The 246,553-nt window shown below is 46.8% G+C and overlaps 2 protein-coding genes across 16 annotated transcripts; one reads left to right on the top strand and one right to left on the bottom strand.

The window, feature by feature from the left end:
* Positions 1-39,365: 39,365 nt before the first annotated feature.
* MKI67 (marker of proliferation Ki-67) lies at positions 39,366-68,010 on the top strand. 2 transcript variants are annotated; one of them, XM_053585551.1, is made up of 14 exons: positions 39,366-39,495; positions 41,694-41,772; positions 41,868-41,983; positions 45,695-45,761; positions 47,732-47,777; positions 48,254-49,327; positions 50,640-50,818; positions 51,942-52,287; positions 52,372-52,490; positions 52,602-52,773; positions 54,965-55,120; positions 56,292-63,610; positions 64,463-64,900; positions 67,890-68,010. In XM_053585551.1, exons 1-14 carry the CDS (start codon positions 39,404-39,406, stop codon positions 67,950-67,952), a joined length of 10,266 nt encoding a protein of 3,421 aa, XP_053441526.1. In that variant the 5' UTR covers positions 39,366-39,403; the 3' UTR covers positions 67,953-68,010. The 2 variants fall into 2 exon arrangements, with proteins under 2 accessions (XP_053441526.1, XP_053441527.1); XM_053585552.1 differs by lacking the exon at positions 48,254-49,327 and having other exon boundaries at positions 39,374-39,495.
* Positions 68,011-85,928: 17,918 nt separating this feature from the next.
* PTPRE (protein tyrosine phosphatase receptor type E) lies at positions 85,929-244,678 on the bottom strand. 14 transcript variants are annotated; one of them, XM_053584639.1, is made up of 21 exons: positions 244,415-244,678; positions 172,114-172,136; positions 126,635-126,753; positions 118,879-118,975; positions 118,541-118,614; positions 116,777-116,913; positions 111,835-111,925; positions 107,048-107,124; positions 106,346-106,382; positions 105,716-105,813; positions 103,090-103,209; positions 101,438-101,601; positions 100,110-100,245; positions 99,474-99,623; positions 99,205-99,298; positions 98,085-98,161; positions 96,502-96,636; positions 93,765-93,890; positions 92,700-92,866; positions 90,918-91,053; positions 85,929-88,860 (listed from the first exon to the last, which is right to left on the bottom strand). In XM_053584639.1, the coding sequence occupies exons 3-21, from the start codon at positions 126,744-126,746 to the stop codon at positions 88,786-88,788; spliced, it is 2,103 nt and encodes a 700-aa protein (XP_053440614.1). In that variant the 5' UTR covers positions 126,747-126,753; positions 172,114-172,136; positions 244,415-244,678; the 3' UTR covers positions 85,929-88,785. The 14 variants fall into 14 exon arrangements, 12 of the variants coding, with proteins under 12 accessions (XP_053440614.1, XP_053440605.1, XP_053440604.1 ...); XM_053584630.1 differs by lacking the exons at positions 172,114-172,136; positions 244,415-244,678 and adding an exon at positions 166,764-166,893 and having other exon boundaries at positions 85,929-86,465; positions 88,752-88,860; XR_008378881.1 differs by lacking the exons at positions 172,114-172,136; positions 244,415-244,678 and adding an exon at positions 166,764-166,895 and having other exon boundaries at positions 90,918-91,069.
* Positions 244,679-246,553: the final 1,875 nt, after the last annotated feature.

Genomic DNA, 246,553 nt, shown 5'->3' with positions numbered 1-246,553 from the left:
ATGGCGTCTCACTGTGTTACCCAGGCTGGTCTTGAACTTCTGACCTCACGTCATCTTCTTGCCTCAGTCTCCTCAAGTGCTAAGATTAGAGGTGTGTGCCAGGCAAAGTGGCTCACGCCTGTAATCCTACAGATTACTCTGAGAAGCTGAAGCGGGTAGACTGCTTGAGCTCACGAGTTCAAGACCAGCCTGAGTAAGAGCCTATCTCTAAAAAATAGCTGGGTGTTGTGGCGGGCACCTATGGTCCTAGATATTCGAGAGGCCGGGGCAAGTGAATCGCTCGAGCCCAGGAGTTTGAGCTCACCACAGCACTCTACCCCAGGGCAAGAAAGTGAAATGCTGTCTAAAAAAAAAAAAAGAAAAAAGATTACAGGTGTGAACTATTTCATCCAGCCAAGTCTTTAAATTAATCAAAGTAATCATTCCTTTTGAGTACAAAAGATATTTTCTCACACATTGTGAGAAAATAATGATCTAAAACTGGCGTTTGCTGTTCACATAAAATCCTAATGCTGCCTTAAATGTTGGCAAGCAGCATTTCCTGGACCCTTGAACTGCGGACAGTGACGGAGGTGAGACAGCCTCCCCCCGGCCCCCCCACCAAGAATCCCCACAGCCCGAGCAACATAGTAAGATGCTTCCTAGCTTCAGGTCCCTTCTTTTCCACTGACCTCTTTTCCCTCACCATTTCTCTCCTTGAGTTTGAGAGCCCAGGAACTTGTGGGGTTACAAAGAGCAACCCAGGAAGATTCTGAGCAGAGACGTTGAGGGGGAGCCTTGGTTTAAGGGGAGGTGGCAGGGAAACCCTGTTTGCTGCTCCCGGAGATTTGCCTGTGTGTCCGCCAGGCATCAGTTCATTTAATTCTCCCAGCTTCCCTGAGAAGTGGCCTTTGCCCTTTCACAAATGAGAAAAATCAAGATCCAGCAAGTTAAATAATTCATAAAAGGCCACACAGCCTGTCACAGAACCAGGACCTCCTCCTAACCTGCCCCCTATCAAATCCCCTTTCCCCTGCAGCATTGCACAAGAGCACTAGTAAATCTGGATCCCCTGCAACAGACACCGAATCTCCAACCAGCTGACCACTCTAGGTCAGGACTAGCCCAGGAGGGGAGGGTAATGTGGATCCCTGTGTCCCCTCCTCTTTGGGGGACTTCGTAAGTGGCAAAGCAAGGGCCAGATTTGGGCAAAAGTTAGAACACTAGAGCTCAGATAACTATTGTACCAGACAGTCTGTGAAGAAATTATCCAGTTCCCCAAGGCTCCAGTAACACTGCGGAGTCTCTATTATACCTCTCTTTTAAACATGGAAAAACTGAGGCCCAACAGGCTGCATGGCTGCCAAAGCAGGGAGCTGGGCTCCGACGTGCCCTGAGTGCCTTGCCCTTAGGTGACCAGCCCCGTGACTTGTGCCTGCTCCCCTGGTGGTTTCCTGTCTTACTCAACCCACTCTCCCTGCAAATCCTCTCTCAACTCCCCACAGCACTGGGGGGTTTTGCTGCCTGTGGGGCTGGCAGTGGCCTGGTGCTGAGGGGCAGGAAGGTAGGGACCGCTCCTGTCCTGTTCATGTCCGCATTTTCTGCAGGCCCAGCATGGCACCGCACCTGAGTCACACTAGGAAGGTGCTATTTACCATGCGTGTGATATTTCGGTCTGCTGGCTGAGCAGCACATTTTTCCACATCTCTATCCATATTCTAGTTAACAGAGAACATATACATTTTGTATATGTATACATATACATATGAGATACATTTTGAGACTGTAATGAGTTAGGATTAAATCTCCATCAACTCATTAAGATGCCACATTCTCCCATTATTCTGAGCTTTTTTCTATTCCCCCCTCCCAGCCCCTGCAATGAAATCTTGCATTCTGAGAGCTCCGCCCCGAGTGGAAGGGGTGACAGTGTCATGGTGTTCGTCCTCTGGCTGTGGGCAGCGAGGTGGAACTCTGGAGAGCCACCAGGACTCAGTGACCCCGCGCCAGTGGGGGTGTGAGGAGCCACCAGCTCTGTGTCTCTCCTGCCTGCTGTTCACACTCGCATCTTCCTGTCTTCTCTCTTTTCTTACCCATATTCATTATTTCCTGCTCCTAAGTGCCTGGGAGGTGTCCAGCAGGGGAGGAATCAGGGTCCACAACAGTAACCAGCAGGCTCAGTCCTCAGTGTGGGGCCAAGAATCAAGGACTTCGCTTCCTGTGTGTGCCGAGAGTCTCTGAAAGGAGAGTGACACCGAGAAGAAAGCCTTTCTCTGTTCTAAAAGGCTTGATCTGGTACCTAGTATGTTTATGACTCGGGAAATAAAAGGAAGACACACAGCTGTAAAGACTGAAGAGAGAGAAGCAAGGGGTTGTTCAGAGGCCACTGGGGCTGCCCCAACTGCAGTGAGGAGGGAGGGCTGGCAGTGGCCAGTGCAGACAGAAGAAGGCTGGACGCTGAGACAGTGGGAATGGGGACAGGGCAAGGCTTGGTAGCAAGTGCGCAGGCTGGGTGCAAGCCCCTCCCATACGCAGCCCTCTGTAAAGGTGGACTGACTGGGTCTGGAAGGGGATGGCACTGGCTGGTGGCCGGCAGCTCCAATGGTCATAAGGGAATCGAGGCAGCAAATGCCCTGAGGCTAAAGTTGATGCCTTAAGGTTTTAGAGGTCCAACTGATACCGGCCTCGGTGATTCCAAGAATGAATCAAGGGACCACAGGATCAGTGGTAAGTCAGGATTTATTCACAGAAACAAAAATTACAACTACATAAATGCCCACCAACCCAGGAATGGATTAACAAGCTGTGGTATATGTATACCATGGAATACTATTCAGCCATTAAAAAAAATGGAGACTTTACATCCTTCGTATTAACCTGGATGGAAGTGGAAGGCATTATTCTTAGTAAAGCATCACAAGAATGGAGAAGCATGAATCCTATGTACTCAATTTTGATATGAGGAGAATTAATGACAATTAAGGTTATGGGGGGGGAAACAGAGGGAAGGAGGGAGGTGGGTGGGGCCTTGGTGTGTGTCACACTTTATGGGGGCAAGACATGATTGCAAGAGGGACTTTACGTAACAATTGCAATCAGTGTAACCTGGCTTATTGTACCCTCAATGAATCCCCAACAATAAAAAAAAAAAAAAAAAAACCTCCTGGCAGAGAGAACCCAAGAGAAGAACAAGCTCTCCTGCTCCCTCTTCAGGGTCTATCCCGGGCCTCCTTGCTCAGGGGTTTATATAGTGGCAGGGGGGTTGTTTTGCCAGAACTCAATGTTGTCTTTTAGGGTGTGTGTCTTCCTCAGTTACAGCCAGCTGTCCAATGAACTCTCAGGCCTTGGAAACTTACATGAAATCCACCAGTCAGCGGTGCAGGTGGAGGAGACAGCAAGGCCCATCCATGAAACTGACCAGCCAGAAGTGCAGGCAAGGTGCCAGTGTCTCTCCCGCAGGTGTCCTGCCCTTGCAGCAAGCTGGTTCCTCCATCGGCAGCAGAATCAACACCGCCAGGGCTAACGCAGCCTGTCATGATGTCACCTTGTCCTGCATCACAATGAGTGCAAGACTGCAAAGGATCTGGGAACTATCTAGATTACTGGCTTTTGCTGGCTCCTAGGATCCCTGGGGACTCAGTGATGAAGTGGGTCAGACTCATCTCTCACACTCACCCCACCCCACCCGAAACACATCTCAGCTTTTATTCATTCGAATAATGGACTTTATGGATAAAGAAAAAGATTTGAAAACCACATCAAGGTTTGAAGATGGGAGACTGAAGTCCAGAGAGAACGATAATTGCCCAATGCCACGTGGGTCCGGTGCCCTCTCCTCTCACACCACTGGTTTGGAATAATTCTAGAACACACAGTGCCAGCACCAGGTGGTCAGCTGGAAACACAGGGGTCAATGTTCCTGCTCATTTCTTTAGCAAGCACAGTTTGTGGGCCAACCGTGCTCCTGCCACTGCTCAGAGCTAGCAAGGTCATAGACAACACCTGCGCAAATCCTAAGACAGGGACATATCAGTAAAAATCAGTGACTTCAGGCCAGGCATGGTGGCTCACACCTGTAATCCTAGCACTTTTGGAGGCCCAGGTGGAAGGATTGCTTGAGGCCAGGAGTTAAGAGTGAGAGTTAGGGTTAAGATTAGTCTAAACCAAGCGTCCTCAAACTGGGGCCCGTGGGCCACATGAAGCAGTGTGAATTGTATTTGTTCCCGTTTTTTTACTTCAAAATAAGATATGTGCAGTGTGCATAGGAATTTGTTCATAGTTGTTTTTTTTTAAACTATAGTCCGGCCCTCCAATGGTCCAAGGGACAGTGAATTGACTCCCTGTTTAAAAAGTTTGAGGACACCTGGTTAAACCACCCTGAGCAAGAGTGACACCCCGTCTCTACTAAAAATAGAAAACTTAGCTGGGCGTGATGGCAAGTACCTGTAGTCCCAGGTACTCAGGGGTCTGAGGCAGGAGGATCACTTGAGCCCTAGAGTCTGAGGCTGCAGTGAGTTATAATGATGACACCAATGCACTCCACCTGGGCCACAAAGTAAGACACTATCTCAAATAATAATAATAATGACTGCAGAAGGGTAAAAAAATATGAATCAAGAAAAGGAAAGTGAAAATTAGGAACAGTGTTTGCAGGACAATTAAAGAGAAAGTGGGACATGTGGGAATGGGTTTAACTTACTTGTTGAAGCCCGGCTTCTTTTTTCTGTTTCACTATCTGTGAATTTGCAGAATACCCCCAGAAGGGGAATAGTGCTTATAAGCATGATCGAGCAAGAGAAGCCCGGTCAATGTGACTCCTACTTTGAAAACCTGCAGATGCAACAAGTGGCAAACCACAGCAGGAGGTGGCCTGTCAAAACCCCTTGGGCACCAGCCGGCTCCCCACCCACAGCTGCCTTGCTCTGTCAGGTCAATTGTGCTTTCCAGGACCCAGGATGCGGAGACTTTCTTTATGAAGCCAGCAGAGTATTCGAGTTGATTTACTGTTTGGTGTTGAAACTAATAAGTTTTGTTTTTAATACTGATGGGTTGCTGAGCTCTGATTTAGCTGCTGTAAAATGCTCAAGTAACCCCCAGTCCCATCAGTTGCCTAAAAGCAATTTATAAAATCACTTTCTATGTTTACAAGGGAAATCGCCCCCGTGCTAGTGTCATAATGATAAAGAGGCAACTCCACAACAGTGTTTCAACTTCAGCAGCATCTTACCTGATAACTCCCTGCCTAAAATTAACACTGCCTTCAGGTCATATGAGGTTTCCTGCTGCAAAACAGCAGTGTTTCTACTCTGGAGAAGAGATTCCTGCTCCCTCCTGGCCCACGGCCCTCCAGTGCATGCAGACAGGCAACTGGGCACATAATAGCCTCCTCCATCATCACTTGCTTTCTTATTACACCATTACCCGAGCAATTAGGAGCAAGTGGGAGCAGGCCACCGAGCCAAAGCACTGCAAACTTTTATGAACAGGAGGGAGGCAGGCTGGCTGAAATGGAAGGTCATTTCCATAATGAATGATAATCCTGCAAACCTCTCACTCAGCTTGGGGTGACTGGTGGTATCTGCTTCCGATGCATTATATTTTCGAGTCAAGGCCAAAATGGACCCTGGGGTGGGCCCCACACTGAGCTATGGAGCAAGCTGGAAGGGCCCGCAGTGCTTCCGTATGTGTGCTCTGCTAGTTTCAAAGAAAAGTAAAGAAGGTGATCAGACAGCGAGACCAACACCTGAGGGACAGTGGAGAACGTGCCAAAGTGTCTAACCCGCACACCCCAGCTCTCTGGATACGGCAGGGTCGAGCACACACAGAGGGAAGGCCCAGTGAAGAGGCTCACCCGAAAACCAAGCAGCCAACTCAAAAGAAATGCACCCGGCTAATGCCTCCACCTCGCACGCCTGGCCCCAGATCAGTGAGAGAAGGAAGTCTGCTACGTCGGCCACTTGGTCTGTGGCCCTTTGGTGCAGCAGCCCTAGCACACCGCTGCTGGCACACACGGCCCACCCAGCTCCCCAGTGTCTGGCCCGCCAGTCCCCCAGTCCCCTGCACAGTTCCTACTCCCGGCCGTGCAGTGGCCTGTCCCCTCCAAACCCATCCTTCCCAGGGACCCTCCAGAGAACGGGCTATCCATGCCACTCCTCGACTACATAAAGCCTGTGCGGCTCCTTTTTGTCTGGTTTAATGATGTCTCTCAAACTAAAAGTTGAATTTCTGGAGGACTGAAACCACGTGTCTGTGGCACCTCATACGCATGGGCAATAGGTTAAAGGTTAGCCGAGTAATTTATTCCACAACTGGGAGAATTTAGCCTGCAGAGGGACAACTGATCCATGACAACACTCCCACGGGTGGGTAGTAATGCTGTTCTCTGGGCTCCCACCAGAGGGCACCTCTACACAGAGCGCTTCATTTACTCCTCACCAGAGCCAGGGACGTACACACCACCAGGATCCCCTGGTACAGGAAAGGGACAAGGGGCTGACGCACTTGCCAAGCGGCTCCAGCCACCATAGGAAGGAACCAAGAAGATAAAGGCCTTTTCCTTCCTCGGTTATAAAGACCCAGAGTGTAGAGAACCCCAAAATGTCAGCTGTCCAGTTCCCCCAGCCCATGAGCAAGTGCAATTCCAACCATCTAGAATGGAGTGCTGCCATTCACTATTGGATGTTCCGTTTCGCCACATTTAGAAATCTAGTTTACTTTTCTCTGCCTTTGTTTTTAAAGTATTAAATGTAAAAAAGTTAATTTCTAAAGTATTTTAAAATATGATAGGTAGGTAGAGATGACACCTATGGGTTGTTTCCCCCTCTCCCTGAGACCAGAGCTTCCTGAATGGGCCCACCCTGCACCCCAGGCCCGCTGAGTCAGCACTCCAGGGACCCAGCTGAAGGGTGGGTGCCCCTGGGTGATTCTCAAGCTGAGGAGGCAGCAGGGGATGGGCAGTGAGGACCACACTGGCTGTCAGGGGCTCTGCTTGGACAGGTAAGCCCAGACGGGCTGTTCTCAGCAGCAAAGGGCCTACGATCTGCTGGTGGTGTCTGCCACAGGAGCGTGGGGGGCCCGTATCTCATGGGAAACCCTAAGTCATCAATCAACAGCACACATTGTCACAGTTCTGCATTTCTGCTGTTGCTAAGATTTTAGCTCCAATACGCTAGGCTTACCCATCAAATTCCCATTGGAAATAGTTTATGTGCCTTTTAAAAACTTCTCTATGTCCTTCCAAAATGTGTTCAGCACACACTGCCCTAACCTCAACCGTGCTGCTTCTGCACCATTTCATGTGACGGTACACACAGATGACTCTGGAGTTGGTGAGAAGCAGCAGGGTGCCCAAAGAAAGTGCCGCCTGGAGTCCGGTCACAGGGCCGGGAGATCCAATGTCCCAGCTGTCCTGCATGGACTGAAGTCCACAGAGGGACAGTTCTAGCTCACAGGGCCTTAATGCCAAGGGTGAGCACACAGCAGAAGGGCTTTTCCTGCTTCCAGTGATCCATACTTCTCTGAATACTTCTAGGTAAAGGTCAGCTTGTTACAATAGCCACAATGGGCCAGGCATGGTGGCTCATGCCTATAATCCTAGCACTCTGGGAGGCCGAGGCAGGTAAATTGCCCTGAGCTCACAGGTTCAAGACCAGCCTGAGCCAGAGCAAGACCCCTGTCTCTATAGCCAGGCATTGTAGCAGGTGCCTATAGTCCTTGGGAGGCTGAGGCAAGAGAATCACTTGAGCCCAGGAGTTGGAGGTTGCTGATGCCACAGCACTCTACTAAGTGTGACAAAGTGAGACTCTGTCTCAAAAAAAAAAAAAAAAAAAAACAAAGAAACAGCCACAGAGAGCTGCCTCACACTTCTCATTAAGACCATGCTCAGGTACCTTGGATGTGGTACCCATGGCCCCCTGGTCTTGTGGAGCCTCTTCTCCAGTGTGAGTTCAAATTCACCAGAACATTTCTTTCTCCATCTACAATAAGCTGAATTCTGTATTTCTGACCTTGCTGACTGAGGCCTCCTAACCCATTTATGCACAGTTCCACCTGGCCCCTGCCCTGCCTTCCAGAGGTCTCCCTCCTGCCCCTTTGGCACTGACCAAAATACCTCTCCTCCTGCCTCCACCAGCTGCATGTGCACAGCTGGCCTCCCACTCCCCGTCTCCTCCACTAGCCCTGCCTGTCCCCCGTCTCCTCCACTAGCCCTGCCTGTCTCTGCCCTCTGCACCCAGAGGACAGAACTACTGGGGCAGGACAGTTCATGGCTCAAGTCCCAGGAGTGGAGCCCACGGAGTCAGGCTTGGCAACGAAATCACCAAAGGCCCACGGTCCACGCACCTGTCTCGTGGTGCTCAGAGAAGCTGAGCATGGGTTGGGGAGGTTCTGGGAGATGAGCATTCTAGTCTGGCTAGGGCGGAAAGAGTCATAAGTAGACTAAGAGTGTGAATTACAAAAATCAGAGATAACATAAGTGGAAAGAACATCAGCTTTTCATGAAGATGCTGACACCCAAGACTTAAAAAATTTGCAGAAATCTAAGAGCGGGTGCTAGAAACAGCATCTGGTGGGGGCAAGAGCACTGTGAAAAGGTAAAACTGTGAAAGATACATAGTTTCAGGCTAAAAAATAAGAGCCAGAAGAAAGGAAGGAGGAAAGGGAGGGAGTGAGTGAGGGAAAGGAAGGAGGGAAGGAAGGAAGAATGACAGTCAGACATAAGGCTGGGTGTGAAAATGAGATACATGAAAGAAACACTTGCTAAGCTGGGCTTCATTAAAATTGGAGAACTTCTGCTCTGCAAAAGACGCTGTCAAGTGAGTGAAAAGATAGCCCCAGATAGGGAGAAAATATTTTCAAAGCACATAACTGATAAAAGACTGCTATCTAAAATGTACAAAAACCTCTTGAAACTTGACAGTTGAGAACGAACAAGCTGACTTAAAAATGGACAAAAGGCCTGAATAGACACCTCACCAAAGATGTGCTCAGAGAGGCCCATCGGCATTTTGTCCATATTTAAAGGTGAACAGGCAGGAAGAACCAGACAGCTGAGGCAAGCAAATAATAAGAAGAGAGTGACCAAAACAGGCAACTTGAGAGAAACAAGGAAAAAATTATTAATATTTTCAGAGAGATAAGAAATGTGAAAACCATACAACAAGGATATGGTACCATAAAAAATATATAAAGAGCAAAAGAGAGTTGCTGGAACTTAAAATTATTGTAACAAAGGTAAAAAAGAAAATCAACAAAAATGATTGGAACAAAAAAAATAATCAAGGGAGTCTCTCAAATTGAACAAAAACAAAAGGACATTGATAACAGGAGAGAAAGGATAAGAAAATTAAACATTAGTCCAGGAGGTCAAACTTCCAAATAACATGAGTTTCCAGAAAGAAAGAACTGTGAAGGCCAAAGGGAGGAATTGAGCTGACAAAATTATTGTCGAAAACATCCCAGATTGTGCAATTGTAAAAGGGGCTCACAAGTAGCCTCTATGCAGCTGATGAAAATAGGCTCACATTGAGTGAACACTTAGAGTTCTGAAGACAAGCAGAATATCCTTCTAACTTCAAGACAGGAAAAGTAGAAATAGTTCACATAGAGAGGTCAGGAATCCAAATTGCTTCAGGCCTCTCGATGACAAAACCAGGAGCTAAAGCCATTGAACTGAAGCCTGCAGACTTCTGAAGGGAAATTCTTTCCTGTCTAGGAACAATACAGGCCTAAGGGGCATAATGACATCTCAGGCACCCGTGTTCACACTAACGTCTTGTGCAGTTTTTCCTAAGAACAGCCGCTGCTGGATGTGCTTGAGAGTAAACCAAGAAAGAAGAGAACATTTTGGGAATACAGGCAATGCAGGGTGGAGCCCAGGGAGGAGAAGAAAATCCCAGGGGATGGGGAGGGAGCCGCCAGGACACCTTGGGGCGCCGGCTCTGGGAGGCAGGGGCAGCAGACTCCAGGAAGGGTTTGCTCAGGATGTTCTGAGGGTTAAGACAAATGGCTGGGTGCTGAAAGCACAAAACTAAACAAATGGGGGAAAAAATTTAAAGCAAATTGACTCCAGGAAAAAAAAAACAAAAAACTATGCAATAAGCATCGTTTCCTACGAGGCTGAAGAGCATCCACGCAGTTATAATAATGGGCACTGGTGTGTGTTTGGGGGGAGCTGCTCCACCATCTTCCCAGAGGAAAGGCGAGGCTCAGCCAGGAGACAGAGGAGGCAGAGGCCCCCTCACAGAAGCCACCCACCTACCAGCATTAGCTGGAAGAATCTCAAGTGGTTACCTCTGGGGAAGGAGTAATGGGTGGAGGCCGGTAAGGAGGGCTCTGAGTTGGACGTGTGTGCACCTTGTAACAAACCTTTTAAAACAAGTCTATTTTGTTCTTTAAATCAGACATACGTACAGCTTTCATTTTAGAAAAAGCTGAATTTTTGCTCCATTGAATTTTGGCCGAGTTGGGGAGTGTCTTCATCATTATCACTGTGATCTTTTACAAAACAACCTTCCCCCACAGTTTCCAGAAGCTAAAATGGGATAATCCATGAAGTGTAGCAGATTTCTGACATACAGTTGGCACTCAATAAATGTCATTCACTTTTTTTTCCCCAATGTCTTCCAGGTGGAGCAAGGGCTGAGGAGTCTGCTCTGCTCAGGTGGGCTCTGAACAAGGAGGGTGACTATGGGGAGAAGTGTGAACGAGCTTCGGGCACATACAGACCCCCGTCTCCCACACGCATGCCCCCGCTTACATCAAGCCAAGGCCATCTCCAACCAAACACTCAAGGCTATGTCCCTTCTTGGACAGAGCTTTGCTGGGAGATGGGAGCTCTTAGGAGTGTGGATCCCCTCAGACTGAGAGAAAATAAAGCTGATTCACTAACAAAATGGCCAAGCTTATTTTCCATAGGCCAGGAAGTCTTCTGGTTAAAACATCTTCGGGCCTAAGGGATTCCCCTGGAGTTGAGGCACTTCAGCTCCCTTTCTGGGCCAAGGACCCAAAAGAGGGCCTTTCCCGATCCCCCTGGCTTTGAACCCCTTCGTCCCCCTGAAGCATGGCCAAGGGTTCCATGGCCACTCCCTTCTGGAGAGGCAACAACCCCCGAGCTTCCCCAGGCAGAGGTCCATTGCATGTGGGGATGGTGTGGGGAGGTTGAGGCAGGACAAGTCACCTGAGAACAGAGGAGAGTGAGCCCACTTCTCTCCTGCAGGAGATAGGAAATTTTCCTTGGAAATTTCTACTAAGGACTTTTCTTTTTCTGGAAGTTCAGAAGTTACTACTGAATCTGAAATAATTCCAAAAAGCTTACTAAAAAAAACGTTATTTCCTCCCAGGAAATAAAATTGGAGCTAAGCTTCTTCATTTGCCTTTTTTCTTTTCCCATTTGCCCCGTTTTATTGGACTATAACTTACTTACAGGAATATGCACAGATCACTAAAACTCGGCTCAGTGAATTTCTGAAAACTGGCCCCAACACCCAAGACCAAGACCAGAACTTTGCCAGCCACCTATGCCCCTCCCAGCAAACCTTCCACCCAAGGCACACACACACCAGGAGTCTCACTGAGTGTGCTCCTCAGCGTCTGGCTGCTCTCCTCAGTAGCAGGTCTGAGACCCGCCCATGCTGTCACACGTGGTCGCAGTTTGCTCATTCCACCACTGTGTGGCGCTCCACCGCATACCGCTGACAGAGGTTTGGAGAATTTCTTGGATTTGGCTGTTATAAGTATGCTACTTTCACTTGTCTTTTGTGAATAATATTGACTAGAGAGGATCTTACAGGTAATGGATAAAATGAATGAAAACAGCCATCTACAAAATTAAATGTACATGCAGGTCTCAATTAACCTACATTTGAATACCAAGCTTTAGATGCAAAGTGTGAAGGAAAAAGGAATTATGGCCCATTATGAGAACAATGAGATAGAGTTTAAAAACTTTTTAAAGCCCTTGAAGTGTCTAGAATATGGTTACTATATTCTCTTCTCACTAAAAATAGCCATTTAAAACCCTGCCCTAGCCAGCTGCATTGCCTGTGGCTTTGCAGATGCATTTTTGCTCAGATGAAAGTGACAAACAGTTGGTTTGGGTGGTTAGTTTGGCCTGACTAATCTGAAAAACATCATTTCCAACATGCAAGAAGAGCTTTATAAAACACACTCGTGGGCAACTGAGCTTGGGAAACATTAGGTTCAACAATGTGGCTTTTTACTGCAGAGTTTGAGTGAATCACATGCTTGTGGGCAGTGAGTTGGGTAAATCTCCAGGCAGGTTCCCCAAAGCCATCTGACCCAGGGCCTCTTTCCAAGTGGAGCATCTTTGGGGACTCTCTGCCATGGAGCACACTTGGAGACACAGCGTCTGGATTCATTCATACCACAAGCTTTCAGGGCACATCACACAGCTGATGGCAGGACCAGGGTGACACCACCCCTGACCTTAAGAAAGTCATGAATTGTCAAAGAGTATAGCACCTTCTAAAAGAGGACAAGAAGAGAAAAAAACGTAACCCTTCCTGAGGGTCCAATACGTACTAGAACCTAGCTGGCCATTGTATGATTTTGGTGGGGCTGCAGAACAAAACACCACAGGCTGGGTGACTTAAGGAACAGAAATGTATTTCCTCATAGTTCTGGAGGCTGGAAGTCCAAGATCAAGTTGTCAGCAGAGCAGGTTTCTTCAGAGGCCTCTTGCCTGGGCTTGTAGACAGCTTGTAGACAGAGGCCTTTCTCCCTGTGTCTTCACAGGGCCTTCCCTCTGTATCTGTCTGTGTCCTAATCTCTTCTTATATTATATTAGTGCCTGCTCAAATGACTTTGTTTTTCCTTAATTACCTCTGCAAAGACCTGCCCCCAGTACAGTCACATTCAAAGTACTGGGGATGAGGACTTCAACATAGGAATTCTGGCTGGGGACAAAATTCAGCCCGTGTAAGTCACTTTATCTCATGTAATACGCAAGTTAACGACCAGCATCCGTATCAGCAGTGCTCTTTAGCAGCTCAGAGAAGATTGGCACCACCATGATAAGAGGTAGGAAAAGCACATCGGCCTGGTTCCAAGTCTCTCCAAAGCCCAGCTGCTCAGTCTTCAAAGCTAGTGTGGATTCATGAACAGGAGTTTCTAGGCACAAAGATGATGTTATGAATATTAATGTGCAATAAGAAAAAATAAGTTCTTTATAAGAACTTAGAAGTAAACCTGATTCTTCGCACTTCTAATTATACAGCAGTTCAGCAGTTATTAATGATTAACGAGTCCTTTGAAATGTCCAATCAGATAGTGTGACTATTTAGAACATGGAATAACTTGTTCATTACTCCCAGATAAGTACCTAATTACAAAAATGCCTCAAAAATGATATTTTTAAAGTTTTCATAAGAGGTTATTTTAAACACCAAGTAAGCAGCCTGAGCTCTGGAGCCCATGACACATAAAGGACATAGCCGGTGTCCCCACTGCAGCCATTTTCCCCAGTCTGTTCCAAGGCAGGTGGACCTCACCCAGTGAGCAACCTCAGCAATCTTCTCTAGCTGGAGACTCTGGTGCCCCCTCAGCCATACACTGACCTGCCAACAGCACACTCCTCCACACCATCACTAACCACTTCATCAACACCATTGAAGAAATCTTAGTGGGCATTATCCTAACCAGCAGAAGCCAACGAGGCAGTGAGTGGCAACCTTCCTAACTTGGAAATAGACAGAGGTCATTTCAGACACAGTGTAACTGCAGAGAAGGTATCTGGGCAATAGAATCACAGACATGCCAGCAGGTCCCCTGCTCTGATGCAAACTAGTGCGACCAGGACCAAACCACTCCCCACTCTGAGGCTCAAATTCCTCAGTAAGGTGGAGGTGGGTACCTCTTCTCCCAGGAGACTGTGGGGCAGGTTAATGAGATGAAAGGTAAACCATAGAGAGTGTTGTGCCCGGGTCCTGACAGTAGAGGGCAGTGCTATGACATCACTATTGTTAGCAGGGAATGATAAGGGGAATTAAAGCTTGGAATTCTGTAAGTGCCAAGAGGCAAGTGCAGCCTCCATGGGATGCTGAGAGAGGGTGGGAGCCAGTGTCCCCCTTGGAGACCTGATGGGCACTCCCAGGTGTGCTGCTTTAAGGGAGGCCTTGCCTGCTGGAGAAGCCTGAACCCCTCAGGAGGGATGCTCCCACCCAAGGCAGCCTTTGGGCCATGGCCCCTGAGTCCCAACCCACCATTCCAGAGCAGAGACACAGCTCAGGCCATGGAGAGAGGCACCCCACACGCCATGTGGACTGACCCCTGAGCTCCTGCCTCCACTGCTGTGTAATCAGGAAATCTACCCATAGTTGAAACAGCTGGGGGGAAAAAAAAAAAGGCAAGTGAGCCTAAAATAAAAATAAGCACTTTGAGATCCAGGGATTCCTAGAGACAAGGGAAGAAACCAAATACCTTAGGTGTTAAGAATGAGGACTCCAGAGTCAGACAAAATCACAGGGTTCACATCCCGGCTCTGAAACATCCAGTCTGCTGATCACAGACTCTCTGCGTTTGTTTCCTTTTTTGTAACGGAGGCACCAAGGCCAAAATTTAAGGAGGCACCCACTCTCAGGTTTGCACAAGTGGAGAGCCAGCCCCGAGAATGAGCGTGGCCTTAGATTCTGGACACCAGGTGCCTCGCTGGCCTCACCTGGTCTGGCCTTGATGGGAACAGCTGCAGCGCCACGGACTGGATGGCTGGAGAGAGTGCAGAGCACCTGAGATGGGACTGGCCCCCGGTAAAGTTGTAGTTGTGTTAACTCACTACACACTAAGCTCTTAAAATAGATTCCAGCATCTCACGGTCCCTCCCAGTACAGTCTTTCTCCAAAGTTTCTGCAGCACAGAGCTAGAATAACCAAAGGGGGCCATTCGTTTCCCAGCCCAATGTTCTGCCTCCACAGTGGTTACTGCTAAGTGTAGGGGAACTGACACCGTCCTCTAGACGACGGGTCACCCCGCAACTCTTGGGCATCTGGGCAGCGGCACGGCCTGAGTCTCCCCAGTACTCCCCCCGGCCCCCACAGGCTGTGTCTGTGGACCACACCAACTGTCATAGTCCTCTAACACATTATTGCCTGACACTAAATAGACAGCAAATATCTAATAGCTAATTGGACAGATGTTTCATTCCCAAATTAATACATTTATAATGGTAGGCTAAAGTTTCCAAATAATATTGTTAACTGTATGTTAATCATAAGTAGTTTCAAAAGATAATTAAAGGGCATCTGTCCCATAATATTTTGGAGTAAGAGATCCCATTTCTGCACTTACTTCCTCTCAGAGCTTTTCGGCAGGTTTCTGTTCTCATCCATGTGGGTTTTGCTTTGGGGAGCGTTTGGAGTCCCGAATCCGCCTCCCCTGCGCAGGCTGCCGGGTCTCCATCCTCTCTGAGCAGCACATCCCTGAAAAGTGCGAGGACTGGAGGCATAAAAGCTAGATAGAATCTTGGAACTGTCTTCTTCCCTGTGGCGTAAACACGGCCTTCGCGGGCACTGCCGAGGTGGCGGACACCAGCACCCAGGGCGGGCAGGGCGCACGCAGGGGCCCCCTCGAAAGGCGCGGTGGCCCTGAGGGGTCGCCAGATGGCGCTACGCTCCCAGCCACGGAGCTCCGGGGCCCGGTCAGCTCCGCTCAGGCACCGGACAGGCGGAAGGGACTCGGAGGGGACACGGCTCTTCCGCCTCCACCACGGGCTGCTCGGCTCCGGCAGGTGGTGAAGTCTGGGCCCAGTGAATGCGGCCTGATCCTTCACTCTTTCTAGAGAATCCAGAAAGCTGATTTTATTTGAAATGTTGGCCACTAATGTACGTTACATTTTTTAAAGAAACTCCTTTTCTAATGCGTAGGTAGCGTGTCGCTTGCCCCGGGCCTGGCCCTGGAGGAAGCAGCGTGGGGCGCCGCTGCCCCCGAGGTGCAGGCGTGCGCGTTGGGCCAGTGTCCCCAGCCTGGATTTAAGCCGGGAGGACTTAATGGGGTCAGGACTCAGATCGCCTAGCGAGGAAGGAGGTGGGTCTCCACTCGTCCCTCCAAACTTCAGGCTTGACCACCAGGCATCACCACGTGGCGTCTTTACCTTGAACACTGCGCCCAAAGAACCCCCTTCCCGCCATGACTTACTTCCTAACGCTCTTAATGTGCGAAACCCTTTTTATTTAAAAACCCTTTTCTCATGGAAAAGTTTAAACATATGCAGAAGTGGAAAGAGTAACAAAATGAATGCCATGTACCATCACCCAGCTTCAGCAATCCAGTGGTGTTACCTAGACCCTTGCCCTACACACACGTACAGTGCAACTAGCACCATTTCCCGCCCTGATGAGTTATTTTTGAAGCAAAATCCCAGATATCGCATCTCTTCCTTGATAGTGTGTACCAGCAAGTGATACAACAATATAATACCATTGTCCTGCTAGTAATACTCCTACAGCACCAAAAATGTTACCTGAATATTATCAGATTTCAGTCAGTTCCTCATAGAAGGCCTGCAAGTTCCTCAAGTTCTTCAAGTTCTCATAGAAGTCTTGTTAACAGTTGGTTTTTGCAAGTCAGGTCCTAAGAAAGTCCATATATTGAATGCGGTTGATTTCAAAAGTTCTTTGAATCAAGGTAAAAATTTACACATAGTGAAATGAACAGATCTGAGGTACATAGTTCTAAGAGTTTTGATAAAAGTAAACACCTTGTGTGACCAACACATTCATCACAATGTAAAGGTTTTCATCACCCCCTGAAAATTCCCTCTCTTCCCCCCCATGGACCCTGCCCAGAGAAACCACTATCTGATTTCTGTTATCATAGGACACTTGTAACTATTGAATAAATTCAAGGTCTCTTCAGTGAATATATAAAGAAATACATTTTCTTTTAAATTTTAAAAGAGATAATATACTATGGGTTCATATAGACATTAACAGTTCAAATGTACTTAATGTAATAAAGAGTCGCTCCCTTTTTGAGGTTGTTTGGTTTGTTTTTTGGAGATGGCTCTGTCACCCTGGGTGAAGTACAGAGGCATCTTCATACCTCACAGCAACTCAAACTCCTAGGCGCAAGAATCTTCCTGCTTCAACCTCCTGAGTATCTGGGACTACAGGCATGTGCCACCTTCCCAAGCTGATTAATCTTTCTTTTCTGTTCTTTTCTTTTTCTTTCCTTCCTCTCTCTCACTCTCTCTCTCCCTCCTTCCCTCCCTCCCTCCCTTCTTCCCTCCTTCCTTCCTTTTCTTTCTTTTTTTTGTAGTAGAGACAAGGCCTTGCCCTTGCTCAGGCTGGTCTCTAACTCCTGGGCTCAAGTAGTTTTCTTGCCTCATCCTCCCATAGTGCTAGGATTATAGGTGTCCACATCCCTCCAGACTCCATTTTTGGATGTTTGATTGCCGAATAAACATAATGTAATGCCTCACCCTTCCATCCCCCCTCAGCTCTACATCTATACAAGCTTATAATAAAGCCCATCTTCTCCCCCAAACCCCACACCTGCCACTTGCCCCACCCCTACCCACAAGCTAGTCCCCTCTCCTGCTCTTTCAAGCTCTCCTGACGTGCTTGGGAGGCCTGCAAGCTTCCCTCAGAGACCTCAATTATGTCAGTAATAAGCTTTTTCATGTGACATCATCAGAATTGAAATACAAACCAAATTTTGAGTGAGAATCTCTTCCGCTTGTGTGCTATGGCCACAGAACACTTAAATTTATGATTTTATATTTATATTCCATGTCTGAAAACAACTCCATTCTGGATGCCTCCTGTTATATATAACAGGTTCAGAATCATGGTATCAGTATTACTATCAATACATTTTTGAAAACCGGTGTTATTTTTCAGTTCACTTTCTCCTTAGAGAATATCTGTTTAGGGCTGTACCCTTAAATTGGTGTGTTTTAAATGGCTAAACTATTTTTCTCTGGTGGCTATACGGCTGCCTCATACACAAGTTTATTTTAATTTCTATTTTTAGGGTTTTCTATTTTTTCCTTTTTTGATTTAGTTATTTTTTATTGTTATAAATATTCATATGGTTAAAAAGTCAAATCTATCACAGAAGACAGGTGCAAAGAATGGAGCTTCTCCTCCTAACCCTCCGTTGCCACACCGTATGGTTTACCTTTCTGTCATTCCTTTTTAATAAAAGCAAATATATATCTTCATAAGCCTACATTTAGACAAGCATATTCTATGCCCAGCTCCGTCCACCTAACTTTTGTGCTTGATAGTATCTACAAAGCAGTCGCCCCATAGCAATGTACAGAAATATTAAAATCTTGTAACAGATTAAGGTCACGTAAATGTATTGAATCAATCAGAAATGTCTGGTACCAGTTCTGTTACATTGTTTAAGATACATAGGTGTAGGGCGGCGCCTGTGGCTCAGTGAGTAGGACGCCGGCCCCATATACCAAGGGTGGCGGGTTCAAACGCAGCCCCGGCCAAACTGCTACAAAAAAAATAGCCGGGCGTTGTGGCGGGCGCCTGTAGTCCCAGTTGCTCGGGAGGCTGAGGCAAGAGAATTGGGTAAGCCCAGGAGTTGGAGGTTGCTGTGAGCCGTGTGACTTCATGGCACTCTACCAGAGGGCGGTACAGTGACTCTGTCTCTCCAAAAAAAGAAAAGATACATAGGTGTAAACATGTAGTCTTTCTCTGTGATGTCTGTGCTTTCTTTCTTTTTTGTGAGAGTGTTTGAATTTATGACCTAAGGGTTCCGCTAATCCTAATAATGACTTCATACCTGAGTCCCTGTTTTTCAGTCTGCTGGTTCCCTGATAGTAGCATTGTGGAAAATTAGCTAAAATCTTCTCTCTGACAACGTTCATTTGAATGCACCTTCGTTTACCAGTTCATACCCCTAAGACAGGCTGGGTGCTGGTGTCATTTACCACCCACTCCCCTTACCTTCCCTTGCCATGGTTGCTGTACGTGGTCTGAACACACACCCTCTACGTAATGTATTGTTTTCCTTACAACTGTCACTTAGTCTTTTTTTTTTTAACTTGAATTTTTAAAAAGAATTTATCGTTGGGGATTCATTGAGGGTATAAGAAACCAGGTCACACTGATTGCATTTGTTAGGTAAAGACCCTCTTACAATCGTGTCTAGCCCCCAAAACGTGTGGCACACCAAGACCCCACTCTCTCGCTCCTTCCCTCTCTCTGCTCTTCCTTTCCCCACCCCTCCCTCCTTCTCTCTCTGCTCTCCCCTTCCCCCACCCCCACCAGTCTGTAATTCTCCTCATATCAAAATTGAGTACATAGGATTCACACTTCTCCATTCGTGTGATGCTTTACTAAGAATAATGTCTTCCACTTCCATCCAGGTTAATACAAAGGCTATAGTCTCCAGTTTTTTTTTAATGGCTGAATAGTATTCCATGGTGTACATGTACCACAGCTTGTTAATCCATTCCTGGGTTGGTGGGCATTTAGGCTGTTTCCACATTTTGGCAATTGTAAATTGAGCTGCAATAAACAGTCTACTACAAGTGTCCTTATGATAAAAGGATTTTTTTCCTTCTGGGTAGATGCCCAGTAATGGGATTGCAGGATCAAATGGGAGGTCTAGTCTGAGTTCCTTGAGGGTTCTCCATACTTCCTTCCAAAAAGGTTGTATTAGTTTGTAGTCCCACCAGCAGTGTAAAAGTGTTCCCTTCTCTCCACATCCACGCCAGCATCTGCAGTTTTGAGATTTTGTGATGTGGGCCGTTCTCGCTGGGGTTAGATGGTATCTCAGGGTTGTTTTGATTTGCATTTCTCTAATATACAGGGAACATTGAACATTTTTTCATATGTTTGTTAGCCATTCGTCTGTCTTCTTTACAGAAGATTCTATTCCTGTCTCTTGCCCATTGATATATGGGATTGTTGGCTTTTTTCATGTGGATTAATTTGAGTTCTCTATAGATCCTAGTTATCAAGCTTTTGCCTGATTCAAAATACGCAAATATCCTTTCTCATCATATAGGTTGTTGATTTGCTTTGGTTGCTGTCTCCTTACCTGTACAGAAGCTTTTCAATTTAATGAAGTCCCATTTGTTTATTTTTGTTGTTGTTGCAATTGCCATGGCAGTCTTCTTCATGAAATCTTTCCGCAGGCCAATATCTTCCAGTGTTTTTCCTATGCTTTCTTTGAGGATTTTTATTATTTCATGCCTTAAATTTAAGTCCTTTATCCATCTTGAATCAATTTTTGTGAGTGGGGAAAGGTGTGGGTCCAGTTTCAGTCTTTTACATGTAGACATCCAGTTCTCCCAGCACCATTTATTGAATAGGGAGTCTTTCCCCCAAGGTATGTTCTTGTTTGGTTTATGGAAGATTAGGTGGTTGTAAGATATTAGTTTTATTTCCTGGTTTTCTATTCGATTCCAAATGTCTATGTCTCTATTTTTGTGCCAGTACCATGCTGTCTTGACCACTATGGCTTTGTAGTTCAGCCTAAAATCTGGTATGGTGATACCCCAGCTTTATTTTTATTACTAAGAACTGCCTTACCTATATGGGTTTTTTTCTGGTTCCTTACAAAATGCAGAATCATTTTTTCCAAATCTTGAAAGTAGGATATTGGTATCTTAATAGGGATGACATTGAATAGGTAGATTGCTTTGGGAAGTATAGAATTAACAATGTTGACAATGTCAAGAATTAACAATGTTGATTCTTGCCATCCATGAGCATGGTATGTTCTTCCATTTGTTAATATCCTCTGCTATTTCCTTTCTGAGGATTTCATAATTTTCTTTATAGAGGTCCTTCACCTCCTTCGTTAGGTATATTCCTAGGTATTTCATTTTCTTTGAAGCTATGGTGAAGGGAGTTGTGTCCTTAATTAGCCTCTAATCTTGACTGTTATTGGCGTATACAAAGGCTACTGATTTGTGGACATTGATTTTATATCCTGAGACATTACTGTGTTTTTTGATGACTTCTAGGAGTCTTGTGGTTGAGTTTTGGGGTTCTCTAAGTATAAGATCATATCGTCAGCAAAGAGGGGGAGTTTGACCTCCTCTGCTCCCATTTGGATTCCCTTTATTTCCTTGTCTTGCCTAAATTGTATTGGCTAGAACTTCCAGCACTATGTTGAATAGTAAAGGTGACAGAGGACAACCTTGTCTGGTTCCAGTTCTAAGAGGAACAGCTTTCAGTTTTACTCCATTCAGTAAAATATTAGCTATGGGTTTGTCATAGATAGCTTCAATCAGTTTTAGAAATGTGCCACCTATGCCTATACTCTTCAGTGTTCTAATTAGAAAAGGATGCTGGATTTTATCAAATGCTTTTTCTGCATCTATTAAGAGGATCATATGGTCTTTGTTTTTGCTTCCATTAATACGGTGAATAACGTTTATGGACTTGCGTATGTTAAACCAGCCTTGCATCCCTGGGATGAAGCCTACCGGATCATGATGTATGACTTTTTTAATGATAAGCTGTAATCTATTAGCTAGGATTTTGTTGAGAATTTTTGCCTCTATATTCATTAGTGAAATTAGTCTGAAATTCTCCTTTTTAGTTGGATCTTTTCCTGGTTTTGGTATCAGGGTGATATTTGCTTTGTAGAACGTGTTGGGGAAGATTCCTTCCTCCTCAATTTCTTGGAATAATTTCTGCAGTACAGGAATAAGCTCTTCCTCGAAGGTTTGATAGAATTCCGGTGTGAAGCCATCTGGACCAGGGCATTTTTTTGTTGTCACTTAGTTCTTAATTCTGCATTTAAATATATATTGAATATTCAACCTTGAGACTCCTTAAATGTGTCTTCTGTCATTTTGATTATTGGAAGCTTGATCTCTAGCAGTTCCCCAGGTGAGGCTGGGGAGCCTCCCTCACTGAGTTCTTCCAAGTTTAAAAGGATATTTCTGCAGCTTTATATTTGAAGGTCTCCTTGTGGACATCTACTTCTGGTAATGTTTCATTCTATTCTAAGGAAATTAATCTATTTGTTATTCTCCCTTTTGTTATGGTAAACATGTAGAATCTTCCACTTAGATTTTTTTCTATAGTATTTAGGAACAGGGTTTATCTTAAACTCAGGAGAGGAGATTAGGCCAGATGCAAGGTTTTTGTTTGTTTGTTTGTTTTGTTTTTTAGCTTCAGAGTTAGTTCTAGGGGGCCTTATTCTATTTTTGGCAAAGGGTATTCAAAAGTGGCCCATCCTTTCTGTAAGGTGCCTGACTCCCTTGCAGACTAATACATGGTGCCTTTCGTCCCTGTGGCCCTCCTGTTCCTCCTGACTCTATTTGGATTCTGTTCGCCAGAGGGAACCAGGAGGTTTGGAAACATGACCAAAGCTCTGTAACTTCTAAGCCCTGCCAGTTACTAACTTTTCAACACATCACCAAACAAATATTCTTTACAAGTGTACCTGTGTGTGTATACACACACACACACACACACACACACACACCTTTATTTGTGTGTGTATACATACACACACATACACACACACGAGCAGTTGTGTTGAGCTGGCAAAAGAGAAGTCATTCTCACAGAAAACTACATATTCCCATACCAAAAATGTTCGATGTTTCAAAGGCAAAATGTTAGTTAGAACTATAATGAGAAATTTTTCCAATGATAGTAATATACTCGAAATTGTAAAATATTCTCATGACTACATAAAATTAATCATTGATCATATCTAAAGATCTTATTGAAGTAAAAAAGATTACGCTATGTAAATCTGTCTGAACCAATTATTAGAGAATGGATCATTACTTTTGATAATCTATTCTCAAATTAAACTAGTATCTAAACTCAAAGAAGGCCGGGCGTGATGGCTCACGCCTGCAATCCCAGCACTTGGGAGGCCAAGGAGGTGGATTGCCTGAGCTCACAGGTTCGAGACCAGCCTGAGCCAGAGTGAGACCTCATCTCTAAAAGTAGCTGGGTGTGGGCAGCGCCTATGGCTCAAAGGAGTAGGGTGCCATTCCCACATGCGGGAGGTGGCAGGTTCAAAGCCGGCTTCAACCAAAAACTGCAAAAAAAAAAAAAGTATCTGGGCTTTGTGGCAGGTGCCTATAGTCCTCGCTACTAGGGAGGCTGAAGCAAGAGAATTGCTTAAGCCCTGGAGTTTGAGGTTGCCGTGAGCTATGATACCACAGCACTCTACCAAGGGTGATAAAGTGAGACTTTTTCAAAGAAAAGTAAAAATAAACTCAAAGTAATGGATCTTTCCCTTTATTTCATAAGAACCAAATACTACCAAAAAAAAAAAAGTTTCTGGGCGGCGCCTGTGGCTCAGTGAGTAGGGCGTCGGCCCCATATGCAGAGGGTGGCGGGTTCAAACCCAGCCCCGGCCAAACTGCAACAAAAAAATAGCCGGGCGTTGTGGCGGGCGCCTGTAGTCCCAGCTGCTCGGGAGGCTGAGGCAAGAGAATCGCGCAAGCCCAAGAGTTAGAGGTTGCTGTGAGCCGTGTGACGCCACGGCACTCTACCGAGGGCCATAAAGTGAGACTCTGTCTCTACAAAAAAAAAAAAAAAAAAAAAAGTTTCTGATATCTCCTTTCCAGAAGAGTTCCAATAATGAGACATCCCTCACCTTAAAAACAGGAGATCTGGGCGGCGCCTGTAGCTCAAGGAGTAGGGCGCAGGTCCCATATGCCGGAGGTGGCGGGTTCAAACCCAGCCCCAGCCAAAAACCACAAAAACAAACAAACAAACAAACAAAAAAAAAAACAGGAGATCTACGAGGTGGTCCCTATAGGTGCCCTCCAGCCCTGGCCACCAACAAATTATAAGGACTACAGTCTTGGAAGTTTCGAGTTATGAGTTACTCAGACTTTTGGCGGTACAAAGAATGGTCTTTTGTCATAGATTATTAATTACGTATCTATTTCAGCCCCTCACATATCTTTAGATCTTGAGATAACCATGTTCTCCATTATGTTTTCTTGTCCTATTTCAGTTGCCTTTTGAAGCAGTGATTTCATCTTTTAATCATGTAGTCCTTTGATATAAGTTACCTGTTAACATGTGAGTCTGACACACTTGAATTAAAGTTACTCCAGCATGGGATTCAATGTGCAGCCCTGACATCCTATCTAACACTGTTTTACTTTTAACATTTTATACTCAAGTGGCTCTATTCTGGGGGGATTACTATTGATTTCCGAGTCATCTTTTAAGATGACTTTTTAGGTCCCCTCTTTGTTCTTGCCATGTGTGTCAGTGACACAGAAAATTTGTGTAAAGAACCAGAAAGTTTTTAATTTTTATACAAAATTTTCCAGTAATCCACCAAAGTGGCTTCAAGTATTTTTTGGTCTTATGACTAACTTTTAAAATTCCAGAAACTCTGCAGAAAAAAAAATTATATTTTTATCAAATAATTTGATGAGGATACTTTAAAACAATAATGATCAGACAAATGGCACAAAAAAACTATTGTTAAACTAATAGATAAAAATTTTAGAAGAAAAAGTATTCAAAATTGCAAGTAATTTTGGAACTCAAATGGAGATAATTTCACTTTTGCCTTATAAAATTATCAGACATGTTGGGCAGTGCCTGTGGCGCAGAGGAGTAGGGCGCCGGCCCCATATGCTGGAGGTGGCAGGTTCAAACCCTGCCCTGGCCAAAAACCACAAAAGAAAAAAATAAATAAATAAAAATAAAAATAAATTATCAGACATGTTAAAATGCTAACGAAAAACTAGTATAAAACAAACATTGAAGTGAGCAGATAAATTGTTATGGCCCCTTTGGAAAGCAAGCAATTTGATGATTAAAGAAAATACTACTTGATAGAGCAACTATTTGGGGAGATCCATAAGTAGAACATAACCTTGAGCAAACAACGTGTTTCAAGTTGTTCACCACAGCATTCTTTGTAATAATAAAATGCTAGGAAAATAACAAATGTTCCAACAGAGGAAATAGAGTTATCAAAATGATTCTCATCACAAGTGAATGAGAAAATGCTTACATAAGAAAGCATAAGAAATGAAAAACATTATGTGTGCTTATATGTAACACTTCTGATGTAAAATACAGATTACAAGAGAAAAACATGGTTCTATTTTTTGTATGCATCTTGGTTTGTATATTTTCCAAACATTCTATAATGAAAACATGTAGTATTGTCTTATTAAATAAAGAATGTGGTCTCCTCAGTAGGCTGGAAAAGGCAAGGATAAGAATTTTCTTCTGCAAGGGTATTCAACCTTTTTTCCGGGGCCACATATTAGAAGAATAAGAGTTGTCTTGAGCCACACATTCAATCCACACAATTAATGAAAGCTGATTAGCAAAGAAAAAGGTCCATGCATAATTTTCACGATATCCAACAACACAGGTAAGCAAAAAAGTCCTTACAAAATCACCATGTGGCCAGGAGGTTGCAGGTGGAACATGCCTGGTAGAGCTTCCAAGGAGAACACGGCTCAGAAGGCCCCTTAAGTTTAGCCTGGTGATCCTCATTTCAGATTTCTGACCTCATTTCTGATTCAGATTTTCTAGGTTTGTAAGATAATAACTTGATGTTGTTTTGAGCTACTAAGGCTGTGGTCATTTGTCATAGCTGCTGTGGGAAACTAACACAGACCCGTCTACAGAAAGGTCTTCAGCCTCACTCACCTTTAAAGACACGGAAACCTGAAAAAGCAGGCCATCTTTTTTTCTTTTTTGCCTACTTGATTAGCATATTTAATATTTCAAAATTTGTTAATGTCACCGAGCCAATCAGTGGAAAAACTTAGACTATGGCTCCTTATTGGTGAACCAGAATAATTAGCTTCAACATTGGAGAGGGCAATTTGCAAATATATGCAAACCTTGTACAAGTACATAACCTCTGACTTAGTAGATTCATGACTAGAAACTGTCCTATATTTCCCAAAGCCTGCTGAACAGGTGTGTGTGTGTGTGTGTGCACACGCGCGTGTTTTACGTAGCTTTATTGAGGTATAATTGGAATACAAAAAGCTGCATATATTCAAAGTATAAAATTGAATCAAGTGTACTACCTCTCAGACTCATTACTGAATCAAGAGAGTGGACTGGCACTTGACCGCCAAAGGTTCCCTCCAGCTCCAGAACCTGAGACACCTTGAACCCCGCGGTGGCGGAGCGCCCGGCTCAGGCGTGGGGTCCCGCCGGGGGTCTGGACCCAGCGAGGCGCGGGGAGGGCGCCGTCGCCGTCTCCGGCTGCGGACTCAGCGGGGACGGTGCCTGAGCGCTGGGTGGAGCAGCCCAGGACCCGGCAGGGTGCGCACAGGTCAGTTAAGGCGAGGGCTGGGCGGAGGGGGCCTCTGGGGTCATACAAACGACCCTAATTATCACATAAATTCACCTGTGCGCTTCTTCACTCTCCGCGATCCTCCCCTCCCAGATGAAAAGAGGCAAACCTTTCAGTCCGACCTTCCTGGACGTCGAGGACTCAAGATCTAGAACGGAAAATGGGGCCGAGGGAGCCGTGTTTCCACCCTTCTGTCGGTTGGGCCGCCGCACCCGCGAGTTCCCAGGGGCGCCTCGCGCACCCAAACTGAAAGACGGTTTCATCCCGAGGACAGGGCGAATTCAGGGACACGCTCCGGGGGTGGCTTCTGCCCCCACGTTTCCTTGTCATTTCCCCTATACTCCAGAAACTTAGTTATTTTATCACTAAATAGAATTTTCAAAATAATGTTTATAAACTTAAGTGTTTTTTTTTTAATCAACTCAAACATTTAAAATTAATCCCACAAAAGGCTTGTAATGGAAAAGGATAGCAGGTGATTTTGAAACCTAACGGCTTAGGCAGACTTCGGGGACACTTGCACACCTGTCCCTCCTCCCTGGGCCCCGCTGGGGGCCGTGGAGCTGAGAATGAAGGAAAGGGGCCAGAAATGGCTCCAGGCTCTGTGCGGAAAGAGGAACAGGGTGTGTGCTTGTGTTTTGAAAACTTAAATTAGGTCCCCCCTTGGTAATATTTTGGGGGTCCCCTAATAGTTCAGGCGACATTCCTCCTTGGAATGTCCATGGGCGTTTTATTTCTTACATAAGTGTCGTTATTCAGTTACTCCTCCCCTACTACCCCCAATAAATTACATACGCAAACAAGGGAAGGCCCCGGATCTACTGGTGATGTTGAGACTGATTCCTAGTCTGTGAGGTGTCAGGGCCCACGGGTCCACTGTGTCCACTTTTGCTTTTACTTGGAGGCTCTCAGAGACACCCTAAATATGGCGGTGCAGATCCGGGTGCAGATGTTAAATATGAGGGCACACATGCCAAGTGGAGCCTCAACTCATTGGCAGGTTGTATGACCCATTACTGTTAAAACTGACTGTGTGGCAGCGCCCGTGGCTCAGTGAGTAGGGCACCGGCCCCATATACCAGAGGTAGCTGGTTCAAATCCAGCCTCAGCCAAAAACTGCAAACAAACAAACAAAAAAAAAACTGATTGTGAAGTCAAGAATTCTGTGCCTATGGTGGGTTATAAATCTTCAGTGAAGGTGATGCTTAATATCAACGTTGTTCCTTCTTGCATAAAATGTTCTGAAATAGCTTCTCTCAAGTTATAAAAAAGTTATTAGGTTTTAACTTGAATAATGTTAAGCCTTGAGCTTGGTTCTTATTATTTCATTTATTACATATATTTTTCGAATCTCAAAAATATGAAACTAATAAATGTTAGTGTTATGACCATTAGCACGTAAATGTCTTGGACGGACCCATTTCTTAAACAATTATTCTAAAAGTCACAGAGCAGTCCATTCTGGCCTCTTTCCTTCATTCTCAGCAGCCACCGCAGCCAGCATGGCGCTGGGAGGAGGGACAGGTGTGCAAAATATCTCCCGAAGTCTGCCGAAGCCATTAGGTTTAGAATCACCTACTATCGGGGAGGCACCTGTGGCTCAAGAAGTAGGGTACCGGCCCCATATACCTGGCCCCAGCTGCAAAAATAAATAAATAAATAAAATCACCTACTATCTTTTTCCATCACAAGCCCTTTATGGGATTGATTCTAAAATCCATAGAATTTTTTCTTTTCAATCATGACTGTCAGGGCATACCTAGGCATTTAAATTGCTATTCTTACCTTACGATTCACAGAGCACTATCTCAAGGTCTTGCTTTTCGTCTGGCACTGCACTGGGTAGTGAATGGTTTGGTTTGTTCTGATTCCTTCAAGATCAGATCACTGTGTGGCTTAGGAAAGAACCGGATCACGAGTGTTAGATGTCTAGTGTCATACGAGCTAGGGGCCTGTGCTATTAGACAGGACAAACACAAACATATAGCTAACTTCTTTACCATGTGGTGGATGGAGCACCAGGTTTAGGGAAGAGTCTGGGTGTTAATTTATTGGCTCATTTAGTATGTTAATTCTGAGTAGACTGTCAGTGTAGTATATCTCCTTGTAGTTGGAGAAGAGTAAAGTGATTTGCTTGTGTCTAGGGCTGTGCTAGTAGCTGACGTCTGTCGTTATTAGATCACTGGTCATCTTGTGCAGATAATTTATTCCAAAAGATGGGCTGGCTTATCTGAAGCCAATATAATTGGGTAGTGTTGTGTTACCAAATATATTTTAAGGTGAATTTTCTCATTTTGAGTTTTTTGGAGAAGTTTCACGTTCCTCCCTTTTTACAATTGCAGTACCATAGGTGGATGTGTCATTCCTGGAACCAAACACACACAGACTAAAGTTGCTCACCACAGCCCTTCAGGAAAAATGGACAAAAGGCAAAGAAGAAAGAGAGATACTAAAGTCTGAGGTTTCAGTAGGAACCGCTTCTTTACATATAGTGATATGATTTGAGGTTAAGTGTAGATTTATGATTTGACATTTTGTAAACCTCACAATTTCCTCCTACAGATGTCTACGACATTGTTAAAAAGCACCTTAATACACCTTAATACACATAATACAACCTCTCCCCATACCATAATAATAAGGAATGCTCTTATTGAAAATCTAAACGTTCCATTTCCCTTCTATTGGATGGAAAACCACTTTGTTTTTAACCAAATAATGAAGACTAATAAATACCTCTCAGGTACAAACACAGCTTTGGCTCTTATAAATCCTAACCCTGTGGGGTACTATTTATGACGTGGCTGATAGTGCAGCATTTCTTTTTCAACTGTGAGAAGGATAACAGTATAAATAGTCCAGCCAACTTCTTGAGACCAAAATATCCGAGAAGAAAGCTGGTTTGGACGACAAGGAAAGGGCTCCAATGATGTCTTGGTGTCCCGTGTCCTACAGGTAGCAGGTGTGGAAATGTCAAATGCATAGCTTGACTCTGGTGAGCAAAGCACGTGCAGACAACTGGAAGCTGCTTTGTGGTAAAGGAAGCCAGCTTGCTCTTGTGATTGCTCCTCGGGGAGACTAGTTTGGCAGATGGCCACACATCAATAGCCTTCACTGGGTTGCCCTTTGAAGAGGACAGGGAAAGGGCAGAAGATACATGCGTGCAGCTTCTCGTCGCTGACCTTGAGGAAAATAAAGATATTGTTGTGGTCTCATGTCTTCTCTCAGGCCCAGCCCAACAGGTCTATAGGGAGAGGTCTGATGTCCGTTTCCCACCATTTCCTAGGTTATATTTGACTACTTGGGTGGCTGTTTGCATGTGTAGGCAGTATGTTAATTGCTTTTCAAATGTTTTTGTTTAATAGGGCTGAAATTATAACCCAACTATAGCACAGGACTAGAGGAAAGGGCCAGGGCTGAAATTATAACCCAACTATAGCACAGGACTAGAGGAAAGGGCCAAGGAAGGAGAAGGGAGGGGGGAGGTTATGGTGAAGGGAGGGTAATGTGTGGGGCCACACCTACAGTGCATCTTAGAATGGGTACAGGCGAAACTTACTAAATGCAGAATACAAATGTCTACATACAATAACTAAGAAAATGCCATGAAGGCTACGTTGAACAGTTTGATGAGAATATTTCAGATTGTACATGAAACCAGCACATTGTACCCCTTGATGCACTAATGTACACAGTTATGATTTAACGATTAAAAAAAAAATAGGGCTGAAATATTCCAGACTCCAGTAAAGGAGAAGCCACAGCCAATGACAATATGCCATGTCCCATTTCAACCTCAAGAAAAATCTGAAGCTAGAAATATGGGAGAGAAACCTCTGTGTAGCTCCCACTTCAGAGAGTTTGGGTTGGTTTCCTTTTCTCCCAGCCCTATGAGGCTTTGGGATAAGAACTTACAGACGATATTATTTCTTTCCAATCAATCTCATAATGTTTCTCTAAAACGTACCAGAGGGAGCCAAGGATTAAAAAAGTGACTCTGTGAGTCAATAACTTCTAAACATATTGGGACAAATCCTAGAAACCATAAACTAGAACCACAGAAAGACCTTCTGGGCAGCAGAGAGCAACATAAAAACCAAAATGAAATTAAAACGCAGAAGTCTGATTGAAAGAAAGACATGTGTATGTGTAATTTTTTTTTTTATCAAAGAAAAATCAACCCTTTCCAGTCATAAACTTCCAACCCTGTAAAAGTACCAAGGTGCACAGAGTTTGGAACGTTGGAAGGATGGGGTGAGGACAGAATGGGGATCAGGGATCCGACCACACAGGGAGGACGACTTTCTCACACCTCTGGAGACAAGTGTTAGAGGCTGACAGGGCAGCTGTCAGTAACTGTGTCTGTTCTTCTCTGCTGAGTTATGACCCCACCAAATATGCAGGCAGCAGAAGAGGAAAAGTTCTCAAAACACAAATGGGACGATTTCCCTTCCATGTTCATATTTCCCCAAACAACCAAGAGCCAAGCACAGACCTTCTTTCCTTCCTGCAGTGTCCAAAGTAGCCCCTGTGGAGGCACACAGGTGCACACGATGACTTCTACAGACTGTCTCTATAACGTACCCTGGTCCAGGAGGCAGCATCTGGTCTGCTAAGCTCATCTCCTCTCTCTCCCCAGGAAGAATCCTGGGGACAAGAAGTGCAAATTCAAAAGCCCTGAGCTCTGCCAGGAAGGATCTACTGGTTGCACTCCGTAGGAACCCTCAGTCCCAGGAAGTCTGCGGATTAGGAAGCAGGAAGCCCTGGAGCCTGAGCACAGGAAGGATTTGGAGAGGTCTGCAGGGGGCAGGAGACAGAGGCCCAAGCCCACACAAGGCTAGTGAGCTTGGTGGGAGACTGCATTCCATTCTAACAATTAGAAGACTCTCACGGGCGTCTGTGGGGAGTAACCTTGTCCGCTGTGAATGGTTAGTAGCTCAGTCTGTCTAGGCTGACCTCCTGACACATATGATTTATTCACTGCAACAGAGTTGACCAAACAATTTAAATGTTTTAAAGTGTAATAAGTATCAGTGGCGCCTGTGGCTCAAGGAGTAGGGCGCCAGTCCCATATGCCGGAGGTGGCAGGTTCAAACCCAGCCCCGGCCAAAAACTACAAAAAAAAAAAAAAAAATGTAATAAGTATCTAGGAAACATAAATGCTTACTAAGGTGTGTAGGAAATACACCCTCCTCTCTGTTGACTGAGCACAGAGTGGTGGGAGGGCATTTTGGGGGAGTGGGTGGGGGGAGACATAGTCTCACTATGTCGCCCTGGGTAGAGTGCTGTGGTATCTCAGCTCACAGCAACCTCAAACTCTTGGGCTTAAGCGATTCTCTTGACTCAGCCTCCCAAGTAGCTGGGACTAAAGGTGGCTGCCACAACGCCCAGCTAAGTGGGAATTCAGAATGGCAAGTAAGATTTCTAAAATCCAAAGAAGGTAAGTAATTTGCTATTTTCTTTCTTTATGAGGGCAGACTGTTTGGAAACATTTTTGTCCCATGTTGTTAGGTGTCAATGCCCGTTGCCAGCTACACTAATGGAGGGAGTATGAATCTAAGCCACATAGCCTTTTTCACGTCTGTTTTGGGAACTACATTCCAATGAGTAAATTCATATCAAGAACACTTTATTCAGGAAGAACTAGAAATCTATTGTCACTAATTTCTGACTGCTAATGATACAATTCACATTGTAATTTTAGGCAAACGCCCTCAGTCTCTCTTTAGTTCAACAAAGGTTAATGATATAGAAAGGTGGCCATGTCAAGATGTCAAAGGAGGTCCTTTGGAAAGCTAGAATGGAGAAAAGTTATACGTGTCAAGAAAGCAAGTAACACCATGTATGATTCCAGTTCAGTAGGAAGTGCTTGTGTGTCTTAATCCTCACCCAATCAAAAGCATCTAGAGAAATGTAAGTGATACTAAAATCATATTAAATTAAGCCACTCATAAATTATCTATTATTTGAAAAAATGTATAATTCCTGATTCATTTCAATTAGTGTTCTTCTGGGGTATTCTTGGTGTAGGTCATTTAAAAGAAAGATAGGTGGAAAAGTTACATTTTTGTACCTGTTTGTAGCTAGTGCTACAGCCACAGCTCTCATAGTGTGAATTCACTGCTTTACAAAAGATTGTCTGATTTGTTACCAACTGAAAAAGCCCAGAAGATTTATTTACTGTCTGCTAGGATAGTGGTAACAACATGGGCCTAAATTTACATCCAAGGATTTCATCAAATGTCCTTGATTTATTAGTCTTGATTTAAATAAGACATTGGTTGTCCCTTACCGAGGGAGACACAATAGTTGTGTCTCCCTTGGTAAAATATCAGCCCTTTCTTTTTCTGTTGGATAATGAATTTGTGATCCCAATTTTTTTACTATTGTGTAGAAAATGTTTTTAATCTTACATCAAACTCTTCTTTTGTTGGCTCCTGACGGTTCCTAAAAGGAGATTCTTTTTTCTGTTTTTTGGGGTTTTGTTTTTTTTTTATTTGTTTGTTTTGTTTTTGCTATTCTCAAGACACTGGTTAGAGGAAAAAGACTTTTTTCTCCATTCAAGGTGACTAATCTTACCCTGGAATTATTTGAATAATCCGAATGGGCTTAAATTTTTACCATTATTTCCAGGATGTTTTGGAGAATGAATTGCATTACATGTTTCCCAGGAACATTGTCTTCTGGGAACCAAAAATTGAGTCCTTTCAATTCCTTGACATGTACCAAAGGCATTCCTGAAACACTTCTTCAGTAAACTTTGACAGGGCATTACAGTCTTTATCTTTCCCATCTTGGCCATGAATTTTGAGAAAAAGCTAATTGTGTATTCAAGATCAAGGGATAAATACTGGCCATGAGGTTTAATAACTTCTATGAGCCCCAGTTTCTAAGTGGTGAGTGATATCCTGCTAATGTGAAGTTCTCAACACAAAAAGTAGTTTTTATATTTTGGCTCCCCATGTCTATGTTGTCTGGATACCACAGATCTGGATTTCTTTTCTCTTAACTCTTCACCCTACACCTCCTACCTCCTTTATGCAGGAGGTTATCCTGGTCCCTGGCTTCCGTGTTTCATTATCATTTCTAAAGATCTTTTTGAAGTAAAACAGACAATTATAATACAGAAACTTGTCTGAACCCCTTGTTAGAATATTTATCATTCCTGTTACAATTCTTTTCTCGGGTAATATCCACTGTTCAATTCAATTTTATAGATCTTTCTTTTCATTTTGTAAGAATCAGATGCTGAAAAAAGCTTCTCCTTTGCAGAAGAGCTTTGACAATAAGACATTCTCACCCCAGGAAGGAAGGATCTACAGGGTGCATTCGGTAGGAACCCTCAGTCCCAGGAAGTCTGCGGATTAGGGTAGTCTAAGACTATGGTCTTGGGAGTCTTGATTCTTAGTCAGACATTCGGCAGTGGAAACAATGACCTTTTGCATTAGATTATTAATTATACGTAAATATAACTTTATTTTGATGATTTCATTTATTAAATTGGAAACATTTCTATCAGCTGGTAGAGTCCTGTGCTGCAATTACTATGGCTAAATCAGTCTCCCCACCTGAACTGAAGTTATTCCTGCATAGGAGTCAACGTGCATCTCAACATCCCTGTAACCTTATTTCACTTTCACTTGTCCATTGCACACTCCAGTGATCCTATTTTGAAAGACCTGCTATTGGTTTTTGCATCATGTTGAAGGTGACTTTTAGGTCCCATTTCTTCCCTCTTTGCCCCACTCTCTGTATTACTCAGAAGTAAAATCTGTTTTAGGAGATGGACAGGGGTTTTGTTTGTTTATTTATTTTTTGAGGCAGAATCTCACTGTCACCCTGTATGGAGGGCCATGGCACCATAGCTCACTGCAACCTCAAACTCTTGGGCTAAAGAGATCCTCTTGCCTCAGCCTCCTGACTAGTTGGGACTACAGGCAGCAGCCATAACACCTGGGTCATTTTTGTAATTTTAGTTGAGTCAGAGGTCTCCCTCTTGCTTTGGCAGGTCTCGAACTCCTGAGCTCAGGAAATCCACCTGCCTCGGCTTTCCAAAGCACTAGGATTACAGACACGAACCACCTTGCCCCCCCCAAAACTGGAGAGTTTTAATCCTTACACGCATTTTTCCAAACGATCCGGTAAAGTAGCTTTTAATATTTTTAGCTTGATGACTGATTTTTAAAATTCTACTCATTTTGCAGAACAGGGATATAAAAAGTTGTTAAATATTCCCAGGCATTGAATTGGGTGGGGAAAGCATCACTACTCTTTTGGAAAGCGCTGACTTGATGGTATAAAGACTACTTGACCCAGAAACTAGATTTGGGAAGCCCTAAGTACTAAGCACATAATCTGTAATACCCAAAAAATTTTCTCCAGATGTTAATCAGAGAAGTATTTGTACTAATAAAATATTAGAGAAGAAAACATGAAAATGGGGGGGGGGTTAGCAAAGTGAGATTCACAACTGTGAATGAGCAAAGGTTGAAGTTATAAAACAAACAGCAGCATGAATATTGAAAAGGTGTGTACACTCCTGCCAGGGTGTAGGTACACACCCCTGGAACCCATTCTGGAAGCAATTCGGAGTCCTTTAAGGGGGTGAGCCTAAAAGTGACATAATCTGATGTGAATTGGCTGAAGTTCACTGTGTGGGTGGTGATACCCTAAGAAAGAGCCTGCACTGAGGTCAGGTGTTGGTACTGGGCTTTAGAACTTGTCCTCTTCAGAGTTGGGGCATAATTGGAGTGGAGAACTGCTAACAGAATTTCACCTGGGGAGAGGTATAGTTCCCTCTGTGCTTTGGACAAATTGCCCTGAGGGAAGGCACATTAGGGACACACAGCCCAGTTACAAAGGCCCAGGGGACAGGAGGGAGACTAGGATCAGGGAGGAACAGTGCTGCAGAACCTGGCCACGCCCAAGAAGGAGAAGGGTGGGAGGAGCTCAGCTCCTGACCTAGGTGGGGACACTTGTTTCCTGACCAGGGAGCTGGGACTCGCAGCTGACAGGAGCCTGAGCCTCAGGTAGCGAGTTCAGCTTTGGAGCGGGGTTGAAGGCAGGCAGATGCTCTTGGGTGTTGTATGTGCCTGGGCTTCGGGGCTGCGCTGACAATAACCGGACATTCTGGCGTGGCCAAGATCTCAGTGATGCGCCCCCACCCCTTGCGCTACTGACAGTTCCCTGGCCCTATTTCAGAAAGCCCCCAGCTCTGCACTTCTTTCCCGGCGGGGGCCAATTTCCATCCCCCGCCCCCTGCCACACTCCCAGAGGTCTTCGTCTTCTCCGCGGGTTAGCAACCTGAAGGGGGTCAGGCATAGAGATGACACCAAGTAGGGAAGGAAGGGGGGATTCCGGGGCGCCCTTGATTGGCGCAGCGACCCCTACCGGGCAACCGCTGCAGGGTCCCAAGGCCTGAAAGGGGAGGGGCCTCCTCGTGGCCTCAGGGACACCTGTCGCCCAACATACCAGGGGTGTCTGGATGAGGCTCCACCCAAATTAGCCGTGTTTGTGGGCTGTACTTCCAGGGGCACAGCCGCCCGGGAGGTGGAGCCCAGAGTGTCCCCATCTTGCGCTTTGGCCTGAAGCCCCTGGGGGCCGGCCGGGTGGGAGGGGCGGTCAGAATTTCCTTTTTTGAAACCGCCTGCCCAAGCTGGGGGAGCCCTCCCAGGCCCCTTACTGGGGCTGGTGATGCCGGAAGTAGCCTCAAGTCAAGGCCGAGAAAGAAATTTATAAATAAACAAGACAAACAGCAGCACTAAAGAGAGGGTCTCATTAACAGGGGTGGGAACGCCCCAGCTCCGCAGGACTGACTCGGGGCTCTCAGAATGGAGCTCCCTACAGCGTCCCTTTTCCTTCCAGCTCTTACTTCTACTTCACTTTCCCCACCAAATTTTATCCTAAGGGAACTCACAGACTTGTGTGCTTAAGAATCTTTTATTCGCACCCAGTCTGTTTACCTTCAGCTGTTATTTCTCTTCCTTTCTCCTTCCCCTCTCTATATTATACTATATGTTTATATATGTGTATATATATATACACAATACACACGATTTACATAGAATATTTACTAAAGCAGTTGATGAAACAACATGAATGTTCCAAATTATAATGAATATTCATTGAAAATAAACTCAAAATCCATTGGCAATACACCCTCTACTCGGACGTGCACAGAGTTACGGGAATTGCTTAAGGAGTCCTTTTTTGTGTGCCTGGGGCCACTGTCCACTTACATTTATTAACACTGGGGGAATTGGCAGGTGGGAGAAGGAAGAACAAGGGCTCAGGGCAGCAGCTCCCCTGCACACGCTGTCCCTGGCTGCCTGACTTCTGGCAGAGCCTGCAGACCGTGCGGACCTGGACATTGACTCCCTGAACTCCCCAGCCCACAGCCCCCTACCCGCAAAGCCTTTTCTTGCGCACCTGGAGTCGCTAGCGCTCTAACTGCACGGTTTTGTTCCCGCTGTATCAGAGATCCGTTAAAGCTGGGAGGAGCCGCGGAGCCGGAAGCCGGAAGCGGGGGACAGGGGTGCAAGGGGCTCTGCTCACAGCCCTGAGGTCGGTGTTTATAACGAAATCCTTAGCCACGCCTAAAGTTCAACTGAGAGCACGTCTGTAAGGATCTGTCATCAAACAGTCTAAAGACAGGCTGTCCCGCAGCTCTCAGACCTGCCACTCTCAACATTCCCGTTCTAGGGAACGGACATTCTAGTACCTTCTGGTTCTAATGAGGCTGCCTCCCTAAAGAAGGAACTGTCCCTGAAAACAAACAGTAATTATGGTGACAAAAGTAGCATTTTACAGGGGGTGGGGGTTTTATTCAGTGGTGAGCTTTGTTTAGTGGGGGAGGAAATGGAAACTAAGGACCCACCCCCCAATGGTCTATAGTATCTCTGCATTTAATTGTTTATTACATATCAGGGTCAGCCCAAAGAAGTGGCTGCCCTACACCTTCAGGATGATTTCTTTAGGGTTTCCACATTTCCACAGACGTCTGTTTCCTTGCTGTTGAGCCTCTCTAGACCAAAAGGGCTCAATCTGTCCCTTCTTTACACTTAAGAATGAGAACCACTTAGAATTTTTACTAACGTGGGTTATATCTATCTATACTTACTATTAATATACTTCAACTTCAAAGTGAGGAATTTAAAAAACATTCACATATTATTTCATTTAAAAATGAACTCATCTTAGAATGGGTACAGGCGAAACTTACTAAAGGCAAAATACAAATGTCTACATACAATAACTAAGAAAATGCCATGAAGGCTACATTGAACAGTTTGATGAGAATATTTCAGATTGTATATGAAACCGGCACATTATACCACTTGATTGCACTAATGTATACAGCTATGATTTAACAATAAAAAAAGTGGGTGACTTAAAAAAAAAACTCATTTCCTGCTAACACCAATAATTTAGTTTTATGGGAAAAAAATCTGTATTGTCCAAAACAAAGCAAAAAAACTAAAACCAGCAGTATTATCTCACATTTTTGCAAATCTCTAATACCTGGCTTAATAGAAGACAGATGAATTCTCACAATTCGGGCAACTCCACCCCACACTCTTGACAGAATAAATGAAAAGCGTAAAAAATATTATTAAACGTGCTTTGATGTCACAGACCCCCCAAAGGATCCCCCCTCCTCACCGTGTGAAGCTCTTCTCTGGATCAAGAAAGCCACGCTCCAGTTACCTGGGATTGTTTAGGCTTCATCCTGGTTGTCATGCACACTTATTTTAATTGGAAATTTTTTTTCTAATAGCAAAACTTTGTAAAACCAAAAGTGCGGCAGCAGTGATGATCAGAAAATTATGGTTTCCCAAAGCCAAATACTCTGCAACTACCTTATCGTATGTACCCTCACATTAATCCTAAATAAAAAAAGTGGGAGAATGTGCCCCATGGAAATAGCCTTGAGATTTTTAAAAGCAGAGTACAGAAAGTATAGAACAATGTGTACATTAGGATCTTCTTTTGTGTATTTGGGAAAAAGAGAATAAGATATGTATAACTGGAAAAGGCAGGAAACTACTTTAGACAGTTGGTTAAGCTTGACGGGAGGTAGAAACAGGAGAAAGGTTTTACGTTTTAAAAATGTTTCTATCTTCTGGGAATGAGTAACCTCTAGTGTTCTATGTGTTTGGTCCTTAGAGTAAAGGATAGCAAGAGAGGCTATATCGGCAGTGGGACTATGTTTCGTTTCTGTCCTTTAAACGCTATATTTCGAGGACAGTAATAAGGTATTTTTCTTCCGGTTGCGCAGCCTACCCCACGGCGCGCGCCAACCCCCCTTCCCCTCTGCCGAGTCGTTGCCGCGCCTCCTGCCCCGCCCACGCCCTTCCTATTGGTCCCATGCCGCACCATCCTGCCCAATCACAGCGCTTAGCGCCAGAATTTGAATATCCGTTTACGTTTGAATCGGGCGCGCGCGGCGCGCGAGCTGACGCGGCGGGAGCCGCCAAACGCCGAACTCTGAGACGCCGCGAGACACCGCGGGAGGGCCATCCGGTCGCCATCGGGGGCGGCGGCGGGAGGAGCGGGGTCTGCGGGGCGGGGTGATCGCGGCCACGCGGGCGGCGTCCCTGGCTGAGTGGCACGCGCGGCGGGCTTGGCTCGCTGGGCGGCGGCGAGCGGGGGACGCGGGTCGTCGCGTCCCCGGCCCCTGCTGCGGATTTTGCGTGCGACGTGACGAGCGGTGGTTCGGCCGGCGGCGGTGTGGGCGATTCACCCCAGGTAAGCTGAGGCCGGGGCTTCTGGGGCACCCGGGGCTGTCCGGGGACCCGGGGCCCGAGCCGCGAGGACCCTCGGGACTTCTGGGGGGGCGGGCGGGGGGCGCGGCCTGGGCCCGGCTGGTCCAGGGCTCTGGCGGGGCGATCTGGGTAGGAATTTCCGGGCGGTGCCGGTTCGGGTGACAGGGTCCTGGGCTTTGGGGAGCCGGGAGCGCCGTGGGGTGCAGCCCAGGACGAGCGCGGGTTTCCGCAGGGCAGTTACGGTGCGGCCCTGGGGGCAGGGCCGGGGGGAGTTGTCGTAGCCGCCCTGGTCGGTCCCCTTCTCTTCGGAGTCACCCCTGCCTGTTTTGCAGTGGAAGAGTCGCTGCAGACTCGGCTCTGCCAGCCTGGCCTTCCTCCGCGGAGACCCTCTACGTGTTGTTTAGAACATGGGGCCTGCCAGGCGCCTCGTTACCATCAAGAGGAGCGGGGTGGACGGTCCCCACTTTCCCTTGAGCCTCAGCACCTGCTTGTTTGGAAGGTGAGCTCTGCGGGGTCAGGGGACATTGCGGCTTAGGTGGAAGCTGGAAAATGTCTTAATCACAGAAACAGCTTCCTGTGCTCAAATTCCCTTGGTGTTTTTTCCATACATTGTCAACATAGTTGTTTATATTTAAGTAAGGTCTTTTTTAATTAAAGAAAATTTTTAAAAATGATTTGGTAAAAAGCTTTCGATGGAGATGACTAACTGGCTTCTGGTAGCCTTTAGAAGTTAATTGGGTGCATCTACCACGCTCCCAGAAGGGTGTCGTTGGAACTCTTGTGAGAAGGAAGGAGAGAAGTTGGATGCTTGGCTCTTTGTTGTTTCCAGAACTATGGAAATCCGGAGGGCAAGCCCTCCTGCTTGTGTTTTGAGAACTTTTCTGCTGCCTTCAGGTTTGGTGATGTCATAGCTCTGCCCAGCAGGACAGTTGCCCTATCAGCCTTTAACAGTGTCCCCAGAGGTGTGAGAAGGTTACCCTCTGTGTGCTCTGACCCCTGAGCCCCATTCTGGCCTCATCCCATCCTCCCAACAAAGTCACCTACCTTGTTTTTTCCACCTAAGGCTTTCCAAGCTCTTGTGCACCATGGTACTTTTACACAATTAGAAGTTTATGACCGGAAAGTTCTCTCTACCTATCATTCAAGTTTCAGTTTAAATGGCACCTCAAACTAAGCCTCTCATGAAAACTTGTCTTTCTTAACACCACAAGTTCGGGGATAAGTTGTTGGCTTGTTTCTCCCACTGGACTAGCTCCTCAATGGTAAAAACTGTCTTGTTAATCATGGACACAAGAGCAGGCGTGTTGTCTGGCATATTACACACGGTCAATATTTACCATTCTGGTAACATTTAGCAGGAATATGGACTGCAAACTTGGATTGGCAATCACTTGATAGCCGTGGTTCTCACAGGAGGGCTGCTTTACTTCCCAGGGGTCATTGGATAAGATCTTGAGATATTTTCCTCCTGTCCAAGTAGAGGAGGGGCATCACTGGACAGGGTCAGGGATGCTGCTTACTTGCACCTGCAGTGCACAGGGCAGCTCCACAACATGAAGGCATCTGGCCTGACATGGCAACAGTGCTGAGGCTAAGAAGCACTCTTCAGTTTGTATTCTCCTGCAAACATATTCTCATTTCTACACCTGGAGGTTCACGTGGAGAACAGGCCATGGTGTGGTTTATCCACAAGATGAGCAGGAACCAGGACCTTGCTAACAAGCTCTTTTGTTGGTTTACATGTTGGCTTGGAATTGTTTAGTCCTCTACTTTGTCATATTAGCTTTCTGTGGAAAGACAAGTTAAATCTAGATAGTTTTTTTTTTTGCTTGAATATTAGTGTTTTTAATGTTTGAAAGCTGTCAGTTAATACAGCTTAGTTTTAAAACAACAATAAAAATTTTACTCATATGAACATTTACTATGTACCAGGCAAATGAATGATGTACACAACTCAGTTTTTTGAACAACACCATGACAGAGGTGCTAATGTAATCCTTTTTTATATATGAAGAAATTGAGGCAGAGAGTTGCTAGCATAAAATATAGCACGTTTGGGGATAATTAAACCTTTAAATATATAAAATATTACAAAGAAGCATAACTTTATTTTATTTTATTATTTTTTTTTTGAGATGGTGTTGCCCTCAGAGTGCCATGGCGCTATAGTTCGCAGCAACTTCAAAGTCTTGGGCTCAAGCCATTCTCTTGCCTCAGCCTCCCGAGTAGCTAGGAGTACAGGTGCCTGCCACAATGCCTAGCTATTTTTAGAGATGAGGTCTCACTCTGGTTCAGGCTGGTCTCGAACCCGTGAGCTCAGGCAATCTACCAGCCTTGGCCTCCCAAGTATGTAAACTTTTTTTGAAGCACAGAATGTTAAAAATAATTAGTTATTCTTCAAAACTGATGGACTTTTTTGTGTCTTTTTAAGTATGGCTGTTTATATAGGAGATAATTTATATTTTAGTGTTTTCTGTTATAATTATTTTTATGCACTCTTAAGTTTTAAAGATGTAAAATAGTTCCAATACTTCCAAAAACTATTTGCAAAATACATTGTCCATTTTGTTTTGTTATTCCTTTATGTCATTAAATTTACGTAGCAATCATACTAGTCAAATTCTGTTAGATTTTGAGAAACTGAGGTAATTTTTTAAAAGTTAGAACAACCAAAAATCTTAATTCTTTTGCATTAAGGAGTATCGAATGTGACATCCGTATCCAGCTTCCTGTAGTGTCCAAACAACATTGCAAAATTGAAATCAGTGAGCAGGAGGTAAGCAGGGTTTTAAAAGTCCATTTTTAGAACTTTTACGTTTGCTTTGTATCTATTCATTATTTGCATACTTTCCTCCTCCTCTTCGTTTGCAGGCAATTTTATATAATTTCAGCTCCACAAATCCAACACAAGTAAATGGGTTGGCTATTAATAAGCCTGTACAACTAAAACATGGAGACGTAATAACCATTATTGATCGATCTTTCAGGTAGGTAAAAACTCATTTTGCTAACAATGATTGGCACCTTCTGATTTACTATAACTATTCTCACAGTTAAACAGTGATCCTTCTCTAATATTGATGAATGTGTTTATTTTCAACATTAGTTTTAATTTAAAAGTACATGGATCTAGAATGATGACAAATGGGGCTCTGATCTGATAAAATTCAAGGATTTGAGTGCACAGAAATAGGTAAAAAAAAGTGACTTTGTCCTAAAGGAGTTTGTTGCTTCCTTGCAAGTGTTGTGAAACTGCATGAGATTTCTAGTTTCTTTTTTATTTTAAAGCAAAATAGACTTCTAGGAAAAGGTACAAAACTTGAGTACAGGACAGTTTATCATGATGTGAACACCCTTGTGAACAACTGGATGGGCTCTTGTGAAATCCGTATTTTGAATCCCCAGTCCCTAGTACCTTAGCAGGTAAATATATTTTGGAGAGAGGGCACTTAAACAAAGTTAAGCTGAGGCCATGAGTGTGGGCCATTATCAATGACTGGTGTCATTATAATAAGAGGAGATTAGGACACAGAGACACAAGGGGAGCAGGTGCCCAGAGGAGAGACCATGCGAAGAGGCTGCAGGAGGGTGCCGTCTGCCAGCCCAGGAGAGAGATGCAGAGGAATCCAGCCCTCAATCTCGGACTTCAGCCTCCAGAACTGTGAGAAGTAAATTTCTGTCATTTAAGGCACTCAATCTGGTGTTTTATTATGACAGCCCTAGCAAACTAATATACCACTGAACTCATAAAGAATATTTCCAGAAGTTTTTCTCATGTCGTCTTCACTACTTGTTTCCCTTACCAAGTAAACCACCGTTATTAGTCTTTGGATTAAGCATGGATCTTTAAGTGCTGTAGTTCTGTATGTCTAATTACTAATGTACACATTTGTATCTAACTTTTGCTCTTATGTTTGTGAGATTTCGTAGCTTGATAGATGTCTTTGTAGTTTGGTTTTTCTCACTGCATAAGTATTTCATTGACAAATTATGTATGATATATACAATGATATATATATGAACAATCCATTTGTTCTGGATGGACATTTAGCTAGTTTTCAGTTTTTGAAATGTATCAAGGCTTGCTTTACAATAGGTATGGTTAAACTTTTTACCAATCTGTTCTGAATATTTTATAACAATGTGTATAGCTATGAGACTCAGTGTTATATGTATATATGCCCATTAGGTGGGCGTGGAAGTGTCAGAGGAGTAAGGAAGGCACGTATCCTGTTTCCAAGCCTGAACTATGCACCGTGTGGCCCCCAAACAGCCACCACTGGGAAGGCTGCAGGTGTCACTTAGGGTGAGAAGAGGGTAGGGAATATGCACCCCATGAGGGTGACCTGGAGTCCTTGGGCTATTTCTGATGTCCAGGGCATGCACATGCTGGGGCCTCTGAGAGGGAGGCGGACATGCTGGTGTAATCACTGCTGACTTCTGTGTGCTGAGAGGCAGGAGTTTTGCTAGGAGTACTTGTTGGCCCTTGGCCTAGGGGCAGGGTGTTGTAATTTCCTTCAACCAAAATTCCCAAACCTGCCTCATGCCACGTATATCTGGGTCTTGACCATAGACATCATTCATTCATTCAGGGCCTACTCTATGTTTGTCCACACCATGTTTGTCACTGAGCATTTACTACTGATCTAAAGGGACCTTCATGTTCTCATAAAAATGACAGTCTGAAAGCAGAGGCAGACACTAACTCCATAAACACACTGGTTGATGTAATATGTTGAACTGTGACAAGGGCACTCCAAACAAAGTTTCTGCGAGAGAGAAACAGGGAAAGGAGATGTAATTAACACAGGGGACAGTGAGAGTTTGTGAGGAGTAACACGGAAGCCGAGCCTGGAAGGATTCTGAAAATCAAATCAGAATTTGGCAATATATCAAGAACCCAGAAACTTGATACCCTGTGACACTGAGGTTTCATTTTCTAGACACTAGTTAATGAAACCCCAAAAGGTGGGCGGCACCTGTGGCTCAAGAAGTAGGGCAAAATATATATATATATATATATATATATATACACATACATACATATATATATGCCTATTAGAGTCAAATCTTGTAGTATATTCTTAGTAATTACTCTCTGATTTATTGAAATCATCCACTGAGGATTTATTCCTTTTTCTTTTTTTTCTCTATTAGTTTTTGCTTTGTATATTTTGAGCCCGTCCATGGCATACGATTTGGAAAGTATGTCCTTCTGGTGCATAGAACTCTTCATTTAGAAATGTCCTCTGCCTTTTAGTAATGCTTTCTGCCTTAACTTAATGTTCCTTTTGGCGATAAATATAACTAAACTAATTTCCTTTTGATTTGTGTTTGCATAGTATAGCTTTTTCATCCATCACCTTAATTCCAGTTTTTCATAATTCTTAGGGTTTAAGTTGTCTGTTGGAACCCACTGTCAGATGGGTTTTTGAATTCATTTTGCTAATGGGATTTTTTGCCTCCGTTACTGTCTTCATTTTCATTAAGTAGGTATTTTCTAATCACCACTTAAATTCCCTGGACATTTCTTTTACAGTGCTTCTTGGGGATATTTTTATTGAATATAGACTTGTAGGTAGAAGTTATTTGATATGGAATGGAGACCTGAACTACTTCCCCCCCAAATGAGATACTGTTCAAATTGAGATGAACTGATATGATTAAAGACCTACAGCAAAGATTAACAATGGATTTTAGAAAAGAAGGACGATTTAGAACTCTGCTACCATGAGAGATGTTCCAGATGCCCGATTGCTTTAGGTCACATCTAAATCAAAATCAGGTCCTTTCTGAGCTGAGTTTTCATTATGTGAAATAAAGGATTGCTTGTATGGATTGGTCACTGAGATCATTGAACACTGAACAATTATATATCTTGCTAAATGTAGTCTTCTTAAGATGTGCCTATTCTGTTCAGATGTAGATTAAGTGGGAAACTGGAGTGAGCATGGTGTTCTTTTTTTTTTTTTTTTTTTTTTGTAGAGACAGAGTCTCACTTTTATCACCCTAGGTAGAGTGCTGTGGTATCATATAGCTCATAGCAACCTCCAGCTCCTGGGCTTAGGCGATTTTCTTGCCTCAGCCTCCTGAGTAGCTGGGACTACAGGCACCCACCACAATGCCTGGCTATTTTTTTGTTGCAGTTTGGCCGGAGCTGGGTTTGAAGCCGCCACTCTTGGTATGTGGGGCTGGCCCCCTACGCACTGAGCCACAGGTGCCGCCCAAGCATAGTGTTCTAATATATAACTTCGTAGTTACCCTAAAGGATGTGACTTCACAACGTGATTAAGAGCCATTTGTCTGCAGGCTTCCTGGTTGACTTTCCAAGCCATTGGGTGACTTCCATGGACATCAATTAGAGAAAACCCAATTTCGGTTTCCTATCCTTTAGTTTTGCACATAGAAAATGCTCAGGAATATTGTTAAATCATACCCAGGCTAGTCAGTGGTCAGAAGTTAATCAGTCCTCATCCTCTGGCAATGGTGTTTTTAAAACTAACTTGATGCAACTTATGTAAGTTTTTAATGTAGAAAACACTTTTCTAACTCTAAATTTATGTCTTTGTATATGGTAATGTCTTGAACAAAGCCTAAAGTTTGTTCTTTCATCCTTGAACATAACCCAATATGGAGACTTCAATCATGGGGTACAGATCTTTAACTTGCATCCGTGTCTGTTATTCTATGCACTACAGGTATGAAAATGACAGTTGTCAGGATGGAAACAAGTCAACGGAATTTCCAGCAAAAATACAAAAACAGGTGATGGTTAAGATTTTCTAAATTTGGGCTGTGATTATTTTTCTTTTTTTTTTTTTTTCTTTTTTTTGTACAGACAGAGTTTCACTTTATTGCCCTTGGTAGAGTGCCGTGGCCTCACACAGCTCACAGCAACCTCCAACTCCTGGGCTTAAGCGATTCTCCTGCCTCAGCCTCCCGAGTAGCTGGGACTACAGGCGCCCGCCACAACGCCCGGCTATTTTTTTGTTGCAGTTTGGCCGGGGCTGGGTTTGAACCCACCACCCTGGGCATATGGGGCCGGCGCCCTGCTCACTGAGCCACAGGCGCCGCCCCAGGCTGTGATTATTTTTCATAATAAGAGTCATTTATATATACTTTGATGAATGATTTCTCACTTAAACCAGTAACAGAAAAGGATGGGTTACTGGTTATAGGAGGAAAATATAACTGAAAGTATTAAAACATGAACTTACACATATTCAAACAATCTAAAACTAATATTTCCTCTTCATTCAAAATGAGAATGCTAAGTCAGTCTTAACACTTGCTCAAATAGTCTATGGAGTATGTTGTGATCTGATCTTCTTGCAAGCTTACAGTAAAGATACCGCCAATACGTAGAACTAAAATTGGGGAACTACGTCATATGGTGGTTTAATCAATGTCTTGAAAACTATGAGTGGCAAAGATGCTTCCTCATTGTGCTAGACAAATGGCCTGTGAGGCTGGAAGAGCATCCCCCTGCTGTGTCATGTGAGAGAATCCTATGGCTTGAGTGCTTCAGTGACAAGTGTGTATTCCACTGGTACAGCTTATTAAAACAAATTGTGGGCACAAGCTTAGGGATTTAGTGGGATCTAGTAGGTGCAGGATATGTTCTGAGAATTCTTATCCTTTCCTACTTTTTTGATTGCTCCCTAAGCTAGTCTTATATGAGCTTGTTGGAATTTTTTGACTTAAGTACACTTGAAATTAGCAACACGGTACTTGGATCCAGCATCTGCCCTGTTAAGTGTTGGTTCTTCCTGAGAGGAGCAGCCTCAGTGCTTAGGCTGCTGTTCCCAAGTTCCGGTGTGGAAAGGTCATTTCTGGAGTATCCCACATGCAGTCACTACCATCTTGTTAGTAGATGGAAGTGAATGCTCAAAAGTTAGTTGAACTGTAGATTAGATATGAGCATTCAGCAGTTCTTGACTGCTTGTTTTGTTATTGGTCTGTGATAAAAGGGGTATTAAAATTGATTATGTAGGAAGTGTTACAGTAACTTGAAATGTAGGATTATATATTTTAAGTATTTTGAATTTTATTAATATTTCATTTGTATTGTTTAGGTATAAGATTGGAAATTAAAAACTCTTCCCCTCTCACATAGTTTCAGAAGCAAAATGCTAGATATTAAACAAATTTGAAATTGATTAACGAAGGAAAATCTTTGCTTTTGGTAATATTTTTTGGATTTTTTTCTTAATCTGGATGATATAATTTTCCTCCTTGGGGACCATCAGATCAGTCTTTTATATCTTATATATGAGTTATGGTTTAGTTCTTCCACTCCAAAAAATTCCACATAAAGGAAGTGCAGGCTCTGAGGCCGCAGTGCCCAGGGGTTCTCTGTGTGTGCCTTGACTTTTGGGCTCATAGATTTGCCCTCAATATCTGGCTGCCATGAAGGCACATATGCTAAGTGGAGCTTCAATTCACCAATAGGTTCTGTGGCCCTTTTCTGTTAAAACTGATTCTGTACTTGTGGTGGTGGTGGGTTATAGGTCTGATGTTTAATTTTAGCTTTGGGTTCTTCTTCCATTGTTATTGGGAAATAACTAAGGAAGTCAGCTAAGAAGTACTTAAGGACCACTACCTCTCATATGATTTGGTAAAATCATATAAGAGAAGTGTAGTAAAGAAAATAATCAAAAAGAATCTTTTTATTTGTTATGACTGCCAGGATTTAAAAGGTATTTAAATCACTGTTCTTATTTCCCAATCTATAGGAACCATCACATCATGTCTCAAGATCTAGCTTATCTTCTGATGCTGGTGAGTAGTGGTTTGGTTTTGTTAGAGATCTGAAAGATCAGGTTTTGTGAAACATGATAGCAAGGAAGGGACAATAAGAATGCAAGTGTTAAAGGTGTCTGACAAAAGTCTAAGAGGGGTCAGTTAATATGTCAAAAGTAGGCGGATTCCTGAGTTAACTTTTTGTTCCTTAGAGATTGCTGGGCACTGTCATAGGGGAAAGTCCAAGGGTAAGAATTGCTTGTTCAGATGTCAACTCAATTCTTAGCAGCTTGGTAGCATATGACAGTTCATGCTGGTTATCAGAGACTAATGTGATTTATTTATTTGGATCGTAATACTACATAAGAAATACAGATTCAGGCATTAAGTGATTTGTAGACTAAGTGAAAAGCTACTTTATATGACAATATGAAGCAATTAATATATTAAATTCCAATGTTAATCATTGAGAAAATGTTGAACTTCTGTTTCTTATTTTATAATTCATTGCCAAGATGGGAAAGATCAAGATTCCAATGCCCATCAAAAAGTCACAGAAGGAAAAGTTTCGAGAAGTCGTCTGGTACATGTCAAGAATATCAAAAGAGACAGTTCTGCCTCTGATGGGTCAAAAGACAATGTTGCCCAGGAAACACCTAATGTTCCTTCCTCAGAACTTCCTGGACATAATGGCAGAAATGCAAGTAGTCCCATTGGTGGAGATTTTAAAGAAAATTCTAGGGTAAAATTAGTGAGCTGTTATGGAGAATTGAAGTCTTTTTCCTCTCCGCAATATCTTGACAGTAGCAAAAAAAATGAATCTCCCTTTAGGAAGCTTTATCAGTCAATGAAGAAAGAGTTGGAGGTAAAATCACAAAAAGAAAATGTTCTGCTGTATCATAAAAAATCAAGATCACAAAGTGATTACACAACAGAAAAAGAAAGTGCTGACAGTTTACAGAGTGAGACTCAACCACCGGTCTCAGGTAAACCGAGACAGAAATCTGGTGGAAGCACCCACGTCATGACATCCCCTGCTGCACCCAGACAAGAATCCATCCAGACGGAGAGCAAAGGAAGTGAGGCAGAGTTGGTGCCCAGAGAGGCCATGGGCTCCAGCACGCCTCTCTCTGAGACAACTAAAGTGAAGACCCCAGGACGATATTCACAGCAGCAAAATCCTTCACGAAAACGTAAGAATGAAGACTTGTATGTTATTAGTGGAAGAACCTCTATGAATCTGGATAAAATTGAAGACTTCAAGGCAGAGGATAAAACACGTACTCCTAGGGAGATTTTAACTAGAAATCAAACAACTGAAGTTGAAGATGCTGCCAACTCTGCTGCTAAGTCAGAAAATCTCTCTTCTAAAAGGAAGAGGAGTATTCCTACACATGTGGAAGCTATGCCTACTGAGACAGAAATTCAGAGTGACCCGTTTTTAACTCTATGGCTCACTGAAGTTGAAAGGAAGATTCAAAAGGATTCCCTCAACAGGCCTGAGAAATTGGGCACTACAGCTGGACAGATGTGCTCTGGTTTACCTGTTCTTAGTTCAGTTGATATCAGCAACTTTGGTGATTGCATTAGTAAGTTCATTTAAGTGTAAATTTTTTCTAAAAAGATTAACACCTGCCAGAGAAGTAGATAGGAATTAATGAGACCTTTTTTCAATCAGTAACGATTATCTTTGTGGTAGATAATCTGAGCACATAGGGGACAAGGTAAGACAGATGTGTTCATTGTTTTACTTGACAGGTGAAGGCTGAAGGCCTGGATAATTGTAACAAGGAATGGGAGAGGAGATGCAGGCTGTCTAGATGCCCATAGCAGGGTCTGGTTAAGGTGATAGGGTGGTCCTAGGCATATTTGATTCTCCTTTTCCACCTGTCAAAACAGAAAGGAGAATAATCATAATTGCATTTGCCTGGGGTTTAATTCTGAACTACTGTTAACTATCATGTGATTTGTATCATTTAGAATAAATCACTCAAAATCCCTTGGAAATCACTGAACATAGTGTAGCTCTCAGGTATTTATACTCTGTTGTCAGAGTGTCCTACAAGCAATTTTAGTGTAAACACTTGTTCCAGGACTTTATAACGGCCAGGCAAACTCACGCTTCACAGACATTAACCACTTGATCCTCAGTGTGGTTGTGGTGCCCATAGGCAGGTTTCCTTTTTATCTTGATGTGGCCAATGAAGAAACTGACAGCCCAAGCTCAGTGAGGTGGCTACTTGGTGTCTTTCCGCACTTTTCAGGGTTGGCTTATTGAAAGAAAGAAAAGATCTCTAGACCTCCTAATGCAATGATCTTATTATCCCGGCTCTATTTCTACAGATGGTCCTCAGTGTTGGGGTAGTAGATTCCTATAAAATGAGACCTAGATTATCCATCACTGTGCTTCCCCTGAGTCTTGTAGAGGGGTAGCATCTGCGAGACCAGGGATGGGGACTGGTGCTCCAGGAAGGTATGATGAGGGTGTGAGCTGACTATCAGAGTCACCTACAGAAGCTTGTACAACTCTCACAGTCTCCTCACTAGGTAGGTCTGAGGGAGGCCTAGTGCATGTCTTTTTAGAAAGTTCTCTGAGGCCATGGCCCCGTGTACCCCCTCCTCTTTTAAGGTGAAAGCTATTGTTGCAGGCAGATCTTGTTCTTAATCTATGTCCACATGCAATGTTTTGGAACGTGATGTCTAGTGGTTTCTCCTTAGATCTTTTAAGTACTCTTGAAGCAGCTTTAGTTTTATCAGTATTACAAGAGAGTGAAGGTGTGCTGTGGGTGTTAGTTTCAACAAACTTCCAACAGGTTAGTCTTTAGTATGGATGTGAAATAAACTGCAAGTCTTAGTGTGCTTTTTCCATTGCTCTTTTCATGTTTGTATTCATTACTGCAGATAAGAGTGAGGGGGGGCCACTGAAACGAAGGCGTGTGTCCTTTGGTGGTCACCTACGACCAGAATTGTTTGATGAAAACTTGCCTCCCAATACCCCTCTCAAAAGAGGAGAAACACCAACAAAAAGAAAGTCTCTGGTTACTCACACCCCAACAACCGTCCTGAAGAAAATCATCAAGGTGAGTTTAAAAATTGTATTGGTTCCCATTGCTGTCTGATGACTCACTCATGTGGTACCTTCAGGCAGTCCGCAAGTTACAAATACCTGACTTATGTAAACTCGCACTTACAAACAGAGGCTATTACAGGTAATATGCAAATGTACCTGTTTCAACGTATATACAAATTCAACTTAAGAACAAACCTACAGAACCTATCTCATTTGTAACTGGGGGACTACCTGTACAAAGGTCCAAAATTCCTACAAAGGTAGAATTATAAAATCTTTTTTTTTTTTTTTAAAGAAGATTTTAAAAAGATTGAATGACAGCTCATTTATTTGGGTACTGGAAAGGGAGCATCTGGGTCCCTAACTGTGGCTCTGATGTGCCTGAGCTGGGTATCCTCTGTACTTCCCTCTGTAGTGCAGAAGTCCCCTAACACCTGCACTTATAGCACCATACAGTTACCCTGCAGTAATAGTAAAAATGACCAGTTAAAATGATACATCACCTCATATAACCATAAGGATTGTTTTATTTTCTTTTAGAATTGCAAGGCTACATTTAATGCATTTAACTGGTGATAAGGATAATCACTGATGGTAAAACATCCAACTGTCACATAGCTTTTTAGAACTCACACCATGTTCTCCCTTGTTTTTAAATTGCTGCAAAGGTACAACCCTTTGGCTCGCCTTCATAACAGGGCCTGGGCCATCTTTACTTCTCTTACGAATAGGAGAGGAAAGTGATGCCTGGTTCACTTTCCATTCTAGGCTGGCTCTCCAGGGAGAGCAGCCCTCCCTTCACACGGATCGCAGGGACCTGGACACTGCAGCAGGTTTGCTGGAACTGATATAAGAGCAGGCTAGTCTTTCACTGATCAGACTTTCCTTCCATCCTTCTACGTGAGATATCTCAATGCAGTCTTATTTGTTTAAATTTTTAAAACAAAATTAAAAAATTTAAATTTGTTTAAATTTTCTCCCTAAATGATGGGGGCAGTTTTTCCTCTACAATAGTTTAAACATTTGATACTTTAAGATTTAAATTAAATTTTTAATTAAATAGATTTCTAACAGTTATTATGGAGATATTACATCCTTGGTAAGGTTTCTTAAAAATGTTACTGTTTTGTCAGGAACATCCTCAACTATCAAGCAAGGAAGAGTCTGCTTCCGAAATCCATTTGGAAATGACAGCACAAAATGTGTATGTGAGCTCTCCAGCTCCTGGGCCTGGTACTGGTCCAGGTCCTGGGCCTGGTCCTAGGACAACTCCAGTTACAAATGGTCAAAGCTGTAGATCATGCAAGGCGTCCTTTGTTTCCAGTGGCAGCAAATCTCAGACAGATATTCTTAAGAGAGGAGGGAGGAAGAGTGGCAACCTGCCTTCAAAGAGAACTTCTATCAGTCGGAGTCAACATGACATTTTACAGATAATTTGTTCCAAAAGAAGGAGTGGAGCTTCTGAAGCCAATTTAATTGGTTAGTGTTATACTGGCAAATATATATTCAAGTGAGTTTTCTTATTAGTTTTTGAGAAGTTTCATCATCTCTTCCCTTTGACAGTTGCAAAATCATGGGCAGATGTTGTAAAACTTGGCGCAAAACAAACACAAACAAAAGTCGTGAAACATGCACCTCAAAGGCCAGTAAACAAAAGACAGAGAAGACCCAACACTCCCAAGGTACGAGGTGCCGCTGTAAACTGCGTGTTTGCGTGGTTGGCACTGTTTAAGATCGGGTGACATGTGTCTTTGTGCTTTGACATTTGTTCTTCTCCTTCCTGTTTTCTACAGAAGCCTGTGGACAATGTTCATCGACAGTTCAGCACAGGCCATGCAAACTCTCCTTGTACCGTAATAATAGGAAAAGCTCACGTTGAAAAAGTAAACATGCCTGCTCAGCCCTACAGAATGCTAAACAACTTTGTTTCCAAGCACAAATTGGACTTTAAGGAAGATCTTTCAGGTAAAAACATAGCCTCAGCTCTTCTAACTCATAACCCATTTGATCCTACTATTTTTGACTTTGTTGATATTTGCTTTGGTACCTTTTTTTATCTGCTGTGAGTGAGATTATAGAATAAAAAATTGAGTCCACCTTCTGGGGTCATAATATTCAAGGAAGGTAAAGCTGGTTTGCATTGTAAGGACAGGTGTCTAACAATTTTGGGGTCATGTGTCCTCCATGAAGTAGGAATGGAAATGTCAAATGTTTCTATTTATTCTGGAGAGTAGTGTGCTCGTAAGAAACTGCAAAATGCTTTATAGCGAAGAATACAGCTTATTCTTAAAATTGCCTCTCTCCCTGCAGCTTATTAATAGTTTATCCCAGAAGTGGATCAATTGTGTTTAAGCAATATTTTGCTTTCTCAAGATTTACCCTTTTTCTAGGTGCTTTAACTGTTTCTTGAAAGAAATCCCCAGAAGGAGGTTCCCTTCAACAATTAACAATTGAGCAAATATTTCCACTCAATTCCCATTCTCAGTAAAAGTGGGGCTTGACTTGCTTAATGTTGTAGCACTTATGAATGACTGCTACAAATCTGCTCAAGAGAGCAGATTTTAGGTTTCAAGTTGTATAATTTGTCCAGTGGTTTTCACTGTGTTCAGTTTGGAAGGGAGGTGAGATTTGAACTGAATAGGTGGAATCTTACTTTTATTTCTTGGCAGATTATGAATTTTAAGAATTGTTGTACTCTTCAGTATAATGTGTACAATTTACCCTCTAATTAGAGTCATAATTGGGGCAATTCATTTATCTTTTAAAAAATTAACAACAAAAATAGTGTTCATAGACTTATACTTGTGTATTTTTATAAGTTATGAGTGTGTACAAATGTACTAACATGTTCTAAACAAACTCTTGAAAATACTTTAAGAAAAAATGAAATTTTAAATGGTTGCCTCAAGCATTCCTTCTTTTAAGATGTTTTTCTAGAGTCAAACAATTCTCACCCCTTGGTGGGAGCAAATTTCAATACAAAACATTAATATCAGCTCTGTGCCTGTGGCTCAAGCGGCGAAGGCACCAGCCACATACACCTGAGCTGGCAGGTTCGAATCAAGCCTAGACCCACCAAACAACAATGACGGCTGCTACCAAAAAATAGCCAGGCATTGTGGCGGGCGCCTGTAGTCCCAGCTACTTGGGAGGTAGAGGCAAGAGAATCTCTTGAGCCCAGGAGTTGGAGGTTGCTGTGAGCTGTGATGCCATGGCCCTCTATCCAGGGGGGCAGCTTGAGGCTCTGTCTCAAAAAAAAAAAAAAATTTAATATCTGCTGAAGACTAACTTCTGGACATTTTTAAGTATGACCTGAAAGGCTATAGATGGAAGAGATTTTTGAGTGAATGGACTGTTTTGCAAGGGAGTCCTAAGAAATGGCTTCCCAAACACATTTTGTAGATTATAGCCAGACTGATGTCAAATGATGAAAGTAAGGAAAAAGTGGGATTATATCAGTTTTTCCAAAAGTTAAATCTTCTTTATGAAGAATTATATTATTTTTTTATCCTTGACATTATGTCAGTACTATCTTTTTGGTATTAACATGGAATTATGGTAATATTAGATTTCTTAAAAATATATATCATTATTTGACAGTACTAAAAATGGGCAGGCTCCATCATGTTCTAAAATGTGAGCACATGTTATTTATACATAGAACTTTATACATTTATACATTATATATACTTTTTTTATACATATATATACGTTGTACATTTATACATAGAACTGAGAAGCACAGGACTTTCAGAAGACAGCAGGAAGGCACTTGGCTTCTGGATCCTGGAAGGCAGGACCTCCTGGACAGGAGCTGTGACTAGCACTCCGGTCTGCAAGACCACAGAGGTTAACTAGCTTCATTTTTTCCACGAAAAGCAAAGAACATAATATACAGAGTGGCCATAAAGTTCGTGTGTAATTTAAAATTGCACACAAACTTTATGGCCACCCTGTATTTTCCCTTTGCTCTCTTGACAAAATTAGTCCACTATTAATGGAATCGCCTTTTATGAGTCCCTGTGTACCAGGAATCCTAGAGAGGAATCTGTTATTTCCCATGATTTTCAGAAGCTTCTTGTACATAAGGACTGGCATGGTTGTTTCCATGTATAAGCAATATGCCAGTTACTTCCCACATATTTTCGTTTAACAGGACTAAGTGAAATGTTCAAGACACCAGTGAAGGAGAAACCACAACCGATGAGCTCGTGTCCTGTTGCTCTTTCAAGTTCAGAAAATTTGCTTGGAAAAAAGCTTCAAGTCACTAAATCGGGAGAAGAACCTGTGCTACCCACTTCAGAGAGTTTTGGTTGGTTTCCTTTTTTTCTTGGCACTGTGATATTTTTGGGTAGAAGCTTAATAGATTTTTTTGGCTTGGTACCTGTAGCTCAGTGAGTAGGGCGCCGGCCACATACAGCAAAGCTGGTGGGTTTGAGCCCAGCTCGGGCCTGCTAAAACAACAATGACAACTGCAGTCAAAAGACAGCTGAGGGTTGTGGCGGGCATCTGTAGTCCCAACTACAGCCTTGGGAGGCTGAGGCAAGAGAATCACTTAAGCCCTATAGTTTGAGATTGCTGTGAGCTGTGATACCACAGCACTCTACCAAAGGCAACCAAGTGAGACTGTCTCAAAAAAAAAAAAAAAGGCATATAGATTTTTGCTATTCTCTGAAACAGACATTTTTGATGAGGATCATTACATCTTTTCTGTTTGAAAGGGAGGTTCCCATTAGCAGTTGAACTAACATTGACATTGACATTCATTGACTTACATAGAAAGACTGTCCCAGTTAAGTTTAAGTGATCCATGTACAATTTTGGCCTCTATTTATTAAAGAGGATGATATAGCAGAAAACTATAATGCTGTCTCATACTTACATATAAATTAAATTCAAAATTACTAAAAATTACCAAAAAGAAAGATAACAAGTTGTGTACTATGAAGTCATTCCTGCTTGTCTTCTAAGTGGGACAGGCGCAGGGTAAGTGTGAGACTGGAGAGGGAAGTGTCTTACTCTCTTATTTGGTGCTGATGACTATCCTCCTACCATGGAGGGAATGACTAGCTACTCTGAAGATACTTATTGTAGGTAAGTATTGCAATGGGGATTCTAACCATACAAAGTATAACATTGATGGGTCAGGGCAAGAAATAGGTGTTTCTAATATTTGAAGAAAAATACCTGTATGTAGGTCAATGACACATGGCACAGCAGCCTTCAGAGGATCCCTCTTAAGGAATTATTTCCATTATATAATCAGATAGATCCTGTCAACTCCACTATATCACCAAATAACATTATTGCTACATGTTCATAGCTCTTAGGTAAGACAGATTTATAGCCATATATGTGGCCTCTTATGCTCATTGAAACATGAAGCTAAATATCTGGTTCTTATACTATCTTTCATGAGGATAAAATACTAGATTGTCATAAGACAGTAGAATATATTTACTGTATGTGTTTTTTTCTCACAGGAGAAAATGTGCTCTTCAGTACTCAGGATGCCCTAAAAGAGCTATCTGATAAATATTCTGCAAGCCCTACTTTAAGGCAGCAGTGTATGAAAGAAAATGACACTCTTCTGAAAACTCCTAACACCTCTAGAGTGACTCCTGTTAAGATGAAAACTTCAGATATGGAGCCAGAGGCTTCAAAGACAGTGTCCAGTGCAAGCAGGTTAAGGACATCTATGGAGCTCAGAAATACAATGAAGATGCCTATAGAATGTAAGAGTGAAGACACAGAAAGGGACATTGATAACATCATGAGAAGAGGTCTGCGGAGGCCACTGCTACGAGAAAAGAAAGTAGGAGAGATGGAAGAAATTGAAAGATCTGAAAAATGTATGGAAATTATCAAATCAAAAGAAAATTCTGAAATGATGGCAGCTGGGAGGGGAACCAGAAGAAGTTGGGGGCAGACATGTAAGCCAGCATCTTACTCTGCAGGCCTCAAGAGATGGCCAGAGGGAGCCCCCGCAAAAGACGTGGCAGATAGCCAAGTTCTCCTCCAAACACCACATCACACCAAGGAACCAATGAATGAGAAGGCTCAAACCTCTAAAGTGCACTGCAAATCTTTACAGCCAGAACCAACCAACAATCCCATAAGCACAAAAGGACAGCCCAAGACATCTCTGGGAAAAGTGGACCTGAAAGAAAAGGTCCCATCACTCAGCAGGCTCCCACAAACACCAGAGGAAAACCTGCACACACACAAAGATAAAGGCACCAAAGTGCTTCAAGAGACTTCACAGCAGAAAGTGCACCCAGAGGACTGTGTAACTGGAAGGATAGGGAGGCCCAGAGCACCCAGGGAAGAGGTCCAAACCCTAGAAGATCTGGCTGGCTTTAGAGAGCTCTTCCAAACACCAAAACCCAATGACAAGCCCATAGCTGATGACAGGGCTGCTAAAATACCCAGCAACTCTCCACAGCCAGGATCAGTGAGCACCCCAACAAGCACGAAAAGACAGTCCAAGACACCTTTGGGGAAAATGGGTGCAGAGGAAAAGTTCTCACGAACACCTACGGAGTCCACACCCACACCCAAAGTACCAGATGAGGACAAAGGCATCAAAACCTTCAAAGAATCTGTAAAGCAGAAACTGCAGCCAGTGGCAAGTGTAGCTGGCAGCAGGAGAAGGTCAAGAGCAGCCAAGGAAGAAGTCCAATCCCTAGAAGAGCTGATTGGATTCAAAGAACTCTTCCAAACACCAGGGCACACTGAGAGGTCAATGATTATTGACCAAAGCACAGAAATACTCCACACATCTCCACGATCAGAACCAGTGGACACCCCAACAAGCAAAAGGAGACAGCCTGAGACATGTCTAGGGAAAATGGATGTAGGAGGGGAGCCCCCAACATTGAAGAAGCTCTCACAAACACCGGAGGGATTCATGCACACCCCCAAAATACCAGCTGATGACAAAGGCATCAAAGCCTTCAAGGAATCTGCAAAGCAGAAACTAGAGACTGTGGCAGGTGTAGCTGGCAGCAGGAGAAGGTCAAGAGCAACCAAGGAAGAAGTCCAATCCCTAGAAGAACTGACTGGCTTCCAAGAGCTCTTCCAAACACCAAGGCACACTAAAAGGTCAATGACTATTGACCAAAGCACAGAAACACTCCGCACAACTCCACAACCAGAACTAGTAGAGGCCCCAACGATCACAAAGAGACAGCCCAACACAAGTCTCAAGCCAGTGGCTGCAGAGGAAGAACTTTTAGCCCTCAGGAAGCTGACACCATCATCTGGGAAAGCTATGGGCACACCCAGACCACTAGCAGGTGATGAGAAAGGCATCAAAGCCTTTATGGACACTGCAAAGCAGAAATCAGATGTCACAGAAAATTTAAGTGGACATAAGAGGAGGCCAAGAGTTCCTGAGGAAAAGGGTCAGTGCCCAGAAGACATGTCTGGTTTCAAAGAGCTCTTCCAAACACCAAAATGCAATAACAGGCCCATAACTGACAGCAAAACTATGAAAATACCCTGCACACCTCCACAGGTAGAACCGGTGAACAGCCCAACAAGCACGAAAAGGCGGCCCAAAACACCTTTGGGGAAAATAGATGTAGGGGAGGAGCCCCCAACAGCAACGAAGCTCTTGCAGACACCAGTGGAATCCATGCACTCCCCTGAAGTACCAGCTGAGGACAAAGGCATGAAAGGATTTAAGGACTCTGCAAAGCAGAAATTGGAGCCAGCTGGCAGCAGAAGGTCAAGAGTAACCAAGAAAGTTGCCCAACCCTTAGAAGAGCTGATTGGGTTCAAAGAGATCTTTCAAACACCAAAACCCAATGACAGACTCATAGCTGATGACAGCACTGTTAAAATACCTGGCATGTCTTCACAGCCAGGATTGGCAAACACTCCAGCAAACATGAAAAGACAGCCTAAGACATCTTTTGGGAAAATGGATGCAGGGGAAGAGCTGCCAACATTGAGGAAGCTCTCACAAACACCAGGGGAATTCATGCACACCTCCAAAATGCCAGCTGAGGACAAAGGCATCAAAGCCTTCAAGGAATCCACAAAGCAGAAACTAGAGTCAGTGGCAGGTGTAGCTGGCAGCAGGAGAAGGTCAAGAGCAACCAAGGAAGAAGTCCAATCCCTAGAAGAACTGACTGGCTTCCAAGAGCTCTTTCAAACACCAAGGCACGCTGAGAGGTCAATGACTATTGACCAAAGCTCAGTAATACTCTGCACATCTCCTCAACCAGAGCCAGTGGACACCCCAACAATCATAAAGAGGCGGTCCAACACAAGTCTTAAGTTTCTTCCTCAAGTAGAGGAAGAGCTTTTAGCTCTCAGGAAGCTGACACCATCATCTGGGAAAGCCATGGACATGCCCAGACCACTAGCAGGTGATGAGAAAGGCATCAAAGCCTTTATGGCCACTGCAAAGCAGAAATCAGATATCACAGAAAATTTAAGTGGACATAAGAGGAGGCCAAGAGTTCCTGAGGAAGAAGGTCAGTACCGAGAAGACATGTCTGGCTTCAAAGAGCTCTTCCAAACACCAAAATGCAATAACAGGCCCATAACTGACAGCAAAACTATGAAAATACCCTGCACACCTCCACAGGTAGAACCGGTGAACAGCCCAACAAGCACGAAAAGACAGCCCAAAACACCTTTAGGGAAAATGGATGTAGGGGAGGAGCCCCCAACAGCAACGAAGCTCTTGCAGACACCAGTGGAATCCATGCACACCCCCAAAGTACCAGCTGAGGACAAAGGCATGAAAAGATTTAAGGACTGTGTAAAGCAGAAATTGGAGTCAGCAGGCAGCAGAAGGCCAAGAGCAGTTAAGGAAGAGACCCAACCCCTAGAAGATTTGGCTGGTTTCCAAGAGGTCGTGCAGACACCAGGGCACGCTAAAGAATCAGTGATTGTTGATCAAAGCATAAAAGTACTCTGGAAATCCTCGCAATCACAACTGATGAACACTCCCACAAGCATGAAGGGACAGCCCACAACATCTCTGGGAAAAGTGGACCTGAAAGAAAAGGTCCCAGCACTCAGCAGGCTCCCACAAACACCAGAGGAAAACCTGCACACACACAAAGGCACCAAAGTGCTTCAGGAGACTCCACAGCAGAAAGTGCACCCAGAGGATTGTGTAACTGGAAGGGTAGGGAGGCCCAGAGCACCCAGGGAAGAGGTCCAAACCCTAGAAGATCTGGCTGGCTTTAGAGAGCTCTTCCAAACACCAAAACCCAATGACAAGCCCATAGCTGATGACAGGGCTGCTAAAATACCCAGCAACTCTCCACAGCCAGGATCAGTGAGCACCCCAACAAGCACGAAAAGACAGTCCAAGACACCTTTGGGGAAAATGGGTGCAGAGGAAAAGTTCTCACGAACACCTACGGAGTCCACACCCACACCCAAAGTACCAGATGAGGACAAAGGCATCAAAACCTTCAAAGAATCTGTAAAGCAGAAACTGCAGCCAGTGGCAAGTGTAGCTGGCAGCAGGAGAAGGTCAAGAGCAGCCAAGGAAGAAGTCCAATCCCTAGAAGAGTTGATTGGATTCAAAGAACTCTTCCAAACACCAGGGCACACTGAGAGGTCAATGATTATTGACCAAAGCATAGAAATACTCCACACATCTCCACGATCAGAACCAGTGGACACCCCAACAAGCAAAAGGAGACAGCCTGAGACATGTCTAGGGAAAATGGATGTAGGAGGGGAGCCCCCAACATTGAAGAAGCTCTCACAAACACCGGAGGGATTCATGCACACCCCCAAAATACCAGCTGACGACAAAGGCATCAAAGCCTTCAAGGAATCTGCAAAGCAGAAACTAGAGCCTGTGGCAAGTGTGGCTGGCAGCAGGAGAAGGTCAAGAGCAACCAAGGAAGAAGTCCAATCCCTAGAAGAACTGACTGGCTTCCAAGAGCTCTTCCAAACACCAAGGCACACTAAAAGGTCAATGACTATTGACCAAAGCACAGAAACACTCTGCACAACTCCACAACCAGAACTAGTAGAGGCCCCAACGATCACAAAGAGACAGCCCAACACAAGTCTCAAGCCAGTAGCTGCAGAGGTAGAACTTTTAGCCCTCAGGAAGCTGACACCATCATCTGGGAAAGCTATGGGCACACCCAGACCACTAGCAGGTGATGAGAAAGGCATCAAAGCCTTTATGGACACTGCAAAGCAGAAATCAGATGTCACAGAAAATTTAAGTGGACATAAGAGGAGGCCAAGAGTTCCTGAGGAAGAGGGTCAGTGCCCAGAAGACATGTCTGGTTTCAAAGAGCTCTTCCAAACACCAAAATGCAATAACAGGCCCATAACTGACAGCAAAACTATGAAAATACCCTGCACACCTCCACAGGTAGAACCGGTGAACAGCCCAACAAGCACGAAAAGGCGGCCCAAAACACCTTTGGGGAAAATAGATGTAGGGGAGGAGCCCCCAACAGCAATGAAGCTCTCACAGACACCAGTGGAATCCATGCACTCCCCTGAAGTACCAGCTGAGGACAAAGGCATGAAAGGATTTAAGGACTCCGCAAAGCAGAAACTGGAGCCAGCTGGCAGCAGAAGGTCAAGAGCAGCTAAGGAAGAGGCCCAACCCCTGGAAGACCTGGCTGGCTTCCAAGAGCTCTTCCAAACACCTGGACATGCTGAGGAAGCAGTGAGCATTGACCAAAGCATAAAAATACCCTGCACATGTCTACAACCAGAACCAGTGAACATCCCAGAAAACACAGAGAGCCGGCCCCAGCGAAGTCTCAGGAAAGTGTCAGCATTGAGGACACTCATGCAAACATCAAGGGAGTCCACATACACACACACAGCACCAATAGGTGAGGGCAAAGGCATCCGGGGGTTCAAGGACTCTACAAAGCAGAAACTGGACCCTGTAGCCAGTGTACATGGCAGCAGTAGGCCAAGAGCAGCTAAGGAAAGTGCTCAATCCCTACAAGACCAGCCTCGCTTCAAAGAGCCCTTCCAAACACAAGGTCCCACTGAGGAAGCAATGACTGATATTAAAACCAGTAGGTTCCCACAACCCAAACCAGTGGACATTCCAGAAAAGATAGAGCGCCGGCCCCAGAGAAGCCTTAGGAAAGGCTCAGCACTGAGGACATTCACGCAAACATCAGGGGAGTCTACACACACACACACAGTACCAGCAGGTGAAGGCAAAGGCATCAAAGCATTTAAGGAGACTACAGAACAGAAACTGGAGATGGTGGCGAGTGTACCTGGCAGTAGGAGAAGGGCAAGAGCAGCTAAGGGAAGTTCTCAATCCCTAGAAGACCAGCCTAGCTTCAAAGAGCCCTTCCAAACTCAAGGTCAGACTGAGGAAGCAGTGACTAGTGTTAAAACCAGAAGGTTCCCACAACCAGAACCAGTGGTCATCCCAGAAAACACAGAGAGCCGGCCCCAGAGAAGCCTCAGGAAAGGCTCGGCACTGAGCACATTCATGCAAACATCAGGGGAGTCTCCCCCCCCACACACAGCACCAGCTGGTGAGGGCAAAGGCATCAAAGCATTTAAGGAGACTACAGAGCAGAAACTGGAGATGGTGGCAAGTGTACCTGGCAGTAGGAGGAGGACAAGAGCAGTTAAACAAAGTGCTCAATCCCTAAAAGACCAGCCTAGCTTCAAAGAGCCCTTCCAAACTCAAGGTCACACTGAGAAAGCAGCAACTAGTGTTAAAACCAGAAGGTTCCCACAACCAGAACCAGTGGTCATTCCAGAAAACACAGAGAGCCGGCCCCAGAGAAGGCTCAGGAAAGGCTCGGCACTGAGCACATTCATGCAAATATCAGGGGAGTCTCCCCCCACACACACAGCACCAGCTGGTGAGGGCAAAGGCATCAAAGCATTTAAGGAGACTACAGAGCAGAAACTGGAGATGGTGGCAAGTGTACCTGGCAGTAGGAGGAGGACAAGAGCAGCTAAAGAAAGTGCTCAATCACTAAAAGACCAGCCTCACTTCAAAGAGCCCTTCCAAACTCAAGGTCACACTGAGGAAGCAGCAACTAGTGTTAAAACCAGAAGGTTCCCACAACCAGAACCAGTGGTCATCCCAGAAAACAAAGAGAGCCGGCCCCAGAGAAGCCTCAGGAAAGTCTCAGCACTGAGGAAGTTCACACAAACCTCAGGGGAGTCCACACACGCATCCAAAGAACCCCGAAGTGGGGATAAATGCATCCAAGTGGATAAGCAATCAGCAAAAAATCAACTGGACCCATCAGAAAATATAACAGGCAGCAAGAAGCAGCCAGGAGCCCCCAAGGAAGAGACTGAGCCCCTAGATAATCCAGCTGACTTCAAAGAGCTCTTTCCAATACCAAGTCAACCTGAGGAACTGAGAAAGGATGCTGAGAGCCTCCAGAGCACTCAAAAGCAAACCCCGGACAGTGGGAAACATCCAAAAATGCTCAGAAGGGTCCTTAGATCCCTTAAAGTAAAATCCATGGAAGATGTGGTAGGGACCAGAGACCCTGGAAAGTCACAAAGCAAAAGCAATAGTTCCATGTCCTCTAGGAAGAAGTGCAAAAAAGATGAAAATGTCACAGGAACCAAAAGGCTGCGCTGCATGACGGCTGCAGAGGGGACTACAGAGGGGCTGCCAGTTAGCAAGAAGCAGAGGTCTGCGCCCTGGGAGGGAGGCCCGTCACCTGCACCCTTGGTGGTGAAGACAAGTCTGAGAGCGTCTACGAAAAGCACTGAACCCATAGAAGATCTGACCAGCAATGGCGTGAAAACCAAGGGAAGGGCACACAGAGGAGGAGGTGCGGTCTCTCCAAGTGAGGTAATGGAACGTAGTTTGTCATCATTCAGTGTCGTCTGGGTAGGGCTTACCAAGTTTAGCTTAATTTGTATGCAACCCGAACTTAGAAGCAGATGTCCTTTCCAAAGGGGTTTCATTTAACTCAGTAACTGCAGGATGTGGTAAGAATCTTCCTGGAATGTTTAGAGGTAATAGAGTAATTTGGGAAGAGAACTAGTCAAAATTGCTAATGCAGACTTTAAGAAAGGTTTCTCAAGAATCAAATGAGTTATGTTCATCCTGATATGTTTGAAAAGGTGATCAAAGAAAAGCTGGGCAGTTCAGTTCAGTTTTGTTCCAGACACTGCCACCACGACCAAGAGGGGGCACAAATGCTACCCGTGTCACTATTTTGACAATAGAGTGTGTTCTTTAGAAAAACATCATTGTGGGGACTGAGAAAGAGCTTACTGCTGCATCCAAAACAGTTTGGGGACTCCAGAAGTGGTGATTCCCTACCCCACTATGGAAGTCACTGATGGAGGGTTAGGGATTGAATCACTGCCTATGAAAAGGGCATTTGTCTATAACGTAAACTATAAACATTAGATTTGGCATATATCACTTTAGGCTTGGTTCTGACATTTATCCTGAATTCCTTATTTCCATTTTGTCAGCAGAGATGATCGTTCCTCCATAGGAACAAAGTACCAAGGTATTATCTTCAGTCTTAGATGAGACATTCTAGAAGCATATCTCAGAAAGTTAATTAATTAATGGAAGAATTTTAAAGGATTTCTCCTTTTCACTGTAGATTATTGTTTTCCCTGAAGAATTTTGAGCCCTTTTTTTTTACTAATTTTTGGGTTTTCTTGGGTATCTTATTTCTTTAAGGGCATGTCCCTGCGCCCCAGACGCCAAAATAAAAGTGATGCAGAGCAGCAGAGAACTGAGGCTCCTGGACCAGCAGAAAAAGTGAAGAGAAGTGAAAAGAAGTCCTTGAAGATTTCCCAAGAATTAGAGACTCAAAACCCAGATGACAGAGTCAAGGAACCCACATTGCAGGGCAAAGTCAGTGAAAGCAGAGTGTGCCTGAGATCTGTCAAACAGAATAAGAGTCCTCAGTCTGACCCAGCAGAGGAGAAGGGGCCAGAGGCAGGTGTGGAAACCCACACAAAGAATCAGAGAGAGAAAGGAGTAAGAGGAAATTCAAATGCCGTGTGCCTGAGAGCAAGAAAGGCTGAACTCCAGCCTAAAGTCAACACTCTGGAGAGTGAATCCAAGCAGAGAGTGACCCGGGGTATCAAGAGGCGTGCAGAAAATCCAAAGGAGGTAGGTAAATTTTTATAAAAACAAAGTGTTTTAATATATTTTTGCATGATGTTATGAAGACAAACAAAAAGCATTATATAAAACCACCATGCCAACTCCCAGTTACACCAAAGGAAGGAACACTAATCCGAGCTATGTGTTTGTCTTTTTGGTTATATTTCATTTTATCTGCTTCGGGAATTCCACTTCAAATAGCAAATTCACATTATGAAGACTATTCAGGAAGAGCCGGGAACTTCTCTAGCTGCTACTTTTGTACTGCTAATGATGTAAACTGATGCTATAATTGTGGGTAGTTTCTTCAGTCTCTGTAGTTCCCGGAACTGAGTGAAGCAGAATGGCGGTCTCATATGGGATGTCCAAGGAGATCTCTGGACAGCTGGATTAGATATACTGGGGGTATTCCGAAGGCCAACAGTGCTAAGAGAGAGTTCCTGTCCAGCACTGAGAGCTTCTGTGCTCTTGCCCTTCCCCCGCCTGCCAAAGAATATCTAAGCTAATGAAGTATAAATGCTCCTAAAATCACTCCAGGCTTAGCTGCTCATAAGTTATCCTCATGTGAACAAATCCATGATACGTGATCACGGTCTTCTTGGCAGGGCTACCTGATTTAGCTAGTTTAAAATTAAGATGGGTTTAATTGCTATTTTTGTGTGAGTGGCCCACAACTACCATATATTTAGAGTTCAGAAAACAAAACTAACATAGCAGTAACCTTTTCAGATATAGACAGAAGTCCAGGTGTGGCCCCTACAGAGCTAACTAGGAAGCTACACTGAGATCACTGGATGAGTGGAAGACTCCAGGTGCCCCCAGTGTGTGCCATACAGCCAGCTGCAGAACTGCATGGGGGTCCTGTGTTTCTAGATGGAGGGCTGGAAGCTCTAGGGCAGTGGTTCTCAACCTTCCTAATGCCACAATGTATTTTCATTGTTAAAAACGGGTCGTGACCCACAGGTTGAGAACCATTGCTCTAGAGGGAAGTACTGATAGAATGTTCCAGAGAGGGAGGAGAGGCTCAGAGAAGTACCTCAATGCCCATGTGGATGGCCTAAGTCAGAGATTGCCCTGGGAACTGGCTGGAAGCCGAAGATGTCTGACCAGGCAGACAAGGTGCTAGGGACCAAAGCAATGCCAGGAACTGAGGCAGCCAATGTGGGCTACCAATTTCACATGTGTGTTCACCTGACAGGGCCTAAAACACCACAAATCCAGTCTGGAAAATGGTGCTTTATGGCAAAATTAAAGCAGGAATAAAAACAATTTTTTTTTTTTTTTTTTTTTAACTAGGATTATTGCTAAACACCCAACACGTAATCTCCAAAGTTGAGCAAGGCCTCTGGGTTCTGTGTGGGACATTCAGACCTCAGCTTTCTCAGACATGAGCACCCAGGGACCCTCACACAGGCTGATGTGCTTCTCCAGCCTCTTTCCTGGTATCTTACTGGGTGTCCTTGCACAGGCTCTAGCTCTAGCTCTCTGCGGGCCCAGAAATGCTTATAATGGGTACATTTTCCAGGAAGAAATTTATAACGTCCCTACCCTTTCACACTGGTGCCTTCCCCACTTAGCTGAGAGAAATAAGAACTACACAATAGTGAAAGCCAGGGGCAGAAGCAGGAAAGTGAGATGAGTGTATCTGGCCTTCCCGAGAAAAGGGGATGCGGACTTCTGCAGATACCACTTCTCACAGTGCTTGATTCAGGCCGAGAAGAGACCACCCAGTCAGACAAAGACTGTGGGGCCAGTGCAGTAGCCACAGCTCTCAAACGTGTGTGAATTCACTACCTTACAAATGACTGTCTCGTTTGGTACCAACTGAAAAGGCAGAAGGACTTATTTCCTTGCTGTCTGCTAGGATGGCAGTCATAACGCTATTACCTAAACTTGTATCTGAGATCTCATTGAATGTCCTTGCGACCCTCAGAGTCTTGAAGGAACAGGACAGAGCAGAATAGCCAGAGCAGGTGAAGTGACATCCCTCCCTGCTCTGTGATGAACTAAGACAGTGTGAGGGATTCCAGCCTAACCAATATCAGAGGAGTGGTCCCTCTGTATGAGCTTGTCTCAACTTTACCACTCTGTCATCACCTGGAATGCAGTTTAATACTTTACTGCCACCCTACAGAGTGTGTGGTCTGTCACTTGACCTTTTCAGAATGGATATTCCAGTCATGATGAACATGTGTGTTGCCCTGTAATATGTTTCAGATAGCATGCAACTATTTAAGATCGTTTGCATCTAGGCTAAGTGTTTTGCATGGGGCACAGAACAGAGTTTTGAATTCTTTCTTACCTTTTTATAACTCTTATCTTTCCTACTGTCAATGGTCACCTCACAAGGTTGTTTCCAAAATATGCCCACCATCACACTTAGCTTTTTCTCATGGACTGTCTGTTTGTGACTGTGTTAAGGCACAATTCAGACGCCAAGATTTGGGGGCGCCTATTCCTAAAAGGCAAGACCTTTTGTTTTCTTTAGATTTGATCCAAAATCAAATTGGAAATGCCTTCATCTTCCAGTTTCTGGTAAGGAAACACTGCCCCGTGTGGGGAACATACTTCAGAGGTGTTTGTTCACACAGAATAGACGATTGTACTCCTTACAGGGGGAGTTTGGTTTAGGAGATCCAAAGATTTAATCCTAACTGTACATTTTAATTCAAATTTTCTTAGTGATATGTTTTAGTTGGTGAAAATGTGTACACTGGTGAAGAAATTGTCTTTTTTTGTATTACATATTAGCTTAAAAATCGAAAATTTTATATGAAAAGATGTAATATTCAATTGTTGAAAATAGTTTAGGATAAGAAAAAACATCTTTAAGATAACATATATCTTAAAACTTATTTCCGACATCAAAATTAATTTCCTAGAATTAAAGGAGGTGCAGAATACCTAGTATTGATTTAGGTTTTTGCACAGAAGGATTGATTATAAAAATGGTTGTTTCAATTACTTAAGAGTTATATTTTTTCTTCCCACACAGGATAAAGAAATTATGTCCATCAAGAAAATAAGAACCAGAAGCCAGAAGTCATCAGGACAGTGAAGATATTTAGCCAAGAAATTTAAGTGGAAAAAATATAATAAAGTTAGTTTTATGATAAGTTCTAGTATAAATCTTGCCATTAGTTTCAAAGTAAATTTAGAAAGTAATGCTATCACTCTGTTTAAGGGAAGAACCCCTCCCCCCCATTCTGGGTTTCAGTGGGCTCCAGCAATCTGACAGGGAGTTATAAAGTGGGTGAGTGAGAACAGTTGAACTCTGTTGGGGGGGGGGGGGGTTAAGCTGAGGTTTACCCTCAACTTGGCAAACCAAAGCCCTGAAGGGTATCATCTCCCATAGTCCTCTACATCAGCCTTGCCTGCAGTCCTGGCCATCCTGCTGCCACTGCTGAGGTGTGTGCCTGTGTTTCCTTCAGAATGTGCAAGGCAGGGGCCTCTACCTCTGTGTAGGCCCAGTACTGAACAAAAGCTCAATGACCATTTATGAGTCAGTGAATGAGCAGACTAATGAAAATCACAGACTGTCTCTATCAGTGGATGGGGGCTGAGGAGCCTTTCATCCCTGTACTAAGGACCATTCCTCCCCATTCCAGGCTGTAACACTGGTCTTAGCTTCTGTCTTAGGCCCCTTTGTGCTGCTACCACACCTGGGAGTGGTGATTTGTACAGAACAGGGGATTTATTGCTTATGCTCTGGAGACTGGGGAGTCCAAGATAGAGGGGACCATGTGTGGTGAGGGTTTTGTGCTGCCTCATTCCCTGGCAGGAGGAGGAAGGACAAGAGTAGGGGAGGGAGCCAGACTCCTCTCCCTGTCAGGAGCCCCCCTCCTCCGCCCAGGGCATCAATCCATTAATGAGACAGCCCTCAGGGCCTAAGTACCTCTCAGGTCCCACCTCCCCACAGTTGCATGGGGGACACATTCAGTCCCCAGCGGCTCCTGCCATCATGTCATGTACATTTTCTGAGCTCTTTATCTGCTCTCACCTGTTCCTTCCCTGACTACCTGGCAGCCTGATGTCACCTGCTGTAGAAAATAACATACCCTGAAAAGAATTGCCATTCCTGACAGATGGAAGAAAACTCCTTGCCCCACGATCTCATCAGGGTTGCTGAGTTGGGAGCTGAGGCCTCCTAAATTTCATCTTTAGTTTCAGACTCAAACTATTGTTCCATTTTTATTTTCCACTGTGTTCCTTCTACTTTTTGTGTCCTCAAGTCAGAAAATAGCCCTCTAGTCCCTGTTTGGACTCTTCCCATTTGTCACCTTCCTAGTGTGTGCCCAGGGCTGGTGGTGCCCTGTCTCTCTGCGTTCATGTCCCCCCGTATGGCATGGAGCCGGCTGCACGTAGTATCTACTGGATGCAGGAATCTAAGATGTCTGGCTGAACTGATGGCTGTTACTTTTGGTACTTTGGCTGCCATCACAGCATTCTGAACAGTTGTCCATGGTCAGAAGGGATAATGACAGATTTTGTTTAAGGGAAGGCCCAGAGGTAGGGAGGGGACATTGGAGGGGCTTCATAGAGCGGGCTGCAGTTGAGCTGGGCCACAAAGAAGGGCAGTGTCACCAGATAGGAGGGGGAGGGTGTCCAAGGAGAGACCCTTTCAGAGAAGGCACTTTTTGGAGGTGTGGGGCATAATTGTGACTTTGTAGTTTGGTCAAATTCTAAACCCTTAAAGCGCAGGGGTGTTGCTATTAATATCTGAGTTCTATGAACACATTAAGATTTCAGGTTAATTTTAAACCAAAGAGAAAAATTTCAATCAATTGTGTGCCTATGGATCAGAACATTCTGAGTAACCAAAAAAAAAAAAAATCCTTTAGAACTCAATTCTAACCAAAAATCTCCCTGAAAGATAATCAATATATCTCCCCTGGGTCAGTTTTTAGGATTGTGCTAAGGGTGGTTTTCATTTCACCAGCTACAGGTGCTGGAAGCTCCTTCATAGGCTCCCCTTGTGTTTACAAGACACATTGCCACACAACACATCATTTGGTAGCTGGGGAAGGGGTTCTGACCCACCCACCTGGCTAATTGCGCATTTGAAAACAAGGAGCAATAAATACCTGCATGCTCTCCAATGGTTTAGTAACCTCCCTGAAGAGTTGCCAGGTGAGTTTTCCTGTGCTGGGAACTTCCCAGTGAACAGAAGGGAGCAGAGGGAGGGAGACTCATTACTACCGGGTGTGTGTGGAAGTCCAGGCTTCTTGGGGTAGGGGTCGGGGGGGGGGGTCCACTTACCCTGTGGATGGGAGTGGAGGTGCCCATTACCACAGGGACCAGCATCCTGGCTCCCTGCTTGTGTTCTAGGATACCATCTCAGTGGGAAGGAGTGGGTTTGAGAGTGGTGGAGGTGCTGGGAGGTATATGGCCAGTGCTTTTCAGGGATGTTTTGTAAGAGTAGTGTGGTTACCGTCTGCAAATTATCTGCTAAGTTACTCTTGCTGCTGCTTTGGCTAATGAGAACCAGCTTTTGTTAGGGCTTGTTTTGTTTTGCGCGTATTGGTGTTTCTGGGATGCTGGTTTCTTTAGATGCTAGTCTGGGGTGCATGAGGCAAAAAATAATAAAAAATCAACACTCAGGGAACTCACCACCATGTCACTCTAGTCCTGAGGTCCTCACTGGTCTGCCTTCTTTCCACCTTTCAGAGTCTTTAATGTTTGTTTTATATGTAGTGCCCAGGGTTTCTAATTGCTCTTAGTGGGAACAAAATAGGAAAACATGTTCGTACCATCTTCCTGGAAGCACAAGTGAACTTGCTTTAGAGAGAGACAAGGGCTTCCCAGGTGTTCTGAATAACTGAGGTAAAAAGGAAGCACTGAGCGGGGTGGGGAGGGCAATCTAAGGCTGGCCTGTCCCCATCACTGGGAGGCCCTGCCTCTGCCTCACCAGCTCATGCCCACCACCTGCGTGGCTCAGTCTCTCCTTGAGAATTTGAATCTTTGTCTCTTTTCTGGAGGATGAAACTTTATGAAACTGATTCCATGCTACTGGGCGCAGGCTGTAAAAGATGCCTGCCTGCTTGAAGCCAGCGTCTTCACAGATGTCATCACAGGCTGGCATCTTAGTCCTGGAAAAATGCTTTATCATAACTAGCTGGTCATTCATTTATAGTAAGTGCATTTGGGAAGAAACGCTTGCAGAAACCTTTGGGTGGCTCAGCATCAACACTGCCCAGCAAGTCGTAATCTTTACCCCTCAGAGTCCTGCACCGCACCAGATACTGTCCCATCCGGTCACCCAAACACCAGAACTGGGCCTCAGACTCCTCCAGTGGGTCAGCCGGATCCATGAACAGGGAGACTTTTTCCTTCCACAAATGAGAAGTCAGATTGCTGAAACACCCCTGGTGTTGGACTTCATTGCACTGCATGGGATAGTCAGATATCGATGGATGGTGGCAGGGAAGGAGAGGAGTCAGGCAGGGATAGGGGGGCTACCTGGGAAGAGCCCCGAGAAGGCTGAACGGGGGAAATCCTACAATCACACCTCAGTGGTGCTGCTGGGAACCGGGTCATACCAACAGCTTGCTGTGACCACAAACATGAGATGAAACCACAGTGCCTCCAAAGTTAAGGCCAGGAGTATTAGCTCTAGAAAGGAAAAAAATCAAATGGCTCAATCATTCTGTGTACGGACTATCTTGGCCTAGGATTGCCAGGATTTAGAAACAGATTTATGAAAGAATAAAGCAAATACTCAACTTGGATGACCTACTATTCAGCAAACTGGTTTCATTTATTATTGTGCAGACACGACTGGTGAAACAATAAGCATGGGCCATATCCCGTCAGCTCCATCACATACCTGCATACCTGCCCTTTGTCCCTGGCCATACAGGAGTACAAATGGACACAGGTATGTGGACCAGAACGGGAAGCTGTACACAGACAACTGTTACAGCGGGAAGCTGGGAAACTGCCTTGACAGCAGTGGTCCAGAGGTCAGTCCAGCAGTGCTCAAGTCACAGCCCCTGGTTCACCTGTCAGAGCCCCCACTCTGACCGGCCGTGGCTTCTGCAGCCCATGGAATGTTGGCTGTGCATTCCAAAGGTACAGCTTCCTCAGAAAATGTCAGTGAGATGGATGTCTCTGTGTGTGGACATTTCCTTTCAAACTGTTTTAGGAACAGACTTTTTCTAGGAGACAGAATTTTTATTTATTTTTTAGGATATAGGCATTTTGTTTCTTTTGGTCTAGTCTTAAAGAGATACTATTAAAGTTGAATTGTGTGCCTCTTAGAAGAAAGCACAGGTATCACTAAAACAGAATTTTAAAAATCTGGAGTGGATGCATGTTTCGATAATAGTGTACCAATCTCAATTTTAGGTCTTTATTTATCACCTTCAAGTTTTGTTTTTATTTTCTTTTTCTTTTTTTTTTTTTTTTTATTGTTGGGGATTCATTGAGGGTACAATAAGCCAGGTTACACTGATTGCAATTTTTAGGTAAAGTCCCTCTTGCAATCATGTCTTGCTCCCATAAAGTGTGACACACACCAAGGCCCCACCCCACTCCCTCCGTCCCTCTCTCTGCTTTTCCTCCCCCCATAACCTTAATTGTCATTAATTGTCCTCATATCAAAATTGAGTACATAGGATTCATGCTTCTCCATTCTTGTGATGCTTTACTAAGAATAATGTCTTCCACTTCCATCCAGGTTAATACAAAGGATGTAAAGTCTCCATTTTTTTAAATAGCTGAATAGTATTCCATGGTATACATATACCACAGCTTGTTAATCCATTCCTGGGTTGGTGGGCATTTAGGATGTTTCCACATTTTGGCGATTGTAAATTGAGCTGCAATAAACAGCCTAGTACAAGTGTCCTTACGATAAAAAGATTTTTTTCCTTCTGGGTAGATGCCCAGGAATGGGATTGCAGGATCAAATGGGAGATCTAGCTTGAGTGCTTTGAGGTTTCTCCATATTTCCTTCCAGAAAGGTTGTACTAGTTTGCAGTCCCACCAGCAGTGTAAAAGTGTTCCCTTCTCTCCACATCCACGCCAGCATCTGCAGTTTTGAGATTTTGTGATGTGGGCCATTCTCACTGGGGTTAGATGATATCTCAGGGTTGTTTTGATTTGCATTTCTCTAATATATAGAGATGATGAACATTTTTTCATGTGTTTGTTAGCCATTCGTCTGTCACCTTTAGAGAAAGTTCTATTCATGTCTCTTGCCCATTGATATAAGGGATTGTTGGCTTTTTTCATGTGGATTAATTTGAGTTCTCTATAGATCCTAGTTATCAAGCTTTTGTCTGATTGAAAATATGCAAATATCTATTCCCATTGTGTAGGTTGTCTCTTTGCTTTGGTTATTGTCTCCTTAGCTGTACAGAAGCTTTTCAGTTTAATGAAGTCCCATTTGTTTATTTTTGTTGTTGTTGCAATTGCGATGGCATTCTTCTTCATGAACTCTTTCCCCAGGCCAATATCTTCCAGTGTTTTTCCTATGCTTTCTTTGAGGATTTTTATTGTTTCATGCCTTAAATTTAAGTCCTTTATCCACCTTGAATCAATTTTTGTGAGTGGAGAAAGGTGTGGGTCCAGTTTCCGTCTTTTACATGTAGACATCCAGTTCTCCCAACACCATTTATTGAATAGGGAGTCTTTCCCCCAAGGTATGTTCTTGTTTGGTTTATCGAAGATTAGGTGTTTGTAAGATGTTAGTTTCATTTCTTGGTTTTCAATTCGATTCCAAGTGTCTATGTCTCTATTTTTGTGCCAGTACCATACTGTCTTGACCACTGTGGCTTTGTAGTACAGACTAAAATCTGGTATGCTGATGCCCCCAGCTTTATTTTTATTACTAAGAACTGCCTTAGCTATACGGGTTTTTTTCCGGTTCCATACAAAACGCAGAATCATTTTCTCCAAATCTTGAAAGTACGATGTTGGTATTTTGAAAGGAATGGCATTGAATAGGTAGATTGCTTTGGGAAGTATAGACATTTTAACAATGTTGATTCTTCCCGTCCATGAGCATGGTATGTTCTTCCATTTGTTAATATCCTCTGCTATTTCCTTTCTGAGGTTTTCATAATTTTCTTTATAGAGGTCCTTCACCTCCTTCGTTAGGTATATTCCTAGGTATTTCATTTTCTTTGAAACTATGGTGAAGGGGGTTGTGTCCTTAATTAGCTTCTCAACTTGACTGTTATTGGTGTACACAAAGGCTACTGACTTGTGGACATTGATTTTATATCCTGAGACATTACTGTATTTTTTGATGACTTCTAGGAGTCTTGTGGTTGACTCTTTGGGGTTCTCTAAGTATAAGATCATGTCGTCAGCAAAGAGGGAGAGTTTGACCTCCTCTGCTCCCATTTGGATTCCCTTTATTTCCTTGTCTTGCCTAATTGTGTTGGCTAGAACTTCCAGCACTATGTTGAATAGTAAAGGTGACAGAGGACAACCTTGTCTGGTTCCAGTTCTAAGAGGAAAAGCTTTGAGTTTTACTCCATTCAGTAAAATATTAGCTGTGGGTTTGTCATAGATAGCTTCAATCAGTTTTAGAAATGTGCCACCTATCCCTATACTCTTCAGTGTTCTAGTTAGAAAAAGATGCTGGATTTTATCAAATGCTTTTTCTGCATCTATTGAGAGGATCATATGATCTTTATTTTTGCCTCTGTTAATATGGTGGATAACGTTTATGGACTTGTGTATGTTAAACCAGCCTTGCATCCCTGGGATGAAGCCTACTTGATCATGATGAATGACTTTTTTGATGATAAGCTGTAATCTATTGGCTAGGATTTTGTTGAGAATTTTTGCATCTATATTCATGAGTGAGATTGGTCTGAAATTCTCCTTTTTGTTTGGGTCTTTTCCTGGTTTTGGTATCAGGGTGATGTTTGCTTCATAGAATGTGTTGGGGAGGATTCCTTCTTCCTCAATTTTTTGGAATAATTTCTGCAGTACAGGAATAAGCTCTTCCTTGAAGATTTGATAGAATTCTGGAGTGAAGCCATCTGGACCAGGGCATTTTTTGGTTGGAAGATTTTTTATTGTTTCTTTGATCTCAGTGCTTGGAATTGGTCTGTTCAGGAGCTCTATTTCTTCCTGGCTAAGTCTAGGTAGAGGGTGTGATTCCAAATATTTATCCATTTCCTTCACATTGTCAAGTTTCTGGGCATAGAGTTTCTGGTAGTATTCAGAGATGATCTCTTGTATCTCTGTGGGATCAGTTGTTATTTGTTATTTCCCCTTTATCATTTCTGATTGAGGTTACTAGAGATTTCACTTTTCTATTTCTCGTTAGTCTGGCCAATGGTTTATCTATTTTATTTATTTTTTCAAAAAACCAACTCCTTGTTTCATTAATTTTCTGAATGATTCTTTTGTTTTCAATTTCATTGATCTCTGATTTGATTTTGGATATTTCTTTTCTTGTACTGAGCTTAGGCTTAGATTGTTCTTCTTTTTCCAATTCCATAAGATGGCTTGTGAGATTGTTGATGGGCTCTCTTTCTGTTTTTCGAATGTAGGCATCTAAAGCGATGAATTTTCCTCTCAAAACTGCTTTTGCAGTATCCCACAGGTTTTGGTAGCTTGTGTCTTCATTGTTGTTATGCTCAAAGAAGTTAAAGATTTCCTGTTTTATTTCTTCCTGCACCCATCTGTTATTCAACAGAAGATTGTTTAATTTCCATGCCTTTGTGTGAGGTCGAGTGTTTTTGTTATGGTTGAGTTCCACCTTTAGTGCCTTATGGTCTGAGAAGAACAGGGTAAAATTTCAATTCTTTTGATTCTGTTGATATTTGTTTTGTGTCCCAGGATATGATCAATTTTGGAGAATGTTCCATGGGGTGATGAGAAGAATGTATATTCTTTATCTTTGGGATGGAGTGTTCTATATGCGTCTGTCAAGCACAGTTGTTCTAGGGTCTCATTTAAATCTCTTATATCTTTGTTTAATTACTGTTTAGAGGATCTGTCCAGCTCTGTAAGAGGAGTGTTAAAGTCCCATGTTATGATGGTATTATCAGATATCATATTGCTCAGACTGAGTAAGGTCTGTTTCAAGAATCTGGGAGCATTTAAATTGGGTGCATAGATATTTAGAATTGAAACATCTTCTTGTTGTATTTTTCCCTTGACCAATATAAAGTGACCATCTTTGTCTTTTTTGACTTTAGTTGCTTTAAATCCACATGTATCTGAAAATAAGATTGCAAGTCCTCTTTTCTTCTGAATTCCATTTGCCTGAAAAATTGTCTTCCAACCCTTGACTCGGAGCTTTAATTTGTCTTTTGAAGCCAGGTGTGTTTCTTGCAGACAGCAAATGGATGGCTTGTGTTTTTTAATCCAGTCGGCCAATCTATGTCTCTTCAGTGGGAAATTCAAGCCATTAACATTTATTGAGATAATTGATAATTGTGGTAGTATTCTATTCGTCTTATTTTGTGAGAGTCCATTGCTTAGTTTTATATTTTGCATCAGTGTGGAGGTTAGGTTCTGTCCTTTAATTTCTGAGTTCTTACTTTGCTGCTGATCCATTGTGGTGGTCAGTGTGCAGAACACGTTGAAGTATTTCCTGTAGAGCTGGTCTTGTTGTGGCAAATTTCCTCAATGTTTGTATATCCGTAAATGATTTGATTTCTCTGTCAATTTTTAAGCTTAGCTTAGTAGGGTACAGAATTCTGGGCTGGAAATTGTTCTGTTTAAGTAGATTAAAGGTGGATGACCATTGTCTTCTTGCTTGGAAAGTTACATTAGAGAAGTCTGCGGTCACTCTGATGGATTTGCCCCTGTAGGTCAACTGGCGCTTACTCCTGGCAGCTTGCAGAATCTTTTCTTTTGTCTTGATTGGGACAGGTTCATCACAATGTGTCTTGGAGAAGCTCGGTTAGAGTTGAGGCGACCTGGGGTCCGATATCCCTCTGAAAGCAGTGTGTCAGAATCTTTGGTGATATTTGGGAAATTTTCTTTTATAATATTCTCTAGTATGGCTTCCATTCCTCTGGGGCATTCTTCTTCCCCTTCTGGGATTCCTATAACTCGTATGTTGGAACGCTTCATAAAGTCCCATAATTCTGACAGTAAACGTTCTGCTTTCTCTCTCTTCTTTTCTGCCTCTTTTACTATCTGAGTTATCTCAAGAACTTTCTCTTCTAACTCTGAAATTCTTTCTTCTGCATGGTCTAACCTGTTGCTGATACTTTCCATTGCATCTTTAAGTTCCCTAATTGACTGTTTAAGTTCCTTCAGGTCTGCTATATCCTTTTTATATTCTTCATATCATTCATCTCTTATTGATTCTGTTTTTGGATTTACTTTTGGTTATTTTCTACTTTATTAGCAGTTTCCTTCATTGTTTCCATCATTTCTTTCATTGTTTCCATCATTTCTTTCATTGTTTTCATCATGTGTATTTTAAATTCCCTTTCTGTCATTCCTAACATTTCTGTATAGGTGGAATCCTCTGCACTAGCTACCTCATGGTCCCTTGGCGGGGTTGTTCTGGACTGGTTCTTCATGTTGCCTGGAGTTTTCTGCTGATTCTTCCTCATGAGTGATTTCTTTTATCTGTTTCCTTGCCCTAATTGTCCTTTCACTTCCTGTTGCTCTTTAAGTTCTCGTGCCTGTGGACTAAGGGTTCGATGAGTCCTTTTGGTACAGGACCAGAAGGGTGAGAAGGTTGAAGAGCAAGAAAGGGATGAAAGAAAGGAGGACTGCGGGAAAAGAAAAAAAAAAATAGAGAAAGGAGAGGGGGTGGGTAAAAGAAATATTGTCAAAAAGAAGAGAGGCACAGAGAGTTGGGGACAGAGCAATATAGGTGTACAGTATGGTACTTTGACACAACCTTAAAAAAAAAAAAAAAACACCTTCTGGGGGTGCCCAGTTGGGTGGTTCCCTTGAGGCCAGCAGCTCTTTGCTAACCTGATCAGACACGGTACCCCACGTCCACCAAGTAGAGAGGAAAGACAAAAATGCTATAAATCAAACCAAAACAAGCAAACAGAAAACTTTACGGGATAAAATTGGGTGAAAAACCAGATAATAGCAGTAGAAACACTAGCAAAAATGAAGTTCTAGTTATTGAAAAAGGTAGCAATGGGAAGTTATCACTGAACTAGCAAAAATTGACAAAGAAAAAAGAGATGTATGGAAAAGGTTGAAATTAAAAAACAAAACAACATCAACAACATGAAAATAAACAAAAAAAAAAATCAGAAAAAAAAAAAAACAACCAAAAGCAAAGCGGTATGAATATGTTGTTGAATATTGTCTGGGCAACACGCGGTCTTCTGGGGTATGAGATGTTAATCACAGTTCTGATACGACTGGAGGCTGCTGATTTCTCAAACCCCAGCAGGTAGACACCCTAAATCTCTCTTTAGCCCACTTAAATGGCACTTTGAACTTGTAAACTTGCTGAACAGAAGCTTTCCTAGGAAAGTGCTTGTCGCTGTAATCACTGCTGAAGTGGCTATCCACGTACCCAGTGTGCCAAAACCCATCTCACTCTGCCCCTGAGGGTTAGGGCTGCAAGGCGGCTCAGACCCCACCCTTAGGCTATTCAGTTGCTAGGTTACCAGCTCCCACCTGATTCTAGCTCTGTTACCCTGAGGGTAGAGCTTGCCGGGCCAGATCACTCACAATGGCTTCCTGTGGCCCACAGCCAAACACCATTAGCTCTGTCTGGCTCAGTGGCTCAGACTGGGGCCCCAGACAACAGCCAAAGTTCTCCACACTCCCACCCAGGCTCTCCCCAGGGCAGTTCAACTGAGTGCCAAGTCCAAAGACACCAAAACAGTTCACAGGTAAGGCCTTTCTGGTTTGCAGTCTCGCTGCTACTGAACTTACAGTTGCAGGCGGGTTTAGACCGATTAAACACACGCAACCACTTGCCAGTTTTCCACTGTTTTAGTCCTCCTCTTGGGGTCCAGAAGTCTCTCGCTGACTCCCTGTAGCCTCACAGGGGTGATGATAGGCAGATCCCACCAGCCAGAGATGCCTGGAGTCCTATTTCCCCAGACTCACAGTTCCCAGATGCAGGGAAGCTGTTACTTGGCTGCCATCTTGCTCACGCCCCCTGTTTTTATTTTCTATTTTCAAAAATTGAGTCTTTTTTCCTCAACAACTCTTGCTGAATTTGCTGAAAAAATTGTACTTTATGAACATATTGAAAATAAAATTCTGCTCTGTAATGGAAAATTGTACACTAAATGGATATTGGTTTGTATTTTATATGGTGTCCCTGACTCATAGATAGTGAGATTACGTAAGTTTTTATTTTGTTAAATCATGCGTTTCCAAAGAACCAAGCAAAATATCACAGCTCTATTTTTTAAAGTATTAAGCCTCATAAATTTTAATGTGGTTTTCTTTTTTCATAAATTATGTCAATTTCTATGACTAGCATGTTTATATACTTTCAGGTTTGCAATGACTTGTTGCATCTTTTACAATTTGCCTGAATTTTTACAATACAAACTTTGGAAACTTTGTTATAGAGAAGTTTGCCTGTTGAAACATCTATCATTTGAAGACTCAGAAACAGAAGACATATTTGTGTTATAAGCATCTTTCCATAATTTATGATAAAATTGAAATTGCATAAAATTACATATAGAGACTGTTCTAACATTTAAGCCTCTTGAATCATGGATAATTATTTTTTATATTCTTTTGAAATAAGGAGAATAAGGCATTTTAAGGAAGTAGTTCTCTTTTTATAAATTTACACACAAAACAATTGTATGGAGACTGTTAGTTCCCTGTTCTATGACAATAATCTTTTAAGTGAAACAAAATTAAAAGGTTTTCTGATATTTTATAGATACTAGAGACACTTTGGTTGATTTGTTTAACTTGGCATTATAATTTTTTATTGATGAAATCTACCTGGACATTAACACAGGCATATTGGTGTGGTCATTATTGAGAAATGATTGATAAACAGATGTGCACACTTAATGTCTACACCTCAAGTTTGAGGGGTAAGTGAATACCCATGAAACAATCACCACCATCCAAGCCAAAAATCTATCCATCACTCCCAAAAGCTTCCTGCTGCCCCATTGTTACTGGTTTGTCATTATTTGTGGTAAGAACCCATTGATAGGGTCAAACCCTGCCCAAATAGGGTGGATCCTCCTAAAAGAATCAACTCCCTACCCTCTCCCATGGGATGTCCCACCTAAGAAAGGTAAACTGGTCAACACCCTACCCTACCCCACTGATGTCCCACCTTGGAAAGGTAAATGGGCCAACCCCCACCCTTCCAACAGATGTCTAACCCAGGAAAAGGAAAGTCCCGACACCCACCTTTCCAACCTTTAAAACCCTCATCCACCATTACCCACGTGTGGATTTCTTCCCAGTTGGACATCCACCCCACCTGTACCCAGGTGGAATAAAGCCATTTTAATTGTACAAACTAGGCTTTTGTTTTCCTTTTGTCTTGCACTTGGAAATAATCTTTCATCTTTGACTCTATAACCTTTCACATCTAACATAAGATCTGCTCAGCCAATTTTAAGTAAACAATACAATTTTATTGCCCGCAGGAGCTGTGCTGCGGCTGACACACCAGGATTTATTTATCTTGTGTAACTGACACTTTAGGCAGAGAAGAGGGGACCTGAGGAGGTGAAGGTTGAAGTGTGGTCATTGTTAAAGGCATAGTCTCCATCAGCCCTTTGGTTCACTCCCAACCTTTGCTGGGGCTCAGACTGGCAGCAGTTGCACCTGACCTGGTGGGTGGGGGCAGTGGCTGACTTTTCTTTGCAGCCATCTTCCTCTAAAAGGCACAACCACCAAGAACAGGGAGCCTGGTCGGGGGCTACATTTGCCAGAGAGGAACTTGCTGGGGGTGGGGGTGGGGGGTGAACAGCACTCCTTACCTGCAGTGAGATAAAGCTGCCCGAAGGCTGGGAGCTTGAGTGGAGCTACTGTACTGACCTTTTATGCTGCCAAAAGGGGAAGTTTAGACCACACAAAACCTGACGCAGGAGGAAGGCTGGCTGGGAGGGGACTTGGGAGGGAGTCAGACACAGAGGATGTAGGGTAGGACACTCACTATGACCCCTCTCCTACAGTGCTTATCTGCTGTGTCTAGAGTCAGTGTAATTTGACACTAGGACACTCTCAGAGGGACTGATATTGGCAGAGCACAGAAATAAGGCCAGGAGTGGGGGACCTGTCCCAGGAAGAGCCCCCAGCACCGAGGAGACCCTGAGACCCTCTGAGCTGCTGTTCAGTCCCCACCTGCAGCCACTCCTGCTGCATTGCCCCAGCACGCCCAGCCCTGGCTGCAGCCTCGGTGGACCCTCCCCTGAGGGCTGTCCCTCTGCAGTCTTTGTCATCCTCCTCCTCCTCTGGGATCCCTTTCCTGCTTGTCTCTCCTGGGGTCCTTTCCCCAGACACAGTTGCCCCCCTGGGATTTGCCTCCCCTTCCCTCTTGCCTCCTGCCCTGTACCCTAGGCTGTGGCTGTTTGCCTCCACACGTCTGCCCTCTTGGCTGCGAAGTCCTGAGAAGCAGACAGAAGATGGAGTGCTCCCATCTTGGTCTCTCCCTCTACTGACTCCAAGCCTAGATGGGTCACTATGTGGGGTCATGAGATGCCCTAGTGCAGGCTGCCCAGACTCGGCTGAGCTGGAGGCAGAGTGCCCAGAGAATTCCCTGGCCCTGTGCAGACTCCAGGTTCTCTGGGACTGACCCAGCCAGAGACAGCGAGCAGGTTTCCATGTGGCTGCCTCTCTTTAACATGGGGGGAAGAGGCCGAAACTTTCGTGTGGATTCATTTTGGATGCCTACCAGCTAAATGTGCAATCTGTCCTCTGGTAAGTGGTCGTGGCTTTGACAGGTTATTACAGACCTTCCCAAGGCAGAGAGTATCTGGCAGGGCCCCTGACATGGGGGGCAGGGCGTGGCCTCATGCAGCTGGCCTGCAGCCTGTCTCCCTCATTACAAACTTCCATCTCCATCACTCCTTCAGGCTGAATGACCTTGTTCTGTCCCCAGAGCGTCGCCTCATTATGTATCTGGAGAGGGGAGGATCACCATCGTTCTCACGCTGGGCAAAATTATATTAAGGAGGAATTCTGCAGCTCTGGGGTTGCATTAAACCCGTCTGCACATTTCAACAATTACTTTGGGAGTTTCTCAATCATTCTTTAATGTGCTAATTTAATGTCAAATAACAGATCAAAGAGGGCAATGTGTGCAGAGTTGCTGAATTTGGAAGGGCCAGGGCACCATGGGAGTGTGGCAAAGGCTTTTGTATCTGGTGGTCCTGATACAAAAAGCAAAGGCTTTTGTATCAGGGTTCAAATCCTGTTTCTTCTGTTAACCACCCATCTGACTTGGGGCCAGGTCCTTATCTTCCAGGAGCTCCATTTCTTAGCTCTTGTTGGGTTATTGAGGAGGTAATGTCCGATAAAGGGCCCTGTACACAATGGGTGCTCATGCGGTGAGAGCTGCTTATGTGTATACAGCCTACTGTATAAATTGGAAATATATATTTGAAAATAGCAAAAGAGGAAATAAGGGAAAGTGTTGTCACTGTCACAGCTGTTCTGGGCCACCTGTTATAATGTGCTCTTAATAGTTCCATCATAACAGTGGTGATTACTGTAAAGCAGTTAGGAATTTCCATGCTCACTTAGAGGTTTTCTCTAATAACAAGGGCAGGGGCCCAGGGAACCAGCATTTGTTGGCCTTGATTTTGAAATTAGGTCTGTTTGCATCATGCAGGAAGATGCTTTGGTAGGGACAAGATGATCTTGCATGGGGTTCAGTGACTGGGAAATGGGGGACCCCACACCCAGACCACATGTGGCCTGATTCTGGGCCCACCTTTCCAGGAACAGGGTGTTTGGTGGGGTTTTATAGCCTGGGGCATTCCAGACCTGTCCTGAGGATACCTTCCTCCATGCAGGGCAGAGAGGAACCAGCATCTGTTTAACTGATGCTTGACACCTGCAAACACATTTAGTGAACAAAATCAGGTGGGCAGAGCATTTGTGTGCCCAAATACAGGGAAGGGCCTGCTGGAGCACTGAAGACACTCCCTCAAGTGGCACTGTGGTCACCTTCACAATGACATCCCTGGCCAGGTGCAATGGCCCAGGCCTGTAATCCCAGCACTTTAGGAGGCCAAGGTCCGAGGATCACTTAAGGCCAGCATTTTAAGACCAGGTAGGGCTACAGAGGGAGAACCGTGTCTACAAAAAAAAAAAATAATAATAACAGCTGTGTGTGTTGGCACACCTATGGTGTTACTTAGGAGGCTGAGGCAGGAGGATGGCTTGAACCCTGCAATTTGAAGTTACCATGAGCCGTGATTGCACCACTGACTGCACTGCAGCCTGGGTTGAGAGAATGGGTGTTATCTCAAAAAAAAAAAAAAAAAAAAAAAAAGACAACAAATTCCATGTGTAGGTCTTTTCAGCTTTTTTGAAAACAAAATTATTGACTGATAATAATACCATGGATGGGAGGGGTTTCTTTCAGGAAGAAGGGACTGTCATGGGATCTCAGCACACAGAACAGAAGCAATTATGAAACTCACACCTCGGTGTAGCCTCTGTCCGGCCCTCCCATGCTCAGCGGCAGCTGCTGGTCCCACAAGCTAAAGGGAAATGGACCTTGGGCTGCAGTTGCAGGAGGCTGCTTTGGCCCAGAATTCTGGAGGTAACCTGACCCTTGGAAGCATTTTTTGATCTTCATCTGATCCCTAAAAGAAATCTGAACTCTTATTTATGGTGAAAACAGCACATTGCCGCAGTGTGGGAAGTGACAGGAAGTCATGTGGTTTCTGCTGTACTTGTGGTGCTTCCTGGCAGGTGGACGGAACAAGTAACGCCACCATTTGAAGAAGGCCCGTGAATAACAAAGGTTGGCATCCATATTTTAAAAAGAATGACAAGAAACTAATAAGGAAAAATCAAGTAGGGACAGTTAAGAAAATGTGTAAAAACATGAATTGGTGATTCATTGATAAAATACAAATAATCCATCTGTAAAAAGATGCTCAACTCACTAGAAATCTGGGAAATGCAATTAAGAATGAACTATCACTTTTTGGCCCATTTGTTTTGCAAATCTAATTAGGGTTGCTAATATCCAGGGTGAGGGGCATCTTGAGAAATGGCACTGTCACACACTCTAGGTGGGGGACTGGGTGGCAAAACCCTTTGGAGGTGGCAGTTAAATTTGAGCCAGAAACTTCACTTCTAGGAAACTCTCACATAGATGTAGAATGTATGTGTGTGTGTGTGTGTGTGTGTGTGTTCATTATAAAAGTGAATTATAAAATTGCAACAATTGCAAACAAGCAATGTCCATCACCGGGGAAAAGACTGGACAGCTCTTGTTGTGTTTATACTGTGGGATAAATGACAAGCAGCCGACACAGAAGGAGGGAGCTGTGTAAGTGCTGAGGCTTTGGAGGGTCTGTGTCACCTACTCGGGGCTCGCTGCTGATTTTGGCAACATTAGGCCCAGAGCCAGTTGCAGCTGGCATGTGCCAGGGAGCTGGTATCCCAGAGATGACCTTTCCCTGGTGGGACGAGGGCTGTGGCCAGTGCTCCAGCATCTGCCCTTCATGCAGATGAGGTGGGAGACTCCTCGGGTGTCTTGGCAGAGGCAAGCTCCCAGCAGTGGTCTCTGTAGCACCCCTCGGAGTGGCCTCCTGAGAAGCACCTCCTCCTGAGTGCCTGTCTGTCCTTAGGTCTGCCAGCACCTAGCGCCATTTGTGTTTCTGTCTCATGGGGACTTTGAAGCCAGTGTGGTGGTTGTCCCTTTGCAGACCTGAGCACCTTCCATGGCAGTGGGCTCAGGAAGGGTTGGTTGGGTCCACTGGACCCTGGTTGATGTCCAGGTGGTGCCCTCACTCTGCCCCTTCCAGGCCTCCTGGTCCCTGGATCCCTCCTGCTGTCCCACTGCCTCCAGCTGGACCTCCCCATCTCCGGTCTGCTCACCTAGAGGAAGGGTCTTGTGCACACCCAGAGCAGAGTGGGGTCTAAAATCAGTAACTTGCTTGTCTAAAAATCAGTAACTAAAGGGCCTACAGCAGCAAACATATCAGGTGATTTGTGTGTGTGTGAGTGTGAGAAAGAGAGAGGGAAATAAAAACTTTTCAAGTCATCCAGTTAAGCAAATATAACAGGGCTTCTAACATTTATTTATTTATTTTTATGACAGAGTCTCACTTAGTGACCCTGAGTAGAGTGCCGTGGCATCATAGCTCACAGTGACCTCAAACTTTCAGGCTCAAGCACTCCTCTTGCCTCAGCTTCCCCAGTAGCTGGGACTATAGGTGCTCACCACAACACCCGGCTAGTTTTTCCATTTTTAGTAGAGACAGGGTCTCACTTTGCTCAGTCTGGTCTCAAACTCCTGAGCTCAGGCTATCCTCTGGCCTCCCGGAGTACAAGGGTTATAGGCATGAGCCACTGCACCCCGGCCTCATGGCATTTGTTAAACAAACACAACATATAATAAACAGAGTATGCTTAAATTCCACATGGGGTCCAGAGCTGAAAGGGAAAACTGGTGTGTGGAGAAGGATGGAGAGGGGAGGGAAGGGGGCATCTGGGGAGAGATTGTCAGAGATATACAAGTGTGCACAGGAGAAGGGTGTGCAAAGGGAGGCCTAATCAGGATTAGGACTTAAGAAGAAAGACATGTTTTCTAATTCCACTGAGCTGTGGACTTCGAAGTGTGAAGATGTTGTCCTAGGAAACTCAGGGTTAGGGTTTGGGTTGGTTAGGGTTAGGGTTAGGGTTGGGGTCCACTGCTCACAGCTCTGCAGAAGAACACAAGCTCCCTGGAGGGGGCGCTGTTACTCTCTCCTTCATGCAGACCAGTGGGGAGCTGGGTAGGCCCACTGGCCATGGTGACCACTCACCTCTTAGGGGCTGTTTCTGTGCCCGGCCAAAGCTAAATTTTAAAAGCTCTAAAACAGATGATCTATGTAACCAATAATGGATGTCATGTCTAAAAGGATGTAAGGCACTGGAATGAAATGAAGACATTTCAGAAAAGAGATATGTCTGGTAGTCAAAGTGAAGGTTTATCCTTGCATCAGAGTGGTTTAGATCTGGAAATTTGCATATACAAGGAAGTCAGCAACATTCACTGGCATTATAGTCATAGCAAGATCAAATTATAAATGTAATGAAAGAGACTATGATAGTGGAAACTGTAATGCATACATGTATTATAAAGATCGCACATAAATAAAACACAACTTAGTTAAACAAATAAAGAGGTATCAGTAATACATTTTAAAAAAATAACATGGGCATGTCCCCAAATGCTGAAACACAGGTGTCAGGCTTGTTTTAAGAAGTTTTTAAAAACACATAAAAATACCTTTTAAAACACTGGTGTGCATTCTTCACTCATTTAGCACGCAGAGAGAAACCCTCAAGTCAGTCACACAGTGACCGATACAGCACGTCGATCAGAATGGCCGTCTTCTAATCGCTGTTTGGCGTGGAAATCAACGGCATGCCACATAGAATGTGGAAGGAAGAATGGCGTCCGTCCACATTGGCTGCTTTGTTCTGTACAATGGACTTTCTTTGACTGAAGGGAAGAAGAGATGAACTTTCTAGGTCGCACAGAGAAGATTCTGATCCCCTTGCATGCAGTTACCCCCAGGAGACTGAACTGGGGCCTTGGCAGAGGCCATGCGGCTGCAATGACCCGCCCCTCTAAAGGGCAAGTGTTGTCCCAGATTGAGGAGGGGGTGGAATCCTGCATCCCAAGAGTGGCTCTGCTTTGTTTCTGGAATGGGAAAGGCTTGGGAACATGGCAGAACCCTGTCATGGACATCTGGAAAATGGTCCAAGCAGTCAGGAATAACGCGAGAACAGGGTACTTTCCTGAGGACAGCCTGAAAGGTCTACCTTAAAGGTACTTCTTGAAACAAGAGATGCCAATTAGACCATCAAAGGGCTTCAAGGATCCTAAGGGTCCCTAAACTTGGACCAGTGCCTACACACCTTAATTTTGCCTTTGAAACTCTTGCATGAGTCACCAGTGTGAGGTCATCTTCATCATAAAGAGCCGGCTCTGTTTCCAAGGTTCAAGTGCTGAAAAAAGCTTATTCCCCTCTCTTCTCTCACAGTCAAAGAAAAGCCTTTAGGTTTGGGGTTTTAACAATGAGAACAAAGGGGACCATCTGGTGTTCCACCTAAAGCTTAATCCCTGCATAGAGCAGGAGAGAGGGCCGCAGAGCTTCAGCAGTGGGCAGCCAGGGACTCAGCTGGAGGTGACGGCAAGCAGCCACAAGGTGCAGCACTTCCATCCCTCCCGCTGAACACCAACTCTTGCCCTTGGATGGGCTCTGCGTGGTGCAGCAGGTGAAAAGCTTGATGATCTAGGACAATACCCCATCCCCCTGGGCTGCATTTGTTCACACTGTCAATGAACAGGGGATAAACACTGCGACAGGGAGGCGTAATTGGTTATCAGTGAAAATGTCAAATAAGGCCTTTATATCTATGTATCTCTTCTAAAAAGCAAAAATGTACCAAAAATGCACGTATTAAATGCTTTCAGTAAGGTAGACCAGATGTATTCCTGTTTCTGCTGTGCTCATCTGCAGGTACCTAATGGCCACAGGGAGACCCGTGGTAGCTGTTAGTACATTAAAGGTTCCCAATTGGTGTCCCCTGCCTGTCCTCCCCCAGCTTCACAAGCCAAGCCTGTCTGGCAGTGGAATTATTATTTATCCAGTGTCAAAGGTCTCAGTAGTGTTTCCATTATTTCCATTCAAAAATACATTGGCTTTAAGAGTAAGGATTTCTCTTTCTTTTTCTTTTATTAAAGGTTGTGGAGTGGGACTTTAAAAAGACTGTATAAATCTAGATTTCAAGGTTTCTTTTCTTACAAACGATCTTAGCTTTTTACAAGAAACTTTTAAATACCAAAATGCTCCTCAGAGAATGTAAAGTTTTAATCACGTGTGGTTACTCTACTGTTCCTGCCCCAGGGTGTGCCCTTGGACTGCGCTGTGGCTTCAGCTGACATCTGGGTGGGAGGTGGTTTGTGTTGAGCCTCCTCCGGGTGGAGCTTGGGACACACAGGCAGCTGGCAGGATGGGAGGGGGAGTGGGAGAAGCAGCCGGTTGGATTGTCTCAGGGCTGTCTGCGTCAGACAGACGGACCACAAGTGGTGCTTCGGACTGTGGCTCCAGCCACCAGGGTTGCTGTGCCCGAGGGCACAGGCCAACAGGATGACCCAGTGTTTACATTTCTCTCACCCAGCCACGATGGGATAGACATGGTCTTGAATAAACACATTTTTGAGTGTTATTACGCAGTCACCAACTACTCTAATATATTCAGGACCTGGATTTAGGTTGCGAAGTCTTCTAGCCTTGTAAAGATACATCACGTGGGTGGGGACTGAGGACTCTACCAAAGTCCCTGTTCACGTTTTATCTCCACCAACAGTTTGCCTTCAAAAAATGCTGCTTTTCAGAGTTGTAAGGTCGGTGTCAGGAAAGAGAATTTTCAAATGACATCTGAGTCCTCGACTGTTCTCTTCCCAGCAAGCTCTGTTTAGGCCTTGCATAAGCACAGTTGGCACAGTTAGGCTTAGAAAACTAGAAGTGGTGAGGGTGTGAAGTGAAATAATAGGAATCTAATGAAAAACTAAGACTTTTACTGATATTAGCAGAAATATATATTTTATGGGATTAATTATTTGACCTTAATAACATTATTTTAATTTTTAAAAGGGGTATTTTAATAACTTTATGGCAGCTGGCCTTTTAGGCGTAACAAAATATATACAAAGAAATTAGGAAGGATATTAACGTCAACTGTGAAATAAATTAACGTGATTTTTACAAAATATACTGACCATTAAATTAAAAAATATTTTAAGGCAGGAATCTTCATTTGAAATTAGCATAATCAGAAAATATATCAATAAAATCTTGTACCACTTTGTAGCAGAATTCATACTGTTCCTGAAAAGAAAGAACAAGAACATATTAAAATGCTATTTCCGAAATTATATTTGATTAATTTAGGAGAAACATTCATAAATAGGACATAAATAAATCTATTTATTTAAACACTATATACCTTTATGTGCCTTAGCTTCTGTTACATAACTAAATTTTTAGTCAGGCACATGACCTGTTTTCCTATAGACATTTTTAGTGTTTAGTTACAAATTAGTGTAGTTTAGAATAGTCTAATTAAAATGTCTTTCATTTTCATACTTAAACTGGAAAACAACTATTCTACACCGAAAAGAGAGACTCAGAGCACTAGCATTGCCAGATAAACTTCATAATGCAACAAAAAGTAAGCTATCAAAGTAAAATAAAATAAAAATATAGACTATTTTGAGTCTAAATTTACTAAAGAGACAATGTTTCATATACATTTTACTAGACTTCAGAAGAATCATGCTTTGTGTTTGAATAAGGCCTTTGTCTCTGGAAAGTGCTTTTGCATCCTGTGTGTCCCTCTTCCTCCCGCAGCCTCCAGAGGGACAGAGCCAGGCCGGGACATTAACAGGCTGCCGGCTGGGTGTGCCTGTGGCATCCTTAGCAATGGGCACTCCGTGGAAAAAAAATTACACAGGTGTGGAAAGTGACAATTGCTAAACTTTTCTTGAAGAGCTGCTGGTGAGTCTTTGGAAAACCAGGTGGGCAGCATGGACAATGGGCAGAGAAGGGGACCCCCCCACCCCGCAAAAGGCTACAGTCATAATAGACAACAGCTCGCCTGTCTCTCACACAGAAGGGTCTGGGTATGTGCAGACCCCTGAGTGGGGCCTGTGAGCATGGGCCTGGGAGAGGCTCCAGAGGCCAAGGGCTGTCCTCCGCACCTGCCCTCCACACCTGCCCCTCTTCTTTTCCATATATTAGCTGTGGCCTCTTCTCGGCACATGTCGACCCACGTCTAAAGGCTTCTGGGTTGAAAGATGCCAGATGGGAGCTGGCTCAGCCCTCCCACAGTTTTGGGCCAGCCAGGATGCCATGGAGCTGGAACAAATCTTCACAGATCTTCAGAAACTATGGTCCTGCGTTTCCATGAAGTTGCCGGGAGGGCCAAGACTAGGCTGTGGGGGTCCTCACTTCTGGCTACTAAGATTCCCACCTGATCAGCCAACTCTCAGAAGGAAAAGGAAAGTGAATTTGCAGACAGAATTCCTAACAAGTGTACAGGCTCTCTTTAGAAGAGCAAGTGTTTTCATGGCCCTCATGAAGGGCCACATGTGCACACCAGCTTTCAATTCCACTTCTTCAGCTTCAGCTTGGAGCTTCATCAGCTGAAAATCAAGCTGGCTCCACTTTGGAGGGAAATGGAGATGGCCTTTGACCGCTGGCTATTTTCATAGCAAACACCTGAGCTAACTGCTGTCGGTCCTACGCTGTCTTGAGCACCTGTGACTGGTGGCCAGTGATCGATGAAGTCTATTTCAGCAGGGTGCTGGGACAACACGGGCCACACCCCAGATCTTAGAAATTCCTGGCTGAGCCATGAGGCTCTAGGAAAACGAAGGCACCATGGACTTTGGAAGGCCAAATTTGACTGCAGGCTACCTCGGATGTTGGAAGCAGGTCTTTCCTGAGTGGTTAACAATTAGAAATTGGTTTGTGAGCCCACCTGCAGGGCTGAGTCAACCTGCATGTCACCAAGCTTGTTCCCAGGCTCCAGGGTCCCAATGCCACTTTTGAACTTGATAACAGCACATTTTAAAACATACATTAGAAGTTTATAGAGCAGTTCACTTTGACACAAGCTTGTGCCATCAGTGACTCTACTCAAGCAGTCTTTGTTATTGAAATTGGCAGATGGGCCCTCCTCAAGTGGTGCTCAGAGACAGCCCTGAGTCAGAGACCCCGATGAAGGAAGGCTGTACTGTGAAAAGTCAGCTGACTCTTTTCTGTGGGAATCTTACCTTCCCACCTCCCCTTACACTTGAACTCCTTTAATGAAACATACATCAAATGCAACATGAAACAATTCTCAACTCTTCTGGTAACATCTTTATCGCTCAGATTCTTACCAGGGTTTGCACCATATGTGGTCTCTGAAGTCGTAAACTCTTCACAGCTTGAAAGACGTCTAAAAGTCCCTCAGCTTTTACTCGTTCCAAAATGTTGCTGAGGGCTATGAATGTACCTGTTCGCCCAGCACCGGCACTGTGGAGAAAAAGTGCTTAACGCAGATAATCAAACTTGAACTTGGGAAGTGGACGGCTCACACCCAACCCCTGCATAGCAGCTGTGGAGCAACAATCTCTGGAAATGACCAGTCTGAGCAGACTTTTCGTGTTATTGTATGAAGCTTAGCTTCTGAGCACTTTCCTCATTACGGCAGACAGACGTTTCCCAACATGGATCAGGAGCATTTATGGGTTTTTAAGCTCAGGTAACCACTTCCCCATCCCTTGTGTGGGCCAGGGGTGCTCAACGTGTGGTTCGGCATCAGTGCCACTTGGGACTTGTTAGCAGTGCCTGCCCTCCTGGTCCAGGTGCAGGGAGGAGGTAACTCTGGTAGAGACCTCCTTCCCATGCTGGGGACTCTCTTCTGAAGCTGATGGTGCTTAAGGGGTGTTAAGAGGACACTGACTATTGGGAACAGTCAGAAAATTGACACTTCCCAGCAACGACAATTTGAGTCAACTCCATGAAAGATGATCACAGGCTGATGAATTCCCCCAAGAGCGGAGCTCCCACTCTCTCAGGAGAGGGTAGTGAGCAGGTGTGAAGGAGGCTGGTTGGCCTCACAGCACTGCCCCGTGGGCCTCAGAATCTCAAGTGGGGGTTTATTCTAGGGCCCCAGTCCTGCTGAGCAGCATATTCCTGCACCTGCCTTCCCGCAGGTGGGGCACAGTCATGGGATCTGGCTCACCTTTGCGCCCCCACTTCCCTACACATGCTAAGCCCATAGCCTGGGTTTGCAGAGGCAGAGCAGAAAGGAACTTATTTCTAGTTTATTCTATTAATAGATAACTTCTCGGAAGGCATCAGGAACTGAAAACCAAGGTGTGCACTCCACGTACCGGCCAGGCCAGGAGCACGCCCAGGTGGTCCAGCTGTGGGAAGCGGCCCTGACTATCTAAGCTGGGCGAGCAGTGGGCAGTCACAAAGACCTCAAGCCACACAGGTGAGAAAACAAACAGAACTGCAGTTTTAGAAGCAAATGAGCACCACTCAAGACTAAGAACACCCCAGCCTCCTGCTCGGAAGAGCTTTACAAGGGTGTGGAGGGGCCTGCCAGGACTACGAGGCAACAGAGGCCAGTGGGTGGGACTGAGACTCACCTTGCCATCTTCATGTGCCAGGAGCTATGCTGGGGGCTCACTGTCTCTAGGGGTGTCCCTGGCTGCGCACCTCTGACCTTGGGACTGACTAGGGGGAACATGGCCACAGGGCTCCTTTAGCAGTCCCTGCCTGGATCCCTCATGTACCTCGAAAGACCACCCTGCCCGACTCACTGCCACGGCCCAGGAAGAAGACGAGGGGGTGGGCACGCAGTCAGACCAGGACAGTCTTTCAAAGTGTTTAGGGGGAGGGCACAACAGACACATCCTGGGGGTGTGTTCCTCTGGGCTCCCCTGGGCAGTTTTTGACAACTTCCAAAGTGCAGGGAAATGTGGGTGTGAGTCACTTCCTACCTCCTCCCTCTGAAATGCATGTGTGATACGATGACGTTCACGCATGTGTGGAACTGTGTGTGTGTGTGTATGTGTGTGTAAGGGAAGGGTCTGGGAAACACCATCTTGGGCACAGCAGCACTGGGGCGTGTGGCCCGGGTCCACCCCACCGGGAGGCCTGGCCGCTACCTGCAATGCACCGTGATGGGGTGGTTGCCCGTCTGCTGCTGCTGCTTCTGCACAGCCGCGATCAGGTCAATCATGCCTTTGCCCTCGGCGGGGATCCCGATCTCGGGCCAGCCATGGAAGTGGAACTGGCGTACCACGCGGACCTGCTCCTCCTGGCGGGCCAGCGGCTGCAGGGCAGGAGGGGTGTCAGTGCTGCCTCCAGGGGCCACCCTAAGCCCACTGGCCCTCTGGGGATCAGGTGGATGGAGCTCTCCTTGGGTCTTTTGCACCCCCAGGAACCCCGCCCAGGTAGCCTGAAGGTGTCTGTAGTGAGCTCCCCTAAAGCAGAAGGCTGGAAGTTTGCTGTTCCTTCTGCGTGAGAAGTAGCACATCCGGAAGATGCTCCCTTAGAGCCTGAAAGGCCACCCAGCGCTTCCAGGGAGCCTTTGCAGCCCTGCAGGAGAGAGGGAATCATCTTTCTCAAGAAGCCCGAAGGGCGCGTTCCCCATCAGAGGAGATGAGCAGCTTCTGAGTCTGCGACCAGGCCATTCTGTCCCCACGTGGGACAGGGCAAGTCCCTGACCAACGCACTTTGCCGTGCTAACCCCCTGGAGCTCAGGGCCAGACCCACTGGGGGTCCTCCCACCTGTGACTGACCTGGAGTCAACTCTCATTCTTTGCCAGGGAGAGAGTGTGACCTAGTGCAGACAGGGACAGCTGGGCACTCTGAGAAAGCACTTGGATGAGGGCCTCCTAGGCCTCTGTGGCTTCATTTGTCCCCTTTGTCCTCCTGCCCTGGCTAATGCCATTCTCCCCAGATGGGAGCGGGAAGCAGGGAGGCACAGTGGATGCTGCTTGGAGTCATCTCTCTGCCCCACTGTCCTGTGTGAACTTTACAAGAGGCCTGAGACCTGCTGTTGGATAACAGGGCTCCCTAGTAAACCCACGGGCACTCAAAGCCGCCTGGGACTCCGGAAGGAGCACAGCAGATGCACAGCCACATTCTGGTAGGATGACAGGCAGAACCCTGAGTGATGGCAGGGGGTGCATTAGTCTGCAAGAGCCTCAGGAGCTAAGACAACGTACCTGATTGAAAGTGACTAGGAAGTCTCGTACACTGATGGCTTCAGAAAGGGTATCGCTCTTTATTTCAATGGTTATGTCTCCATGGGTGACTGAGCCCTCTGTTGGCCAATACTGGTAGCATTTATCCTTGGGGGATAAAATACAATTTTAAGTCTTGTAATAAATAACTTGCCGCTAGCAGTTTTGACTCTATGAGGCAGAATTGCTCTCAAATCATTTAATGTATTTCATCTGACCAAAAGAATAGCTATGAATATAAATGCGTGTTAATGCCTTCAAGGGAACAGAACAGAGTCCAGCAACAGAAACATGTATATATGGAACTTTGATATATGATAAAAAGGGGGAGATCATTCAATAAATGGATCAGGAAAAATTGTTTTTCTATATGGAAAAATAAAAAATTGGGTCCCTGACCCAAACCCTGCTTGGGCTGATATGAATGCCTCAGCTCCCCTAGGGTTGTGCAGTGTTCAACCTGCACTACCATTTACAGTAGTCTTGAACCATGATAAAAATGAACCAAGATGGGTTAAGGCAAATTGAAATATTAGCTTACAATAAAATTTACTTCTCTTCATCAAAAAACATTATTAAATGAGTGAAAAGACAAGCCATAAACCATAAGAAGACGTTTGCAATACATACAACTGACAAAGAATTAGTATCAAGAATATGTAAACAACTCTTACAAAACAACAAGAAAAAGCAAACGATTCAAAGAAAAATGAGTGAAAAGCAAGGTGTTTTGCACAAGAGGAAATATGCCATCCACATGTATAGGAAGTAACTCTCAGCATTGTAGGAATCAGAGAGAGGCCGATCAAAGCCACAAAGAGATAATGTTTACATTTGTTCGATTACCAAAATTTGCCTGAGAATATCATATAGGCATATAAATGAACATCTCTTATGCATTGCTAGTGTCCACTTTGGAAACCACACCCACTTTGGAAAGTGGATAATTCCATCCAATTAGGAATTAGCTTGCAAATTCAAGGCTTCACGTGCTCCTCAATGTAGCATTTGACTGTTGGGTATGTACTTACCTTTGCGCAGCGTAAGACATGTGTAAGAATGTGTGTGCAGCACTCTTTGTGAAATGACAAAATGCAATCAGCCCAGTTGCCCGGGCCAGGAGAAGGAAAAAAACAAATGGATGCATGAGATGTGTGGTTTGTATAATAAACTATAATGTAATAATGATGACGAATGAACCACGGTTATGGGCATCAACACAGAAAAATATCAAAAGTACAATTTTGAGTGGAAAAAGTGAGTCCCACATGACTGCATACTGTAATGATACTCCTTATATAAAATAAAGTTCAAACACAAGAAAAACTACACCGTTCTATTCTAAAACAATAGAATGTTTTAAAAAGCAAAGGACATACTCACTAAGACGGCAAATAGTAGACAAGTAATAATAAGCGAAGATATGGAGAACTCCGGCACATAGCTAGTGGGGATGTAAAATGGGGCAGCTACTTTGTAAAATAGTCTAGCAGGTGCTCAAAAATGTTAAACAATAAAAGTTTATGATATAGAGTTATGACAAAACCCGGCAGTTTCACTCCTAGGTATATACCCAAGAGAAATGAAAAAACAAAACAAAACGTCAATACAAAAACTTGTACATGAACGTTTATAGTAGCATTATTCATAAAACGCCGAATTATAAACAACCCAAATGTCCATCAATTGATGAATTGATAAAATGTATACAATGGAAAACTAATTGTCAATAATAAGAATGAAATACTTATGCGAAAACATGGGTGAAGGCGAGTCTTGAAAACACACTAAGTGAAAGAACTCAATTATAAGAAACTTCTTATTATAAGAATCCATTTGTATTTGCATATATTACAGGCAAATCCGTAGAGACGGAATGTAGGTTAGTGGCTTCCGAGGCCGTGGGAAGGGAGGGAGGTGGACTGCTACGGTACGAGGTTTTTTGGAGGGTGATGAAAACCATGTGGAATTAACATAGAGGAGACGGTTGCACAATTCCTCGAATATTATCAAATCTACCCAATTGTAGAAGATTGAGAAGATGAATTGTATCTCAAAAAGCTGCTGGTTTTTTTTTTTTTTTTTTTTGTTGTTGTTGCAGTTTGGCCGGGGCTGGGTTTGAACCCACCACCCTCGGCATATGGGGCCGGCGCCCTACTCACAGGCGCTGCCCGCTGCTGTTTTTTTTTAATGAAGCAAAGAAATCAAGATACAAGTTCAGGGTAGCGGTTATGTCTCAGGAGAACATTGACACAGATGTATGTTTTTTCTATAATTTGGTTTTTCTGTGGGCTAGTGGGTTCACAGGTGTTTATTACATTGTGGGTTTTTTACATACATGCAGGAAGGCCAGGGAGGGATCTCTGCAAAAAGGGAAACATTTAGCTCATTCAGTTCAACAAGGACATATCAGCACCTGTGCCTTTGTCTTGAAAAAAAGTGAATATGTGTCTTTTTCTTTGATAGCCTGTGATCTTGGCCAACACAAAATGGCAGAATTTCGAGTCAGGTTAAATAAAACATGTTGAGAGTAAAAGACAATGGGTAGTTATGGTTACGTCCTCCCGAAAGGAAAAGGAGAAATGGAATCTTTTTCCTTTCCAAGCTCTCTTGCTCCTTAGTCGCCCAGGCTCTGCCCCGACCGTGTGTGGGACCAATGGCAGGTAAGACGCGTGACGTGAGGGGCTATGGTGGCCTTGGGTGCCCGGATGTCCCTCACCTGCTCTCTCTCCTGCACCTCAGTCAGCATCACGATTGTGCGGGACCTCCACTCCCAGACCATCCTCCAGAAGTCCTCCACCGTGTGTGCCAGGGGCCCCTGGGTGGCGATGAAATAGTCCTTCTGTCGGTAGCCCTTCAAACGGGGGAGCAGGGGTTAAAATCGACTTCCTTCCACCCCTGTTCCACTACCTGCCACATGCCCTCAGGACAGCTGAGGCCGATTCGGGGAAACCCTCCAACCTTCCACAGCCCGGACCAGACCCAGCTGGCTTGGGCACACACATGTCCGAGGTGCGGGGCGAAATGCTTGATTTGTCTGGAAACCTTACACCTCTGCCTTCAGCACCTGAGGTCAGCTACGAACCTGCATTTATTACAAACTGCCAGTGGCTTGGGACCACCTGAATAGTACCTGGTGGCTTTGGTTCTAACACGTTTCTGTGTGTTTCAGCTAGATTAGTGTCATGCTGGGGAAGAGGACCTTACGTGTGGAGTTGGAGGAAAGGGGTTGAAATCCCAGTCCCTGCACTGGGACCCTGCTGACTTCTGCTACAGCTTCCTCATCTGCAAGTAGTGACGTTAGCACACTTAGCTGCAGGGCTTTCTCGCGTCCATTTCTCCGCTAAAGCCATTGTCGGATTGTCGCGCAGAGAAAACCCGTGTGATGAACATGTAACTGAACTGCCCACTGACCACATGTTGCAAAAATCACACAAGAGAGAGTTCACAGAAGTGCTGGATAAATAATTGATGTGTAATAGATATGCAGGGAAAAATAGCTACAGATGAAAGCAGAATGGAAAAAAAAGAGCCAATTACTTAGCAGTGAGTATATATCTTTCTATTTCCAAAGTTTGCTCTTCATTTTATTTATTTATTTTGAGACAGAGTCTCACTCTGTCACCCTGGGTAGAGTGCTGTGGCATCATCGTAACTCACAGCAACCTCAAACTCTTGGGCTCAAGTAATCCTCTTGCCTCAGCCTCCCAAGTAGCTGTGACTATGGGCACCCACAATGATGCCTGCTAATTTTTCTATTTTTAGTAGAGACAGGGTCTCACTCTTGCTCAAGCTCCTGAGCTCAAGCGATTCACCCGTCTCAGCCTTCCACAGTGCTAGGCCATCGTTTTTTTTCTTGATCCCATGACATTATCATTTTTTAAAGCAAGTAATCCTGCTAAAAAAACTGTTGCATTTTAGCTCAGCGCCTGTAGCTCAGTGGTTGTGGTGCCGGCCACATACACTGGCACTGGTGGGTTCGAACCTGGCCCAGGCCTGCTAAACAACAATGACAAATACAACAAAAAAATAGCCAGGCATTGTGGTGGGCACCTGTAGTCCCAGCTACTTGGGAGGTCAGAGGCAAGAGAATCACTTAAGCCCAAGAATGTGAAGTTGCTGTGAGCTATGACTCCATGGCACTCTACTGAGGGCGACCAAGTAAGACTCTGTTTAAAAAAAAAAAAATTGTTGCATTTCTGGAGATGTGTCACTTCTTTCTGATTTAATCAAGAGTCTGTGTGGTCAGATGTAAAAGAGACACAGATGAGCGGCACGCGCACCCGAGGCCGCTGTACGTACGTCTATGAAGGAGGCGTTGATGTAGTCTGTGTACTCTTGACCTCTTTTCATTGAAAGGATAACTCGATTGAAGTCATCTGCAAAGTGGTATTTTCTTTAGTTAGTTCAAATACTGCCCTGCTTTGTAAACCTGTTTCTACAAGCTTCTAAAATAGAACCTATTAATAAAGCACTAAGTAAAGCCAACTCTTTGGAAGGTTTATATAAAATAGGTTAATTAAAGTGGCCCAGGGAAGTGGTGTTTTTTGGGAGGTTTTTTGGTAGGAAGTCTCTGAAAATAATCCACCGAGTTATCTTTTGCATTTTTTATCAACAATATACTACATACCAAAAGGTAAGCCCCGAAAACACTGCATTTAAGGAGTAAAAGGAGCGTGACCATGCAGGCTCTCTGGGGCAGCTGTCATGAGGTTGACAGAGACACGGGGCTCAGGTGTCTGCCACTGGGGAGGGCTTCACCAGCCCCCAGGAGCCTCCTATTCCCCGAGCACACAGGTGACCTGGGAAGCAGGCCTGAGACAGGGTTCGGGGGGAGTCCATCAAGGACAGGTCTGTAAGGAGGCAGCCGTTCCCCGTTCGGCCCACACCGCTTCGTGGCTCCGTGGATGCCTGCTGGGTCTGCTTTGGGTCATGTCTCTCTGGTTCCCTTTCTTGCCATTGGGTGAGGCCCCCACCCACCGCCCCCTTGCTTGCTTTGGCCTCCGTTTCTCTGCACCCCCCACCCAGGTGTTGACCCTCCCCAAGGCCAAAAGCTTTTCCTAAAAGGTGCCAGCTGAGTTTGCCTGCATGGCCTTAGCCCTGTCTCTGGTCCCTCTCTCTGTAGGAGGGGAACGCCCAGGCCTGAGGAAGCACTGAATGAGCTGCACATTCAGGAAGCCCCCACGCGTGCCCACCACAAGCCTCACTTCCGTGAAGCCCTCCCAGGCAGTCCAGCCACAGCTGCCCTTTCCCCCCAAGCCCACAGCCCAAGCCGCCTGCCAGTCTGGGTCACAGAGAGACTCACAGGAGGGGCTTTGCTTGCAGACACTTGACACAGCACCCAAGACCCCTATCCTGAGGACGCCCTGCTGTGACCCCACGACTGAAGTCAGCAACACCCGCCCTGCAGCCGGGGCCTTACAAGGGATGATCTGGATGACTCGGGCCTTCTTCATGTTGGCTGGCAAGTTGCCCGTCCTCATGTTCTCCTTCATGATCCGGACATTTGTCAATTTCTGCAGTGGAGAAGGACATAGGTCCAGTGAAGACTGGCACTCAGGGGGAGCAAAGCACTCACTGCAAGGGCCCCTGCGCAAAGGAGACGTCTGTCCCCATCTCAGGAGGACTCCCCAGCTCTGGGACACACATACAGAGCCAGGTGCACAGGCCCCACTCGCTACACCCACTCACCCTGAACTCCTCCTCCAGCCCGATCTTGTCAAAGTGGGAGGCGGTGCCGTGCAGAGCCTGCAGGTGCTTCTCCAGGGAGGACACGTCCAGCTCCGTGTCCCCGTAGAGGTAGTGCTCCAGTAAGGCTTGGTAGATGAACGTGTACTGCACCTGCAGGGGACAGGGTGCCGCACTTCGACTCTGCCGGGAGCCTCCACCCACGCCCAGCTCCGCTGCCCAAAGGGGACCCTTCTCTTTTCCTCCCCCTTTGCCAGCATAAGGTTTGGGACCAGAGTCAGACCTATCTATGGCCACAGATAATGCCCATTCATGCTGCTGAGTGAAGGTAAAGGCAGCAGCTGGCATTTCCTGAGTGGTAGGTGCCACCAGTGGGGAGAAAGTCACCCCTGTCTCACAAGAGGATACAGCAGGGGGGAGTCAGAAGAGTGAGGGAGTCCAGTGCCATGGAGGCGGAAGGTAGAAAGGGCAGTGAAGCTGGACGGGGCCAGGACGTTCCTGGGCGGTTGCCACCTGCCAACCTAAACCAGGATCCTGTGCATGGGCAGGGTGGTGAGTCGTGCAGCCTGTGGGCCATAGCCCGGGATTTGCTCAGTGAAGCTCAGACCAGGACGCAGCAGAGAGGAGGGCGCGACTCACATCCGTCTGGACCATCTGAGGGCGCTGATTGCGGATTCGAGATACGTAGTTGAAGACGTCGACCTGCTGCTCGGCCTGCACCATGTCCATCATGGCGTCGATCACCATGAAGGTGCCCGTCCGGCCCACACCCGCGCTTCAGCGAGAAAGAAAGAGGCCGCGCGGTGAGTCACATCCCACAGGCCCCTGGACGTCCACTCGCCCTGCCTCAGGTCACTTGAGCGACTTCTCTTTGGTAATAAAGAGCAAATCCAAGGCGAGCCACCAGAGGGCGCCGCAGCCTCAGGAACGGGACGGCCGGCCGCTCCCGGGACAGCAGAAACTAGTAAAAGGCCGGCAAGAAGCGCAGGTGCAGTCAGCTTTGAACAGGCTGCGTGGGTGAACCTTCACCAGCTATCAAACACCCCCTTCTTGTTATCACTTGTGTAACTGCATCCTGGATAACTACACAGTATCTCTGGGACTCAGCCTCCGCCTTTGCCAAACAGTAATTTCCCTGTCTCAGGGCGTCCAGTGGGGTGACATTGGACACGGCCCTGCAGCCTGACCTGCAAACTCTCCCCAGCACAGGCTGCACTGGAGGGTGTGTGGGGAGTGGTCCTGACCTGCCTGGCCCCAGTGACAGGGTCTTGATCAGACTCAGCCAACGTCAGTTCTGCCAGTCTGGGGAATGCTCTTCCTGAACATCTGTGTATCTCTAGGAGCAGGTGGCTTTTGTCCCTGGCTATGCTGTGATATTCAGAAGGAACAGCTGGAAACAAAGTATCTCACCAAAGTGACCCCCCACCCCCACCGTCAGGCACAGTGTGGCCAGGAGGTGATGGCCTCGGCTTACCGCTGTGTTGTTCCCTGTGTCAGGCAAAGCCCACCCAGACAACAGCCACAGGCCCTCCAAGGTCACCCTTCCTACTTCAGATGGGGAAACTGAGGCTGGGAGCAGCAAACCCTGAAGGACACTGTGCCTGGGGGTACCCTCAGCCTCACTGAGGCTCAGAGTGCTCATCTATAAAGATGTGAGGGGGTCCTTCCTGCAGATACTTGACTTCCCTCTCCGCTCCCAGAGTGACTTGGGAGTCCCCTGGAGGAGGTAAGAGGGGCCCAACGGACCTGCATAGAGCCCCACTCCCACCGTCAGCCCAGGTCCCCTGGGTTTTGTCAGTTTTCCATACTGGGGTGACTGTGCTGGCACAGCCCTCCTTGCACTGGACCCCTGCACAGAACCTGTACGTTTTGCTCATGCTAGTCCTGCCAAATTTGGTCCCTCGCTCCTGGTGCCCTAGTCACCTTCTCACATGGGTGTGCCCTCCCCAAGGCCTGCCCCGGCCCACCTGCAGTGGACCACAATGGGCCCGGCGTGTGTGGGGTTAAGCGCCTTCACTTTCTTGAGGAACTTCAGCATCCCGATGGGGGTAAAGGGCACCCCAAAATCAGGCCAGCTGGTGAAGTGCAGCTGTGAGACGAGCCGGGGGGCCTTGCAGCCATCGGGCAGCTGCTGCAGGGGACATAGGAACGAAAGTGGGGTGGGACAGCCCATACCTGCCCCCATAATGATGCTGTGGGCTCCCTTGCACAGGGCTGCATGTGAGAGGGGCTCGTCCCAGTGAGGACCCTCCAAGTGGGGGAGCCTGGAGCTCACTATTGCCAGCTCTGAATGTGGCGCCACACAGCAGGGCCCCTGATGCCTGCCACACCCAGGTCAGGCCTGCCCTGAGTAGCCAGACACATGCCCAAAGCCAGTCCCGATGTTCAGACTCCTCTTGCCAGCAGGATCACCAGGCCCTGTGCTGCCTGGACAGTCCCACTGCCTGATGTGGTCCTGAGTAATTACCAAAATCACATCCTTTCATGTTCAAAACTGTCTTACATTTGGGAGAAAAGATGGCGTGCTCGGCCTGCTCACTGGGGGCTCCCTGATCTGTCCTCAGAGCCTCTCTCAGCTTTCGTACCCAGAGCCCATGAGTTAACTCCTCTGCTCTAGACCATGGAAGGTTGTACGTGGTATATTTGGGAGTACTTGTGTGCATGTTCATGTGTGTACATGTGTGCATGTATGTATGCATTTTTGTGCATGTGTGTGTGCATGTGTACATTCATGTATGCATGTGTGTGCATGTGTGTACATGTGTGCCTGTATGTGTGCATGTGCACGTGTGTATGTGCACGTGTGTGCATGTATGTATGCATGTGTGTATGGTGCATGTGTACATGTGCACGTGTGTACATGTGTACCTGTATGTGTGCATGTGCACGTGTGTGCATGTATGTATGCATGTGTGTGCATGTGTGTATGGGTGCGTGTGTACATGTGCACGTGTGTACATGTGTACCTGTATGTGTGCATGTGCACGTGTGTGCATGTATGTATGCATGTGTGTGCATGTGTCCATTTGTGTGCATATGTGTGCACAAGTCCGTGAACTTGTCTGAGAGAGGGTGAGCAGTGATATCAAGAATTACAAAACTTACCCTTTTCCCTTCTTTGCTGTGACTTCTAGGAACCTCAGACTCATATTTTGTGACCTGATTGTGGCAATCATTCTATCTACATTCTGATAATACGACCTTCTGTTTCCTTTATGGTTTTTAAATCTCTCTGAATTCTTTATTTCATCTGCTTTGTATACAGGGATTTTTACGCAAGTCTGCCTTAAATCTTTTGTGGGGGGAGCAGCAGGAAATAAGTGTGAAAAACAACAGGGAAGTTTCAGACAAACTGTTGAAAGTGTTACAAAAATCCCACCTCACAGTTCCAGCATGTGAAATGACACTGTCCTACAGAGGGGTCCTAACCCCAGGCCCTGAAACTGACTTGTCCTCCTCCCGGGGAGGCCCATAGAGGTCACTGGGGGCCAGGCGTGCTACTGTTCTCGGCAGACCCAAGTGCACTGACCTCTCAAGTCCAGCCCACCAACCTGCCCACCCCTGTCACAGCCTGGCTGTGGTCACATTTGGCCACAGCTGCTGGATGTGCTCTCCTTACTGGTTGTATGCAGAACTTCCGGATAGTATAGTCCACCAAAACCACGCAGTCTTCCACGCACACCCGGATATTTCCATAGGTCCAGCAGCCCTGGTCTGGCCAGTACTGACAGCACTTTTCCTGCACAGAACAATTTGAGAGAAACAAATACATCCTAGGTGTGTGCCACTACACTGTCCTCGCCCCCAGCCATCCGCAGGAGACTTCATGCTGACCAGCTGTGAGTCAGACCATCCCTGGGGCTGAGAAGGTGCACAGGCAAGTGCTTCCTTATAGATGGGGAAACTGAGGCCACACACTGGTTGCAGGTGGCCCTGAGACTGCCTGGGACCCTTGAGGTGTCTGCCCTTCATGCCTTGATTTCTCCTTTCTCCACTCACTGATCCCCACGTCTCACTGAACTGTCTTGGCCTGGCCATGCTGAGCCTTCAGAGCTGGGCACTTAACCCAAAGTGATCCTCAGGCTGGGGTGCCAGGACACTGCCTCCAAACATTTCCCATCAGATCTGGCACTTGTTTTTCCCTGCTCAGTTTACTAAGGACAAACTTTAATTTGCATCAGTGTGGCCAGTTCTTTGTTCAAAGGGACCAGACTGCCTGGCCTGCTGACCGTACTTCTCTCTGAGAGGTGAGGCTGCAGCGTTGGCCACAGAGAAGCCCACTCTTGACCATCCCACTCCCTGAAATAAAAATGACCCAAAATACAAGTTCCAGAAGTCCCTTTATTCTTCAGCATCTTCTGTAAGTCCTCCATCAGCAGGGACTTCCTGAGTGGCCGAGGACCCCCCGCACACCATCTGCTTAATGTGCCAGGGAATCATCTCTGGAATTTCACAAGTCTTCCAGACACTGGCCGGTTCATGCTGGGAATCTCCGGAATTTCACAAGCCTTCCAGACACTGGCCAGCTCTTGCTGGGAATGGCCCATGAGTGACACAGCTAACTAATTAGGTCACAAGGATTAACAATCATACAAAACAGAAGTGTCTGGTGTTTACTCGAGCCCAGCCTCCTGATGTTATGATACCTATGAGACAAGCGTCTCCTCTCTATAGCCTGGCTCTGGCTGGGGCCTGCACTCATAGGGCATCTCAGAGCAGCAGCAGACACCACCTGAAGGGCCTGGAGTGCTGGGGCTGGGAGTCCTGGAGACCCTCTTGAGAGAGTCCCAGGACAGGCTCTCATTTGGGAGGGGGACACATTTAGCTCCTGCCCCTCGGCTCAGTGTTCACAGCTGTTGCCATGCCGCGGTCTCCCCTCCCTCCTGCCAGGTCATGAGATGCCAGGCCAGCTGTATTTTGCAACTCAGAGCCCCAGGGGGTGGAGGCTGAGGAGACCACAGCAGATGTGTGAGCAATTAAGAAAAAGGGAACTCGATTGAGAAATGATTTCATCTGAAATGGTGAGAATCAAGTCACAGAAGCAGCTTAGCTCTGAGTCACGGGAGTGGAAAAATCCAGAGAAAATGACAAGTGACACAGGGACACAGCAGAGTGACCGAGGGAAGATGGGGTTTGCTGCGTCCCACTGCTTCTGCTGGTCCTGTTGCCCCCAGAGGACCAGGCCCCGGGAAGACTAGTCCCCACAGGCCAGGCGTAACAGGGGACTGTGAAGCCCTCCTGAGGGCGTGGCCTCCTTTTCCAGAGTGTGGGGCTCCTCTGCCACCACCCAGCCCGGCAGGGTTAGGTGCCCTGCACCAGGAATCCCTGGCTTCCCTCCTGTCACTTTTTTGGTGACCAAGGATGACAAGCACAGGATTTGCACAGTGAAAAGTGGTAGCCCTCCCCAGCCCTGTCCCAATTCTCTTGAAAATGAAACAAAACCTGACTGACTTTTGACCAAACCTCCTATCCTTGACCAAAAATGGTGGCTGGTGGCTTTTTTCCTGTGCTTTGAGTATGGACACAATTAGTAAGACCAGAGTGCCTCAGGGTCTGCCCTTTCTATGGCTCTTGCCTCCATCTCTGCCACAGCTGAGTCCCCCAAGGCCTGGCATTTCCGTCTAAAAGTGGCAGCCCTTGGCCGGAGCTCTGGCCCCCTTGCCTACGGGCTCTGCGGCCAGGCTAGCATTTGCCAGCTGGCTGTGTAGAGCAGAGGCTGACGAGCATTTGTTGCCTTAGGAAATGAATCAGTTCAACTTCTCTCCTTTGTAGCTGATCCTCACTGTTACTCTGTGACATGCGTGCACCCCTTTGTGAGTTCCCAACAGCTAATTAAACAACCTTGGATGACAAGTCAGCCTTCTTTCAATATACCCTCTTTTCCAAATGCATTTCTCTAGCCTGGATCATAAGTGTGAAATCATTTTCATTTACAGTCTGAGGCGCTGTATTATTTGTTCAACAAACTAAAAGTCTGAATTCTGAGACCTGCTGGGCCAGCAAAGGCCCACTCTCAGCTGGAAAAAAGGAGAAAACTCTTTACCCTTGTTTAGACCAGAGCAGGGAGCTACTGGGAACACAGGGGATTTATTTCATGATAAAAATGCTGCCACTAGGTGCTTTGAATTTTTTTTTCTGAAGTGATAAGAAGAGAGGGAAAAGGAAGAGGAAGTGGCGAGCCGTCCCCTAAGTAAGCAACAGCGGCTAAAAGGAAATTGCATCATGACCAGACGCCCAGAGCTCACCTCTTTTCTTTCTTTCAGGTTGGTTAACATGACGATGGTGGCAGACTTTTGCTCCCAGATCATTCTCCAGAAGTCATTAACAGTTTCCTGCTTTGGGCCTGTATGCAAAGGATAATTCGAAAGTCAAAAGGCACAAACAGAAGTCACCGTGGGGTCCCAGCCCCGCACCCTGGCTGCTGGGCCCTAGGATGGCTGTTCCCACCTTCTCTGAGGCACAAAGTGGATCGTGGGCCTGTGGGGACAGTTCATGCCAAGAAATAGGGGAAGGGTGGGAGGGACCAGCAGGTGTCCAGGGTGGCCTGTCCTGCCATCCTCCCTACCCTCCTCCAGCTAGGAAGTGCTCAGACAGCTCCATCTGTGGGGGAATTCAGTTAGCTAATGCAGTGTTAGCATGGAGGAATGGTCACCAGCCGGCCACTGTGTGCCCTGTGTTTTAATCCCATGAGTCAGGAAATAGATGTGTGTGTTTGTCTCATATATCCACGGAGATCTAACATGTATGTTAAGTGCAAACACACAAAAATCTTGATAGAAATCCTTGGTGTGGCTGGCACACAGATAAGGAATCAATAGCTGTCCACATCATTTTCCCAAAATTATGTTCAGAAATTAACCTCATAAAAAGCTTACCTTGAGCTGCTATGAATTTATTCTTCTCTTTGTAACCCTAGAAAAATAAAATGATATTCATAGTTTTTCAGGATTATCTTTGCTGAAAGGACTTTTTTTTGTCGTTACAAGAAAAGGAATACATATTCACCACAGAAAATTTGGAAAACAGGAAAAAGTAAGGGGAAAAGAAAACCCTTATGAGTAATTTCAGAAATAACAAGTGCTATTTCACAAGTTCCCTCACTAGTCTTTTTTCCTGTGAATATCTTCGCAGACACACACACAAGCAGATGTACAGACCTCTGTCTATTCCTACTGGGTTAATGTGTACAAACTCATTTATGTTGTATTTCTAATGAGCATTTTATAATTTATATTCAACGATCTTTTAAAGATCAGGTGAAATGGGGCCCTAATAATCCATTGCACATGGTTTTACCATAATTTGCTTGACTGGTTCTCTCCTGTTCTAATATGAATTATCCTTTAATGAACATCTTCTGAGCTTATCTCTGTTTCTCAAAAACAATTTCCCAGATGCAGGCATTCCCTCAAAAAGCGAGGAAGGTTCCATGCTCAGTGCTTAGGGCCAACCTGCCCAGAAAGGTTGTGACCCTTTACACTGTCAGAGAAGAAAGTGCCACTGTTAATGATTAACTCTCAGCCCCCCAATAGGCCAGCATGTGCTTCCTGTTGGCAGGGGACAGGGAATCTACTTACGTCTATATAGGAAGCATTAATGTAATCTGAACAAGGAACGCCATCCACTTGACTCAGAATCACCCTGGAATGATCATCTGGAAAAAAAAACAAACAAAGCCATGATATTAGGACCAGGTGTTGCATGGCCAGCACAGCAGATATAGTGGGTCTTCCACCGCAGCTCAAGGGTGGGAGAGACACACTTCTTCAACATTCCTGTGGAGACTGCAGAGCCACAATGGTGCAGGTACACCTGCTTTGGGGTGTTCTGTCTCAGCTATAGAAGAACAACAGATGTGGCATTTCAGTGTCCAGGATGGGGGCTGCTGGCTGATTATAGCAGAATGTGCCAGGATGCTGACAGTGCAAGGACCCTACTTTATGGACCCCATACTAGGCACCAATATTGACAAAGTGTGCATGCAGTGAGAACCCCAGGACAGAAGAACTGGGCCCGCTCTCCTAGGCTTTCCAGCTTTCAGGGACAAGTGGCTGCTGGGGTTTGGGGTGAGGGGTTCTGACTCCCAGCCCCCACCTGTCACAGTCCTCCCAGGGCTGAATGAGATGGGCAGGGCACATGGTGCACCCACCTGGAAGGTTCCAGACTGTCATGCTTTCCAGGGTGGGAGGGCTGACCATGGAGTGCTCTGTGTGTGGGGTTGTGTGTATGTGTGTTTGTGGTGTGAGTGGTGCTGTGTGCTACAATGGTGTGTATTATAGCGTGTACGTGCTGCATGTGGTGTTGTGTAATGTTTCATGTTATATGGGGTGTGTGTATATGTGTATGTGGGGTGTATGTGTATATGTGTGGTACGCTGTGTTGTGTTTATACGTGTACGTGGGCAGTGTGTGTACATGATGTGGAGTATATGTGTGTTGTGTGGTGTGAGTGTTGTGTGCACATGGGGAGTGTGTGTGTGTGGTGTGTGGTATGTATACGTGTATGTAGGGAATGTGTATCCATGGGGGGTGTGTGTGGTATGTATACATGTACATAGGGAGTGCGTGTACCTGCTGGGTGTGTATGTGTGGTGTGTGGTGTGTATACACGTACATGGGAAGTGTGTGTATGTGGTGTGTATGTATGTGTGGTATGTATACACGTACATGGGGAGTGTGTGTACGTGGGGTGTGTGTGTGGTGTGTGGTATGCATACACACACATGGGGAGGGCGTGTATGTTGTGTGTGTGTGTGTGTGCTGTGTGGTATGTATACACGTACATGGGAAGTGCGTGTACATGGTGTGTGTGTGGTGTGTGGTATGTATACGTACATGGGGAGTGCGTGTATGTGGTGTGTGTGTGTGGTGTGTGGTATGTATAAACGTACATGGGGAGTGCATGTACGTGGGGTGTGTGTGTGTGGTGTGTGGTATGTATACACGTACATGGGGAGTGCGTGTATGTGGTGTGGGTATGTGGTGTGTGGTATGTCTACACGTACATGGGGAGTGCGTGTACGTGGGGTGTGTGTGTGGTGTGTGGTGTGTATACACGTACATGGGGAGTGTGTGTACGTAAGGTGTGTGTGTGGTGTGTGGTATGTATACACGTACATGGGGAGTGCTTGTACGTGGGGGGTGTGTTCTGTGTGGTGTGTGGTATGTATACACGTACGTGGGGAGTGCGTGTACGTGGTGTGTTTGTGTGTGGTGTGTGGTATGTATACACGTACATGGGAAGTGTGTGTAGGTGGTGTGTGTGTGGTGTGTGGTATGTGTACATGTACACGGGGAGTGTGGTACGTGGGGTGTCTGTGTGTGTGTGGTATGTATACAAGTACATGGGGAGTGTGTGTATGTGGTGTGTGTGTGTGTGTGTGTGGTATGTATACATGTACATGGGGAGTGCGTGTACGTGGCGTGTGTGTATGTGTGGTGTGTGGTATGTATAGACGCACATGGGGAGTGTGTGTACGTGGGGTGTGTGTGTGTGGTGTGTGGTATGTATACACGTACATGGGGAATGTGTGTACGTGGGGTGTGTGTGTGTGTGTGGTGTGTGGTATATATACACATACATGGGGAGTGTGTGTACACGCTATCATGGCTGTGTAGTCCCAGTTCCGTATGACCTCTGTGGGCTGACACTTTTGCCTTCATGGGCTGCTTCCTCAATCAAAAGTTTATATTATGTTATTTTAAGACTATGTTAGTAGTTAGTAAAATGATGACTATAATTGGGCTGAATTATGTCTATTTTTTTTCTGTTCTCAACGTAATTGAGAATATTTTCAGGGGCCTTGGGCACAGCACCCCCTGTGATGGGCGAGTGGCCCCTGAGGGGCAGGCCCAGAGGAAGCTAGTGCCCAGGGTGTCTGTGCTGCCCTGGGCACGGGGTTGGGCACCTGGTAGGTACACGGTGCCTCCGTGTGGATTGTTAGTGAACGACTCCAGGTCCTTGTCCCTGCTTCTCCCCTCCTGTTTGACTCAGGACTGAAGGCTGAGGAGGGCTGTGTGGGCCTGCGGGCTCTGGTGGTGTGGAGCCCACTGGGCGGCAGGGCACGCCTTGTCTGTCTCACCTTCACCCGAGGCTGCTGGCTGGGCCCAGTGCTGGTGGCTGGACCCCCGCTGCAGGGCCAGACGTGTGTGCCCTGCTGCTGGCAGAGGAGGGGCCACACGACAGTCAGTGGGCAGGCTCAAACGTACAGCCCCCACTGGCTGTGAGACCCTGCTGCCCAGGGGCTGAGCAGCCTGAGGCAGAAGCAGCTCAGGCTGAGCACAGGAGGACACAGAGTGACTGACTGAGTGGGTGAGGACAGCTACAGAAACGCACAGGGTCAAAAATAGCCTCTGGTTAGATTTAGAATCTTGCAGCTTCTCAGAGCTTCCTGTATTTTTTTTGTTTTTCTCAAAAAAGTCACACTTGACTTTCAAAACATTATTTCCTAAAATTATCAGCTGCTGGCATTTTTCCAGAAACGAGGCCTCACTTGCCATCAGTCATGGAACCTTCCCTGGGCAAAAGTCCAGATAAGCAAAGAGCCTTGAACTCTATCCTCAGCACTCCAAGGCCACACATGGGACAGGGCTCCAGGCCCAAGGGGCACCTGGTGAATCTGGTGACCATCTGTCCTGGGCTTGGGGAAGATTGGAAAGGAAAGGTGCCCGTGGCTGTGGGAATTGGGTCCTCTTTACCCCTCCCCCTGCTCACCCAGCTCCACCCTAAGTAAGAGCAAGAGCTCGAACCTGGGTTGGGAAGAAGCGTGGCCCTGGGGAGGGCCCTGAGAGCCCACTGCCTGGCCCCAGCAGAGGCTGCAGGGCACCCCTGACCCACTGCTCAGATCTACCTCTACTGCAGCCTTCAGCCAAATGCCACAAGCTGCCCTGCTGGTCCATGCCAGGGTACAATGGCTCCAGTTTGGTAAGGCCACCACCCCAACAACGTGAAATGCACCACATCCCGGTAGAAGCCTGCACGGGTCCTGCACGGCTGCCAGCACCCTTGGGCTCCCAGGCTGATGCCCCTGGGCAGGGAGGTGGGAGAGGATTTATAGGGAAGCTGCACTTTACCCTCAGAGGAGAGGCCATTGACTTCCACAGCTCAAGCTGGAGAACACAGCTGGGCAGGCCAGAGGGAAGCAGGCGGCCCATGCGGGGGGGACCCTGGACAAGGGGAGAGGGGCTGGGCACAGGTCATTTCCACGTCTGGCCACCCACTCAGCTCCCACTGGGTCCCACCTAATACTTACTATCCATGGAAATGTCACCTTTAAGGGATGAAGGGTTTAGTGATTGAAGGAGAAACAGTAACCTTGGCACTGGGCAGGTACCTCTGTCCAATCAAGGCAGGATGTAAACTAATCAGCAGAGGCAAGTAATTAAATTAAATTGACACCGACATCCAGATACCCTGACTTGGACAGGCCACAGCTTCTCTGAGAAGCAGAGAAGTTGGATGCAATTCTAATCCTACAAATTCAACAAGGAGGGGGCTTCATTCTTCCTGAGGAGGCACTGGCTCGGGCAGGGACCCTGTGGACAGCGGGAGACGCCAGGAGGCCTCATGCTCAGGACTCACAACAAGACTCAGCAGAGCCCTTGGAGGCTGCCACCTGTCAGCCTGATGAGCAAAGCCTACCATGGGAGGGTCCAGGCAAAGGACGGTGCAATCCCCCTGGGCCAGGCTTTCTAAAGGGGCTCGGAGCCTTTGGGACTTGGTTAGGCTGTGTGAGCCGCCCCAGGTCCCTGCAGATGTCTGTGCCTCCTGTTCATGTTGCCCCTGAGCCCACTCCCCAGGCTATGTGTTGTCGCTGGTGGTTAAAATTGGGGTGATTCTGATCCCTTCTACAATTGCCAAGTCCCTGCAAGAATCTTATTCTGTCATTTCTGTCTGAGGTCCAGGAGCCCAGGCAACTCAGGGGGCTTGCTGTCCATGGCTAAGACACTGAGTGTGAGTGAGGGGGGTTGCCCAGGGCTGCCAGCAGGCTGGACAGGGTCCAGGCCCAGGTCTGATGGAAAGCCCTACTGGGGCCACGACGGGGGATAGGATGGGCATTATCTACCCTGCCCAGTCCCCTGGGCAGCCCAGGCCTGGACAGCAAGCACAGGCCTCACAGCCAGACCCACTGGCAGCACAGGTGTGAGGCCTGCACAAGAGCATTCCAGAGCTCCAGGTGCAAACACCGAGTCGTCCCACTGTAATCTGTCTCCCTCTGAGCTCTGGGAACATCACGCTGACACGGGGCCTGTGATCTCTCCCCCTCTGACTCCGGGAATGTCACCCAGTCTCAGGGAGCTACAGGAAAGGCAGTGCTGAGTTCAGTGCAGATGACATTGATTATGCAAAGAAACTAAAGTCTTACTGGGAAGGATGTTGGGATACCGGTTTTTTTCTCTGTTTTCTTCTTTATTTGCCACTTCAAATGTTCCTTGTACGTGTCCAGAGGGCAATGACTGAAAGAAAACGTGGAGTTAGCACCAGAGGTGATGAATTCCGGCCCGTGCTGTGTCCACTTCCCCACGGAGCGCAGTGACTGAGCAAACTACCTCCCATCCGGGGCTCGTCTCCATGCCAGGCACAGGGCAGAGAAGGAAGCAGACACGGACCCCAGTTGTTCTCGGGGTGCTCTGTCTCGTGGGGCCAACAGGTTTGGTCCAAAAGAGGGTCCCACTGCCTAGGCCCCAAGCACAGGTAGGCAGAGACTTGCCGGTGTGTCCCCACTGTAGCCCGGGGCCCACGGGTCGAGGCAGGGCAGGCCTCCACAACGTAGCATGTAATGACCAGGACAGAGCTCTGAACTGGGAGACCCAGGGGTAAGGACCACTGTAACCTTGGTGCTGGGCTGAAGGATGAGCACAGCGGTCCTGGGAAGGGAGGTGGCAAAGATCCCAACTGCTCTGTGGATGGCAACTTCGGTAAGGCCTGGGGGCGAGATCGCTAGAAATGCAGACACCAGCCTTCCTGGACCAGCATGCATGTCACAGGATCCCCAGGGGTGCAGGAGTGTTTATGAAGCAGCACCCTGGCCAGCTGCTTCATCTCAGACCAGGAGGTTGAGGTGTGAGAGGGCTTCCCCCGGGCCCTACCCCACACGCAGCACGGCATGCAAAGGCTCGGTGGCTGACTGCCCAGGTGAGCTCAGCATGGTACACAGTGCAGAGCCTTTTGAATCCCTGAGTCCTGTCCTTCAACCTTAACCTGACCACTGACTAGGTCCCGGGCCACTGGGATTCAGTAACAAGTGTTGTTATAATCTGCCGAGTGCCCCCAGTGTGCCAGGCACAGAGGAAGGAGCTGGGTACCTGCCCCAGCCTCACAACTCACCTGTTATTAGGTGACACTAGGATCACCCTCTTTTAAGGATGAAGTAACAGAAAGCCAAGGCAAAGCGTCAAGGATTTTTCCAGGGTCACATAGAAAGCAAGGGGCAGACATGGGGTGGGGACTCGGGACTGGCAGTCTGGCCCGGAGCAGACACCCAGAACATGGTGGGTGGGGGAGGCATGTGTGTGTCCCCACCGGTCCCCAGCAGAGGGAGGCAAGCCTCACAGGGGGCCCTAGGTCAAAGCCACGTGGCCCTGGGCTTGCTTACCCTGTGGTTAGGGCCGGACCTGCCACTCATAGGTGCCCTGAGCCTCCCTCTCTAATCACAAAGTCCCACCCAGCTGGTGCTCCCAGAGGGACACCACAGGCCACCCTCCTTCCTCTGCTTTAGGGACACCAAATACCACGGCCACAGGCTGAGGTTCTGCCAGAGCCGGTGTAGAGGGACCAGCCTGGTGGGCACTTCCTCTCCCCCTGAGGGGGTGGTTCTCAGCTTCGTCCCAGCCACCAGCACCAACTTCCCATGGAGTTCTGAACCTCTGGACCAAACCCAATCATTACATTTGCAGTAAATTCTAGAGCCTTTTCTTTTTCTACCCTCAAAAGCCTTTTGGGGGCTCAGGGCTGAAAACTTGAGAGATGAGACCGTGATGGACGTATGGTGCTGTGGGTCTGGCAAAGTCATACAGGCCCCGCGTCTGGACTCCAGCCAGGAGTTCTGGTCAGTGTGGGCTCGTCAGGTGGACAGTATTACCAGGGGGATGGTGTGCAGGAGGGGAATGGCAGGGCACATGACAGCTTGTACTTTCTGTGCCATTTTTCTGTATTCTTAAAACTGCTCTAAAGTAAAGTCTGTTAGAACAGTGGTTCTCAGCCTTACCAATGCTGCAATGTATTTTCATTGTTAGAAAGGGGCCGCAACCCATAGGTTGAGAACTGCTATGTTAGAGGCTGAGTTAATGGAGAAGTCTCCCTGGAGGGGTGTGAATGGTAAGGGCAGGCTCTGACACCCCCAGGTGTGCAGTCCCTGCAACTGTCCTTGATCAGACCATGGAGAGGACAGCGCTCCCCAGCTGAACAGAGGATCAAGAGTGAGGGAAGCATCTGGCTCTGTGAGTGGCACAGGTGTCCCTGATCCAGGCACACAGAGTGACCAGTCACATGGCGGGCAGCACCTTCTCTAGCCACACAGAGTGACCAGTCACCTTCTCCAGCTATCAGGCTACTAAGCACTTAAGTCTCTGAGGCACTCAGTGGCCCAGGGAAACATGGGCACACCAGGCAGGCTGGCCCCTGCAGCACTGCACTGCAGCCTGGCCCAGAGCAACTGGTGGTAAAGAGCCTGTGACTGTCCGATTTTGAGGGTCAGTCTGTTGTCCATCTGAGGTGAGATTTCATTCAGGGAACAGGCCATGTTCCTTCCCCTCCCCCTTGGCAATGCCAGGCAGGCGGCAGCAAACAATAAGAAGCTGGCCGTGGGCAGCTCCGGGAGAGGCCCAAGCTGTCCAGCAAGGTCCGGGGTGGTGCCCGTTTGTTCATTGTGCTGGGTCCTTCCTTGGTGACCCTCCCTGTGCCCAGTGTTTATGGGCAGGTCGGTCCCAGGCACCCGGCTGGAGATAACTGGCCGGGACCAAGGCAGGGAAGATCTTGTCTGGAGGGAGGACTTTTCCTCGGCACCCACTTGCCAGGACCAGCCACATGGTGGACAGCATGTTCTCCAGCACGCAGAGTGACCAGCCATGTGGCGGTTTCCCACCTTAATCTAGGGAACAGATTCCACTAGGATAATGCTCCATATGGCAGGGTGGAGACTGCCGAGCTCATCCTAAGGACAGCTCACTGACATGTCACCACAGCCTACGAGGGAAGGGAGTATCCCCATTTCACAGATGAAGAAACTGAGGAAAAGGTTAAGTGAACTCCCCCAAACTCTCCAAGCTGGGCCGGACACTCAGAGGCTACCTCAGCATTCACCTCATGTGCGGCCCCAATACCAAACCCTTTGCACCCTACCCAGCTTTGCCTGAACTTTGGATCAGCCATACATAAATGTCCAAGCTCAACTGGACTGGCCTCTTCCAGTCTCCTGTGTCTCTGTCACACAACTCTGGGAGAGGAGCTCAGAGCATGGGGAGGAAAACAGAAACAAAGAGAAAAAAGAGAAAGAAAGGCAAACTCGTGTATATCTGAGCACACAGAGGGGGCTTGCCACGCAGGCTCCAGTGCTCGTACAAGGGGGCCTGCTGTATGCGAGGGACCCAAGGGCACAGCCAAAGCATCACTTGAGAGACCTGCAGAGGAGCTGTTCTCTAGCCCCTGGGGCAGGACCAGGCTCTGCGGTCTGGACTCCTAGTCCAGGGCCCAGCCCTATACCCCATCACCTGCCATCACTGGGTGGAGGTGCAGTGAGAAGTGTGAAGGGGCACCCCAAACCTCAGGAATCAAGATACATTTCTACTGCGGTATTTTTAAAAATCCAAATTAATGTACAAAATCCATGATGACCGAACTAGTAAACTTTTAAATAATGACAAGATCAGTAAACGCAGGACAAGCCAAACTGGAGCTTGAGGCAGTGAACGAGTCAGCCAGCCAATCCCACCTTCACCTGCAATCCTGCTAATTTTGTTCACCAGGGACTGCTTGCCTTACTTTTAAATGTTGCAATAAAATACGATTTATCCTAACGACTGAGCTTTCTGTTGTTCCCTGAAATTTTGTGCCTGGGGCAAGTGCCTCACCTGTCCCACCCTGTTCCCAGCCCCTTCTTGGGGACCTGCCCCCACATTTGAGCTGGTGGCAGCTGGATGTGACTCAGAACCCTCCACTGGCCCCACTGCTTGGGGAAACAACAGTGTGAGGGGAAATGGAACAAGAAGGGAGGGGGGAATTCTCTAGCCGCAAACTTGGATAGTTATTTTAAAAATGGAGAATTAACTTCTCTTGTCAGGCTGAGAGATTGCAAAATAATAGTGCTTGGAGCTGTCTTTCAATATGACCTCATTTATCAAAAAAAAGGGGACACATTTGGAAACAATAAAAAGGAAGCAAGATAAAGGCAGATGAGACTCGTGCTGAAAAATAAGCAATGTGCATGGTTTGCATGCACCAGCATTTTCCTGCCCCTGGCAGGGTGCTTCTGTGTGTAGGGTGGCGGACCTGCAGCAGAGGTGTCTCCAGATACAATAATTGCACAGCCGTTTGCTCACAGAAGCCACTGCCTGGGCCTCACATTCCAGACACAGGTAATCAGGACAGGCTCATCTCCATGCCCCCTTCCCGGACAGTGGAAGCTGGATTTGGGGAAGTTAAGGGAGGTCCCTGGGCCAGGGCCGGACAGGCTCAATGCTCCGCACAAGAGCAAACAGATGAAGCAGGATAAAGCAACACTTGGTATAAACACCAAATAGTAAACTCCAGGAGGGCTCTTCCCTGAGTCTGTTCTTTGTCTGTCTACCTGCCCACCCATCCATCGTCCATTTGTCCACACAGACGCTTATGGTGGTCATGGTTTGTGTCCCCCCGAAGCAGTCCCCACAGCTACTCCACTGCTGCTGTGATGCTGGCTCAGCAGAGGGCCGTGTCCTCCTCTAGGGAACGCTTGAGCTCTCAGAGCTCTGGAAGGGCGGTCAGGGGACCCCGCTGCTTCCCAATCTATGCTCAGGCATAATGCATAAGACCAAGTGCATTATCAGGATAATGCATAAATCAAGTGTTTCTCTCACACCTGATTTTAGAACTGGACACTCAGTATCTGAGCTGGAAGGAAGCTTCACTAACTCCCACTCAATTGTCTCATCTCATAAACACGTGTTGGAGAGGTACATCATACCACAGGCCTCTGACCTCCATTTCAGACCAGCATCATCATTGATAAAGGGTTCTGAGTCTTTGGGGGTGACTCTACCTCTGCTGTGACACTGTATTTCCTGGGTCTCTACCACGTGACCTGAGCACAGAGGAGACCTCAGCACACTCACATTGAATTCCTCTCGAAAGCGCTTGCAGTCGTCTGCAGAGCGGACTCGGATCTCCTCCTCCAGGTGCCCCACGGGGATGGGGAAGTACTTCTTGGGCCCCGAGGGGGACCTGCTCAGCAACATCACCCTTTGCTGCTCTGTGGGATCAAAAGAAACACGGGCACCCTTAGCTACATTCCCGGGTGATGACTTATTAACCAAACCAAATGCCAACCCACTTGACGAAACAGCGTGGCTGCGGGGAGGGACGGCCCTCTGAGTCCCCCAGTCATGCAGCCCAAGTCTCCCGTGACACGTCCCATCATTTGGGAGTGGTGAGCATCCCGTCACATCATCTTGGAGGGGTGGGCGTCCCTCTCCAGCGCTCCTGGTCCTTCCACACTGCGCACGATCTGTCCCCTCCCCAGACCACTCGTCCCCCTGCCCAGCCTCCCTCCGCTTCCTCCCTCTAGCTCCCTCTCCTTCCACAAAGCACTGGAGGCGGCTCCATGATCCAGCTCAGGCTTCCAGGTTTGGAAACAGAAGAGTAATTACAGATTCTGGGTGCAAGCTCAGAGCAGCCTGGAAATTGGTTATGAGTCTCTGGCAGACTTCTCTTTGTAATAAACAGTCCTGCTTCTTTAGACCCCATAAGTTCCAAAGGGAATAAAAGAAATCATATGGGGAGGGAACAGAGGCATTGAGAGGGGGTGGCCTTCAAGGGAGTTCTTGGACCAGTTGCTCACACAAGCTCAGAGTGAGGGCAAGAAGAGAAGTCACAGCATGCGCTTCCCTCCGGCAGAAAGAGCCGGCACTGAAAAGTTGGACAGGATAACTTGGCTGTCACACTTGCCAAAGAGCCTGTTCCCACCTGCAGAGCCAGTCTGAAGCCCCGCCAAAAAAACGTCACCCAAGGCTCACTCCTCCAATGACAGACGGGGGAAGAATGAATGCCCTGGGCGTCTGGGCCACTCCCCGACACTCTCTTCCCTCTCATTCCAGCTGTGGAAATGTGCAGGGTAGGAGAGGGTAGGAAGGTGGCACCTAGGGCCACACTGCCATCTGACAGGGCCGCGGCAAACCTGTACCTTGCCTAGGTCTTTTGTTGCTGATTTTCCTTTTATGACCTCAGGGTTAGTTTTGAAATTCTGATGGCACATGTGTTTCCCCAAACCAGGGCACAACTGGGTAGGAAGGTGACTACAGGAAGCCGTAGTCACTGGGGAACCAATTTTTTCAAAGCCTCTGCCTTACATGCCTTCTGTCATCTCAGTGAGAGGAGAGGAAAACAAGGCACCTTTGAAGAGCCCCTTATAAGTTAGAATCTAAAAGTTGGAAATGCCCCAGCTGACGCCGATATCTGTAATACTTGAGTAGAGCAATTACCCTTTTCTCTTCTGAACCCCCAAACAGCGCCATTTCAGCGGAATAGCATTAAGAACCAGTCTTATCTAAGAAAGATCGTAAAGGCCTGTTGAAAAGCGCCACATGTCAAAACCCCGTGAAAACGACAGGATGTGAACAGTCTCTCCAAAAAAGCCACAAACACAATGTCTCAACGTCTGTTTCACCCTGGAGGGAAAATAATCCTTTAAGTAAAGTTTTGAAATAGAGAATTTTACAGTAGTGAGTGAGTGACAGTATAACCAGGTGAGGAGAGTTAAGGTGGCAAAGCTCAAGGAGTTCAAAATGTACTTTAAGTGTTAAAGAAAGGAAACAGCCCGCCGTCCGCTAGGGAAAAACATCTTTTCTCCCAAACCCCAGCCCGGAGAGTGGTTTCCGTACCTTGCTCTTCTAAGATTCCGTTGGGCATCTTCTTGTCACTGGCACTGACCACGGCTTTCCTCTGCTTCCTGAACCTTAGGGCACAAGACGCGTTCAGGGTCAGCCCTTCTCGGTGTTCAGGGAGCCCCGAGCCCCCGGCACAGAGATACCCACCACGTGAGCCGGGAGAAGCTGTTCCTGTTGCTCATGGCTGAGCTGCGCCAGGCCCGGCCGCCCGCGGGTCCCCCAGCCCAGCTGCCCGGTGCCCTCTCTGCAAGGCCCACGCCCCGCAGCCTCGAGAAGGCTCATTTCCTCCTCCGAGCCGGTCGGGGCAAGTCAGCAGCCCGGGACACTCCTACCTGAAGAAGTAGGCGGCCAGCAGGAGAGAGAGCAGCAGCAGCAGCGGCAGCAGCAGCCAGGCCAGCAGCGGCTGGGCAGGGCCTGGGTCCCCAGGGCCTGTGGGGGAAAGGACGCCCGGCGGGACTCACTTTACGGTTTGCAAAGTGGTCTCTGTCCATCAGCCCTTCTTCCTGGCCACCAGAACCCCACTTAAGAGCTTGCAAAGTGGTTCCACCATCCCCACGTAGTAATGGACAAACAGCTTTTGTTGTTGCTGTTGACACGGAGAAAGAAACCGGGACTCAGGTGGGGGTGGTGTGAGCTGTCTGAGGCCCCTGGGGTAGGCACAGCAAGGACAGGTCCCCAGACCCTCATGCAGCCCGTGGGCCTGGCTGCCCATCTCCCTGTGCAGGGCTGCGGCTTTCCCTCTAGGGAGGTGGAGGAGGGTGGAGGTGGGGTGCTCGTGGGTCAGCCCCAGCACAGCGCTGAGAACCTGACGTGGTGCAGCCGGGCTCTCAGGGCCGTCAGCTTGGGCAGGAGCCCAGGGCACGGGGAGCCAGCCTGGCCTTTGAGCTGGGTGAGGCCATGAAGGCCTGTCACGCTGTGATTAACCTTCCAGAGATTCCAGCTGCTGATTCCACCTGCCAGAGGGTGTTGCCAGCACCTCCCTCACTCTCCCTTTGTCCTGCACACCTGCCAGCTGACCTTCCTCAGCCAGAGAGACAAGCACATCCCTGCACCCTGCAAAAGAGCCTGCGACTTCCCGAGACCTACCGTGCCCTGTACACCCCAATTCCTGTGGGCACTGGCAGCCTCTTCTTCCTGCTTCTGCCCAACCTGCCACACTGCCCCTCCCTGGCCCAAACGTTCCCACTCCTCAAAGACCCACATTCCAGGAAGCCCTCTGGGCTCCTATCCTGTGAAAACGACAGGATGCTTCAAAGCACAGGCCCTACTCTGCCATGAGTAAACAGGCACTCAGGGTGACTGCCTTGGCTCCCATTTCTGTGGAAGCTCCTCAAAGGTGACAACCAGGCTTCCGAGTCCTCCAGTTCCCAGAGTCCCCAACCCCATCGCTGAGCCCAGGGGAGTCTCCGTGTACTTCCTCTTGAGGGCCATCTTGGGCCCTCATCGATACTCAGGAGCTAGGAGGGTGACAGGGCCCTGTGCCCCGGAACCCCCATGTGTATTCCAAAGGTGACCATGTGATCCTGTGACTTGCCCCTTGGCTGCAGGCTCCCTGGGCTGGGGGCTGGGCCTTCCTCAGCTGTCCTCCACCTCCTGGCACTGGCTCTGCACACTGCAAATGATCCGTGCATATCCTTTTTGCCATGGCATCATTATACTTAGCTCACAGCAACCTCAACTCTTGGGCTCAAGTGATCCTCCTGCCCCAGCCTCCAGAGTAGCTGGGACTACAGGTACCCTCCACAATGCCCAACTAGTCTTTTCTACTTTTTTTTTTTTTTGTAGTGACAGAGTCTCACTTTATGGCCCTCGGTAGAGTGCCGTGGCCTCACACAGCTCACAGCAACCTCCAACTCCTGGGCTTAAGCGATTCTCTTGCCTCAGCCTCCCGAGTAGCTGGGACTACAGGCGCCCGCCACAACACCCAGCTATTTTTTGGTTGCAGTTTGGCCGGGGCCAGGTTAAGAACCCGCCACCCTCGGTATATGGGGCCGGTGCCTTACCAACTGAGCCACAGGCGCCGCCCGTCTTTTCTACTTTTAGTAGAGATGGGGTCTTGATCTTGCTCAGGCTGGTGTTGAACTCCTAAGCTCAAGTAGTCCACCAGCCCCAGCCTCCCAGAGTGCTGGGATAACAGGTATGAGCCACCACGCCTGGCCAGTCCGCCCCTATCTTTGTAATAAGTGATAACATTTTAAGGACTTGAGTGACCATGAGATATGGCTGTTCCCTGAGTGCACAGTTGGCCTGTGATGAGGAGGTGGTTCCTGCCATGTGGTGTGGGCACTGTTAACCTGGTCCTCCCCCCTCACCCCCTAGTCATCCGCTTCCAGGGTGTATCAAGGCTTCCCCCATCTGGCTGGCTGTGCTCAAGGGCCCCGCAGCCTGGCCACTCCCTCAGTCCCCACAGTCAGGTGTTTGTGGCCTTGGCCCCGGGGGGCTGGTTTGCACCCTTCCCATAATTGGGGTGGCACCAGGCTGAGTCTCCCCGTCCTTTTCTTTTGACCATACCCTGCTCACTGTAGATTACTGCAGGGGGACGACCGGGCCTGAGGCTTCCATACCTTTGGCTCTAGAGAGCACTCACTCCCTTCCCACCTTGCCAGGGCTTTGGAGCCATCTCAAGCCTGCTGACTGGGGGACGGCTGAACCTGGGGCAATGCTGAGCCCAGCTGCTTACCAACTCCCAGTTGGGCTCCATCCCTTCCTGGTCAAAAGCAGGCACAAAGCCCACACATTCGGTCCCACGCCTCTCTCCTGTCCCCTGAGAGCATCCAAATGCACACTCTCCCCTCTCCTGGGGCTCTGTGCAGGGAGACTCCCCACTTCTACACTGCACAGAATTGGGCTTTGGGCTCAGTTTCTGCACAGAAGGTGACTCGATTGGCCAGGTTGGGGGGGTCTGCTCAGTCAGGAGGAAAGGGATGCACCCAGCCCCCACCAGCCCATCCCAGCTGCTGTCAGGAGGCTTGAGGGCCCAGCCTCCCGTTCATGCCTGCAGTTACAGGCTGGTGACACCATAGAGCAGTGGTTCTCAACCTTCCTAATGCTGCGGCCCATTAACAAAGTTCCTGTGGGTGGCAACCCACAGATTTAGAACAGCTGCCATAGAGGATGAGAATGAATGACTCAAGCCCCCAAAGGGGCCACACATGTGGGCAGAAGTGATGGGTCACAGGGGCCCTCTGTTTGTAGCCAGCTCTGTTCCGGAGGGCAGAGGTCAGGTTCACAAACCCCATGGCCTCCCAAAGTCAGGCAGTGACATCCCCAGACAGGGCAGGCCTGGTGAGGGCTGAGGAACTGGGGGTCTACTCCCTGTCTGCAGGGGCAGCTGCTCCCCAGGTCCAGCCCACGGGGCCCAGCAGAAGGTTGGCCCACAGTGCCCACTTCTTTCAATTTTCCAAAAGAAGAAATGAATACCTTTATGTAAAAATTTCCTGATTTTTAAATATTGGTGAGTAATTTAATTGAAATATATTTTTTTATAAAACAGTGTGGGCCAGAAAACAAAAACAAAAACACAACTTAGGTAGGTTGTGCTGTGCTGTGCTGTCCTGTGGCTTTGTGTGTAGCGTTCCTGGGAACACCTGTGATCCAGGGAAAACAAAAACACAATTTAGGTAGGTTGTTCTGTGCTGTGCTGTGGCGTTCCTGGGCATGCCTGTGATCCGGGGCGGGGTGCGGGCAGGGGCCTGGGAATTACTCCAGAGTCACATTCTGTTTTCATTCCTCATTGACACGGATCAGATGGGTGGGACAGGGGTGGTGGTGGAAAGGAGCAGGAGGAGCCTCCCCTGGGAGGTGAGTACCCAGGAGGGTCACCGGGAAGCAGTCTTCTTCCTGAATTACCGTCAAAGCCCAGTGCGTATGTACGTGCACACAGATGATGGACACACGCACACCTGCAAATCGTGTTTGTGTGTGCTTGCATGTTTGCTTACAGAGATTCTGGCCCTGAAAATTGAAAACTTAGGCTTGGGTGTGAGTTTGGAGACCAGGACAATGGCAGTCTTAACTGGCACGTGCCCTGTACCTGAGTTCCCATCAACAGCTGGGTCTTTCAGGGACCATCTCGTCTCTGCCACAAAACACAGCTGCTCTCATTGTGTCCCCTACCTTTTGCCTTTCCCTCTCTCTCACCTTCACCTCAAACCTTCTTTCCTTTAAGAGCCCCCAGAGACAGAGCACGTCCATGCGGGAGAGGTGCAGCTCAGCCAGATGCAGGTGGACAGATTAGATGGTGCAGGACCCTGACTCACACGCAAGTTGAAGATTTTCAATTTTCAGGAACCCTTTCTCTTCCAAGAGATAAATATAGTTAAAATTTTGCAGTGTACTTTTTCTGACATTTTCTCCTACAAATTTACATTCATAAATATGCAGGTTTGGCAAATAAATAGATTCATACTACTCTCTCGTTTCATCTAAGGCTTCATGGATTGTAAGAAGTAGTGTTATTTTAAGAACCACTATGAAAGAAAAAAGAAGATACTAATTATAAGTGTGAAGAGCTACTGATTTTAAGACACATCCTGATACAGCAATGTTAAATGAAACCAGCACCAGGGCAATTCTTGGGCTGGCCTTTCTCCTCCGCTGTCTGTCCTGGAGAAGCTTCCATGTCAGCCCCCGGGAGCTTCCTCACTCTGTGCAATAGCTTCTTGGATTCCCAGTTTGGGGACAGACCAAAATGGGATGGACTTTTAGGCTGTTTCTAATTTTTTGCTATTACCTCGAATTCTGAAAATTATATATATTTGTGTATCTCAAAAGTGTTTCTGTAGGAGAGCTCTTTCTGTGTCAGTGCATACCACACAGATTAAATTGTCACAGAATCGCCAAACTGCCTGCCCCAAACTTTCCAACTTCTATGCTCACCCGTAATGCACAATGGAGCCAATTTCTGTTCTCGTGTTAGCGCAATCCTTCCCATTTTGCTCAGTCCATCAGATGAGATGATAATGTCACTTTAATTTTCATTGCTCTAATTTCTAGAGTGTTATGCATTTTTTCATGGTCAGTGAAACCTAATTGATTAACAGACATTTGTATTTCCTGATCATATTCTCTGCGTTTTCCCCTAATCTGTTCTTTTACATATTGGCCTTCAGGAATTCTTCCTATGTAATATGGTTAATGACACTTTCTTACATAATTTGTAAATATTTAACTTCAATTCCTTGTATAAAAAATGTGTTGTGATGAACAGTGAATACATTTCATTCAGTGGGACAATTTCCTGTTTACTGTCAAATGATCTTTCTTTTAGGGATAAGATGACTGTTTAACGAGCAATTCCCAGGGTCAGGTTCCCTTCCAGAATTCTGAGCCTAAGCAGCTGTCTGCACCTGTAGCCTGAGGCCCATTTCCCTCTGGCTGGTGGGACCAACAGCTGCCCCTGAGCAGGGGAGGCCCCAGCAGAAGCTGCTCCGAGGTGTGAGTTTCATAAGTGGTCCTATGCTGGGTGCTGAGATCACATGACTGTCCCTTCTTCCTGAATGTAAGCCCTCCCATCCATGGCAATATTATGAGACAATAATTTTGTTCTCCAATAAACTGAACAGCCTCAGGTGTGAGGTGGGCATCACGCCAACGGTGCTCACAGCGTCAGCTGCAGGAGCACCCTTAGAGCTCCAGCAGAGCCTTCTCTGCCTTTTGGCACAGGGATGCTCTGCTGTGCCGCTCTTGAATGTGAATGGGCACACCCTGGCAGCTTGCCAGCCAGGGCCTCTTCAATGGCCAATTGGTTAGCACTGGGAACCCAAGCCAGGAGTGAAGCTGACAAGCTTCTCTGAACCTCCCTGTAGGTTCAGGGTATCAGCCAGCAGAGCCCAGCTCCCCTCTGCCAGGCACAGAGACTCACGGTCCCCAGGTCTGGAGTGTCCCAGACTTGTGGACACCATCTGATCCCACCTGCAGAGCTGGTTTACAAAGAGTACCACAGGGAAGTAGCTCATATTTGTGGGCGGTTTCTGGTCTTCCTTCTGTGTGGGTTAAGACTTTTGGGGGGTTTTGAGGCAAGGAAAAAAGGTAGGTGACACTGAGAACTGCCCTTCTAGCTGGGGGCTCCATCAGTGAGGGAGCCTCACCTCCTCCCTCACTCACAGCATGTTGGTTCTGGGTTAGAAGACCCTGGGAGGCCCTTGAGCTGGGTGGGGATTGAACCCTCGACCCAGGCTGAAGGGTGTCACCTTCTTAGTATTTTCTGGAGGCAGGCTGCTAACTTTAATCTTCCCTGAGCCTTGCTATGACCAAGTAATCTTAATTTTATGTGCCAACTTGACTAGGCCTTAGTTGCCCAAGTATTTGCTCAAACCTTATTTAGGGTGTGACTGGGAGGGTGTTTTGGATGAGACTAATATTTGAATTGATGGAACAAAGCAGATGGGCTTCCCAATGTAGGTGGCCCCTTTAGTCAGTGGAGGACCCGAATGGGGCAAAAAGGCAGATCGTCTCTCAGGAAAAGAGGATTCTCCTGCCTGACACCCTCCAAATGGTGACATCCAGTTTTCCTGGGTCCACAGTAGCCTCACAGTCTCTGGACTTGAACTGTCAGCTGTGCAGGCTTTAGATGTGGCAGCCTCCATAACTGCATAATTCGGTCCTTATAACAAATATGTATAGACTCTTATCTCCTTATTAAAATATATGTATACATATAAAAGTTCCAATTCCTTTATATATGTATGTATATATTCCGTTTCTCTGGAGAGTCCTGGCTAACACACAGTTTTGCAGAGTTAGATCTCTGGAGCTGGGGGGATGGAGCACCATTCTAAGGTGGGGAGGACCTGGCACCAGCTCTGGGACAGAGGGAGGGACTGGCCTTAGCTGTTTACAGGCTCCTCCTGATGGTCCCATGGGAGGTGTTGGCCACCTTGGAGAGGCCTACAAGTCTGCAGGGAAGGCACGAAGTGGCCAGGAAGTCCTCACCCCCTCAGACCCGGGCTTCTCTCTGTGGCGGGCATCATCTAAGAGCGAGACCATGGACCGAAGAGTCAACCCTCTGGTCAGGAAGAGACCGGCCTGATCTCCCGCCACCCAGACCCAGTCCTTCCTGTGTGGAAGATGACACCACAGTCCAGCCCGGGGAGTGTCCTCAAGGCAGTGGTCCCCTTCACACTCACAGCAGTGCCCAGGGGAGGGGCAAGACCCCCGGCCACTCGGCTGTTAAGCGGCCGAGCTGGAACGTGCACCCCGCCGTTCCCTCTTCGTTCTTCACCTCCTTCCTCTCTTCCTCGTCCTTCTTTTAACTTTGCATATTTCTTTATTTCATTGAGATATGATTTATGTATCACTAAATGCGCCCTTTTAAGCTTATAATTCAACATTTTTTTTGTAGAGTCACAGAGTTGTGTAACCCTTAGCATAACCCAGTCCTAGAGCATCTCCATCTGCCCCGTAAGATCCTCCGTCCTGTCTGTGCTCACACCCCATTCCGACCCCAGTGATTGCCCACCTGGACGTTTCCTATCCACGGACTCCTGTGATGTGTGGTCTGTTGTGCCCAGCTCCTGCCACTGACCGTGGTTGCCTGTGTAACTCTGCACTCTTCCATGGCTGTGCTCTTCTGTAGTGCCTTCTCTTTCCCACACCCCTCCTCCAAGTGACTCCCAGGCTTTGCAATATCTGCACCTCTAAAAGGTGAGGACTCTGGTTTGCTTTAAATAAACCTTACCACGATAGCAGTGTCTCGCCTGAAGGCTTAACAATAAGGTCTTAAATTAACAGCACCAACTATTACGTCAGTGTTTACCCCTGTCACCTCATCCATGTGTGTTCATGGTTGGCTTTCTGCACAACGTGACTTTTTGAAATGTTTAACCCTTTTGTTCTCCCACTTCTCCCCTAGGCTGACACCAACTCCTAGCAAGGGTGTAATAGGTTTGTCACCTCCAGAGTGTTAAGCTTCACTAAACAAACACTCACCAAACTGACTTTCTTAGCCCACCTGTTTCTATAGTCACAAAATAGTACAGAGCAGAGAGGGAGCCAGCCAGCCTCTCTTCTCTCCCCCGATGCCTCCATCACCCCTGAACAGTCCCCAGAGCTCAGGCAGTGGCAGCACAGGTGACAGTGGGTCCTTACCTGACGTTGTGGTGGTCCAGTTGCTCTCTGCTGTGGTGGTCTCGTTGCCCTTGAGAGCCCTGGCGAGTGGCAGGCTAACGCCCGCCAGCAGGAAGGGACAGAAGGGCTCCATGGTGGACCTGCGGAGAGCAGGGACAGGCTCAGAGGACTCACCCATGGGCCTTTGACAAAGCTCAGGGCTTCCCTTGAGCCAAGAGCTTGGCCTGTCACACTCACGGATCAGCTCCCTGACCCTTCTCAGTGTGAAGGGGATGCTGTCACCATGACCACTCACCAGTTCCAAGGAGGGACCATGCTCTGAGGCCCAAGCAGGGACTTGGACCCAGGGAGACGGTGTCTCAGACCCTGCCGTGCCCACAGGTGGCCCAGTCTGGGATGCCAGGCCCTTTACTCTCTGCCCTCCACTTCTCCCCAGGTGACCCCACTTCCCACCCAAGCCCTGTTCCCTTGTCATCCTGTGTCTTCGCCCTTCTCTCTCTCTGCTCCAGGAAACGTGATCTCTTCATTAGGAAGCCACTGCAGTCTGGAAGGCAGGCTCATCTCCTGGCGAGGTGTCCCCTGCTCTCTGCTCCCCCCTACACTCTGGCTCTGGCTCTGGCCCCTCTGCCCAGCCTCACATCTGACTGCGCTCATGCCCAGATGCCTGGGGGAGCAGAGGTCATCTCGATAGAGCAATTTGGCACCTTGGGAACAGAGGTAGCATTTATTGGGGGAGAATGGGGGTCCACTGGGGAAGATGACAATTGTAAAAGGGCTCAACACAGAGGAAGGCTCCTTCACATTGAGGCCCATGGGCGGTCACCTCCTGCCCCACCTGGAACTCCATTTTGCCCAAATATCTTAGATCATTAGTAAACATAACAGGGACTGCTTGGTGGCATAGGAACCCTCCCAAGAGGCCCAGTGGTGGGGCAGGGTGGGTGGTTGACACCTGCTTTGCTGGTGACAGCGCAGATGCACAGTCGAGAGGGCCTCTTCCCTGTTTCCCGTCCACTAAACCCCATCCAAGGTCAGCCTGGGACACCCTGTCCCCACCGACAGCACTTTCCTGCAGGAAGCCACCCTCCCGGATGTGAATGGACCCCATTTCAGGACTGAGGCCAAGACACATTCATCACTGGGGCTGCCGGGGCGGTGAACGCTGATGCTTGTAATTAGAGACGGCATCTAAATGAACGTGAGAAACCCTAATTGTTTTTCCGTAATCGCTGCTATTAAGATGGAACCATTACAAGCACACGATGACAATTAGCTCAGAGCAGCTATAACAGAAACACTCCGCACTTTCTCTGCCTTCCTCTGTTTTATTTCCCAAATAGGCATTTTAGATCACAAAGTGAGCCGTGTACACACTAACAGCTCTCCCTGCGTGAGCACCTACTGTGCACTGGGCCCTCTAAATGGAATTATCCCCCCAAGGGCTCAGAAACGGAGGCTCCTGGAGAAGAAGGCACCGCGGGAGAAGAAGGTACCGCGGGAGAAGAAGGTTGCAGGACACGGAGGGGCTGTGATTCGAACCCAGGAGGACGGGAGACAAAGGCCCCACCCCCTCCACACTGCCCTGGCCCTTCCATGATAGGCAGCTCTGCATATGTTTTCACACATGGTTTTCTAAAACATTATCGCACGCTGCCTGGATACTTTTAATACACTTGGGTAAACTACAGAGTAATTGATAGGGCAGTATTTATTGGCATAATGCAACTCCAGAAATGCAGACTTCCTGGTTGCCCCATCTTTTCTTATCTCACACATTAATTTGACAATCCTCCTCTCCAAATGCTCCCTGATCTAAGAGAAGGCTGACATCAGAAGGACAGAGATCAACCCCTTCATCTATTAGGCTCTCGGGGCTGAAGCTCTCCCCAGAGAGGCAGGTGATTTTTCCAGGTGTGACCAGCAGAGGGCGATAAACTGCGCAGCATTAAAAATCTGTCCCATCACCTGCCCTGTTACTGCCCTATGTCCAGGCCAAGGCCAGTAACCCCGTGCCCCTCCCTGGCCATTCACTCTCAAAGACACAGACACAAATCCATACACAAATAATGCATGAATCAAAACCCAAAAACATGAAGAATTTTAAGGACTTGCATTTAATCAGTATCTGTTGTGAGCCTACCAAATCTAAGTACTCGTATATAGGGCAAAAAATATGTGTGATCTCCAGAACTGAGGTGATCAAAATAGGCTATTTCTGACAAAGCAGATTTTAATTTTACTCCCTTCAAAAGTCAACCAGCTATCAACTTGATTAGAAATATGTCTTTTTATTCCATGTGATGGCTTTTGAAATATTTTTCATTGGACAACGACTTGGACCCCAGCCTGCGAGACCCTGGGCTTGCAGAGATGCAGGGATGCAGCACGTCTCTGCCCCGAACCTGCTCCCTGAGGTGGAAGGGCAGTGGAAAAGGGACCAGCCGGTACCTCCAATGCCGTGCTCTGGAGATGGGCCACAGTGGCAAGGAACAAGGTGAGGGAATAGTGATTCCAACAGGCCAGTTCATTAGCACTTCCCCAGAAATGAAGCATTCAGAACTGTTTGGAGAAAGCAAAAGGGACATGGGCCAGGGGACAGAGGCATGAAGGAAGCCCCGTCAGGACCTATTGTCCTGGCAGTTCACATTTTGGACTGCTGCACCTGTAGTGTATGGGGAAGCCGGGACGAGGGAGGATGGACAGTCCGGGGCCAAATTGTGAAGGCCCTGGCATGCTACCTATGTTAGAGCTAGGCTTACTCCTAAGGGCTCAGTTTCCCTAACAACTTACATTGTTACAATTCCTGGAAGGTCCTAAGGGAAGATGCCCTCATTCCTGGGCCCAGCTCCAGATGTTGGAAATCTGAACATCTGAGGAGTAATCTTTTATATAGACTGGAGTTATTTAGGTTAAAACCCTAGCTGTGAGCAAAGTTTCAAGGGGGAACCCTGGAAGCTGGAGCTCAGCTCCTCCCTCAGGGCAGGCATTTGCTGCCCCAGAGTGGTGCTGGGTTTGGAGGAATGGAGAATCTCAGACCCACCCCAGACCTGCCACCTCTTAAGATCCCTGGGTAGTTCCCATGCTCACATTTGGGGTGCACTGTTTGAAGCTAGTGGGGCCAAGGGGGGCTCAGTGGGGGTAGTGGGACTGGGAGAAGGAATGGGTGAGAGGGTTTCAAAGGTAGCCTCCATGCAAGGGTGTCAGTCAGGTGTGGGTGACAGGTGGGTTCCAGTCATATTTGGGTTCCCATCTTGGAAGGTGGAGTGGGAGCAGCCTCATTATCAGCTGAGATGGGGACCGGGGTCCCCAGTGTGAGGGCAAAGATGGTTTTCAACCTGAAACACAAGGCGATAATGCCAGCTGTGATTTGGGGACCTCCCAGGAGGCACGACAAGCTACCTGAAGCTCTGAGACAACTGAGCTCATCAGCCCTCACCAAAGCCCCATGAGCAGTGTCCAGCAGGCCCTCGGGTGGAGATGACACGCAGATGGAGTGAAGTTTCAGAGGACAGTGGGCCAGTCTAGGGGAGACTGCCCATAGGAATTGAGTCTAGGGTCTGGGGCTTGATTGGGAGAGGTGGTGATGGGTGCTGTGTGTGCCTGAGGGGTCAGGGGACTGCCCAGAGAGGAAGGCCAGGCTCCAGGTGGAAGGCTGAAGGAAGTCAACACACCAGGGACAGAGCAAGGGAGCTGGGCGGGAGACCGGGCAGGAGGCAGATAGGTGGACGTGGACGGCTCTGGGCAATACTGGGATTCTCCTTCCCTCTCAGTGTCCCCTCTCTGGGGAGCCTCGCTCCCTCCACTCTCGGCACTCATTCCCACCAGCTTTTAACATTGAGCCACCTGAGACAGAGGTTTGCCTCCCGGGGACCACCCTACCTGGGGCTGTGTAAGGAGATTCAGGTGCTGAAGCTCTAGACCAGTCTGGGGTTTCCTGGGAGCAGGAGCTGTCTCTCATGCCCCCATTCCCATTCCTAGCCCCTGACTTCTTCCCCACTTGCCTCCCCAATGACTAGGTCTCTCAGGACATTTGAGGTCAAGGAGCCATCCTGCTCCCAGGGACCGGAAAGTGCCCTGACCAGCTGGCAGGGCATACAGCAGTGGGCTGAACCACACTGCCCCCTGCAGGCCCAAGAGGGTAGTGCTTTCCCTCTGCAGGCAAACCCCTCACCTGTCTGGTCAGCACGTTTGTGTGATCAGCACCTGTGTGGCCAGCACACGTGGCTCTTTTGCTCTTGATTATGAAACAGATGCAGTTCCTTCACAAGGAAGTAGGAGATAATGATTTGGGAGTCACGCTCAGGTTTTAAAGCCACTGCATGTAAGAAAAGCCTCTGAAATGGGTGCCGTGTAACTTCTCATCAAACCAGATTCCTGTGAGAGTGGAGGAGGGCTGGAACAATTAAAGCTATATGCTTCCTTAAAACAAATACGGACCAATGATTTCATTTTATTAAACTGGGAGCCTATTAAGTAGTTCTATTTACAGACCATTTAAAAAAATTTAATGTGGATAGGCCATTAATAAAAACTTTCTAAAACAAAAATTAATAGATCTGTAGCCATTGTAGCAATATTTAAAAAAAAACTTTTTATGCTGATTATCTAAAAATAAAATGAGAATGTAAACAAATACTTATTTTTGATACACATTTACTTTCTTAGCTTTATCTGTCAATAGTAAGTTTTTCTTTTAGTATATTTTTAAGTGTCCCTAATGTTTTAATTTTCTCATAAAATGGCCTGCAATTTTTTTTCAAATTAGCATTTTTGAGCTTTTACCATTTAATTCACTTTATTCCTTCCTTGCTTTTGTAGGAATATGTTTTAATGTCTTCTTGTTCATAATCTTTGCTTTCAATAATTGAAAACTCTAAAAGTTTCAAAAGCTGAGAGAGTGTGTGTGTGTGCAGTTGGATGCGTTATTTGTTGAATTTTTCTATAATATAGTCGCATTAGTTTAGAATTAAAAGCAACCAACATTTACGGCCTTTTTTGCAGAAAAGTTCAGCATCTTTACAGGACACTCAGGTCGAGTGATTCTCTAAATGCCTAAACATTTTTAAAATCTGATGGACAATGGGCAGGGAAGAGAAGTGCAGACTACCACGCTGATGCATTTTTAAAAATTCAGCATCAGCCTCATTATCATGACTTTACAGTTCAGTCACTCTGTGTATGTATAACTGTTTATAAATTTTGACATCTACAACTTCTGTTTTAACTGATAACATATCAAGCATGTTTGCACACAATTTTAAATGATTTGAACACCACAATTGATTCCAAGTATAACACATTTACCACAAATGCTGAGCTTTACCAGCATTTATATCCCTATATTCATAATGTTCACATAGATGATTTTGTCATCAGAGTTAGTCTTTCACTGGACGCCCAGTGACATTAGCAATAAAGTTAAGGGTTCATCTTTGACAGAGGAACTCCTAACTTGAATTTGGATTCCATGAAATGGATGAAAAAATAAAACCACTACTGGCGTGAACCAATTTGCTGTTTGAAAACGACACTAACAACTCTAACGCTGGCATCAGCTGAGGGTTTGTGAAGTTATTCTACTCCTGGAGTGTTAACAGTCTTTACTTCACCTTCTGTGAGTATGCAATGAAATTCTGAATTGAAGGAGAGAAAAATTAACTGAGAACAGTCATTCGATCTAGACGAAAAGTCAGGTGGCAGTGTGCAAGGCATGCCTGCATCTGCAGTCTTCCTCTTCAGGCACAGGGGCCTACTGGCCACTTAGTGAACCTTGAAATTCTCTTCGCAGCTTTTCTTTTTTTCTTTCTGGCTTCTGTGTGGCCAGCGATATCATTATAGCCCCCAAGGTAGATGGTAAATGTTGATATTGATAGCTGCTTGTGTAAATTATAATAAATTTGAACTTTATCACTAACTTTCTTACTTCCTTTGCCTTTTTATTTTACTCCTGACCCACAGGTTTAATGCAAATTCAAAAACTGTCACCAAAACAATTTAAATAAAGAGTTGTAGATTCACCCTATAAGCTAAATAAATGCCCAAGCGGGTGTAGGAAAAGAGTTCAGACTATTCACATAAATCCAACCACAAAACTCTTCAACCTCTTGTTCCTAAAAATATCTAGAAACACCCAACCTGCAATTTCTCATGTTTCCCACAGGGTCTGATGACCAGTGGCTTTTCACAGCCCCGACATGGGCCACAGCTCAACTGGTGGGTGTGGCCAGTGGCCAGAGAAGCCCCAGTCTGGAGGACTTCTCCCAGCAGGCCATGAGGCTGGAAGGAGTCAGCATCACATCCGCTCTTGTCCAAGTGCATTTCTTCTCTTCTGGCTTGCCTGTTGTCCTTGAAGAAGTGTCACTAAGGTCACATTAGGAAAGGGTGAGGAGAAGAGAGAAGTGTGGCTGCTGATTTAGTCACTGCTAAAGAGATTTCTGATTTAGTCACTGTTAAAAGAGACTGTTTCCTGCACATGTGTTTCCCATCCTCTGATGAGACCATGGCAGATGTCCACCGAACCTTCCTGGGTTTCATTAATACAAGCATCATTTCATCATCAAAAGTTTAATTTTTTCCCAGGGGCAGTGGCTCATGCCTATAATCTAAACCCTTGGAAGCTTGAACTTAGGAATTCCAGATCAGCCTGAGCAAGAATGAGACCGTCTCTACTAAAAATAAAAAACTATCTGGGCATTGTGATGGGTGCCGTAGTCCCAGTTACTCTGGAGATAGGAGGATCACTTGAGCCCAGGAGTTCTGGGTGAGCCCCAGGCCACGCTGTATCCAGCCCACTTTGGATCAGGCCTCTAAAAAATGGTGAGGGGTGGACTAAACTTTTGTGGCCACATGTAGAGCATGCCTTTGATTTCTAAGAAGTCTGTTTTGTTGCTAGTTGAGTGAACCCCTATAGACTTACAGGTACCTGTTGGTCTGATTATTTGAACATTCATTCATTCATTCAGCAATATTTAATGAGAGTAGACTGTTTGCCAGAATCTGGAGAGACAATAATCACTGCCTCTGCCCTGCCCCATCCTGAAACTTCTACCCGTTCAGAGACAGAAGAACTTAGTATGGAGAAGGCAGCTGAGCGGCGCTGGGATGAGACATGCAGGGTGGTGGCAGTAACCAACACACCTACTGTCCGTGGCTCACCCAGAGAACACGAAGTTTACAGAGTTCCTATCGCTGGGCAAAGACAGAAACGAACCGAATATAGCTAGACCTTTATTGGCTCAATTTTTCTCCATCCTTCCTGTCTTCAAAGAACAAAGCAAGGGCCCCTGGAGACCTATAAGTGGTAACTCTTCCCTCCTGAACAGGGGTCACATAAAACCAGAGGGGAAACAAAGGTTTTGTCGCCTAATCTCAGGTATTAGGCCACAAGGTACAATGCCTCACAATGTCTCACGACCGCTCAGTGTTACCAATGTTTATTTTCTTCCTGCCTTTGCAGTAGCTAGTCGCCATTTTAAATAAGATGTAACAGCACCGAATCCTTTATTCATTAAAAATTACCACCTAGGATTGCTTGAGCTCACGAGTTCAAGACCAGCCTGAGAAAAAGTGAGACCCCATCTCCACTAAAAGTAGAAAAATTGAGGCAAGAGGATGGTTTGAGCCCAACAGTTGGAGGTTGCTGTGAGCTATGACACCATGGCACTCTGCTACCCAGGGTGACAGCTTGAGACTCTGTCTCAAAAAAAAAAATTACCATCTAAGCAGTGGCCTCTGATTCTGTTTGGGATAGTGTTTGGATCTTACCTATTATTACAGAGTGGACTATTTATGATCAGGAAAAAGTACCCTGAGAACAGCAAGGTTACCTCTACAGATATTAAAATTAACAGACTCCAAAGATACTACCCTCGATACTTTTGAAGTCAGTTACTTTTTCAGTGAGAAACTGCCATGATCCTAATAGAAAACACTATTGATCTTCACAGAATAGTCTCACGTCATCCATGGAGGACACGTTCCAAGACCCCCCAGTGGATGTCTGAAACCTGGGATAGTAAGTACTAAGCCCTATACTAAGCCCTATATATTCACATAGACCATGTTTTGTTCTATGCATGTAGGCTGATGAAAAAGTTTAATTTGTAAATTAGGCATAGCAAGAAATTAACAATAAATAATGAAACAGAAAAATTATAATTATACGCTATAATAAAAGTTATGTGAATGTGATTTCTTCCAAAATATCTCAGCAGACTGTGCTTGCCTATTTTGGGACTGTGGCTGGCCACGGGCCACTGAGACCCTGAATAAGGGGGCCTATTGTACAGCAAATGCAGACAGTGACTTCCACTGCCAGGGAAAGGCGCTCAGATTAGATTTCATTCACTTCACTATTGTATTATCATTTGTATGAAGTTCAGGTGCCCCAGCTTGCCAAGAATGATTGCGATATCAAGGAGAGATGGTAGTTTCTTTCTAACTCAGCTATCATTGCCAGGCCCTTGTTCACATGACTCTCATGGGCAGACACCCTCCTCATCCTCTTTCGGTTGGCATTTCATCCCCTTCCAGGGCCACTCCTGGCTTTCACCACCAACTCCTGGCCCCAGACATCTCAGCTGGTCATGCCACCTGCCACTCTGTGGCTCCCTGTCTGCTCCTCTCTCTGAACTTGAATGTGCGCTCCTGGGAGTCAGAGCCCTCTCATGGTGTTGCATTTCCTGTACAGGGAGGGCAGTGTTCAGAGCAGCAGCGCCCTGCAATGGCAGGTGTGTTGCCAGGAGAAGGGGGGGTGTCTGTGCCATGGGAAGGCAGTGTTGAGCAGGGCTGGCTGGTCCCTGGGCTTCTCCTGACAGACCATTGATGATGCACCTGCCGGGCACTTTCTTTGCAGGTGCATTTCATCACCTGCCTGAAGAACACCCACTGGGCCATGGGGTTTCCCTTGCAGGTGCGTGGATGCTGTGGGAGGCACATTTCCTGTTTCCACCACACCTGGAGGCAGGCCTGGCCCTGCCCGATTCCCAGCCTACGCGTCCGCTCAGGTCCTGTCCCAGGGAACAGGTGCACTGGCTGCCCCTGGGACGCAGGTGCTACAGATTCAGGAGGGCCGTGCCTGGAAGGGGGCATCGTGAGAGCACCCCAGGGCTTCAGAAATATGATCTAGACACTTTCAGAGTGATAACTGAGTAAAAGCCAGCTCCTCGGCCTTGTGACCTTCATTTGACTTTATCTGGGCTGTGTCAGTAAATCACTTCATGACGTCTTTCAAACAGGAGCCATAAAGAAACCAGTACCTCTGTCACTGCTTTCACGGGAGATGCTATGGTGGGATGACAAGTTAACATCCTGTACTTGAATGCTTAAAAAGCTGTTGCTGCCACCTGGGGTTGATTTGCCTCAGCAAATATGCCAATCACCTGGGCACAGCTCTATCGGTGATCAATACCCAAATGCATATTATTCAATTGCTCCTGAAAATCGAGGATAATTAGACTGGAAATTGAAGCCCTTGGAAACTGATGTAGAATCAACATCGAAGTCACAGGAAGATGCTGAGCCACCAGCAAAAAGCAGCCTCATGGTTCTAAAAGATGCAGCAGGAAGCTCAGAACTAGGATTATTTTTGTCTGTGCCTCTTGACCTTCCTTCTCTCCTTCATAGCACACACCCTTGGTCCTGTAACAGGTGTTGGTGAGACCTCTGGCACAGTCCCTCAGGAGGTCCCTGTACGGCACTGGCCAATGAACAGAACAGGAGATGGGTCATTATTGACCATTAATTGCTGTGGAGAGCGTCCTGCATGCTGAGGGCGCTGAGGATGGGAGTTTGACTTCCTTTCAGGGCTCTGACTGCGCTAATTCAGACGCAGGCTGTGTTCTCTGAGTGCCCCCTCCCAGGGAGCTGCAGGCGAATGGTCCCAAGGTCACACACGGCTGCTTAACAATGCCCAGGTGGACTGGGGTGTGTCAATTCAGTAAACATCTCTAAACACCTGGGGGTTTGCTCCATGCCATGGAGGCTCACAGGATGCCGGGGTCCCCATCCCTGACCCAAGGAGGTCACTGTCTCTAGACCCTTGCATGGCACATGGAACTTGAGATGGAGGGTCCCCAAGCCGGCGATAGGGAAATCGAAGGGCACAAATTCTCTCTTGTGGAGTTTATTGCAATTCTACTGGAAAGATGCTATTTACAGTATTGAGAGACGATTTGAGCAGCCCTATCAAAGCACACAGCTTCCTCCAAATTCTATCACTTCTATCTTTGAGAATGTAGCAGTGGTCACTGTACAGAGACAATTGCTCTGGGCATGGGCAAAGCTGTACTGATCACCTTGACCGCCCTCATGGTCCAGATGCAGAGGGGCAGGGCCCTTCTACTTGCCTGCCCAATTTTGCTGGTCAAATTGCTTTAAAAAATAAAGTCTATTAAAAAGAACAAAAATTCTTGCCCCCTTCCTTCCTACCCTCATAGCTGAAGCCAGACTTCTCCTTGCGGCCAGCTCGAGTAAGGACCCACCACTCTTCCTGCTCCACAACGTCCCCTCGCCCTGCCCCTGCAGACTCGCCAGGCCTCTGAGTCCTGTTTCTGTGGCTCCCAGCTGTCAATGGACACCCCTCCTCACTTGTCGGGTCAAATTCTTCTTCCCACATTGCCCTTGGAGCTGTGCCAGCCCTGGGACTCTGCTTTCAGCTGGCTGAGTAACCACCTGATTCAGAATGGGGTGCAGGCTTTTGAGCCCGGGCCTTGCCACTCACGGGCCTGAGCCGTGAGCCCCTCAGCTCTTTCTGGCCTGCATACAGTAGGTGCTCCATGCGTGCGCATGGACAGCCTTGACTTCCATGCCCTGGGATGTGCTACATCCTCACCCACATTTCTAGAGCCCTTTCAGAGTAAAGAGGAGTTGGGAAGAACTTTGTGAAACTCTGAGTGTCAGACCAGGGCACAGACCACTCAGCCAAGGCAGGAGGACTGTCAGCAGTGTGCTCTGTGACTGCGGTCTGAACACGATGAACAGGTTCCTCTAACCTGCATGTGAAAAGGTGAAGTCATGGCAGTGAATTCAAAACGGTGGCATTTCAGGGCCACTGGGTGGGCAGCAACTTAGCGGGATGAATGGGGACCTCTCTCCCAGCCTCTGGGCCCCCCTGCCCCACAGAAACAACTGCTGGCTGGGAACATGTTTCTCTACCCAGGGTTAATAAAGGGTCAGATTCTGTAACGCGGAAGGTGCAAATCAGCCTGCTGACCAGATGTGACCCAGACCGCTGGGCGTGACCTGTGCTGTGCTTTAAAAGATTTTTATTTTTTAAGGCACAATCACAGACTAAAATGTGGACTTTAAGCGTACAGCCTCGTGCTTTTTGACAAGCACATGCTGTGCACCCCCATGTCATCTGTGCCCCGACTAAGAGCAAGACCTTTGCCACTACCCTGGAAACGTCCTGCAGGCTCCTGAAAAGTCTCCCGCACAGCCCAGACACACCCCTCCCTGACGGCTGCCCACCTCCAGAGAGGCCTTGTTCCGCCTGCTCCTGAACGTCCTGGTAGGAGCAGTGTGGCACCTGCCCTCTGCCTACAGTGGGTTCCTCAGCCCTACTGCTTTCAGGCTAGTCGTGGTGGTCTGGGGCATCAATGGCTCACCCCTGCCACTGCTGACCAGTGTCTGTCCTCAGGCGGCACCCGATCCGTGTTCTCATTCACCGCTTCACACACTTTGGGCTGTTTCCGGTTTGTTTGCTTTCATGAACAAAGCCACTGTGAACACCCGGGCCCAAGCATTTCTGTGGACAAATGTTTGTCATGGGTTCGCTGGGTTGCAGGAGTAGGTATCTACTCACATTTTTTTTTTTTTTATTATTTTTTATTAAATCATTACTTTGTACAATGACACATTTATGGGGTTCAGGGTACTGCTTCGATATACAATGTGAAATGCTTACATTGAACTAACACATCCATCACAATTATACACATTTCTTAATAGTTTTGAAATGTACCACTGCATCATGCACATTAGGTGAGGTCCCCCCAAATACCCTCCCTCCTCCCATGTCCTCCCTCCCCTCTCTCTCCTCTTCCCTTCTACTTTCTGGACTATAGTTAAGTTTTTCCATTTGTATGAGTGTGTAGGTGGTTATATATTGATTTCATAGTAGTATTGAGTACATTGGATACTTTTTTTCCCATTCTTGACATTTTCTAAGGTTTTAAATTAGTTTGAAACATTTCAAAGTGGGGGGTCTTGCATCAAAGTCTGAAGATTTGTCTTTTCTTGGGAAGACCAGGTGTGGCCTGCATTCCTGTGTAACCTTGTGGGCTGGAGAGTGCCAAGGTGGCCTCTACCCTCCCCCATGGTGGTGTTGCCCCACCAGCCTCCTTCCTTCTGCAGCCCATGGCTGCCACCCCACAGGTGGATACCTGGCTACAAGGTCTGGTTTAAGTGGCTCTCCAAATGCAGAGGGCATATCTGAGCTATCACCAGAGTCTCAACTCCAACAAACCAGTTCAAAGTTGGGTTTGGGACGGGTCCGGGTGGAGCCTGATTTCCTTGTCTGGACTCAAAGCAACAAGTTCCAGTTAATCCCATGTGAAATGTTTCCTCTTCAGGTCCCCACCTGAAAAACCTGGGAGGATTTTTAATTTGGTTCAGTCTTCCTTAAAGTGCTGTAGATGCACAAATTTTAATCTTCCTTTATTAAAAATGAATCCACCCTCCTCGCTTGGGTCTCCTGTGCAAATATCTAATTAGGGCAGGAGCTTGGCCCAGCCTAACAGAAGTGTTCCCGTGTCACCCTTGACACACGTTGGAAGGAAACAACTTCAGAGAATTGCCGCCACCTTCTGAAGAATGTTAATTGGGCCAAACAATGTGCATGAATTATTTATAAATTGTCCTCTGGTTATTTGGTGAAAAAAATGCCCCCCAATTGCAACTAAGGAAAGAACCCTCCATAGTTTATGCTTCAGAAAAGCTGCCTCAGAAGCCCCTGGACACCCCGACTGTGAGGGCAGGCACAGAGGTGCTCGGTGGGGATGCCTGGGGCAGGGTCCCTGCTGAAGCCCTGCTCCACTTCATACTTGCTGGGCTGGTACAGCTCCCGCTTTGTGGGTGCAAGAAGCTTCCATCAACCTCCAGCCTGAATTATCCCAGCTGTCCCAGGCAGGCCTGACTGGACGCCATGAGCGATTTCACAGCCCCTCAGCTTATGCTCAGCCACTTTGGGAAGGGGGGCCCAGCTCCTCTCCCAGAGCTGGGATGATCACAGCACAGAGAGTACTAGCAATCCGGTCCAAGTCACATACCAAGAGGATGGCACAGGCAGGGCCACACTCGAGCCCACTGAAAGTCAATCCATGGGAGCCTTTTGCTTTTATCCATTCATTCTTCATTCATTCATTCAACTCCTTACTGACACCTTCTTATGTTCATCAGTGAAAAAAACAAACATATCCCTCTCTTTAGAAAATTCCCTTTACACACTCGTCAGTTCAGGCCACTATGAGAAAATAACTTAGATTGGGTGGTTTATAAACAACAGAAGTTTCTCAGTGTCCTAGAAGCTGAGAAGTCCAGGATGAAGGTGTCAGCAGATTCTGTGTCTGGGGAGGGACTGCTTCCTGGCTCACAGATGGCACCTGCTTGCTGCGTCCTCACAGGAGGGGGAGGCAGTCCTTCAGAAAAGGGAATCTCAATCCCATTCATGAGGGCTTCTGCTCATGACTTAATCGCCTCCCCAAAGTCCCACCTCCTAAAACCAGCACATTGGTGATGAGGTTTCAACACATGGATTCGGAGGGGACACAGACATTCTAGCACAGAGCTGTGTATAGGGCTGCTCTCTCAACAGGCTTTGTCCCTTCCTGATGCCTTCTGTCTTTCCCTCCATTCCAAGCTGGATTATGCCAACAAGTTTCCTAACAGAGACCCTGCTTGCTGTTAAGTTTTGCCTGCAAAAATTGAGACGTGTATGGCCCTCATGTTTCCTCTACTCACAGTTTTGGGGGAAGAACGTTCTCTTTGCCACCCTCGGCCCAGCTAGCTGATCAGTTTCCATGCGGTAAGGCTGCTTGCCTTAAGTCACAGAGTTCCAGGGTTACAGTTTTCTTTACTGATGCTCTGTCGGTAAACTACAATCAACACCATGTAATTATAGAAAATTATAACAGCAGCACAGCAGCAAACCAAAAAGCTACCCCTTGGGAATATTAATAAATAGATACTCTTCTCTTTAATAGCAAATTCATGCCAGTTTCATAAAACCGTTTGCTCTCACACTGGGAAACATTACGGAGCTCATGAATTTTTAAGGAAATGCTGATAGTATGACCAGGAACCAGTAATAGAAATTTGTTTATTTGTTCATTTATTCAACAAATGTTTACTGAGTGTTATCTGGACACAGAGCATGGGAAGAGGTCTTGTTTAATTGATAAGGCTAGACAAACTTGCCGCTCTCTGGAATTTCTACCCTAATTAGAGATCACACTTCCTTGAAAATGACCCCAGTGGGTTGAAGGTGGGGGTGTGGGCATGACTGGGACCAAACCATTTGGAAGATTTCTCGAGTCATTGGATTCAACATAGAAGTCCTGGGTGTTAAGATGCCATGAGGATTAGGCCCCATCTCTGCCCTTGTGCAGCTCCCATGGGCAGGAAATGATTCATCGTCTATACCTAATGAAGATGACTCCTGCATTGAGCAGAAACCCAGATGGTCACAGGCTTGGCTGCCAGGAGAAGGCTGATGGCAAGGTCTCTCTGGTGAGGTTGGGGGTCCCTTACTGTCACTGCTGTGGTGAGAAGCTTTCCCTGCAGGTGTTCAGCAAAGCTGGGGTAGAAGATAACGCTGGATATGCTTTTTAGGCTGATGGGACGCTGGGTCTCAGGGCGGAGAAGTTTGCTTTATTGGCTAGGAAGCTGCCGGACTCCAGAGTGACCCTGTAGTCAGAGTTATCCTGGACATTTGATTATTCTGAAATCACCCTCTCAACTCACAGGGAGGCTCCAGGAGGCAGGCAGGACCCGGAAAGGAGCCCCAACATGGGAGACAGGTGAACCTGGGCAAGTCACTGTCTTTGGGGGATTCTTTGTGGTCTGGGGCTCCCCTTTAGGAAGGTGGACTCTTTGGCCCTGGATCTGCTGTGAGCTGGCTGCAGGGGAACAGGAACGACCACATTCCAGGTGTCTAGGGCACTGCCTTTGCACTGGCACCTTCCAGGCACCCTCATGTACCAAGCTCCTCCTTGAGCTGGGCGCCAACAGGGGGATCCAGAATGCTGGTAGACCCCAGAATGCTCCTGGCCCATTAGTATTCAGTGCTAAAAAAGGAGAATCACAGAGTGAAAACCGTGCCCAAGAAGAGAATTTCAAGTAATGAAAATATTGTGGGCTTAACCTAGAACCTGAATTTGGAAGCATTAAGGATGCCAGCGGGATTGGGGCAGGACCGCAGTTTCCGCGCATGCGCTGTGCTTGAACCCTGGGTGCTATGCCACATATGGCCAGCAGGCGGCGCCGTCGGGAAGCCGTAGGAACGTCCCCCGCGTACCTGCTGGGGCTCACAGACCCTGGACCCCAGACCAGACCCTTCCAGACTCCACCCGGCATTCAAGGTCAAGCTCTCATCCAACTCATATCTTCCCAGGATCACTTAAATATCGACTTCACCAGTACCAGGGCAAACATTTGTTCTGAAATAATTTTTTCTCTGCATTCACTCACTGTGCTGAAGTGATGAATTAGTAACTAGCATTATAAAAGGCACCCAAATTCCCCTTGATAGGCACCCTCACACTCATTTCCCAGCCTTGGATTTTATCTCATAATCTGTGGATTCATTATTTCTACCCTCTTCTGCTTTCCCCACCTGGCCCCCAAAGAATTTTAATGTCTGAATGGTATTGCCTTGCATGAAATAAGGGAAATTATCCATCAAATAGCGTGCTTCGGGAGATTGGCTTTCCTTCCATAGCATCGATTCTTCCATACAGACACATATTAAAATTAATTATTCTGGAGATGTTAACTCAAAGTAGGCACAAATAAAGTGATATACGACTCAAGGGAGAGGTGGTGCTCAGGAAGCTGGGGGACTCCTGAGATAGCTGCCTTCTGCTTAGTGGATGGGCTGTCAGCTATTTAACAAACCAACTGAGGACAACTAGATTTTGATGTTTGTGTCTAGGAATCTAAAGCTGGGGAGAAAGATGGGTAAGGAAGGAGGAGATAGGAAAAGAGACAGGGCATTTGGGGAGTAGGGGGAGAGGCCAGGCCAGTGTCTGGGTTAAGGACATCAAGGTCATATCCGGATGTGGTGATGACACCTGTGCCCCAGTGAGGGGAGCAGCTTTTTAAATCCTCAACAGGGAAAAAATGTCAACTCTCTAAGCCAAGGCATTCTCTGCTCTCTTTGGCTGAGGCTGGGGACACAGCAAGAACCTGGCTTCAAACCTCCTGGCCTCTGCCACTTCCTGTGTGTGGGATCTCCGGCAAGTTGCATCACCCGTAAATGGGGAGTGATCTGTGCTGTGAGACCAGAGGTGTTCCTGACACACTGGGCTTCTCAGGCTGGTGGTGCAGGTGGGCCTGGGCCCAGGGGCCTGCCCAGAAGGACTAGTGGGACGGATGAGTAAGTGACAGAACACACAATTGAATGACCTGCATGCCTGTCAAAGGTCCCATAAACAGAGTGACCACACGCCCATTTGCCCTGGACTGACTCAGTTCATAGCTGTTGCTCAGCGTAATGAATCTTTCTCTTTCCAAATGGTCAGGGCTTGGACAGCCTACCAAATGTCCACCTGATCCTCCTGTAAAGGGAGGTGAAGTCACCTCACTGAGACCAGAGTGAGATGTTCTTGTCTTAGTATGAAAGCAGACCACACGATGATGCACTGAACGTATTTCTCCCATTTTATGAGTGACACTTAAACAATTAAGGAATTGGGGGATCCCAAGTTTAAAACCCCAAATCCTTGAATTCTTTTCATTATTCTTCAAAACATAGCTTCTCTTTCAGCAGTGAGGATGCTGGAAAGAGCCTCAGCCACGAGTTAGGACGGCCTGAGCTCCAGCCCATGAGCTGTGTGGCCTTGGCCCACATGTTCCTTATCGGAGCACCCCAGTGGCCTCACTGCACCTCTTGGGAAAGCATGTAGGGGAGCAGAAAGCCGTCAGGAGTGCCTGGTGTGCAGGAGGCCTGAAATGTCACCCCCACCTGTCAGAATCCTCCAGGGTGTTTCCTAACTCAGGAAAACATCCCAGATTTCTCAGGAAGAAACAGAACATTGAGCTCATCTGCTGCTGATGTTTACCTTTGCAGGAGTGTAAATAAACCTGTTAAAATGCGTTCTGCTTAGAGGTAATGGAATTGGTGTTATTTCTTTCTCTATCCAATGGCATTCCAAGAGGAGAGGGACCTCTAATGGAGACCTCAGTTTTCAGCCCTGAAGACAAGGCAGGATGACATGTTAGCTGGCCTCCAACAGTGAGTTCCTGAGCTGCTCACTACTGAGGTTCATCCCTGGTCCCATCTGCAGAGGACACCCACAATGTCCCAGCCTCAGCCAGACAGGGGACCTCCTCTCTCTCCCTGTCCTCTCTGGGGCTGAGCACTGGGCATCGAACTCAGGCAGGTGTGTTGATTGACTTGCTGGCTGGATCCTTGAGAGGCAAGGATGTGGCCAGGATGACCCGTGCCTTTGGCAGTAGCATTTAGCCAGCTTGTCTGCCTCTGAGAAAGAGGTGGCATCTTCACACCTCGTGCCCACTTCCTTCTCACACCCCTGACTCCCCACACGAAGCAGGAGGCAAGACAGAAGGTCCTGTGAAGATGTGACTCAGTTTGCAGGAGCAATGCTAAGACCAAGGCAGGGTGCACACATCCCGGTAGCCCTGCTAGCTGTCTCCATGGGAGTGCACCCCCCACTCCAGAATGTCCTGGCCTGTCAGAAAAGAAAGGACATTGATCAACCCATTGAGAACCGGGTTTGGGGGCCTTTGCATCATCCCTGGCCACTGTGGCTTTTGCTAAGAACCTCTAGGCTTTCTCCTTCCTGAGGTGAAGCCTTTCCAGGCACAGAGAGCCCTGCCTCCCAGAGACTTCTGTGCCCCTCCAAGGCCTCCAGGGGGAAAGCTGGAGGTACAGAGCAAACACCGGGGCTGCAAAGGCATCTGGGCAGACGAGGAAACAGAGCTTCGAGGGACACTCTTCATGGCACTTTGAGCAGTTTTTCCAGGACACATGCCCTGGCCAGGGTCTCTGCAGCGCATGTGATATGATGCTTCTGTGTGTCTCCCTGTAGCCCCCAGGCACATCCCGTGACTTGATAGGCAGCAGAGAGGATGACAAGCTCCAGGTGCCATCCGTCAGGCACCATCAGCTATGGGCAGGGTTACCTCCATAGGACCTGGGGACTGGAGGCAGGATGTGCCCCCTTATCTCGGAGACAAGTGCACAGAAGCAAGGGATGGAGCAGAAAAGCCAAAGTCAAGATGCTGATGCCGCTCAGGACAGTGCCCACAGTGAGGCCTCTGGGTGCTCAGGACAATGCCCACAGTGCGGCCTCTGGGCACTCAGGACAGTGCCGGTTACACAGTGTAGCCTCTGGGTGCTCATGACAGTGTCCACAGTGAGGCTTCTGGGTGCTCATGACAGTGCCCACAGCACGGCCTCTGGGCACTCAGGACAGTGCTGGTTGCATAGTGTAGCCTCTGAGTGCTCATGACAGTGCCCACAGCATGGCCTCTGGGCACTCATGACAGTGTCCACAGCACGGCCTCTGGGTGCTCACAATAGTGCCGGTTGCACAGTGAAGCCTCTGGGCGCTCATGACAGTGCCTGCGGCACAGTGTGGCCTCTGGGCATGGACACAGCTGATCCCACCACGACTCTCTGAGACATCGAGAGCCTGAGGACTCTGAGGATCAGAGATGTTAAGCAACCTGCCCAAGGCTCAGCTGGCAAAATGCAGAACCTAAATTCAAACCAGAGCAATCGGAAAGCAACCAGGCATTAGAACCCTGCATCTTCAGGGTCCTAGCTCCTTATACCTGGAAATTATTGCGAAACATTGGAAGACTTTACTGGGACAAACATGGGGCACCTGGGTCTCTATCTAAACAGGATAAGTGGACACCCATTTTGTAAATTTCAATAAAAAAATTCACTGAAAATATTTACTTTAATTCCTTCCCCTATCCCAAAAAATATCCATGAATTATTTTGGTACTAACAGACATTAACATTTTGTGGTTCCTGGATTCTAAACATCTCTGCTCAGAACTTCAATTCAGTGCTGGCCTACTTGGAAAAATCCCTCACATCATTAAAATAGGTGCCTCGTAAATATTTGTTCAATGAGTGAATCAAAGAGCCAGAGGGTTTATAAAGAAAAGGCCCAAGCTGGGCTTTATTTTTTCCAATCAATGTCTCTATAAACACCCAGTCTCATCCCCTCAAATATTTATCTGAACAGAGTCACAGAATTTTGTGTCTCTTGAGGGAGAATTCCTTGCCCTGTTACAAAACAAGAAAAAAAAAGGAATAAACCTCAAAGGACATGAATGGTACAATCTGCTGGGAAATCGCGTAATGGGGGAGCAGGAGACAGGCTGTGGGGATTTGTTTGAGTTTATTCACCTGTGTTTAGAGATGTTCAGGTCCAACAGGGTCAATCTCTCCACAAGGCTCAAGTTTTATATGACCCGTGCCAAACGCTGGGGCGTCTTCTGAGCAAAGTTTATCCTTTCATTTGAAATTCGGTACAGATGAGGAGGTTGGGAGGAGTAGAGAGAGTGCTTCGTGCAGAGCTAGGACAGAAATACTTTCCTCCTGATGAACAGGAGACGGGGGGCTGAGGGGCTGAGGGGCTCAGGACGGGTGCTTCCGTTTGCCTAGTCCCTGCTTTCTTGGTTCCTGTGTCCACGCCAACATCTGTCCAGCTCCTTTCTGCTGCACCCCAGGTCTGGCAAACGGAAGTCAAGGATGCCAGCCCTGTGCTTAGGTGTTCTCCAGCTCCACATGGCTAAGTTTTCAAGAAAGACAGAGTCTGTATGAACACAGCTTCAATATGGCTAGGGCTCTCATTTTTAGTTAGAAACTAAGTAAAACACTATTTAGCAACCTCCAATTGTCCATCTTCTGGATTCCATTTAGTTCAGATAGGAAGAAACAGGCTTAAATTAAGCAGCGATTTTCAAGCCGAAGTTAGTTAAGTGCCTAAAAGGCATCCAGAAGTTGATCATGTGCAAAATTCTTGTGCTCTGATTTAATCTCATCTGTGAAAATCCACTTCCTCCTTCATCTGTGGAATTGCCAGGGATGCTGATGGTGCCGACTCCGTGCAGTTGATGTCAGAAGTTCAGAGTTACTAAGGTTACTGGTTATTAAGTTGTCCTCAGGAAATCCGCTGGCATCCGAGGTCCCTTTAAGGCCTTTGGTGGAGAAGGACAAGCTACCAACCTGTAAAAGGTGCTGCCCTGGGGACTGAGCAGTGACCCCCAATCCATGGCCACCCGGAACCTCCTCGTAACGAGTCAGGGTGGCCCCTGCATCCAATGACAGGAGTCGTCACAGGAAGAGGAGGGGCACAGCCATTCACAACAAAGGCAGTGGGGGGGGGGGCGATGCAGCCATTAGCGAAGGAAGCGAGGAACATGGGGCCCAACAGAAGCTGCAAGTGGGAAGAAGGATCCTTCCCTCCAGCCTCTGAGAGGGGCAGGGTGCTGTTGAGACCTGGCTCTAGACTTGCAGCCCCAGCACCGTGAGGTAACACCTGCTGTTGTTTTCAGCCATCAAGTTTGTGCTCATTTCTCACAGCTGCCACGGGAAACTGAACCAGATGCTGAGGTTCAGGAAAACTGAGAAGAGGCCCCTAAAATGCCTCTGGTGCTGTGTCCTTCCTTGTGGGGTCCTTCTAGACCCTTCCAGACCCTCCTTCCCCCTCACCTCTCACACCCATCCATCTCCAGGTGCTCCCACATTCTCAACCTTCACCCTCTGCCCTCTCTTCTTTTCCACCCTGAAGCTCACACCAGGCCTACTTCACCTCTCTGGGCAGTCAGGAGGCCTAAGTGAGAAAGAACGGGGAACGGTGTCCAATGCAGCTACCAGTGAAGACTGGCTGCCAGGTGCCCGCTCCTGGCCGGGCTGCCCAGCTTCCTCTACCTGCCCATGCCCCATCATCAGATCCACAGTCCTTGGCACATCTCATCTTTCTTCAACTCAGGAGGACGTACAGGCGCCAACATCAGTTATCACACTCTTGCCACCGTCTCAGGCTTTGTGACATCATTCATTCATTTTTATAAACATCAAGCATGTTTATGTGAAAGGGAAACTCTTCCGTCACTAGTGTAACTGGGAAATCTAGTATCACCAGGCAAATGCAGAGATGACTTCAATGATGAATGCAGAAGGCTCGTGGACTAAAGCCTGCACACTCTTCACTAAACACGTAGATTGGAAACCTACCAAATGCAATCAGTGTAATCTGGCTTATTGTACCCTCAATGAATCCCCAACAATAAAAATAAATAAATAAATAAAATAATAATTAATTAAAAAAGAAAAACAAAAAAACCCAAGAAAGTGACAGATGGGCATTAAAACCACACCAGTCCCAAAATGAGCCTTTCACTTTGGGTATAAAAGAGATCGGGAGGGAACAAAAAGAGGAAAGACTCCTTCCTTTTCTGTTCAGTGTCTTCCGCTGCTATGCCTGGTTTCTACCTTAAATCATCTCAGGACTTCTGTGCATGAAAAGAAACTGTCAATAAAGCAAAACAACAGCCTATGAAAGGGGTTGTAAATCATATACTCTGATCAGGAGACGGTAGCCAGAATATAGAAAGCAATCTTATAACTCAACAACAAGACAAATAACCCATTTAAAAATGAGTAAAGGACTTGAACAGTTTTCCAAAGAAGATACAGAAATAGTCAAAAACCCCATGAAAAGATGCTCATCATCCCTCACCACTAAGGAAACACAAACCTAAACCACAATGGCACATCAGTTCATACCTACTAGGATGGCTACCGTTTAGAAAAAACAAAGAAAGGAAAATACCAGGTGTTGGTAAAAATGTAGAACTGGAACCCTTGGACATCGCTGTCAGGAATTAAAATGGTGCAGCCGCTATGGCAAAGTTTGGTAGTTCCTTACAATTTAGACATAGAATTATGTTTAAATTTCCCTCCCAGGTATAGACCTAAAAGAACTGAAAACAGGTGTTTGAACAAAACTTTGTACATGAACATTCATAACAGCACTATTCATGATAGCCAAAAGGCAGAAATAGCCTTAGTGCCTGTTCATCCATGAATGGATAAAATGTGGTGTACCCGCACCATGGATGTTATTCAGCCTTAAACAGAGTGAAATACCGATATATGCTTCAGCACCGGGGGACTTCAAAACATCAGGAAAAAAGCTGACACGAAAGGCCACATCTGAACAGTTCCGTTTATAGAAAGTACCTAGAATATGTATCAAAAGACAGAAAGTGACCAGCTGATTGGTGTCTGCCAGGCGTTGGGAAGAGGGGTCGTGGAGACTGATTGCTTAGTGAGCTCAGGGTTCCCATTTGGAGTGACAAAAATATGTCGTAAGCAGGTACAGGTGGTGGTTGTGCAACACTGCAGTGTACTAAATGCCATTAATTACACACTTCAAATGGTGAATTTTATGTTATGTGAACTTTACCTTGATAAAGACAATCATTGTAGGAAGACCGAGATCTGAGAGGTAATAACATTTATCAAAATGATAATAAGCAACATTTGTTGAGAGTTAGGTACTAAACCCTTCCCTAAAGTCTTTACATCATTGACTGCTTTAATCCTCACAGCAATAAGAATTGGGGCCACTTTTATTCTCATTTTACAGAGAAGGAAACTGAGGCATGATGACACAACTTCCTGTCTGTGGACCAGGCAATGTTTCGGGCTGGGACCAGGTGGGGTGGGCACCCACGGAGCCCCTGCAAAGCTTCCAATCCCTGAGCTTTGTCCTCTTCTGCATTAATCATTTCTCTTGATTAAATACTAGTGGTGCATTCTGTGGGTCTCCTTGTGCTAAATTACATGGTAAGCGTGTCTTGCAAATTACACTCATTATTAGGAGCTACACGGCAACATTTATACTAATTAAGTGGGGTCTCATTTCTTCAGTTCTAATTTTAAACCACTGGCAGAGCCCCGGAGCCTGGTGTCCGCACATGAGCTGCCACAAATGGGTGGAGTGTGGTGCACTTTTAATTTTCTCAAGATTATTTTATATTTAACAACTGTTCACTGACACTGAGTTGCTTCCTCTTTTGCTCCTTCTTTTTCTTTACACTATGACGAGGGTGACTGTAACAGAGCATGGTTTCAAAATAGGTTAGGCTGCACGCCTCCAGAAATCACAGTGCTGATGTTTTTTAATATACCAGAAAACATTATTAAAAGTCCATTTTCCCAAAGCACAGCTGAATTTAAACATTTTTTCCTCCAAAGAAATAAAAAATGACAACTACCAGTGTAATTAGGAGAACACAAGGAAAGAGCCAACAGCAACGCTGGCCGTGCTCTCGGGGCCCTGCTCGGGCAGGAGGACGCAGAGTGGTTTCCGAAAAGCATTTCCTTGCTCCTCACTCACCCAGCCAGGAAGGTGCCACCTCACAGAGATCAAGGCACCGCCCGAGGTCTTACAGCAAGGAAATCACAATCTAGGATTTGAACCTGGTGTCTGAGCCAAAGCTTGCCCCACTTTTGGTACAGGTGGTCCCGGGTTGCTGATGAGATCCGTTTTTAGGTCGGACGTATATGTGACTCAGATCTCCAATGAACGACACATAATATTAATAACAAAATCCAACAATGCCTCATATGGGGTAGTAATAATAATATCCCATGTACTGTAACGATACATTACAAAATGTTTAGATAGAAATGTGAATAAAGAACCTTAAAGGTTAACCCCCCCCAACGCTGCATCAATGCGAGGCTAATAAGAACGCTATGCTTATTTTGATCTTCCACCAAATCAATAACCTTTCCATCTCAATAGCTAACCCACTATGCTGACAGCTCCGTCCCCACATTCCATTAGTCTCACTTCATCCTTCACAATTGTTCTGACCGTCCAGCGCTTTCCCTGTGAACTGGCACCTGCCTTTCCCCCAAGGCTTATGTCTACTTTTGCTTCTATCGTTACCACCATTCCCTTCGCTGGAGGCTCACCTGGACTTCCAGGGGACTTTCCCCTCGGAGGCATGCTCATCAGGTAAACACAGACTCTCAGATCAGATGAAAGAGTTCTGAGGAAAATGATGCTGTGTGTGTAAGTGACCACGAATAGTGACACCAGCCGCCAGCTGCAGACGCCGCTTACACACCATGCAGGTTTGTTTACTAGTTCCTGAATTATTAGCATAATTATTTAATGATAAATTATCCTCCCGTCAGGTTGCTGTAGCTGTGCACGCTACAGAGAGATAGAGCACCCTCCACGTGAGACACGGCTCCTGGTGACGGCAAAGGGAACTCATGTGGCTCCATCCATCCCTTCTTTTCCATTCATGCAACAGGACTGCTTGAACACCTGAGTGCCCTGAGCCCCACAGGGCTCCAAGATCTGGGAGGACAACCTGCAAGGAAGGTACTGGCCTGTGGTACATGGGTGCTTCTGAGATGACACCCTTTTCCTGCTAACCCACACTCAGCTGGCCTTCCCTCCTCAGTTCCCACCCAAAGGGCCTCTGGAATTAGCCGGTGCACCCCAGTACTGACTTTCTCCTGAAGAGCACTGTCTCACCCACACCATTCCCTGGACAGATCTCCTGCAGGTGGTCACCTTCCACAAACACCTTGGAAACACTCTGTCCTCATCCACAGCACCCTGATGGGCCCCCACTTGTCACCCCACTTCGCCTGGCACTGGGAGGTCACAGCAGCAACAGACAGACAGGCAGTGCAGGGCTAGCCAAGCACGCACCCTCTCAGGACAGCTCAGCGCCTCCATCAGCGCACACATCGGCAGAGGCGGTGGCTGGGACTGTGGTTGCCCAGGGGCTCACAACTCTACCTGGCCCCACAGCTCCTGAGGCAGTGCAGGTGTTTGCCCTCCAGCCTACACAGATCAGAAGAGAGCAGCCCTGCCATGGCCCCCTGCTGCCGCCACCGGGTCGGGAAAGAGGAGAGACCAGGGGCAGAGCACAGCCCTCGGACTCTCAAGAGCCCTGGACTTGGTTGGAGGTGGACACCGAGCTTCCTCATGCTTGTGCAGCTTAGTGTCCTGGGTGTTGCCGATACTAAGAACTTCCACATATTTTACCTTCCAGAACATTCTAGCACCCCGTGCAGGGTCCCCAGGGTTAGGAAAGGGAGGGCACAGTCCTTAGTTTGCCTCTAGGAGGAGATTCCTCAGGGACCAGGCCCTCATAGGTGCTAGCCCCACCTGGGCACCAGGATCTGGGCCCTGCCTGGGGCTCAGAAGCAGGAGGCGCCTCCGGGGCCTGGGGGAGTGAGTAAACTACACAGCACCAAAAAGGCCCCCAAGAAGCGATTCTGAGAGTAAGAGGATTTAAATCACCACCAAAAAGGAGTGAAATATTACAAAATGCTCCAATCCACCAAGAGCATGATTAGGATCAAATACCAAGCATAGAAAGTCCAGGCACCCTAGCTGTGCCCACAATTTACCTGCCTCGGGCCTCTCTTCAGCACACGGACAACAACCAAGCCGCTCAGCCCAAAGGTGATTTTAAAACCAAATGCTCCTTAAGAACTTGGCATCTCCATAATATCATTCCCTCGCTGGCCTCTGTGTGCCGTCCCACAGAGACACACACACACACACAGACTTCTCTTTACACAGAGCAGTTGGGATGGGACCTGAATTGAACAGAGGGAAGCCCTTTCACGTTACAGATAAAACACGACAAGCTCTCTGACATGGAATTGTCAAATATTCTTTCTTAGCATGAACAAAATACAGCAGATATTTAAACTGGAGATTCCACTCATGATGCTTTACGTGGAGGCTCAGAATTCAGAGACTCCCCACCGTCCACAGCTCTGAGTGCAGAGGACAAGTGCCCCACGGCAGCAGCCTCAGGGCCCTGACACCATCACCTACTGAGCTCAGTGGGAGGTGTCTGCATACTGATGAGCGAGGCTTTGCAGAACTCTTATGGTACCAAGGATGACTCTTCTCCAGAGAGAAACGCACGAGTTCACAGGGCCTCCTGCACTTGGCAGGAAGGAGACTGAGTTTCAGATAAATGGACTCAACTGAAGCACCACACGGAATGGAAGCTAATATTTGTTCTCAGCAGGAAGCTTGTTCTCACCTAAGTAAGTATCAAAACATTTCAGAGCTGAGCTGTACCAGCTTACCCACAGAGTGGCATTAGCAATTTACAAACAATTTGAGCATTTATCACATACCCAGTGGCTATGAAAACCTGCGCTATTATTCATTCAGTAGGATATACTCTTAAACATAAGCTGTATGCCTAGAAAGAGAGTTGGGGGGAAGAAGAGAGAGAGAGAACCAAGCTAGAGAAAATCTCTCCCTCCAGTTCCGTGTTGTGACATTTCAAATCACTGGTTAGGCAGCTTCATATCAAGTGTTTCCTAAAATGCCTTCAACATTTTCATGTCAGTTGAAGGATGCATGTCCAAAATTTTAAGCACGTTCTCTTTGCTTAAAGAATATTAATTCTTTTTTTTTAGAAAATTAATTCTTATATTTTAAGTGAAAGAGAAACTATGTATCAGTCAAATCACAAATCTAATAAAGTAGGAAGACGTAAAACAGGCAGAAACCATTTGCACAAACTGCTAGCCCACCACCTAACACATGTTGCAGTCTTCAAACCAGGAGAGTGAGCTCACTCACAGCCTTGATGGTTGCGACATTCCTCAATTATGAATGAGTACAACATTTGATATTAAATTAAAAACAGTTGGAAATTGCATTTTTCTCGCAGTCTAAGCCAGCAACAGAAGGAACATTCTGGAAAGCCCATTTCCCATCTGTATTGTGCATCCATGGATACTTACGGAGCCCCACAGCCCCTATGTGATCAACTCATTCAAACCCATGTCTGCAGCCCCAGAGTCTTGTCGGCCGATAATCTCAACATTTCCAAGCAGCTATTGGTGCGAGAGGCTCAGCATTATTTAACGTGGGTTTTCCCTTTGTAAATTCCCTTCCAAGACTGGCAGCTGCTGGCAGTCACGCTATGTCACCAGAAACCAGAGCAAAAATCCAGCAGGAGAACATTTACAGGAGAGACCACTCATCTCTAGTTGAAATAAATGCTCAAAGATAAATTTATAATTCATAGCAGTGTAGTGAAATTTTTTTTAAGTTTAAAATACATCAGCAAGAAGTGGGGCATGGAATCTGGTCTAGCTGCCAGGAGCGGTGCAGGCTGCAGGCGGCAGCCCCAGCTGGGTGATCAGCGTCCTGCCCTGCACAGATCGGGGACGGGAACCAAAGGCCAGAGCATCCCACTCCAGGACAAGGTGGATTCCAGGCCCACGGGGAGGAGGGAAGAACAGCGAGTTGTGATTTCCCCCTGTAGTTCAGATTTAGTTTCCAAATAAGTCATCATGGACACATGTTCAAGGCCTGTCAGAGGAGAACTGAACTGAACCCCAATACCATCAATGGCAGAAAACTAGCACCTTCCCTCAGGTGTGGGCTAGAGGGTTTTTTTTGATCATAGTAAGAACATTGAACATGAGCGAGGTCTACCCTCGTAACAAGTTTTAAGTGTATGCAAGCGTCAGTGAGGACAGGCAGGTGGACGCCCATAACTGAAACTTCACCCCCGAGGAACCACAACTCCCAGTTTCCCCCTTTTTCAGTTTAAAGAGCAATGCTCATTCAGGCCTGGTACAGCTGGAGAGAGAACTTCTCCTATCAAAAATACTTTTTTTTTTCTTGCAATAGTTACTTCCTAAAACAAAAAGGGAAATGTACTCTCAAGTTTTACTCTTTATTCTGCTATCTGAACAGCTGAAGCTCCTGCAGCTGCCTCGTCTCAGCTGGTTCTCCTGTGACAAAGCGAACCTTTTTCTTACACACTGTCTTCATGTCACTTTCTGTGGGGCCAACCACTGAATAGGGCGACTTCATAAAGAAGTGTCCTTCCCAGAGACTCAGTGAGCACTGTGGGCACTACAAACGTGGACTCATTGGGCTGGTGGCTGTAACGCGATTTCAAATCTTTCTGAAGAACAGGGACATACGTGCACCAAGGTGGCACGCTGGGTGGGGAGAATGGTTTGCTGTGACGGCCCTGCTTTTTTTAGGAAGACAATTACAATTTCTATGAGCAGTCCCAGCTAGTCACTTTAATTTCCTCCCAAGAATTTGATTTGAGGCACTGTTTACTAAGTACTTTCTCTGTGCCCTGGGCTGTGCTAGATATTTCTATACCCCACGTCTTCCAGTTCACTATTATTTCTGCCTCTGATAAACAAAAATAATCCAAACAGGAACAAAAAGGCTCTAAAAGATGGCAGCACGCTTCAGCAACATTCCCAGAGATGTGTTCTGTGGGAGCTGCAGGGGACAGTGACCAGGCTGTGACCGGGGGATGGAACGCCCTCGGAGCTGCGGCTTCAGCCTCCCCGACCTCTGCCGGTCTGTGCTGGATGATTTAGATTATCACACAAGTTGTCTGCAAATCCATTTCTTTTCTGAAAACTCCCCTTCCCATTCATTTTCTGTTGATAAGGAATTTCTGAAACAATCACTGAAAACCATCTCTACTGCAGACAGCCAGCGCTACTGACTGCAACAGGATTTGAGATCTCTCTTATTCCCGAAGGGGACCATTATTTCCACCGGTTGCCATGGCGATGTTGTGGTACTGCTGCTGTGCGTGCCACCGCTTCCCACTGCAGTCACGCCAGACGCTTAAATCAAACCATTTGTATCACGTGGTACTGGCTATAAAACTTAGTCAATCGAACTCTCAGCTCCTCACACAGTGGGGACAAATGGAAATGTCCGTGCACACACATGTAAATGTGACAGGTGCAGCAAGATTTTTTTTAAAAAAAGGAACATTGCAAATACATGAATTTCATAGTCCTTGATTAAGCAATCCAAGGAGAGATTCATTGCTATTATCAACAACTTTAGAAATGTAGGAGAAAAGTAAGTAGCTAGAAATGAGAAACTACACATTTTTATGACTGGGAGTTCACATTAATCGAACTTTTGCTATATTTACTTTTAGAATATGCTTACTTCCCCCATTTGTGTGTCTCCTGGCTTATCTTTTATTTGTAACTTGTACACGCATACAATACTATATAGGTATACCCTTATATAATTCCTGAGGTCTCTAACCTGTGAACTCTGTCTTAAAAATATATATGAATATTACTAATTCTACTTCCAGTCTTCCAAAATAACAGATTATCCCAGTTTGGAACTGCACTTGAGCTCAAGGATGCTGGTGCTCAGGTTCCCGCCCAGGAGTCCAGGTGTGGGAGGGAAGTCGATGCCCTACAGCCCCGCACCAGCTGAGGGGAGCGGAAATTACCTTGAAAAGGGGTCTCCCTTGGGAGCTCCTGGACTTCATCATTGTATCGTGTGCTAGGTGCTTAGGGCCTTAGCTCTGCTGCACATGCTCCTGAGAGCTGCTGTGGCTCCTGGCTAGGGTGTCAGCCACCTGGGCTGGACTTCACAGGCTGCTGTTTGGAAAAGGCAGGTAATTTACTGAAGACAAACTTCAAGCGAAATGTTGAATCCAAGTTGGTGCAAATTCATTGTCAGCCTGAGTCTGAATTAGGTTGACTGTCACATTGTGGTCTCCTCCCCTCCCCCATTTGTTTGTTTGAGGGTTTTGCTTTATATGTTCTCAGTTCTTTTCTTTTCTTTCTTTTTCCTTTCCTTTTTTTTTTTTTTAATCATGAAATTGTTAAAGATTTGTCTGGCTCGATACTGAAAAGGTTTGTTGTTTTAGAAATAAAAAAAACCTCCCAAGCTCCCTCCACAACTTCTAATATCTTTTGATACATGTGTAATAAGTTGTAATTAAGTCTAAGATGAATAACTTACATAATAGTTGAATTTAGTTATGCTCTATTTTTAGTTTTAACAGGCAAAAAGATGAGGTTCTGTGACATGAAACACTTTTCAAACTTATCAGACTGTACTATCTTCTCCATGTTCCTTTTTTATGTCTCTGACTATGGGGAAAATAGTTCATGGAAAGTTTAAATAAGGTAATAATAAAAGTGCCCTGAAACCATGAAAAAAAAAAAAAAGAAAGAAAAGAATGTTAAGGCTGACCAGGTGCATTTCTGTGACACGCACTTCAGAAGGAAGTGAGTTGTGGCATTTTAGGAACTTCCAACAGCCAGGACTCACCAGCCCTGCTTCTGTGAGTGCAGAGCCTGAGTGAGCTCTGTTTGCATGGTTTGGGCAGCTCCCGGCCTCCTCCTTCATTGGAAAGAGGCGTTTCCATGAGCTCAGCTGCTAACCTAAACAGGCCGAGGGCTGAGGCTGGAAGGCCGGAGGGATGCTACCTGGGCAGGAACGGCTGGCTGGCCTGGGTTCCACAGTGTGGTGCCCTAGGCAGAGAAACCAGGAACCTGCAGAAGTGTACATTTTGAAGGGGATTCTCACGTTGGAGATTCTAATATTAGAAATGAGCAATTAGACCAAACTTTAACTCAATAGTTAATATGACTTGGGAAAAATGGAGGTACCACCACCTCCTTACCCTATCCACTGGAGCAACATGCAACCAGCCTCTGGCCCAAATCCTCTCTTAAGGGTTTATTTTCTATGGCGGGAATAATGATTTGGACAGGGCAGGTTTTAAGATCTCCCCCTTAACCTCTTTTTGTATGAATGGGTATCTTGCACCCTTTAAACTGCCTTTGGTGAAAATAGGTATGTTGCCAGGCAACAGAAGCTTCTGACATTGCAGGTCCTTCTTAGAAAATCCTTCTCCCTTCCAAATAATTAGACATCATTCCCTGCTGTACATCCACACAGGAGATCTGCCATAGTCTTGAAGGGAAAAGTGAATCACACTGATGCCCAGCAACAAGATGCCCACGGCATGAATCTTCCCAGAGAAACGAGGCTCTTGGAGACCACGGCAGGCATCTCAGCCAGGAAAGGTGGGCTGGTGGCCTGCTGAGCCTCAGAGAAGCCTACTTCTTTCACACACACACACACACACACACACACACACACACACACACACACATTGTATAAACAGAGGTCAAATCCACTTAGTTCAAGTGGGTATGAGATTTGCGGTGTGTTTGCATGTGTAGAGCGGTGTGTTCGCATGTCAATAGACACATACTGAAGGCCAAGTGAGGCACCTGAGAATCATCAGGTTCATAACCTGACAATTCTCTTTAATGCTCAGCGAATTTGCCACAATTTCAAGCAACTGCCTACCTTAGCATCCTGCTATCCTGTCCAGAAGAATTAATCAAATATTTCAGCATCACTGGGAAACACGTTTTCACATGGGTGCTTATGACAGCTTACTGTTAAAGAACTCACAGAAAGCCTCAGATACTCTCCAGTTCTGAGCCCCCCACCTCCCCACCACCAGCCATTAGCTAAGTCCTGGCTGGGCAATGCTGTGGTGCAGAGAACTCAGGAAGCTGTTGAAACCTTTTCAATGGAGGCCCTAGAAGGCATGTGACTCAGTTGCTGAGAGACAGCCCAGTAAGAGCTGAGCTGGCTTCAAACTTGGTCTTCTGTGGGCCATGCCCACATTCTGGCCAACCTCCTTCTGCATTTCCCTTCCTGGGGGTGGGCCACCGTGAACTAACCTTCTTGGCTTCAGAATGGAGAAAAACGGCTCCATCTAGTTCAGATGCTAACAGCAGAGACTTAAAAGTCAAATGGATCAAGGTTCAAGTCCAGCCTATCATGGTGCAAACTAGCAGTCTGACCGTGGGCCCATCACAGGACTGAACAATGAGGAGTGTCAGCCAGACCCAACTCCCAGGTTCAAGAGGGCAGGCGAACCACACACTCCTCTGGGTGCCTAGGAGCTCTACTATTCCTTCCTACATCAAGCTGCTGGAATCACTGGTCCTACCTTCCAAGTCTTGGGAAAAATAGATGAATGACTAAGGTGACTAAAGAAAATATGGGCGGCACCTGTGGCTCAGTGGGTAAGGCGCCGGCCCCATATACTGAGGGTGGCGGGTTCAAACCCGGCCCTGGCCAAACTGCAACAAAAAGAAAATACCAGAAAGTTAGCTGAAAAGGTATGAATGTGCAACAAAATCAATCACACTGGCCTAAACTGATCTGGTGTCACAATGTGGGAACTCAGAATTCACCCTGGTTTTTGCTTAGCAGATCAAACCCTCTGAATTGCCTGGCAACATAGAACTTTACCTATTTTCATGTAAGCTTTTGGCAGTTTTGCAGCTGGAGTCCCACCTTTTCACTGCTCTTCCCCCGGGAGTCCCATCATCTCTAGAATCCCTGAGACACTCTCTTGCCCTGTTCCTTGGGTTCCTGTGACTCTGTATGTTGGTGGTATCTCCAAAGCTTCTGGTTGCAGAGGCTCCTCCAGGGGGGCCATTCCTTGCCTCCTCCCAGCTTGGCTTCTGAATATATTTAGTAAAAAGGAAAGCGCACTGGGCTCTCCAGGGAAATGGATTAAGGAAAAGCAAGAAGGCCAGGTAGCAAGGCCCACTGGAAGGTCACTGACAAGGGCACAGGTTTATCTCAGGAGCGTACTTGGTGCCGTTCATAATTCCTGCACACTCAGAGCTCAGGAACTGGGGGACGCAGGCAGGTTTTGATTAATGGGCCACCCTGGCTCTCTGGAGTGGGAACTCTCTTGCCAGCTGCTACCCCTCTGCCCTGATGGGCTAGGGAGCTGCTGTCAGATTTGTTGTTCTTAGAGTATTCCATCTACACATTTATCCACCACAAGGGTCTCATCTTAGACTACCTCTTTAAGTGGCTGATTTAAAAACAGAGTCCTTTTCTCTCTTTCTTTTTCGTTCTTTTTTTTTTGAGATGGAGTCTTACTATGTTGCCCACGGTAGAGTGCTGTGGTGTCACAGCTCACAGCAACCTCAAACTCTTGGGCTTACTCAATTCTCTTGCTTCAGCCTCCCAAGTAGCTGGGACCACAGGCGCCCACCACAACGCCCGGCTATTTTTGGTTGTTGCTGTTGTAGTTGTCATTGTTGTTCAGCAGGCTCAGGCCAGGTTCGAACCCGCCAGCCCTGGTGCATGTGGCCAGTGCCCTAACCACTTAGCTACGGGCACCAAGCCCAGATCCCTTTTCAAGAACAGAAGTTCAATGCTAGCAGGTGGCTTTGATTGGTGGACACATCCCTTAGCACTCAGGAATCCCGGGGATGGGGGTTAGAGGGCACAGAACTGCCACTGTAAAGAAACTCAAACGGAACTGAAACGCGCAGGCCTCGTGCAGCAGGGGCCAGGCAGACCCAGGGCGAGGCTCCTCCTGTTTCAGGCAGAGCAAGCACAAGCAGCAGGTTGCCCATCTGACATCTGCCCGCATGGCCACAGCATAGAGCAAACAGCCACAGCAGTGACAGAAATGACAGAAGCCAGTCCAGCGTGGGACGCAGAGCATCGCTGAGGATTGCCGGAGTCACCTGGGGATGTTAGCCGATCTCATCAACTTAGTTATGCCTGCCCCCAAAAGGACATAAAGCCATGTACAGTGTTAGACTTCATTCACGCATCCACCTAAAATTCTGTGAGTGCCTCTGTGTGAGGAGGAGACACAAGATCCCTGTCCCTTAGGGCCTACATTCCCGTGGGGGAGGACGGGGATAAACACCACAGCTCCCAAGAGCGGGCAGAAAGTAAAACGTCGAGGCAGAAATAACCTGGGGCTGGGGGTTGGGAGCTGGGTCAGGAGCATTGGATGCAGTGGGCAGGAAAGGCCTTTCCAGAAACTAACAATGGGCTCAGGGAGAGTTGATTTGGCATTCTTGCTATGAACGAACCACTCTTCCCTGGAGGAGAAAGTCTTTCTGAAACCACCCGTTCTGATCCCCACGAAGTGATACTTCCCACTGTGACCTCCATGGGGTGAGCTCTCCTTATTCTGACTACCTGGGGTCAGCACTCCCTACTGTGACCCCCCACACAGGGTGAGCACTCCCCACTGACTGTGACACCCCATGGGGTGAGTACTCCCCACTCTGACACCTGTGGAGTGCTCCCCTCTCTGACTGTTGGGGGTGAGCACTCCTCACTCTGACACCCATGGAGTGCTCCCTGCTCTACTGGGTGTGAGCATTCTCCACTCTGACCTCCATGGAGTGCTCCCTGATCTGACTGCTGTGGGTGAGCACTCCCCACTCTGACACCCATGGAATGCTCCCCGCTCTGGCTGCTGGGGGTGAACACTCTCCACTCTGACCCCCATGGAATGATCCCTGCTCTGACTTTGGGAGTGAGAACTCCCCACTCTGACCTCCGTGGAGTGCTCCCTGCTTTGACTACTGGAGGTGAACATTCCCCACCCTGACCGCCCCATGGGGTGTGCCCTGCTCTACCAGGGGTGAGCACTCCCCACTCTGACCCCCGTGACGTGCTCCCCACTCTGACTGCTGGGGGTAAGCACTCCCCACTATGACCCCCATGGAGTGCTCACAGCTCTGACTACCGGGGTGAGCACTCCCCACTCTGACCTCCATGGAGCGCTCCCAGCTCTGACCACCATGTCTCGTCCCAGCACTGGCTCCAGGACTGTGACACCAGAGCAGTCCCTCAGGCCCTCACTCAGAAGGGCTTACAGCCTGCACCTGCTGTCTGGAAATGCATCATAGTCATTATCTCTGAATGTGTGTTTTGTGGATAAGGTCCAGTGGGGTGATGGGTCACGTGTCAGGAATGAGATGCACCTGGTCCCCACCTTCTGCCCCCCACTGTGGGTTTACTGGTTCACTCCTGGCCCCACCAGCACTGATACCGCCTTTGCTCCCTGCAGGGCCACTAGCCCAGGCCCTGCTGGGTTGGGTCAGGCCCGATGCCTGCTCTCCCCCTGCCAAGTGGAGGCCTGAGAGTATCCCGGAGCCCGAGGGAATGTGACATTGAACAGGAGTCAAGGACCCCACTATGACAGCTTCAGAGAAGTATTGAGAAGACAGGAAAACGCTCTTCTCCCCGGGTTTGGAAAGAGCCCCCCTGGGTGTTATGTGCAGGCTAAGAGCTGCCCCAGGCACTGCCGAGAATGAAGAAGGGAACTGACCTCCCACTGGGCTCCCCGCCAGCTGTCCTCTCACTCACTCATCTATTGGCCTCGCGAAGGACACCTGAGAGCCCTGGGTGCTGGCAAGCCGGGGGCTCAGAGACAACACGCTCACTCCTGCCATCCTAGGAGTGGAGACCCTGGCCCCACGCTGGTCACCTCAGGCCTGGGAGCCTCATCAACCAACCGGGTAGTGGTTTCCAGTTATGTGTCCCACATTATCTGAATGATGGATAAAACAGAAAGCAGGAGCCAGGTGAAAAATGAGGACTCCCTTCCTGAAGGCCTGGATGTGGGGCTTTCTGACCAGGAATTTGGGTTTCTGAAGAGGTTTTGGATTTGTTACTTGGTACTCAGTTTTCTAACCATGTACTTGGACTTCTAACCAGGTATTGGGATCGCTGATGCAATACGCCCACGTCAGACGCAGCTGCTGGTTTTCTGGGGGCAGTGTCTAGATTTCTGATGCAGGGACATCAGCATAGGGAACAGCCTGGGTGGCTGTCCCAGGCCTGCGGTCTGGCCCTGCGGGTGCACAGGTGTTTCCTGAGCTGCAGCAGACCAGGGAGAGCAGGTGGGCAGCCGCCCTGGGCAGGTGTCTTCTCCCTAGGGACGCTCAGCTCAGGGAAGCCCTGAACCCAGGCCTGAGATGCCAGGTTAACAGCAGATTATCCCCAAGGAAAGCAAACCCCAGCTACTGTCTCTTATACTTTTTAGTGTCCTCACCTCTAACAGAGACCACGTTTTGTGCTATAAAATTCTGTGCTAGAACTTTTCCATTTCTTCTGAGGGACAGAATCCTATGGGCTTGCAGAGGTGGTCCGGTTGCCCACTGGACCAGTGTCCTTAGAAGGTGATGACTTGTTGACAGCCACACAGCTAGAGAGGACAGACCCTCAGGCTCCTGCCCCCAACCCCGCTGGCTAGTCCTCTGCTCCCTTTCTGATCCTGATGCTTTTCCACGCCCATTTCACTGAGTCGTCCAGCTGCCCTGCGTTTTCCTTTACTGTTTCCGACTTGTGCCCCCACCTGGTCTCTGGACAGCTTTGCAGGCTGTGTCTGCCATCCTCACGGATGTCAGAGCTCTCGGGTACCACTCAGTAAACTCTGATGCCAGGGGACCAGAGGTGCTATGGGATGGTACGAATTTGACCACTTGTCTGATGGTCTCACTCGGCTGGGCTCAGGTCAGGCTGGAAGGCCTCACTGTGATGAGGGGTGGCCGGCACTTCAGATCCTTCCTGCAAGAGCCATCGTAAAGGGCCAAGGAGAGAAAATAGTTTGGTGAGAATGGGGCCAAGGCAGGAGCTGAACAGCTCTGGCAGCTGCAAGCCCCTGTGGTGCTATAGGCAGTCGGTCCCCGGGTTAAGAACAAAATAGGTTCTGTAGGTTTGCTTTTAAGTTGGATTTGTATATAGGTCAAAACAGGTACATTCACCTATTACCTGTTGTAGCTTCTGATCATAAGTGCAAGTTGTCTGTAAGTCAGATGTTCGTACCTCCCTTCATAAGTTGTATATAAGTTAGATGTTTGTAATGTAAATTTTCAATCAGAGGGGATTGCCAGAGGCCAGCTGAGTGAACCCAGACCACTGGGAGTGGCCAGCATGGGCAGGCAGGCAGCCCCAGCTGCACTGTGGGGCAACAGATTGTGTCGCTGGCTTCCCATGAGGGAACCTGCCACACGGCTGCCCCAAATGGACTGGTTTTGTACTGCCTCTTGAAAAAATTACACAACTTTTGAAAACATTTCTGTAAAAAGAAATGTTTTTGGATGCTGAATGAGACAGGGCTGCTTTTCTAGAGAGCACGACAGTCTTATGATGTCATCACTGAGGTTTCTATGATGTCATCACTGAGGTTTCTATGATGTCATCACTGAGGTTTCTCATGCGCCTGGGCAGGTTTAATGCCTTCTCTTAAGTGGCATGACTGTGTCCCCTTGTCTCAAACACTGAGTGCCACATTACTCAGTTTATATCAAAAAGAATTTTTAAAAGGAAACACGACTTCATTCTCAGCTCAACAGGAGGAAAACATACAGCCATGGGTAGTGAATCACTCATTAAAAATTAAATCAATCCGCCTACAACAGGAAACAGCAAAACAGAATGTCGGCGTTGGCTTCAAATTGGAAGGAAGCCAAAAATAGGTTTTGAAAATAGTGTTGCCTCTGAATTTGATCTTGCTCAAATTGCGTGCACTGGGGATCTCTAACTTCATCTTGGTGACACGCACCTTCCAGTCTGTCCTCTGTTGAGACCCCCCCTAACGGGAGGAGCATGGGGTTGGGGTTTCCATGGTTTCTGATGGGATGAAGCGATCTGCCTTCCTGATGAATCACATCTTCAAGTGACATAAACCATCACACGGCCCCCAGAGCCACTGCCAGAACGGATCTCAGAACAGTGGGAAAAACACCTTTGTTTTACTAACTAACATTTCTGCCAGGGTTTAAAAATCAAAGCCCACGGATTCCCAGCTTTTACTTCCTGAATATAAGCAACATTATGAAAAGGAAATGATGGTCTTTCAAATAAGAATTTTCCACTAATAAAATTCTCCCGTTTTTTTCTTTCCACTTGTTTTGGAGAGCATGAGAGAGCAACACAGATGAGGTGGGGGTGAGTCAGCCCCACAGGACAGGGCCGCCGCTTCTAAGCAGAGATTACAAAATGTTCACGTCGTGATGTGCAGTCACAGCTGGCACACGGCACCGGCTACTTTTCAGGGACTTATGCTGTTAGCTCCAAATGCAGATAAGCATCACCCTAAATCATAACCCTTTGTGCCTTGACCAGATCTTGAAGAAATTCTCACCCAGCTCTTTACGTTTTGGACAAAGAACATGTGACTCAAGGTGGTGAAGGCCCAAGTCTGAGCCATTCAGCTTTCGAGAACTAAACTATTTCTACCCAAACCTTTTTCTATGATCCTGAGCAAAGCACATATTTACGCTCGCTAGAGAAAGAACTCAAGTCTTGGCCTTACAAGCAAGATTTCCTGACGTCTAAACTAGGGAGCACCACCTCCTGTTTCAAGACCTTGCCCGAGGATGAGTCTGCAGGAGACACCTGATAAACCCTCTGTGAGTAAACAGACCAACTATTGGCCGTGCTGAGAGGAAACCTGGCCGGCCTGTAAAAAAAGATTATAGAGAGCTGGATTTAGTCAGCAGATAACATGCAGAAATGGCTGGGAAGTTTGGCCAAGATCAACTCCAGGATTATTAAAGTGTTCCAAAATGTAATTATCTATCAGCAAACTGTTTGCAGAATCTACAGGAAATAGTCTTATTTGTTAATGTTCTCTGTCACTTGCATAACTGTAAAATAATATTTTTCACAATGGAAATTTCTTTTTTGGCAGGTCTGAACCTCACCTTTGGCGATGCTAACGAGAGCTGGCTGGCTTGTCTGCTGGAGAGGAGCGTTGTGTGAGTTTGTGGGTACACTCGAGGACCCTGCTGCTTCCTTTTGCTCTGGCCCCCAACTCACCTCTCCAGCAGCCTGCCTACATCTCTGTTTCCTTATCCCTAAGCTGGACGTGACAGTGCACACCTGGACTGTCCCTGGGGTATTTACGAGACTCAAAGGAAGTAGTAAATTTGAGCATGCCTTGTAAATTGTAAAGTACCCTATATACATGTATCTTGTAATAAATGCAATTTATGTTTTAAGAATAAAGCATTTAAGCCCAGCAAAACAGGAAATAGATCAAATCCCGTTTTTCCAAATAATTTCCACAAACATGTATTAAAAACATCATTTCTTAGCAGGAACATGGTAACATGAGTCTGTAAATATGTATTAGATGTAATATGTGTAGTTTTAGTATATGGATAGAGCTCGAGCAGGAAACCTGCACCATTTCTAATACACGCAACTGAGCAGTCTCAGCAGAGTTGTTTGGAATCAGTTAAATACTATCAACATATATTTTAAAAGTTTAGAATTCTGGCCTGGCCCTTATAGCTCAGTGGTTAGGGTGCCGGCCACATGCACTGGAGCTGGTGGATTAGAACCCGGCCCAGGCCTGCTAAACAATAATGACAACAACGACAAAATAGGGGGGCGTTGTGGTGGGTGCCTGTAGTCCCAGCTACTTGGGAGGCTGAGGCAAGAGAATCCCTTAAGCCTAAGAGTTTGAAGTTGGTTTGCTGTGAGCTGTGATGCCACGGCACTCTACCAAGGGCAACATAGTGAAACTCTGTTTCAAAAAAGTTTAGAATTCAATCAGCCCTTATTATAAAATAAACATAAATCCAGTCTTGGGGCATTTGTCTATACGCATTTCTATGCATTTCTATGCAAAACAAGGAGAAAACAGGTGGAGAGCCCAATGTGCCCCAGTGTGCCACACAATTTTAATCAGCACTTCCACAGAGCCTTCCCTTCCTAACATGTTAAATACTTTACACCAAACTTTGCAGCATCTCAAGCAGTTTTACAAAGTCACTGCCAGTTGCAATTTTCAAGCAGCATGTGATCTTATCTCCTGTTGCTCTGTGTCCTGATTCACAAAGGGCACCCCCAGGATGGAGCTGCAGGTGAGGGTGACCTGATGTCAGGTGGGATTGGCCCACCCTGTTCCCTGCACCTGGGCACCAGACCTCCTCCTGACATCGTGGCTGAGACCTCTCTCTGTAACTCACACACCCAAAGGGCTTATAAACTGCCCGCCTTATTTTCCCTATTGTGAATGATGCTACCCCTTGGGCAGCTGCAGCTGACACGGGCACCTATTTCTACAGTCAGGAAAACCTTCCAGGCTCAATGTCCAGTCCAGCTCCCCTCAAGACCATCTCATCATCCCATGGCCCAGGTTCCTCACACTCTCTTAGTGTCACTTTTAATTAAAATGCCACTTCACAAGTCTAGCTGTTAAGGAAAATTAAGAGAGCAGTTCTGAATATAAAAATAGAAAATGTCCAACTTACGATGGGTGGAATTTTCCTATGTCATCCAGCCAGCCTTGGACCTCAACGATCATTAGAGACTGTTTTTCTGAGAAGGTGAACCCCACCGTTGACTGCCTGCCATCTGACAGCCCACCAGCTACAACAAAACAGTCTCCCTCTGCCGTGCCCGGCGCATTACTAGCTGAGCTATGGTGGATCAGAATTGGTTTCCGGGGCCATAAATCCCAGATTTCCTACACAGACCAGGACAAAGTTAACGGAGGTGCTTGCCAAGTCTTCATTTAATACTCTTTAGCCTAATGTTCAGATATTTTAAAAATTATATTACAGGCAACCATGACATAAACCCAAGGTAACAAAAAAGGTTCCCCTTTACCTCTTTTGCCACTGGGATGACGCTGGAAAGCCATTCTGCCCGGGGAGACGCCATGCTTCCCTGTCAGCTGAAAAGAATTTCTCCAAGAATTCCACCAGCGGGTCTGCCGCGACCTCCGTGATGAGACAGGAGTTTATATAGGAAATGCATGTTCCTATTTCCTAGCCCAAGTGGAAATGGTGACTGATTAACACCCATGCCTTTGCTCTGTGACGAATGATTACCTAGTGGACTCTTTTAGAAGGTACTTCTTGGAAGAATGTTGAAACTTTCCTGGGAGGCAGCTCGTGGAATGGGAATGGAAATACATGGGGGATAATCTGCTTGTCACCATCAGATCCAGAGGCAAAGCTTCTGACTTCACACACTGGGATAATCTGCTTGTCACCATCAGATCCAGAGGCAAAGCTTCTGATTTCACGCACTGGGAGAGTCAGTTCTCCTGTCGGGAGACACTGCTGCTTGGGTAGAGAACGCACGGAATGTACTGACGCTCATGAAACATCCACACAAGGCCAAGGGAGGAAAAGGAATCACGTATGTTAGAAAGTTTAATTTTTCCTGAGCTACATACATCAGGATGCTCTTTCCTTTCTGCAATGCACACGGCCAGCACAGAGCAAATAGCTCCAGCTGTACCACCAACTCGTCACTCTGCCAATGCAACGGAGAAGCCTGCTCAGCATAAAGTGAGCCCCTGCTCAGAGCACAGACTGAGGTCCCCCCTCAGGGCACACATTGAGCCCCCTGCTCAGAGCGCAGACTGAGCCCCCCTCTCAGAGCACAGACTGAGCTCCTCGCTCAGAGCACAGACTGAGCCCCTGCTCAGAGCACAGACTGAGCCCCAGCTCAGAGCACAGACTGAGCCCTCTGCTCAGAGCACACACCGAGCCCCCTGCTCAGAGCGCAGACTGAGCCCCCCTCTCAGAGCACAGACTGAGCTCCTCGCTCAGAGCACAGACTGAGCCCCTGCTCAGAGCACAGACTGAGCCCCAGCTCAGAGCACACACCGAGCCCCCTGCTCAGAGCGCAGACTGAGCCCCCCTCTCAGAGCACAGACTGAGCTCCTCGCTCAGAGCACAGACTGAGCCCCAGCTCAGAGCACAGACTGAGCCCCAGCTCAGAGCACACACCGAGCCCCCCGCTCAGAGCACACATTGAGCCCCCGGCTCAGAGCACAGACCAAGCCCCCCGCTCAGAGCACAGACCAAGCCCCCCGCTCAGAGCACACACTGAGCCCCCAGCTCAGAGCACAGACCAAGACCCCGCTCAGAGCACACACTGAGCCCCCGGCTCAGAGCACAGACTGAGCCCCCCGCTCAGAGCACAGACTGAGCCCCCTGCTCAGAGCACAGACTGAGCCCCAGCTCAGAGCACACACCGAGCCCCCTGCTCAGAGCACACACTGAGCCCCTGCTCAGAGCATAGACTGAGCCCCCCTCTCAGAGCACAGACCGAGCCCCCCTCTCAGAGCACAGACCGAGCCCCCCGCTCAGAGCACAGACTGAGCCCCCCGCTCAGAGCACAGACTGAGCCCCAGCTCAGAGCACAGACCGAGCCCCTGCTCAGAGCACAGACTGAGCCCCCTGCTCAGAGCACAGACTGAGCCCCAGCTCAGAGCACAGACCGAGCCCCTGCTCAGAGCACACACCGAGCCCCCTGCTCAGAGCACAGACTGAGGTCCCCCCTCAGAGCACAGACTGAGCCCCCTGCTCAGAGCACAGACTGAGCCCCCCGCTCAGAGCACAGACCGAGCCCCCCGCTCAGAGCACAGACTGAGCCCCCCGCTCAGAGCACAGACTGAGCCCCCGAACTTTAGAACTTACAAATCTTTTTTCTGCCATGGAGGTCACATCAAAAAAAGAGAAACGAGTCATAAGAAAACATTACAGTTGGTAGAAGTGGTAGAGGAGGAAGACGAGATCCCTGAAGACCCAGCAGTGAACGGATATTCTCAGTACATTTTAAAATGCAAAATCATTGTGACTTGATAGTAGCACTTTAATTTGGTTTTCTTTTATTCCTTGGGTGTTTCCATGAACCAAGTGAAACAAGAACGTTTCAACATCATTTAATTTTACTTACTAGTGGGCACCCTTAGGTGTAATGATATATGCCCTTGAGGAGTCCGGCGAAAATATTTAAACCTTAATTGTGTGTCTTTTATAAATTCTTAATTCTGAAATTCCATTGCATTAAATACCATATAACCAAGACCAAAAGAACTTCAAGTATTTCCATTTGAAAGAACTTTGGTCATATTTAATCACTGACATCAACTACAGTGCTACTTTCACAGATCTGTTGTTAAATGCAAAGAACAAGAAAAAAAAATCACAATGAATGGCTTTGCTTAAAAGACCCCTCATAATCTAATTTAACAGGGAAAAAGACTCATTTCTGGAAGTGAAATATTAATATAGAGGTTTTAAAAGTATAATATCAGGGCTTATTACCAGTAAAAGGAACTCCTTCTCCCATGTATTAGCGTAGCAGTACACATGTTACAACTCAGGGAAATGCCTTCTTTAAAGTTTAGAAATAGTTTCAACAATTCTGTGATTATATTAATGAGAGTAGCAGAGGTCTTACCTTGGGTCATCTTACCTAAATGTCACAAGACTCCCAGGAAGTACTGAACAGAGGAGAGAAAAGGTGGCTTGCATAGGTTGGAGTGTTCCCTCCCGCAAGAGTTGAGGGGGCTCTGCTGCAGCCTGCCCACCAGGTGTGCCTGCTGGCTGTGGGGTGACTGCCGCACAGCCCCCAACCTCAGGGAGCTTACCTGCCTTGCCCAAGGTGAACTATTTATTATTTAAATCAGTTTAGTTCTAACTGATTCAGAAGTGTATTTCTAACCCCACAAGTTAGAAAGAAGTTTCTGCTATTAGTCTAACTCTTGAAGCTCTGGAACAAGTCTCAAACATTTAGCAATGAAAATGCTACTGGTTATAACTGGGTTATAGCTTTCATGTGAAAGCCATAAATTAGTTTCATAGTAGGGCTGAGTACATTGGATATTTTTTCTTCCATTCTTGAGATACTTTACTAAGAAGAATATGTTCCAGCTCCATCCACGTAAACATGAAAGAGGTAAAGTCTCCATCTTTCTTTAAGGCTGCATAATATTCCATGGTGTACATGTACCACAATTTATTAATCCATTCATAGATCGATGGGCACTTGGGCTTTTTCCATGACTTAGCAATTATGACACAATAGGGGGAAGGGGGAAAGGGAGGGTAGGGAGGGGGGAGGTGGGCAGAGGGAGGAGGATTGGTGGGATTACACCTGTGGTGCATCTTACAAGGGTACATGTGAAACTTAGTAATGTAAATGTCTTAGCACAATAACTAAGAAAATGCCAGGAAGGCTATGTTAACCAGTGTGATGAAAATGTGTCAAACGGTCTATGAAACCAGTGTATGGTGCCCCATGATCACATTAATGTACACAGCTTTGATTTAATAAAAAAAAAAAAAAGAAAGAAAATGCCACTGGCTGAGAGATGGATCTGATATGCTCCCCTGGTGGCCCAGCGGGCAGGCTCCAAACAAAGGCAACCGGTAAGGTGGCGCGGATGCTAGGCTCACGTTTCCGAGCCTTTCCTCTTGTCAAAGAAAAAGAGTCTCAAAATCGGAAGCACTATTAATCTAGGAACTCAGCATCTCCCTAAAGTAAATTTACTTTCCTACTGAAATGGGGGCACAGGGTGGGACCAAGAAGGGAAGGGGCTGCTCAAAGCCAGGTTGTGAGGGTGGGATCTGGGAGACAGAGGGAGTCAGCTCCCCGACAGATGTCCAGTTACCTGCAGGCAGGCCCCTCTCTCTGAGCCTCCTGCTGGGACAAGGCTGGGGAGGTGGAGGAGCCCCAGAAGCACCTGTCTCTGGTTCACTCAGCAATGAGGTGCTGATGCTCTGACAGGCAGCAAGACGACTTGGCAAGAGGCCAGGAGATCTTAGAAGAGGCCAAAGGCAGCACTGGGTGTGTGGAGAGTGAAGGGGGCAAAGGCCAGTGGACAACAAAACCCGCTTAGTGGGCAGCACGTGAAGGCTTCCCTTCTTGCTAGCTTGATAAATTGCTAATGACATTTACTATTGGTTACTGAGATAGAAAGAAATGCTCCACGCTATCAAATGTGCACGATCACACCAAGTCAAATGCATGCACTTAAGCCACCAAGAACACCCTGCTTAAAAGAGGGCCAGGAAAGGCAAAATAATCGATCTCTTGATGTTAAAATAATTGCAGAACAAGTCAATGCATTTCAAACAACGTTGTGCATTTAGGGGGTACAGCTCCCCAGTTGCAGCATGGTGGTGCTGGCCGGAGCCAAGTGCGTGTAGAGAGGATCCACATACACCTGCCCACAGGCCGCAAATCGTCCAAAAGCCCATAGGATTTTATCTCCCTCAACTTCTTTAGGAAAGTTAGCAGCACTAAGTTGATTAAATGGATTACAAAAAGGCTGTATTATTTAAGGTTTTCCTTTCCTAAGGACAGCAAGGCCATGTAATTCTGCCATAGCCTGGTCCCCAAAGGCACAGAATGCTGTGACACAGATGTAGTTTCTACTAAAAGTGCAATTCAGAAAAGCTCCTTTCAGCAGTTTTCTCCACATTGGATCAATTTAAGAGGCAATTACCATCAATGCAATTATGTGCCCACATGCTCCCCAACAGTCATTAAATGTGAGCCACTGAGATCAGGCAAGGCCCTCCTAGAGGTAAGGACAAGCCAGTGAAAGGAAACATGTGAAAACTGTGTTCTGGACTGTACAGTGCAGGGTAAAGCAGCTGAGCCACATTCTAAACAAGCTGTACGACAAGAAGTACGGTATGAGCCTGTTCGAGCAGGTTAAGGCGTAAAATTCACATATAACACGCTAACCACGTGGCCTTCTTTCTCAAGAAAATAATGCTCCTCTAATCATTAAATCACACACAGTTTTTTAGTTAATATCAGAAATAATTTTTTAAAAAATTTTATACTCACCAAGGGAAAACGAAGGCTATAGTCTGAAAAAGAAAGAAGAAAACAAAAAAAGGAAGAGTTAGTTTTCTGGTTAAGAGGAGTTAGCTGACTGCAGCCGCGTCTTGAATACACATTTTGCTCCACTGTTTAGGGTCTCCTGGATGCCTTTTTATCTAGATGATTCCTTCTCTTTGCTGCAGTCATCAGCTTTCAATAGGGCCCTACCCCAAACTCTCCTGTAACCTCCCTGTCAGCTGATGGGGAGTGGGGCTGCCACCCCAGTGCCGATGACATTCTGTCAGTCGGCTGCCCTGCGGTGGCCCTGGGGCAAGAGACTCTTTTTCCTGAAACAGGCCCCTCAGCCCATCCTCCCCAGACACGGCCCTTTACAATCTGGCCCTGGGTAGCCCCTTTGCCCCAGCTGTCCAGCTTAAACAATATCCAGCATGATCATGCCCATTCATTTAGCTTTCACGTTCTTTTTTAAAAATAGCTTTATGGAGATATAATTCACCTGTTTAAGCAATTGGGTGGTTTCTAGTACACTCACACAGCTCACAGCCATCACTCTAGTCTAATATCAAAACATTTTCATCAAAAAGCAGCCCCCTGCCCATTAGCTCATCAGTTCCCCAGGCCCATCCTCCGTCCAACCCCTGGCAATCCCAATCTTCTCTCTGTCTCTACATGTTTGCTTATCCTAGACATCTTGTATACACGGGCTCAAAAAAAGGTAGTCTTTAGTGACCAGCTTCTTTCACTTAGTGTTATGTTTCTGACGTTTATCCACAGGGGAGCACGTCCCAGGACTTCATTCTTTCTGTATGGCTGAATGATATTTCATTGTGTGGACCGAAAACTGTGTTTGTTTGCCCATTCCTGAGTTCTTGTATATGTGGCCAGAGCAGCAGCCAAGCATGAGGGCTATGAGGCTGACACTGAACACCTGCCCCACTAAGGAGTGGAACCCTTTTGTGCTCGCCATCATTTTTAAATACCTAATGTAGTACACGACAATTTCCACCAAAACTGACAACTTGCTATCTTTGTTCTGGCAAGGGTAGATATCTGAAATCAGATCAAATCAAGACTCTACAGCACACAATTATAACAAGTTGTTATAAATTTTTGTATTCTTTTTTTTATTGTTGGGGAATCATTGAGGGTACAAAGAACCAGGTTACACTGCTTGCATTTGTTAGGTAAAGTTCCTCTTATAATTATGTTCCGCCCCCAAGAGGTGTGTCACATACCATGACCCCTCCACTGCCTCCCTCCTTCCCTATTTCCACTCCCCCATTCCTTCACTCCCCACCATGTACTAGCATCAACTGTCCTCATATCAGAATTGAGTACATTGGATTCTTGCTTCTCCATTCTTGTGATGCTTTACTAAGAAGAATGTGTTCCACTTGCATCCAGGTTAATACAAAGGCTGTAAGTCTCCATCTTTTGTAATGGCTGAATAGTATTGCATGGTATACATATATCACAGCTTGTTAATCCATTCCTGGGTTGGTGGGCATTTAGGTTGTTTCCACAATTTGGCAATTGTAAATTGAGCTGCAATAAACAGTCTAGTGCAAGTGTCCTTATAATAAAATGTTTTCCCCCACCTCTGGATAGATGCCCAGTAATGGGATTGCAGGATCAAATGGGAGGTCAAGTTTGAGTTCTTTGAGGATTCTCCATACTTCCTTCCAAAAAAAGTTGTACTACTTTCAGTCCCACCTGCAGTGTAAAAGCATTCCCTTCTCTCCGCATTCACACCAGTATCTGCAGCTTTGAGACTTTGTGGTGTGGGCCATTCTTGCTGGGGTTAGATGGTATCTCAGGGCAGTTTTGATTCGCATTTCTCTGATAAATAGTGACGATGAACATTTTTTCATGTTTGTTACCCATTCATCTATCTTCTGTAGAGAAGGTTCTAGTCATCTCACTTGCCCATTGAAATAAGGGATTGTTGGCTCTTATTTGTTGATTAATTTGAGTTCTCTGTAGATTCTAGCTATCAAGCTTTTGTTCGATTGATAACATGCAAATATCTTTTCCCATTCTGATGGTTGTCTATTTGCTTTGGTTGTTGTCTCCTTAGCTGTACAGAAGCTTTTCAGTTTAATTAAGCCCCACTTGTTTATTTATATTGTAGCAATTGCCATGGAAGTCTTCTTCATAAAGTCTTTCCCCAGACCAATAACTTCAAGTATTTTCCCCACAGTTCCTTTGAGGATTTTTATTGTTTCATGCCTTAGATTTAGATCTTTTATACATTTTGAGTCAATTTTAGTGAGTGGAGAAAGGTGCAGGTCCATTTTCAATATTTTACATGTGGTTATCCAATTCTCCCAGCACCATTTACTGAATAGGGATTCTTTCCCCCAGTGTATGTTCTTGTTTGGTTTATCGAAGATAAGGTGGCTGTAAGATAGGTGGTTTCATCTCATGGGTTTTTATTAGGCTCTGTGTCTATATCTCTATTTTTGTGCCAGTACCATGCTGTTTTGATCACTATGGCCTTGTAGTACAGCCTTAAGTCTGGTAGGCTGATGGTCCCAGCTTTGTTTTTATTACTAAGAATTACTTTAGCTATATAGGTTATTTTCTGGTTTCATACAAAATGAAGAATTATTTTTTCCAAATCTTGAAAGTGCAATGCTGGTATTTTAATGGAGATTGCATTGAATCTGTAGATTGCTTTGGGAAGAATAGACATTTTGACAATGTTGATTCTTCCCAGCCATGAGCAAGGTATGTTCTTCCATTTGTTAAGATCGTCTATTATTTCTTTTCTTAGGGTTTTGTAATTTTCTTTATAGAGGTCCTTCACCTCTTTTTTAGGTATATTCCTAGGTATTTCATTTTTCTTTGAGGCTATTGTGAAGGGTATTGTGTCTTTGATTAGCTTCTCATCTTGGCCATTATTGGCATGTACAAAAGCTACATATTTGTCTACATGGATTTTATATCCTGAGACATTACTGTAAATGTTTGCATTGTTACAAATTAAAAAGTCAACCTGTAAAGTATCTTTGAAGCCAAATAAGCAGAAGAAATAGTTCTTGCGACTTTAAGGCATTTTAAATCTAATTGGGCAAACATATAGCTAAAATTATTCTAATGGTAGGAAGACTATTTCTCCCCAATACTGCTGCAAAGCAAGAATATCTGCTCATATTTAACATTGTGCTAGAAATCTTAGTCAATGTAATAAGGCAAGAAAAAGATTTAAAAGCACAGGAATTGGAAAATTAAAAAATATATATTGAATTCTCAGATGACATAATAGTCTACATAGACAATCCCAAAGAAACCACAAGAAGCTACTAGAGCTAATATGTGAGTTTACGTCACAATATAAAAAGTTAATATGATTTAACTGTATAGAAACTAACAATCAACAATTGTAAATAAAATGTAAAAGATATGGTACATAATGCCAGGGCATGTACTTGGGAAGCTGTGTAAAACACCAGGGAGGCCATCTGCTGAGTAATATAAAGGAACTCAGTGGGGCCCAGAGTGATGCAGCCATTAGCAGGGAGCTGCAAGGGCTTGGGCTTTGGGTAAGAGTCGATCATTTGGGAATCATGGTAGGATTAATTTATTATAAGAGTCCATCCCTTTCCCTTCCCCCAAAGAACCAGGGAAGATTCTGGAAAGAATGATTTGTGGTATTGTCTGGGGCCAAGGAAGAGGAGAAGCTAGGAGTGGAAATTAAACTTTTAACTTTTTTTTAAATAAAGCAAGAATACACCAAATAATGGGTACTACAAATAGATCATGTGTTTTATTGGTTTCTCTAAGTAAAGAATTATAGCAAAAGCACCATGACATTCTTTAAAGCGAACAATTCCCAAGGGACAACTCCTATAGCCCGAGGCCCTGATGCAGATGGGCTACTGCAATATTGAGCAAAATGCCTGAAAATGTGAAAGAAGCACATAAAAAAAAAAATGAGGGTTGGGGCAGATCTGTGTGGACAGATATGAAAAGCAAGGTCACTGAGGCGTTTGCGCAACATCCTCCCACCGGCTAGAAAGCTTCCTGTTCTTAATTTGAATGGCCCGATCTCCAGTAAGGGGAAGGAGGGGCAAGGTCGTGGCTCCTCAGCTGCTTATGGGACCTCTCCTACATCTCACGCCTATCCTAGGTGGCAAAACGAGATGGATTTTAAAGATGAGGACACTGAGGCTTGGGGAGTACCTCGAGCAGTGTCACGGAGTGAGGAAGGGGCAGCCCGGATGCTCACCCAGTGCTGCTGAGCCCATCCTGGCTAGGGACCTGCGGAAGGCACTGCATGTTGTAATTTATGTTTGTTTGCTTGGGGTTTCTTTTGGCTGTTTCTCTCCCCTCAATGAAGCATTAATCCCTTCAGGGCAGGAATGGACCAAAAAAGGCATTCTTTGGGGTGCTACAATGATGCCAGACAATTCCTTAAAATCCCCTCCAACCCTAGGGAGGTCATCACTGTGTTCTGTGCTCCAAAAAGATCCATAAAGGCCCAGTGTGGTCACATAGCTCCTGTGGGGAGAAGTGGTCTTTGGTGAGTAGCCTGGCAGAGCTGGAGCACTGGCTGGTGTGTCCCCAGAGCCTCTCTGCTTCCAGCGAGTGGGGGCAGGGCAAGCCTAGCAAGGCCTGGAAGGAACAGGGGAAATCCACCCCTGGGAAGCGCGGGGAGGGGCAGACAGGGGCAGGCGAGGTCAGGCAGCCAGCGTCCACGGGAAGTGGTGGGCTGCTGGGTTTGGTCCTGATCACTCACAAGATAGGGAAGGGCCCAGCAAAGTTATTGTCACGGAGTTTGGAATCAGTCCATTGGAACCGTTCCATTTAAGAGAAAAATTAAAATTACTTTTGAGATGGACTGAGTTGGTCAGTGTTTCCAAACTCGGTCAGACAAAAGCAAAACATCTCTTATACACACCCTTGGCCTAAATTCTCCTAAGTGAGCATTCCCGTGGGCAGCACCTGCCGTGTTGAGTGGCTGGGCATGTCCTGTGTGACAGCTACTCTTCCAAACGAGTAGCAACATTTGAACATTTTTGGAATGCACATTTACCTTTTATTTTTAAATGTTTACATACACATTTCTACATGTATAATGTATCTAAAATGTGAACTTTTTATGATGGATTAAAAAAGGCACACAAATAAACTCCATGGATTCATGCAGTTAAATGCCACTTCACGCAGCTAATATCAATGGCCGTGACCGTGAGGCAATCTCACTGTGAATGATCAGAAGCCAGAGCCGAGTTCCTCCATCCTGACTGCATTCTCTTGGGCTCCAGTTTTTCTTTAAAGACACTGAGTTGTCCAGATCAACTGGAGCTCAGAGGTAGCAGAAACTGTCATTCACTCTCAATCATCACAATGCTCAAGTACAATGACTGTGGCCATTCCTGTACCACAGATAAGAAAATGACAGAGACCTCACGGGAACAGCCCCTCTGGCTGTCTCTGCATTCCTGGAGACAACTTCACTCTGCTTCCAGGGGGAAACTCAAATGATGGGGGAATGTGAAATGTTTCTGAATCATCTCATCTTTAGATCACTGCTGTCACAAGCTGCCAAGTCTCACAGTTTCCTTGTTTACCTTCCAGGCAACAGTAAAGCTGTTAATTTCTAATTTCTAATGCATGAAAGAGAGTCTGGAAGGAGATACTGAACGTGGGGGAGGGAACCCTCCCTGAAACCAAGGAGTTTAGTAGAATCCTCAAGCCACTTTGGAAAGGGGGTGAAACCTTTAAAACAATGTTGTTGAGCCTGGAAAAAGAAGACCGATTTTGCTCAACCATCCATTTTGTCAGCCTGTGACAGACAAGCGGGGCTCCTAAACATTTGGCAACTTTGAAGAATGAATCACAGGCAGCTGTGTGCCTGCCTGCTTCTCAAGCACAATCCCCCCGCCCCAAGTACACACAGGCACCTCTCTAATTACCCCACAGTTGGGGGTGCCCTCTTTGAATCAGGAAACTATGCAAATTATAAAGTCAGACAGAACCTTTCTCTGCAAGTACAAGTGTGTGCTGGTTTCCGTTATACACGTCTACGCCATTGTCACAGCGTGGAATCCAGGAACACAGCAGTTTGATTCTGGGCTCCCTTCTCAGGTACAGGAGTGCTCCCCAGACGCAGGAGAGAAGGCTGCTGATTTGCCCACCTCTTGGCACCAAGCATATATACTTTTCAGGTACTGATGCTCATTGTCATGTTTTTTTAAAAAAGTCTTTGTCCCATGAGTGGCTTCTAGAGCTTGATGGCAGGGATGTTGTGAACAGCAACCAAGAAAAGTTCCTTAGAAAAGAAACCTTAACTAAACTTCTTTCCATATTAGTTTGGAGAACACTTAGGAACTAAAAGTAGACCGGCCGTTTGATCCTGCAATTCCTCTACTAGGTATATATCCAGACAACCAAAAATAGCTCTACAACAAAGACATTTACACAAGAATGTTTATTGCAGCCCAATTCATAATTGCTAAGTCATAGAAGCAGCTCAAGTGCCCACTGACCCATGAATGGATTAACAAATTGTGGTATATGTATGCCATGGAATACTATGCAGCTATTAAAAAGATGGAGACTTCACCTCTTTTATGTTTACATGGATGGAGCTGGAACATATACTTAGTAAAGTATCTCAAGAATGTAAAAAATTACCCAATGTACTCAATACTACTATGAAATCAATATATAACCACCCACACTTTCATATGAAAGATGAAACACAATTATAGTCCAGAAAGAAGGAGGGAGGAGGAGGGTGGCGGGGAGGGAGGAGACGGGTGGAGGGAGGGGAATTGGTGGGACTTCACCTACTGCGTATATTGCAAGCCTATATGTCAAATATATTAACAGAAGAGTATAAATGTCTAAGCACAACAATTGAATAAGTGAGGTGAATGATACATTGATGTGAACATTTTAGATTGTATATAGAGTCAGCACATCGTGCCCCATAAATGCAGTAATGTACACAGTTATGATATAATAAAAAATAAAGAAAAGAAGCATCAACTGTAAGGACAGAAGCTCTGAGCCAGAGTCCCTGCCGAGCACTCCCAGGGATCCTGGGACCCCAACACCCACTCTGCAGGTGGGACACCGAGCCTAGAGACAGAGTAACTTGCCACAGGACTCCCCACCAGCCCACAATGCAGAGGGACCCAGAGCTGCCGCCCTGAGTACTCAGGAAGGCAACTGGCTGCACTTCGTCCTTAAAGACAAAAGGACCCTCTAGCTGGGCTGTGGTGTCTGTGCATGTCCCCAGGCCAGCCTATCACTGTGTTGCCTGCCGGGGTCTCTTGGGGGGCCTGGCTAGTACAGCTATAGGACACATAGCTGGGAACCCTATTGCCCACAGGGAACCCATGGTCATTGTCGAGCACGGGGTGGAAGGCCCACTGTCTGCCCTGTGGGTGTGGGAGTGTCCTGCTGCTCTCACCAGCCCTTGGCCTTGGGGCCCTTTCTTCCTGATGATGCAGAGCTGGGCTCAGAGCCCTGCAGGGAGAATCTGAGCATCAGGAGACAGGTGAGGCAGCCAGGCCAGGGGACACCCATCCCACCTTGTAAGGTGATCTCCCACCCCACTATGGTCTAAAGAGGTCCTAGGACTCCCACAGGGCAGCCTCTGCATCCCCTGGGCTTCCCCCAGACCCTCACTCCCCACCATGCCCTAAATCCAGTCCTGACACAGGGCCCAGCCTCCCCTGACCCGGCCAGCACCCGGCTCGGGTCTGCCTCCCTTTCATTACCTTGGAAGACTACCCAGCGGCCCAGACCCTCCCAATGCTGAGGACAGGGTGAGGAGAAGATTTTATAGTTTCTGTCACAAACTTCTAGGAGGGATAAGAGGAAATACGGTTGGAAGTGCTCTAGAACTGTCGAAACACACACTGCCCACCATACAAACAACATTCCTGCCTGGTCCACCTCCGCGGCAGGGGAGATTCCTCCTGGAGAAGCCTTGCCTGGAAGGCTGGTGATGCTTCTTGTCACGCCCTCATACTGGGGCCTGCCACTTCCATAACCAGGTTGTCTGTGAGCCTGCCCTTCTCCTGCTTCATTTTCATTTCCTTTTTTTTTTTGAGACAGAGTCTCACTATGTTACCCTTGGTAGGGTGCTATGGTGTCACAGCTCACAGCAATCTCAAACTCTTGCCTTAGCCTCCCAAGTAACTGGGACAACAGGTGCCTGCCACAATGCTCAGCTATTTTTTTGTTGCAGTTGTCATTGTTTAGCCGGCCCGGGCTAGGTTCAAGTGGCTGGCACCATAACCACTGTGCAATGGGCACTGAGCCTTCTGCTTCATTTTTAGTGACCAGCCTGTGACCAAGGCTGCTTTGCTTTGCCACACTCTTCTCAAGAAACGTGCCCAGCCCTGTACAGTGGTCCCCAGGCCTAGTGTCTCCCGGTGCTGGCCTGTCCCTTCCCCCACCCCTCTGGACTGCAGGAAACTGAGTCATGCTCAACTGTATTCCAACACGATGCTGGCCAATCCCCTTCCCGCTAGGCCCCAGGGTTTCTTGGGCATCCCAGGGGGGAAACACAGGCGCATGAAGCTAAAGGTAACTGAACATTCTAAGCTCATTTCAAAAGACATTTTTCTTGAGCTAATTTATATTCAGTGAACCTCAGAGAAAATGATCGATCTCTAATATTCAGACATGATAAACCAATGTTTGCAGATTTTCTTTTCTGAAGTGCCAATTGGAAGCACCTGTCTGCGGCCGGGCTGGCAAAGGACGTGTTTGGTGATGACCTCAACTCTCAGCCAGACATGGCAACATGGGGCCAGATGCCGAGGGCAAAGTGACATTCACCATGGCCACAAAAACAATGAGCCAAGGCATTAAATCATTATTCAAAAGGATCATTGCACTACAAAATGATAACAAGTACTGTTCATGGATAAAGGAAAGCGTGTTGACTGATCAGATTGGCATTGATACTAAGAGCAGAAGGTGCTGGCAAACGACCCTCTGGGTGGCTGGACAGGGTTTGGAAGCTCCCGTGGAAGAGTATCCAGCTGGGCAGAGGCCACATGACCCACTTTCTAGAGGCCCCACACAAGACCACATGCCACTGGCCACCAAATGGACCAGTCTTCCTGCTTGTCCTGACTGCTCCTTGACCCACAAAGCCCCCACTTCACCCAGACCCACGGGATGCTACCCAAGGCCTGCTCCCGCCGTGGTAGCTGGCCTGGACCTCCAGGCTGGCTGTGTCCCTCCTGGGCTGGCAGCTCCTTGCCCTCCTCTTGTCTGTCTCTGTCTTCTCTCTCCAATTGCACCTCCATGACCACATAGTACAGTCAGAGTCTAGATTAAGATTAAGCCACATTTGCATCCTTTTAGCTGCCCTATGACTTGGCAGGTAGAATCCACGTTCTGCTGATTTTAAAAGTAGGGTACAGACCATCCCCCAAAGACACATTGTGCATGGCTGGCTCAGTGCTTTCTGAATAGAAACTTGGGTTATCTATAGCTTGAACTTCTTTATTAAACCAACAGTTCTGTGCATATGGCCACAAATCAGAAAATACTAGTTCTCAACCACAGGTTGAGAACCGCTGAGTTAGATAAATGAATGAATATGTTAAACCAGCCATTTAGCATTATTGAGCATCTCCTATGTGTTAGCTCTGTGCCAGGTGTTAGGGATGTAGAAACTAAAGAAATAATACGTAGAAATTCAAGAATGAAGATCCTTGAAGACTTTACCTTCACGGAAGCCCCCAAAAGACAGGCCATGAGCAGACACTGTAATGCGGGCTGAGCAGCGGTAGGTCCTGGCAGGCCTGTGAGGCCAGGAAGGATGAAGCTGCTAGCACTGCCCTTGTGTCTGACTAAAGATAGGATATCTTACGCAAACATAAAATTCTCAGGTAGGCCACATGAACTCAGGCAAGGAAATGTTCCTGAAATGGCAATTGATTCGAATCCTGGCTTTCACCTTGGAACAAGTCACTTACAGCTTTGGAAGCCTGTTTCTGCAAAAAAGAGGTATTAATATTTAGCTTGCTGAGTTGATAAAGGAGTAAGGTCTCAACACTGAACTCGGCATAAGGTCAAAGTTCAATAAACCACCCATGTGGGTCCAAGTGTGAGGTGGGTAGGCCCTGGATGCTGCAAGGGCCTTTGGACTTGAGCTGTAGCCATGAGGGGACTGCAGGAGTCTGCCAGCCTGGACGTGCCATTCTGCTCTCTGCAAGGAAGGTCACCGCAGTGGCTGTGGAGAGGAGGAAAGAACAGGAGCAAACTGGGTGTGGACTGTGGATCCCTGACCAGTAAGAAGGCCACACCCGCGGTTCAGGTGAGGGCTGGAGGGCAGCATTTGAGGGTGCTGGCAGTGGATTCTGAGGGGCGAGAACCTGTAAGACCTGGGGACATGTGTGAAGGGAAAGGTAACCTCAGGCCTTGCTTGGAGTCTGGGTGCAAGGTCTGCTGTTGGCCCCGGTAGATTTCGGCCTCAGAGCCACCAAGAAGTGATCCATGTGGTATCCTTCATAGGCAGGCATTGGGTGCCACTGAGAGAGTAAGAAGAGATAGCCTAAGAGGAGGGCCATCCTGAAAACCCCTGGATTCCTTTTGGAAATGTGGTATCTGGAGCACTTTGTCAGGTATTTCTATGAAAGATTTTGAAAATCAGAAAACCAGGTAAGTGAAAGGTCAATCAGCTAGTCATTTTGCTAAAATACTCTTAAATATTTTGTTTTAAACACACACCCCTGCACGCACACACACACTACTCCACCTGTCTGACCTGTTTAAACTAGTTCATTAATAAGAATCCCTGTAAAATGCACAAAAAAGAGGCTAGCTTTTTAACAAACGAGATAGCAGAGAATACCCCCACCATCTACTGTATCATCTTGAAGAGGAAAAGCTAAATATCTCCGTCTAAAACAGAGCTCACAATACAAGGTGAGTGTCAGGGAACTCATAAATCACTGAGCCACAAACAGAAATGTGTCCCGGCGTGATATGCATTGCTGAGGACAAGCACCTATTTTTCCCCATCACTGAAAAAGTTCTGTGACCTAGGAATGAATCCCTCCTCCACATAAAAGAACACTGCAGTATTCATTTGAAAACAAAAACAGCATTATAACAAAAATATGCAGTGTTCCACTCTGCAACAATATTCCGCAACAAAAGAGTAATGTTTGACTGGCATTCTGTTTTGTCTACCTATAAAGGTCAGCTTTCCTCTTCCGCAGCTAGGCAGAGCATCCATAGTTCTAAGGAAAATTATTTACTTTCTTTTCAGCTCAAGGAATCATCTCAACATGTATGTGTGCAAGCTCACGCACCACTCAACTGAACAGTCCTGGGCCTCCACAGCACATGTCAGAGGCCAGAGGCAGAGTAGGCTGCAGTGTGTGCACACAGCTGTGGGGCTGGGCACCCACCTGCCACCTGCACAGCCACTGGTCTGTCCTGTGGTTCACAGTCCATGTGCTCTCAAGCTGCAGGCCTGTCTCCTGGGTGATCTCGGACAGGCCCCTCTAACTCTCCACACTCCCCTGGCCTCTGCACATGAGGTCCCTGACACTCATGTCCTCTGCAACTTCCTAGCAATGATCTTTGCTTTTAGAGCAAAGCTCTAAAAGTTGAATTGGAAACTGCATCGTTCTATGCTGTGCCTGCATTTGCCAGCAGGCCTCAGAGGGCTCGGGTGGGGCAGTGTCGTGTGGAAGGGATGAGCTGGGACATGGTAAAAGGTGGGTCCAGGAGGAACAGAAAGGGTACTGCTTACATCCTGGTGTGGCCATAGGGGAGCCTCATGCCCAAGGTCAGAGTGGCATCCTCTTGCTTCCTAACAATCACATTTACTAAGGACAAATGATCTACCAGGCACAATTCTACTGGGCTAGACCTCTATATCCGGGATCCCACTATGCCCTGAGTAACTTGAATGATGTCACATGTCATTAAGAGGCTGAGTCAGGGACCAAATTCAGCTGGATCTGATTCCAGGTCCATGCTCTGTGCCATGGGGCACTGTGCCCCCCGTGCTAGAAGACCACTTTGTTGCCGGGTCTGGAATCGCTTCCTGGAAGAGAAGCTGCATGCAGAGGAGTAGCCCCCAGGCCAAGGTCAGGGGAAGTGGTCACCACCCAGCAGGCCAGAGGAGAGGCGGAAGGAGCCTAAACGACACTTCTTTCCCAGGGGCCCTTGTGGTTAAGCAGCATCACTTCCTTAAATAGCTGAGAGCCTATCTGATGTGTCCCTGCTGAGGACACCGAAATGCCATCTTCCTACCCACCCCAGGCCCCTCAGGAGTCAGGAGCAAATTCAACAAAGGTCTCTGCTGGGCTCCTTTAAACCTAGCCAGGTGCTAAAAGCTCTGACAGTTGACATGCAATGCACTCTACCAAGGGCAACCAGTGGGACTCTGTCTCTAACTAACTAACTAACTAAAAGCTGCAAAAGTTGAATTTGGGAAACGGCATAGTTCTAAGCTGTGCCTGCATTTGCCAGCAGGCCTCAGCGGGCACTAAGGGAAGCCAACCTGCCAGGCAGGGTCTGGGTCGAGGGGAGTCTCATTCTAGAGCCACCAAGACTCCAGCAAGCTTCCCCTTTAAACTGAACTGCAAATCACAAATCACGCGTTCTCCAGAGTTTCCCAAAGAACTACCTGTGAGGCACAAGTGTTTGCTGCTAGCCAGGGTGCGAGTGTACCTGTCCTTTCTTACCTCGCACTCATCCTACCAGGGGACTGAAATGTACTAGTAACCCCACGGGTGGCGAGGCATGGCCAGGGCACCACAAGACACCGCACACTGGGCTCTTGTGCCTTGTGGCAGTGCCGTGTCAAACACAAGGCAGGCGTCACCTCACCAACCCCTCACCAGGGTGGAAAGCAGAGGAGGGAATCTCCCCACCAGGCGGAGGAAGAAACAGAGGCTCCAAGATTGTGGAGACGTCCCCAAGGTTATGTGTCAAACCTAGTCCTAGCCCAAGTCTGTCACTATAAGACCTGTGTCCCCAACAGTTTCCTGATACTCAACATGGGCTGGATTCCCTGTGCCTCCTGGTCTTTTTGTTGGGTGTTAAGTGTTTGGAGCGAACCCTTTGTTCAAACATGCCTGTCCTTTCCTGAGTGTCACATTAGCATTGCGTGGTCACATGTAAATGGAGCTCAAGTCCAGGTCATATTCTCTTCCTAATATTCCCGTTCGTGTAAGTGACAGACAGAACCTCTGCAGGTGACAAAGGACGCTGAGATCTTTGCAGCTGTGTGTAGGAGTGAGCACCTTTGTGGTTCTGCCACAGATATGGGACAGGATGACTCCAGCTGATTTTGCTACAGAAATTAATTTTAATGACATAGAAGCCTATCCAGCCATTAGTCCCAGATAAATTTCACCTGGGGGGATGGTTTATTTTAGAAGTGACTAATCATTCAAAACATAATTGAAATGAAATACATGAAGAGGAATATTAGCCACCTAAAATCTTCAATAACAAGGGGAAAGTATCAGGTTATATTTTTCATGAATGTGCCCATAATAAAAACTGAGTGTCTACTAGTAAACTTAGCCCACAGTAGATTAACAAAAGAATGGTCAGACCTGTCAGGTTTCAAAGCTGGAGTCATAACAAAAAGAATTTTGTTGGCAGCCCCAGGCCTGGCTCCATCTGTGGCTGCACTATGTGGTGGCTGGGCCAGCAGGGTTGGGCTGAGCACCTGCTGTGTTGGAGACATTTGACAAGGTGCTTCAGGCTACACAAAAAGCACAACAGATGAGTTAGCAATGGTGGCAAGGGGCAGGTGCTCTCCTGGGGACAGGCAGTGAGGCAGGCGAGATCAGCTGGCCTCAAACGGCAGGAATCGAGTCCCTCAGCGGGTAGAGGGCGGCAGGAGGACATTCCAGACTTGAGCTCTGGTCCCACTAATTCTGCAAACACATTTCATAGGCAAGGCTGAGCTCACGTTGAAAAAGCCCCACCACCCTCCACTGGGTGGGCTGGTTTCTGAGATTCGGGCTACTCTTGGAGCCATCCTGAAGGCTCCCCAAGGACCCCACTGTCATGAGGTGCCCCAGTTCCTTCACTTTTGTATCTCCCTACTGGGGCCTGCAGATGTGGGCTGGACCCCAGGCCGCTGGAGGCCAGAGACACACTCAGTTACTGGCTCTTCTTTATGTGTGTGCAAGTACCTTTGCGTAACAAAAAGGACTCAACTTCAGTAGATGGAACATTCAGAGGGAGGTTGCAAATTAATCCAAACTCTGGAATTTCTGTGCAGGGGGAGAGAAGGAGGAGGCATCCTCACCTCCCTAACACCAGTGTTTCTGAAAAGCTCAGGGCTCGGGAAACCCCGGCCACCAGCTCTGGGAGCAAAGTCACCGATGCTCCTGGGCCAACTACTCTTTCACAAAGCACAGACAGGACGTGCAGCAGACCGCCCAGCTGCTGACCACAAGAGCTTGCACTCCTTATGATTCTACAGATGTGCACTTTTACGACAGTAAATGCCCCAGTCTCTCCTGTACAGATGCGATGGCAACCACGCTCGTGCACACGTGATCCCCTCTGTCCTCCCAGCGTCTCCGCTGCTGTGCATGTGGACCAGAGCGTCCTCACATCCCCCATCCTCTCCAAGCCCCAAACCCAGCAGCATGATTGCACAGAGTGAACGGAGGAGTCCCACTGTCACTGCAGACTCCCCTCTCCATTTATGTCATTATTAGGACGGTGAAGGAAGTGGACCAACGCCAGGGCATTTGCTGCCCTAATTTATTAGTGTAATATTACTATTGTGGCCTCCGCTTCCCACTTTGCAATTAAAGGACTGGCACATAGACTCAGAAAGGAGATTTCTCGTTCTGGGGGGCCAGGAATCACTGTTGTAAACTTGAATCCCTTGGCTTACAAAATAAAGTTGTCTTAGAATGTAGCACTAGGAAAGCGTCTATGTTTCCTGAAAAACTAGGGACATTCTTTTAATTAGACTAGAACAATACAAGCCATTATGTTTCAGTTTTGCCTTGTCAGCCAGGAAGCTTAAAACAGAATTTAAGGTACAATCACAATCCCTTCTTATCTTGAGCGATAGGGAGCTGGCGTTTATCAAATGTCTACTTGTATAAGGTACTTCCACAAAATACTTTTAAACATATTGCTCGAAACCACCTAGTTATTATTGTTGTGACTTCACAGATGGGAAAACTGGAGCTGAAAGAAGGCAGGAGCTCAGTCGTTGCCAGCAAAGGGTAAAGACAGCACCCAAACCCGCCTGAATCCCGGACCACTCTAACAGAACGCTCCCTTTCAAACTGTATCCAACACTTCTCGGTGGCAAAGAACACAAACTGTCAAGGAATAGCAGCCTGCAGGATAGAGGCTGTGGGCTCTGGCTGACCGTTCCCTGGACATCAGGGACAGGACATGCCAGCTGCCTTGATGGACGTGTGCTTCTGTTGGGTAGACCCTGGGGCTGGAAGGAATCTGTTTTGATGGCTGTGTCTTCATGGGACGCTGGGTTTCCTACGGTGGCTGCCACCCAAGACGGAATGCCACTCCCCTCCCCCTACAAACCTAATAGCCACTTCCTCTCTTCATTGTCCTGACTTGTTTACTCAAGGCCAGAGTGCAGACTCCAGCATTCTGAGAACTTTCCAACACACAAACCAAATGGCCCTACTGAATTCACAGACCAGCCAGATTTTGAATGACATTTCCCTCGCAGCACAGCTGTCCTAAACACACATGGTCTGTGAGCTGGTCAGCATGCCAGTTTCACCCTGGGAGGACTGGCTGTGAAGACCACTCTCTGACCTTACCCAGACACACACATGTGCACAGAGCAGCCTGGGTGCTCACAACCAAGTCACTCAGAGCCCTTGAAAAGCTCAGGATGTCTTGCACATAGAGGTGTTCAGAAGACAAAACTACTTTCACATGACCTATGATTTCATGTATATAAAGTTCATAAGCAGGCAAATCTAATCCATGATGTCAGTGGGAGGGGGCAATGGTTACCCCTAGAAGCGGGGGCAGAGGGAAGAGAACAGGAGGCTTGAGGAGGGCACGTCGCGTGCCTTGATCTGAGTACTGGTTACACGGCTGGACTCACCGTGAAAGCTGAAGGTCCCCTGAGCTTATGACTTGTGCATCCTTTTCTCTAAGTGTGCTGCATTTCAGTAAACTTACAGAAAATTAATTTGAGCTGCTCTTTTGGATTATAGCTGGTGGTGCTTTTTACTCCGCGTGTATAAGCAAATTAACTTGTGCAAAAAAAGCCACACCCCAACAAATCCCTCCTCCCGGCTAACTGGGTCACCTCTGGTTGTGTGGGGTGCACAAGGCAACATCTACAATGCACCTTCCACGGTGCCTGGCACGTCTCATAGGCTAAATAAAGACCGACTTGTATCACGATGACAACCTTCTCCAAAAGTTTCCCTCTGTGTGTGTTCTGGCTGTGACATCTGTCCGCAGATTACAGCTGAGAAACCTCCCACCGTCCTGTCTCTCTTTCAGCTTCTTGACCCACTTTAGAAGATAAGTGATCAGTAATTGTCACGAAATGCCTAACAAAACGTCACATGCGGAGGGCTCCACGCACCTGCCACGGGGCCAGATGCTGCCTCAGAGGCGGCAGATCCTTTACATCAAAACCCCACTGACCCCGGATGCAGCATCTGACCTCTTGGCATTTCCATTTCCTCGTCTATGAAATGGGATAAAAATGCTATAGTCTTCTTTCCTGTGCTGGTGAAGGCCTGATGCTCTCCATAGGAGCTGGGCAGATGTGAGTCGAAAGGCTCAGACCACTGCTGCCCCCGAGGGGTCCTTGTACTTAGCTCAGATTAAGCCAGTGTTATCTTCTAATGTCTGGTCCATAAAATACCTTTATATTTATCCTTCAACATGCACGGCAAGAGGAATATAAAACGAAATTATTTGCATACTTATGTTTTGATATAAACTGCAAAAGGAATACAAAACGAGATCATTACTTCTTGGTCATTTAAGGAAACGTAAATGAGTCTGATTAGGAACTGAGTCTCACCTTTTCCCACAAATGCTGGAACGACTTATAAGAGAACACCTCAAAACTCCTGATGGACTGGACACATGGGATCCAGTCTTTTCTCACATTTCCACAGGGATGTGAATCAATTCGGGAATTTAAAATAGCCAAAGAAAGGGGGAAAAAAGATGGAGCTCTATTAGTTACCATGGGAATTACTAATTGCAGAACTTCTTTTGTCTTCTAAAGATCCTTGCTGTGCTTGTGACATTTAGAATGATATAATAAAAAGAGTCAGCATCTATTTCCTGCCATTTGATAATTATAAAAATACCATTATGGAAGTTCAAATTAAAGACACTTCTTAAAAATAAAAGCCCATTTATTATAATACTGACATACTTATTACAGTATTCAACCCTGGACCAAACTTTGGAAGTCGAATGCAAGATCTTCAAAGAGTTTGAGAAACTGGGGGGAAAAAAACCACATTTGAAAGCCTGAATGTTTTTTTTGCCACTTTAGTAGGAGAATAACAGAAAGATGGCTGGATGGTCCCTGCCATCCACAGAAACAGCAGGTGCACGTGGCCCCTGATCTTCCAGCAGTAGAGTGCGGACACCCCAAGGCCACCAAGGAGCCTGCGTTCTGAAAATCAGACACCCAACCACACATGGTGACTGAAAATAGAAGTTTTATGGTGTTCATTGGTGCAAATAAAATTAAAATAAAAAATAAAGAGAGTTTATATTCTCCAAAGTAATATTCCCAAATGCCAAGCAACCTGTGTTTTATTGAGAAGGATTAAATACGTGTAATACAAGTCCCCTTTGAATATGAAAAAAATCACCCACCAAGGCAATGAGGTTCACTAATAAAGAAGCAAATACTCCACTTGAAATTGAGAATTGGCCATAATTAGCCAAGGGCTGAAAAACAAAAGAAAAGAACTTCACAAATTCTTAGAGATGGCTGGACATTATCTATAAAAATAGATTCCTAGAATTTTAAATTTAATAAAAGCAAAGGGTACCCAGCCTGCCAGTGGCAGGGTAAGGGCGGGGGTGGTCATTCACTGCAATTATGCTGGGTTCAATTTCAAATGCAATCGTCTTTGCAAAGTGGTCTCAACATAGAAGGAAGATTTTAAAACCTAGGGGCCAGTGCAAACCCTGCTGCTGGTTTTAAGAAAGTAAAACCAATCAGTTTAACCCGGCTCATTGTACCCTCAATGAATCCCCAACAATAAAAAAAAAAAAAAAGTAAAACTGAACACTCTAAAAAAAATAAGAGCAATTGAAGGGGTGTTGCCTGGGTTCTCCTCCTTCCTCTCTCCCTCCCTCCCTCTCTTATTTCTCCTCTGTCACCCAGGTGAGAGTGCCCTGGTATCAGCCTAGCTCACAGTGACCTCAAACTCTTGGGCTCAAGCAATCCTCCTGGCTCAGCCTCCAAGTAGCTGGGTCTACAGGCATCAGCCACCATGCCCAGCTAGTTTTTCTATTTTTAGTAGAGATGAGGTTTCACTCTTGCTCAGGCTGCTCTTGAACTCCTGAGCTCAAGTGATCCTCCCGCCTCAGCCTCCCAAAGTGCTGGGATTATAGGTGTGAGCCACCTGGTCCAGCCTGAGAAACTCTCTTTCCAGCTAGGACACAGAGGGGCCAGGCAGCCCTGCAACGGGCTGATGCTGCTGTCTCAGCCCAGGGCAGACTCTCCTCTGTGCAGAGCTTCTGCCTCCAGGGCCACCAGCCTTCCTGTGACAATAAGCTGTGCTTGGCACCAGGCTGGGAGCCAGCTGCCTCAGACTGTGAGAGAGACCATCCCCAACCTGGTGACTTTTGTCGGGGCCCAGGACTGGCCAGGTCTCCGGCTCTGGACTATCTAACTGTCCGGACGCAGACCGCTGTGCTACCTTGCTCGGGATCAACTCCCCTTAGGTGCTGGAGGACAACTTAGCAGGAGAGAGAGAGAAAGAGAGAGAGAGAGACAGTCTTTGAGGGAGAGAAACAGTCTTAGTAGGAGAGTGAATCTTGGCAGTCTTCATAGAAGGGTGCCGAGCAGGAGGAGCAGAAGAGAGTGAGAGAGTCCATGAGAGCATGAACGAACCCCACTAACCGCTCCTGCAGCTACTCATAGAAGTGGTCCCGGGGCTATTTGCACCACAGGTGTGGAGACTGCCAAGCACTGATATTCTTGTCTCTGTACCCTCGTGCTCTCGTTAAGGAGAACCGAACCCCGTCCCCTTTTCAACAAGGTGTTACCAAGATGTTATATCCCAGATGTTTCTTACAGTTAGAGCATTCAGAGCTTAATTCTCGCTTCTCCTTCCCTTGAATCATATGGCCTCCTACAGACTTGCACACCTGTGCACCCACATTTGGCCACCCTAGGTGAGACAGAAGGAAATGGACTCCTGCACAGCCCATCACAAAAGCTGATGACTCTTGCCATCGCCTCAGCATTGGACACTGCAAAGACACCTAGACAGCCATAAAAGTATGTGTTCATCCAGGACAAAATACACTCACTTAAAAAACACCGTCCAAGCATCTATTACGTGCTAAGCTCAAGACAGCAGAGTGGGCCGACCCAGAAGCTGGGTCATCACATGTTTATATTAACAAAGGATGAAAAATTACATTGGTGAGAAGATGTGACCTGACCCACAGCAGCAATGAGGGGGAGCTTCCTGTGGGAAGTGACCTTGGCAGACAGCAAAGGAGGGATGGGAGTTAATGCGATGCAGGGGTGCGGGGAAGGTTCCAGACGTCTCTGCCAGTCAGTGTGTGACTGTGTTGTGGAGATGGAGAAACATGGCAGCAGGCCTTTGGCTGTGTGGCTCTCCCCAGCTTCTCCACTGAGTGGGAGCAGGACCCACAAGTATTGTGGTGTCACCTACATTTTTGCAGGCCTCCGTGGGGCTGGTACCCTCTCCATGGCTGGCCTGTCTCTTCCTCAAATCCACAGCTTTCCCACAGCCATAGCCAGAGTTTCTTAGCCTGGGACCCTCAACCAAGGTCTCAGGATCCGGGTTTCTACCCCTACATGGGGACCTGCGGGCTCCCTACCTGGCATGTTCAAAACCCACACCACAGCTCCTCTCTCTCCCAGACCCTGGTTCCTGTTGATGGCAAGATCCTCCCTACACACCTGGGCATTGCCTAATCCCAGGGTTCCTCTATCTAGGTCCATTTTAGACCAGACCATCCTCTGGGTGGGGGAGCCTGTCCTGGGCATCATAAAGATGTCCAGGTACATCCTGGCCCCTACCCACCAACTGCCAGTAACACTGCACCCACCTCAGTCTTAATAACCAAACGTGTCCCAGACATTGTCCTAGGGGTGGGAGAGCCCAGCTGAGAACCAGTGGTGTGGGTTCCTGCTGCCCCAACCTCACAGGGTACCCGGGCTTCACTCTGTGAATGGGAGGCTGTGGGACTAAGAGGGAGGCTGCCCCCAATCCTGCATGCCCTGTGCTAACAGAGCACACTCCATTGAGCCCCTTGCTGTCCCAGAAGGGTGGTCTCTGCTTGCCCAAGAGAGGACAGGCCCAGTGCAGCAGCTGGAGAGGTACAGGGAGCACCAGCCCTGGGGTCACTTGCTGTAGCTGAGCCTCAAGGAACAGGTTACTTTCCTGGGGGATCTCCCTCCCAGAGCTTTGTGAGTTGCAAGGAGGGACCTGGGTGCCTTGCCTATGTCTGCACCTGCATTCCCTTTGTGGCATTCCGGCAAGGTAAGGGAGTGGGACCCAAGGCTGGAGCCATGTGCCCGGGGTGACAGGCTTCTGTAGCCTCTCCCTCTGCCCCACTGGGTGCCCTGGGGCAGCTCCTCCCTTAGGCCCTGGGCCCCCGAGCAGAGATGAGAACCAAACATTTACTGTGTTTCTCTGTTGTTATCAGAGCTGCAAAAGCAAGTAATAAATTCCTACCTTTCACTGAATTAAAACCACCTAGTGACGCTCAGAGGAAGACCAAGAGTTTCTCTCCTGCCCCCAGAGCCAGCATGTCCTGCGTGGTCCTCTTGTGCTGGGCGTCCTGTAAGGTCCACCTCACACCTTCTTTTAAGTACTATACATGGCACAGGCTCCTGCTGAGCACCACACAGTGCCTGGCTCTGTTGGTTCTAGGGACAGAGTGTAAGCAAGATGCCTGGGTTGTCCCGGTGCTGCTCACAGTCTTGTGGGGGATATGGGACGTTGATATACAAGCAAATATCTGACCAAGTGCTGCAACAGCCAGGAAGGGGTGGGCTCAACGCTGGGGAGGGGGATAGTCCCACAGCCACAAAGCAGGGCCAGCCCCAGGGCTGCTATATTTTCTCTCCTTCGGCTGCAGCCCTTGATGCACAGGTTCCCTTAATCAGTCCAGGCCACCCCAGGAGCCTCCTGCTAGACCCTCACTCCCCATCTTGTTGAGAATATTATGGGGCAAGGGAGGCATCTCGCTGGAGGAAAATGCCCAGGCTGCCTGTGGGCCTTTACCATGCCCTGCCCCACCCCCGCCTTGCCCCCTGCCCTGAGGAGCCTCTAAAGGAGCATTTTCAATTCTCCATGCTGGGTGCCATAACAGCTCTCCAACAAGCCCACACTGTTCTCATCCTACCTCCTGCCAACCCTGCTCCAAAAAGGAGATGCTGTCACCAATAACCATAGGAAATAATCAGACTGCAGCTGGTTATTTTGCTGAATGTCTAATCGTTTTCACTTGTGTGGGCTGAAGTAAACACTTATATGCCCCTGAGAAGGCCACATACATGCTGGACACGTGGGGATGGGCAGAGCCCCTTCATAAGGCCCCCGGCTCTGCCCAGTGAAGCCTGTTCTTTGGCACAGGCTGAATGTGCACTAACAGCAGAGAAGAGGGGCAAGTGGGAACGCTTGTCTCCATGTAAGAAAAAAGCCTCACAGTTTTAGACTAATGGCTAAATGTTCATAGATTAAAGCAAGACCTGGCCTATGGGAAGTTTACACATTTATTATGGTAGGAGATGCAAGGAAGACTCAGACCAATGCCTGTGGCTGTTGAGAGATGGCAGGGAATGTGTGGAGGGAGTGTGTCCAGGAGCTCAGAGTCATACGGAACCAGGTGAGGGGGACCATGAGACGCAGACCACACACCTGCTGGAGCTGAGTGCTGAGGAGCAGGAGAGATTCTTCAAGGTCTAGGTACCCAAGGTAAAGAAGGTTCCAAAGGGCCCAAGGCCCAAAGAATTTGATGAAGGGCCTTTCAAATGAGCCAATAAGAAATCTTGGCTATGAGCAAACAGAGGAGGTTTTCATTGTTTATGTGCAATGAGACAAGAAAAGGAAATAGAAGGTAGACAGATTGGGAGGTAAAAAATGCAATTATTTTTATTCACAGATGACACGATCATGTTTTTAGGAAATCTGAAAGAATCAACACAAACTTGCCTGTTATGTGGTATGTGCTTATAGTCACAACTACTCAGGAGGCTAAGGCAGAAGATCACCTGAGCCCATGATTTTGAGACTTCAGTGAACTCTGATCGTGCCACTGCATTCTAGTCTGGGTGGCAGAGTAAGACTCTATCTCTAAAAAAAGAACAAAGAAAAAACCCCCAAAACCTCCTTAAACAGATAAGTCATTTTAGTGATTATACTATATAGCTTGTAGAATACAGGTTAATATTAAAAAGTTGATCTTTTTCTATATTCCAGAAGTTAACAGGTAGAATTTGAAATTAAAAACAGAGTATTATTTAATTAAAAACAGAGCATCTCAAAATAGGAAACACTTAGTCATAAATCTAACAAAATATGTTCAAAATCTACATGAAAACTCTAAAACTCTGATGAAAGAAATCAAATAAGAACTAAATAAGTGGAGAGTTATTCCATGTTCATGGATAGGGAAATTTTCAGTTGTCGTGATATCAGTTCTTCCAACTTGATCTATAGATTCAACACAATCCCAATCAATATCCCCAGCAAATTATTTTGTAGACATCAACAAGCTGACTCTGAAGTTTACATGAAGAGGTAAAAGACTAGAATAGCCACCACAACCTCAAAGGAGAAGGAAAAAGTGGGAGAACTGACATTACACAAGTTCAAGGCTTAACTATAAAGCTACAATAGTCTTGTGAGCAAGACAATGTGGTATTTGTGAAAGAAGGGACAAACAGATCAATGGCACAGAATGGAGCTCCCAGAAACAGACCTGTGTGGACATGGTCAATTATCTTTGACAAAGGAACAAAGGCAATACAGTGGCCAAATGATAATCTTTTCAACATATTGCGCTGGGACAACTACAAATCTACATGCAAAAAAACTGAATCTAGACACAGACCTTATACACTTCACAAAAAGTTAATTCAAAATGGAACATGGACTTAACTGTAAAATGCAAAATTATAAAACTCTAGAACAGCAGTTCTCAACCTGTGGGTCTTGACCCCTTTTAACAATGAAAATACATTGTGGCATTAGGAAGGTTGAGAACCACTGCTCTAGAAGATAACATAGCAGAAAACCTAGATGACCTTGGGTATGGTGATGACTTTTTAGATATAATATCAGAAATATGACTCATAAAAGACATTGTTCATAAATTGGACTTCTTTAAAATTAAAGACTTCTCCTCTTCAAAGACACTATCAAGATAATAATGAAAAAACAAGCCACAGACTAGGTAGAGAACTTTTTGCAAAAGATATATCCGATAAAGGATTGTTATTAGTACTATGCAGAGAACTCTTAAAATTCCACAATACAAAAATGAAGAACCTAAGTAACAAATGGGCCAAGACTGGAACAGACACCTCAACAAAGAAGATACACAGATGGAAAATAAGCATATGAAAAGATGCGCCCATCATCAGTCATCAGGAAACTTCAATAAGACCACAATGAGGCACCACTACACACCTAACAGAATGTCTAGGATCCCAACAAGACCACAGTGAGGCACCACTAACACCTAACAGAATGGTCAGGATCCCAACAAGACCACAGTGAGGCGCCACTAACACCTAACAGAATGGCCAGGATCCCAACAAGACCACAATGAGGTGCCACTACACACCTAACAGAATGGCCAGGATCCCAACAAGACCACAGTGAGGCGCCACTACACACCTAACAGAGTGGCCAGGATCCCAACAAGACCACAATGAGGTGCCACTACACACCTAACAGAATGGCCAGGATCCCAACAAGACCACAGTGAGGCACCACTACACACCTAACAGAATGGCCAAGATCCCAACAAGACCACAATGAGGCACCACTACACACCTAACAGAATGTCTAGGATCCCAACAAGACGACAATGAGGCACCACTACACACCTAACAGAATGGCCAGGATCCCAACAAGACCACAATGAGGCGCCACTAACACCTAAACAGAATGGCCAGGATCCCAACAAGACCACAATGAGGCACCACTACACACCTAACAGAATGGCCAGGATCCCAACAAGACCACAATGAGGCGCCACTACACACCTAACAGAATGTCTAAGATCCCAACAAGACCACAGTGAGGCGCCACTACACACCTAACAGAATGTCTAGGATCCCAACAAGACCACAGTGAGGCGCCACTACACACCTAACAGAATGGCCAGGATCCCAACAAGACCACAGTGAGGCGCCACTACACACCTAACAGAATGGCCAGGATCCCAACAAGACCACAATGAGGCACCACTACACACCTAACAGAATGGCCAGGATCCCAACAAGACCACAATGAGGCGCCACTACACACCTAACAGAATGGCCAGGATCCCAACAAGACCACAATGAGGCACCACTACACACCTAACAGAATGTCTAGGATCCCAACAAGACCACAGTGAGGCGCCACTACACACCTAACAGAATGTCTAGGATCCCAACAAGACCACAGTGAGGCGCCACTACACACCTAACAGAATGGCCAGGATCCCAACAAGACCACAGTGAGGCGCCACTACACACCTAACAGAATGTCTAGGATCCCAACATGACCACAGTGAGGCGCCACTACACACCTAACAGAATGTCTAGGATCCCAACAAGACCACAGTGAGGCACCACTACAGACCACAGTGAGGCGCCACTACACACCTAACAGAATGTCTAGGATCCCAACAAGACCACAGTGAGGCACCACTACACACCTAACAGAATGTCTAGGATCCCAACAAGACCACAGTGAGGCGCCACTACACACCTAACAGAATGTCTAGGATCCCAACAAGACCACAGTGAGGCGCCACTACACACCTAACAGAATGTCTAGGATCCCAACAAGACCACAGTGAGGCGCCACTACACACCTAACAGAATGTCTAGGATCCCAACAAGACCACAGTGAGGCGCCACTACACACCTAACAGAATGGCCAGGATCCCAACAAGACCACAGTGAGGCGCCACTACACACCTAACAGAATGTCTAGGATCCCAACAAGACCACAGTGAGGCGCCACTACACACCTAACAGAATGTCTAGGATCCCAACAAGACCACAGTGAGGCGCCACTACACACCTAACAGAATGTCTAGGATCCCAACAAGACCACAGTGAGGCGCCACTACACACCTAACAGAATGGCCAGGATCCCAACAAGACCACAGTGAGGCGCCACTACACACCTAACAGAATGTCTAGGATCCCAACAAGACCACAGTGAGGCGCCACTACACACCTAACAGAATGTCTAGGATCCCAACAAGACCACAGTGAGGCGCCACTACACACCTAACAGAATGGCCAGGATCCCAACAAGACCACAGTGAGGCGCCACTACACACCTAACAGAATGTCTAGGATCCCAACAAGACCACAGTGAGGCGCCACTACACACCTAACAGAATGGCCAGGATCCCAACAAGACCACAGTGAGGCGCCACTACACACCTAACAGAATGTCTAGGATCCCAACAAGACCACAGTGAGGCGCCACTACACACCTAACAGAATGTCTAGGATCCCAACAAGACCACAGTGAGGCGCCACTACACACCTAACAGAATGGCCAGGATCCCAACAAGACCACAGTGAGGCGCCACTACACACCTAACAGAATGGCCAGGATCCCAACAAGACCACAGTGAGGCGCCACTACACACCTAACAGAATGGCCAGGATCCCAACAAGACCACAGTGAGGCGCCACTACACACCTAACAGAATGGCCAGGATCCCAACAAGACCACAGTGAGGCGCCACTACACACCTAACAGAATGGCCAGGATCCCAACAAGACCACAATGAGGCACCACTACATACCTTGTAACAGAATAGCCAAGATCCCAAACACTGACCCCATCATGAGCTGGTGAGGACGCAAGCAACAGGAAGTTTCACTCATCGCTGTAAATGCAGAATGGTGGAACCACTCTGGAAGACAGTTTGGAGGTTTCTTGCAATGGTACTTGGTGGTCTGTATCCAAATGAGGTAGAAGTTTATGACCACACAAAAACATCCCTATGGATGTATATATACAGAGTTGCCAGAAAAAGTATGCATATTTGAAGAAAGGAAAAAAGTGTATGAAAATCATAGTACAATATATATCAATAACATTTGTTATCTTGTATCTCTTATAATTGCAGAAGTCAAATGTGACTTGAGTGTTATAATTTTAATACAGTTCTTTCCTTTCATAAAACGTGTATACTTTTTCTGGCACCCTCTGTTTGTGTGTATGTGTGTGTATATACACACATATAGAGAGAGCGGATTTATTTATAATTGCCAAAACTTGGAAGCAACCAAGATGTGTCCAGGGAGACAAAATCAAAAGGATATATACGTATCAGGATAAGGGATTTATTAGGGAGATTGGCTCTCACAATTATGGAGGCTGAGAAGTCCCTTGGAAGCCCGTCTGCAGGTTGGAGATCTCAGACACTGGCAATGTGGCTCCTCACCTAGTCTGCTCAGACTCAAAGGCTAAAATAATTATTTACTAAGTTTTTAGATATTCCTTAATCCGGTCAAATAGACATCTAAAATTAACCCACACAAACTCACCTTTATCACCTCAGCACCCATATGCATCTTCTTAAACCATAATTAGTGCCCAGATAATATAACAACAAGGTAATGTTTCTGCCTACCACTGTGCACTTGTCCTGCGTACAACTGAAAATGCATTAATACCTTACCCAGAGGATGACCGAACATCCTTGGGTGACGTTTACTCTCTCCTTATATCCCATGGCTTAAATACTATACATAAAATTGACAAGAGTTATATATTGATATTAAATATAAATTCAATAAATATTATGTCATATAATAAGGAATAAGAGAGGAACAAAACTGAAGGTACTTGCTAAATGCACACACACATGTGCAGAAGTGTTCTTAATGAAGCATTGAGGAGATATGGCAAGCACAGTCCTCCTCTCTGTACTGGGCATAGAATTGTAGCTGGTATTTATTATTTATCAATTTATTTATTTATTTTTCTAATAGGAGACAGAGTCTTACTATGTCACCCTTGGTAGAGTGCTGTGGCATCACAACTCACAGCAACCTCAAACTCTTGGGCTTAAGCTATTCTTTTGCCTCAAGTAGCCTCCCAAGTAGCTGGGACAACAGGTGCCCGCCACAATGCCTGGCTATTTTTATTGTTGTTTAGCAGGCCCAGGCCAGGTTTGAACCCACCAGCCCCAGTGCGTGTGGCCGGTGCCCTAAACACTGGTATTTATAACCACATTCCTCTACTCCCCATTCTGTACTCCCTTGTCCTTCAGCAAGCACCTCTCTGGTCATGGTCCTTTACCTGGTGGTGTGACACAAACGTTTAGGTCATTTTTCTGGAGCTGCAGCAGAGAAAACAAATCTTGAGTTCACCCCTTTCTTTCACAGCTTTGTACATTGCCGCTGGGGAGCAAGCAGCCAAGGTCATTACATTCATCTGTTTTCACAGATGTTCAGAAAGTATCTTTTACAGTCACACAGTGGCCAATAGGAGGATCAAATGCATTTATTTTGCAAATCTCCCTAAACAGTTCCCACCATGGGCTATCTGTACTATTAGAAGTCAAGTTAGCATTAAAAGAGCTCACTGAACAGAGTAGAAGCAAATCCTGAGACTCCAAAAGCCATAAACGGAACTCATCCTTCAAATCCAGTTCATCAGGGGCCATTCCTGGTGCCAACATCTGTATCAGTGTCAAATTCACAAAGCAAAAATAATGATGTTAGTGATGATGACGTATCCCAGGCTTGTTATAGGAATTAAATGAGGTCTCGTGAGTTCAACTGCAACAGGCGGCGCACGGCAGGAAACCCAGGTCATTAGCCTCATTCTCTGTCTTTGAGCCTCTCCTTCCTGTGCATAAAATGAGAGTTCTGTAACACCTCCCTTGAAGAAGGACTTTTGGGATGACAGTGGGGAGGTAGCAGGTGCAGTCACTTTGAGAATGGCAACACTTTGATGGCTGCTGTCACCTTTTGCTTCCCAGTTGCACTCACAGGAGCCCGGCAGGAAAGCTTCCCCAAGTACCTTGGGTTCAGGGACAGCTCCTTCATTGGGCCCAGGACATGCACCGTCTGGACCACTCACATGAGTTTAGCACAGCCCGTCTTGAGAGTTTTTGGTGGTTATGATGTTGCGATTTGTTTCGGCATTCTTATCTTTTTTATCTGTCCACCCGAATAGATGAGAAGCCCCCGAGGACAGAACTATACTTCATGCAGGGCTTCATATCTAATAATGCCTCTCAAAGTCAACAATCGTTGGCAGCTGCCTCTGGGGTGATGTCATTACGGGGCTCTTTGGCTGATGGTGTTAGCGTGAAAACTCCAACAGAGACCAGCTCTGGCTAAGAGTCCTATCTCAGAGCCCTCACGACCCATTTGAGGCCACTTTGCCTTCTTACCTGCATCCTGGGAACCATTTACCAGATTTGTGGAGAAATGAGATCAGCAATGACATCTCAGGAGTAAGGAGAGAGTCTGCCTGCACCTGTACCATCCGTCAGCACCCCCAGACGCAGACGGTAAAATGCATCTTCCTCCCTGGAGAAGGGAGGTACAGGGTGAGATGCAGGGGCTGTGCCCCAGAGCTGCTTCTTGTTCCTGGGTAACTGGCCCTAGTCCTGAACCAAAGAGCCCCGTAATGACGTCACTTGGGGTTCCTGTGAGCTAAGGCAGTTGCATGCTCTGAGGGATAAGTGCAGTTCCTAAAGAGCTGTTACATGAAGTTGGATTATCTCTCTAGCACTATTTTTTTTTTAAGTCTGTATTAGTATCTCCAGAGAGACACAGCCAGCAGCGCATGCGCACACACACACAGAGATATGGGGACACCAGCACATGACGAGGGAAGCTGAGGGTCCCACGATGGGCTATCTGCAAGCTGGAGACCCCAGGAGGCTGATAGCCTGACTCAGTCCACGTTCAAAGTGTCAGAACCAGACAAGCTAATCCTGTAACTCTCAGTCCTTGGCTAAACTCCTGAGAACCCAGGGTTGGGGTGGGCGGGGTGGGGGACTATGTCAGTCCGGCAGCTCAGAGGCCAGGGAGCCTGAAGCTGCTGTCCAAGGACAGAAGACGTATCCCAGCCCCCACATACAGGACACGCCCGCTCCTTTCTGTTTTGTTTTCTGCCCAGCAGACTGGACTGAGGGGGACTCTTCTCCACTTAGCCCACTCAGACACAAGTGCTCATCTCCTCTGGAAAGACACCCCAAAATAATGCTCTACCAGGCCCTAGGCATTCTTTCATCCAGCCAAGTAGACTTCTCAAATTAATTCTCATGGCATCCTTTGGTAGGTAAATGAATACATCAATGGTGGTAAACCTGGAAAATAAAACATTACTTAGTGCTAGAAAGAAATGAGCCGCCAAGTCATGCAGACATGAAGGAATGTAAATGTGTGTTACTAAGCGAAAGAAACCAGTCTGACAAAAGCTGCCTACTACGTGATTCCAACTATGTGATATTCTGGAAAAGGCAAAATGAGGGAGACAGTAAAAAACTCAGTGGCTGCCAGGGGCTGGGAAGAGAAATGAATGGGTGGAGACACTCTTAGGGCAGTGAGACTGTTCTGCACGATGTAGTGAGGTGGAGACATGCCCTGTATTTGCCCAAATTCAAGTTTGAGTGAAACTTAATATAAACTCTGGGTGCTGGATGACAATAACGTGTCAGTGAAGGTTCATCGACTGTGACAAATGTACCAATCTGGTGAGGACGCTGACAGTGAGGGAGGCTGGGTATGTGTAGGGGTAGAGAACACACTTGAAATCTCTTTACCTTATGCTCAATTTTGCTGTGAAAGTAAAACGACTCTAAAAAAAATCTATTTAAAAAACGGGAGGGGTGACTTACAGGGTGCCAGCCACATCCTCAAACTCACGGCTCTGTGTTGGTCTTGTGGGTCTAGCTCACCCTCCCCAATCTGCTCTCCCAGGGGCCACCAGAGTGGCCCAACATGCATTTCAGTCACCCCAGGGCTTAGCCCACTCTGCTCTCCATGCCTTACCGGGATGAAACCTGAACCCCTGGGTACGGCACAGGATGCTCTTCATGACATGGCTCCCACGTACCTGGCCCTCCCAGCGCTCACCTATACCCCTCAATTTCCCCTACCCAACACCTCTTCTCCTGTAGTCTAGGAACACTGAACTCTGCCCAGCACCCGGGGCCAGCACAAGGCCATTTCAGCCTGCATTCTGAATTTCAAGCCAGGGAGTGTTCTTGTGCCTGTGCGCTCCAGAAAAGAACAAGACAAGTGATGCTCTGGCATCCCACAGGTCCCTCTGGGGGTCACAGGGTTGTCCCATGGAAGGAGTCCTCCTTGAACCTTCTGCAGGATGGGCAGACAGAAACGGTGTGCTCTTAGTCTGTGTGGAAATCTGTCCAAAGGCAAGGAAAAATGACTGAGGCAGGAGAGGATGTAAGCTCTGAAAGATAAATAAATAAAATGTAAACACACAGGACTGTCTGGAGTGCTTTCAAAAGAGAAAGGGACTTCTAAGGTAAAGTGCTGGTAAAGGCAGGCCTCAGGGCACAGCATGCTGGGAGGATGACAAGGAGGCCACTCTGCGGGTTTCCCAGGAGAGGAGCGTTGGCATGTAGGGAGGCAGCTCACTTGGAAAGCAGAGACCTTTGAGAACTTTTATTTTGTTTTAAAATCTATGCGATTTAAGTTTTCTTTTTTCTCTTTCTTGTATTTATCTTTTTGAGACAGTCTCTCTCTGTTGCCCAAGCTAGAGTGCTATGGCATCAGCCTAGCTCACAGCAACCTCAGACTCCTGGATTCAAGCGATCCTCTTGCCTCAGCCTCCTGACCAGTTGAGTAGCTGGGATACAGGTGCCCTCCACAATGCCGGGCTAATTTTTCTATTTGTAGAGACAGGGTTTCGCTCTTGCTCAGGCTGGTCTCCTGAGCTCAAGGGACCCTCTCTTTGGCCTCCCTGAGTGCTAGGATGACAGGCACAGCATCCGGCCTGCTATTTAATTTTTCAAAAGTCACCCCAGGGCTTAGCCCGCTCAGCTCTCCATGCCTTACCGGGAAAAAAACGTAGCGTTTTTTCTGATCACATAGATAAATGTGAAATTCCCATTATAAAAACAATTGAATAATGCAAAATAGCATGAAAAGAATGTAAAACTGAAACCCATATTTTAAGGGCTGCCCCGGGCGTAAATCCTTCTCCACCCATAGGTAAACTTCACATAAACCACAGCACAACACTCGGGCCATTTTAGGGTGCACAGCTTTCCACCATCCTTGTTTTCTTTCCGGCTCCCCGTTTCTGTGCCCACTCCCACCTGTGCAATCTTTGGGATCACCTGCAGTGTGTCTACACACCTTCGTCCCTGCGCACACAAACACAGACCAGCAAGTGTGCCTGGGTGTGACACGCTCTTGTCTCTTACACGGCAGAAACCCCACACTCTGATGGACACGGTCGAGGGGCTGCGTGCTGATCATGATAAGCAGCAGAACCAGCCTGGTTTCACTCTTTCCCTATTAATGGGCCTTCGCATTTCTTATTTATTTATTTATTTTTTACCACAATAAACATCCTTGTGCATGTGTCCTTTCTTATGGGTCCTGAAATGAGGGTAGAAAGTTCCCTTTCTTCCCAAGGCTTTGAGCAAGATCCGCCACATCGTGGCTCATCACTGTCCGTGGAGCGGCGCAGGCCTGAGCGGCCGTCTTCCTCCACGTTATTCTAACACACGTTTTCTCTTTGTACTAGAGCCCTGTTGTAGAGTCTCAGATTAAATAAATCAATAATTTAATTTCATAATTAAACTACACAAATATATATATATATTCAACCACTAGAAGATTTCAATACATTTTATGCATTTATCCTATAACATGAATACAGAATCATTAGAGGAAGAATTACAATTTCATTGATACCATGATATTTGTCCCAGGGATGATTTTCCCAGTGGAGAGCACACACAATGTTCCCACACCTTTGGGACAACAGGTTAAGAAAATGGAAATTTGTCTGAAGTAGGATTAAAAAATGTATAAGAAATAAAGCTTCATGTTAGAGGTCTACTCAGAATGTACAGAGTTTGCGGGAGATTCCTAACCAGGACATCTGGTGACAGCAGCCTACCCAGAACAGCTCAACAATTTCATTCTGAAGGTCCGTTGGTGACTCAGAATTGTTAAGCAAGCACATTTCTGAATAACAGAACAGCCACAGCCCCTTTTGCTCCTGTCACAGCACTGAACTGTCTGCCTGACGTCCCTCCATGTACCGGCTGCTGACAGACCCCATCCTCTTCCAGGTCCGGGCAGCTTTCTCTGTTTTTAGGTTCAGCTGTGCTGGGGCCCAGCTGACTGGGACAGCCCCTTTGCTTCTTAACAGACTCCAGGCCCCAGTGCCCGTAGGAATGACTTCCTCTTCCTTCCACCAGAGCCTGCAGCCAGGTCCACACACATCCCCGCACCCCACCCAACGCTGCCCACTCCAGCAGCCCATGTGTCCAGCTTGTTCTGAGACCAGCACAAGTGAGGGCTGGGAAGGCCTGCGATTAGACAGCTAAGGGAGGATGGACCAAATCCCCACGGGAAGTGCCAGCCACCTGCAGAATAAAGTGATACCGCATCTCTCTGTGAAGTCAGAGGCTCCTCTGCCGCCTGGGAAGCCTGTTCCAGGCAGCAGGACTCCTGAGGCTGGGGGCCTGGGTGGGTGGCTTCACCGTGACTACCACCTCAACTCACTGTGGGAGGGGCCTTCACAAATGAGACAGGGGACGCAGCCTCCTCCTACCCCCCTCCTTCAGATGTGGGAAAAGACCTGAAAGTCCCAGGATGTACCCAAAGGACCCCAACACCCTCGGGTTAGTGGGAGAGTGTGCTGAGAAAGGGTCAGTGCTTAGCCCTCAGCACAAAGCTTCCTGAGAGATCGAGAGAGCAGCAGTTGAGAAAGTTTGGGGGCTCCTTGTAAATAATTAGGGAAATGTTAAAAAGATTTTCTGAGATGAACACATACGCCTGTGCTCTCAGAAACATACATGTATGAAAAGTGACAATCAACAAGAAAGTCTTTTGTCCTGGATTAGTGATACAGGAAGGATCTCCTTCCCCCACCTCTCTTGAGTTTGAAGTGTCTTGTTGTTTCCACTGGGACAGGATGTGCCAAAGCCTTCTAGAGTTAAAAAGGATGAAGCTATGAAAACGAAGTTGGGGTTTCTAGGAGATGCAGGAAGTAAGAAGAAAGTCACTTGGGTACCCTGGCTGTTGTGATAAAAATTGCTTTTCAATCTCAGAGATGTCAGGGCCATGGGGTGATGGGGGTGGCCCTCAAGGTCTTGTATGATTTATTTAAATTGTGGTATTGCTCATGTAACATAAAAATGACCATTTTAACCCTTCTGAGCAAACAGTCCAGTGGCATTAACAGACACAAGCCCCAGCACCTCATATCACTCATCTCCCCAAATGCAACTCTGGCCTCTATCCAGCCCCGACAGCCCATCTGACCACCTGTCTCTACTAACCTGACCCCTCTAGGAAGCGCAGGCGAGTGGGATCACGGCATCTGCACTCCTGTGACTGGTCTGTTCCTCAAGTGAGTCTCTCGGATCCACACAGGTTTCCGTCTTCCTGTGCCTGAAATGTACCCACGGCATTGACGGACACTCTGTGTGATTTGGACAAAGGGTCAATGCCATAGGTTTACTGATTTACTTTTTAGATCAGGAATGTCATACATTTAAAGAAAAGATTATTTTTAAAAAATTCCTTGTTAGGCTGATGCACAGCCCCCAAAGCTTCTTCCATTCCTTCCAAATGAGAACCTTCTCCTTTCCTCAATAATCTTTCATTCCCGATAATTTTTACAGCCCCAGCCTTCTGGTAGATGGAGCAAGAATCCTTGGCTCCCTTTGCTTAAAATATCTTCCCGGACTTTGAGGCTATCTTTTCACTCCTCATTCTCATTACTTCTGACACGGTGGGCTTGTGCTTCCTCACGTGGCCAGCGGGCCCTGCATGTTCCTGATTGGACAGTGGGAGGCTCAGGCTGCATTTAGGAGGATGCTGATCTATTTTTTTCCCATGAGATACTATAAGAAGACACTCAGCCCTGCAGATAAACATCAGCATTGTGTCTGTTTTCTTTGTCTTTCTCCCCACGGGGGACATGGCCGTCTGGGTGACACTGATGACATCAGGGGGAGCCCACCTTCTCGCCTGTGGCTCTGCACATGGCCTGAAGGAAGGCTGGGCAGCCCCACCCTCACCTGCTCCCCACTCTGAAAACACCTGCTCCTGGGGGAAGGCTGCAGGGCCTGTGTCCGCACTGGGCCTCCGAGAGCCCCATGGGGACTTGGCCCACGCGGCTTTAGCGGGAGGAGGAGGGGGGAGTTAGGCTGCAGAAAAGACAGGTAAGGGACTGAATATCTGAATGTTAGAAAACAACCAAAATGCATCCATCAGGCAGACAACTACCAGCTGTTCAGAAACCAGATGCAGCCAGGAAGTGGAGCCTATTCAGCTCCCCTGAGAGAAGGTTTTTAAAAATTCAGGTTTCTATATTTTTAACAGTGGCATACCAAAAGGTCTGACCCCAAGGAAGCGGTTTCCACACGTGTGGTTAAGGCAGACAACCGAACATGTGAAAACAGGCTGGCAGGGGGCAGAGGGTGTGTGTGGGGGTCCGTCCTGACCCGCCCTGACATTGGTCCGAGACTGTTCAGTTGTAGCATTTCACACAAAACTCCAGCTCAGCTTCTCTGGAAAAGTCAGATGCATCCCCTAGGGCTATACTCTGTGGGTCTAGGGCAAGTGTCATCCTCCTGGTCCATGGGGGACACCTGCTGAGCTTTCGCATGTGTGACGCCCCCCAGGGCACAGTACAGAGCTCAGTAAGCAGGTGTCATCCCCACAATCATTGAACGGCAGCTGTCAGGAATGCCAGGGTGGGCAAGGCGGAAGCAGAGGGTTCTAGTCAGAAGGGATATTCAGTGTGAAGTTCTTGATTTTAGGAAAAACAGCCCTGCCTTGCCAGTGGTGCTGGCTTCCACCTCAGAACTGCTTCCCCAGTGGCCAGCAGAGGGAATCTCCATGAAGGTGGAAGACATGCTGCCCACTCTTCTCTTGGCCATCTGGTGACGGTAGTGACATTCAACAGTGAGGTAGGGAGCACTTTTTCTAGGATGAATGCGTGAACTTATCTGACCTCGGGTATCCCTCAAAACATGGAGATATAGTGACCTTCGTCAAACTGACCCATCAAAGATGTGTGCCCAAACTGCTAACCACTGCAAAGATTCCTGGGTTTGGGCCTCTGGCTTGCATTTTCTGGAATAACTAGACCTACAATGTGAAATCCCTGTTTGGAAAACCACACACTACTTACGTCTTCCAAAGATGAAACTTAACAGGTACTAGATGTTTGGTCAAAAAAACAGGAAGTACTGGGCGGCGCCTGTGGCTTAGTGAGTAGGGTGCCGGCCCCACATACCGAGGGTGGTGGGTTCAAACCTGGCCCCGGCCAAACCGCAACAACAACAACAACAAAAAATAGCCAACCGTTGTGGTGGGTGCCTATAGTCCCAGCTACTCAGAAGGCTGAGGCAAGAGAATTGCCTAAGCCCAAGATGGAGGTTGCTGTGAGCTGTGACACCACAGCACTCTACCGAGGGCAATGAAGTGAGACTCTGTCTCTAAAATAAATAAATAAAAAATAAAGGGTGATGAAATGATTACTTTTTACTAGTAAGAGGAAAAAGTTCTGAAGTCATGTTACCGAAAAAGCTGTAACATGACTCACTAATCGTTTCAGTTGCTGAAACATCTGGAAAAGCATCTCACTGGAATGATACGCTATTTAAATATAATGAGTGGTGGGGAATTAGTTCACAGGCTTTGTTCAGAAACACATTCATAAGACTTTGTTCAAAGGGAGGGCAGAGTGTTCTCCCCAGTAGCTGGCTTTGGCACACTGGGCTCCTGGAGTTTTGGGGGGAAGTTCTGCAAACAACACAGAGTACCCCAGGATTTTCAGAGTCGTGGCAGAATTGGAGAAGAAAACTTGGAGTCCTGAGGACGTAGACGCTGCCCCCTGGTAATCTCTGCTCTAATAAATGTGGTGGCTGAGCTTCTATGGGATCTGAGAGACTAACAGTCCTTCTGTGCTTAACTACAGTATTATTGTTACAGAATTATGTGCAAATGATGCAAATTATAAATAACAGCACAAAAACATCCCTTCTCTCTGAGCTGGTAATCTACACCAATCTTTCATTACAAAATCATAATCACAAAAGAGAGTTCCTTCTGCTGGACCCCGCATTTTACCAATGCCAGGTAGTTCCAATAGCACTGATCCTAACTTTATCAATTTACACACTCCCCACTTATAACAAAAATAAGAACGTTAAGAAGTAATAGCAATGGTGAAATGTATCTTAAAGCTGTAAAAAAAAAAAAAGTAATGAATCCTAGTAAATGTGGAATGTAAAGGTCTTAGCAAAATAACTAAGAAAATGCCACAAAAGCTATGTTAACTAGTGTGATGAAAATGTATCAAACGGTCTATGAACCAAGTGTATGGTGCCCCATGATCATACTAATGTACACAGCTATGATTTAATTAAAAAATAAATTAAAAAATTCTATAATTACTTTGAATTGAAGGAAATGTAAACATTAAAAAATATCTATATATCTATATATATTTACCCAATAATTCATGATGGTGGGTGTCCCGGGACCAGAACTGTGAGCATTCCAGCAAGACAGCACAGCTCCCTGACTACGGGTAGACTCACTGGCTCGTTCACAGTGATGATCTCACCCAGTGATCGTTTTTATTTTTGTCAATTCCCTTCACAAGGGAGAAACTGGTTCCCCCAAACATAAGTGATTTTCCACACAATCAGCACTTGGCAAGGGTCTGGGCCTTCTGACTTTTAAACCAGCATCACACCCTAATAGGCTGCTATTCTGAAATAGAAAAAAAAATGAGAGCTTTTCCTTCTTTTGCAAAAAATATGTAAGAATTTACCTACTGGAATGTTATTCTTATATCTTTATTAATATGTCTAGTCAGAGGCCATGGAGTTCACACAGACACACACACCCCTTACTCGTAGTTTATTTGAATAAGCATAAGTACAAAAACTCCCCTGTCCCTGCTGATGTACTGATTCTATCTGGATTGGAAACAACCCTGGAGCTTTTGTTTCCTCATCCACAAAACATCCTCCCCACTTGGGTAATCCCTAGGACCCCCTGTCAGCTTAGAAAGTTCAGGATTCCTATTATAAATTCTATTCGTGGTTTAGTTTGGGAAAATGTGGAGCTGAGAACACCTGATTTTCAACAACTCCAGTCTGAGTGACCTGCACTGGGTAGGGGAGAGGAATTTTAATTAAGTGATTCATGAGCAGCTGCCTTTTTTCATTCCCGGAAGAGGGGGAGATACGGATTTTTAAATAAAAGGCATCATCATGAGCACAAATGTCAATTATGTCGCGTACGTCATTATACTTGGTCCTTGGTCCCATCGATAAAAACAAGGCGCCAGGTCACTGGCCTTGGCACCCTCTCTTTGCACTCTGTATGTTGTCCAAGCATTTTCGGGAATGGGCACGCCAAAGTTAGGTCTGCAGGAGACAGAACTGGCTGGGGAGCATGCAGGACTCAGACGGGGTAGTTATGAGCCTCAGGTCACAACAGCCACATCGGAGCTCAGACAGGCCACCTGCACTGCACCAGGAATGACTAATGATGCCCTTTAAAGGACCACAGTGACAAACTTGGTCAACTCTAAACAGAGCTGGAATGAGAGTCCTCCACTAACTGCTAGCTGGACCGTCCACCAGGTGCCTGTACTAAATACTCAGGGAGACAGGACTGGCAGGGCTGGTGGCCCCAGCGTCCAGAAGGCCAGTTTCACAGTCAGCATTTCCAGGGGTTATTAACATTACAGTAATTCACGACAGTTCTCAGCCCTGCCCTGCTACAAGACAGGGCAACACTCCCCCTCGTGGGGTTACCACAGGGGGACATCAGGGGATACTGGGGGGCTTCACAGATTCGAGAACCATATCCTCAACTGGGGAGCCCGGGACCCACCTCAGGGGTGGAGGCTGCGCTTCCAGACTAAAGAGTAACAGGGCCCCAGTGCTCCAGGAGAAAGCTAGGTCGGGAGCCCTGACCCAGACAGCCCAGGCACATAAATACACGCTATTTATCATGTGCCACAAACACCCAATAAACAGTTCAAATTATGTCAGGTTTCAAACTGTGTTTTTTAAAAGCCACCTCAAATCCATACACACTTAGGAATCAGTCTTGACATAAACTTCACTGTGGGGTTGCCCCTCCCAGGCTGTGGTGAATAAGGTTTGTGGGTTTTGTTTCTGTCTTTCTAAAGTATAAGGTAGGAAATAGTACTGTCACCTTTTGAAAGATGACATTGGCCTTGGGGCAGCTCACCAACAGAGGATACTTTCAGGTTTGAGTGAGAAATGAAAGCTGCAGTGACTTTGAAGACTGGAGGGTTGGGGGCAGCAGTGGGTCGCAGAGAGGCGGCTTTGCCACACAAGGTGAGCGTGTCCTCAAAGCAGCACACTTGAGGTCAGGGGCTATCTAGGAGGAAGACGAAGGCCAGACATGATGGCTCACACCTGTAATCCCAGCACTCTGGGAGCCCAAGGCAGGTAGATTACCTGAGCTCACAGGTTCGAGACCAGCCCAATCCAGAGTGAGACCTTGTCACTAAAAACAACCAGCTACTCAGGAGGCTGAGGCAAGAGAATCGCTTGAGCCCAAGTTTGAGGCTTCTGTGAGCTATGACGCCATATCACTTTACTGAGGGTGACAAAGTGAGAGTCTGTCTCAAAAAAAAAGAAAAGGAGGAAGGTGGCTGCCGTGGACCTTGTGGGGGTCTTCGCATCAGGCAAAGAAGTTGGCCTCCATTGGCTTCTCGTTCAAAGTAAGGGACCAAGACTTAGACTAAATACTGACTCCCCTGTTCCACCTCTTCCAGGAGCTTCCACCTCATCCAGGACCCTCCGGGAGGGTCCCTGTGACTGGCTGGGCCTGGACCAGACCCTGGGCCTGGGAACCCAGGGAGACAACAGGGAGGCTTCTTTTGCAGCCTGATGCCTCCAGTGGCCCTGGGCAGAGCTGGGAGCGGCTTGGAGCAGGAGGTTCCCAGTATGGATCAGGGACAGGCCCTTGGATGGAAGAGGGTCCTGACAGGGAGATGAGGGGCTTTCCAGGGGGCAGAACTGGGAGTAAAGGCTGAAGCTGCAGGGCCAGACACCAGCTCGGGACGAAAGGAACAAAGTTGTAAACAGCTGTCCACATCCACTTACATGGAGACACCGATTCACATCCACTTACATGGAGACACCGATTCACATCCACTTACATGGAGACACGCGATTCACATCCACTTACATGGAGACACGGATTCACATCCACTTACATGGAGACACCGATTCACATCCACTTACATGGAGACACGCGATTCACATCCACTTACATGGAGACACCGATTCACATCCACTTACATGGAGACACCGATTCACATCCACTTACATGGAGACACCGATTCACATCCACTTACATGGAGACACCGATTCACATCCACTTACATGGAGACACGCGATTCACATCCACTTACATGGAGACACCGATTCACATCCACTTACATGGAGACACCGATTCACATCCACTTACATGGAGACACCGATTCACATCCACTTACATGGAGACACGCGATTCACATCCACTTACATGGAGACACGGATTCACATCCACTTACATGGAGACACGCGATTCACATCCACTTACATGGAGACACGGATTCACATCCACTTACATGGAGACACGGATTCACATCCACTTACATGGAGACACGGATTCACATCCACTTACATGGAGACACGGATTCACATCCACTTACATGGAGACACGGATTCACATCCACTTACATGGAGACACGCGATTCACATCCACTTACATGGAGACACGGATTCACATCCACTTACATGGAGACATGGATTCACATCCACTTACATGGAGACATGGATTCACATCCACTTACATGGAGACATGGATTCACATCCACTTACATGGAGACACCGATTCACATCCACTTACATGGAGACATGGATTCACATCCACTTACATGGAGACATGGATTCACATCCACTTACATGGAGACACCGATTCACATCCACTTACATGGAGACACCGATTCACATCCACTTACATGGAGACACCGATTCACATCCACTTACAGTCTTAACATAACTTTGCTGTGGGGTCGTCCCTGCCAGGCTGTCCGTCACCTGGCTCAGGAGTAGAAGGGCCCGGGTCACATCTGGTAGTGAGACTCAAGCCTGGGAAGTGGGGTGGCCCGAAATGACCTCACATGCCCCAGAGCCTGAGATGGTGCCTGGGTTAATTTTGGCTGCAAAAGCTCTGCTTGCACATGGCCCGACTGCATCCTGCCCTGGCCACAGGCCACACATGTACCACGGAGGGAGACTCCTCAGTGGCCATGGGGAGGGGAAAGGAGGAGGCCGAGGGAGGACAGGCAGCGCGGCCCCCCACAGAGCCCGGCTGGATGGCTGCAGGAGGCAGCACCTGTAGCCACTTTCCCAGTGCCAACCTCTCCATGGACACTGTACAGAAAAGCACAAACCCAGCTGGGAGCACAGGGTTCACAGACACCACAGATGAGTGTAGGGCAGGGTGATGATGGGCAGGGGAGGGTGGGGGCTGTGCTCACCGTGGGGGCCCCAGACATCTGCAGCGCAGCCCTCTCCTCCCAGCTCTGAGGAGGTTGCCCAGCAGACACCGCTCTTGAAGGCACTCAACTCCCAAGGCTGGGGCTCACAGACAGGCCATGGTCCCATGGCTGGATTGGTCACTCCCTCCCAGTGAGTCCCCACACACATGTGCTGAGCACTAACCTGGGACAAGGGAGGGCGGCTCAGGCCCAGAGCAGAAAGGGGGTGGCCCAGGCTCTCCAGGGCACAGAACTGACCCAGGGTGTAGGGTGACTTTCTCCTCCTTCCCACAGAAAGGAACATGGGCCTGGGGGCGGGAAGCCTAGCTTCTTATTCAAGTCGGGGTTCTGGCTTCCTATCTCTCATCAGCCCTTGAGTACCTTAAGGTCTGAGGATGGGAGATAACCCAGCAGCCAGGAAGCTCCATCCTTCTCAGAGGATGTGACTTATGCTTGGAGAGGAGTGTGGCATTCTGGGAATTGAACTGTCACTAAGTTTCCCATGAGGTGACTTAGGTTTCCCAATTTGGAGACGTGGCCAAGCTCCGTTTGAAGATAGCTTCACATTTCTTAAACGATAGATTTCAAAGACATGTCCCACGGCAGGGAGTGTGATTCTTTCGGAACAAAATAACTATTCTAACACATTAAAGGATGAGACTACAATGCCAGCTTAACAACGTCATATCAGGCCCTCAACGGCAAAGCAATGATGTCAACACCAGCCAGCCGAGAAGACAGTGTCCTCCTCCAACTCCCTCATAGGGCAGAGACACAGGAAGTGGACTCCATCGCCTGCACTTCTGTTTCTGAGTTTTTCAAGGAACCTTCATTTCAGAAACCTCATCTACTCAGATGGTCCCAGGAGTTTTCAGAACAACTGTGAGAAAGAAAGGTAAGTGAGTACAGTCACCAGAGTTGTGTGCGCATGGGCACACCCGTGTGTGCACCTGTGTGTACCTTAACCAGCGGGTGGCTGTTTGGCAGGTGTCTGGTGCTTCACAGGTTACAAAGTGTTTTCTAAGACGTGACTTTATTAAATCCTAAAATCAATTTTATTCCCACCATTAAAAGACTAAAGTTTAAGGAAGCCAAGGGACTTACCAAAATGGCCCAGTCTGGACAGCTAGAGAGAGACAATAAAATCCAGATCTTCTAACCCCAAACTGCAAGCTCTTCTGCGTTGGGGAGATGTGTCCATTCCAGTTATGAGAGGGCACCCTCAGCAACCGCGTGGGGGGAAGTAATGACATGGGCTTAGGGTTACTTTCTCTACTCAGTGCCAGGGAACCTCAGACACATTCTTGATATTATAATAAAATAGCTTTTACATATTAATTTGTGATTGTGTTTGTAAGGAAACTCCTAGAGAACTTAAAATGTGCCATACATCTGGACACATTATCACACATCAGAACTCTCAGGGTTTAATTTGGCTCACGGTGTAAACAGCTCCTCATTTTAATCCAGGCTCTATGGCGTGCTGCTATGTTTTCAGGGAAGAGAAAATTATCCTAATTTATGTAAAGAGTATTCCTAAAGATATGTATAATGCAGTCCACGAGGATTAAACACCAAATGTGTAAATATCACAAAATTATCACAGCACATATTGTCTCTAAAATGGAAACAAATTCCTTTGCTGAAAACAGTCACTCTGAAGAACCCTGAATTCTGTCATTTTGCTGTTTATGTGTGTCGGGGGGGGAGGCAGGGTTCTGAAAATGTCCCCTAAGATTTCTACCCTGCAGTTTTTCCCATCACAAGTAATCTAGGTACTACTGGGAAGGGACTCTGCAAATGGAGCGAGTTTGCTGATCGGCTGACTGTACAATGGGTGGATTAGCCTGGATTACCCAAGGGGGCCCAGTGTCATCGCGTGAGCTCTTAGACAGGAGAGGGACAGAAGAGTCAGAGAGAAGAGGGAGAAGTGGGTGCAGAGAGACTGGAGGCACAAGAGGATGCCTTCCACATGGCCGATTCTGAAGATGCAGGAAGGGCCTCCCCGGCCAAGGGAAGGGCGCAGCTTCCAGACCAAGAACCAACCCGGCTCACAGTTGGTGTGGAGCAGGGACCTCAGTCCTACAACCACATGGAATCTCGTTACACAGATGCCTGAATGGGTCTGGGAGTGGATTGAACCCAGTGCCTCCAGAAAGGGACACAGCCCCATGACACAATGACTTTGTCTATGGAGTGAGAGGCTAAGTCCAGAACCGGCAAGGCATGCCAGGATTCTGACCCAGAGAGCTGTGACGTAAGACATAGGTGCTGTCTTAAACCACTGTGTGTGTGATGACGTGTCACAGCCATGATGGGAACATGTAAAGGGTGCATGGGAGGGTGGCATGGGCAGGTCACCACAAATGAGCAAAACCGCCTTTCTCCACCCTCCTGCCTCTGTTGTCTACAGGAGAGCGGAGGGCAGGCAGAGACCAAAAACCCAAAGCTGCCACGATGGGCCTGCAGGGGACGCTCAAGAGCTGAGAAGAGCTTGACAGGTGCGCCCTCATCACCACTGCTGCTCTTCACCCGCACACATCTCCATTTCCCAGAAGGATCACACGCATCTGGAGAACAAGCTTTTTAATATCACTTACACCCCAACCACAAACACTTAGCATAAATTTGCATCTTTTTGGACACAATATGCCAAATATAAAATTTAGTACATCTGTTTGTCTCTAAAGCCAAGGCAGGGGAAGATGGAGAGGAATCCAAGAGAAATCAACGATATCAGTGGTTCTCAACCTGCGGGTTGTACCCCTTTGGGTATAGAACGACCCTTTCACAGGCGTCACCTAAATACATCCTGTATATAAGATATTTCATCCTAGAATTCATAAAGTAGCAAAATTACAGTTATGAAGTAGCAATAAAAATAATTTTATGGTTGGGGGTCAGCACAACATGAGGAACTGTATTAAAGGGTTGAGGCATTAGGAAGGTTGAGAACCACTGAACTGTATGGAAATAAAGGTGAAAAACATTTCCCCATCTAAAAAGTTTTTGAATCTCCCCTCTAGATTTTACCCACAAAATCTTAAGGGACCATAGCGAGAACCCTGCCACCCAGGTCGACACGTTCAGACTGTATGGAGCCGCTGTGGCCACTGTCCCTGCACCTTTCAGGGCGAGCTCACTACGGCCTGGGCTCCCCACTCACCTGCTCCGCCTGGCACAGCACTGAGGGTCAGTTTCCAAGGAACCCTCTGGAAATGTCACACTAGATTAGCAGATTCTTAAAGGTAGTGACCCTGGTTTTCAGACCTTTGTGTCCCCAAATACAGACTTAATAAATATCAGTATTTGTTAAACAAATGAAATATCGGTCTTCACAGATTTCTAAAACAAAATCAATTTTACCTACTTGCCATGAAAACTCATACTTCCAAAGAATTTACTTACAATACTTTATTGCATTAATGTTAAGGATTTATATAATAATTTATATGTATGAATGGATTTATAAGTTTATTATTTACACAGAATACATCATGGAAGAAATTAACTGGAAAAATTACAGTCACCTGAACCTAATTACATAAGCAACCACGAACCCAAAGCGCCTTCTTGTTTTACTTTACGATGCATATTGAACTTCTTCCCACCAAATACAATGTCCGAATGTTAAGCCTTAAAACATACACTAGTCCAAGGTTTAATTTCTCCTTTAAGACTAAGTACCACGTGTATAATTTAAAAGTGACCTGAAATATCAAATAGTGTCATTGGGCTTACAATTAATAAAGTTCTGACAACTGCAAACCCTTTGAATACATAAAGCAATTCACAACTAACTCTGTATTTAACAGAAATGTCACTTTACGTAGCTAGACAAGTCAGTTTTGTTTTCCATTGTGAAAGCTGATTTACCATAGCCTTTACCTTGAGTACAGATCTCAGTGTTTTGTTCAGCTATAAAAATTGGGCTGAGAGGAGACTGACACAGAATGAGGGCTGTGATTTTTTTCTAATGGGAAATTATCAGTACAGTCTTAATCTACTTGAGATTGTGCTTTCCCAGATGTTATTTTGAAGGTAGATGTACATTTTCAAGTACACACCTTCCAGGTATACCCACGATTGAAATGGGGCACGATCAGCATGAGTCTAACTCGTATAGCAGAGCTGCCCTCCACCCAGAAGAAACGGGTCTAGGCAGAGAGAGGAAAACCACCGAAGACACGAAAAAGAGGAAATTAACTGGCATTGTGAAACTTCCAAGGAAGAAAGGAGAAATTGATACAAACCAATAATCATGTGTGTATTGGAAAAAGAACTGCCACATCTGCCTTAAATTTTCTAGTGTTCCCTTCCTGTTCAGAAATTCTGGACTCTATGGGAGCAGACAGGAGAGTGGGCGGGGAAGTAAGGGCACAGAGCACAGCCTGATAAACAAAACAAAAATAAATCAGAGGAAGGTCTCTTTGCTACACTAAACAATCTTTAAAGTTTGTCCGGATGTTGCGTGAGGTAGGTTGGACGAATAAGTGAAAATAATAGCAAATGCAGGTGATGGAAGGTATATGAATTGCCAAATTATGCTCCTTTGAAGTGTTGCTTTAATTCTAAATCTGAAGGCTACCCCTCTGCAATCAATTTACAAGTCTTAAGAAAAGAAAGCAAATCAGGATTTCTGTATTCAAGAAATCAATATTCTGTCTAATATAACACTTTTTGAAGAGTGCATCAATCTTCTAGCCCCCGAATGATGAGGCTATCTGTGTTTTATACTTAAATACAAAGACTTTAGAGAAAAAGTCATTTAAAGGGGATAAAGTGAGAGGCCCAAGCAGGATCACTTAAGGCCAGGAGTTCAAGACCAATGTGGGCAACACAGAGATACCCTATCTCTACAAAAACAACCAGAAGGTCACTGATTTGATTCTGGCTCAAAGGAGATGGGTGTGTTGCAAAAAAATTCTATCAATTTGGGTGGCGCCTGTGGCTCAAAGGAATAGGGCACAAGCACCATCCCCATATATCGGAGGTGGCAAGTTCAAACCTGGCCCTGGCCAGAAAAAAAAAAAAAAACTCTACCAATTTTAAATAATAGGAATGACATGAGTGTGATATCTCAATTGATTATAAGATTTTCTGGTAAGTGCTGTGCACAATCAGCGATCAGCACCCAGACCCCCGTAAGAGCTGTGCTGCAATCAGCGATCTGCCCCCACCCAGACCCTGGTAGGAGCTGCACTGACTGGGACTCCGTACGCCCTGACCAGGAACTCCAGGAGCCGCAGAACCCCATGTCCTCCCTCCAGTACCCTCCCTGCCTCCACACTGGCCTGCTCTTCTGACCAGGGACTCTGGTAGCCACATGCCCTCCGGAGCCCTCCTGTCTCTGTGCAGAGCCCTTCTCCTGCCAGAGACTGCTGGAGACTTGGGCTCACTGAGCCAAAGCCACTGGGCACCAGGCACTCCCAGAACTGTGTGCACCACCCCCACACACCGCCCTGTTGCTGGATCAGGGTGTGTCACACTCCGGAGCTGCTCCCACAACCAGAACTCCCTGGCTGGAGCAGCCCCAGAGGAGCTACACAGGGTCACTCCCTACAAAGATCCAGCAACAATAGAGTGATCCCGCTGGGTCTAATCTTGGAGAGGCACCCCCGCAACTCTGAGGACAGCTAGAGGCAACAGTGAAAAAACAATCATGAGGAGAAATCAACAGATAAACTCTGGCAGTATGAATAATCAGAGTAGATCAACTCCCCCAAGGATCAATGGGGAAGACACAGCACAAGATCCCATGCACAAACAAATAGCTGAGATGTCAGAAATCAAATTCAGAATCTGGACAGCAAATAAGATCGAACTAGAATTCCAAGTAGTAGACCAAAAGATATCTCAAGAATTCAACGAATTCAAAGACCATATGACCAAAGATTTTGACACATTGAGACAAGAAGTTGCAGCCCTCAAAGATCTGAGAAACACAGTCAAATCCCTCAATAACAGAAAGGAGCAAGCATAAAAAAGGATTTCTGACTTTGAAGACAAAGCTTTCGAACACTCCCAAACTCTCAAAGAGGAAGAGAAATGGAGGGCAAAAACAGATCACTCTCTCAGAGAGCTCTGGGATAATTCGAGGAAAACAAATAGTCTTCTTATAGGGATCCCCAAAAGCGATGAAGTGGCTTCACAAGGTACAGAGTCTCTCCTCCATGAGATTATAAGAGAACTTTCCAGATATGCCAAGAGATTCTGAAATTCAGATAGCAGACAGTTTCAGAACTCCAGCACCACTCAACCCAAATGACACATTCCCCCAGACACATCATAATCAATTTCACTAAAGTTAATATGAAGGAGAAAATTCTGAAAGCAGCCAGATGAAAGAAAACCACTACCTAAAAGTGGAAGAATATTAGAATAACTGCAGATCTCTCTGCTGAAACCTTTCAAGCTACAAGAGGATGGTCATTGACTTTTAATTTCCTAAAACAAAATAACTTTCAACCCAGGATCCTGTATCCAGCTCAACCGAGTTTCATATATGATGGCGAAATTAAATACTTTAACAACATTCACATGTTGAAGAAATTTGCCATAAATAAACCAGCTCTCCAGGATATTCTCAGACGTATCCTCCATAAAGACCAGCGTAATCCTCCACCACAAAAGTAAACCCACCCAGAAAATTTTGATCAAATTCCAACTTCCACAGTTGCAAAAGGATTAAAAATGTCCACTGGACCCTCGAAAGGCTTATCAATATTCTCAATTAATGTGAATGGTTTAAACTGTCCTCTAAAGAGGCACAGGTTGGCTGACTGGATACAAAAACTCAAGCCCAATATCTGCTGCACACAAGAATCTCATCTTACATTAAAAGACAAATATAGACTCAAGGTGAAGGGATGGTCATCTATACTCCAGGCAAATGGAAAGCAGAAAAAAGCAGGCCTTGCAATGCTATTTGCAGATGCAATAGGCTTTAAACCAACCAAAATAAGGAAGGATAAGGATGGACACTTCATATTTGTTAAAGGCAATACGCAATATGATGAGATTTCAATTATTAATGTTTATGCACCCAACTAGAATGCACCTCAATTTATAAGAGAAACTCTAACAGACATGAGCAACTCAATTTCCTCCAGTTCCATAGTAGATGGAGATTTTAACACCCCTTTAGCAGTGCTGGATAGATCCTCCAAAAAGAAGCTAAGCAAAGAAATTTTAGATTTAAACTTAACCAATTCAACATCTGGACATAACAGACATCTACAGAACATTTCATCCCAACAAAACTGAATACACATTCTTCTCATCAGCCCACGAAACATACTCCAAAATCGACCACATCCTAGACCACAAATCCAACCTCAGAAAATTTTTAAAAATATAAATTATTCCTTGTATCTTCTCAGACCATCATGGAATAAAAGTTGAACTCAATAACAACAGGAATCTGCATACCCGTACAAAAACATGGAAGCTAAATAACCTTATGCTGAAGGATAGATGGGTTATAGACGAGATTAAGAAGGAAATCACCAAATTTTTGGAAAAGAGCAACAATGAAGACACAAATTATCAGAACCTCTGGGATAATGCAAAGGCAGTCCTAAGAGGGAAATTTATAGCACTGCAAGCATTCCTCAACAAAATGGAAAGAGAGGAAATTAATTACTGAATGGGACATCTCAAGCAACTGGAGAAGGAAGAACACTCCAACCCCAAACGCAGCAGAAGAAAAGAAATAACCAAAATCAGAGCAGAACTAAATGAAATTGAAAACAAAAGAATTATACAACAGATCAATAAATCCAAAAGTTGGTTTTTTGAAAAGATCAATAAAATAGATAAACCTTTGGCCAACCTAACCAGGAAAAAAAGAGTAAAATCTCTAAGCTCATCAATCAGAAATGACAAAGACAAAATAACAACAGACACCTCAGAAATTCAAAAAATCCTTAATGAGTATTACAAGAAACTCTACTCTCAGAAACACGAAAATCTGAAAGAAATCGACCAATACTTGAAAGTACGCCACCTACCAAGACTTAGCCAGAATGAAGTGGAAATATTGAACCGGCCTATATCAAGTTCTGAAATAGCATCAACTATACTAAATCACCCTAAAAAGAAAAGCCCAGGACCAGATGGCTTTACATCAGAATTCTACCAAATCTTTAAAGAAGAACTAGTATCTATATTACTGAACCTCTTCCAAAATATAGAAAAAGAAGGAATACTACCCAACACATTCTACTAAGCTAACATCATCTTGATCCCTAGACTAGGGAAAGACCCAACAAGAAAAAAAAATTATAGATCAATACCACTAATGAATATGGATGCAAAAATATTCAATAAGATCCTAACAAACAGAATGCAACAACACATCAAAAAAATTATACACCATGACCAAGTTGGATTTATCCCAGGGTCTCAAGGCTGGTTCAACATACATAAATCTATAAATGTAATTCAGCACATAAACAAACTAAAAAATAAGGACCATATGATTCTCTCAATTGATGCAGAAAAAGCTTTTGATAATATCCAGCATCCCTTCATGATCAGAACACTTAAGAAAATAGGTATAAAAGTGACATTTCTTAAATTAATAGAGGGCATCTACAGCAAACCCACAGCCAATATCTCATTGAATGGAGTTAAATTGAAATCATTTCCACTTAGATCAGGAACCAGGCAAGGTTGCCCATTGTCTCCATTGCTCTTTAACATTGTAATGGAAGTTTTAGCCATTGCAATTAGGGAAGAAAAGGCGATCAAGGGTATCCACATAGGGTCAGAAGAGATCAAACTTTTACTCTTCGCAGATGATATGATCGTATATCTGGAAAACACTAGGGATTCTACTACAAAACTTTTAGAAGTGATCAAGGAATACAGCCATATCTCAGGCTACAAAATCAACACCCATAAATCTGTAGCCTTATATATACCAACAATAACCAAGCTGAAAAAACAGTCAAGGACTCTATTCCTTTCACAGAAGTGCCAACGAACATGAAATATTTGTGAGTATACCTACAAAAGGATGTGAAAGATCTCTACAAAGAGAACTATGAAACTTTAAGAAAAGAAAAAGCTGAAGATGTTAACAGATGGAAAAACATGCCATGCTCATCGCTGGGAAGAATCAACATTGTTAAAATGTCCATACTACCCAAAGCAATATATAATTTTAATGCAATTCCTATTAAAGCTCCATTGTCATATTTTAAAGATCTTGAAAAAATAATACTTCCTTTTATATGGAATCAGAAAAAACCTCAAATAGCCAAACATTACTCAGCAATAAAAACAAAGCAGGAGGAATCACGCTACCCGACCTGAGACTGTACTATAAATCGATAGTGATCAAAACAGCATGGTACTGGCACTAAAACAGAGAAGCAGATGTCTGGAACAGAATAGAGAACCAAGAGATGAACGCAGCTACTTACCATTATTTGATCTTTGACAAGCCAATTAAAAACATTCAGTGGGGAAAAGATTCCCTATTTAACAAATGGTGCTGGGTGAACTGGCTGGTGATCTGTAAAAGACTGAAACGGGACCCACACCTTTCACCATTAACTAAAATAGACTCTAAATTGATAAAATATTTAAACTTAAGACATGAAACTATAAAAATACTTGAAGAAAGTGCAGGGAAAACTCTTCAAGGAATCGGCCTGTGTGAATACTTTATGAGAAGGACTCTCTAGGCAACTGAAGCAGTATCAAAAATACATTACTGGGACCTGATCAAACTAAAAATTTTCTGCACAGCCAAAAACATAGTAAGTAAAGCAAGCAGACAGCCCTCAGAATGGGAGAAAATATTTGCAGGTTGTACCTCCAATAAAGGTCTAATAACCAGAATCCACAGAGAACTCAAACGTATAATCAAGAAAAGAACAAGTGATCCCATCTCAGGGTGGTCAAAGGACTTGAAGAGAAAATTCTCTAAAGAAGACAGACGCACGATCTACAAACACATGAAAAAAGCTCATCATCCTTAATCATCAGAGAAATGCAAACCAAAACTACTTTGAGATATCACCTAACCCCAATAAGAGTAGCCCACATAACAAAATCCCAAAACCAGAGATTTTGTTTTTGTGGATGTGGAGAAAAGGGCACACTTCTACACTGCTGGTGGGAATGTACACTAATACGTTCCTTTTGGAAGGATGTTTGGAGAATACTTAGAGATCTAAAAATAGACCTCCCATTCAATCCTGTAATTCCTCTACTAGGTATATACCTGGAAGACCAAAAATCACAATATAACAAAGACATCTGTACCAGAATGTTTATTGCAGCCCAATTCATAATTGCTAAGTCATGGAAGAAGCCCAAGTGCCCACTGACCCATGAATGAACTAGCAAATTGTGGTACATGTATACCATGGAATATTATGCAGCCTTAAAGAAAGATGGAGACTTTACCTCTTTCATGCTTACATGAATGGAGCTGGAACATATTCTTCTTAGCAAAGTATCTCAGGAATGGAAGAAAAAGTATCCAATGTACTCAGCCCTACTATGAAGCTAATTTATAGCTTTCATATGAAGGATATAACCCAACTATAGCACAAGAATATGGGGAAAGGGCCACGGGAGGGGAAGGGAGGGGGGAGGTTAGGGTGAAGGGAAGGTAATAGGTGAGGCCACACCTACGGTGCATCTTAGAATGGGTACAGCAAAAGTTACTAAATGCAAAATACAAATGTCTACATACAATAACTAAAAAAATGACTTTCAACCCAGGATCCTCTACCCAGCTAATGAAACTGAGTTTCATTTCTGACGGAGAAATTAAATACTTCAATGACATTCACATGTTGAAGAAATTTGCCATAACTAAACCAGCTCTCCAGGGTATTCTCACGCCTATTCTCCAGAGTAAAGACCAGAGTAATTCTCCACCACAAAAGTAAACCCACCCAGAAAATTTTGATCAAATTCCAACTTCCACAGTCGCAAAAGGATTAAAAACGTCCACCAGACTCTCGAAAGGCTTATCAATATTCTCAATTAATGTGAATGGTTTAAACTGTCCTCTAAAGAGGCACAGGTTGGCTGACTGGATACAAAAACTCAAGTCAGATATCTGCTTCATAGAAGAATCACATCTTACATTAAAAGACAATTATAGACTCAAGGTGAAGGGATGGTCATCTATACTCCAGGCAAATAGAAGCAGAAAAAAGCAAGCATTGCAATCCTGTTCGCAGACGCAACAGGCTTTAAACCAACCAAAATAATTGAGGATAAGGATGGACACTTCATATTTGTTAAAGGTAATACTCAATATGATGAGATCTCAATTATTAATATTTATGCACCCAACCACAACGCACCTCAATTTATAAGAGAAACTCTAACAGACATGAGCAACTCGATTTCCTCCAGTTCCATAGTAGAGATTTTAACACCCCTTTAGCAGTGCTGGATAGATCCTCCAAAAAGAAGCTAAGCAAAGAAATTTTAGATTTAAACTCAACCTTTCAACATCTGGACTTAACAGACATCTACAGAACATTTCATCCCAACAAAACTGAATACACATTCTTCTCATCAGCCCACGAAACATACTCCAAAATCGACCACATCCTAGGCCACAAACCTAACCTCAGAAAATTTTTAAAAATATAAATTATTCCTTGCATCTTCTCAGACCATCATGGAATAAAAGTTGAACTCAATAACAACAGGAACCTGCATACCCATACAAAAACATGGAAGTTAAATAATCTTATGCTGAAGGATAGATGGGTTATAGATGAGATTAAGAAGGAAATCACCAAATTTTTGGAACAAAACAACAATCAAGACACAAATTACCAGAACCTCTGGGATACTGCGAAGGCAGTCCTAAGAGGGAAATTTATAGCACTGCAAGCCTTCCTCAACAAAACAGAGAGGAAATTAATTACTGAATGGGACATCTCAAGCAACTGGAGAAAGAAGAACACTCCAACCCCAAACCCAGCAGAAGAAAAGAAATAACCAAAATCAGAGCAGAACTACATGAAATTGAAAACAAAAGAATTATACAACAGATCAATAAATCCAAAAGTTGGTTTTTTGAAAAGATCAATAAAATAGATAAATCTTTGGCCAACCTAACCAGGAAAAAAAGAGTAAAATCTCTAATCTCATCAATCAGAAATGGTAACGATGAAATAACAACAGACCCCCTGGAAATTAAAAAAATCCTTAACGAATACTACAAGAAACTCTACTCTCAGAAATATGAAAATCTGAAAGAAATCGACCAGTAGCTGGAAGTACGCCACCTACCAAGACTTAGCCAGAACGAAGTGAAAATGTTGAACAGGCCTATATTAAGTTCTGAAATAGCATCAACTATACAAAATCTCCCTAAAAAGAAAAGCCCAGGACCAGATAGCCTTACGTCAGAATTCTACCAAACCTTTAAAGAAGAACTAGTACCTATATTACTAAACCTCTTCCAAAATATAGAAAAAGAAGGAATATCACCCAACACATTCTACAAAGCAAACATCATCTTGATCCCCAAACCAGGGAAAGACCCAACAAGAAAAGAAAATTATAGACCAATATCACTAATGAATATTGATGCTAAAATACTCAATAAGATCCTAACAAACAGAACCCAACAACACATCAAAAAAATTATACAGCATGACCAAGTGGGATTTATCCCAGGGTCTCAAGGCTGGTTCAATATACATAAATCTATAAATGTAATTCAACACATAAACAAACTAAAAAATAAGGACCACATGATTCTTTCAATTGAGGCAGAAAAAGCTTTTGATAATATCCAGCATACCTTCATGATCAGAACACTTAAGAAAATTGGTATAGAAGGGACATTTCTTAAACTAATAGAGGCCATCTACAGCAAACCCACAGCCAATATCGTATTGAATGGAGTTAAATTGAAATCATTTCCACTTAGATCAGGAACCAGGCAAGGTTGCCCATTGTCTCCATTGCTCTTTAACATTGTAATGGAAATTTTAGCCATTGCAATTAAGGAAGAAAAGGCGATCAAGTGTATCCACATAGGGTCAGAAGAGATCAAACTTTTACTCTTCGCAGATAATATGATCGTATATCTGGAAAACACTAGGGATTCTACTACAAAACTTTTAGAAGTGATCAAGGAATATAGCAATGTCTCAGGCTACAAAATAAACACCCATAAATCTGTAGTCATTATATATACCAACAATAACCAAGCTGAAAAAACAGTCAAGGACTCTATTCCTTTCACAGTAGTGCCAAAGAAGATGAAATATTTGTGAGTATACCTAACAAAGGACGTGAAAGATCTCTATAAAGAGAACTATGAAACTTTAAGAAAAGAAATAGCTGGGCTGTGCCTGTGGCGCAAGGAGTAGGGCGCCGGCCCCGTATACTGGAGGTGGTGGGTTCAAACCCAGCCCCAGCCAAAAACTGGAAAAAAAAAAAGAAATAGCTGAAGATGTTAACAGATGGAAAAACATATCATGCTCATGGCTGGGAAGAATCAACATTGTTAAAATGTCCATACTACCCAAAGCAATATATAATTTTAATGTAATTCCTATTAAAGCTCCATTGTCATATTTTAAAGATCTTGAAAAAATAATACTTCCTTTTATATGGAATCAGAAAAAACCTCAAATAGCCAAAACATTACTCAGAAATAAAAACAAAGCAGGCGGAATCACGCTACCAGACCTGAGACTGTACTATAAATCGATAGTGATCAAAACAGCATGGTACTGGCACAAAAGCAGAGAAGTAGATGTCTGGAACAGAATAGAGAACCAAGAGATGAATCCAGCCACTTACTGTTATTTGATCTTTGACAAGCCAATTAAAAACATTCAGTGGGGAAAAGATTCCCTATTTAACAAATGGTGCTGGGTGAACTGGATGGCAACTTGTAGAAGATTGAAACTGGACCCACGCCTTTCACCATTAACTAAGATAGACTCTCAATGGATAAAAGATTTAAACTTAAGACATGAAACTATAAAAATACTTGAAGAAAGTGCAGGGAAAACTCTTGAAGGAATCGGCGTGGGTGAATATTTTATGAGGCGGACTCCCCAGGCAATTGAAGCAGTATCAAAAATACACTACTGGGACCTGATCAAACTAAAAACTTCTGCACAGCCAAGAACATAGTAAGTAAAGCAAGGAGATAGCCCTCAGAATGGGAGAAAATATTTGCAGGTTATACCTCAGTAAAGGTCTAATAACCAGAATCCACAGAGAACTCAAACGTATAAGCAAGAAAAGAACACATGACCCCATCTCAGGGTGGGCAAGGGACTTGAAGAGAAACTTCTCCAAAGAAGACAGATGCACGATCTACAAACACATGAAAAAAAGATCATCATCCTTAATCATCAGAGAAATGCAAATCAAAACTACTTTGAGATATCACCTAACCCCAGTAAGAGTAGCCCACATAACAAAATCCCAAAACCAGAAATGTTGGCATGGATGTGGAGGAAAAGGGCACACTTCTACCCTGCTGGTGGGAATGCACACTAATTCGTCCCTTCTGGAAGGATGTTTGGAGAATACTTAGAGATCTAAAAATAGACCTGCCATTCTATCCTATAATTCCTTTACTAGAGTTTATACCCAGAAGACCAAAAATCACAATATAACAAAGACATCTGTACCAGAATGTTTATTGCAGCCCAATTCATAATTGCTAAGTCATGGAAAAAGCCCAAGTGCCCATCGACCCACGAATGGACTAGCAAATTGTGGTACATGTATACCATGGAATATTATGCAGCCTTAAAGAAAGATGGAGACTTTACCTCTTTCATGTTTATATGGATGGAGCTGGAACATATTCTTCTTAGCAAAGTATCTCAGGAATGGAAGAAAAAGTATCCAATGTACTCAGCTCTACTATGAAGCTAAATTATAGCTTTCACATGAAGGCTATAACCCAACTATAGCACAAGACTATGGGAAAGGGCCAAGGAAGGGGAAGGGAGGGGGGAGGTTAGGGTGGAGGGAGGGTAATGGGTGGGGCCACACCTACGATGCATCTTAGAATGGGTACGGGCAAAACTTACTAAATGCAGAATACAAATGCCTACATACAGTAACTAAGAAAATGCCATGAAGGCTATGTTGAACAGTTTGATGAGAACATTTCAGATTGTATATGAAGCCAGCACATTGTACCCGTTGATTGCACTAATGTACACAGCTATGATTTAATGATAAAAATAAATAATTAAAAAATAAATAAATAACTAAGAAAATGCCATGAAGGCTACGTTGAACAGTTGATGAGATTATTTCAGATTGTACATGAAACCAGCACATTGTACCCCTTGATTGCACTAATGTACATAGCTATGATTTAACAATAAAAAATAAAGAAAAATAAAAATAAAAAAATAAAGGGGATAAAGCCATCGTGCTTTCAATAATAACACAACAATAAATAATTCATTAAAATATGCCAAGGAAATAGGAATTTTATTTTAAGCATACAATCAAATCAAGAAAATAATTCATTTTTACTGATATAAATGACTAAAAATAACCCTCTCAAAAATGTCGTTCTCTCAATTTTCTTTAGCCATGTATTTTATTCAAAGATCTGACAATCTCCAAATCATGGCCTGGAAGGTGACACAAAACAAGCTGCACAGATTCCCGGGCTGCCCCTGAACGTGGTTCCTCTCCATTCATAGAGACTGTTCATTCAGGTATGGCCAGATGCTCGGATTTAGGAAGCAGGGAAATCTGGGCTTGAACCCCAGTGCTGCTACCCTCTGTGTACGTGGTCCTGAACAACTTCTTACTTCCCTATGCTTTGGTTTTGCTAACCATAAATGGGATGACACCTCACACACATTAAACTCAAGAAAACACAACCACATACGTGAGTCCCCTGAACCTTCCTTCACCTTTTCAGAAGACAGCATTTTACCACAAGGGGTCGGATTCTAGTGTGTGAAGGAATACAACCCAGGACTTCATCCTCTATCAACCAATGCCATCCGCATGTTCAGTGCCAGAGCAGAAAGTAGCCAAATGAAACCTACTGAGAAAACATGGCAGGTCTCCATCCTGCCAACCCCCTGAAGGTGCGTGAGGATCTCTCTCCAGGTGGGGGCCACCCTGTCGACATGATTACTCTCCGGGTTAAAGGAGGCAAGTCTCCCCTCCCACTCCTCTCTTCTTTTTTCTCTATTCCTCTGGGGCTGCAACAGTAGCTTCCCACCTGGTCTCCCTGTCCAGTTTCTTGTCTGTGGTCCATCTCTCTCTCTCATGACCCTTATGACTACTTCGGATGCTCAGAGCCTGTCACTTTAACCTTGTGCAGCAAACATCTAAACTTCTGAGGCCCATCCCTGCAGGGCTAGTCTCACATCCCTGCAGTCTGTTACCCAGCAAATGTGAAAGCAACTCTAGGAAACTGAACAAAATATTTCTGTTATATGTAATTTGAAAGCTCCTTACAGAAGAAAAAAAGTTGTAACATTTCCTTACTAAGAGAGAAAGAGAAAAACCTAACTGTTGGCTACTCAGCCTTGAGAAAATGCACTATGTAGAGTCCTGATCTAAAAAAAAAAAAAAAAAAAAATGGTTAAGAAGCTGAGTGTTTGTTCTCTAAAAGGATTAGCTGCTTTACAAAAGGATTAGCTACAGACTTCTGAAAGGTATTGAGCTTAGCCAGTGTATATAAAGCATGATTCAAATTAACATAACTTTTCAGGAATGTATTAATACTGTAATACCGGATATACTTGTAGCCAAAAATAACACTGGAGCTCAGTACAGATGAGACCGAGTGACTTTCTGTCTGTCGTAGGTCACCGTCAGAACTCTCTCCCAACTCTTAGGCACCTCTGACCTGTACGTTGGTGGTGCAAAGTGTTGCCTCCCATCGCAGGATCCTCCCTGCCTGCCCGCACCTGCATTTGGGGCTCGGCAGGTGGGTGATGCAGACTCCAACCCACCCTACCCAAGGCGCTGACTATTCCGGGTGATCACGGATCCAAGGATGCTTTGGAACTGTTTTCACAGGCCGTGAAGGTCTCTTGGTAGCAAGGTCTAGCAGCCTCAGCAGCCATGGATCAAAGGCCACATCCTTACGAACAGCTTCCTGTGGCCTGGCCCTGACCCTGGGTTCTCTGGCTCCTGCCCATTTCCTGAGCCTCATTCTCCAGCTTCCCCATTGATTCTGAGAACTATTCAGTAACCTTTTGCCAAGTTCCTTTCCTCACTGGGTTAGCCAGAATCAGATTCAGTGGTGTGTTGCCAAGAACCACAACTAATATGCCCAGGATAGTAAAAGAATGAGGATTCCTCACCAAGTCCTCCTCTTTGGAAAGGACCAGCCATTCCACCCTGTGTGAATAGGGCTGATGAGTGTGACCAGTGGGCTGTCAAAGTCCCAGGCTTGGTCCTCAAAGGCACTGCAGTGTCTTCTTTGCTCTCTCTTTCTTCATTCTGGTGGGAACCAGCTGCCAGGTAATCAGCACACCGAGGCAGTCCTCCAGACGGGTCCCCGTGGCAGGGAACAGGGGCCTCTTGCCCATAGCCAGCATCTGGGGCAGACCTTCCAGCCCCAGACAACCCATCAGGTGTGCCAGTTTCAGCCCTTAAAATAATTCAAAATTATTTTCACATCAAATGGGCAAATCGCTCCACTATTCTGCTCCTCCCAGACTTGTGGCACTTATGTCCGGATGGCTGTGGTTCCTCGGTGTCACCTTGGTCCTCCTCACGTGGGAAGGCGACCCGGTTATCTCATTGAGATTGGGCAATAGCAGGAAGAAAACAGCGGATGTTTCTTGGACTTGCTTTCTATTACTCACTTCAGAAGAATGGCAAGCCTGCCACTGTGCCCAACTGAGTACCAGCTCTCAGGCCAATGCCCCGGGCAGGAGTGCAGGGTGGGAAAGCCGCCAGAGGCACAAGGCAGCTGCAGCTGCCTGCAGAGCTGCCACCACCACCTCTGGGGCCAAGGCTGGGGTCAGAGCGCCCCCTCCACCAACTGTAAGGGTCCCCTGAGGAGGGCCTGCAAGAGCTGAGCTCAGCTGGGTCTGGAGCTTCACTGCTGAAGATGAGGAGAGCCAGAGAGGGCAGAAGGTGGGACCAGGGCTGGGAGCCAGGGAACCAAGGCTGGGTGGAAGCAGCCCAGCCAAAGCCAGGGACTCTGCAGCCACCTGCCTTGGCCTAGAGTTCAATCCCCTCTATATGTCACAGAAGGGAGCAGGGTAGTTGGAACACATACCTCCTACAAGCAGAGTGGACTCTTTAAAAGGAAGCCCAGCAGGAGCAACACCATGTGTGGCAGCTGGGACTCTGCGGAGCAGAGAGCTGGGGCAACCACTCAGCCATACACGCCAAGCAGATAAAAGGGCTCTAAGGGAGCAAGCACTGCCCCATCCGCCTGGAAGCACAGTTCCCAGTGCAGGAGGCCCTCTCAGTCCCACGACGCCTCCCTGGAGCCCTTGCCACGCAGGGTCTCCAGAGCAGGACCAGCCGCTTAGGGGCCTGCTCCCAGAAGACCCAGGGGCAGTCAGACATGGAAACCCGGATTCCAGGCATCTGATGGCAAAGGAGTGTGTTTTGCTCACCACTGACCTCAGCACATGGGTCTTCCATTGATAGTTGGTGAACAAATATGAGCCGGTGAATAAATGAATGGGTGTATGCAAATGGTGACATGTGGCCACTCGGGTGGCCACATGCTGCTGGGAATGACCTCCATCGTCACAGCTGCCTGACATCTTGACACCGGGATGGTGTCCAGTGGTTTAGTCCTTGCCTTTCCCCAGTTGTCTTCTCTTAAAAAGCAGAGGCCCTGAAACTGGCCTCATCAATTCACTAATGACTTGTTATAGATTACTCTGTCCAACTGCTTTCCTTTAGCAATTCCTTTACTGATCCGTTTCCAGTACAGCACAGTCGCTGCCCAGCACAGGGTGTCAAACCCAGCATGGATGGCCCTCCTGCACCTGCAGCACCAGCCCTGCGCCCTACCCGTTCCCCCTGGGCCACTCCTGCCCTCCTCCATAGTGGAAAGTCCCAGCCTCCTTCCCGAGCCCCTGAAAAAGCCCCGAGCATTCTCTGCCTGGCCACACTCAAACTCCCTGTGGAGCTCTGTAAATACTGCAGCTCTCTGGCCTCACTGCAGAATTTGGAGCCAAGCGTGAGCATGAAGCCCAAGCAGGGGGTGTCCTCATCAGAGCTCTTCGTCATCCCCTTTTTCACCCCAAGATGCAGCCCACATACCTCCTGATCCCTCCTGGTGCCTCCTGTGGCTCTAAAGCCTTTCCCAGGAAGCTCTAAGTGTCCACATCCATACTATTCCCCGGGTGGACCTGGGGCCAAAGGATGGGCTCTTCTTACCCACGCACACAGGCACTGTCCCTCCAGTGGCTACTGCTAGTCCCAGCCCCTTTGGTCTCTGGTGCCTGAAGGCCTGAGCTCAAATCCAAGCCCTGCCTCTCCCCCCTCTGGGCCTCCATCTCCTCCTGTCCAGAATGTGCCTGTGGCTGTTCTCACCTTGCATTGCTGCTGTGACTGTGAACTGAGGGAAAGTGCTCACTCAAACCCAGGGACCATTGGCGTTAGTGTAGCTAGTATTGTATCTACTGCCATAAATCCCCACTGAAAGTAAGACCATTGCCAAAAGGGGGAGCACTGGCCATCTCTACGGTGACCTTGTATGTCCACAGACTTGATGGCTCAGCTGGCTCTCAGGTCTGAATTTTTTAAATGGCGTTAGGTCATCGTAAAGATGGCAGGGACATGTTGGCCCAGCCTGCCACCTGCACAGACAGAAGGAAAGGCCCCACTGTGTGCAGCACAGGTGTTTACATCCTCTCTCCCTGCCAGGTCTGAGGGCAGCTCCACCTGCTGGATCACCAGCCCCTCTTAGAGCAGCAGCACTGGGGATCCCAGGGGGTTGCCTGCCTTGTACTGTCACACTTCACAGTTGGGAGGGGGATGCTCCACCCCTGGCCCCTGGAGGGACATGGGTCTGAGGCTGAACGGCAGAGTGGGGCAGGCCCTGATCACTGGGAAAGCTCTGGGGTAGGGCCCATGACCCCAGCCTGGCTCATGGGGGTCAAGGAGACCCACTTGTGGGCTGATGTGGGGAAAGGCTCTGTCTTCCTGCAGGCCTAGTCCTTTCAGTTCCCTATGAACTTGGGTGAACTTGAGTCATGTTTCCATCTCTTACATCCCTAAGGTCCCTGACTTACATCTCTGCCCCCCCCCCCAAATGTGGTGACATCTCCTACACGTTCACTCGCACTGAGGCCCCCAGGGAAGTCTGAAAGAAAAGGCTTCATTTGGCTATAGGCTCAGGCATGGAGACCCTGCAGAGGCCCCCATCAATGCACTCTGGGAGGGCCACGGCTAAGTCAGCCATGGGGGCCAGTCTGTCTATCCCACCGCTGGGGCTCTACCACCTCCGAGCTTTGGTGGAGTGGAGAGAGCTGTGATCATGTGGGCTGTTGCACACCCACCAGCTCTCTGGGAACCTGTCCCCTGGCCAGGGTGTGGAGCAACACTAATCCTCAGCCAGACTCAGAGCAGAAGCCAGTCCTGGCAGGTGGGCTGCCCTTCCCCAGGTGGCCCCAGGGCCTCTTTTCAGGGTGGCTTTCAAATGCCTGTGGGCTCAGGGTTACCAGACACCAGCCGCTTCCCTTGTTCAATGCAGTTACCATCAGCTGAGCCCACTGCGTCCAAACAGTTGAGCGATTTCTACCCAACTGGCCACAAGCTCCAGGCACACTTGGGGAACATGGCCACATTTCTTGCCAGCCAGGGCTAAATATGGACACAGCACACCGAGCCTGGCTGCTCCGATTTCCAAGATGCCAAGCCTCAAAAGAAAGCATAACCTCTTTAAAGCATTTACAAATCACTACTACACAGAAAAGAAAAAAATCCAGTGCTAAGTAAAATAATCAGAATTGACGTCACTGATGTCTGCTCATCACTGCCCATTCATTCAGGATGTGCATTTTAAAAGAACAAATAATAAATCATTTGTTAAACAAAAGTGTGCTGCATGTAAGGCTCACACGCACTCTACTGCCCTCTCAGATGCCTCCTGGAAGTAATCTGCCAGGCGGAAACCACACCCGGAGGACCAGGCGGAGCATTGCTTGGGCTGAGCAGACAAAAGATGGATGTATGGATGTGTGGCAGTGAAGCAATAGCTTCCTGCCTGCAGGTCCCACTACAGGTTGGAATGCGCTTCTGTGTAAACAGACAAATAACCTGGGCTTTCATCTTAGCAAGCAGATGGGGCCCCCATTTCCTGAGTCCCTGCAACATGAACAGTGTTTCAGACACAGGAGAGAGGGAGGAGTGATGGGTCCACGAGAGGACAGCACAGAACAGCAAAAAGACTCACCACCTGCTGGCGACATCCGGAGCAAGTAGTGTGGCCCTGGGCAAGCCTTGCTTTCCTCATCTGCAGCTGACATCAGCCTCAGGTTCTAAACAGGGAGCTCAAATTGCTCACCAAGCTTCCCAAATATAACATCTAAAGCACCAGGGTAGAATTTAACTTTGATTTTTGGTGAATCGAAACACCTGTACAGAAAATATGTTTCTGGTTATATTAAAACACGAGGAACATTATTGAGAAAACAACTAGAAAATGCATAAAAGTGGTTTCTTTTTGTATTTGACAATAATGCCTTTAAGGGCTGCTCCATCGTCGTGCAATGAATTCAGTTTCCTGCCTACACCATCGGAGCTGAGCTGTGTGCCATCCTGGGCACTGCCCCGCACAGGAGGCAGCGCAAGGCAGAAAATGAAGCTTTCATGCAATCAGGGCCCTCGCTAGGACTCTTGAGATATTTTACAGCCCACGGAGTCCTCAGTTAAACTTCTCTCCCTCCTGAAGACAATTCCTACATTTCCCAGGAGGGCCAGTTCTTTGCAACTTTGTAAAAAGGCTCTTTTGTGTTACTTGAGAAATCCACAGGTCTACTCACTCAGCAACTGTCAGCAGCCGCTCCTTGTGGGCAGGCCCCTGCTTTGCTCTTGATGTCATTGTGCGTTTCCTCTGATTCTGCCAGAATGACGACTCCTAAGCCACCCCCGGGATGCGGCTTGCACAGGCAGCCTTGATTATTTCAGCCTTTTCCCCAAGGTGCCATTTCCACCCCATTCAATAATCTACATTGCCTCCATGTCAATTTTCTCTATTTTAAAAGGAAACTTAAAATGTAGTGCTCTAAGCTTGACCAAAGTTTTGAGACAAGAGTCATGGGTGCCAGAGAGAGAGAGCAGGGTGAGTGACAGTCTATCTCCCTGTGAGAGGTTGACGGTCACCACCCAGAATTTCATGAGGCCATCCCACCGGCTTTGCAAGTGGGAGCACAGAGATGTCACACCTCCTGTTAGCCGACTCCGGTTGCCCTGGCGCAAAACCACGGGGCTTCAGTTCTCACCCTCATCCTCTCACCTGCATGACCATGTCACCCAGCCCGCTGACTGGGTGGTGTCCCCATGAGGCCTTGACACATCTGGCACACAGCCAGCAGGAAGTCCTTTCTCAGCCTCACAGCTGAGGGTGCTGGTGTCCCGCATGGCAAGGGACACATCTGGACTTCATGAGCCTTGTGTTTGGAGAAAGGAGGTCAGGCAAGACTCTCTGAAAACTGAAAACAATGGTGTGCACACATACATTTTTCTCCAAAACGAATCCATAGTCTTCTTTAGACTCTCAAAGAGGGTCGTGATTTAAAACGGGTTAAGAATTGCTGCTCCTTAAAGGCATACAGGTGTTTGAATAATCCCAGAGGTTCCCATCTCTGATGTTCCGTCCCTTCTGTCCCTCGGCTCCAACTCTACTCAGACAACTGCTGGGCCCAGGCAGGACATACTACTTCTCACTGTTGGCAAGCAAATGGAAGCCCCCTGTCTGGAATGTTCTAGCTCTGTCAGCTGCCAAGGAAACATCTTAGTAAACCAAACATGCTCTATTTGCTGAAGCCCTTCTAGGTCCCCAGGCCACAGGCTGACCCCCTCTGTTCCACCTCCCTTTGCATCCAACATTACCACTAACTGTCCCAGGCAGTTAGCATCCACAGGACAGCATCCCCCAAAATGTCCTTGGACTTACAAAGAGGCTAATGCCTGATAAACCCATTGTATGCCAAAAATATAGGAAGAAAATGTATTCAATGCCTAATAAACCCATCTTAAGGTTGAACAATTAAGTCAACAATCGTAAGTTGGGAGCCATCTATATACTGTAGGTACTCAATAAAGGTTTAACATTTCCACTTGTCCCTTCTAAATGATCTTACAGAATCTTAAATACTACTCACATTTGATGAAAATCAAGAAATATCCTTTGAAAGAACATCATTGGCTAGCTAAGAATAGGCTGCACTTGGCACAACACAGCACAAAATTATTAAATTTCTGTTTTTTGCATTTTTATATTTCATTGGGCCAGAATCAGGACTTTGCTCAAAGGAATTTAAATGGACAGATTGATAATAGTTCAAATAGATGACTGAACTTTAGCTGATGTTTGCAATGTAGGCAAAAAGTAATTTATTGAATTATCAATGTGCTTAATAAGTGCTGCCACTAGCTCAGGAGAAGGGGATGCTGAGTCAACAGCAGCTCAAAATTAAGGACAAGTTACTGTTTCAGAATGTTCTTTCATCCCATACCTAAATGTTTAGTTGTTTATGAAACCAAAGTTGCTTTCAGAGTCATAAAAATCATATACTGAAAACGTGTTCAATAAAAGCAATAATTTGACTAGTAACAATGCAAATTTTGAGATGAATTGAAATAACGTAGCTGAAAATGGAAGTTTCTGTTTGATTAGTAAACTTTACAGTGCACCAAAGATTGTAAAGGGGCTTTATTTATATATAGTTAAGATGCTAAAATATTTTCTTCTTTGGAAGAGCATTTACGTGCTTTCTATTCATTAAAATAAGTACCATAAGCAACATTTTGTTGGCTCACATTGAGCTGCTGGAAATCCTTGAATGCAATAAAAAACCCACAAATATGCTGGCCTTTTATTAATTCATACGGATCACTCCACACCTGGTAGTTGCAAGAGAGCTATTGCTTCATAGAGTCACAGCGTCCAGGTCCAATCATTAGCTCTATGTCCTGGCATAAGGATATGTCACCCTGGTGTGAAATTGTCCTGGGTGGTGCCTTGGTCCTTATCTCCTGCCCACATGTGCCAGGGACACAGCTCACATTCCAGGTTGAAAGGGAATGCACAAGCTCCACTGACAGGCACTGGAAGATAAAAGCTCAGCTCCTAACAGGAGCAGTGTTTCTCTGTGTTTCTCTGTGTTTCTCTCTTCCTCTCTCCCCTCTCCTGTATGTAGAACAGTGGGAAAGTTCACTGAAGAAAGGGAACATTTAGAAAGAAACACCAACATCTGTAGGAAGTATTCTGTGCTGAAAACCAACGCTCAGCTGGCAGGTCCCTCTGTAATCTACGAAATGGGCTGGAGTATTCTCTCTGTTCTATTCCATAGAGAGAATCTACTGAGTCTTCAGGAGGGAAGTGGAGGCCTAGTTACCGCCAAAGACCCACCCATCCTCAGTCACAGCCCAGCCTTCTGCTGGGTTTGTAACAAGTGGATCCATCCGGAATAGTGAAGAGCAGGGCCAGTCCGGGGAAAAACTGCAGTGTAAGAAAACCTGATCACCAGTGTCCTCAAGCCAGTTCTGAGCCTCTGCTGTCCTGTGTCTTCACCAACAGAGAGTCAGTCAACACCAGGACCAAACGTCAGCAACCCCCGAGGAAACACAGTTCTGCTCTCAGGGTCACGTCCACATACTATGTTTCCAACAGCAGCATGAAAAGTGACAGCCCATGACAACATTTCAAACAGACCAGAGGGTGAGGAGGGGCACGGTGGGGTGGGGGCCCAGGGCCAGGACATCAAATTGTGTCAGTGTCAATGGGTGTCTACTCTTGAGACAGTTCTCCCTGAACAGCGGAGGAAAGAAAGGCCAGAGCTCCCTGAGTTGAACAAGGTCCCTGCCAGGACAGGAGCAGTCCCTGCCTGGACTTAGCAGGTGTGTCCACAGCCCTCAGAGCACACTTGGGCACATTAGCCAACGAGTCAAGGCCAAGTCTGCCGAGAGCAAACACGTCTGCACTGCAGACCCATTAAAGCCCTATTATAGAGGCACAACCCAAAAGACTCCAAGTCCTTTTGGAGTGAAAGACAAAATAGAAAGACTTACAAAGGTCGTTTGAAATAATACATTGTAATCAAGTAGTTACGTGATAGGACACTCAAAAGTCTCTGCTGAGAGGAAAAATGGAGCTAATTTTCTCTCTGGTATAAAAAACAGTGACTAATGTTCAGCTGGAAATGTCCAAATGGATTTAAGGACATTAGTAACCAAAAATTATGTCTGTGTTTGTAGAATAGAAATTAAGTGACTTGCCTTGAGGCAAAATGACCAAGCCAAGAAGTCAGAGCCCGGATCAGCACAGGCCTCTGATGCCAGTCCAGAGATCCCTGACCTCACGTGACACCACCGACCTGTGCTGAGCTCTGGGCCTCCACATGCTTCCTCCACCCATCCCCATGACAACCCCTCTGGTAGTGTCATTGTTCCAATTACCCTCGCCTCCCCCAGAACCTCAGCACAGCAGCCCCTACCTGATCCCAGTCCTCCTGCTCCTGAGCCCCTGCTCTGAGCCCATTGGAAACGAAGCCCTGTGGCTTAGATTTGCTGCTGATGTCCAGAAAGAGTGAAATCACCGCTGGGAGAACCCCCTGCACTTGGCATCCTCCACTGTGACCTGGCTGGTCCCCTCCTTGGTCTGTCTCTTCATCTGTCTGTTCCTCCACTCCATGTACAAACTCCGAGTGAGCACTGAGCCTCCAGCATCGTGTGGACAGCAATCACCCCTGGGGGCCGAGGGCACAGGGTGGAAAAGCAATGCCCGATACTATCGGTCCTGCCCTCGCCCCCCTATTGGACCAAATTTAGTGTTGCCGGCAGCCAGACCTGGGGCCAAACATGTTTTCCAACCAGTTCTTCATTTGTTTCCCTGATAATCACTAACATCAAAACATTTTAGGTTTTTAGCACATAACCAAGGATTATTTTTTTTCAAATGATTCTCTACCTTGATGAAGTTTATATTTGAGAAGAAAAGCGATTGTTCCACACTTTTTGCTACTCGACACAACAATATACAGTAGCAGACTAGATTAATCAGATCTTGATAGCGTTTGAAGATACTTCAGACGTCCTTCATTTTATTTGGTCTCTATTTCATTGGGAAATAGAGACCAAAATGTTTATAGAAAGACCAAAGTCTTTCTATAAAATGTTTGTTTGTTTTTCTGAAATACAGCATTGTTAAGAATTTTTATTTCATAAGTTTAGTCAGCCCTCTTTGAAGTATTTGTATAGTTGAAGGAAAGAGCTGAGCCCGCATTTCTGCAGGTGAACCAGGTACTATGACACTTCAAAGGCTAAGGACCACATCAAAACCCCCGTGAGGAGCACCTGCCCTGGTGTAAATTAGGAAAGAGCCATGAGAACAGAGAGAAGAAAAGGAAGCCGGTTTGGCAATCCCCAAACTAGTGGTCTCCCAGCCCACATGTGGCAGCAGTCCCCCGCCCCCGCTGCTCACCTGGGCCTAGAGGAGGATTAGCAACATTCAACAAAGCCCTATTACTTCGGGTGCAGCTGATCTAAAGTTCCAACCATCTAAGGTATTACCCAACACTGTGCTTTCGAAAAAAAATGCAAGTAACAAAATTATGAGAAGTTTACTCTTCAAAATAAACTTTGATACATCTGGGGCCAGTAACTAAAATAACACATTAAATGCACTGGGAGCCTAGTATCTCTCTATCTAGGTTGGGATCCAGAGCTGGGAGAGTTGTGGCCCACGTGGTGACAGAGAAATGGGAGGCAGCCCAGCCTTGAATCTGGCTGTGCACGGTCACAGCCCTTCCTGGACCAAGGCAGGGAGGCTGCAGCACAGGAGCCAGGAGGGTCTCAGAGATGTCCTGCCAGCCCTTCTCTTTGGAGGTGAAAAAAAGTGGGGTCCTGAGAGTTTCGGAGGCAGGCTGCAGCCTCACAGTCCCATGTGCTGGTCTAGAAGATAGAAGACACTCTCTAACTCTGGTTCTGTACACCTTATTCTAGACCACAGTGCTTTTTTGGTGCTGAGTTTGGTTTGTGTTTGCAACGCCTCGCACCCAGCCTGTTTTAATTCAAGTTGCACTTCTGCCTCATCAACCACTGGAACACAGGAGTCAATGGTGCAAGTTGAAGAATGGATTCATTCACAGTAAGTGATGACAGCCTGAGATTAAAGTACTTAATCATGCAAAATTTACATAATCATCTATATTGCCATGCAAAACATAGTTATCTAGCATGTCACGCCATCCTGGTCTGACCCACCAACCTGGGTGGTGCTCAAAAGCTCTCTGTTAATACAGACTTTGGCTTGGTTCATCTACTCACTCAAACTTCACTGGTTCTTAACACAAGCAATGCACAGTGCTAGGTATTTTAGGAAATACTAACTACAGTTTACTGAGTGCCAGGCATGTACCTTGTAACTTGCAAGTATCATCTGTGTCCCTCACAGTAGCCATGTGAAGGGGTTGACATAATCACTCTCAGTCTAGGAAAGAGCACCATGGCCTGGGATTTTGAGTCATGTAGCCCAGGTGACACCGGAGACAGAATTTGAAGCTATACCTGAACCCAAAGTACAAGCTCTCAGAGACACACTCCTACCCTAAAAGCACTGGCTGCCTGGTGGAGGAGATAAACTATCTGAACAAGTGAACTGGAAATCAAAATAGAGTCCAGGGCTTTGCGACAGGCACACATAACTTCCTGTGGAACCAAGAGTAGAGAGATTAGTCTCAGGCAGGGGGCAGGAAAGCCTCACGGAGACTCAGGCATTTGAGGGGGGCCTTGCCATATGAGTAGGGGTCCCTAAGATGGAGATAAAGAGGAAGGTGATTGAGAACAGGGGCCTGGGGCCTGCATTTGGAGAGCATGAGGACTTCGGGGAAAAAAACTAAAGTGGATCTTAGAACACACAGTTTATGTCCTACTGATATTCACATAGTAAGAAGGCCAGTCCTAACACATTTATATATTTCTGTTTGGCAGTAGAAACTCTGTAAATGTAACTGAAACATTATGAATGAAAAGGACACATCAGACCAGGGCGTGGAGGGCAGCGTCAATCACGACATGTTGCAGCTCCCAAACCTCCTCCCTGCACAGTCATGTGTCTGTCTGGTTCTAAAGGACAGTGTGTGTGCAGCATCTCCAGAAGAACTGGCCACATAATCCCCAGATGGACCATGCTCATGATTCAAATTCAATCTACACACACAGAGATGGGCGGCTGTCTATCAGCCACAGCTGACATCCACTAAAATATAAAAACTCCCGTCAGCACATGAGCTTCTCGAAGTTCTCACTTCCTTACTTGTTCGCCTGCCCGACAGGCAGATAGTGGCTGCTCAGTGAAGACACAACATTGTCCTCACAGAAACTACAGTCCAGCAAGTCCTCCTGAAGCCATGGGGAGGTGGCGCGATGCGACAGGGAAGGAAACACTGGGAAAGTGCTGGTGGGGGAGGGCAGATTCCAAGTGTGCCTTTGACATGTTGAATGGAAGGGCATTTGCTAGCCTGGGAGAAATGTCAAGTGGGCAGGTGGGCGTGTGAACCGCAGAGGAGTGGTCTGAGTTAGAAATACAGAGGGTGCCCCCCAAAAGTACACACATTTTAAGAAAGGAAAACACTGTATTAAAATCTCAATATCAGCATTGACCAAAAACAAGAGATGACTACAAGTCACATTTGACGACTGCAGTTGTAAGAGGTGTTCAAAGTGGTTACCTTCCGCGTCCACACACTTCTGATGACAGTGAACTGCTGCCTGAGCAACGCTGACCAAAGTGTCCACTCGCATCACTGGGCATCGCTTTCAGTTTCTTCCCAAAGTGCCGCCAGAGTAGCCAGTTTTCTGAGGTACACCATATCCTTTATGGTCCCTCACAGGTAGAAGTCAAACGGTGTTAAGGCGGGAGATCGTGGGGGAAACTCTACCGCACCTCTTTATCCTCTCCTGTCTTGACTGTCCTGTCACGTGGCTACGCTAGCATTCATTTGGTCAAACGCCATCTTTTGAGCAAACATCATACTACACACTGCTACTGTAATTCAATTCAAGAAGTAATACATAGATAATATCTCTTAAAGTAAGTATACATTTTTTGGCATCCCCAGTCTGCTTCTGGCCTGGAGAAAGGAGATCTTGATAAATGGTGGCACCTGACCCTGGGATCGTGGCAGTGAAGATGGCCTGAAGCAGACCACTGAGGCTTGTGCTTCTGCCATCACCCCACCACACCTGCACCTACTCGGGGGTCAATGACTTGAATGCATGTAGTCCTTGGAGGGAGGAGGTCACTCTTCAGGGCACAGAGCCCCAGACCACCTCCAGGCTTCCATGGAGGTCGGGCAGGCACCCCACACAGAAGTGACAAGTGGCCTCGGCGTGTGCCTTGTGAACATGACATTGCTTTATCCTTACCGCCCAGCCCCCCTGCCCCCGTAGGGGCTCCTGAAAGCATCACAGGGCGACAACTCCCTCCTCGACTTCCCTCAACTGCTTTCCTTGGGGTGCTGAGGGAGTATGTTATTAAACCAAAACCATCCCATCATCTAACAACCTGACATCTTGCAGAAACAAATCTAATTCCTAGCTCACGTCCAAGATTAAGTCTGTTGGGATGGGGAAGGGGGTGGTGCTGACTAGTCAGCATCACTAACACCAGTAAACAAGGAACTTGGTCCCCAAGGTCACAGTCAGGGGAAGGGCCATCCTAGGGGATCTTCCCTGTAAGGGTAGACCCTACCTCTTGGGGCTGTTTCTCTGGCAATTTGCTCCCCAGTGGCCCCCAGCCTTCTTTTTGCAATGGTGCCCACCCTGAGGGCTGAGTTGCTCAGGGGGTCAGAGGCCTGCCTCAGCCCCGGGGGCACCCTGTCATGCCTTTCTCCTGCCAGTGTCCCTGTTGGGGAAGACCCCTCCCCGCCCCCCCACACACAGTTTAAGTGGGCAGAACTTCATCCAGCTTTGGGGCACAAAGACCTCCAGATATCCTGGTCTAAGGGGCATCTGGGGTCAAGAGCACAGCGGACATGGACACAGTAATTTTTGGAACATGTGACCATCCTTCACTGGTTTTCATTCAACTCAGCTACACACTCATTCACTCTACAAGCACAGAGCCATAGTATTCCTTCCTTGAATTTAAGGGATTTAAACTCTGGTGAAGTGGTGATAATTCAAGATGAACCTGTATCATAATTGGGCAAGCATAATTGTCTAACCTTTCTAGAAAGGTTTGCCATGCCTGGAAGGTATTTAGGTCAGGTCCAGCACGGTCTCCAGCAGGCTTGGCTCGGCCTCACCATCCCGTGGGCTGCCCAGCCTTCCCCAGATGGTCCCAGGGAGCGCGCGGAACCGGCACCGCGCTGGCCTCTGGCCCCAGGAGCTCTGTCAGGTCACAGACCCTGCAGACCGTGGTAGTCGGACCGGGCCCACCTTCCAGGGTCTCGTGGCGCACCTCCCAGCCCCTGCGTCACCCTCTTTCACCTTCCTGCCTGGGAAGGCAGGAGGACCCAGCCGCACAGCAGCATCCTGCAGCTCCCGGACCCTCCCGGAGTTGACGCCACTGAGGAGCCACTTTCTCCAAAGGCTCTCGTCTCAACCCCCGCGTGTGCGCGGCTCCCACACAGCCGCTGGCAGCCCCTCTCCGTCTCGCCCGCTTTCACAGCCGTCGCCCTGTCGCCGTCCCCGCGCAGTCGCCACCCGCGGACACACGCTCTCTCCTGTTTACCGAGAGGAAGAGTGGGACCTGCGGCTGTGGTCGCCAAGTTGGGCTGGGGACTCTGGGGCAGGGGTCGCGCTGAAGTGGCCCCGGTCGCCGGTACCCGGAGGGCCGCCCAGGCGGCCGGAGCCAGTTCGGGACCCGGCAACCGCGCGCTGCCCCTCCCTCCCGCGGCGGAGCCCGAGGCCTCGTCCCCGGCCTGCCCGGGCCCCAGGGCGCACGGCCACCCGCCCGCACCCACGAGCGCCCTCACCTCTGGGGGGCCGGTCCAGTCGCGCCGATAGCGCCGCCGCGGCGGCTCCGCATCTCCTGGGCGTCCGCCCGCGGTCCTCCGGGGCGCACCACTGTCCCCGCCGGGCGCGGAGGAGGGTCTCGGGGGCGCGCGGAGGCAGCGGGGTCCCGGCGCCGGTTGCGTGGCTCCTGCAGCCTGCCGTCCGCAGCAGAGCAGGAAATTTGTCCGGCCGGCCGGTCCCGCCGCCTCCTCGGCTCCAGCTCCCGCTCCGGCTTGGTCTCCAGCTCCGGCTCCGCCGCGGGGGCGGGGGCCCTGGCGCTGCGAGGAGCGGGGGCGACGCCTGGTGCTCGGCGCGGGGAGCGCACCCGGGGCGCGCGCCCCACTCGGGGTGCAGCCCCGCCCAGCAGGGATGGCCCCAGGCCCTGAGCGTCCTCTTACGCAAGGCCGGTGCCCCCTCCAGGAGGCACCCGGCGAGGCTCCAGCCCTCTGCCGGGACCCAGCCCCAGGTGCGTATGGAGGGTGTCAAGGTGTGACAAGCATCAAACCAGGGGGAGAGAGAAGGCAAAGATCATATCCAGACTTGGCCCCGTGCATCGAAGAAGTGGCCTGGTTGGGGCAGCTCTGGGTCTCACAGCTCTGCAGGGAAGTGCGGGGCACCCTGAATTTCTTCTGGTTGGAAAAGCTGAGAGAGAGAGAGAGGTGAAGTCCCCGAGCCTGGTGGCCTCCTTCGGGAAGAGGGAGCGGGGACGCCCGCGTGGGGGCGTCAGGAGGGCTTACCTGTCACTGAGGTAGCCTGAGGCAGAACTGAGTGCACCCCCAGAAGAGGGAGAAGAGCAGCGGAGGAGAGGGGCTGGGCCTGCGGATCTCATTTCAACTATTTAGGGGGGTTTCAGGGAGAAGGGAATTCCCTTGGAGGATCAGAAAGGACTCCCAGTCTGGGCTCTGAACCTTCATGCTGTGCCCTCTAGGGTGGGCCAGGACTCAGCCTTCATCAGCAATGCTGCCTTCCGTGGTAGGCTTATGAATGAATGGTGAGAAACTGGTGCTTAGGTGTGTCACCCCACCTTGCATGATGCTGGTGGCCTGCTCCAGACAGAGCTACAGACCCCAAAGACTGCTGAGGGGGTGGGGGGTGTCTCTCCTGGCTGAGCTCACTGCATGGGCTCAGAATGTGGCTCCCCTCCCTGGGGAGAAAGGGCTGTGAAGCCGAGGCGAGGACTTCTCTGCTCTCTGGGCCCCTCACCCCAGTTCGCCCTGCTGCAACCCTGGCTGCTTCCTCTCAGGCCCAGAGCCCAGCTCCTTCCTGCCAGGGACTTGTCCTTCCATGACACCTGGCTCCTCCTTAATCATGATCTCTGCATGACTCCCCTGCACCCTTCCTCTGCCACTCTCTTCCACACTCCCCATCACAGTTTGGGATCATTTTTGAGTTTCTTTATTTGTCTGGTGTCTCTCATCCCCTCTCCCTCTCCCCCCAGCAGCCCAGGCCCTCCAAACGTCTCATCCTGAGCTCCCAAGGCAACCCTCCTGGCCAGGAGGTGCTCGGGGAAGACACATGGGCTGGCAGAGTGTAGCAGAGCAGCATGGACCCCAGCAGGTAGCAGCAGGCAGCCTTGTGGCCCAGGAGCCCAGAAGGTGGGTGATTCCCTCCTGAGCCTGTCCCCAAGGAGCAGCCCAGGTTGAGGTAGGGCCAGGTAGCCCAGCGATGTCACACAGCTTTAGGTTTTCTGCTGTTATGGCCTGGGGAGCCAGGCTTAGGGACATGAAGGGGATAATTTCAAAGGGCTGATAAGCACAGTTTTGCTTGTTAACACTGCAGGGCTGGGGAGGCATCTGCTGTTGGAAAGTGAACAGCCTTGGGAACAAGATGGGAAGGCAGATGGCTCTTCTCTCCCAGTGATATCCTCTCTGTTGGACTCCAAAGATTCTTCTAGGGATTAAGCAATTTCCCTCAACTTCTTCCAAAGTCTGTGGGCATTTTCATCCCACACAGCTGTGGGTGGTGTTGATTCTCCCATGGAAGCCACTTCGTCCTTCTTTGCTGCGTGTGTTTCACCTGTCCTGGGCTCAAGGCCCTGTGGACATCAGAGCCAACTCCCCATCCTCCTCCTGGGCTCCAAGGAGCTCCCCCATATGGCCATCCTGAGTGGCTCAGCACAT

Source organism: Nycticebus coucang, chromosome 3, assembly GCF_027406575.1.
Source record: "Nycticebus coucang isolate mNycCou1 chromosome 3, mNycCou1.pri, whole genome shotgun sequence".
Taxonomy (NCBI): Eukaryota; Metazoa; Chordata; class Mammalia; order Primates; family Lorisidae; genus Nycticebus; species Nycticebus coucang.
The sequence above is the reverse complement of the archived record's forward strand: the minus strand, read 5'-3'. Positions and strand labels throughout refer to the sequence as shown.

Bases quoted from the DNA above. Each gene is read 5' to 3' on its own strand.
- MKI67 (XM_053585551.1), top strand. From the start codon at position 39,404: ATGGGGCCTGCCAGGCGCCTCGTTACCATCAAGAGGAGCGGGGTGGAC. The intron at 41,773-41,867 runs GTAAGCAGGGTT...CTTCGTTTGCAG, and splicing joins TTGAAATCAGTGAGCAGGAG to GCAATTTTATATAATTTCAG. The intron at 49,328-50,639 runs GTAAGTTCATTT...TCATTACTGCAG, and splicing joins CAACTTTGGTGATTGCATTA to ATAAGAGTGAGGGGGGGCCA.
- PTPRE (XM_053584629.1), bottom strand. From the start codon at position 244,467: ATGCGGAGCCGCCGCGGCGGCGCTATCGGCGCGACTGGACCGGCCCCC. The intron at 105,814-106,345 runs GTAAGCTTTTTA...CTTTGCATACAG, and splicing joins TAAATTCATAGCAGCTCAAG to GCCCAAAGCAGGAAACTGTT. The intron at 100,246-101,437 runs GTGGGCCGGGGC...TTCTCGCTGAAG, and splicing joins CCCATTGTGGTCCACTGCAG to CGCGGGTGTGGGCCGGACGG.